Source organism: Sus scrofa, chromosome 5, assembly GCF_054392235.1.
Source record: "Sus scrofa isolate SSC_HxYL_T2T_F1_AM1 chromosome 5, Sscrofa_HxYL_maternal_Yorkshire_Landrace_v2.0, whole genome shotgun sequence".
NCBI classification, from domain to species: Eukaryota; Metazoa; Chordata; class Mammalia; order Artiodactyla; family Suidae; genus Sus; species Sus scrofa.
Genome location: NC_139387.1, coordinates 1,377,482 through 1,655,132, shown reverse-complemented (window position 1 = coordinate 1,655,132; position 277,651 = coordinate 1,377,482). Strand labels below are relative to the sequence as shown.

Sequence of the window (277,651 nt, the reverse complement as noted above, 5' to 3'; positions counted from 1 at the left end):
GTTTGGAGACGCCTGAGGATGTGGTCGTGGTCCTGGGTCGGGAGAGCCCGTGTCGCATGGGCGGCCCGATGGGCTTCCCCCGCCCTGGCAGGGAGGCGCCGTCACTGCAGCAGGAGGCAGAGAGAAAGATCTGGACCCCCCTCCACTGAAGCGGACAGGGCGTCTGGGGGCGGCTCCTCCCTGCTCCCGTCTGTAACCTGGACCCAGGGGGCAGGAGGGGCACCAGGTCCTGGGGCCTCTGACCCTGAGCTTAAGGAGGCCGAGGGTGACTAGGAAAGGGGCAGGGCGGGGGGTGGGGGGAGAAGAGGCAGGAGAGGGGCTGAGGGAAACCCAGGGAGGGGTGGGCCACCCGGCTTCACTGCCCCCCAACACCCATCATTCCCCGGTCTCCTGCCTTTGGGGGGAACCCGCTGTCTGTGGGCACAGCTGAACATGGAGCCCACAAGGCCGGGCCCTGGGTTTGTCCGTCCATCCCAGCCCCCGGGAGTGCCGCAGCAGCAGGTGGAGGGTTCCTAGGTGGCAGTCCGGCTGCCAGAGACTGATGGTGCTCGAGGCCCTTGGCAGCGCAGAGAGGAGGGGGCCTTGGTGCGGGTCTTGCGTGTGCCCACAGGCCTCCTGTCCCGCGGCGCCATCCTCTCCAGGCCGAGGCTGCGGCGGAAGAGAGCTGGAAGAGGAAGAAGGCAGAGAGGGGTGGAATGAGGAAGAGCCCGCGGACCACAGCCGGCTGAACTCCCTGCAAGCTAATCGCCACCACCAGCTCCCGTCGCTAGGGAGTGGCCGCGCTGGCGGCTGCCAGGAGGGGAGCACAGCCCTCGAGGACGGAGGATGGCGGCGGAGGTGCCCTGGGCTGTAAGGACCCTCGGAGCCCAGCACCCGTGCTGCTGGTCACATGCAAGACGCCTGCGGGGCCCTGACGTCGGGCGGTCCCCGCCAGGGGTTGGTGGCCCATGAAGAAGGCGAGACGGTCCATACGCTTTACTCGCAAGGTCAGACCCCCACGATGAAGGAAAACGCAACCCCTTGGGCCCACAGTGGCCGAGCCGGGCAGGGGTCGGTCCCCGCCTGGGTCACGCACAGCGTCAGAGCGTAGGCGCTCCCGGAGGCCGCCGTGACAAACGTGGCTCGAAACAGCACAGATTTATCGTCGCGGGTGGGGACAGCAGAAGTCCAAGGACGGCCCGGCGCTGACCCCTCTGGAAGCTCTGGGGGCATCGGACAAAAATCCAGAAGCCAGTGACCCAGGGTAGGTGTGAATCTGTGGACAGAACCGCCACGTGGAATCATCAGGGGCTCCCTCCCCGGACACCCAGGAACAATCCAGGATCTCGTAGAAGGACGGCGAGAACTCACATCCCATGCGACCAGCTCCCAGCGAAGCCTCCGACGATGCATAGTCAGCAAAAGAGGAAAACAAAGGGTATCTAAAAGGCACACACCTACGGGATTATAAAATTAACAAAGCATTCGTCAAGCAGTGTGTTATTTGAGAAAAATTGCCAAGCCCTCGGGGGGCTGATCCGTCGGGGGCGGTGGGGGGGGCGGGGGGGAATGCTGCCTGACTGGAGACCCCCATCCCTGGCCACCTCTGACGGCTGCTGTGACGAAGACCCCACACGGAGGGGCTTCGAACAGCAGGGGCCTGCTGGCTGGCTCTTCTGCAGGCCAGAGGTCCCATGCCCGCGTCGCGGGGCCAAGATCCAGGCAGAGCTGGTCCTTTCCAGGGGAGGATCCTTGCGGTGCTGCTGTGAAGGCGTCCGTTTGGTGCTTCTCCCTCCAGACCCAGGGCTCCTAAAACACCGGGGACTTCCTCAGTCATCAGTGGGAGAAAGGTGAACCGGCCCCTCCAGCTCCCAGGGCTGATGGTGAGGGGAAGAATTCCGGGACGTTGCTAAGGCGGAGCACTGGTGGCCAGGGGGACTGGCCAGGCCATCAGAGGTGGGGACCAGCCAGGCCATCAGAGGCTGGAACCTCCCAGGAGGGGAGACGGGCCAGAGGTTGAATCCATCACCAGCAGCCAGAGGGTCCATCCCTCCTCCCGAGGTCACGAGGGCTCCTCAAAACCCCGAGGAAGGGGTGTGCTGGGAGGCGGTGTCACCGGAGGGGACGTGGCGTGGGCCCACCCTCGCCCTAGCATCTCTCTCTACACCCACCGTTCCGAGCTGCAGCCCTTACAGTACACGGGTCCTCGAGCGAGTAAACCGCTTTCCTGACTGCTGGGAGCTGCTCCAGCAAACAACCCGCGGGCAGGGGGCCTGAGAGGCAGGTGCCGAGAGGCACAGTGACCACCCCGTCGGTGTTGGAGCTGCTCTGTGTGGGAAGAGCTGGGGCAGAGGAGGAAACATGTCTTCCTTGGCATCGCCTTTTCCCCCCCTCAGAAGCCGTCCGCGGTCCATGGCAGGGGGCCCTGCCTCCCACAGCCCCTCCCAGTCACCTCTGCAAGCAGGAAGGTTGTGGAACACGGCAAAGCACCCCCGTGGGACCGTCCAGACTGGGGCTGCCTGGCCGGGCGGCAGGGGGCGGATGGCAGGTGCGCGGAGAGCTGGGGTCCCCCTGCATAGCGGCCTGGGCTTCCCTCTGAGTCCCGTCCAGGCCCTGAGAGGGGCGGGGTGCTGGGAGGAGCTGCCAAGGAGCAAGATGCGGGACGACCGGGCCCCCACCCGCGTGTCCCCAGGGAGGGGCTGCGATGGAGCTGAGAACAGAACAGCCAGTGAAGGCGGGGCCCGCATCCGTCAGGCCGGGTAATGAGCTGGATTTATAGAAAAGGAAACACAGTATGATCCGACGTAATGGCTGTTGACAGAGATTCAGGCTGTTTGTTCTAGGATATTAAATTGACAAACAGCGAGGGTTCGCCAGGCTCCCGCCTCTGATTTGCGGGCTCCTGTCAAAAGGTGCGTGCGCGGGGGGGGGCCCATCAGAAGCTGAGGCGGGGGGAGGCCGAGGAGGGCCGCGGCGGGCGCTGATCTGCGTGGCCAACACCTCTGGGCACCTGGGCCGCCTGAGCTCTTCACCCAGGAAGCGGGTGGAGACGTTACTGCTTTGTTCCCAGAGAGAACAGGCCCCGTTTTGAAAAATTTAATTAAGACCCGAGATCATGTTTGCGTAATTAAATTTACGCCACGAGGAAGCAGGATGATGGATGGGCTGGGCGGCCCGGTGCCCCTGGGGGCTGAGGAGCATCCTCGGGCAGCAACGCCCACCCCCGCCCACCCCGTGGCCTCCGGCCTAAATGCTGCAGCTGCGCCTCAGGTGTGCAAAATGCTTCCTCCACTCCAGTTGCTTTGCTTGGGTTCGTTTTGTTTGTTCAGGTTTTTTTGAGGGGGGCAGTAATTTTGTTTGCCTTTTAGGGCTGCTCTCACAGTATGTGAAGGTTCCCAGGCCAGGGGTTGAATCAGAGCTACAGCTGCTGGCCTCCACCAGAGCCACAGCAACGCGGGATCCGAGCCGTGTCTGCGACCTACACCACAGCTCACCGCAACACCGGATCCTTAATCCACTGAGTGAGGCCAGGGATTGAACCCGAATCCTCATGGATGCTAGTCGGGTTCGGTTACCGCCACACCCTAACGGGAACTCCTGTTTGGGTTTGTTTTTAATCTCTGAGGAATGTTCTCTGGGTGCAGCCCAGCTGGCAGGGGCGGGGGCGGGAGGGTGGGGCTCAGGTCATCCCCTGGCCTCCCCCGACGCCCACTCAGTGCCTCTCGGTGCAGCCTGTGGCTTATGTGGCTTCCGCCAGCGCATCTCAGAAGCAGAGCAACCCTGATGGGCCTCACAGGGATAGCTGACAGAGACGCAGGCAGAGGAACAATTTCCCGGGAAGATACAGGCCGAGGAAAGGCGAACCTGGGAGGCCATCCAAAGCCGCCCTGGTCGGCCGCCCCCCGTGGGAAACTGAGGCCGGGCCGGCAGGAGGGGCTGCTGGAAGGTGGGAATGGGCTCAGGTCCAAAGGCTGTTTAGAAACGATCCCTTAAAGAGTATGAATGAGAAACTCATCATAAATTTGAAACGAGCCAAAGCGTGTTCTTTGCTAGTTTGTCTCTGAGCCGAAGCGAGAAGAGGTGAGATGCCTCTGAGCGGAAGCCTCCTTCCCTGCCAGTGGCGCCACAAACTGGGAGCTCAGCCACCACGGCGGAGCTCTGGAGGCCCTCTCACCCGCCACGCGCCTGTGCGCGGCCTTTCAGGCTCCTAGGAGACACAAGGGCATCGGGGGCGACCTTGCGTGGGTGGTACAAGGGCATTCCGGGGCTCAGGGGCCATGCACCCCCAAGCGGGTGTCACCCTCGCTCTGGCACAACGCTTAGACCAGAACATTTTCGGCGGCACCCGTGGCAGGTGGAAGTTCCAGGGTCAGGGATCAAACCCACACCACCGCAGTGACCATGCCAGATCCTCAACCTGCCGAGCCGCCAGGGAGCTCCCTAAAGCAGAGCGTTTCTAAACGCACAGCCCGAGCCGGCGTTCCCACGCCCGGATGCATCCCAAGGCGCCCTGCCCTGATTTCGGAGCAGAGCCTCCCTCTGTCTCTCTCCGGCCCTGCTCCCACTCCGTGGTGCCCGCAGGATCCCACAGACCCTCCGACAGGCCGGCCCCTCACCTTTTCAAGAGAGGGCTGCTCACGCGGACAGGGCCACACTTTGGCCACAAACTCAAGCCCACACAAGAGCCTGTCCATCGAACACACCCATCGGCTGGAGTAGACAGCGCTGGACTCCCCCGGCGACCGAGGACGAGGCACCATCACAGCCGTCCGGGAGCCGCCGTTGGCGGGAACTTTTGCAGTGCCTCCAGACAGCTCTGGCCGAGAACATGAACTTCCTCCTCCGAAGGTCAGCCCTCCGCCCCCTTGCTTCCAAGCGGGCTCTGTTTCAGGGTGATTTATGGTTGTATTATGCGTAAATCTCTTCAAGGATGTAAACAGGGTGAATTTGCCTCCCTAAGATATTAATAACTTAATGAGTCTCTGCCATTTGTTTATGTAAATGCATAATGGAATCTCTACGGGGGCCAAATATAATATCACAATCTGCTAATTCAATGACTCTTGTTACACACACACCTCGCGTGTTGTTGGGAAAACTAGATTCCGAGCGCACGTGGGATGATCGCAGCCTGGCCTTAACGCAGGGGCTCCTGGGAAGAGCAGGGGCAGAGCTTCCCCTGCAGGTGGGCACCCTCAGGAGCCCTTGTGGGACGGGATTCGTGCTCCCTTCTCTCAGCCCCCACCGCTCCCGGAAGCTCCCAGCCCTCAGTGACCGCCCCCCCCAACCCGTCCTCAGCTAGAAGTCAGCCCTGCCTGCCCCCAGCCCAGAACCTGCCTCCTTCGTGTCTTCCTCTGCTCGCAGCCGGCAGAGAGGGACCAACAGCCATGTCCTCCTTCTCGGGCACCACGGGTCCCTGCTTCTCCGGGCTGACCTGCCTCAGGTCCTGCTGTGGCTGGACAGAGTCCCCCCAGTCCACGAGCTCAAACCCTAGCCCCCAGGACTACCCTGGGGTGGGACAGTATCTGGAGGTGGACAAAGCCATTGGGTCCTAAGCCTCTGATGGGGCCTGAGAGGGCGAGGTCAGGACATAGCCACACACAGGAGAGGCCCCGAGAGGACACAGGGACAGGTGACAGGCCCGGGGGCCCGGCTTGATGGCTGATGAGCCGGGCCACCTGACTGCTCACTGAGGGGTGTTGCTGCATCCCTGGCTGTCCCAGCCGCCACCAGCAATGCAGGATCCCGGCTTGTTCCCTGGGCACTGTCACCAGGTCCTAAGGTCATCGCCAGCCTCCCGCCTCCTGCTGGCCTTGGGATCAGGTTGTGGCACAGGCCTGCCCCCCTCTTCTGGAGGCTGAGTCGGCTCTGGTCACACGTGCACACGCACAGCTCTGCTCCCTGAGCCGCACGGCCTTCTCTGTAAGATGAGGCGCCCAGGTCCGCTCTGCAGGGTCAAGACCCAGATGAGCTGAGACGGCAGAGGCCCTTTCTGGTCTTTGATGGACTGAAGGTTTGTGCCGAGTTCCTAGCCTGACGCTCTAACCCTCGGGGTGGTGTCAGGAGGGGTCTTTGAGCCGACTGGGTCACGAGGGTGGGGCCCCCGCCGTGGGATTAGTGTCCTGTGTGCTGGAGGAGGAGAATGAGCTGCAGGCCCCCTTCTGGCACCAGAGGAGACAGGAGAAGGACCAGGGCTGTCTCCAGGCACTGCAGGGGCTGCAGCCTCCAGGGCTTCAAGGGGCACACGTCCCCGACGGTCTGCTGCTTCCACTTGGCCCCCGCAGCCTTGCCGGGAGGGGTCCTGCTGGGGAGTGCACTCAGGCCCGACAGCACAGCCCCACCCTCAGGCACCTACCTGCCCTGAGCTCAGCCTCCATCCTCACCGCATCCTTGTCACCTGGCCGCTGGGCCATCTGGCGGACTCGGCTCCACTGGGGCTAAGCTTGGGGTGAGGCGGCCTGGACCCCTAACGCTCTGGGTCCTCAGATTCTGTAAAATCAGGCGGGGGGGGGGGGGGCGGATCCCACCAGGGGCTCTGCGTGTCCGCACAGCCTGGTCGCCTCGTCTCAGGGCCTGCCTCCTCCTCCGCGACCTCCCGCTCCGTCGGCCGGCCCCTCCCGGCCCGCCTGGCTGTGCCGGGACGTGGACAGGCTCATCCCTTCCCGGCCCTCGTGTTGTGCTGTTTCCTCCTGTTTATTTGTGAGTTGCTGTGCGAAACAGTCACCAGTTCAGATTTCTACTGTGGATAAACAAATACAGAAAATTAACAGATGTGTTTTGCAGATGTACTTAACGAAAATAGCCTCCCTGCTGATGAGGAGACGCATCCGGGGAGGCTGTGCCGCGAGGAGGCCCTGAGCCCCGCCGGCCGCCCTTCTCGGCGGCGACCGGAGGACAGAGGGGGGATGGGCCGAGCGTGGCCCAGGGACACTGGAGGGAGGCCATGTGCAGACAGGGGCTGAGGCCGGGGAGAAAGGAGAAAGGAGGGCGGGGCGCTGGGCCTTGGGGCTGCGGGCTGGACCAGGTGGCCGTGATGTCGCCTGGAGCCTCCTCAGAGTGGGGGCTGGGGACAGAAGGCCCCGGGGGAGACGCAGGGGTCGGATTTCAGGGCGCCTGTGAGGCCGCAGGCCAGCAGAGCTTGGGTCGGAGGAAAGGAAACGGGAACAGCCCCTGGCGCAGCGGGACTCGGCCCCTGTGACACCAGCCCTGCAGCGGGCAGACCCCCAGTGCCAGACGCCTCCAAGCCGGCCGCAGAGCGGGCGTCCCAGGAGCTCGCGTGGCTGCAGCCACAGGGAGCAGCTCCTCGCCCGCCCCCTCGGGGTCTGCATGGAACGTGCCTTTTTACTCTCTTTGTTCAGAAAGTCTCCCAACGTCAACCAGCAAACCCCTGGAATGCTCGCCTTCCTCTCCCGCTAAAGAGAAAGCCCAGCCTCTGCCGCCCGCCTCCATCCTCTGGGCCACTGGCCCCCACAGACGGCAGGTCCCCATCGCTCCCCCCCCCCCCGACACACACACCTGCACGTGGCACACACTCACACACACACACATGCTCGCTCACCGCCCCCCCCCCCCCGCCCGGGCACTGCCAGCCCCCGGGGCTGAATGGTCCATCCTCGGCTCGCAGAGCTGGTCCTGGGGAGGAAGCTGCGCAAACTGCGTTTCTCCTCCCGTGAAAAGGGACGCGGCCTCCCAGGAGTCATTTAATTCGCCTTTTCTTTCAGGAATGACTGGGACACAGAGGAAGCTTTCTTCTCATCTGATTTGACCCCCAAATAAAGTAAAAGGCTCAAAGAATATTAGAACTAAACGAGTTCCGTTCGACCCCATCACCCGACCCCTGGGGAGAGGAACAGCAATGGTCCAGGGCAGGACCACTGGGAACAGGCACCAATGGTCCAGGAGGGGCGGGGACCCAGGGGACAGGGAGGGGGCCCAGGGTGGGGGGCCCGGGACAGCGGGGGATCTCAGCGTACAGGGAGGGGACTCAGGGGACAAGGAGGAGACTCGAGGACAGGGAGGGGGCCCAGGGACAGTGTAGGGACTCAGGGACAGGGGGGACTCTGACACCGGAGGGGGCTCAGGTCCCAGGATGGGGAGGGGGTTCGGGGACGGTGGCTGCCCCCTCCCCTGGGGGCTCCCACAGGCTTTGGGGACCACCTGTGCTCAGGGAAAGGTAAGGCGGCTCTGGGAAGCCCTCCCCGTCCTTGGGAGGGAGGCTCCACGGACCCCACCTCAGGGCGTCTGCAGCCAGGTCCCAGCAGGAGAGGAGGACAGTGTGACACAGGTGACGTGTTTGCCTTGCAAAAAAACCTGGTGTCGTCCCGGGCTCCCCGTTCCCACTGGGCCGTGAAATAGCGCAGTCCCCATCTTGCATCCCTTGCGTTAACCTGAGATCAGTTGCTCTCACCACGTTTAAGTTCTACGGAGGAACACGCGTGCCATCAAGCAGATCACAGACCTGACACCGCCTGTCCCCGGTCCCCGCGGCACGGCCGGTGGCTTCCTCGGCGTAACCGGGGAAGCATCACGCATTCTTCCTAACGTGGCTTTTAAGTGTAAAAGACACAAGGTACAGAGGCCTGTCCTACGGTTTGATGCCCCCCCGCCGTGGTGCTGTCTTTTGCCTCCAGGGTCCTGAGGCTATCACCAAGGTCACCAGAGAGCAGACAGAGGAGCCTGGGAGGAGTCGCCCCCCAAGAAGCTCAGCGGCAGCCCCACGTCCGCCCACCTCTGTTCTGCTCACAGGCCGCCCGTCCGCTCACCTGCTATAGCCAACACCGCGCACCTAGAGCCCAGACCCGGCCACTGGCTGTGGCACAGGATGCCCATTCCCTGCTCGCCGCTCAGTCAATGGCATCGACAGAGATTTTGGAGAGTCTGCCTGAGACCCCAGACCTGCTCACAGTGCCCCTGGGGCTGGGGGAGGCCCCCGTCTTGGCCCTTCTGCCCTCTGGAAAAGGAACGCTGCTTGGACATGGGGGTCCGGGCACGGCCGCCAGCCGAGACCAGCTCCCGTCCTCTGGAAAATGCACGTGACCTTGGCTTCCACCTCCTGGTTCCTCCAGGTCCACTTCAGGGTTAAAATAATAGTTTGTCTCAAATCCGTTAGCAGATCCGGGGGCCGCGTGGCCCGGCCTCGTGCCGCCTGCCAGGAGTCTAATCTCCGTTTCCAACGTGGGCAGTGTGAGGGCTCTTCTGGGAGCATGGCTTCAGCCCCTGGGTGGCGATGCCAGATTCTCTTTTCCTGAGGTGGGGGCTGGGCAACTCTGTTTGTCCTCACACACCAGGAGACAAATTATGCTACTTAATGAAAAGTGGCCCGACCCAAGCCTGAGGCACACTCTGCTGGGTACCAGTGTGGCATCGTTAATTCCCCCGAAGCCTCGGATGCACCCGCAGCCCCGGGTGACAAGGGGTCAATCACAGGGCCTGGGACCTCTGACCCAGACCTCAGGGCTGGTTAGGGCGCCTGGCCTGGTGGCTGGAGCTGCTACCAAGCCAACGTGGGCCTGCCAAGCCCAGAGCAGATGTCCATGGGCTCAGTCCCGGCTGCCGCCCCGTGGAGTCACTCCCTGTCTGCAGGACCGGGGTGTGGGCCAATCGGGGTTTTGACTTATTCCACCTGCATCCACAGTGGGAGGCTGCTGGGTTTGGTCTCCGTGAGACGGAGGGCTTCCCAGAGCAGGGACATTCATTCAAACGGGGAATGTCCAGGATAAACTGAGAGGCGCTGACCTTCTTTTTATTATTTATTTATTTGCTTTTTAGGGCCACACCCATGGCATATAGAAGTTCCCAGGCTAGGGGTCGAAGCGGAGCTGCAGCTGCCGGCCTACACCACAGCCACAGCAACGCCCAATCCTTAACCCACGGAGCGAGGCCAGGGATCGAACCTGTGTCCTTATAGATTCTAGTCGGATTCGTTTCTGCTGCACCATGAAGGGAACTCCTGAGTTGAGCCTCTTAATTCAGAACCTTGTAAGACATAGGGAGCTCAAGCCAACAGACGGTGGAAGTTAATACATAAATAAGCAAACCCCAAGGACGGAAAACAGGTCCACCAAGATCCCGGCTGGACCCTGCCCCCAGCCGCCCATTCTGAGCACAGGGTGCAGGGTCCAGCTGCAGTGTGCGGCCCCAGGATGGGCAGGCGGCTACTGCGTGGGAGTGGACGGCCTTCTGATGGCGGGAGGGTCCCCAGGGAGGAGGCAGATGCTCTGGGGGTGGGGGTGTCCCATGGCTGGGCCCCAGGTGGGCGACCCTGCAGCTCAGGAGGAGGCAGGTTGGCCCTTAAGGCAGTGACCTGGGGGGGAGCCCTTGTGGAAACTGAGAAGCTAAGAAGACCTAACCTAGCCTCACCCCCGCCATGCCCCCGCCACACTGCCCCCCACAGCCCACGGGCCCATATTGCTTTAAAGACACAGATGCACCCTCCTCTGACCCAACAACCACACGCCTCCCGCTGGGAGTCAGGAGTCTCTGGCCTGAGGGTCCTGAAGCACCTGCAGAAGGGGGTTTGGTCTCCCAGCAACCACCTCCGGCTCTTAAGCTGGGTCCCAAAGGGGCCTGGGCCTCTCTGAGCCCCCCACCCCCAACCCCACCCCTAGGCGCAGAGACCTTACACAGCTCGAGAAGCTCAACAGCCGGGTCTGAGAATTTACACGATTAATCATAAATTTCCACCGCTGTTTTTTTTTTCTTAAATAAGCACTCAAATTTATGGGTGATCATGAAACTCTCCCATCAGATATGCGTCAGAGCCACGAAAATGATTAAGCAAGAATTCTAATTTTTAATGAAATTGCTGACCCAGGCTGAGTAATAAAAAATCAGATGCGGTCCTTTCTCTTCGTCTCGTGCTGAGCCCACCCTTGCCATCCTCCCGCAGGGCCTCAGTTCCGTGAGGGCCATCGGCAGCCCCGAGGCCCCCGGGAGCCCCACTCCAGCCAGCTGAGGCTCCGCAGCAGCGTGAGTGGCCTCGGGTCCGTCCTGTCCAGCCTGACCGTGGGGCTGTGACCTTTCATCAGGACCTTGACCCCACCTAGACCCGTCTGGAGCATTCGGGGTCTTCAGGGGCTGAGGGAGAAACAGACATTAGGGTAGGTACATCTATGCGCATGAATGACCGAAATGTCCTGAGATCTGCTGCCTGCAAGCCGGGCCCCTGGGAGCCGCAGGCGAGGGTTCAGACCAAGCCAGAGGTTGAGACGCAGGAGCCCGGGGCCGGGGGGGGGGGACCCTGACCTGGAGGCGGGAGAAGACCCACGTTCCAGCTCAGCAGACCGTGGATTCCTCCTCCTCCGCCGTTTTGCTCTGCGCAGGCCCTCGTGGACTGGACGCGGCCCCACACTGGGTGGGCGTCTGCTTCGCTCAGCACCCCGATGTGGACAGACCTGCCCAGAGCACCGGCCCATCAAGCCAACACATAAAATGAACCGTCGCAAAGCATTGCGCCCACCCCAGAAGCCCAGGAAGGCGCAGAGCTGGTTCCCTGGAAACGCGTCCCTCCTGAGCTCCTCACCGCACCCTGGGGTCCCCATGGCCGGACCTCTGGGGACGGCTCTCCCAGCACCTGCTCCACCCCAGTCACAGCTGTGCCACGTCCATGGCGCAAGTGCTGTGATGGATGGAAGAACGCTGCCCCCGAGCGCCCACGCCCTCAGAAGCCCAAATCCCTCCTCTGAAACACCAAGACCCCACGAGGGACAGGACAGCCACTGCGATTACCAGGTGACTGTCCCAGGGCCAGCAGGGTCGGCGCCGGGTCACTGTCAACGTCCACCCCTCTCACTGCCCACACGCATGCGGACACAGGCCTTACGAGAGCATCCACTGGCTTTGCTTTCAGATGTTATCCGGCAGCAAAGCCACTCCCTGCACGTGACCGAGAAGGTCCCCAGCTCAGACACCTCCCAGCGCGAGGAGGGATCAGATGCCTGCCCCGGCCGGGGAAGCGTGTGCTGGCCGTGATGAGCGAAATGGGTAAACCCACAGAGTGTCTGATGGGTCACAAAGCTGAGCTGGGTCTGCATCACCGCCCCCGTTTCACAGGTGTTCAAGGCTGACCTCCAGGGGGATCGGGTCACTTGTCCAAGACGGCCAGGGGCTGAGCCTGGGCTGGTCCAGTCAAGGCCACTCCAGACTCACATGCAAAGCTCTGCTGAGCTGGCTAAATCCCAGAGGTCAGAATGCACTTTTTGGGGTCATCGAATCTGAGGAGATGCCGCACCAGCAACCTGCCTCCTTCCTAAACCTAAAAGCCAAGGTGGCAGCCTCCCTCCGTGGCCAGGAACCCTCCTCCCTGCCCAGCCCCTCTGCGGAGACATTGTACTGGACCCCACCCTTCCCAGGATGCTTTGTCCTGCAGCCTGGACCGCCCGCATCCTTCACAGGAAGCCACGCCTCCCCCGCCTGGTCCAGGGAGGCCCGGGTGTACAGAAGTAGCTCTTTGCCCATATCCTGGCTGTGAGGACAGACGGCCAGGGAGGCAGCAGCTGGACGGTCAGCTCTGTGCCACTCACTGACCGTGTCCTTCAGCCGGGCCACCAGCTTCCTGGCCCAAGGGGCCTCTCTGTAGATGGAGCCAAGGACTCTGACTGCAGAGGCCACAGCGGGAGGAGAAGGGGAGGGGCCCGAGGCAGAGCCCAGCGTGGACTCCACGGCCACCAAGGGGTACAGCAGACAGGGCCACCCCACGGACACTGCAGAATCTGCCCAGGACCCCCGCTGCAGTCAAGGGGCAGGTGGTTGTTGCTGGTGGGAGAACCCTGGGAGGAGCAGTGAGCCCCAATTCAGAGGCCGGTGTCCAGGTCTGCTCTGTGGGTCATGGACACTGACCCCAGGGAAGTCTCCTGGGCTCCCACGACCTTGGGAACCGCACGACCATCAGATGCAGGACTCCTCTGTGCCCACGGCTGCCCTCTGCCAGGACCATCCATCTTGAGTGTGTAGAGGCCCCTGCGATGCCTGTGCCCTGGTGGAGCCAGAACTGAAGAGAGAAGGAGGCGGGCAGCGGTGGAACCTCCGCAGGACCCCAGGACGGGACAGGCCAGGCCTGGCGGGCCTTCCCCGGTGTGGCCCGAGGCTGCCGGACCGGCCAGCTTGCCCGCCCGCTGCCGCCTCCGTGTCAGCTTGCCCAACACTGGGTGATGAAATACCATCATCCCACACTTATTTTTGTCTCTGTCTATTTTGGGAGGCGGACTCCTAGATCAGCAATTAGCAATGTCACTTGTACTCTGGGAAGGGGGCTTCGCGAAGTCTGTCATTGAGAACAGTCGTCAAATCCGTGGGCAACTTCAACGGTATGAAAATGGTAATTAATTGTAAATTTTTGATGCAACGCATCCTATTTATCTATTTTTGAACTTCTTCCTGATCAGCAACAAACCCTGGTGCCTGACTTCCTCTTTATCTGATTCCTATAGTTAGCATCTTATTATTTTTTCATTAAAAGTTCCCACGGGGAAGGAGAAAGCTACTTAGGAAGAAACGTCAAGGAAACCTTCCGTGTCTGATCAGGAGGCCATGAAATGAGCACACGTTGTCCCCCCGGGGCCGGGGGCTTTGCTGGAGCAGGTGTGGGTGGGGAGAGGGGGGTCTGAGAGGGAGGGAAGCCCGGGGCTCCACCCAGACCCTGCAGCCAGGGACCCCGAGCCAGGCAGGTGGCAACACATCCGGAGAGTCAGCCGTCCCTGCCTTGAACCTGCTCCAACCCTTACGAGCCTGCCTGTCCCTCCAGGTGGGTCCCTCCGCAGGTGAAAGCTCATCAGGAAGCTCCAGTGGCCACAACAAAGAGCCACAGGCCGGGGGCCTGACAGCAGAAGTGAATTCTCCCCGAGTCCTGGAGGCTGGAGGTACAAGACCAAGGTGTGGGCAGGGCTGGTTCCTCCTGGGCTCCAGACACGGTCTCCTCCCGCGTCCTCGCGGGGTCGTCCCTCTGTGTCTGTGTCCTGATCTCCTCCTCCTATAAGGGTGGGCTCAACGCCCACCTAGTGACCTTGTTTTACTTGAATCCCCCTTTAAAGACCCCGTCTCCAAATGCAGTCACATTCTGAGGTTGTGGGGGTTCAAGGTCAACGAAGCTGGCAGAACACTGTCGAGACCGTAACAGTTGACAAGGGCCGAGCAAAGTCCATGATGCTCGCACCTCCCGAGGAGGCAGAGGGACCCAGCGGGAGCCTAGGGGCCTGCTGGGGAGGCCCAGACGGGCCCGAAGGATGGACTCCGAGCCCCACGGCTTGGCCCGCGTGAGTCAAGGCTCCGAAGGGGCTTAGAGGAAAGATGGAGGAAGCCATGGCTCAGCTCTGGCCCCACGGGGAGAGGGCAGGACCAAGAGTGGCCTGCGACTTCTGCTGCGGCTCACAGCCCTCGGTCCCTGCCACTAATCCCTCACAGACGAGGAACCCGGGCTGCCTGTGGGCAGGGGCTGGAGGCAGCTGTGGATGCTGAGCCCCGGGGTTCCCATCCCTCCAGGGGATAAAAGGGGTTCCAGAGGCCAAGCCCCATGCACAGGGCGTGCGTGCTCTAGGCGTGGGAGGTCCTGTCCCAGGGGCCGGATGCCCTCATCTCCCTCGGAAGCCCCTCACAGGTCTCTGAGCCCACGCCGGCCTGCAGCCCGCCTCACCTGCCCTGGGTCTTGCCTTTCTCCTCCAGGAACCTTGCTTCCGCCGCCACCCTGGCTTCTGACCTTGGCAGGGACGGGGGCTGCCTGAGCTGCAATCTTGGCCCCCCAGCGATTGTTCCATCCAGGCTGGGGGGAGACGCACCAGGCAGGGGTGCACCACGAGGGGCTGGACCTGGGCTCCCGTGTGCCAGGGCCCCAGGCGGTGGTCTGCTGGCTCCATTCCTGATGTTGGCCCCCAGCCCCAGGGCACCGTTCCCCCACCACCCGGGGCTCCCTTCCACCTTCCCAACCACCCCGACCTGCCAGACCCCATCTTCACGGAGCTCCGTCCAGGACAACCAGACGGTCTAAAAGAGCAACGAGGAAGCGGCACAAACCAGGTGTCCAAACCCAGAAAGAAATGCACGTCCGTGGCCCTTCCCACGTGGAAGGTCGTGGGCTCACTGGCCACTGTCGGCGCTGGGTTGTAAGTGACAACTGTTTTTCCATCTACTGTCTCATCCCGTCTCTACTCCCGTGTCAGCAGCGCGCGGGCACGTTTTCTGCAGCCCGGGCTCAACCCGCTCTCGTCACCACCGCAGGTGACCCTCGGCCCTCGCTCCCGCCATGAAGGCTCTTGAGGATTGAAAGAGCCGTGGATGAGCCTGAAGAGACTGGGAAGAGCGGACTCTCGGCTGAAAACAAAGCTCCCTGCATCACCAAGACACGCTGTTCCCACAAGTGAGGAGAACAGGCACGGGGCCGCGAGCGGCGCCTTATGGAGTCGGCAGATGCTGTCTATTCTGGGGAAGATTCCCCACCCTGAGCCAAATCCCAGGCACTCCCGAGATGGATTTGGAGAGAGAGCAGAGGCGACCGCTCTGCGGACTCGCGGGCCTGCGTGTCTGTCCACCCTCTCCCCCCGCCCCTTCCAGCTTGCTGTGGTCCAGCCCCCGTCAGGGGTCAGGCAGCATCCGTGGGCACAGAAGCCCTGCCTAGGGGAGCGGATCCTCGCCCCAAGGGCACGAGCTGGTTAGCACGGGTGAGGCAAGCCTGGGGAGACAGCCGCCCAGCCCCCAGCTCCCCTGAGTCCTGCAATGAGCAGGACCTGTGAGCTTCACCGGAGCCTGAAGTTCCAGGGCCCGAGGAGCTCTGTGCTGAGGCCAGAGGGCTGAGTGCAAGGATGGAGCAGAGGGGTGTCTCGCTGCCTCTTCGGGGCTCACAGCTGAGTCTGGCGTCTACGCCAAGAAACAGGGACCTATGGCTCCTCCCGGAACCTCCAGGGCCAGCCGCTCTGGCCGGGGACAGAAACGGAGCCCAGCACAGCCGTGGGCATCCAGTGGATGCAAACAACTGCGCACTGAAGCGGGTCTGCCGCTCTCAGCATGGGGCTCCCAGAAACAGCTCCGCAAGGTGCGCGAGGACGGGGGTCCTGGGGAAGCAGGTGGGGCAAGATCTGGGGCATTGGAGCCCTTCCTCGTTAAAGGACCTGATCCCACCCCTACGGCCGGAGAACGCGAGAGGGTGTGTCTGCAGGGCCGGGTCAGCCCTTGCTTCTCCTGGCCCAGTGAGCATCTTGTTGGCTGGGTGAGGGCTCACCTTCTTCTCCCAGCCCAGGGCGGATGTCCTTAGGGATGTAAATTGATGCACCACCAGCAGTAGTTGCCATGGACCAAAGGCAAGATGGCCCCTGGCAGAGAAGGGCCTTGATCAGCAGGAAATTCGGGTGTATCCTGTGGCTAATGGGCCCCCTGGTGAGACGCTGGGTCCTCAAGTCTCTTTGCAGGGGGCGGGGTCCCCTCAGACCTGGGCAGCCTGGGCAGCCTGACAGCCATCCATCTGCCAGCCACATCCATGGCAGACAGACCCCCGCTCCGGTCCCCCTGCAGCACCGACGCACTAAATCCAATTGCTAGGATGTACGACACGGCCTCCCCCGCCTTCTGTGCACGGTCGGGTCAAAAATAGGTGACGTTCATTGCATTACTTGTCATAAACATGATTTTAATAATTACCATGGGCCAGAACCCGTGCCTGCTCTTGAATAATGAGCATGGAATCCTATTATCTCTTGGTATTAAATATCTTCCCGCACAGTTCCTTTCGGCGCCTGGCAAGGCGAGGGCCATGGCACAAAGCAGCTTTCCACAGGGGGGACGGCCTGGAACGAAAAACGTCTGCATTAGTGGGAGACCCTAATAACATCTCCTGTTGCAGCCACAGAAAACCACACCTGAATTCTACTCCGTATTTTGTAATCAGGGGGATTTGCTCGAGTATGTTACAATTTTCTTGTGTTTTCCTGTTCACTGAAGATAGTGATTATTCTCTACCTGAAGATAAATATTAGTCTTATGACAGCATCTTCACACTGGAAACTACTTAGTTATAGTTCTTCCCTGTGTCGCCAGCATCGGGACTCCGCCTGCTTTGGGGACCTGAACCCCAGGGCAGAGCACAGAAGGGGGGCAGGAGCTCAGAGAACCTGCCCCCAGCCCATTTCCTGCAGCCCCTCCGTCTTCCAGATAAAGACAGTGGAGCCCAGAGAGGTTAATTGGCTCGTCCAAGGTTACCTGAATAATTTAAGACCCTTTGGTAACACGAATTAAGTCTGCATTTCAAGCAGCAAACTCCCAAGTGCATTTGTCCGGTCAGTTTGACTCACCCGGCTGGGCTGCATGGGGAGAAGGCGGGAGGAGCTGAGAGGCAGGCCAGGCGCCTCCCAGAGACGCCGTCTCGCTGGTAGAAAAACCCAGAGAATTGTCCCCTCGGTGTGGTGTTTAGAAAGCGTAGCGTTTTCTCCTGAGACGACCCCGGGAGGCACGTGAACTGAGAAGTTCACAGAGGAGAGGAGGCTCACGCACGTGCACACGCACACTCCCGCACACACGTGCACACACACACAAGCACACACATGCGGACACGCAGAAGAGAGACGTAGTGACACAGCTCGAGCCATAAAACCTCATTTTGCAGATTCCACAATGCTTTCGATAGACCATCCCATTTGGTCCCCGAAAAACAAACCGAAAACCAGAAAACAAAACATGAGTAGAGAGGCAGGTGTTATAATTACGATTTTTCAAAGGAAAAAAAAATTGAGATCCACGGAGGTTAAAGAATTGGGTCAAAAACACACGGCAGGAGGGACCCTCCTGGGGCCCCAAAGCAAGTGATCCTGCCAGCCCCCCGGGGTTTCCAGAGTGAGCCCCGACTTGTTGTTTGCCTGACCCCCACCTGCCAGAAACAACGCGTCCCCTGCATTTAGTTAGACACTATGGTCTCTCCACGTCAGGTCTGCACCTTCTGGGCTGCACGTGTTCTTAGGGACGGTATCGTTGCTTTGTTATTATGGACAGGATTTTCTTCCTACTTCCACTTAAAACTGGGTATTTCTGAAATACCGCATCACGTCTATTGCGACGGAGTTTTCAGTGCAGGGTCTGTGGTTTTCTAGACGTAGGCATTCGAACTGCTGGCACACGAGTTTCAGTTCTCTCTACTATCAAATATAACCAGTCCTTTCTGGTTATCAAGTGTGTCAACAGCACATTTGATAACCAGATGCTTAGTGTGGTATTTTGGGGAAACTGGACAAAGTGTTTTAAATTATCCACAGAAGGGACTTTCCATTGTGGCTCAGCGGGTTGAAGCCCTGACCTTGTCTCTGTGAGGATGTGGCTTTGGTCCCTGGCCTTGCTCAGCAGGTTCCGGGTCCGGCAGGGCTGCAGGCTGCAGCATAGGTTGCAGATGCGGCTCCGATTCGATCCCAGGCCTGGGGACTTCCACGTGGTGTAAGTGTGGCTATAAAACGAAAAAAATCAAAATCAAAACAAATAAATTACACATAGAAGACAGATTCTCCAAGAATGGCTATTTTTATAATGAAGTTTAAAGATCTCCTTTCAATTAAAACAGTATGACATTTTCACAAGTAGACCAACAGATCAATGGAACGTAATAAAATAGTCGGAATTCGTCACTGTGTTTCATGTGTCAGCTTGGCTGTGCTCCAGTACCTGGTTGTTTTATCAAACGTGAACGTGGGCTGTGCTGTACAGGTAGTTTGCGGGTGTGGTTGGCATCGGCAGCTGGTTGACTCTGAGTCGAGGGATGACCGCTGGTGGGGTGGCTGGGCCTCATCCAGTCTGTTGAAGGCTTTTAGAGCAAAAACGGAGATTTCTGGGAGGAGAAGAAATTCCATCTTGAGATTTCAGCATCAACCCCTGCCTGAGTGTCTCAGCCGCTGGCCTGCCCTGTGGTTTTCAGCCGTACCTGCCCCACAGCCCGGAGAGTCTGCTCGATCAACGTGTGTGTGTCTTATTTATTTGCTGTGTTTCCTGGGAGAGCCCAGAGGGACACGGGGTCTCATACAGAGGGTGGTTCTAGAGCAACACCATCTAAATGGTACGGTTTCAGAATCGGTTCCGGGATTTCTGGAATTGGTTCCTGAATCTGATTTGTTTTAAAGACACCCCGGCTCTATTTCTGGGCTGTGAAGTGACAGCAGCGACATGTCAAATATCAGGACGGGAGATTCCTGATCAGACGCTTACAAGGGGCAAGGCTCTGGGTGAGCATCGATTTGACACCTCAGAACCTGTCCGACTAAGGAGAGGAACGGGATTGGCTGTCGGCTCCTAAGTGTGTTCAGCAAAGTGGGAAGAGCCGCCAGGGCTCGCTCACCTCGCAAGAGCCGATGGGACCCTGCGTTCCCGCAGAGCTGAGATTTCTGAAGCCAAGGCCAGAGCTCACCTTGCCCGTGGCTGCGTCACAGCGCAAGCTGAGTTCTCCGCATTGCGGGGCGTCTGCTGTTGAAGGAGGCAATGAATGTCCTTGCAAAAGACACTACCGACTCTCAGGACCCACCCACCGCCCCTGGTGGCTTCCAGACCAGGACCAGCTCAGGGCCCAGGGGGCCCCGAAGGTGAGGTTCTGGGAGTAAACCAAGAGGAGGCAGGCCCACGGCACCCCAGAAGAGCTGAGCTTTCCCCCCTCATACAGACAGATACTGAGGGGTGCCTGCGGAGGTCACAAGTGTGGGGTGACGGTGGAAGGAACGCGAAGTTGCGTCAGGCTGGATGTGCTGATGGGGGCCCACGAAGCGGAGAATCGGGGCTGTAGCTCCCATGGTTGGTTCGGTTGGGTGGCTGCAACGTGGACCAAAAGGTGGCCCACACCCTGCGATCTTGAAACGCCAGGACCTCTTTGTACCTGGCAGAGGAAGGGGTTCCAAGGCTGGTGCGACGGCGGAGTGGATTTGTCCCTCGAGGCTGCTGACCTGCCTGGACACACCTTTCCCCTGATGTGGGAAGGGGTTTGGCGAGGGAGCCCAGCACCTGTGACACCATCTGAGGTCGCCCTCCCTGTAGGTGAGAAATTACAGTGAGAGACACACCGGGCCCTCGAATGCGATGGGGGTGATTGGACCCCAGGGGGTAGGGGGCGGTGGCAGCACTTGAAAGTCAAAAGAGGGTAGACGGGAGGGTTGGAGCAGCCGGCCGCAGAGACTGACCGCAGGGAGCCACGCGTGGACCCACTGACGGTGGCGCTCCCGGAACAGAAGGAGGTCGGCCGTCCGCGGCATCGTCACTCGATCTGTGGCAGCAGAAGGGCAGGAGCACTTGTTTGAACCCCGCCGTATGTGGCTCCTGGTGAACACGTGTCTGCTGGGTCCCTACCTGGGGATGAAACTGTTTGATCTCAGAGTGTGCCGCTTTGGGGCTTGAGGCGACATGGCCAAGTGGCTTTGCACGGGTGGCGGGGGGGTGGCGTGCCCCCCCCCGCCACCCAGCAATTAAGAGATGGTGTCACCGCCTTTTGGCATTCTCGAGTTTCCCCCACTCTGATGCACAGAGAGTGAGAACGCACCGGAGCTGCGGAGGCCACGCAGAAGGCCATGTGGGGCGAGGTGCTTGGTCAAACATCTCGCCCCATTTTCTGTTGGACGGTCTTCTCTTTCTTCTTCGTTTGAGGCTCTTTTCCTCTTGCGGATGTGTCCCTGTGTTGGACACACGTGCTGTGACTAGCGGCCTTCTCACTCCCCTGACGGTATCTGCGGATAAACAGAGGTTCTTAATTTCACTACAGTCCACTGCATCCATTTCCCCACCTCAGGTCTTGGTTAAGAATTCCGCCTACACTCAGACCACAAAGATAGGCTCTTGCGCTTTCTTCTAAAAGCTTCCTTGTTCTCACACTTGGAGCTGTAATCCATCTGAAATTGATTTTTATGTAAGGTGAAGAGCAGGGATCCAGACCGTTTTTCCATACAGATATCCAATGGATCTCACCCCATTTATTGGAGAGTCTATTCTTGCCTCTCGGTACCGCAGTGTGGGCTGTGTTTGAAATCATTTTTTAATATGGAATTCCAGCTTATTCGCCCATTTTTCCATTACTGTGGTCCTCCTGTTCCAGGAGCTAATCCGGGGTCCAGCAGGATGGTCGTGTTGCCCCAGGGATCTCGGTCCACCACGGCCTCTCCGTCTTTCCTTGTGGTTTATGACCTTGAAGAGTTCAGGCTGTGAATTCCATAGAATGTCCTTGAACTTGGGTTTTTCTCATACCTAGACGAGGGTTGTGGATTTCTGGAGGTAAAAGCGCCGAGGGCCAGTGTCCTTCCTATCACATCGTATCCAGGGGCACGTGACGCCCCGTGACCTGTCGCTGGTGAGGCTGGCCCCCTTCACTTGGGCAAGGTGGCGTTTGCCAGCTTTCTCCACTGTGTAGTTACTGCTCTTCCTTCCCTAGCCTGTTCCTTGGCAATCAGTCCCTGAGCCCAACCCACCCTGGGGGCTGGACCTCTGCCTCCAGAGGGAGGAGTATCTACATCTGGCCCTTGGGCTTATTCTGCAACGAAGCGTCGTCTCTCCTCCCCCACTTGCTTGTTTACTCAGTCATTCGTGTGCGTCCAGATGGACGCGTGCACAGTTACTTTCTACATGGTCACATCTTTTTCAAAAACTCAGTCTTGGAGTCAGCGTCGATGTTCGTGTTTGACAGAGGAGGAGTCAGGAGGGTCAGATTTAGCCTCTCACCGGCAACAACCACAAAGCCAGACGAAATAGATGCCACCTTAAAAATGATTACAGTTTTCAAGAGGCCAGACACCAGGCGATGAAGAACAGAGGGTCCCTAAGAGACGGAAACCAGCAGGTGATCCTTCCGAGGGCTTCACTGAATGGGCTGGAGAGTTTCCCGCCGTGGTACAGAGAAGGGAACTCACGGGGAGGCTGGCAGATGCCCGGGGTTGAGGAGACGGAGCTGACTATCCAAGGTGGCCAAAGCAGCTGGAGTTTTTAGGACAGAGAGAGTGACATAGAGAGGGAGCAGAATTTGATCAGGGCATTCAATGGGGAAACTACTTCAGGTCGGGAAAGAATGACCAAAAAAGAACACTGAGAAAATTACCCCAACTCAGGCACATTACCTACCCCAGCAGGGAGCTAAAACCCTCCTTTTTTATTTTATTGCTTTTTTTTTAGGGCTGTACCCACAGCATATGGAAGTTCCCAGGCTAGGGGTCTAATTGGAGCTCCAGCTGCCAGCCTCCACCACAGCCACAGTAACGTCAGGTCTGAGCCGCATCTGCAACCTATACCACAGCTCACAGCAACGCCGGATCCTTAACCCACTGAGCGAGGCCAGAGATCGAACCCACAACCTCCCGGTTCCTCGTCGGATTCTTTCCCCTTGTGCCACAATGGGAACTCCTAACTCTCCTCATTTATGGGACATTAGAAGGACTACTCGGAGAGGTCATGCCCTGTAACAGGGCACAATCGCCCCATTCCGTCTTGCTCTGGTCCCGCCTGATAAACGTGGGAAACATTCCTGAAAGGATAAAACTGTTTCCAAGTAACATTACAGTGTGTCAGAGCAAAGCTCGAGCACATTTTAAGAATATAAAAACAGGCACCACTTGACTAGGTAAAATTAATAGTGTCTGGCATCTCATCGAAAATTACCAGGCACACAAAAAAGCATGAAATTTCAGCCCCAAGTGAAGGGAGAGATCAGTCAGTGGAAACGAACCCATTACGAATACTGATACTAGGATTAGTGGAGAAGCCCTTGAAAGTGCTGGTTGTAACTGCACATCATAGTTCAAAGTGCTAAGGATTAAACGCGTTAAGCAGAGATGTGGACAATACTAAAAAGACCCACACTGAACGTGAAAAGACGAAAGCCGCAGTGTGTTAGATGGAAAATATACCAAACGGGTAGATGAGACGTGTAGAAGAAAACCTTAGGGAACTTGAAAATGGAGCAATAGAAACTCTCTAAATCGAGGTGGATAGAGAAAAAGGCACAGACATTAACCGAGCCTCAGCGAGCTATGCGAAAACGTTCAGTGGTCTATTACGTGTGTACTTGAGGTCCCCAGAGTTGGGAAAGACAGGAAGAAAGCATATTTGAAAAAGTCACAGCGGAAATTTTTACAGATTTATTGGAAACTATAAACTCACAGATCCAAGACGTTCAATGAACTCCAAGTTAAAGAAATAGGAGGGAGTTCCCGTCATGGCGCAGAGGAAATGAATCCGATGAGGAACCGTGCGGTTGCAGGTTCGATCCCTGGCCTCGCTTGGTGGGTTAAGGATCCGGCGTTGCCGTGAGCTGTGGTGTAGGTTGGAGACGTGGCGCGGATCCCGAGTTGCTGTGGCTGTGGTGTAGGCCGGCAGCTGTAGCTCAGATTTGACCCCTAGCCTGGAACCTCCGTATGCTGCGGGTACAGCCCTAAAAAAAAAAAAGGACAAAAGACGAAATCAATCAATCAATAAAAATAAAAGAAATAGGAAAAAGCCTATGAGATGCATCCTTATGAAAGTGCTCACAACTGGTGATAAAGAGCCAGTCAGATAAAAGTCATACTATACATAGGAGAGCAAAGATGAAGGTGGCAAAGATTTATCATCAGAGCAAATCCACACACGACATCAGTAGGATAACATCTTTAACGCGGTGAAAGAAAAGCAAAAGGGTCGTCCTTGATTTCTCCATCAAGCGAAGACAAGTTTCGCAAATAAAGACAAAATACTAATCTTTCCTGACGTTCAAAAGCCAAAGGAGTTCATCACGAGGAAATGAATTTATCTACAAAAGAACCTCCCTCCCCAACGAGCTTAGCAAGTTTGCAAAATACAAGATGTGGGTGCAAAATGAACGGCACGTCTGTCAACCAGCAATGACTGTCGGAAGCTGAAATTGAAAAACACCGTTTACGAAAGCATCAAAAATACAAGATACAGGGGAATAACAATATAGGTGAGATCCTGTACTCTGAAACTGTAAAAGTCTGATTAAAGTAATCAAAGAAACCTAAATAAGTGGAAAAAACACGCTGGCAACGGATCGAAAGACTAAAGCAATAAAGATGGTAACCTCCCCCACATGATCAATAGGTTTATATGCAATTCCTATCGAAATGCCAGCAGGCGCTTTTGTAGGAGAGTCTAAAATTTATGCAAGAAAAGCAAAAGGACCAGAATAACTAGAAACATTCTCCGAAAGGAAGAACTCAGAGGAATCGCACTACCTGATTTTAATGCTTCAAGACTGACTCCAAAGCTACAGTGACGAAGACGATGCACCCTGGATTTAAAGACATTCGACTAGACCCAGGGAAGAGAAAAGGGGCCCAGACTCAGACCTTAACGTGGATGAACTACTGGTTTGGGGACAAAGGTACAAAGAACGCGCAGCGGTGACGGTGACGGCAGAGCCTCTTTCATGTTGACTCCAGAGAAATGCAACTTTCCCAAGATTAAAAATGCCAGAAACAATGAGGGAGGGAAAGCACAGCACAGAGAGGTCAACGTGTTTCGTGATGGTGACCAGCACGTGGCTGAGCCTTAATTTACGACGCATGCAAAAGCCAAAAGTGAAAGGTGAACGACCCCAGAGAAAAGGGTCGGTTTTCAGATAAAAGAAAGACAGGTGCTCCCTGAGCACAGGAAGGATGCTCCAGGGTCTTCACAATTACCGAGACGCAGATTAAAACGGAAAAAAACCACCCTTTCACCCATCTGGTTGCCAGCGACAGGACCTCCTCTCGCGTCCTTTATGAATTCAACTGATGCTGTTTCAGGGGCGGGTTCAGCTCAGCCTCTATGAAACACAAGCCCTGAAAAAGGACCCGTCACTTAAAGAAAATCTAAATACACACCAGAGTGTCAGAGCAGATCACTTTACAGTTTAATTTGGAGAGAAGAATGTGTATCAACGGCGAATCTAGTTTTGTGTTCTAGTTTACACAATAAAGTTGATACGGCAACCTCGTCCTCACTTCCCAGAGGAGCAATGACGTGGACTGACTCACACGCAGACCGACCGTGCATTTTCAAGCGCGATTCTTCCGGACCCGAGTTAGCAGGTGCACCGGGAACCGTCCCTTCTCTCAGAGCAGGAACAGCGTGGAAATCGGTCACAGTGTCCGAGGGTGTCACTTCTCCCCAGGGTGTCCCCGAGCGTGGGCACGTGTCCCTTTCCAGGTCCCCGCTGTCTTTGGGATCCGGGCTCCCCGACGTCACTGCCCCGTGGAAGTCCTGCCGCGTAAGAGGCAGGAAAGGTCCCCTTCCCGTGTGATTCTCACTCTCCTTCTCTCAGACGCTGTCTCCCCTGCAGGCGCCCAGGAGTCAAGTCCTCTGCTGTGCATCTGGCTTCGCATTTTAGTTACCGCGGTTTTGATGTCAGGCCATTAGCTGCGTCTTCTTTTCTCTCTCTCTCTTTTTTGGGCCAATTCACTGCTCCTGATTTTGACTTTTGTTGCTTTTTCTATAACGTCTATTCTCATGACTTCCTTTTAATTAATAGTTAAGATCTCCAACTGGTTATTTTTCTTTCTTTCCTCCTCCCTGCCTTCCTTCTTCCATTCCTTCTTTTGATCTTTCTTTTCTGGCCATGTGCTCCAGGCATGTAGAAATTCCCAGGCCAGGGTCAAACGTGAGTCACAGCAATGACAACTCCAGGTCCTTAACCACTAGACCAGCAGGGAACTCCTAACTGGTTATTTATTTAAAAAAAAAAAAAAGAAAGGTTTTTTTAATATTATTTTGTCTGTTTTCTCCTTTTTTATTCGTCCGTCATTGTACCTTTGTTACCTCTTTAAACGCCTTCAACATGCCTCTTTTGGAGCCTGTCGGTGTCCACATAAAGGCCGGGGTGTTTCCGCCCAGGGTCCTCCTCCCGCAGGTTCTCCTTTTCATGGTTCTAGCTCTCAGCGAGCTGCTTCCCTAGGCCTTTCTCACTGTGGGTCTGCAAGCCAGGTCCCAGTGGGAGGGGCTGGGGTTCTTTTCCTTTGTGTACCTCTCTCCCCTCCTCTGCCTTCCCGCCCCCTCCTCCTCCTTCGCCTGTGGGCCCCCAGCCCCCCCATCTGAGGACCAGCGCCGGCCACCAGATCCAGGTCTTACACAGGATGCGAGTGTGGAGAGCCGAAGGGGATGCTGGGGACACCGGCCCTCGGATCCCAGTCGCAGGGCGGGGTCTGCTTCTTCTGTCTCCCCAGCCTGCAGCTCCCCCCAGGCTACGATCCCCAATCCTCGAGCAAGCTGTCCCGTCTTGTTTCGGAAGGCAGCTCCCGCCCCTGGCTACCGCCTGGCCCTCGTCTCCAGTACGATGCTCCTTACCGGGCAGGTGTCAGCCCTTGTCCGCCTAGTGTGGACCTGGGGACCAGGCGCCCTCCTTCGCCCCGCTCGACGGGCACGCCTCCCGTCCCCCTCCGGATGTCAGGCCCACAGAGGCGCGTCCCCTGGTTTCAGAGATCTGGGCTGTCTTGGCGTTTTCACTGTTCACACGTTGTTGGTTATTTCTGTTGAGAGCAGAGCAAAGGGAGTCGTTGCCATTCAAACCCGCTGCCCTGGCCTGGCAGGAAGTCCTTGTAATTGCGTTTAAGTGATAGGATTTTAAATGATTTGTCGTTTTGTCTTTTATGCAGGGTTTTTCAAGCAGAAAGACTGTATAAAAGCAAAATAAAGGGTGGTTATTTGGTAGAATTCTGCACACAGAATTAATGTGTAAGAGCCACGAATTATACCCTTACACGGACAGAGCCTGGGGGAGAGCTTGGAGGAAGGAGGACACTTTGGGGGGTGTCATGGGATTCTGGGTGAATTTCCCTTGATTTTTATTGTGGCTTATGTGACAGTCACCGAGCGCGTATGATAGTCTGGTAGACTGCAGAGTCTGAAGAGCCGAGGAATAATTGCAGAAAGTGACGAGGTGAGTTTTTTAACTGCAAGAAATAGGTCAAAGTCTAAAGGCAAACGGGATACCAATTAGAAGAACCCATGTATTTATAAGGAACATTTTTTTCCATTATAAGGTAAATACAAACATTAACATTTGAAAAAGGACAAGGACTTCTGAACAAAGCCAGAGACGAAGCCATCATCAGGCTGGGGCCAGGGTGGGAGTGAGGGGCTGTGGGCCAAAACACTCCCCGCCTCCGGCCACCAGAGCCCTGGGCCCTTCCCTCTGCGTCACAGCCCCGGATGCAGGGTGGCAGGGCGGGGGGCACAGGGCACACTTGACGCCAGGCATCTGCTGGCACAGGGCTCACGCACCTGGGGGCTGCCTGCCTGGCAGCCATGCCATCCTCTGGGGAGGAGGCGCCCACGGCTCTTTGTCCCCGGGCCTCGCTCTGCGTCTGTGGTTTTGTGGGTTGGCTGCTTCAGCTCACAGTCAACAATAGGGCACCCCAGATCCACGGACCCGCTGGTAGGTTTCAATTGTGGGTGCTTCTTACTGCCGTTTGTCAGGCAGCTTAGCTGTCTGTCAACATTCTCGTCCTCTCTCTCTGGTCTTTGTTGATTTATGCGTTGAAGGCAATTAGTTTTACTTTCCTAAGGTGGAATCTTACTTTGGGTATCAAACATTAATATATGTCAAGGATTTCTTTTTGTTTGTTTCTTGTGACCCAACAACGAGGTGATCGTGGCTGATAGGAGATCAGGGGATGGAACAGCCTTGCCTCCCGGCGAGGCCGAGGCAGCCAGGCGGCTCCAGGGCGCCGGGAAGCTCCCACTCTCGTCTCCCAGCTTCGATGTGCGCCCCGCACGCAGCTCACGCCCGTTACTCGCGCACCTTGCTCGTGAGGATGGAGCCGGGGCGGAGCTCGTGCCTGGTGATGCGTTTCCTCTGACTGCTGAAAGCCCTGGGAGGGTGTCCGAGTTGTTTGGAGAGAAAAGCCCAATTCAGAGAAGCAAGGCGATGGCCTTGAGTTTCCACCATTTTGTCTGAAAACAGACCCCCAGTCACAAAGGAGCGTGGTGGGGGGCACGGGGGAAGGTTGGGCAGGGGGTGGGAGGGGGACTGGGGAGGAGGAGGGGGCAGGAGGGGGAGGAGGAGAGAGGGGAGGAGGAGAGGAGGGGGGGTGGGGGGCCGAGGCAGACCCCTGGTCACTGCCGAAGTCTCCAGGGCCCTTGGCGGGGCTCTGCTGGGGTTGGGGGATGGGCGATACGCTGGCAAAGGCAGGCGGGGAAAACCGACTCCAGATCTGAGTGGCGGATCCGGTTGGATGGGGCCCTACACCCTACTCCCAGACACTGACGGGGACCCTATTTGGAAAAAGGACCTTTGCTGATGCCATCAGGGGTCTTTAGTGACATCATCCTGGGTCACTCGGGGCCCTAAAGCGGGTGACAATGTCCTCACAGGAGACAGAGACGCGGGGAGAGGTGCAGACTCAGGGGTGGGGCCACGTGACGGGGCTGAGGTGGAGGGTGCGCCCAGGAGCCCCTGCGACCCCCAGGGTGGAGGAGGCGGGAAGAACCCCCCCACACACACGCCCTGGTTTAGGACTCCTGGCTCCAGAACCAGCAGAAACATTTCTGGGGACGAGGTTTTGTCCGGATCTGCCCATACCGGTCACTGGGTTTTGAGTATCAGACGTGACTGTCCAGAGGCCCCGCCAGTTGTCGTGTGTTGTGGCCACGGAAAGGACTGGAGAAGCTGCTTTAATCTAAGGAGACGCGGCAGCCCTTTCAGGCTGGAGGAAGAGAAGGGGCCTGGGGCCGGGCTGCCCGCGGCTCGTGGGTCACCTTCCTGGGCTCGTGGGTCATCTTCCCGGGCCGCTCGGCCCCAGGCCCGTCCCGAGGGAGCAGATGTGCCCTGCGGGCCGGGCCAGGACGACCGACACCTGCCGGGCAGCCCGGAGGCTTTTGCTCCAGCCCTTGAGCCGCTGGCCACAGGCTGACCTCGCTCCCACCTCTCCAAGCCCCAGATGCTTTTCTTTTTTTTTTTTTTTTTGGTCTTTTGTCTTTGTTGTTGTTGTGTTGTTGCTATTTCTTGGGCCGCTCCCGCGGCATATGGAGGTTCCCAGGCTAGGGGTCTAATCGGAGCTGTACACCAGAGCCACAGCAACACGGGATTCTGAGCCGTGTCTGCGACCTACACCACAGCTCACGGCAACGCCGGATCGTTAACCCACTGAGCAAGGGCAGGGACTGAACCCGCAACCTCATGGTTCCTAGTCGGATTCGTTAACCACTGCGCCACAACAGGAACTCCCCGGATGCTTTTCTGAAGGAGGTTTTCGGGGTTTCTTTAAGACTTTTAAGAAGCTTAAGACACCTTCCAAGGCCCCAGGAAGGTAAAGCGTTTATCCTCAACCCCAGAGAAGCGGGCTGTGAGCAAAGACGTCCCTGCATCTACGCACACCACAAAAAGTGAGGGAGCATTGGTAAATTCCTTTTTAGGGGAAGAAACAAAAAGAGGCAATCTGATTTAACCAAGGATTTTGCTCTCAACGCTGTTTCCCTCCATCGCAAAGGGGTCGGTCCCTGTTATTCAGAAGCAGTTGGACTCAGCCATATGAGCATCTTAATTACACGATAATTCAAAAGACGGCTCCCCTGAAAAAACGTGGGCCCATAAATCTCTCGATCTCAAAGTCCAAGAAGGGAAACAGCCTCCTGAGACTGTTCCAGGCCAGGCAGGGCCTGGGCGGGTCCTCCCGGAAGACGGCAGGGACGCGGCCTGGGGCCACCAGGCTCAGACCCACCCTTGCTGGGCCTCGCCAGTCTTTCTTTGCACCACCTCCTCCTCACACCGGCTCCTTCCTAAAGGGAAGTGTATTTGCACAACTGAAAAACCAGGCAGGCCCGTGCTCCTTCTGGGCTGAGTCCCCTGCGGCCCCTCCACGTCCCCGCCTCGGGCTCCAGAGGACGTGTCCTGGGGCAGGACTTCCCCACCAGGGGCCTCTGCACAGCGCAGGGCTTGTACCCACGGGGCAGAGGGGCCTGTGGACGGTTTCTTTGCCACTCATTTCTGCCAAGCCCTGGAACTCGTCACAGGTCCGAAGGGGGGGTCCTGCCCACTCTGGGGTTGGGGGGGGACCCGCCCGTTTCGAACACACAGGCAGAGGCCGGGCAGTTCCTTGGGGGAGAAGGCAGTTGGGGTCGGGGAGGGGTGCTGCCAGAAGCAGGGGACCAGGGCTGGGCAGCTGGGGGAGGATGTCCCCTGCACGGTGACCGGGGCCTCTGAGAGGCACTCGAAGCTGCGGCTTCTGATGGTTCTTCAAGCAGCATCTCAGGGCAGCACGTGGCTCCAGGCAGTCAGGTGCTGCCCCTGCCAAGGGGAGGGCGGGCCCCTCGCCCATCCCATCCATCCTGCCTTCCCCCTCCCTGGAGGCTGAAGGCCGTCCAGGACCCCCCAGGGCCCCAAGGCAATGTGGCAAAATCCCCCTCCCTCCGATATAATAAGAATAAACCAGGATGGAGAGGGGCGGTCACCCAGTCAGTGACCCGACAAAAGCAGCTGAAACGCGGGTCCTGGAGCCCCTCACCTGAACACGACCCCCAGAGCGGTTGTCTGGGGATGGTACCCCAAGCCCGGCCCGAGGCCTGCAGCTGGGGGGCTGGAAGTTGGCGAGGGGATGAAGTCCCTTTTCCTCAGTCAAAAAAAAAAAAAAAAAATGACCCATCTATTCTCTCTGTCTATGAGGGTTTTCTTTCTTTTTTCCCAGATTCCACGTATGAGTGCAGTCACACAGTACTTGTCTGTCTCTGTCCTACTTCACTTAGCGTCATGCCCGCGAGCGCCACCCACGCCGCTGCCAGGGGCAGGATTTCCTTCCTCCTCGCGGCTGAACAGCTGTCCACTGAGGACGTGCCTACCAGTGGCCCCTTAGATTGTTTCTGTGTCTTGGTTACTGTGAATAAAGCTGCGGTGAACATGCGGGAGCAGAAATCTCTTTAAGATGCTGATTTCAGGAGTTCCTGTCGTGGCTCAGTGGTTCACGAACCCAACTCGCATCCATGAGGATGTGGGTTTGAACCCTGGCCTCGCTCTGTGGGTTAAGGATCCCGCATTGCCCTGAGCTGTGGTGTCGACCAGCAGCTGCAGCTCCAATTCCACCCCTAGGCTGGGAACTTCCATATGCCACGGGTGGGGCCCTAAAAAGACACACACACGCAAGAGATACTGATTTCCATTCCTTTTGAATTACAACCAGACGTGGGATTGCTGGATCTGACGGGGGCTTTATTTTTAACTTTTTGAGGGACCGCAAACTAATCTTATTGTGGTCATCTTGTCGCAGGCTGCACCGATGCAAAATCACTGTCCTACACCTTATATTAAAGGGGTTCGATGTCCATTACACCCCACAGAGCGGGTGGAAGCCCAGCAGGAAGGATCACTGCATCGACCATAAACAGGCGAAGGCTTTCCTGGGGCCGCCCTGATGCGGGGACCCCTCCCAGGTCATCCTCTGTGCATCACAGACAGGTGGACGGATGTATAAAGGCCGCACTTGAAAATACTTAATACGCTGCTAGAGACAGAACACCCGCCGTGATGAGGGCATGGCAAAGGGACATGGGAGCCAGCCCAGAGAGTGCCCCACGGCCAGAGCGACGAAATTCATCAGGAAGCATTAAAAAAAAATAGCCCCGAGTCTGTGCTCATATAAACCCACCACTGAGGAAGGAAATAGGACAGGGACACATCTCTCAGGCAGAACCGGTCCAAGTAATTTCTAAGCACTCAGCCCCCCGGGAGCTGGGGCAGAAATTCCAACCCCTCAAGGGTGGGTCTTGCCTAGTGACATCCTTCCAAGGGCTGGGTTGGCAGGACTGGAGAAGCCCAACAAGCACACCTGAGCCAGGGGACCGAGGCCGGCACCACGGACACCGGCCCGGGTGGCAGCTAGTGCCCTGATGCGAATGGGTGGGGACCCTTCATCTCTGTGGCCCTTCCCCCCAATCCCAGGATGTAGTCTAAGCGCCAGACAAAACTCAGACAATTCCCAATAGATGGGACCCCCACCAAACACTTGCCCAGCCCTCCTCGAGGCTGCCAAGGTCAGCAGGGGCCAGCAGGATGGAAAAAGAAACGGGTGCCCGGTGACAATGAAGCACATCTGAAGAAAACGTGGATTTTAGTTGAAAATAAGGTATCTGAGAGTTTCCCAGTGGCTCAGCGGGTCGAGGTCTCAGGGGTGGACGTGGCAAAGCAGGCGGGGCAGCCGGGACCGGCTCATCAGGCTGGGATGGGCTGGACTCAACTTCATCGGTGGTTGACAGGTGACGCCCCTCACTCACAGGTCTGTTTATTTACGCTGCTTTCCTTCTTTATTTTATCCTGTAGTGCTTCCTATTAAATCTCAGGTATCAGGTTAATTTACCCCCAGGCCTTTCAGGAGTTGCCTCCCAAATACAAACATCTTTATTTTAAAACCAGAACACCGTATCATTCAGAGGGACCCAGACGGCCGGAGGTCACCCGCACAGCTCTGCCCAGAGAGAGAACCCCGTAATTGACGCAGGGCCCCCTTGATGCTCAGCTGAGAACCACGTGCTCAGCTGTACCTGGCGTGGAAACTGCCCCAGGTCTGAGGAAGAATTGCAAAGGTGGAGACGCGACAGTTCCTACTGCTCACACCGAGCCTTTTATTTTGCCCCAGAAGACGAAACCTCGGGATCTGGAGAGCAGCGGGTAGAGGGCTTAGAACCCGCGACCTGCCTTAGCAGGGACATAATCCCTCATGGACTCTATGCTGCTCTTGTCCTACCTAAACACAACCTCAAAAAAGCAAGACCCCCAAACATCAAACTGCTTCCAAGTAAATTAACCACAACTGAGAACAAAGCTCAAGGATTATTTTCCCCAGAAATACAAAGACACCCAGCACCCAACAAGGAAAACTCAGGTCTTTTGTCCCATCAAAAATCACCAGGACTGGAGTTCCCATTGTGGCTCAGCAGGCTAAGAGCCCGGCGTAATCTTTAATCTTTTCAAGGATGCTGGTTTAATCCCTGGCCTCCACCAGTGGGTTAAGGATCCGGCGTTGCAGCAAGCTACAGCATAGGCTGCAGATGCAGCTCGGATCTGGCGTTGCTGTGGCTGTGGTGTAGACCGGCGGCTGTAGCTCTGACTCTGCCCCTAGCCTGGGCACTTCCGTGTGCTGCAGGTGCTGCCTTAAAAAGGGAAAGGGAAAGGAAAAAAAAAAAAAAAACCCACCAGGATTGCTGTATAGAGGACATTTCAACATCCAAGGAGGCGACATATCAGTCAATGGAAACCTCCGCAGAATTGAAATGTGCAGACGATGGCATTGAAAAGTTGTTAAAAGAGGAATCCATGTGGTCGTGAAGCTAAGAGGGGACATGGACGAGAGCTTCAAAAGAGCCAAGAGGAACGTCTGGAGATAAGGGTACGATGTCTGAGATGAACATGACACTGGGGTGATTAACAGATTAGAATTTAGAGGCAAAGAGATGAGTGGACTTGAAGACATAGCAGGAGACACTATTCACAAGGCAACAGAGGGAAACAATTTTAAAAACAGCATCATCGGCTCTGGGATAACTTTAGGCAGCAGGGAATAATGAAGCTATGCTGTGAGAAGCATAACCTAATACAACACAGAGAGCTAGAGAAACCTAAGACTGAATCATTAAGACACTCACTCAATCAATCAGAAGGCAGGAAGAGAGGAGAATGAGGACAAAGAATAGCTGAGAAAAGCAGGAAACATTTGCCAGAAGGGTGGACAAAAATCTAACTCCCTCACTTAAAAGAAAACTGTCTAAACGCCCCCCTTAAAGCAGATACCGTCAGACTGGATACGAAAGTGAGGCCCAACTGTACGCTTTTTTGAAGTTATTTCAACTCAAAAGTGAGGACGCAAAGGAGTTCCCATTATGGCTCAGAGATAATGAACCTGACTAGGAGCCATGAGGACGTGGAATCCTAGCCCAGGAATTTCCATATGCTGCGGGAGGGGAAAAAAAAATAAAGACATGAATAGGGTAAAAGTAAAAAGTGGTGGAGTTCCCGTTGTGGCTCAGTGGAAACAAATCTGACTAGCATCCATGAGGATGCGGGTTCGATCCCTGGCCTTGCTCAGTGGGTTAAGGATCCGGCGTTACCAAGAGCTGTGGTGTAGGTCGCAGATGAGGCTCAGATCTGTGGTGTAGGCCAGCAGCAACAGCTTTGATTTAACCTCTAGCCTGGAAACCCCCATATGCTGTGGGTGCAGCCCTAAACCAAAAAAAGAAAAAAAAGAAAAAGAAAAAAGATGAGAAAAGATATATGATGTGAATGGAGCAGATATGTTAATTTCAAGCAAAACTGATTTCAAAGCAAACTATTCCCAGGAATAAATACGGGCATTTTATAATGATACAAGGACCAATTTATTAAGAAGACACAACAATCCCAAATGGTCAGGTGCTTAATCACAGAATTTCATGAGACGGTATTTGAGGCAAAAACCGGCAGGGCTGCAGGGATAAATAGGCAAATCCATAATTATAGGCAAAGATTACAATGATTCTCTCTCAGTAACTGACAGAACAAATAGATCGTTCAGGACAGAGATGACGTGAACAACCCTGGAAACTACAATCCCTCCCAACAACAGCACTGTTCCAGGTTTATCAAGAACACACAAAACATTCCCCATGACAGGCCATATTCTAGGCATAAAACACGTCTCAGATGATTTTAAAGGACTCAAGTCAGACAAACTCTTCCTTGTCATTGGTATTAAAGTAGAAATCAATAAAAGATAATCTCTGGAACATTTTCCGCATGTTGAGAGACTGGATGACACACGATTCAAAGAAGAAATGAAACAGGAAATGAGAGTACTTTGGATTGAATGGAAATGAAAACAGAGCTAAAGGAGTAACCGAGAGAAGCGATGATACGATGGTCTCAGTGAACACAGAAACAACATGTAGAAAACTTCACATCCGTTTCTCATAAAACCTCCTAACGGCTGGGCATGGAAGGGCCCTTCCTCCGCGTGAAAGAGCAGGTGTGCAAAAGCTTCGGCTAACGTAATGGACAAGACCGAGAGGTCTCCTTCCAAGATCGGAAATATGACAGTAACACCTGTTCCCACCACTTACAGTCAGCATTTGTGCTGGCATTTGCGGCCAATGCCATAAGGCAAGAAAAAGAAATAAAAGTCATCCACATTGGAAAGGAGGGACTGACACTGTCTTCATGCACAGAGGTAGGACTCTGCATGCAGGAATTTGATGGAATCCACAAAAAGGTGCTAGAGCTAACACCTGAGTTTATCAAGGTTGCGGGATAGAAGATTAATAAAAAAACAAATGAAATTCTATAAAGTAAGAACAATTGAAAATTGAAATAAAATCCTTTAAAATAATAACTAAGTATTTTATACCAAAAAGACGGTAAATATGGCAATGATGGATAGATCTGTACACTAAGAAGTAAAAAAATATTGCTAAGAGAAATTGAATAAAACCCGAATGGAGAGATACACAGTGTCTATGGGTCAGTACAAACTCAAAACTGTTCAGATGACAATTACTCCCTAAATTGATTCTAAAATTCATAAAATAATCTAGAAAAGTCAAACATTTTTAAAAGAAAAAAATGAAGAACAAACACCATCTTATGATAAGACTTTCTGTAAGGCCACAATGATCAAGAGAGTGTGTGAAAAGATAGATAAATTGAGGCAGAATAGAGAGTTTAGAAGTAAACTTACACAAGTTCCCGTTGTGCTGCATCGGAAATGAATCCGATGAGGAACCATGAGGTTGCAGGTTCGATCCCTGCCCTCGATCAGTGGATTAAGGATCCGGCGTTGCCGTGAGCTGTGGTGTAGGTCGAAGACACCGCTCCGATCCTGCATGGCTGTGGCTGTGTCGTAGGCCTGCAGCTGTAGCTCTGATTCGACCCCTAGCCTGGGAACCTCCACATGCCATGGTGTGGCCCTAAAAAGCACACACAGACACACACACACAAAAGTAGACCCACACACAAAAGTAGACACACACACACAAAAGTAGACCCACACACATATTGTCAATTTTTGACAAAGCTGCAAAGAAACGTCAAAGGAAGCAGGATAATCTTTTCAACACACAGTGCCGAACAATTGAGTATCTTATTCAAAAAAACCAAATCTGTATTTGTAACTCACACCACGTACAAAAGTTATCTCGAAATAAATCATAGCTCTCAATGGAAAGCCTACAACTATAAAACTTCTAGAAGAAAACATGTGAAACATTTTTGGTTTGGGGCTCGGCAAACATTTCTTACATAGAAATCCAGGTGTGTAATTTATAGAGTGAATCGATGAACAGGATTTCACCCAAATTAGAAACGCCTGTCCTTCAAGCGACACTGTTCGACTAAAAGACAGATCAGAGACCGAAGAAAATTTTTGCACATTACACATCTGATAAACACCTTGTATCTAGAATATAGAAAGAACTTTCAAAACTCAAGAAAACTAACGACTCAGTAAAAATCTGTGAGTACGTCACCAGAGAAGCATTTATTTTCCCATATGCAAATAAGCCATGAAAAGATTCTTAACATCATTAGTCATTAGGGAAATGCAAATTAAAATCACAAGCGATGCGGCATCAGCCCCATTACGATGTAAATAAAATAATTAGAATGATACCAAGACGTGAGAATACGGAGCACACAGAACCCTTCATCGCAGTTGGTGCAGAGGCAGGGAGGGGCCATGAGGCTGGAAAAGAATTTACATTTCATGCAAAGTTAAATGCATGGCTCTGGTGTGACCCAGCCCTTCTCCTCCTTGACAGTTACCCACAGGGAGTGAAACCACGTGCTCACATAAACATTCACCTTCAGAGCCGCTTGATTTGTGATGGGCCAAAGGGTAAGCAACCCACGTGTCCACCGACAGGGGAATGCTTGCAAACTGTGTATCCAGGCGATGGAACATTACACGGCAGTAAAAAGGAATCAAGGACTTATCAACGCCCTCAGAAACATGGATGAACCTCGAAATCATTTTACTGAATGAAACGAGGCAGGAAAAAGGAGGAGGCACTAGGTCCTTTTTTATCGATGCATGGGATCTGCAAAGTCATGTATCCTGACAGCAGCCGTAGGTTGGAGTGGCCAGGGAGGCGCGGGCTGGAGGGACGGCCAAGGACCGGTGGCATCGCCCGGGGGGTGATGGATGTGGGTACGGGCCTCATCTTGCCTGCGGTGATGTTTTCATAGGCAGACGCAGGCCAGATTTTATCAGAGAAATGTCCACTTCAAATACATGCTGTTTACCATACACTGCTCATGTCTCCTGTGGGGTGAATGTCATGCTCCTGTGCCAGTTGCTTGGTCGAGTGCCAGTCCAGGTGTTTCTGCGAAGGCGCTTTTTAGATATGATTAACTTTGAAATCAGCAGACTTTGTTTTTGTTTTTGTTTTTGTTTGCTTTTTAGGGCCCCCCGTGTGGCATATGGAAGGTCCCAGGCTCGAATCAGAGCTATAGCTGCTGGTCTACAACACAACCACAGCAACGGGGCATCTGAGCTACATCTGAGACCCACACCGCAGCTCACAGAAACTCCAGATCCTTAATCCACTGAGTGAGGCCAGATTGAATCTGCATTCTCATGGATACGAGTCAGGTTCTTAACCTACTGCGCCACAGGGGGAACTCCCAAAGCCAGCAGACTTTGAGTTTGACCATTTGTTTGTTTGTTTTTCTCTTTAAGGCTTCACCTGTGGCGTTTGGAAGTTCCCAGGCTTGGGGTGGAGTCAGAGCTGTAGCTGCCAGCCTACGCCGCAGCCACAGCAACGCGGGATCTGAACCGCGTCTATGAACCCATACCACAGCTCACGGCAATGCTGGATCCTCAACCCACTGAGTGAGGCCAGGGATTGAACCTGCATTCTCATGGATGTGAGTCAGGTTCTTAACCCGCTGAGCTACAAGGGGAACTCCCAAAGTCAGCAGGCTTTGAGAAAACAGATGACTTTCCTCCGTGTGGGCAGTCCCCGTCCAATCCGACCTTAAGAGGAAACAGACAGCGGTCCCCTGAGGAGCAGGAATTCTGCCTCCAGATGGCCTTTGGATTCTAGCTGTGACATCACCTCTTCCTGGTCTCCGGCCCGACTTGTCCTGCAAGCTCTGGACTGCCGGCCTCCCCACCTGCATGACCCATTCCTGAACTCTCTCACTGCCACCCCCTCTCCCCGCATCCCAGCCTCTCTTATTGGTTCTATTTCTCTGGGGAACCCTGACCTCTATAAAACTGTTAAAAATAACAACAGATGGAAACCCATATTCCCACGGACAGCATATTTAAACCTACAAATAGAATAACTGGCCCACGATCCATTCGAGAGTTGGGAAAAATGATGTGTGACATAGGTGATGGAGGAGTAGTATCTGCTGCTGTCTTATTCCTGCCTTTCTGGACTTGTTTACCTTTCAAAAAATTAACAGAAATGAGTTCCAAAGTTAAAAGGGTTCTCACTAATCAATGATAAAAAGGGAAACACACCAGGGGAAAACTTGGCAAAGGATGCAAACAGGGGATTCACAAAAGTTGTTAAAATGACATAGACGTGAAACTTGCGAAGGCTCCTTGGATCAAATAAATGCAAATGAAAACAAGAAGGAGAATTTTTATCACCTGAGTAACTGTCCAAGCTGGCTGAGTCAATGATGATATCCAGGCTGATGTGGGCTGGCTGAAACAGCTACGCTCAGGGACAGTCTGGAGGACTGTAAATTAATACAACATTAGTTACAAACTCATGGAGCAAAATAGCGCAAGGCCTTAAACCACTGTCCTTATTTGGACCCAACAATTCTAGTTCTACCTTTTTTTCTACACATAACCATCAGCAGAGGAAAAGATTTCAGTACAGGTGTGTTCACGGCTGAGATGCTCGGAAGAGTAACACAGGAGACACAGCCGCAATGACCACACAATGAAATTGAGCATTAACTAAGGGTGGTATTTCTACACAACAAGATTTTAGGCTGCCGTGGAAACGATGTTCTGAAGGAGTATATGGTGCCATGAAATAACACTCACTACACCCATCCAGGGAACTTATTTACGAAGGCGCTGTAGACCCAGGAAAGCCACACCTAGAAATATACCCAAGGGTAATGAAAACCGTGTCTGCACAAAAACTTGTTCAGGAATGCTCCTAACAGCATTATTCATAAGAGCTAAGTGGCAGAAAGAACCACAAATCTATGCATTAGTGAACGCACGAACAAAAGTGACCTAGCCACACGGTGGAATATTACTCAGTCATGAAAAAGACAACAGTATCGACATAGGCTAGAGCAGGGAAAATCCCTGGAAACGTTCTGCTAAGTGAAAGAAGCCAATCACAAAAGACCAGCTATTACGTGATTCCATTGATAGGATATGTGCAGATTAGGCTGTAAAAATAGAAAGTAGATCAGTGGTGACCTAGGGCTTGCAGAGATGGTCCAGAGGGCTCCACAGTTGCAGAAGGTGTGGGGTTTCTCTGGGGTGATAAAAAAATGATCCACAATTCACTGTGATTGCACACATGTTTAAAGTTATGCAGTTACACACTATTTAAATAGGTGAATCATACGGTTTGTAAATTATATTTCAATAAAGCTGATACCAAAAATAAAAAACAAAGATCTATGGAGTGACTGTGCAAAAAGAGCTGTAAAACTTGCTCCCAAATGCCGAGTGTGGTTGACTGCGCGGTAGGAGGACAGAACGTTTGTTTTCCTTTTTGCTTATCTGTCCACTGCATGAAATTTTCTATAAAGGAAGGTAATGGAGAAAGGAGAGGCCAGGGAGCAGCAGGGCTCAAGTGCACGGTCTGGAGCTGGACGGCCCGGGTCCGCCCCGGCTAGCCCTTACCCGCTAAAACTCCTGGAGCAAATCCCTTGCCTCCTCCCTACCCCAGCTTTCCCGGCTGTAAATCCAGGAGTGGAGCCCACCAGAGGGCGGTTCTGAGGGTGGATTGAACCAGCTCTTCCTGCACAGACCTTGGAATAGAGCCTGGCACACCGTGCAGAAGAGAGAAGCACCACTCATCCTGATCGAGCCTGCGTCTATAAGAGGCGGAATGGTTCCTAAAGCGACACAGAGATTCCCTCTGTCATGTGCACGGTCGCAAGGGCGGAGCGTTCCGCCAGGTCGCTCTCCGACCCGGTGGCGCTCACGGTCTCTGCACCGACTGAAGCTTCCCAGCCCTGTGCCCTGCCCTTGCCCCTTGATGCTTCCTTCTGGGCCACAGCTTTCCAGCCTGCCCTGCCCACCCCAGAAGCTGACCTCAGTGGGCCTGACCTCTGTCCCCAGCGCCTGTCTCCGTGGACTTCTCTGCCTTCTTCCCAATTTTCTAGCCTGGAGCCTGGAGTCTTTGGAGGCCCTTCCACCACGGCCCACCGCCTCCCAGTTCCCACGGCTGGTCAACCCCAGCTCCCCAAAGGCACCGAAGTCCTCCATTCTCCATCTCTGAGAGATGCAGCCAGCCCACCTCTCACCTGGGCTTGTGCACCTGCAGCCATCTCGGTCCTGCCTCCCCTCCCCCCAGGCCTCCTCAGCAGAGATGTCTTTCCAAAGGCATGTGGGTGATGAGGGTGGTGGGTGGCAGGCCCTCAAAGGGAAGCCTGTCCTGTTTCCAGAGGAGGGACAGCCCAGACCTACCCCCGGCCAGCCTTCTAGCTGCCAGCCATACACAGAGCCACACAAGAGCGCCTGCTTTCTCACACACCAGGCGCTCCCGTGGTGCTAGGGGAGCCTTCCCAACTTGTCACCCAGTTAAGACATCCCGCTCCGGTTCAGAAGCCCTGGGCGCTTTCCGTCAGTCTGGCGGCCCACGAGTGAGTGACAAATATGACACTCAGAAGGGAGGCGGGGGGAAGGACAGCAAGAAGCACAAGCACTGCTCCACTTTCCACTGCAGAGCAAGGAGGACGACACCCCCCCACCCCCCAGGGGGGAGGTCCAGGTCCCCCCACCAGGCTTGGCATGAGACCACCCCCTCAGGAGCCACACCTCCCCGCTGGGGGTCTCTCCATTCCCAGGGCCCCCGGAGGAATGGCGGGTGCAGGACGCCCCTGCCCAGGCCAGGTCTCGGCAGCCCTGTGTCTGTCAGCTTGGAGTGTGGGGTGAGCCCCAAGGACCCCTCGGGGTCGCACACCTACGCCCCTTGTTTCCGAGCTCGGGGTGAAGGTGGGGATGCAACTCTCTAATAAACTTAGCCGAGTTTCAAAATCGAACCTTCCATCCTTTCTGGCTGGTAATCAAAACCAGCCAATCAGCAACAACAGCTGCCACTGCGTAGTTCCCGGTTGGCTCCAGATCGGAGCTTTCTGTCTCCTGGCAACAGAACCCAGCGCTCGCTCAGCCCCATCCTCAGCCCCCCTCGTGGTCTCTCACTGCAAACCACGGGCATCCGTTGGTTGTGCCTTTGAAATCCCATCAGGGACGTCGGCCCTGGTCAGGAGGCCCCAGTCCCACCCTGTACCCCACCCCCTTACCCCCCTCCAGCCTCATGGGGTTTCAGACGCTGCATCACCTGGATTCCGATTCAGAAGAAGGTCATTCTCCTTCCTGCTCCCGGTCCGATCTCTCGGTACCTGGCAGGAGCTAGTTGATCTGCTTCCTAAAGTTTTCCACCCAACGAAGTTTCTTTCTCCATCAATCTTTATCCGGCTCCATCTGGACACACCGACTTCCTTGTAAGAGTCCACCCTACCCAGATCCCGTCTAGGTCTGTTTATCCAGAACCCCCTCCCCCCACATCTGCTTGGGTCCCCACCCCCACCCCGGGGGACGTCTGACCACCTGGCCCGCCAGCAGCAAGAAGCCTGTGGGGTCGGTTTAGGCAGAAGCCTCTCCTCCCCTGACGTTTCCTCTTAGCAACTTTCCAGCCCTGGACCCCCACCTGCTCGTGGGCCGTAAAGCCCCACCCACCACGCCGCCCTCAGAGCCGACCCAGCCCCTCCCCCACTGCAAAATCCCATCTCGGGGGTCCTTGTACATCTCAGGAGGCTCCAGGGTAGAGTCCGCCTTGGGGTCCTTAACAGGTGTCCTTGAAGGTTGGTTTGCTTCCTTAACATGTCAAAGTCCGAGCATCGAACGTCGCGGCCACAGAAATCTGGTTTGCGTTTCAGGAGGAAGGCGGCGGTTCCACGGACCTCGCGCCCTCTGCTCGGAGCGCTCTCCCCAAACACCCCCCCCCCCTTCATCTGGGCCAACAGCCCCCATGTGCCCTCCCGCGTCCAACAGAGACCACATCTCTCTGCGGAACAGTGTTTGTCAAACGAAATTATTGGATGGGCAAACCCAGCACTTTAGGACGTGAATTCCGAGAGGACAGAATGTACCAGGGGGAACGGAGGGCTGCGTATTTCTCCGCGAGACTTTCAAGTGCGGTGTGTGTGCTTGTCTTAAGGAGGTGGCATCAGGAGTGCTTGAAAACCCCTCTTCTGGTCGCTTCCCCAGGACACTCTGACTGACCCCCACCTCCGATTTGGGGCCGGCGCTCCCCTCCTCTGCCCCCGCAGGCCCAGAACCACTCCACACACTGCGATGCAACAGCTGATTTTCCCAGACCCCCGCTCCCCGGGGGCCGAAAGTGCGGGTTCGCGTCCCCTCCTGCAGCACCTGCCAGCTACCAGGTACTCGACGGTTGGATAAAGGAATGTCCAGGACTTCAGAATGAAGAGGATGAAAGAGAAGGTAACCTTTGTACAAGGCACATCCTTTTAACAGGATGAAAGGCTTAACTCAAAGGAATGAATTGTATAGGCGGAGACGCAGGCATCCACAGTGGCTCCCTGCACCTGCTTGAGGAGCCCCCCCTGGGCTGGGGGCATGCACAGATGGGGGTTCTGTCCCTGTGTCCCCCGGGGTCCTCGGGGGCCTGGGTTCTGCAGCAGCTCCCTGCCAGTACAGGGAGATGGGCAGCTGCAGGTGGGAAGGCATTGAGAAGGAAAGTCAGAGTCCTGTCATTAAACGCGAACAGAACGTTTATGAAAAAAAATCAACCTGGACATAATCATATTCCAGCACCAGCCCCTCCGAAGCCCTGGGCCAAGGTGCCCACTGAGCAGACCCCAGGGACCCAAACAGACCCCCTGGCCTGAGACCTCTCTCTGCTTGGTTCCCCTCGACGGAGTGTGTGTGTGTGTGTGTGTGTGTGTGTGTGCTGTGTGCGGGGTGCATATGTATCTGCACGGTAGCTCCATGGGCCCCAGGGGCCTCCCCGGCCAGGCTTGGGCTGGAGCAGAAATGCGGTTACCCCACCTTCCATCTTTGCTTCTCCGGCTGCTCCATCCAGCGCTCAGGCCCTCTAGCGGCTCCTGAGAGAGGGTCTCCTGCTCCCCTTCCTCATGCCGAATCCAGAAGCCCCTCTGAACTGGGAAGGATGGGTTTCCACTGGCAGGAGGGCGGCGCAGGGGTGCGGTATGGCGGGGCACTGCAGGACCGGAGCGTCCCTGGGAAGCAGGACCATGTGCTGAGCCCCTGGACTTGGGGGCATCGTCCTGAGGGGACAGAGGCAGGAGCGGACGGGGAAACTGACCTCAAAGGAAGCGCCTTTTCCATCCTCGGCGTCTTTGTAGGAGACCAGTCCCTCGGTGGGGAGTTTGGGGACACAGCCTCGGGCCTTGGGAACAGTGGGCACAAGACCAGGGCTCGGGGTGGAGGGCTCAGGTGGGGGCGCTTCAGAGGGGCCAAGAGAGTGCTTCCGGAAACGTGTCCCCTCCTGGCAGTGCCAGCCCAGGGACAGGAGGAGCCTTCCTGGATGCTGGAACTCAGCTGACTCTGTGGGTCCAAGGCTGTGCTCGCCCCGGGTTTGAGGACACCAACACACGACCCAGACCAGGGACGACCAGGCCCAGCCAGGGAAAGGGTCCGAAGCTCGTGGTTGTTCCCGGCCTAACCTCTGGAACCCCTCCTCCAGGCGAGGTCTGGGACCCCAGCGTGGCAGGCCCGGGCGGGAAGGACATGGGCGCCAAGGGCTCGGCCGCACGGCCCGAGTCCAAAAACTTCACACTGGCCCGGCCTCCCCGCGAGGTGCCCAGGCCGCAGGCGCGGCGGGCCGTCTCTGTCGCCATCCAGAGGGCGCTTCGTCCCCTCCGCCGCCGGCCTCCCGCGCCAGTCCCGGGGCCCGCGCTGGGCCCCCGCGGCGCCGTGCACGCGCATCGGGCGCGCCCCTGGCATCCGTGGCCTGCGCGCCGAGCCCGGGCGCGCAGCGACGCCCAGAGCGGCAGGGCCGGCGTCCCCGGGCTCGGCGGGCGCGGGCGCGGGCGCGGGCGCGGCGCGGGGCGGGCCGGCGCGGGGCGCAGTGGGCCGGAGCCCGGGCGCGGCGGCGGCGGCGGCGGCGGTAGCAGCGGCGGCGGCGGAGGATGGCGCGCGCGGGGCCCGCACGTGGAGGCCGGCGCGGGGGCGCGGGCAGGGCCGGCTGCTGAGACGCGCTGCTGCCCCCCGCGCGGGCGCCGCGGCTTCAATGGCGCCATCGCCCAGGACCAGCAGCCGGCAAGATGCGACCGCCCTGCCCAGCATGTCCTCAACTTTCTGGGCGTTCATGATCCTGGCCAGCCTGCTCGTCGCCTACTGCAGTGAGTACCGCGCGGCCCCGGCCCCTGCACAGCCCTCCGGCCCGGCCCGGCCCGGCCCGGGGTCCCCAGCTCCCGGGCCGCGGCTCCGGCGGGGCGCCCCGCGGGCCGCCCGGAGTCCGAGCGGAGTTGCGAGCGCCGGGCGCGCCGTCTCCCGGGCCCCCGCCGGTCCTCGGCTGGGCCAGCAGGGCGAGGGTCCGCCCGGGCTCCCGGCGCTCGCCACTCGCCACTTCCGAGGCCGGCGCCGCCGCCGAGCCTCCCTCTCCCGACTCCGGGCCAGGGCCCGGGCGCCAGGCCCCGGGTGGCGCGGCGCGTCCCTGCGCGGCGATGCCCGCGGCTGCCCGGCGTGCTGCCGCCGCTCCCGGCCCAGGCCCGGGATCCGCGCCGAGCGGGCGGCTTCGCCGCGGAGCCGCGCGCTCCGGAGGCGGCGGCAGGTCCGGGGCGGGCGGGCAGCGCTGCCGGGGGTGCCGGCGGAGCGCCCTGCCCGGAGCTTTGCGCTGGCAACACTCCCGCGGGGGCCGTGGGGGGACGCGGTGGCCGAGTCCGGAGCGGGGCGCCTCGGGCAGGAGCGGGTCTCGGGCTAGGACGCTCGGCTGGAGCCTCGGGCTTCCCGGGAAGCAGGCTCGCCAGGCGCTTTCCTAAAAAAAGAGAAGTGAGGGGTGGGGTGCCGGGAGAGCCGGCCGCTGCCTCCGGCCTTTGGCGAGTAGTGTCCGGGGACCTGAGCCGGTGACCCAGTGGGTCTGGAGCGGGGCCGCGAGCTCAGGGCTGGGGTGGCAGGGGCTGGTGGGGGCCCAGGGCACAGGCTGGGAGCTGGGGGACCGGGAACAGGCTCGGCGTCTGTTGGGGTGCGTGGGGGTGAGCTGCGCCTTGGGCACAGGCTGGGGGCTGGGTGAATAGGGGGTGGTCAGACACCGGGCACAGCCTAGGGGCTGGAGTGGGGGTGCTGGTCAGTGCTCCGCGCACGGTTCGCGGCTGCTTAGGGTGGGTGGAGAATGGTCAGCGTCCCGGGCACAGGCTCTGGGCAGAGATGGCCCTGGCTGGTCCTCGACCACCTGCCACAGGGTCTGGGTCCCCTTCCACGCAGCAGGAGGAAAGGACGGATGCTAAGGAACACCTGTCATGGAGAATTGCCATAGGCGCGGGAGGCGGTGGAAAAATATGGATTCTTTACAAAAACAAAAAAAAAAAGGCCGGCGCTGAGCCTTGCTCCGCGCCACCACCTCGCAACCCGCGGCCTCCTGGCTCCCAGTCCGAGGCTTTTCTGTCTCCAAAATGGGACCGCAGCGGGCGGGCCATGGAGATTCCGGGGGCGCGTGGTCGCCGGAGTCCCGGGACAGCCCAGCCCGCTGGAATTGCGAGCGAAACCTGGTGCTCAGAGCAGGAGTCGTGCTGCTCGTGCACATCCTACAGTTGCTGGCGACGCTGTGGCAGCGCGCGGGGAGGGGTCTCAGAGCGGGAAGATCCCCTGTGGGGTCGCAAGCCCGGCTGCCCCGGCAGCGTGCCCCTCGGTTCGCCTTCTCTGGGCGCGCTGCCTGGAGCGGTCTGGGGGTTTGAAGGAGGTCTCCGCTCAACCCGCCCCCCCCCCGCCCCCCCACACGCTGCCATCTCGGGGCCTGGGGCAGCGGGCTGGGGCTTCTGGAGCAGAACCCTAGCCAGCTTCCTTGGTGGTGGAGAAAGGGTTAAAGGCTGATAAACTCTGGACACACAGGGGAGGCGAATTGGAACACACTTGCTGGTGGCAGCAGGGGGAGAGGGGCTCATCCTGCGTGTTTGGTGGGGGGGGGGGACTGTGGTGCTTTGAGTCCCTGGGCTGCTGTCCCTCCCCAGCTCTAGGGACCACGGCCTTGGCACCGAGAACCCGGCCACCACAGGCTGGTGGGAGGCAGCCCTTTAGGTGGGAAAAGAGCAACTGCTAATTGTTGTTAAGTACATAACACCTCCGCCCGGTGGCTTCCCCGCTTCACACTCCAGGTGCACCTGCCGGGGCTCCCTCCTCACCTTCTCAACCTGCCGCCCCGCCCCCCTGCCTGGAGCCACCTAACCCTGCAGGAGGCCCGCTTCTGTCCCTCCTGGCCCTCACGCCCCTGCTCCAGGGGGTCAGAGCGCAGCGCCCGGGCCTGCCTGCCGCTGCTGAGACACTGGTGACTCCCCAGATCCCGACCCATATCCAGGCCGCCTTTAGGAGGGCTCCCTGGCATTCTGGAAACGGCTCATCCACCAGGACGAGGACATCTGGTCAAAATGCCTCATCCAGGGTGGCAGCCATCCTTCCTAACAGAAGCTTGCGTTAACCACATACTCGTGGCTCTTTCCATTTCCGTGGAATACGGAATAATTGACAATAAGGTAAGAGTTTTGGACACACCCCGTTGCACTAGATTTGCACTTGGAGAAATTGAGACATTTCACTAAAATACAAAGTAGACACATGCACTTGGAGAAATTAAATCATTTTACTAAAATACAAAATAGACATAATAAGAATTTATAGCTTGGAATCTCAGTCCTGGAGGGGAAAAAAAGCACTTTTTTTAATAATTGATAAAGCAAACAAAATGGAAATTAAACAGTTCCTGTGACTTCTTTCTCTTTCCCAGTATATCTGGGTGAAGAAGAATAGTTGGAATCCACGTTTGTCGATTGTTTTTGCTACCAGTCAGGAATTTTATTACCCCAAATGTCTCTGTGTTATGGAGCAGATATATTTGCACCATATTAATTAGGGAAACCGATAAGAATCATACAGGATTCAATTATCCTGCCTATTAAATCCGGGCGTTTCTCTGCAGCACACACGACGTTCACTTCCTGGCGCTGCTGAAAGAAAACTGGACTCTTTCTTGGCCGGCTTTTCAGTTAGGGGGTGTTCTACTGTTCTTGGCCCAGGGAGCGCCCCCCTCCCCTTTGCAGCCTTGCCCAGAGTCTTATTCAAGGCGATGGGCTCCACCCTCTGGCTGGAGAAAGACCTGCAGTCCCCCAATTAGGTTAGTTGCTATAGTGACACAGCCCTGTCATTTTTCTCCTATGGGGGAAGAATTGCCAGGAAGAGCAGAGAGGAAGGGGCCCTCGATGGGTTTCTTTGGAGACACACACCCCTCGCTGTGTGTACCGTCCCCCGAAGCGCAGCGCCGGACGCTTGGGAAAGAGCTGTCTTGGGGGAGGGGATGGGCTTGGGGTGAGACAGCTGGCATCCTCCTTCGTGCTGGTCTGGGGGAACCTCTGTCCTCATGGCTCAGAGCACCTGACTTCGATCAATCGTCCTCTGCGTGGCCTCTCCGGCGGGGACAGGTCTGCCTGGCCCTGGCTCTTGGCTGGGTGGGAAAGCTCTGGCGAAACCAGAGTGGTTTGCCTGCGTGCTGCGCGGGTCCCCGAGACCCCGGAGATGCTGGCTTTACAGCATCCCGGCTGTGAGAACAGTGACGGAGGTGAAAAGAATGACGGGCCCGTGGCTGCCCTATGATGCTAAACCTTGCTTGGACCCTTAAGCGGAGTCTTAAATTCCAAGTGGAGAAGGCTGTGTTTTCATGTAGATGGCCTGTCCCCTGTTTGGGGGCAGCCATGTAGATGGCGTGTCCCCCTGGCGGACGGCCGCTCCTGGCGTGTAAATGGTGGGAGAAAAGTCTGTGTTTCAAAATAGCAGGGAGCAGGGCTGGGGAGAGGCAATGGGACTGAGGTTTTGACTTTTTTTTCCCAAATAAATCCCATCAAAATTGAAATGTAGCTATAACTGAAATCTCCTGGCCTCGGCTGCAAGTATGAGAAGAAATTACAAACAACTTCTGAATTGTTTTTAATCCATTAGAATCCTAACTGAGCGTGGGCTCTCCGATGCTGCATATCCTATATAAATACAATTTATTGCGTATTTAGGAGAGATTAGAATGTGCCACTTTCCTGCTGTTCAAATTTTATTTCTGGGGTTTTCAAAGAGGTAAAATTGAAAATCCTGGAAACTTAATGAAGTGATGCCATTCAGAAGTTTTTTCCTCATCTTTTTTTTTCCTCCTACTGTGTGTTTTATTTGATGAATTTCTGGCAGCAGAAGATGCTGTGTCTTTCTGCTGCATAAAGGCGGGTCACCTGCTTGTGGGACTTGTATTAGCAGAACTCCTTGCCACCTCCCCCGGGATTGTCTCTGACCCCTCGCTCCCAGCAGCGAGGCCAGGGGACAGCGATTCCCCAAGGGGCTGCGTGCCACGACTGACTCAGCGTGCCAGGTCTTCCGCACCAGGCCTCCGGCCCGAATTCCGCCCTGGAATTCCACGCGCAGACCTGCCACTTGGCATCCCTGGCATGAAATATGGAGATCGACTTTCGTGGCGTGAAGTATTTTCAGGTGACTTTTATGGGCGTAATTATGGGGAAATGTTATGATAATGTGGCACTAGAAAAGGGGAGAAAAGCAAAACATTAAAATCCTCATTTCTTTATATAGCTTCGCAGCTGCGCTGATGGAGAAGGCTCATTTTTGCATTAAGACGTGGTGCTCTGGAGTTAATGACCTCTACAGAATGCCACCTGTCACCCTGAGCCGTGGGTGCCGGTCGAGCGATGGGGAGAAGACTGGCTGACAAGGGGACATGGGTCAGGGTCCCCCGAGGGAGAGGGGATCAGATGCTGATCAGAGAGGGGGCGGGACCTGCACCTGCTGGGGTTTGTTGGTTCAGGGGGTTGTCACTGGCTGTCCTCGTAAGGGCCTGGGCTGGCACACGGGGCTCAGAGTGCCTGGTAGTGTCCCTTCCTGCTGCAGCTGTGCACGCCACCCGAAGACCCTCGAGCTGAGCGGGGGTGGCCGGGCTGTCCCAGGAAGCGGCCAGCCGTGGGCTGCTTCTCCCTGCTCTGCGTCATTTCCACATAAGGGCCCTGGGTGGCACTACCTGAAACTCCCAGCAGGCAGCACAAGCTCCTGCCTGGGTGACTGGGCTTTCCAGAGATGCCCGGCGGCTGGCAGCTGGTCCAGGCAACTCTCCTTCACCCCGAGAACAGGGTGGGGGGCTCCCGCAGGCTTTGTCACGTTCGCTGGTTTATCCCAGTGGCTGGCAGGAGTTGAGCGCAGAAGCACTTTTATCTCCAAAGGGGCCGGCGGGACTCCTCTGGAATCCCCTGGTCCTGTGTGGCTCTCGGGGTGGGGGTGGGGGTGGGGGGGCAGGTCCAACTTCGCGAGCCCTTGGCATCCTGGGAATGGCAGGCCTGGGCCCTGGGTGGGATGTCCCCGGGCGAGGCCCCACTCATCTAAATGCTCCCGCTTCCCCGTCCTGGGTCCTGCCGCGGCACCTGCTGTGGAGTCAGCCTCCCCCGGGAGGGGCCCGCCTCTCTGGGCACCCCGGGACCTGGCTCCCCTTCCAGGTGTGGGGAGTGAGGCCTGGGGAGCCAGTGCCAGGCCTGTGCCTCAGCTTGCTCGTGTGACGAGGACTTGGGAAGTGTGGGCATCCCAGGGAGGGGGCTGGACGGGCAGCACAGAGCAGGCAGGGGAGCAGGGCCTCGAGCGGCTGGGCTGGGCACCCTGCTCTGCTGGGTTCCTCGCTGGCCTCTCTCCGGCACAGCCTGCCTGACCTTCCGGGGTGGCCCTGGGTCCCCTTTCCATTCCGGACCCTTCTCTTCCCTGCCCAGGCCTGGCCAGGGCCTCTGCACTGCAAGGCAGCCTCTGGCTCTGTCCTTGTGCCCAGCCTCCTGCAAGTCCTTGTCCCAAACTTAGCCGTTCTCCAGGTCTGTCTCCACCACTGTCACCCGAGTCCCTCCTGGACACTTCAGCATGGTCCTCGGTGGCCCCTCTGCCTCCAGGCTGGCCACCGGGGGGATCCCCACGCACGGCTCCCCTGGGACTGGAGCTGTGCCATCCCCTCCCCGTCGCTCCCCACCTCCTGCCACCTCACTCCAGGCCTCCTAAAGCCGCATCTTCCTGGCCAGGTGGCCCTCTCCCGCCCCGGCCTGGCCCCGCAGGTCCAGGGCTCCGGGCTCCCTTCCTGGGACCGTGGTGTGTGCGCCTCCCCCTGCATGTCCGGCCTGTTGACTGCCGCGATCTACTGCCCACCCGGCCCGGCGCACCTGACACCCTGCAGTGCTGCTCAATGGGAAGGCACCTCTGAGATGGACAGGCTCCAGACCTGCCTGCCGCCAGCGCTGGGGACCCCTCCTCCAGGAAGCCTTCCCTGAGTACACTGCCTCCTCTCCCTGGCCAGGGCTCCCTGTGGTCATCTGGATGCCTGCCGTCAAGGCTCAGCGCCCAGGCATGGCTTCTTGCCCCTAGGTCCCTGACTGCCTGATTCTCTGAGCAAACGCTCCTTTATCCTGGCGCCCTGGGGGTTAAGCTGTGATGGGGCGAGGCGGAGGGTCTGGGACAGACCTGAAAGTCTGGGGGTGGAGCCTAAGGACGAAGGGTGGGGCTGAAAGTCTGGGGGTGGAGCCTAAGGTCTGGGGAGGACTCGAAAGTTTGGGGCGAGGGCGGGAGGATTAGGGAAGGGGCCGGAGAGCTGTGGTCTGAAAAATGGAGTCCTGGGATTTCCAGGATCAAATTGGGTTCGACTGATGTCAGATTAAAAAGGAGAAAAAGAAAACCGTGTGGCTTCTCGGATGAAATGTTCACTGTTTTAAAAATGTCCCTGGTGGGGCCTGCGCACCGGCCGCCAGCGCGGAAGACTCCCCACACCTCCCGTCCCTGCTCCTGCCTTGAAACCTCCGCCCTTATTTTCCTCCAGTGCTGACCTTCCCTGATGCCCCTCTCTTGGGGATTTCTGCCCCGTGACGCTGTGACCGGCGGGGCCTGGCCACGCTGGGCGGGCTGCCCTCACGGCGGGGTGCTGGGCAGCATCCCTGACCCCCACCTTCTGATGACGTCAGTAGCACCCCCCGATCCCGTGTGACCACCAAGCCTTGTCTGTGTGTCTCCCTGGGACAGACTTTACCCCGCAAGGGGGCCCCTGGTTTCCTTTCCTGGCGTTTCCTGGTTTGTTGAACAAAGACTCTGATTCTGGAGCTCGTGCCAGCGGCGTGACAACCCCACGGCCGTGTCTGGAGCGGAACAGCCGGCACGGGGCTCTGAGGACAGTCAGCCGGTCCCCTTCCGCGGCAGGTGCACCTCCGCAGCGCGCCTGGGAGGGGACGGCCTCTCTGCAGGTCTCTAGGGCTCGCAAGCCGCCTTGGGGCTCCCGGGTTCCTGGGAGCCCCTTCTCCACAACATCATGTGTCCTTATCGTGGGAGTAACTGTGTTGCCGCTGGTGATAAAGCCATTTAGAGGCAAACCTTCTGGATCGTGTGATGACAGGGGAGCCCACCGCCCTTCCGACTTCTACCCACAGGCCGGTTGATGCTGGCCTTCTCAGGGGACAGCGAAGTCCTTGGGCGAAAGATTTGGAGATTTCTGTCTAGAGCCCACCAGAACAAATGCAGAAATGCCTTTCCCTCCAGAAAGTTCTTCTGCAGCCGGTAGGAGCCTTGGCTGCCCGGAAGGTGCCTTTATTCCGTTGTTTTTTGGGGTGTGTGTGGTGGAGCCTGTTGCCCCGATCCCTGGTGGGTTCTGTTCCAGCCTGTGCCCACCAGCTGGCCTTGTCCCTGGACCCAAGGAACCCCTGCAGGGGGTCAGCAGGCTTGCGCTGGCAGATGGAGCAGGCAGACCCCCTCAGCCTCAGGATGCCCCCACCCCAGGCAGCCCATGGCCATCGTCCCCTTCCTGTCACCACCCTCACGCCTTCCGTGACCCTGGGGGGCAGAGAGCGGTCCCTCGGTGCACCTGCCAGGATGTGTTGCTGCGTGTGCGTGAGAAGTGTCAGACAGCCCTCGCACACACATGCACACGCACACCTGTGCGGGTCGCCGACACCCCCACACCCAGCCTGCATGTTGCATTTCAGCCTCAGCCCCTTCAAAGTTCTAGTCCCTGGAGATCCCGGTGGGGTGGGGGTGGAGGGTGTTTGAGACTCAACTGTTCCCAATGCTTTTCCTCCCCATTTAGTCCCTTTTTTAAAAATTGTATTTACTTTGCATTATTTTTTAATTAGAGAATGGTTGCCTTACAATGTTAGTTTCAGGTTTACGGTAAAGCGAATCAGCCGTATATATATGAATATATATATTCATTCTTTTTCAGATTCTTTTCCGTACAGATTATTACAGAATGTTGAGCAGGGCTCCCTGTGCTGACAGCAGGTCCTTGTCGGTTGTCTGTTTTCTCTGCGGTCGTGTGTGTGTGTGTGTGTGTGTGTGTGTGCGCGTGTGTTAATCCCAACTCCCAATTTGTCCCTTCTCCACCTGCGCTTTCCCTTTGGTGGCCATAAGTTTGTTTTAGACAGTGTGAGCCTGTTTCTGTTCATTCAGCCATGCAAAAAAGAAAGAAAAACAATATGCCATTTGCCGCAACGTAGATGGACCTAGAGAGTCTCATAAGTGAAGTAAGTCCGAAAGAGAGAGACAAATATCATATGATATCGCTTACGTGTGGAATCTAATAAAATCATACGGATGAATTCACTTAGATCTTAACCAGGGCTGTAGGATGCTCAGGTGTGGCCTGGCGGCCTTCTGGGCGGATAGAGGCCTGGGGGCCGTGCGGTGAGGAGCAGGAGGGGCAGAGCCCAGGGCTCCCCCCTGGTGCCGGCCGCCTGCACTGCGCTGTCTCTCTGTGCGTGTCTGTGATTTTGCACCAGCACCTGTGCACACACACCGCAGACACGCATCCTGTCCCTTCTGCTGAGGGGCCTCAGTCTCCGCATCTGAAGGTCACGATGCTAAGCATCCTGCCCGACCGGAGATGTCACTGGGATCAGAACCCACGATCCCAGAACCAACTCCAGGGGTTCGCCTGGACCCGGGCTCCCGTTGCACTTAGCTCCAGAGTCCAGGGACAGGTGCTTCCTGCTTCGGCTCCGGGGCTGGGGGGCAGTGGGTTTCACCGTAGCTCACACGGGCAGGTGAGTCATCGCTGGCAAATACCTCGAATGTGCCCTCCAGCGGGGCAGGTCACTTGGGTCATCTGGTGTCAAGCGGGCTGGGATGGGACAGTGACCAGGTGTCCCTGAGCACAGGGAGCAGGCAGCCTTGTCCCCGGGGCAGGGCACCCTCTGTGCAGAGCAGGGCTGCAGGCTGGGTAGGCCCCGGGGGCTGCTGCTGTGCGTACCTCTGCCCTGGCCGAGCTGGGGGCTGACCCCCAGCCCCTTCCCGGCACCGAGCCTGCGGTGAGGACATGCTGATTGAACTCAGGCTCGTAGAACGCTCGGGAGCTGGGTTCCACCCGCTGTGGTCCCTTCCCCGGCTGGCATCCTTCCATGTGCAAATGAGGCTGGGGGACCCCAGGTGGCGGGCTGGGCCCAGCAGTTCTTCCCAAGGGGCGCCTGGTGCCTGGTGTGTCTGCTGGTGGCCCTGGCAGGGGAGAGTGAGGGGGAGAGCGGGCGGCTCATCCTTAGGGCCCTGGCAGGGGAACTGCCCAGCAGGGCCAGCCAAACTGTCCCTTCCCACTGGCTTCCCAAGGCGCCTTCTTTTGGTGGCACAATCCTCTGACCCCTTGAGGGCCTCTGCCCAGGGCTCCCCAGCTGCAGACCCACCAGCCAGGCCCTCCCAGGTACCTGCTGTGCCTCCCTGGCCAGCCCCTCGGTCACACCCACCCTTGTACCTGCAGACATTCAGAGAGACCATGAACGCTTGAGACCACCTGTTCCACCTGTTCCACCCCAGCTGCCTCAAGCCCGCACACCCCCCGCCCCGCCGCCCCCACCAGGGTCGCTCCGCCTCCATCCTGGAGAGCGCCTCCCCGCCCCCACAGGACAGGCTCACGTTCTGGATGGAGAGTTGCTGTGGGGAAGTGCACGCGTGGATTACTGGGGCCTCTCTCCTGGGCCCCATGGCTGTGCTCACGGCCTTGTGGGTGCCCAGTCCGGGCTCTTGCACCAGCCACGGGCAGCCCCCGGCCTGTTCCCCTGCACTCAGACCCTCTATCCTCGATATGAGGTCTGGCGTCTGGATGCTTTGGAGACGCTGCTGGCATGAAGAGGCTCTGGCCACCTGACTTCCCTCTGGTCCAGACTCATCACTTCTGGGAAGGGGTGCCCGGGGTGCCCAGCAAGGGGCAGGGCAGACACGGGCGGGGGGGGGGCAGGGGGAGCCTGAGGAGCCCCTGGGCCTGCACGCTGTGGGTGGCGTCCCCAGGTGAGGTCACGCGGTGGCCCTGGATGGGGACAGAGCCGAGAGCCTGCCAGGGGCTCCTTTCTGGAGGAGGGCTGGGCAGGGCATGCGGTCCCCTCCTCCTGGCCCATGTCTGTCCCCTGGGACTGGTGACCATAGCCCCTTGCTGTCGTGGTCACTGTTGTGGTCACTGACACAGGACTGGCCCCCAGCCCATCACCCCTGGTTTACCGATGACTCTGGAATGGTTTTCCAAGAGCACAGGTGGCAGAGGTGGGTGTGGGACAGCCGGGGCCCCGCACTTTCAGGACACACCCCTGCACGTTGGTCCCCCTGCTTCCACCTGCCATCTGGGCTCTCGAACGAGAAGCACCCACTCATGTCGTCAGGTGGCTTTGCCCGCGTCCTTGCTAAGGGCCGGATGGACCCCTTTCTCCTAAGCTCCACCCCAAGGGTTTCACCTGATGCATAAGACAGTCGATACCAGGCTTGGGAACGTCTCTGAGTTACTCGCGTGTTGGTCAAATCCACGGGTGGTGGTGACGGAGGAGTCTTCCTGGCCTGGTTGACCTGACCGTGAACCAGTCGGCTGGAGCTGGACGGAGGCTGGTGGCTTCCTGTTAGCAGGTGCCGGTGACGTCGGGGGTGGGGCGTTGCTGCTTCTCCAAGACCTGAGGCCTGTGTGATTTTTCTGTGTGCGGAGGGTGGTTGGAAACTGCGCCGGAAGCCTTGCGGTGGGGGCGGTCTGGGAGGTTCCCTGGAGGACATTCCTATTGGGACTTTTCAGTTACAAGGCTCATGCCACGAAGCCGCCCTAAAGGCCCCTGAGTGCAGCGAGCGGCCTCCTTGGCTTTGCTTTTAAGTTACTTTTCTCCATAGCATGTTCTGTTCCCTGCTAGGGCTTCTCTGAACACGGCGAAGGGCCATTAGTGGGTCGATAAGACTCGTGTTAATTAACTGATGCTAATGTAGGGTCTTCACTGCCTTGCTGCCGCGGCTGGCGAGGCAGCCTGGGAGCCTCCCTGCAGTCCCCGCAGCCCACCGCAACCCTGCTTCCCGGCCACTGCGGGCTCTGTGGCTGTAGGGGAGAGCTGTGGGGAGACAGGCTGGCCCCGAGCCGAGTGTGGAGAACCGTCACATCCACGGTTGCAAGCTGGAGAGGAGCACGGGGGCTTCTGGGGCGGGAGCCACTCAAGGTGACAGAGGTGGCCCAAGCTGCACAGATGCCACCGTGAAGACTCTGGACCCAGGCGGGGGAGCGCCTGTGTGCAAATGAACTCGGGGGTCTCTCTGAACCCCACTGCAGCCAGAGGAGCGCCCCAAACTAAGAAAAGAGCGAAAGTTACCGCCATCAGGACCCGGGACACTGGGCGTGGGCAGCCCGGGGGCTTCGGCTTTGTGAGACGTGACACACCACGCGCCTCTTTGCAGGACTTCGATTTAGTTGAAACGAACGTCCCCTTGTCGGCAGAAAGGCGTTTGCCGCATCACTGTTTGGCCTCCCTTACCTCTGCTCCATCCGAAGGCTCCGGGAGGAAAAGGAACGGCTTTTAAAGACGGGAGCCGCCGAAGCCCACGCGCAGCTGGTGGCCGCTGGCCGCCTCCAGCTCTGGTGCATGTGGGGAGGAGGGTGCGGTCGCCATGGAGATTTCACAGCAGGCTCCAGCCACCGTCACCCTCTCAGGTGGTCTGAGGTTTCTGTCTGTTACACCCTGCGAAGAGGGCAGGATGCCCAGAGGCCTCCGTCCAGGCCACACGCCAGCGCCGCCCGCTGTGGGTGGCCTGGAGGGTGTGGGGTGACGAGCCTGCTGGAGGATGGACCCTTGGGGAAGGGGTCTCCTGCGCGCCGCGCGTGGGCCTGCGTTCCTCATGGTGTCGCGTCGGGCCCGGGGTTGCCCCTCAGACCTGGCACCTGCTTTGCCCACCCTCCATTCTCGGGGGCAGCGAGGGGGTGGGGTGTTTTAAGAAACAGGGAGCCAGAGTCAGCGGCAGTGAGCAGAGTGACAAGGACTGGAGGGTCCTTACTGGGAGTGCGTGGGGCCTGGGGAGGCCGTGGGGCGCCGGGCTGCCTGTGGCCATGGATGCTCCGCAAGCCTCCTGCCCGCAGGCGCCAGGCGGGACACAGCTCTGGCTTTGGGTAACCGGGAGGCCGCAGCCACAGCCTCAGCCCCTCCTCTCCTGTGACTCAGGTCTGAAGGCTTCCTGGCCCTGGACGGAGCGTCCCCCGCCAGCGCTGGCTGAGCCTGGCCTCGGTGCTGTGGCCTGTGCTCACCTGGGAGGCGTGGGTGTCTCCGTTCCCGGGAGCGAAGGGGGCTCCTCTGCAGTGGGGGCCCCAGTCCTCCCAGCTCCCCGTCGCTTGGGCCCTCTGCTTACACTGCGCTGGGAGCCCCTCTGGAGCGCGACCGAGGCTTCCCCGCTGCCACACTGTCCACATGGGCGGGTCAGGGGCCTGCCAGGAGCAGGTGCAGCCGGCGTGTTCATCCAGGTGGACGGCCAACGTCAGCCGTCCATGCGTGGGGGGAAGGGGGCTCGGATACTGGTTTGGCCGACAGTGTGGTGTGGGTGTGCGTGTGCGTGTCCCACCCTGTTCCGCCTTGACCTGGAAGTCTCGCTCTGGCAGGTGTTTTACCCACGTGGCAGAAGGGCCTCGAGCAACTCTAATCCACTGAAGTTCCAGGAGCCAGATCTGCCAGGCCACGGGGTCCCTGTGGTCAACGCCTTATCTTCCGGCCCAGCTCTAGCCCAGACGAAGGCCCGTTCACCCCAGGAGCCTGCCCGGTGGGGCACCTGCCCCTCCTGGGCCACCTTGTTTTAGGCCCCCACATTCAGGGCTCTGTCCCAGGGCCCCAACTGCACGCCCATATTCCCCGACCCTGGCAGACCCCCTCACCTCTCAGGGCTCTGGTGGCCGCGGCTGGATGTGCTGCCCATAGGGACGTGTGCTGCCACCCAGGGCTTCCCAGCCTGCGTGAGCCACCCTCGGAGAGCTGTGTGCCGACCCTGCAGTGCCACCAGCTGCGGTCTTGGTGAATAGACATCTGCCAGGCACCCACACACCATGTCCACCTGCCTCTGGGTCCTCAGGGCACCCTCCCCGCTAGACGCTGTTGGTCTTACAGGAAAGTGGGGCGCAGGGAAGGCAGGGGAGGCTCCCTGTCCCTGGTGGTGGGGGGGGGGGGCGACAGAGGGAGACCTTCTGAGTCTCCCAGCCTGGTCCCGAGGGGCTGGGAGGCTTGGAGAAGTGACCGTGGTGGGACTTGTGGCTGAGGAGGCAGCTGGGGGGGTATCCAGCCCCCACACTGAGACGGGCTGGCAGCTCTTGGACTTTAGGGTCTGGGGTGAGTGGGGGGAGCCCACTGGTGACAACTTTGCCATTTCCAAGTTAGATTCAAGTCACGATTTTAAAAGGGGGAGAGAGAGAGAAGGAGGGGAGAGAGAAAGAGGGGAGGGGAGGAGGGAGGGGAGAGAGAGGGAAGCGTCCCGCACCGGGTGGGGGTCCCAAGTGGAGTCTCGGAGGCCACTGCCGGGACCCCAGCAGCATCTTTTTCAGCCTTCTTCAGCGGGTGGGGTGGGGCCAAGGGTCTGCCCTGGGGAGACTTAGGAGCTTGGGTGCCTTCCATACCCCACCCGAGCCTCCCTGTGAGCTCTCTGTGCCAGGCTCCCTCTGGTGTGTCTGCTCGCAGGTGGGACACGCATCCTTTGACGCTGGGATTGAATGGGTTGCGTCTGGCATGCCCTGGTGCTCAGGAACCCCCACAAAAGTCCATAGCCTCTCAGAGGGTGTTTCTGGAGCCATTGACAGGTGGCAGGGAGGTGCCAGACTCCCCTCTTACCTCAAGGCATCGGGTCCTCCCGGTGGGAAATGGACTGGTATGATCTCTTTTTATACAGAGAGAACCTGGGTCTCGGAGGCCCGCAGTGGCTCCGTCTTGCCCAAGTGTGGTGAGGCTGCAGTTTGAACTCGTCTGCCTGACCCCTCAGCTCTGGATCTTGTCATGAACCCTGTGCAACTTCTCCTGCCCCATGGGGTATGGAGTCAGGGCTGCCCCGGGCAGCACCACGCAGGGCACTGCCACAAGCCTACAGTGATGTTTGTTCAAGGACCAGGATGAGTGTTCACCCAAAGGCATCCTGGCAACGTTGCTGATGGTACCACGTCTGCAGAAGTGTCACCCTGAGCACGCCCCGTGCAGACCAGAGCAGCTGTGCAGCCCACTGCTCACTCCTGGTGACCTGGAGCAGGTCACGGTCCATCCTTACTTGCAAAACCAGATGGCCTGGTGCTGCTGCCCTGGATGGCGAAGAAAGTGAGCGTCCCTAGGCCTGGGTCAACACATCTGTCCATTTAACCCTTGAATAAAGGGCAGTGTTTGCTGAGCCCCGCCTCCTCAGCAGAGCCCTGACCAGCAGGGGGGCTGCCTACCGCAGGGGCTTAGCAGTGCATCAGCTCACCTGCGTGCTGCCCAGGAGGGCTCACCTACCAACCATCGCAGCAGGAGGCGGTTCCAAGTTCACGCCCCAGCTGATGTGGGGATCCAGGAGCCATGCCCACCTGTGCATGTGTGAGCCCAGGGCAGTGTCTGCCTGAGTGAAGCCTGGCAGCTGGGTCTCTGGACAGAGGCCCGAGGAGTCCTTGGGAAGCCCCCCCGCCGGGAACCTTCTAGAATTCATTCACTTGTAACCCCTTTATCCAACCAGTGGACTCGGGTTTGCCTGGCCTCAGAAATAACACATCTCCCATGTCCTGCAGCTCCAAGGATGCTGGGCTCTTCAAAGACAGGACAGATTTTGTCCTGATTGTGGGGTGGTGAGAAGCATGCGGGAATGGCCAACCCCGATGAGGACATGGGGGTGAGCACGTGGGAGCCACTGGCTGGGAGGAGAAGCTGCGGACCACGGAGGACTTGGCCATCGGTGTGTTCCCACCCAAAGACTGTCTGCTGGGAGGCATCCTGTAAGTCCCCAGCCCCAGCTCCAGGCTGGCTTTGAGGTCATTGGGAGGAAGCAGGTAGAGGTTCTTTGTCAGGAGCCCAGCCTGGCCTCCAGCACTCCAGACTCATGAGCTGGGCCAGCTGGGCCCTACCAAGATGTGTCGTGGCCTGTGTCCCGCATGGCCGGGCACCCAGAAGTGAGCATGTTCATTCGCCGTGAGGTGATGCTGGTGCACGAGAGACCCTGAGCACGTGGGCCCCTTGGTCCCTCACTCAGTTCCTGGGTGTGCCAAGGCCACCAGTCCAGGCTGAGGCCACGGCTCAGAGGAGAGTGGGGGTCAGCATTGCTGAGCTTGCTAACTGGTAGCCCCGCAGAGGAGGGGACTAGGCTGGGGAGGTGGGCATTGCCTAGGTCCCCTAGAGAGCAGGGGACAGGCTGCCTGAGCAGGGACAGGCTGGCCACCCCCTGGGCATCTGGGTGTGCCCACAGGCTCCTGGGCTTCACCCAGCTCTGGCTCCACCATTCATGCTTCGCACACATTCGGTATTTATTGTTTGTTTGTTTTGAAAACAAAATTGCCACTGACAATTACCACTTCAAGAATTAAATTTAAAACTAACTTTCATTAGGGAATAACAGATTTTAGATTTTAGATTTGAGAGAAAACGAATGGTGGGATTCTACCGTGAATTTTTTTTCAGACCAGTTCTGTATCCTGGGGCGACATTTTCTGGCCTCCTGTGAAATCTGGTGGAAGGTCCCCTCCTCCAGGGAGCACCCATGAATCTTCTCTGCTCCGAGCTTCCTGAGGGCAGGAACACTGCCGTGCTGTGCTCTGCACCCTAAGGCCATCCCCCCGAGATGTTGAGATGTTGTCACCACCATTTCCCAGCTCTGCCTGGCAGGCAGGTGGTCTGAGCATTGAACATATCTCACGATCTTCCTTCCAATGCTCAGAGGCACCTGGGGACCAAAAGAAAGGACTTCAGTTATTTCCAATACTCAGTCCTTAGGAGAAATGGACAAATTCCTAGAAAGGTAAAATCTCCCATGACTGAACCAAGAAGAGACAGAAGATATGAACAGAGAAATTGCTGGTATTGAAATTGAATCTGTAATTTAAAAACTCCCAACAAACAAAAGTCCAGGGCCAGGTGGCTTCACAGGTGAATGCTACCAAATATTTTGAGAAGAGTTAACACCTGTCCTTTTGAAACTACTCCAAAACATTGCAGAGGAAGGAACACTTCTGAACTCATTCTATGTGGCCAGCATCACCCTGATACCAAAACCAGACAATGATACCACAGAAAAAGAAAATCATAGACCAATATCACCGATGAAGTAGATGCAAAAATCCATAACAACATACTGGCAAACCAACTCCAACATTACAATGAAAGGCTCATATGCCGTGAACAAGTGGAACTTTTCACAGGAATGCAAGGATGGCTCGATGTCCACAAATAAATCAGTGTGATTAACAAAGTGAAGAATAAAAATCATATGATCATCTCAACAGATGTAGAGAAAGCTTTTGATAACATTCAACATCCATTTCTGAGAAAAACTCTGCAGAAAGCAGGCATAGAGGGAACATACCTCAATATGATAAAGGCCGTATATGACGAAGCTGCAGCTGACATGACCCTCACTGATGAAAAGCTGAAAAGATTTCCTCTGAGATTGGGAATAAGACAAGAATGCCCACTCTCGCCACTTTTATTCAACATAGTATTGAAAGTTCTAGCCACAGCAATCAGAGAAGAAAAGGAAAGGAAACAGGAATCCAAATTGGAAAGGAAGAAGTCAAACTATCACCATAAGCAGATGATGTAATACTATGCACAGAAAATCCTAAAGACCACCAGAACACTGCTAGAGCTCATTGTTGAATTTGGTAAAGTTTCAGGATGCAAAATTAAGACAGAGAAATCTGTTGAATTTCTGTACATCTACAATGAAGTATTAGAGAGAGAAATTAAGGAAGCAATCCCCTTTTCATCACATCAGAAAGAATAAAATACCTAGCAATAAACTGACCTAAGGAGGCAAAAGACCGGTATGCTAAAACCTGTAACATGCTGATGAAAGAAATGAAAGATGACACAGACAGATGGAAAGATAGCCTGTGTTCCTGGATTGGAAGAATCAGTTTTGTTAAAATGACTCTTCTACCCAAAGTGATCTACAGAGTCAGTGCAATTCCCGTCAAAATATTGGTGGCGTTTTTACAGAACTAGAACAAAAAAAAATTGTATGAAAACAAAAGACCCCAGATAGCCAAAACAATCTTGAGAAAGAAGAACAGGCTGGAGGAATCGGGCTCCCTGACTTCAGACTATACACAAAGCTATAGTAATGAAAACAGCGTGGTTCTGGCACAAAAACAGACACATAGACCCATGGAACAGGATAGAGAGCCCAGAATATACCCACATACTTCAGCTTGAGCAATCTGTGACAAAGGAGGCAAGAAATACAATGGAGAAAAGACAGTCTCTTCAATAAGTGGTGCTGGGAAAAGAAAATTGGACAGCTACATGTAAAAAAAAAATGAAATTAGAATATTCTCTAATACCATACACAAAAATAAACTCAAAACTGGAGTTCCCACCATGGCTTAGCAGGTCAAGAACTCAACATAGTGTCCATGAGGATGAGGGTTTGATCCCAGGCCTCACTCAGTGGATTAAGGATCCGACATTGCCATAAGCTGCGGTGTAGGTCATAGGTGTAGCTCGGATCCAGTGTGGCTGTGGCTGTGGCTGTGGCATAGACTGGCAGCTGCAGCTCTGATTGGACCCCTAGCCCAGAAACTTCCATATGCCACAGGTGCATCTGTAAAAAGAAAAAGAAAAGAAAAGAAAAACTCAGCATGGATTAAAGACCTAAATGTAAGCCAGACGTTATAAATTACAGCAGCATCTTTTCGGATCTCTCTCCCAAAGTAAAGGAAATAAAAGCAAAAATAAACAAGAGACCTAATTAGACTTAAAAGCTTTTGCACAGCACAGGAAACCATTGACAAGATGAAAAGATGACCTACTGAATGGAAGAAAATGTTTGCAGATGATGTGGCCAGTAGGGGATTAATACCTAACGTATATAAACAGCTCCTACAACTCAACTTGAAAAAAAAGCCTAACAACGCAAATGAAAAATGGGCAGAAGACCTAAATAGACATTTCTCCAAAGAAGACATACGGAGGGCCCACAGGCACTTGAAAAGATGCTCAGCATCACTGGTCAGGAGGGAGAGACAAATGGAAACCGTCGTGAAATAGCACCTCACACCCGTCAGAATGGCCAGCCTCAAAAGGACAACAGATGACAGATGTTAGTGAGGCTGTGCAGATCAGTGGCCCCGGGCGCAGTGTGGGTGGCAATGTGAATTGGCGCAGCCACTGTGGAAAACTGTATGGAGGTTCCTAAAAAACGACAAATAGAACTACCATAGGATCCGGCAATTCGACTCCTGGGCATATATCTGAAAAAAATAAAATATCTAATTCTAAAAGGTACATGCACCCCCGTCAGTGTTCATTGCAGCACTATTCACAATAGCTAAGAAGTGGACGCAGCTCAAGTGCCCATCAGCAGAGGAGTGGATCAAGAAGATATGGTGTATATGCAATGGAATACTACTCAGCCATAAAAAAGGAATGAAAGCTTGCCATTTGCAATGACATGGATGGACTTGGAGGACGTTATACTTAGGGAAATAAGTCAGACGTAAATACTGTATGATATGACATATGTGGAATCTAAAAAATAAAACAAACTAGTCAATATAACCAAAAAAAACAGACTCACAGATGCAGACACAAACTGGTGGGTACCAGTGGGGCGAAGGAAGGGGGAAAGGTACCAACTCTTAGGAATGAAATAAGCTACAATGAATTGTACAATATGGGGAGTAATAATAGTTATTATTTTGTAATAACCGTAAGTGGAGTGTAACCTTTAAAAATCTTATTTATAAAAACCTCAACCCTTAAGGACCATCCTCCCTGGACATGAGCGGAGGGGGTGCACCCGGGTGGGTCCTGGCCAGCACAGGCATGCCATCATCTGTCGTAGGGGGACACGCGGTGCTTTCGGGGCTGGCCAGGACCCTCAAAGTCAGCACAGTGCTGATTCGTGCTCCCCTGGGGGCTCGAGGGGCAGGGTCTCAGGAGCCCAGGCGAGCTGGTCAGCGGGCGGCCTGGAGAATTGAGCTGTGTGTGGTGCTCCCCGGCCCGGGCACACATCTGGGTGCTTTTTTGCTTTGTGCGTGGACAGGAGTGAGGGAGCCGTTCCCCGCAGCCGGGGAAGCCAGCCTGGCCTGGGCTCCACCGTGAGGCCCAGCCGCTCTGGCTCCTGCTCGGGCAGCTCCGGCAGCTCTGGCCCGCGGCTCGGGCTTCCAGGCCGGGTGGTTCATCCTCCTCACGGGTGCCCTGCAGAGTCCAGCCTTCCTGGGCTGCTGTGGCCCCGAGAGGCCTGGCCTCCCCGGGAGACAGCTGGCAAAGCCCTGCGCGCCTTCCTGCGGGAAAATACCCCTCGTTCAGCAGCACCCGGTCCGCAGAGGGTCCGTTTCTCAATCTCGATTTTACGAAATGCACTTGCAGGGACCGAGCCAAACTCACTGCTTGCCTCCAGGGATGGGGGCTCTGCCCCCAGGCTTTGCTGAGCCAGCCGGACCCCCAGAGCTCTAGAGGACCCCTCCCCGAGGTTTGCGTCTGAGTGTCAGGTGTCGTGGGACCCCTGCAGGATGCTGGTGGTGACCGCCCCTCTCTGCGCAGACTCAGCTGTGGACCAGTTGGCTAGGAGGGAGGGGGAGCCGCCTCTGAGTTCCTCGTCCCCAGGGAGGCCCCCGTCTAGCGGGCGGGGGGGGGCTCCCCTAACTCCTCAGACGTGGCCCTGGGCTCCGTGCAGGGAGGGGGCATCTGTCGGGCATCGCCAGGCTGCGGTGGGGGGAGGAACGCGATGGTTGTGGAGGGTGGAGCATGCAGCAGGGCCGTTTTGAAGTTTCCAAACTGCCAAATTCCCATCTCACTTAACGTAACAATAAGCTGGCAAAGGTGGCAGTGGGCATTGGAAGATTAAATGACACCTTCCTGGCATCTCACGTTGGTGAGAAGGCTGGCAGATTATTTGTATATTACAATCCCCAGGCGTTGTCAAGTTGATTAATAAATTCACCACAAACCCGCTACCTCTTAATAAATTTAACTTGGGTAGGTGGGGCTAACTCCTGTGACCTTTGAGTGTGGGCTCCCTGGCTGTCGGCATGGGGTTGTTCTCCTGTGTCGCCAGTGTAAGTGTGAGGCCGCTGGCAGCCATATGTCGTCCTGTAGGAGCAAGCGCCCGAGTCCAGGGCACCGTTCTGGGACCTGGCCAGAATCTTGAGGCAGCATGGCAAGGCCGTTTGTTTCGCCCCGGGTGGCTTCTGTGCTGGGCAGAGTGGGAGCTTCAGGGCCAGCCCCCTCCCCACTGTTAGCCAGGTGACTCCTCCCAGCTGAGAATCACCAGCCAGGAGGCTATCGGGAGCTCCTGAGCTTGAGCATAAAGCTTGGCTCTGAGCTTCCTGGCAGACAAGGCAAAAAGGGAAAATCCACAGGGTGTAGGGCTCTCAGTGTCCATGAAGGACTCACCTCAGAAGGTTCAAAGGACACTAACAGGGCTGCCTACTCTGGGCTGTTCCCTGGCTGTTCTGGCTCCTGTCACATCATCTATCTCATGAACCAGGCAAGGTGGGCACTGCCATTCCCAGTTTTAGGGTGAACCCGAGGGGCCCAGAGAGGACCTGCTGCAGGCCCCCATGCAGCAGGGTGGACGTGACCCTGAGATGCACAGCTGCTCTGGGTCGGTGAGACACCAGCACAGGGCAAGCAGCGGGGCCCACAGGGGGATAGACGCGCCAGACTGCAGCCTTGTGTCCTGCAGGACGAGGATTCGGGGCGCCAGTCCTTGCTGAGCCCTGCCTCATACCCCCTCCATCTCCAGCGTGCCCTCCCCCGGCACCCTGCCTTCAGACCTGCCGACCCCACTCCCCAGCCCCCACCCTGGAGCTCCCTGACTCCCCTCCCGCCTTCTCATCCAGGCAGCACGCCTCCGCCTGCTCTTGGCCCTGGGGCTGCTCTTGTCAAGGTCACCGAGGGTGCCAACCCTCCCGAGGCCTCCTGGCACTGCCCGTCTAGCCCCTCCCCCTGCTGGTCCTGGCCTGTGTCCCACCCTCATTCTTCTCAGGGCGGGGGCAGAGGAGAGAGTACCCTGTCGCCTGTCTGAGGAGCACTGCCCATCTGCTGCCCAGCACTGGCTTCGAGTCTGATGGGAGAAATGAAGCTGAGCCACTGAGGGCTCTGTCCACCTTGTGGGCCCATGCCCACACGCCAGGGGTCTGAACGCAGACCCCGCCCTGCCTGGGGCAACCCCGGCAGCCGTCCTGCCAGCGCCCAGCCCACCACCCGCACCCACCCCCGTCCTCAGTAACCTTGGCCTTGACCCCTGCCCCCAGTGGGCGGTGGAGGAGGAAGGGAGAGGTGAGAGGCGCCCGGCAGGCTCCACCGTTAACTCCGCCGCGCCACCCGAGGACTAATTAAACCAGATGGCACTGAAACCGGAGCGGAGGCGCAGAGACGTTTTTACATTTAAGTTGATCAAAATTAGGTGAAACGGCATATGCTGGTGGAGCTTAAGAATTTTTTAAGTACGTATTAACGGCTCTTGCAAACGCCCTTCCTGGGGATCTCGACGCAGAGCTGAATTCTGGCTGCTCCTGATGTGTCACCCAGACCTCTGGGCCGCTTGGTTCGGGTGTAATCTTACTCCCAGAATATTCGGTGCAGACGCCACCGCGTGGGTGGCGTTGTGGCTGAAGGAGTGGGCGCCGACCGCCAGGTCTCGTCGGGAGTCAGGGGGCCTTTCTGGGCTGGGGCCCCCACCGTCGAGCATCTCCATGGTGACATGCCTACCACATGCGGCATCCCCCTGCCCTTTCGCTGTCCTGTTTGTTGTGTCCCTGGCTGGGGTCTTTGGGCCCAGGCAGTGCTGGTCCCTCAAGGATGCTTGGCCACCGGTGGAGCGGGGCCGCCCCTCACCAGAGGCCCGTGCTTTCTGTGGGGACGGTGGCTGCAGCCTCGGCCGGGCCCCTGCTGGGCCTCCTCCCCAGGCAGTGGGTGCAAGGAGGGTGGGGGCCCCCGCAGAGCTCAGGAAAGGGCTTTCTGCCCCGTCCAGGCCTGCGCTCAGGGCGCGGGGTTTCATGCCTGCTCTTCCACGCCTCCCTTTTAAAGAGTTTGTTCTATTTTCCTATTGAGGTGAAATTCATGTAACAAACTGAAATCTTTTCAAGTGGGTTCCGTCCACATTCAGCGCGTCCACCGCGCCCCACGCCCGCCACCACCGTCAGGCCCAGCCGCGCCGTCGCAGCCGGGAAGGGCGCCCCGGCGCACTGAGCAGCCACGCCGTCCACGCGGCCCCAAAGCCCCGACTCAGCCTTGGCGAAGCAGAGGCCCAGACCCCATCCACTCCTCGCCTCCTGTGTGGCCAACACGCGTCTGCCCCTCCCTGTCCCCAGCAGGGACACAAAGAGCTTGGCTTTGTCCCTACTGCTGGTTCCCCCTGTGCCCGGCCTGGGAGGAGCCCCCGGGCCCAGCTGTGCTGGGGACGGTCAGCAGGCCGGTGTCACTTCTGCCTGGGCGGCTGCCCCGCGGGGTGAGCTGGGGGAAACAGCCCCTCCGTGACCCTGCCACGCGCCCCCGCGATGCTCACTCCCGGCCCTGCCTCCCACCTTCCTCCCCAGATGGCACAGGAGCCTCCGTGGGCCGGGCCTGGGCCCCGGGGCTGGCGCTGCCGCTCTGCCCGGCCGGTGAGCCCACGCACAGACATCCGGGGCTTCTGCTCGCAGCTTGGCGCTGCGCCACCTGGGGCCTGCGCTGTGGCCTGCGGGGAGCAGCCCTCGCTGCGGAGCAGCCCCTCGCTAGGGAGCAGCCCCTCCCTGGGGAGCAGCCCCTCGCTGGGGCGCAGCAGCCCCCATGCTGCCCTGTCCTCTGCCTTCGCCCAGGCTGGAGGGCAGGCTTTCAAAGCCAGGGCCTCTGCCGTGGCCAGCTGGGACCCCGGGCTGGCCTCCTCCCGGCCTCCCCTCCCCGACTGGCTTCTCCAGGCAGCCTCAGTGGGGTGAAACCCTGGCAAAGCCCACTCTGTTTTCCGGCCCAGTGGTGCTCACATGTGACAGCACGGGGGACAGTGCCCATGAAAAGCCCCTTTGTCCATTCCGGCTAATTAAGAAATAGCAGCAGGCCTCAGAAGGGGCCCGGGCCCAGGTCCTCTCTGGACGTCGGCCACGGTCCTCGGGGGCTGGACAAGCATGTCCAGGAGTTGAGTGGGATTCAAGGGAGAGCTTCCAGGCCCATCTGAGCATCCTGGCCCCCCACCCCCCACCCCGAGCCTCTAGGCCACGGTCAGCCTGCTGTTGCCCCGTCCTTGGAATCTGAGATTTTTTTTTTTTTTTTTTTTTTTTTTTTTTGCTATTTCTTTGGGCCGCTTCCACGGCATATGGAGGTTCCCGGGCTAGGGGTTGAATCGGAGCTGTAGCCACTGGCCTACACCAGAGCCACAGCAACGCAGGATCCGAGCCGCGTCTGCAACCTACACCACAGCTCACGGCAACGCCGGATCGTTAACCCACTGAGCAAGGGCAGGGATCGAACCCGCAGCCTCATGGTTCCTAGTCGGATTCGTTAACCACTGTGCCACGACGGGAACTCCGGAACCTGAGATGCTGATGTGGCCCTGGGAACCAGCCCAGGATCTGGGTACCGGGGACGCAGAGCTAAGACGGCTGTTCCCTCTGTGCGGGGGGCCAGGCAGGGGGCCCCGCGTCTGCGGTCCTGCTTCACCTGTGCATCCCTCCGAACTCCCGGCTGTGCGGCTGGTGTGCGCCAGGGACAGAGACCAGGGGACTCGTGCTGGAGGCTCCACGCAAGCCCATAAGGATGGCCCTTCTTCCTCAGCGACTTCTGTAGGGACCCCTTCTGCCGTGCCCAGAGGCTGTGCCCGCCTCGGCCCCTCATGGTCAGAGCTGAGCACAGGGGTGCAGGTTCTGACTTTGCTTCAAGATGAAAGGCCTCCTTCCAGCCCAGAGCATGATGGATGCTGCCTGGGCACTGGCTTTTGGCCCCGTGTCCCACTGACTCCTTGAGGCCAGTCCAGCTTCGGCTTGGACATGTGGTGATGGGACCCTGGCGACCTGCTAGGCCTCAGGCCTTGGTGTACTGGTCTGTGCAGCGGGCTCAAGAGCCCAGGAACACCGGCCCCATCTGCCGGGGCTCCTTGCCCAGCCTCCATGGGTCCATGTAGGTGGGTGGGGGGCTCCCCACGCCCCTGCAACCTGAATGGCAGCCATAGCCCTGTCACCTCCTTTGCCACCAATGACCTCACGGGACATGGGTCCTGGCGAGGGTGCCCGCCTGCAAACGGAGTGGCTCCCGAGGCCCTCCTCCCACCAGCATCCTGCACGACCCCACAAGGTCCCGCCCAGGAACTTCCGAGGGCCAGCAGGCTGGGCTGGGCGAGCTTGGCCAATGGAGGAGGAAACTGAGGCTCTCGCAGGAAAACCATCCCCCAGGGCGCCGCCCAGCGCCCTGCCCAGCGCTGGGGGGACCGTCCTGGATGGGCGAGGACCCGGCCCTCCTTCTCGGAGAGCAGTTGCACCTGCGCAGAGGTGCGTCTGCCCCTGGAGGGAGGGCCCCGACTGCAGGGCAGGCCTGGGGGTGGCTGGGACCTCATGCAAGCGACGTGCTCTTAGGGGCTGACCCCCAGCAGAGAGCTCCAGGGTAGTTTAAATGCGAAAATTAACATGGAATCAAAAGAGACAGAGTAATTTTTCATTCTGCTTGAGAGGTTATTTGCTTTCTTAGCCCATGCTCAGTGTACTGATACGTAATGTCAAAAGGTAAATGATTTTAAACCAGATTCAATTTAAATTTCATTACACATTTGTAGGAGATAGAGGCTCCAAACATCCCTCGCCGTCTCCTGGAGGATCTTTCACTTTTAATAACTCTGGTGCCCGCCGCCCTCACTGGTTTATTACGCACTCGCGGGGCAGGGGCGTTGCATCTCATGCTCCCCACAGACCCCTCGAGCGTCTGCGAAACAGGCCGGCATCTCCAAGGGCGGTTGTGCTGGGGGACCCGGGCACCCCTGCCATCCCGGGGCAGGCAGACTGGAGACCCTGGTCCCAGAACCTGCAGGCAAGCCCTACCCCTCTGCACGCCCCATCGGAGCACAGGTGCTCGAGTGGCTAAACTCCCGTGAAACTAAGGACGGGGCCTGGCTCCACGAGTCCTGCCAGGCTCCACCACGTAGCAGCTGTGCAACCTCGGAGCGGCTGCTCACCCGACGTGGGGATAATGGTAGCACCACTTTTGAGGGCTGAGTTGTGTCCCCTTAAACTTCACGGCCCCGGGGAGCCCAGACTGACCATTTTGGGAAATAGGATATTCACAGAGGCAATCAGTTAAGACAAAGTCTCGTGCCGGAAAAGGGCGGCCCTCAGCCCCATGACGAGGGTCCTTAGGAAAAGAGGACGGGACGGAGACATGGTGACCGAGGCAGGGACGAGGTGGTGCCTGTACAAGCCACGGCGCCAAGGAGGCCAGCAGATGCTGGAAGCCAGGGGAGGGCACAGCAGAGCCGACGCCTCCACCCCTGGGAGAGGATGAGCTTGGGCCCGGCCTGTGGCTCTCGTGGCGGCCGCCCTGGGAAGCAGGTGCATGTGCCCGGGTCTGAGTGCGGGTGCCGTGAGCGTGAGCTGCCATGGGTGGGGAAGGCCAGCACCAGGGACGCATTTGCTGCAGTCTGTGTTTCTCCGATGCCCCGTCTCCGTCCCCTGCCAGTCACAGCTCCTCTCTGAGACCCCCCCCTTCCAGGTCTGAATGCCACAGAGCAGGAGACGGGGCGGGGCGGTGTGGGCAGCCGGTGCTCGTGTCCTGTCCGTGGGGCGACCGACTGCCCCATCCGGTATCATGAGGACGTTCTGGACGGGCCCCGGGTGGGCACTGTCCCCGGGGAGCGGGTGGAGGCAGCGCCTCCATCTCCAGGTGCGCAGCTTCCCCCGGAGATGGAACTTTGGTCTGAGATGCCCTGCAGGTGGTCCTGAGCTGAGAAGGGGGCTTCACTGCAGGATGTGGGTGGCTGGGGAGCCCCGAGTGGCCCCTGGGCCGGAGCCCTGAGACGGGACTGCAGGGTGGGCCGGGGTGCTGCAGGTTCCCTGACGTTCCCAGGAAGTGTCGACATGCCTCCGTCCTGCCGGGCTTGTGGCCTGGGCTCACGGAGGACGCCATGCTGCTCTGAGGTCACACTTGGAGGGGACAGTGCCCACCGTGGGCCACTCTGACCATACCGGCCTCGCCCAGCCTGGAGCACCACCCCGAGCTTCGGTGGGGAATAAGCAGTGGAACGGTCACTTTGAGCTGCCCAGGGCTGGCGAGTGACGGCAGGGGGAGGTCTCGCTGCACGGCCAGTGGGGAGGCGGGCAGGACACAGCTCCAAGGGGCCTCGAGGCAGAGGCCTGGGCCTGGAAGTTTCCATGGGACAGGCCTGCCTGTGCTCCCTCGGGTCCCAGGGGCGGGGCCTGCGGTGGGTGCCAGGGCACCTTCAGCAGCCAGCTCCCACCCCGACCGCTGGGAAAGCCCCAGGGTGGGTGGGCTGTGGGCCCACATTCAAGAAGGGGTCTCTGTTGGGGGGAACTCGAGTGTGGACGGAGTTTTCTTTGGAAGTTAATTGGCTGGTGGGTTCTCCCTGCCGTGGCTCTAACAGTGCGGGATCCAGGGCATGGAAAGGTCTGAGAGTGGGCTTCCTCGAGGCCGTTTCACCCGTGACGCCTTCTCGCTGTCCTCAGGCCTCACTTACCCAGCAGGCCGCGGTCCTTAAAGGCACACCTGGGCGCTTTTCAACAATAATGTTAGTGCATCTCGGGGCCTCTTTGCTCCGATTTGGCTCTGTTTTATTTTGCAACATCAAACGGTGAGGGATGGAAGGTTCCAGAGCACGGCCCGCAGGCCCTTGGGGTAAAGCGTGCAGTCCGAGCTCGCCTCTGCCCGTCCCCCGGCTGCTCGCCGTCCTGCGGGGCTGATGGTGCTGATTGTTCCCGGAGCCACAGCCGCAGAGAAGCACAAGGCAACCTCCCGGCGTGAGTCGCATCCTCGAGCAGAGGGTAAAACGAGGGTATGCGGAAGCTCTCTTTCCAGGACGGGCATCGCGTCTTCGATGGACGGTGTTGGTTACAAACGTGGGGTCTCGGGGACCCGGGTGCCGAGGGCTGGGGCCGTGGCTGCACGCCGACTGCCAGGCCTGCACGGTAGCCCGGCGAGGAACTGCCTGGTCCGTATTGGATGCGTCACGAGGCGTATTGGTTTGTGGGCGGCCTGGGGCGGCGTTGGTGTGGCCGTCACCTCTGTCCTGCGTCTGTGAACTGGGGCTGTCCTGGGAGCTCCCTCCTGGACAGTGGCCATCTCAGAAGGGCCGCGTTTGCCTGGCTCACTGTCCTTGGCTCCCGCCTGGAGCGAACCGCGGCCGTGGGCTTGGCTGCAGAGGGACTGGGGCCCACCTGGGGGGAAACGTCCAGAAGCGGAGCCCAGGCTTCGGGGCAGCCCCGGGCTCGGTGGGGACAGCTCTGCGCCACCTTGGCCCCTCGCCGGCCGCTTTGTCCCTGGCATGGGGGGTGGTGGTGGGGTCTCTGTCTGCAAGGACCAGGCGTCTGCCCAGCGTTGGTGTTGACAGCTGGGGTTTGTTTCCCTGCGAAGAAGCGGGGGCGGCAGCCCAGAGCCTGCGTTGGGGTGACGTGGACTGTCCATCAGTCACACCTGTCAGGTCGTGCACCCCCCCCGCCCCCCTGGCTGCTGGAACATCCCTGTCCAGGCACCATCTGGGCTTCCGATTCCCTCCCTTGGCCGTCGGCTCCCAGCAGCGCAGGCTCACAGGCTCTGGCCGATGAAACCTCACACGTCCTTCTCCATTTGCTGATGCGACATTTATGGGGTGGGTGGAGACCTGGGGGTGAGGGCACTGCCACGGCGGGCGGGCGAGCTCGCATCTGCCCAGGAATGCCACCCCCAAATCCCAGGGGACGTGAGATGCCCTGGGACCCTCGGAGATGCACAAGGCACAGAGGGAACCCTGGAAACCACGTCGGTCCTGCTGGGGGGTCCTGCCAGCTCCGTGTCCGCTCTCTGCCCGTGGCCATCTGCCAGTCACCCCCGGGAGGCCTTTGTGGCAGTGAGCAGAGCAGTCAGGGGGCGGGTGAGGCAGGAAGGGCCCCTCAGTGACCGCTGGACCTGCCCCGTGTCCCCTCTGTCCTGGGCACTGGGGGTGGACGCCGGGGCTGCCCCGGGAAGTCAGGAGCAGCCCCAGGAGGCTCAGAGGCCAGGGCCCCTGGGAGGGGAGGGGGCACGTGTCACTCTCTTCCCAGCTGGAGACCTGGAGCCGGCAGGGCCTTGCAGGGGATGGCCAGGGCTGGACCCGACGTCCTGGGCAGCTTCAGCCCCTGGACCCGCAGGTCACCCAGAGCTGAGGCCCCCAGCTTGCTGGTCTCCGTCCAGTGCTCAGAAGCTCACGCTCTGGAACACTCCGGGCCAGGTGACCTGACGGTCTGGGGTCCAGTTGTCCTTGGGCAGCAGTGGCCGTGGCCACATGTCTCCTGGAAGCTGGGGCGCCTGCAGAGCTGGGAGCGTGCCTGTGGCCTGGAGCTGGGGGTGGGGGACGGGTTCACGGGGGTGGGGGGTCTTAGAGTCTGAGCACCTCTGTCCGGGATGGCCAGTCTCTGCACCCCGGCGGGGCACCTGCAGCCGCTGACCTGGCCGCAGAGGCGAGCATTTTCCTCCTGAGGGTGGCCTGAGGCCCGTTGCTGCCCTGTCCCCAGGCAGCAGGGTCTGGAGGGAGGTTGCTGCAGTGGATCCAGCCCCATTTAGACTCAGCAGGTGACAACCCGTTAGCACTGCAGCAGGTGGGGGCATGGACTGTGGGACGTGTGCATTACAAGGGCTCGGGTGGAAGGGCAGGCGGGCGAGGGACCGGGACGGAGCGGGCATGGAGCGCCGGGGCACAGGCCAGCTGGCATGTGGGCAAGGTGGAGACTCAGTCACCCTGGCCCGGCCGCGATGCCTGTGGGCAGTGTCCTCCACGCCTGGGGGAGGCTCGGAGGGGCAGCCCCGCCACCTTCCCGGCCAGCGAGGGGATCCCAGCGCGTCAGTCTTTCTATAAGTAGGTGAGCCCTCCTCTCTCTCTGTCTGTCTCTCCTTTTCTATCTGTCTGTCTACCTCCCTCTCCCTCTTTATCTCTCTATCTCTGTTTCTCCCTGTCTCTCCCTCTGTCTGTCTGCCTCTCTCTCTGTCTGCGTCTCTCTCCCTCTCTCTCTCCCCGTCTCTCTCTCTCCCTCTCTGTCTTTGTCTCCCTCTCTCCATCTCTCTCCGTCTCTCTCCGTCTCTCTCTGTCTCTCTGTCTCTCTCTTGCTGTCACAGCGCCATCACCCACCGCACCCCGAGTCCTTCCCCCCGGGAGTCCCGCACCCAGGATCGAGGAGCAGCCCAGACTCAGTCCGTTCCTCCTCCTCGGGCTCCAGGCGCCCACTAAGTCGAGGGCGTCTCGCTCTGTGGCTCTGGGCCCGCTCTCGCCGCGACATCAGTCTGGCAGGTTGGGACCATCTTTTAGATGTAAAGCTACCTGCCCCCGTCACACTCTCTTGGTGCCTGCCGCTCCGTGAGGTCTGGCACCTCGGACAGGACAGAGCGTCCCCTGGAGGCCCGGCCCAGCCCCTGGCCGCCCCTGGTCCCTTCTCGGTTCCTGCCCTTTGCCTCTTCTGGCCTCTCCGCCTTCCCTCCGGCGGGGTTCCCATCCCCGGGGTCTCAGCGGCCGACCTGGCCTCCGAGGCAGACGTTTTTGTCCTGAGGGTGGATGCAGCCACTTTAGCAGCATGACTCTTCTCCTTTTATAGAGCTCGTGGGGTCCCCGCCTCCTGCGTCAAGGACACAGGCTCCTCTAAGCCTCTCCTGCCTCCCCGGCCGAAGCCGTCCCCTGAGTGCGCTGCTCACCGTTCTGGTTCCGGCTGAGCACCACCTCCCAGGTCGTAGGCAGATGGGTGAGGGCACCAGGCGGCCCTTGATGGGGTCCAGGGGAACCACACCCTGCACCAGCCTTGCAGTGGCCAGTGGCGGGGAGGCCACCGTGCACTGGCCTCCGGTTCATGTCAGTGACGGCCTGACCCAGGGGCTCCCAGGCGAGGGGGCACCGGCCGCGGGTGCCCCACCAGGAGGCCCCTGCATGCTTGCTGGGACCCCAGAGGGGCTCCCTCTGCCCGATCGTCACTGTGTGCGGACGGCCGACCCAAACCCTCGGTGGGCGGAGTGGGAGCAGGTGCAGCGGCCGAGCCTTTGAGAGCTGCCGCCCACAGCCACGTCTGCGGTGGCCGTGCACAGCCTGGAGCCCCCAGCCCCTGGTCCCGGAATCGCTGTCCCGAGGGACAGCACGGGGGTCTGAGTGCCATGCACTTGTCACCTCTGCGCGTGCCGGCTCTGCGCGGCCGAGGGTGCTGGGCGCCCGCCGCACGCCAGCTCCCGGGGACGTGTCCCATTGTTGCCTCCTTCCTGGTCCTCGCAGGAAGGGCCCGTGTCCCACTGGCGCATTTGCATGTTGATCATGCTGCCATTATGTATCCCGGAGTTTTTATCGTGAGAAGAATGAGGTAATCATGTTGGGAAAACTGAATAGACTTTAAAAGATCGCAAGATGGCACTTTCATTGGAAGAAGGGAATTAGTTTAAAAATGTGCTGTCAAAATATGTTGTTCTAAATGCTGAGTTGATGGTTCTTTTGTTTGGCTTTGTTTCTTGAATGTGTCATTAGGAAAAATTAACAGTGACATCGACTCTGCGACGGGCTTCAGCTCCTCTGAGGGGGAGACGCGGCGTTGTCCTTGCGATTCTTCAAGGCGCCGTCTTTGCCTTTAGATGCTCTCGCGCGCACGCGCAGTGAAGGCCCGACATGCTCTCCATGCGGTGAGGTCGGATGTGCGGATTTGGGGAACTCAGAGGGAAGATGCTGCGAAGGGGCCGTGACGCCCGGGGTCCCTCCCGGGGTCCACGCGGCCTGCTTCCCGCTCCCCATCGTGGCCCGCGTCTGGTCCTGGGGGCCCCGGGCCGGGCTGTGCGGGGGGCTCATCCCTCTGACTCCCTGAGGTCTCATCCGAGCGCGTGTTCCGGCCCAGCCAAGTCCACCCTCTGAGACGATGGCTCAGAACAGGGCAGCCAGACCTCCCAGAGCGGATGAGCTCCTGCTCCATCCCACCCCTGCCGCTCGCACCTAGAATCTTCTCTCGGGAAGATCCTGTGGTCCCAGGGGCTGAGCGGGACCCAGAGCAGAGAAGGGCAGGGCGCTGGCCCGGCAGGGGCTCCTGTCCTACCTCCTCCGTCCTGCCTAGAGGACCAGTCACCCTGGCCTTGGACCCCAGAACCTTCCCGAAGCAGACTGGGGCCCTGTTCAGGGGCTCCACGACCGGGAGCCGAGCGTGGGGGTCGGGACGGGCGGGGTCTCTGCCCTCAAGAAGCTGTTGTCGCAGTGTGTGTGAACGTGTGTGAGCCTGCATTTGGGAGCATGCAGGCGCGCGTGAAGGTACATGCTTGCAGGTACGCGTGTGGGGGCTGGTGGCGGGGTCCTGGCGACAGGGTCCTGGCTGAGCCGAGAGGGAGCCACGGCCTCAAGGCAGCACCTTGGTGCCTCATCTCCTCCGTCTCCTTCTACCTCCGTGTTCCCCGACTGTCCAGGACAGCTCTGCCCCCGTCTATGGCAGTGCCCAGGGGGCCCCTTCTGCTTCCCAGAGCCTCCTTGACCCCAGCCCCCTCCTGCTCCTGGGCGGCTGGGTGTGGGGCTCGCTCCTTCACCAAGTGCTTGTCCCAGGCTGGGCAGCCCCAGGTCGCCCCGGGCCAGGTGGAGCTGATGGGGGTGGGGACGGGAACTTTCTCTTGGCATCTTGCTTCCGGTTGTGTGCAGCTGCAGGTGCATGCACGTGACTCCTGAGAAGATGGGACGGTGCTGTAGCATCATGGGAGAATGGCCGCCCTTCTCTGTGTGCATGCGACTCAGAGAAGTGTGTCTCCTACACACGCACATGTACCTATTCCACATCGTGTAATGCACACGCGTGTGTGTGTGAAGGTGCGTGTTCATGAGTCTCACGCATGTGGAGTGACAGGAAAGATGTGGACACAGTTGTGTGGAGATGAGCCGTCTGCCTGCAGTGCCACCTGGGTGCGTGTGCATTGCAGACGCATGTCAGAGACACATGTGCACAGGCTGCTTGATGGCATTCTGAGTGTGAGCAGATGGGCACACCCGCACACGCGCTGAGGGGAGGGAGACCTCTGCCCCCCGCCCCGCGCCGTGAAGCCACCCCTGGACGAGCCGTGTGTCTCAGCCTCGTGGCTTCTCCTCCCCTGAACCTTGGCAGAGGCGCCATCTGTCCCTGTGCGGGGCTGTGACTTTCTGCACGTGGACACACGCGCACCTGTGAACCTGGACCCTGGCTCGGGCAGGAGGGCAACCCGGGCGTCCTCGGGGGACAGCCAGGAGCCTTGTCTGTCCCATCGAGTGCTTTCCCGGCCTCTAGCAGCTGACAAGTGGGTTTCCTTTGTTCGCCCACAAGGTCAGGTCCACGCACAGAGGGAGCCCGCTGAGCAGCCAGCCTCACAGCGCTGATGGCCCGTGAGCCCAGGCAGCCCCCAGGGACAGCGCAGGGCCCGCGAGCCGACACAGAGCCATGTGCTCGGACGAGCCCTCAGGGCTCCGTGGCCGGGCTCGTCCTGCCTCGTGCATCCTGAAGGAACACGGGCTCCAGCCTTGTTATCAACATGTGACATTTGGACAACTGCCCGAGGATTTGTGAACGCCTGGGTTTCCATGTCAACTGCACGCTTGTCCTCAGTGATGGCCGTGGCTTCCGGCCCGGCCACCTTGGAAAGGACAGGCCGCCTTTGTTTCTGCAGACGGCGCACGGGGACCGGGCAGCCTCTGCGGCCGGGGACAGTGTAGACCGTGGACAGGTGGGCTCCGGCTGCGGGGACCCCGGCACCATCCCCTCCCCTCCCCAACCCAGACCTTTCAGAACTGGGGCCCCGCAGTGGCATGGCCGTGCCAGAGCGAGGACCAGCCCCCCTCTGCGCGCCCCGTGGGCTTGGGGTTCAAAGCCTGGTCCAGCCGCCTCCCACTGGGCGGCCCCTCTGAGTCTTCAAGGCCAATTCAAGGTCAGTCATTAGGGGAACCTGCAGCTCCTTATGGGCCTGGGTTAAAGGTCAGGCCTCCTCATTCCAGGAGGAAACCTGCAGGGGCCTGGCACCCCGCCCTGCCCCCGAGCATCCCATCCTAGCATGCCACCACCCTGGCCTGCTCCCAGACTTCCACCTGCGGGGAGGGTCCCACCTGTCCAGGTCCCTGACTTGTGCCCGGAGCTCAGGCCACCACCTGCCTGGGTGGGCATGGCTAGGGGAGTGGGGAGCAGACCAGGGGGCTTGCTGGTTCCGAAAAGGCCCTCGATGGGGGCTGCGCTGGGGAGTCAGGACGTGGTGTCGGGGGCACAGCACCCTCCCGCATGCCCCTCTCACTTCCCAAGTGGTGGGTCATCCGTGGGTCTTCGGGGCGGTGGACGCGGCCCAGGAGGACGGACCCGCTGGGGCGGGGGAGTGGGGGCGAGGACGGCAGGGGCGTCTCCGGGGACACACAGCGGTTACCAGGCAGCACAGGGCGGTCCCCCATGGCGGGGCCTCCACCTCGGCCTGTCCTCGTGTCTGCAGGGAGCCGAGGTTGCGCTTTAACCGCAGCATGAAGGGTGCGTGGGCGGAGGGCTTGGCCGGCGGCACGCGCAGCCTGGCCTGTTTCCTGCAGGAAGGTGCTCAGTCCCAGTTGGGGGGTGGCCTCCAGGTGCGGTGGAGACACGCCTCGGGGGACCACGGAGAAGGTTCTCTCACGTTTACCTGCTCCTTCGTGCACCTTTCTGGTGCAGGTTTCACGACGCGCGTAGCGGATTTCTCTGCTCAGGTGTGAGTGGATACACACCTGGGGGGCCGTGCTCATCCTGGGGAGCTGCTCGGGCGCCCGGATGTTTGGAGGCCCCGGGCAGAAGCAGCATCGCGACTTTCGGCTCCGATCAGGCTGGATGAAGCACCCAGGGCCTCCGTGACCTGCCGGGTAATTGCTGTTTTCAGACCCTGCTTTCTTGTATGTAATGACATTTCTCCGTCTCCCGGAGGCTGCTGGCTCTGTGGTAATGAAGGGGAGGCCCTGGAGAGGTGGCCCGAAAGACCCCGGTGGGCCCCCAAATTGGTTTATTTGCCAGGTAATCGGAGGCAGCGGAGGAGCCGCCATGGGACCCGGGCTCTTGTGCAGCCCGCGCGAGGTCGGGCCCCGCAGGATGGGCTGGCGGGACACGCGCGGGCGGCCTCCCCCGAAGTGGCTGCTTGTTTCCCAGGCAAGAAAAGCTATTTGATTTCCCTTTTGGCACCTGGTCTGAAACAGAGAGAATTATTATGTTGACTTTTCCTAAAGACAGAGTTACGTCGAGACGAGTGTCGTTTGTCAAGGCAGCTTTTCTTTCCCACCTTCTGCTCCTTTGTTTTCAGCCCGCGCAGCACATAGGAAGGAGGCGAGCGTGTTAGGGGGCGACGGGGAGGGAGGATGGTGAGCCCTCGGGGAGGGGGCGCGGCGGGCGTGCTGTGCCGACCACCAGGCTGCCTGGCCTGGTCTCGCCGTCTCTGCCACTGACGTTGGCCGAGGATCCCGAGAGCCCAGGGCACCAGCACCCATAACCCCACCAGCTGGAGCCAAATAAATAAGGATGCGGCGATACATCCGGTGGCTCGAGGGTCCCTTCAAAGAATTGCAACTAGGGAGCTGGACAGTGGCGGGAGGCTGCCGGGGCAGGCGGTCAGGGAGGGCCACTTCCTGGAGGGGACGTTTTAGCAAGCGCTGCATGATGAGAAGCCAGGAGTGGTCTTCCACGGAACACAGCCAAGCCACAACACTCGCGCGTCAGGAGTGAGGTCACTGGACATCCAGCTTCCAGGCCTTGGACCCGCATCTTCTGGCTGGAAAAACACAAAGACCTCAAGCAAGATTCTGGGTCCCTGCGCACAGCCCCGTAAAGCACTGAGCAGTGGGACCTCCGGGCCTGCGCACACACCCAGCAGGGGCGCACCGGAAGTCGCTGTGCCTGTACAGCCAGGGGGTTGCAGACAGGTGGGGGCTTTGGTTTGGTTCCATGGAGCCTCTGGGGGAACACAGCTGGTTCAGGCTCTAAAGGTTCCTGTGACCTCTGGTGATCATGGATTGGGAGCTGGGAAGTGGAACGGGGGCCAGTGGAGAGGCAGATGGCCGGGCTTGGGCGAGGGGAGAAGGGGGCCCTGGTGTCCCTGTGCTGTTGCACCCCAGCTGTGCCAAGGACGGCATGATGTCTGTTGGAACTGAGCCCCCGGAGGTTGTAGCATCTAAAATGAGACCCGTCACAAGTGACAGAGAGCCCGGCTCAAATTGGCTTAAGCAGCAAACGGGTGGTTGGCGCCCAGCACGCGGAGGCACACGTTCCGGTCCAGAGGCAGGTGGTGGCTGGTTCCCCTCGGGGGCCTCCCTCGTGGCCCCAAGGAGTCTGCCAGCTGCACCCCGGGCCATGGCTCCCCTCCCAGCGCTGGCACAGACCTGGGGGGCGAGGCACGTCCTGGCTGGACCAGCGAGGGTCACGAGCCTGTTCTTGAACCTGGACTGCGGGCGGGAAGTGGAGGTGCTGCCAGAGGAAGGAAGGACCCACCGCCCGGACCACGGCCACCGTGCAGGGGAGAGGGCAGGGGAACTTTAGACACCGGGCGGCGGCGGGGAGCCCCCCGAGACCTCAGATGGACTCTTCTTTCCCCGAACCCCAGCCTGGCGGCCCTCGCTCGTCTTTCGCCAGCTGCTGCGCCAAAACACAGAATGGAGTTATTCGGAGTTGAGTCACAATGTCTGGCCACGGGGCCTCGGCTCCAGCTTCCCTGCAATGTCTGGACGAGGCTGTGTGGCGCCCGGGGCACCGGTGTGTCCTGTGTCTGCCTGCCGGGCCATTTGTCATCGCCGGCAGTAAAAGCAGCCCTTTGTGAAAAGCTGGCCAGGTAGCCCCGCCTGACAGGTGATTCACGTGCAGATGTGCGGCTCTGATCCTCGTGAGAACCCCGAAAACAACGTCTCCCACGGGAAATGGGGCCCGGGGAGGGGCATGTGTCCGAGGACCGCAACCAGGGGGACGCAGGGCCTGCAGGCCGGTCCCAGGGTGGGTGGTCCAGGCGCAGCCTCCGTGCCCGGCCCTCTGGAGTGTGGCACAGACACAGGGACCCAGCCTTTTGCTTGGGCTTCGTGTTTCTCTGGCTGAAGACGTCGGAGCCTCAGGGGCTGCATCCTTCTTTGACGACGGCTCCCTGGCTGACCTGGGCCAGTCCCGTCTGCACCCGGGTGTAGCGTCTCAGGCAGGCTGTTTGCTCCACGTGGTCACACTGACCTGTCGGCCACACGGGGCCGTGGTGGCTCCTCTCCGTGCTGGGAGGAGGGAGGGCCCTGGAGGCCGTGGGGCCGCCTGTGCTGGGGGCGCCGCTCACCACCCCGACGTGGGCCTGGGCTCAGGGCCCTCGTGGGGGGGCTCTGCCCCAACCCCGGGGATGGCGGCTGGCCGGATGTGCAGCCCTACCAGGCTCTGGGGCCCGGGGCCGCCCCCTGTGCCCTGGGTGGCCTGGCGGGGCCCACCGCCCAGGAGGGGAGGGGGCACAGGCTGCGGTGTGCTCCCCACGCAGCCCCGCTCGTGCACACCGCCGTCTCCAGCCGTGGTCCTGGCGCCCTTGGGTGGGCTTCCTGGGGTCCCTGGGACAAAGTTCCATGACCTGGGCAGCTTCAAACCGCAGGCCTCACAGGCTGGAGGTGGGGAGCCTGGAGGCGGGAGGCGGGGGGTCCTTTCCTGCCCAGGGCCCCGGCAGCGCCAGTCCTGCCATCTCTGCCTCCAGCCTCTCGGGGGGTTCTCTGACTCTGCGTCTCTCCCCATGAGAACCCTGGGCTCCTCGGATCAGGGCCTGGTGCGGCCTGATGGTCCCCAGCTCCACCTGCTGCAGCTCTGTTTTGAAATCAGGCAATTTGGACACGGGAGGCCTCAGAGGGTCAGAAGGTGAACGTCTCTCTTCGGGGGAAGCAGCTGGACCCGGGAGGGCGGGCGGCCCCTGGGCCCGTTTCCTCCTCCAGCATCACCCGCCCTGGGGAAGGGGGATCGGCTGGGCGAGCAAAAGGCCTCGCCCCTCGCTCGGCCGACCTGGCAGCGGGGCTGCAGGTGGATGTCCTGACCCAGCATCCCTCCCAAAACCACGCTCACCTCCAGACCAAGGCCCCCGGCCGCAGGCGGGCGGGCGGGTCTGCCTCCCGCCCCAAACCCAGGCCAGGCACGCGCCCCCACCCCTACCCACGGGTCGGATATTTCCAGAGAAGCCAGCGAGGTCACCTCCACCTGCTTTTAATTCTCCCTCTGGCTCCACCGAGCGGGCGGATCTGGGGTGGCGTGAACTCTTGTTACCAGACACCCACCCGTTAAGACGTGTGCCCGCCTTGGGCGGGAGGTCGGCCCAAGTCGTTTGTGCAATAACAGCGGTGGAACTTAGAGACAGAACGATCATAAATGGGCCATAAAGTGGACGCCTGGCTGGGAAGCCGGCCTGGGTAGACGCGAGGCGACCTTGCCGGTCGCTCTGGAGGAAACGTCACCCCAGAGAGAGGGCGGTGGGGCCCGTCCGAGCAGAGCCTTCCCGCCGGGCGTCCTGAAGTGAGGGACCCTCCCGGACGATGCTGTGACCGAGAGCCCGCGTCTGCAGGGGCGCAGAATCCCCGCCAGAGGGCATGGCCACCAGCTCTGCGGTCCCATCACCGTTCTTGCCTTCCTAGGGCCACAGCGGCCCGTCTGGGCAGAGCCCCTGGGCCTGGGTTGTGCCAGGCAGCTTTACTCAGACCAGGCCCTTGGTTGGGCACTAGACAGGAGGGCCCTGGGCCAGGGGGCCGGCTGCCTCCAGCTGGGGTGTCCTGGCTAACGAGACTCCCCCAGAGGATGGAGTTGCCCCCCCCCCCGGCTCCAGCAGACACGGTGCTGCAGGGAAATGGCCAAGGGTCACCCCGGAGCTGGCCCCCAGGAGCCCCCAGGCCAGGCTTGCCTCAGACTGCAGGTCCTGACCCTGCAGGCCCACACCAACCAGCAGGCCTCTGGCTGCGGTGGCCCGGCTGGCCCGCCCGCACAGCCGGCACCTTGGCACGGAGGGTTCACAGACTGCCCACCCCCAGCCCCCGAGCCCCAGACCCAGCGGCCCAGTGTGCAGTGGCTTCTCCTTCCCTCTTGCCCGGGGATGGGGTGGGGGGTCTCCTGCGGAAGGACTTTGGGGTGTTCCGAGACTCACCTAGGCTCTCCGTGTCCCCGACTTTCCCTGGATCCGACGGCCCCCCACATGCTTCACCGGGACCCTCGCCCCCTGTGCTCCACCTTGCGACCTTCCTTCCAAGGCGTGTCCTGGGTTGGCCAGGGGCTCCATCACACCATCCGTGGAGGTGCCATCTGACGAGGTGGCATTTCACTGAAGCACACAGGCCCCTGCCCTGAGTGATGCCCACGCTCACGTGGCCTTGGCTCCAATAAGCATGGTATGGGGGGGCACTCCGCAGTCCTTGTGTCAACCCCACACCGGCACCCTCCCCGGGCTGCAGAGGGCAGGCCCCCTGTGTTCCTGGGGGCAGAGGGGAGCCCCGCCTCCTGGTCTAGGTCCTCAGGCCAGAACGTGGGCTGCACAGCGCCTGGCGCCCGACCAGAGGCTTCTCGGTGGTTCTGGAAAGACCCCAGGGTGGTGCCAGTGTGAGGCTGGTGGGTTCCAGAACCCCATGGCCCTGGAGGCTCCCTGAAGCCCCAGGGCCTCGCAGGGGACGGGTGGGCTGCCCGCAGTGGGCTGTTCCAGCCAAGGGCCTGCGTGCGGCTCGTGGAGGGGCTGCAAACAGCCAGTTGGCCAGGCTCCGTCTTTGCCTTGTTTCAGAAGAGTTTGTTTTTCCAGACTCTGTCCAAGTCTGTTTTAATCCACCAAAAGAGGAGCTAAGTTTGATAAATAAAAGAAGATTAAAAATGGTAGAGAAAAGTGTTTTTCCCCGTTCCCAGGAGAAGCCTGCCAGAACCGAAGTGGAGGAACAAAAATAGACATACTCGCCAGTCGGATGCGCTCGCGGCCTCTCTTCCACGAAAAAGGCGGCGCCGTGGTCCCGCGGAGCCCTCGCGGCCTGGGAGGCGACTCACCTCCCGCCCTGATGGAGGTCGGCGGGGGGGGCCCTTCCTCTGCAGGGTCCCCCACCCGGGCTCCCAGGCCTCTGGGTCGAGGCCTCTGGAACAGTCCCTGAGCTGTTCTTGGGGAACGCTGGGCCCGTGGTTTACGCCCTTCGGGGGAGCTCCTGGGCTTGGGATCCCCTGTGACCCAGCGTGCCGCCTGCATCCCAGCTCTTTGCTTTTCAAGATGCACCTGTGACTTTCAAGGCGGCAGTGCTGGACGGGGTCAGAGTGACAAGAGTGGCAGAGGGGACCTTGGACCAGCCCTGGTCAGGAGGCGGCATCTGGGCGGCCCAGAGACTGAAAACGTTACAGCAGAGGGGGCAGTGTCACCTGCCACCTCACAGGTATCGCCTCCTGTAAGCATCGCCCCTTCTCAGGGTGGTTCTCAGTGGGGCCTCGGTCTTGCCTGGGAGCCCGTTCGAAATGCAGATTCTGGGGCCCCCGGCTGCTCAGCTGGAGACTCCGGGCGTGGGGGGTCGGTTCCTCCGTCTCTCTCCGGGGGTCTCGCGTCTCGCATGTGGAAAGCCACTGTGCTGGGTAGTGTCCCCCAGCCCACTTCTTTAGTGGGCAAAATGGAGTGAACTAGACACCCTACACGTGACGTCTGCTCAGGGACAGACACGGGGCCGGGTGAGGCTCTGCTCGTCCAGAGAGAACCAGGCGTCCTGGCTCCCGGCGCGTCCCCACCACGTGCTCTCCCTTCTGGATCCTCCAGGTCCTCAGACGGGTGGGGACCCTTGGGTCCCCAGTCCTGGGTGACTGACGGGGACAATGGAGCCTGAGGGGGTGGGGTCAGCTTCCAAGCCGAAGCGGTGTCCAGAGAGGCCCCGGAGCTTTCCCCGACCAGCGCTGGGGGCTGTCGAGCCCTGGCCGGGTTGCACTTTGCTTAAAGTGAAACGTTATGGGGAAGATGTCAGGATTTTAGCCAAGTCTCTGGAGACGATTCGAGACGCCCCCACCCCCTCCCTGCTCCGCTTCCCCCCCACCCCCTCCCTGCTCCTGCCCCACCCCTCCCGGCCCCTGCTTCCTGCTGAGGGCTCTGCGTGGATCTTAATGCCCCAGCTTGGATCCTCAGCCAGTCCGATTTGAAAAGAAGCGTTTGCTTCTGTTAGCTCCTGCGCCTGCCCCTGCCATGCTATGTAACAAACCGGACGCTTAGGAGCTCATGGCAAGCAGGGGTCAGCGGGGTGGCTCTGACTGTCATCAGGGGTCAGCTGGAGTGGGCTAGTCTGGGCCCAGGCTGGGCTCCAGGCCAGGGCTCTGAATCCACCGGGGTTCGGCTGGCCTCTGTCCTGGAGCACAAGGGCCTGCCCGCAGAGGCCCCCACCAGGGCCCTGGTGACTCCTGCCCCCACCGCCCACCGCCTGCCACGACATCCCACTGTAAAGCAGGCCACGTGGGCAGCACAGCGTCACCGGCGGAGGCGTCTCCTCCGCAGCCCAGCCCTGTCCTTACCCCCTTGCCCCTCCGCCCAGCCCCCCTAAGGCCTGTCTTCCAGCAGGTGCCCAATGCAGGCCTGGCTCCCTGCTGGCCTGAGGTCAGTTGTTTTCACTGAATTCATTGTCTTTCTGGGAATGAGATTATGTGACGTCGTCACACCCACGCCGAGGCTTTTGGCCAAAGAGCCATTCTTGATAGAAATCAGATTGACCTAAAGAAGGGTTTTCGAATGGAAAATGTAAATGGACTGGCACGAGGGGACACTGTCCGCCTCGCCGCAAATTGGCTCTGAAATGGAACCATGGAACCACAGCCCTCCTTTCGAGACCGGGGCGGCTCTCACCCCTTCAGCCAAGGGCGGGACTCAGCGCCGTGCTCGCCTCTCCTTCCTGCAGACGCTCCCGGAGGCTCGCGGCCGAGGCGTCCGCGTTTGTGGAGGTTCCCCTTGCAGCCGGGCCGGTGTTGGAGCCCCCGCGTCGGGGAGGGCGCCCCTGTGGGCTGTGGGGCCGGGAACCATGTCGTTGCCCCCCCAGCCCCCAGGGCTGGAGGCCGAGTCCTAGTTCCAGGTCCACACCCGTCCTGAGCATCCTGAGCATCTGTGCGCACGATTCTGTGCGCATGTCAGAGAAGGGCCCCTTTTTGCATTGAAATCTCATCAGTCGTATTCACGCAGTGGCATTTGGAAAGGCGGACCTGAGGCCACACCAAGCAGGGACTCAACAACGTGATGCCGCCGAGGGTTTGGGCAGGGCCGCGCCCAGACCGGGCGTTCCTGGGGAGGGACATGGCAGGAGCAAGGCTGGCTACAGGCAGATGTGGGGCCACCGCGTGGGGTTAGGCTGCCTCTCTGGCCCTCGATGCCTGTGTGGCCTTGAGCAGTGCACAAGCCACCTGTGCTGCGGAGCAGAGCAGCCCCAGCCCCTCTGCAGGTGTAGGGACGGGTGGGGCCAAGCCCACGGCTGGGACTGGTATGGCCTCAGCCGCTCAGGCCCTTCCAGGCCGTCACCCACAGTGCACCTGCCCCGGGCGCTGGTCCAAGAGACTCTCACGCAGTGACTCACTCGAGGCTGCACCCCTGCCCGATGGGTGCTGTCACAGCTCCTCTCTCCCAAGAGGAACAGGGTCCCAAGCATTTAAGTACCCTGAGCACGTGGCCCATGGGTCGCGGTGCCAGTGCCAAGGGTACACCTCCTGGCACACTGCTGTAGGAACGGTGGCGTCTCGGGACCTCCCGGCCTGCCTATCACCACGCACGCACTGCCCGGTGCCCGGCTCTGTCCCCACAAACACAGCCCGCAGGACCCACATACTCAGAGTTAAGTGCTGGCCTCAGGTCCTCTTCTGAGTGTGACTGTGTCCCCAGGGCCAGCACAGGACCAGCCTGGGGTGAGGGAAGGGAGGGCGCCTCCTGGGGTGAGGAGTGGGTGCTTCCACACATGGTTTCCCGCGGCCTAAGCCCCAGGAGGAGGCCGCCCCAACCCCACACCCCGAGAACTGTAGGAAGGAAGGCCATAGAATGGCTTTGAAAGGAGCGCTCTCATCTGAGGGGGCCTCCTGGTTCCTGCTCTGGGGGCCGCAGGGCCAGCAGGAGGGCAGAGCACGCGGGACGGGAACCCCTGAAAACTCACACCATCTCTGGCCAGGGAGCCCGGGATCGTGACCTCAGACCTTTCAGTCCAAGAGGTCAGAAGGGCTGGGCCCCGAGTCCTCGAGGGGGACGGAAGCAGACGCCTCCGTGGCTGCTCCAGTCGCACTGGCCAGGGGACCAGCGCAGCCTCCGCTGCCATTGCCAGGTTGGCCAATGGCCAAACAGCCCGTGCTGAGTGAGAGGACGCCAGGCCGTGCCAGGGGAGGGCACGACTCCTTTTGGCTTTTTGTGGCAGGACGCACACACACACACACACACACACACCCCATCGGGCAAGGGAGGGAGGGGGTGGGGAGGGAAGGTGTGGTGGCCGGAGACGGTGTCCAGGAATGGCACGCGATTCTCTAATGTGACTGCCCATCCTCTCGACCTAGATACCAAACAGGCTCCCTGGAGAAGGGTTCTGGCATCGTCTGGGCTGGCAGGGGATGGATGAGTGATGTTTGCCGCGGGCGCGGGCTGGGGACTCACCTGAAGAGCCTTTGCTGTTTGGGGGGGGGGGCGGCACAGGTGAGTTCAGGACCCTGGACAGCACCAGGTGGGCCAGGCTGCTTGGAACCTGGGTGTGTGGCTTTGACCCTGGAGAGCTGGGAGCGGCTCGCCCCGTGGCTCTGCCAGGTGGAGGGATCGCCCTGGGTCACGGGAGGTTGGGTGTTGGTCCCGGCCCTTCCCTGCAGAGCCTTGGCCGGGAGCGTTTGGGTGTCCAGTGTGTCCTGCCTTGTGGACCCAGAGTCACTGGACCCCGTGTGGATGGAGGCCTCGGGCCCGTGTGACCGGGTCCTGGTTCAGGGCCTCTGGTCGGAAGGAAACACCTTCTCTGACTTTCTCCCTCCTGGCGTCGAAGCAGGAGCTTACAGACCTGTGTGCCTGGGACCGGCTGGCTCATTTTGTTTGTGCAGAAAACCTTGCTGTTGAAACTGGCCCCTCGATCTTAGCCCGTGATCCTGCCGCTGGCCTTTGGGAGGAGGGTCCGCCCACACTGCTGGGGCACTGTCCCCCGTGGGCCCCCGTGCAGTGTCATTTTAAGTCCTCCACACCCTGGGGTGCAGGGTCTCAGCGAGCAGCGGGACCCCCTCTGGCCTCAGGGCCTCTCTGTGGAAGGACTGCCCTTGCCGTCTCCTCTCACCGCCAGGGGGAGGGGACAGGCCGTGGCGGGGCTTCCCAGACGGAGGAGGAGCTGAAGTCCCCCCGGGGTGGGCCAGGTGGCAGCGGGCTCGCTGGCTTTTCCAAGCCCACGCTATGCGCATGAGCCCATCAAGGATTCCGTTCCAGAACTCCTTGATATTTGACTTAAAGTTCAGCTCTAAATATAGACCTGCTGGGCCACGTCACCGAATGTTGTCTCGGAGGTGTGTGTGGTCACGTGTGCGGTGTAGTAGCGGGCGGTGCGGTTGCCTCTTCCTTACGCCCCGCGGCCTCCCAGCACCCCACAGCGAGAGACACACGTGCGACAGAGACCCCAGGGCCAGGACCCCCTTCTCGCCTTCCTGAAGACGCCGGCTCCCAGGCTGGTGGGACCCCCGCCCCTGGCCCTCCCTGCCACTGCTCAGGTGGCAGAGTTGCAGGATTGGGGGCTTCTGGACCCACTGGGGAGATGCGAGTGGACAGTGGGTGACGTGGCTTAGAGGACGAGGCCCCGCGGGAAGGTGGCACCATCGGGGGAATCTTTGGAGGAAACAAAACCCTCTGACTCTTAACTGGTGGCCGAATGGAGTCAGCGTTGGCGGGTCTGCGGCTGAAGCACCCACAGGCCATGTGTCCGGGGGCTGCGTGCTGACACTGTGCCAGGTGTGTGCACGGTCCAGTCTCTCCGGCCTGGAAGGAGCCCGAGAGGTCCCGCCTCCCCCCTCCCTCCATCAGAAGGAGCCTCCAGGGCACGGGCCTTGCCCAAGGTCACGTCCGGGACCCCGCGCTGCCCAGGCACCCAGCTGTGTCCCTGCCCATCTGAGCCTGGTCTTGGCTGCCGTGGGGCCTAGCCCCACACGGACTGCCCTCGGGTCCCAGCAGCCGAGGACCAGTGGTGCCCCTCAGACACACCGGCTCCTGTGGATGCCGAGGAAGGAGACAGCCGAGTCCGTGACTCCTCACCGCCCTCAGGTGCCAGCACAGCTGCCATGCGCTGCTCCTTGCCCAGGAGGGGGACCCGGGGGCCAGCCAGGGCGCCCAGGCCAATGCAGCCTCCTGTGGGGTTGTCCTGTGGGGCTGGAGGACATGGGGGTCGGCCACGCTGAGGGCTGAGCCAAGGCCAGGCCCGCCTCTGTGTTCACGGCCATCGTGGTGCAGGACAGTCCACCTGGGGACACCGAGCAGCCCTGGCTGGTGCAGCGGGGCTGGGCTATGAAGTGGGGCCCACAGGGACGCAGCAGGCAGAGAGCTTGGGGTTCAGTTTTAGGAACAGGGCTGGCTGTCCCCTCGGCCCTCTGCCCCTTGGCCCTGAGCAGAGACCTCATCTTTCTGAGTCTGATGCTTTACTGCGTGACGTCTTGGTGGCTGTGATGCCCAGCTCGGGGCTGTGGGTGTGTCCACTGGGTCAGCGTAGCTCCGTTTTAGGACCATGCTGGGGGCTGGGAGAGAGGTCTGGGTGGTGAGCTTCCGGCGTGGTCCTCCGGTCTCCACGGGTGGCTCTGTCCCCTCAGGGCTGGGACCCGCCAGGACCCCCGCTTCTGGGAGGGAGGTGGCCCCTTACAGGCTGGCCAGTCTCGGGGTCCTTTGACTCTGGGCCCTCCCTGCCTGCCGTCCCCGCAGAAGCTGGGCTTTCCAAGCTTCCAAGCGCCACATCAGGCTCTGAGGGGCCTCTCTGGCCTGGGTCTCCACCTCCCACTCGGTCGCCCGAGGCCAGGGCAAGACCTTGACACCCCTTGGCTCCTAGGATAGGGTTGGGCACACAAGGAGGGCCCCTTCACATTATCCCTACCGGTGGTCCCTGGGGACGCCCAGGGCTGATGGCTGCAGACTCTGCAGGAAGGCACAGTGCCGGCCTCTGCCCTCAGGAAGGTCCTTATGGGGCTCGTGTGTCACCATGGGTGGCAGAGGTCACAGGTTTCCCACCCCAGGGCCCCCCACTAGACCAGGCTCCCAGATGGCACAGGATCCCGGGTACTAGGGCTGGGGTCTGGGCACAGGGACGCACTGGCCTCAGGCTGGGAGAGAGTGACACAGAGCCGAGGTCCCTGTGGGGACGGGGGATGCAGGGTGCAGACGCCCCGGTTGGGCAGGTGGGAAACGGCTTTGGCTTGGTGGCCCCATAGCCCCTTTGCTCCCCTCTGCTGCAAAGGAGCGGGCACAGCTCTGTGCCCCCTAAACTTTATTAATGAGAATGGGCTGTGGTCCAGCGGAGGCAGAGGACAGGGACGCATCCTTAAATTCGGGACAGAAGCACCTGTGGGGCGGGGGCTGCCTTGGGGAGGGCGCGGCCGGCTCCTACCAGGGGCTCCAGGGTACGTCTCCCGGGGACAGCTCTGCGGGTCTGGGCGAGGGAGTGCAGCGGAGGGCTTCTGAAAATCGGTCCATCAAATCACGTGGTTTTCCATCGAATTGTGTTGATTTAATTGAGTCAATCTGAAACTAAATGAACTCACCTGGGCCTCCGACAGAGGGAGGCAGGCACGGGTGAGGCTCGGGCCCCGAGCGTGGCCCTGCCCGGTCCTCGTCCTGAGTGAGGACTCGCCTCTCAGGCCGGCGGCCTGGAGCCGGCGTACCAGGCTCTGGGCGAAATGGGGCGGCTGGCCCTCACCTCCGCCAGCTCTGAGTGACAGGCAGAGAGGGACAGGCCCTCAGGAGGGTCTCCTGTAGATTAACTCGGCTTACTTGATGCATTGATTTTGTCAAGGGTCCGTTTATCACACTGACAACTGGAAAAACCTTAAATAAATATTTATCGTGCACAGTGGGGTCTGCCCAGGCTCCTGGCAGGTGGAGCCACGGCGAGATGCAGCCATGCGGGCTGCGGACAGCGGCTGAGAACTGTGGTCCAGAGAGTAGGGGCCTACACCCCCACACCCGGGCCCGGGGTGGCAGGCCAGCAGGGGCCAGGGAGGCTGCCCGGGCCGCTCTCCTGCTGAGGGCTGCCTCTCACGCCTCCCTGGCTCATTCCCGCATTCACCCGATATCCTGAGAACCAACGGTCCCCAGGACCTGTGCCAGAATGGGCAACAAATCCCAAGTCGCCCCGGGTGGAGGACACCGGCTGCAGGTCTGAGAGTGACCACAGGCAGGCAGGCAGGGGGAGGGGACCCTCTCTGCCCAGGCTTCCTCGCCTGGGGACATCTCGCAGCCCAGAGCCCAGCCGAGGACTTGGGACTTGGCAGATGCTGCCACCTGGACACGCTTCACTTGCTGCATTGCCCTGCGGGTGGGGACGGGGAGGGCCCAGCGGGGCTTGTCCTTTGATTGTGAGCCTCAGGGGAGGTGGGGAGAGTTCCTCCGTGTGGGGCCCGCCGTGTGCCCGCCTCGGCTGGCACCCCTGCTCCCAGAGCCCGCCCAAGTCTCCATCTCAAGGGGCTGCTCAGAGGTACCCCCAGGGGTCTGGAGGGGGGAAGGGGCGTGCAGACCGTTGGGAGAGGCATGTCTTGCAGAAGTTCTGAAAGGTTCCCTAGCCAGGCTGCGTCTCTGGGGAAGGTGCCCGGAGCCCAGGCTGCGGCTTGAAGGTGCAGGCGTTTGACGGCTAGTTTAGTTCATCATTTTTTTCCATTAATAAAAATTAGGATAGGAAAGAAATTATCATAATCCAACATTGACAATGAAGCTTTCCCATTTACTTCTTGTCCTGAAAAGGTTTTTTTTTATAATCAAAATGATTTATGATTAATACAGCGCCTATTAAAACTTTTAACCTGGTACCTTCCGAAAGTAAAAAATGTTCCCAACATATTACATTTTTAATCACATGAGTTAATTACTCTTTAGGGAGGCTTTGGAAATTCTGGGAAGGAGAGAATTACGGATTTCAAAGAATGAGACTGAAACTGTCATTTTAATGAGAATGCAAATGAGAATTGTTAAGGTTCAATGAAGGTCACAGCAGCTTAATCATCAAATTATTATGGCCATTTATTGCCAGTAACAAATGAATATTAAAAGCTATTGTTTTAACAGATTAGACCTCCAAATTATTGTTATTGCAAAAGTTCCCAGGTGTTTGGGGTCTAATTTAAGAATTTTCCGACGCTGGGACCCCCTGCCCACCGAGAACCCCTCTCCACCTGTGCTTGTTCTCACGGAGAGGTGGGCGAGTCTGTCCCCAGTGTTGGCGTTTCCGGGAGGTGCGGTGGGCAGGCGGCTCACCCGCTGGTGGTCCCGCCGCTTCTCCTGTTGCCCCTCCTCTGTGGCAGGGAGGTGCTGCGCAGTGCCTCCAGGGGGCCGTGTGGCCAGCAAGGCCAGGATCCAGGGTCAGCGAGGGTGGAGGCGGGGGACACTGGGGCGAGACCTGAGCCCTCGGCAGCCTGTCACCATCACTCACTGCTGATTCCCACACCGCCCAGCCTGGTACCCGGGGGGCCCTGCGAGTGTCCAAGGGCAGAACGAGGCTGGCGGCACGGGGTGGCTGTGGCATGTTCCCCTGCGGGCTGCCTGGCTTCCCAGGCGTCCCCACCACCAAGCACTCTCACACGTCCATCTCCTGCGAGGTCAGGCAGCCCCCTCTGCCCTGGCAGTGCCGGGGGGCCCAGCCCCACTCCTTCTGGGGCCAAGGGGGCTGCTCGGAGAGGGGCGTTACCTCCAGGTCACCCCTGCGGGTTTGCCTTGCGCGTTTGCCTTCACGGCGCAGAAGTTCAAGGGTGTCTGTGTCTTCAGAAGGACCCGTCTTTATTGGAGGCGGAGAAGGAAACCGGCTGAAGGAGTTGTGAGCCCGGGAAGAGCTGGGTGGCTGCGGAGACCCCCAGGCTGTGGACACCCGGTGGTCTGAGGCCTCCTGCAGCCAGGCGACCTTCTGCCAAGGGCTGGGAGAGGGGTGGCTTTTGCTGGGAGGACCCTGTCTGAGGAAGCAGGGTGGGGGCCTGCCCGAGGGCTGGGGCGAGGCCCGTTTCTCCGGGACCAGGAGCCACGTCCTGTCCTCCCAGACCAGGGACCCTGGCGCTCCAGTGGGGCTGGTCTGAGGTCGCCTGCGAGCCTCGCCCCTTGACCCGGCCTCCGCTCGCCTTGCGGGAGAGATGTCCCAGCTGGCTGTCAGGTGCTTTCTGGCCAAGACCTCAGGCTCTGGACCTGCACCTGGGGGTATGAAAGGGTGACCTAGGGGACCAGCCCTGGGAGGTGGTGGCCTTCTGAGCCTGGGAGAGGGACTGTCGGGCAGAAGAGCGGACACTGTCTTGGGGGGGAGGGGGTGGGGGTGGGGTTGCCCCAGGGGGCCTGGGGGGCAAGGTGGGGTCCCTCAGATAGATCACTGCTCCCAGCGCCGGCCCCCAGCCCTGCCCCTGGCTGCCTGGAATGGGGGGTGCAGCAGCCCCTCCCGCAGAGCAGCCCCTGGGTCCCCAGGCTCCCCGGGCCTCGTGGTTATCGCCGCGTCTGGATCCCGCACACACCACTGGGAGAAGTAATTAAATGTAATAGATGCTGAGGCTTCCGAAATTACATTATTTAGGAGCTGCAGCTTGCACACACGCACACACATGCTAAGCTGCAGATAATTAATAGATTTATTTAAATCAGCCTCTGCCATCTGCACTCACGCGGGGAGGGGGCGCGTCCCAGGCAGGCCTGCCCTGGTTTGGGAAAGGACAGCTAGGACCCCCCAGAGGGCCAAGGCAGAGGGGACGCAGGGGGCCGTGACCCTGTGCCAGTGGATGCTGCCCCCGGACAGCCAGGTGGCGCGCACGGTGTGGGGGGCGGATGGCCGGCAGGTCCCTGGGAGTGTTCCCCAGATGGATCCCCAGGCAGCTGTGCCACAGGACCACAGCATGGCCCTCTCCCCCTCGGGCAGCAGCCCGGCCCCTTGCCTGCTGGTCCCCGCTCCTCACACAGGCTGCGGGGACTTGCGTAGGATCTGACCAGAAGCGTCTCGGGCAGCTGGTGGCCAGCGTCCCCCTTCCGTCTGCATCCCCCTCCCATTGCTGGTCACTATGCACAAATAGCCACAGGCCCCAGAGGATGCTCCAACTTCTGGTGGCCTGGCCAGTAGTCAGGTTCTGGGGTGCAGGGGTAGTCAGGTTCAGACAGGTTCTGGGATGCAGGGGGCAGTCAGGTTTTGGGGTGCAGGGGCGGTCAGGTTCTGGGGTGCAGGGGCGCCGTGCATTTGGGTCTCCCTTCTGTCCGCCTGCCCGAGGCACGTGAGCTAACAGGTGCAGCCACGCGGCCCCCACTGGGCCTCCCACTGGGCCTCCTTCTTCCCAGAATGTGCTAAAAGGATGCCGTCTGTGGCCCTGGCCCTGCCCCCAGCACCGTCCCCGCTGCTCCTGCCATCTCCTCCCTTAGCCCTGGCGCTGGACGGTGCCCCCAGCCAGGCGGCGAACTCTTTCCTGGAGGCCGGATCGGCTGCGTCCCCACACACCCAGCCCTGCACCCAGCAGGGGCTCCATACGCTGGGGGGGAGGGGTGAAGAGTGCGGAGGTGGGGGGCACTGGGGAGACCGGCCTGGGGCTTGGGGAGGAGTCTGGGGTCTGAGGCTTCTCTGAGCACCAGGTCCTCTGGCCAAAGAGGTAGGCACGTGACCGTTGCGACGTCCCCATTCTGAGCCTCTGCAGCCGCGGAGCCTGGTGGAGGGAGGGTCCCCGATGGCTCAGAGGGACCTGGGGTCCCGGCTCCCATTCTGCCTTAAAGTGTCCCAAAACCAGAACACGCTGGGCATGGGGGGATTTCTGCATGTGCCTCTTGGCAGAGGGAGTGTCTATGGGTGGGCTGTCCTTGTGGCCCTGGGCTCCCAGCTCGTCCCTGTACCCACGTGGGCCCCCAGGAAAGGGGCCCCAGAGAGTAGCTGGAGGCCCCGTACCCAGTGAGGGCGGGGCTGGGGCGGGAGCCTGGTGAGCGCTGTCTGAGGACTCTGCCGGGGCAGCCCCTGTCCCCTCTGTCCTGCACGCCGGCCTTCTGGGGGGAGGGGCGGGGAAGGCCAGGCCTGGACCCACAGCTTCCCGGTGCCTCCTCACCGTGACCTTGAAGAGTGACCTTTCTTCCCGGTGGCTCTAGGGGAGCTCCCAGCACGCCGGCGCCTCCCTGGAGCGAGTCCTAGGATTGACAGCTGCTGTGGACATAGGGAGGGCTGTCGGGACCAGAAAGCTGGGCAGTGGCGGGGGCCTGGTGGGCTCAGAGGGAGCCGTGGGTCCTGCCCGTCCTGGGGGAGGCGGGTCTGGGGGACACTGCCGTCCACTGAGCATCCCTCCCCGGCTCCCCGGTCACGCACACCCTCCCGGCTCAGTCCTGGAGGAAAAGCAGAGGCCACACGGCAGGTCCGTCCCTGGATGGAGGAGGACAGAGACCCAGAGCCGGCGTGGACGCCAGCAGCACGGTCCTGGGGAGCGGGGGAGGGCCCGGGTCTGTGGTCAGGGCCAGGTGACAGCACAGTGAGGGTCGTGGGCTGACTGTCCCAGACGCATGGGCTGCAGCCTGGGATCCCAGCACCTCCGCTGGAGATGGGTCTTTACAGAGGTGAGGAGATGAGGTCACAGGGCTGGGACCCTAATCCAGGGGGTCCAGGGTCCTTATGGGTGATCAGGACAGACATGCCACAGAGGGATGGCCGTGTGAGGAGTCGGCGCCTGCAGCCCAGGACAGAGGCCTCAGGAGGAACCAGCCTCCAGGACAGGAGACCATGAGCGTGGTTTAAGCCGCCTGTGCGTCACAGCTGCCCTGGCCGAGCATGACAAGTGGGGGTCGGGGGGAATGGGGTGGCTGAGTGGGGCCAGGCACCTGGTGCTTCCCCCGACAGCCCCGACTCCTGAAGACACGGCTCACAGGTGACAGGCTACGTGACCTGTGGCTCCCGGATGGAAGCCCCACCCCCGCCCGGCAGAGGTCCAGTCGCACCTGCCCTAACCTCCCCTGGGCGGACGATGGAGGGAGGGGCAGAGGGCGGGCGGGCAGCCTGCCCATCGGAAGGATCAGCACCAGTGCCTGGGGGCCAGGAGGGGACGAGAACTCCCTGCGGACAGAGAGCTGGGCCGGTGCCAGCTGATTCTCACTCGCGCCACCGTCGTGCCATCCCAATCGGGCCATTACTGCGTTTTCGCTTTCTGCGGCTGCATCGTAATGTGAGCTTATGTTCAATTTGCCGGGAGCTGGCAAATCGCCGTCGACCTCTCCACGGCACACACTCATTTGCTGCTTGGTGTTTCTTAGAGTCGCGCATTTTACACAGAGTCACATTAAACCTCGGCTCGAGCGCGCCCCGCTCTGGAGCCGACGTGCTGGGGGCTGATGGCCATCGCGCGTCTCGCGGTGGCGGCCGGGGTCGCCTGCATTTTCGGGCAGCTGATCACTCACTTACAGGGACGGAGCCTCAAAGCCAGTAATGAAGTCATTAGACGGAGTCGGGCCCATGTGGGTCCTCGCCCCCCTCCCGCCAGCGCGGGTTTCAGGGTGGCCCTTAGGAGCGGTGGCGGCTGGGGAGAGATCTGGCTTTGTTCTGTGTTTATTGGTGCATCTGGCTGCCCAGGCTCCGTGTGCAGCCCCCGGGAGACCGGAGCTTGGCACTGGGGTCCAGGACCCCCGGGGCAGGCGAGGTCCCAGTGGCACGGGGACTGGACCCTGAGGACCAAGGCGCACGCCCGTGACTGTTCACGAGCTCCAGAAAGGTCTTAGTGCCCACGCGGGCCAGAGAGACGGGCGGGAGTGTGGTCCGCTTGCAGGTGTCCAGTCACCACGAGCACAGGAGGCCGCGTGCGAAGCGTACCGCCGACAGGTGCCCCCCACAGTCGCATGCTGCAGCCCCGCTCCCCGTGTGATGGCATCAGGTGACCAGGCCACCAGGTCGGGCCCCCACGGGGGACCGAGGGAGAGGGAAGGGGGGGGCGTCTGCTGTCAGGAGGGGGCGTCTCCAGGAACCGGCCGGCGGTGCCTGAGTCTTGGATGTCCAGCCTCCAGACTCCGAGAAAGGCGGGGCTGTGCCTAAGCCCCACTGGGCTGCGTGTCGGTAGCCGGGCTGACCGGGCCTCTGGGGACTCCCCTTACCGGGCATGGGCCCCCAGCTGCAGACCTGCTCCGAAGCCGGGGGAGATGGGGGGCTGCTGGGGACACCAACCAGGGTGGTCCCGACTCCTCAGGGAGCAGCCCAGGCCTCAGGCAGGGCCTCCACCCCTCGAGAGAGCCGGTGACCTGGCCTGAGCCTCTGCGCCCCTCCCCAGCTGGCCTCTGCTGGCTGCGGCTTCTCTGTGGCTGTGGGGTGGTTGCCCTGTCTCTGTGGCAGGAGGCACCTGTGCCAGGCGCAGGGACCCAATAAGGCCGTGTCCTCTTCTCCCTCCCCTGTTCTCGGGGGCCTTTGGCTGTGGCCCCTACGAGCTGCACGCGGGCCTTCGGGGCCGACGCCTGGGTGCAGGATGGCCTGTGCCGGGGCCCGGGGGTGGGTCTGAGCTGAGCCTCAGGAGGAGAAGGGAAGATGGGGGATCCCAGGGGGGCAGGAGCTGGAGTGGGGGTGGGGGTGGAACTGCACAAGGTCCTGAGCAGGGGGCACCGGCCAGGGGCCTGCCCAGGTCACCCTCAGCCCCAGTGACAATGTCATCTCGAGGGCGCCTCGGGCTTCAGGATGCACCCACTCAGCCCCACCCACACAGGAGCATGCGGGCAGCGGCTGAAGGCCACCGTCGTCTTTCCCTGGACACCGACCTTTCCAGGCAGGGGGCTCACAGCTGGCATGCAGGAGCAGTGTCCCTGTCCGAGAGGGGTCCCCTCCGCTCTCAGGAAACCATGTCTGTAACTTGGGGCCCTGGCCTCCTGGGGCTGTGTCCCCGTGGCCCTGCTGGTTGGTGCCTGGCTGGCTCTCGGGCATCGGGTCAGCTGCCCCCCACCCAGCGTCTGGTCCCTTAGGGCCACGGCAAAGCCCCCGTGCGCTCATCCACCACCTCTCGCACCGGAGGCCACAGCCAGGTGCCCGGGAGCCCCGAGGGGCGGGGACATCAGGAAGGCCCAGGGCAGCTGCCCAGTGTGGGCCGCAGGCCCTCGTGATGCAGTGGGAAAGGCACTGAGACCCGAGGGGCTGTGAGAGCTGCCCGCGCAGCGGCCGTTCCCAGGGCCCCCGAAAGCGTGGATTCCATCCCGAGCCGCTCCTGGTCCTGCGGGAAGGGCCTGTGGTAGGAAACAGGGGGTTTCCATGGGCGAGGCCCTCGCAGGGCTCTGCTTCTCAAGCTCAGAGAGGCCGTCAGGTCTGGGGTCCCGGGGGTCCTGGGATGGGGGAGCAGATGGGAACGCATGTGTGAGCTGACAGAGGGTGTCACCCGCCTGTTTCATCAGCCAGCCGTCCTGCGGCCGCGACCCAGGGCTGTGGGCCTGACAAGGTCGCAGGGGTCCCTGAGCTCCTGCTCTGGCTCTGCGGGATGTTTGTGTCCTTCAGGGCCTGGCCGGTCCACCTGTAGGTGCTCAGAGCACCCTTCCTGCTTCAGAACCCGTGGTGGACACGACACACAGAGAGCAGGCCCTTCCCTCTGTGCGGCTGCAGGAGCTTCCTCGTCACAGATGCTTGTGGCCCAGGGCTGGCGCTGGATCCCCGTGGTCCCCAGGCGGGGGCTGGAATCCTCTGGCTGCACCGTGGCCGGCGAGGCTGACCTGGAGGTGAGCCGAGGATGCTGGCATCAGCACCCAGCGGGCAGCAGTGGCCGTGTTTCCACCCCATTTAGGTGGAAAATGCACCCACCTTCTCGGGGCCTCATCCGCTCAGGTCCTCATGGAGGCGAGGTTCTCATTCGTGACCTTGGCTCTTGTTCACAGCCGTGGTTTTCAGGACCCACCTTGGGTCACAGGTGTGCTTTCGGCTGCGTGATGAGGGCCTGGCATCACCCAGGTTGCCCCCTACCCTGCTGTGATCCCCACCCCTCTGTCCCCCCCAGCGCCGCGCGTGGCCTGCGGCGACTGGAGGCCGTGGAGGAGACCAGGGTGCTTTGTCAGTTTATAAACCCGACAGTTTATAAAGCGTTTACACCCACTTCCTCGTTCCCTCCTCTCAGCCGCGGGCGGGCTCCCGGGGCTGAGATGCTTGACTTCTGTTATTACCGAGGAGGGGACGGCATCGCTGAGGCCCAGCGGCCCCAGGAGAACGTCCCGGGCGCCAGCAGGTATAATAAAGCACTTGCCCAAACAAGGCGCCCCCACATTTTTAAAATCAATAAGCCATTTCGGAGGCTCTGACACGGGCTCTGACCTTATCTTGCTGATACGGGCTGCTTCTCAGCAGGGTCAGGCCCCAGGCCCCACACACGATGGAGACGCCCGCGCGGGACCCAAGTCATTTCTGGGCCTTTGCTGGGGGGCCTGGGAGGGGCCGCGGGGCGGGCTTCAGGCCGTGGCCTCTGGGGTCCGTCCCTGCCCAGCTTCTGCGGCTCTGCCTCCGTTCCTTTGGTAATTAGGGCTTCGTAAGCGTAACTCCCTCTTTAGTGATCCAGGGATTAGCGATGGGAACGCTTAGCGCCGAGGCCGAGGCTGGACCAGCTCCAGCCACACCACCAGTGCCGAAGAGTGTCAGCGGGTGTCGCCTCCTCCCTGCCGTGAACGCCCTCCCATCCTGACTCTCGAGCCCTTTCTGGAACGTGCGCTTCGGCCACCTCTCAGCGGAAAGCCCGACCTCCCGCCGCAGAGCCTGCTTCGCGTCCTGGGAGGGCCGGCCGGGACCCTCGACAGGGACCCCCAGGGCCAAGTCGCAGGCTCGAGGGCCGGGTGCCCCCTTCTCGGCCCCTTCACAGCAGCGTCGGGACGATCAGACGAGCGTCTGGTTGGCAGGGCCAGTGCGGGGCCCGACCCCTCATCCGCAGGGAGAAGGGGCACGCTGTACAAACTTTGCAGAGCTCCCCAAACACACCGGGGCCGCACCCAAGGGCGTCTGCCTTCCTCTTCCTCTCCTGATAGGGGGGGCCCTCCGTGCAGGCGGTGCCAGCCCCCAGCACCCGGGTCAGCTGCACGCCCACTGGCCCGGCACCTCCAGGCCGCATGCTGGGCTGGGTCTGGCCTCCCGGCCTGCAGCCCAACCTCGGCCCTGACCTTCAGCCTTTTGCTGACATTTAGCCAACAGTGCCAGCTGCCACCTCCTTGGATGCGCGGCTGGGCCTTTGTGTGGCACCGTGAGGACTGCTGACGAGTGGCCTGTCTTCCCTGGGGGTCATTTGTGCCCTTCTGCAGAGGAGGTGACAGTGGGCATCTAGGTTAGAAGGACAAAGGGATCGTCTCCTGAGCCTTGAACAGCGGTGGGGCCTGGCTGGCAGCTTGAGGGGTGCACACCAGGCCTCTCGGGGGACAGGAGAAGCCGTCTGAGTCCCTGGGTGCAGGGAGGTGGGCGGTGATGCTCCTGGTATCTCCCTCTGGGGGTCTGGTCCCCGGGGGAGCCTGCGCCTCTTGCTCGGGGTGGCAGCTAGTAAGTGATGCCTGCTGCTCACCTCGTGCCCTTTCTTGTGCTGCAGGAGTAGCCGCCCTCTGAGAAGCAGTGGCCACGGGGCGTTGGGTCAGGCCCCTAGCTCACCCACCAGGGTCCTGGATGGATGGCTCCTTCAGGTCCTGCGGGTAGAGGGTTGAGAGCCTGGGGGAGAGCGGCCTGGCGCCTGCCGTGGAGGAGGGCTGCTCTCCCGCCTGTCTGTCTCGGGCAGCCCCCTGCCAGGACCACGTGGGCTCCTTCCTAACCCGGCCACACGGGCTGGGCAGACCATTGCCCAGCTGTTATGTTTAGAAAGGCTGCCCTGAACAGCAAGAGCTTGGCCTGGGCTCCCCCAAGTGGCCTGAGACAAGGACGGGACGCACGTGGTATTTGGGAAGTGACCGGAGGGTGGGAGACGGGGAACGCGAGGCAGGGCAGTCAGCAGGGGGCAGGTCTCCAGGCCAGAGCTGTGGGTATCTGGGCTCCGCCCTGGTGGGAGCAGAGGAAGGCTGCCCGCAGGAGAAGGGACGGAGCCCGGGGCACGTGGGGGCCGGGGGCCTGGCTGGACCGGAGGATGAAGGCTGGGCTCCCAGGCGCCAGCCGGAAAGAGGCTGGGCGGGCGCGTCCGGGAGACTGCCTGGGGGCGTGTTGCCTCTTCCTGGTGGATCCTGAGTCGTATCAGGGAAAGGACCAGAGAAGCTGGCAGTCACTGACCACGCCGCGTGTTTGCGCTGATAGCTGGAGGCGCTGGGGGCGAGCTGGGGGGTCAGAGTTCTGGGGTTACATATGATCTGGCTGTTGTCCAGCTGCCTCTTCCTGGCCGGGTGGGATGGAGGGCAGAGGCTGGAGCCTGGGATGGAGGGATGGAGGGATGGAGGTGGAGCAGGCTGGAACTTCCCTGGAGGACACTGGCCACGGTCAGGGGCAGGTGGGAGGCTGGACTGAGCCCCTGCAAGGGCACACAGGCTCGGCTTTGTGGAGGGGGCGGCATGCAGGGACCCGCTAACAAGGCCAAGGGATGGGCAGATCCTGGGCCCCAAGAGTGCCCAGCAGGTGTGGCACTGCTCGGGTGCTGGCTGTGGGGGACAGGCGGGGGCCCGTCCAGATGTGGATAGACAAGCAGGAACACAGATGTCCCCAGATCCGGCTCCTTATCACAGCAGCTGTGGGGAAGCCTCCTGTTCTAGCTTGAAAAGCGCAAGATGCTGGATTTCCAGCAACATTTACAGAAATGTTCCAAAGGCTGGGGCCACCAGTCTTTCACCATTTCTGGCTCGGCTTGGCTCAGCCTGACTTGCTATGCCTGCTTCGAGCAGAATCTGGCGTTTCTCTCCCTCAGATGGATGCCTTTTGGTGTCTGCGTAGAAGCCTTGCTATTCTTGGGTCTTGGCTCCTGAGAGTCCTCTGCCGTGCTAGATCCCCGTCCCTGCGCCATCCGGCCCCCTGCTCAGCCCTCAGGAAGCCCCTGTCGGCCCCAATCACAGCTCGTGCCACATGGGGCTGGGATTGCCCAGGAGCAGCATCTGCTTCCTCCAGGCAACAGGCTTGGGAGAACAGGGCTGGATCTTATCCCCCCTGAATGCTCCTTACCTGGACCAGAGCCAGGCACAGGTAGGGGATGGATGGATGTACAGATGGGAGGAGAGAAGGATGGATGGATGAACGGATGATTGATGGATGGATGGAAGGATAGATGGATGGATGAGTAAATGCACAGATGGATGTGTGGATGTACAGATGTGTAGACAGAAGGAAAGATGGATGGATGGAAAGAGAAAGAAGATGGATGGATGGATGGATGGATGGATGGTGGGTGGGCAGGTGGATGGATGATGAATGATGGATGGATAGATGGATGAGTGGATGGTGGGTGGGCAGGTGGATGGATGGTTGCATGAATGGATGGATGGGTGGTGGTTGGATGGGTGGATGGATGGATGTGTGGACAGACAGACAGGTAATTACTGATGGATGGATGGCTCAGTGATGGAGAGCTGGATGGATAATGAATGAAAAGGAGTGGATGGATGGATGGATAACGAGTGACAATGGATGGGTAATGGGTGAGTGAAGAGAGGAAGTAGCTCTGAGAATCCTATGGCATCTCTGGGGGGCAAGTGCTGCCAGGAGGCCCCAGCCTCAGCCCCGCACCTTCTTGGACGGCTCTGGGCGGGTCCTGAGCCTGGTTTCCTCAGCAGGAAGCGGGGAACCTCTGATCAGGAGGTAGCTGTGAGGACCACCTGTGATGAGTGGCCCCTGGCAGGGCTCTAGCCATGGCCGTGATCTGGGTAGCCGTGCCAAGGGCTGCCCTGGGGTTGGCCCTGCTGGCCCGTCTTCTCGCGTCTGTGTCCCGCGCTCGTGCTCTTGACTCAGGGGTCTCCTCCCTTCCTTTCCCTTTGCTGCCCAGCGTGGCTCTGAGGTTGTTGTTTCAAAAGTTTTGCTGCAAAGAGGCTCCTGAGTCATGGGCATCTTGTCCCACACCTGGGACCTGCCCTGGGCGTGTTCTGAGGATGTGACCTTCCCACGGAGAGTTGGAACATCTTGAATTTGGCTTTATTTCCTCAAGGCCACTTCACTAAGAAATCATTGTGTTTAAACAAACAGAAAATCTCCGCGGTTACTTCCCAGAAGGTTCCGGGGGGCCCTTGATTGTAGGGAACCAGCTGGCCGCGTCCCACCTCTGCCAGCCCCTGGGGCCCACGGGAGCGCACCTGCGCACACCTGTTTCAGGGGCTGGGGGCACCAGGTGCCCCCGCGGGCAGTTAGCAGACTGTGTCCGGGCTCCTGACTGCGTTAGGAGAGCTGCGTTCCCTCCCAGGTTCCACAGACGTGGTGAGCAAATGGGGGTATCAGGTTCACCCAAAGTGTGAGGGTGTGAGTTCCCACGAGCGGAGAGCAGAGAGGAACCGCAGGGGAGGCGGGGCAGCCGCGTCGGGCTGAGATGAGTGCTGCGTAGATGCTGCGGCACGGCCAGTGGGGCTGGCAGAGCCCACCCTGCGTAGGGGTGCCGGCCCTGGGAGGGCGTGTTCTGGAAGGGAGGGCCTGTTGGACTAGTGTTTGTTTAAAATGGAGACACTGGGAGTGGGTCATGTGGTGCAGTCACTGCCCCCTCAACAAGCGGGGTGTCCACAGGGTCCAAGTGGCCCCTCTAGGCACTCCCAGGACAGAGCAGGGGCAGACCCCGTGTGGGGAAGCCCGCGGCTGGGTGCACGGGGGCAGAAGAGGGACCCCGACTTCAGGAGGCTGGAGCCGGCCTTTACCTCCTGGAAGCCGGTGGGGGGGCCCACATGGGGAGGGGTGTGTATGTTCACGTGCGTGTGTGACACTCATCCGGGGGGCCGGGACGTCAGGTTTGAGTCCTCGGTCCACACGCTGGGTCTGTTCCCGGGGCCTCCCTGGCAGAGGGTTCACTGCACAGGGACCCGGCCTCCCCCATCCCTGCCATGGATCTGGTTCTTTGCAGATGTGCTGGGGAAGTTCGGTCCCCAGCTGTGACCCTGGGACGCTGCAGGTGCAGGCCCACCCATGTGAGTGGCAGTGTCGCCTCCCGCTGTCCCTGACCCCGCAGGCCTTGCTTTGTCACCAGGTGAGGCTGGCAGCTCTGGGGGCGGGGCTGCCCTCCAGAAGAGGCAGCGCTGTGCCCCAGGCTCCGGTCCTTCCCAGGGCACCTCCAGCCCCCGGGGCTACACTGCATGTGCCCCAGTCCTGGTCCCACCTCCTCCCCCTTGTGGCATCTGGTGCCTGAGGCCTCCGTGAGGCTGTGTTTTCCCTGTCTGGCACATTCCCCCACAAGCTGGGCCTCACTCTGATTCCTGGCCTCAAGTCTGCTGACCCTCAGCCTGGCGGCAAAGTGCCCACCTGCTGCATCTGCATCCCCCTGCTTCCTCGGATGCCACACTGTGCCTTCCCACGTGGGCCGCTTCTCCCCATCAGTCAAGGGCGACACTCCAACCCCTCCTGCTGTCAGGGCCTTTGGTCGTGAGCATGAGTTCATGTTTATTTAAAAGCATAGCTGGCGACTGTCTTTATTTTTGTTTATATCTACATCTCTCTCTATGCCACGTCCTCATTCTTTTCAACAAGTGCAAACGACCCCATTACAGACTCATAATACCATTTAGTTACATTATTTTTGTGATACTAGGTTTTCTCAAATCACAGAGCCTAAAGGATGCACTTGTTTTTAAAAAATTGAATAACCAATGAAGGTTCAAAATGACAAGCAGAATTCTGCCTCCGTCTTCCCTACACCCTGACCTTTCCCTGCGGACAGAACGGTTCATCATCTAGGCTTTCCTGCTCTAGTTTCTCTTTGTTTATTTTTACCCAATGTCATGAAGCAAAGTGTCAACTTAAATGTTTATTCCTCTGATCAGCCTGGTCGGGCCTCCCTGCCCCTCACTCAGAGCAGGAAGAGAGCGGAAGGCCCCCTCTGTGCCAGCAACATACTTTCCTTTATCCGTATAATTAAATATTAAGGTTTAAGAATGTATATTTATCTTTCTACTATAAATGTTGTTCTGAGCTTTGCCTGCCTGAGGATTTTAAAACTTACAAAGAAATCAATGGCATTTACGTGACTGCTCCATAAATATCACTCAGCACAGATAGCAGGTTTGTGACCAGAGCTACGGAAGGATACACCATTTAGAGGGAAGGTTTTACCAGTTGAAGGAGATTCTTCCGGGTGTGAGGGCCTCACACGTTCTTTACAGCTTATGTCTAAACAGCTGACTTCTAAAGCGCCAGCAATTCCTTGATGACCTCCTCGGCTGGAGGGTCACCCCAGGTTAGCTTTTGTCTTGGGCACGTGATCAGTCGGCTGAACTCTCACGTGCCCTTAAACGGGAAACTGTGCTGACAGTTTAGCTGGGTATAAAATTCCAGATGCCAATTCCTTTCCCTTTCGAACAGGATGACTTGCTTCAGCGTCTTCTGGAAGCCCCGTTGCTAGTGAAAACCCGGGCGTCCAGCTGTCTCTGACCTTACAGAACATACTTACTGGCATTCTTTATTTTGCCAGCTTCTCGGGGTTCCACACAGTCCCTGGGTCTCAGTCTGTCCCTTAGACTGAGTCTGAGAGTGGGGGCTGCCGCTGAAGATGAGTGTTCAGTTGTCTGACTTTCCTCGTCTGTGTCTGTGTCACCTTTTTCCTTTTCCCTTAGAAGGCCCATAAATGAAAGTTTGGTGCTTGGGATATTCACTGCATGTTTCGGCTTCACCAGCCTTCCCGTCTCTCTTTCTGTTTGTCCTCTGCTCCGGGAAGCAGCCTCTGCTCCCTACACCCTGGATTTCAGTCATGCCCTTTGAGCCCCTCTGTGCACTCCCTGGAGGCTAAAACTGGTTAGTCTTGTTGAGTCCCAAGCCTGTGTTCTTGCTCTGTTTCCCCCTTTTTTTTAGTGGTAGCTTTTCTTTTCTTTCTCTCTCTTTCTTTTTCTTTCTTTCTTTCTTTCTTTCTTTCTTTCTTTCTTTTCTTTCCTTCCTTCTTTCTTTTTTTCTTTCCTTCTTTCTTTCTTTGCTTTTTATGGCCAATCCCACGGCATATGGAAGTTCCCAGGCTGGGGGCTGAATCAGAGCTGCAGCTGCTGGCCTACACCACAGCCACAGCCATACCAGATCCAAGCTGCATCTGTGACCTACACCACAGCTTATGCCAGCACCAGATCCTTAACCCACTGAGTGAGGCCGGGGATCAAACCTATATCCTCATGGATACTAGCCTGGTTCATTTCCACTGAGCCACAATGGGAACTCCACTAGTACCTGATTTTCTGTCACTGGTGCCCCATTCTCTCAAATTTCTTTGAGAACGATGCTATTTAGAATTATTTTGAGTATTATTTTACCTTTCCCTGAGTTATTTCTGATTTCTGTCCCCTAGGGGTCAAGTGTCAGAGCATACATGTCCAGAATCTTCCTTCTCTTCCTGCAACACCAGCTGACCTTGCCTGCTAGGTCCTCTCTGTGTAGGAATAGAGGTTGGGGTGAATGCAGGAACTGGTAAGTGTGAGTCACCCAGCCGATGTCTTGCTTGACTGGGAGAGCTGACTAGGTTCTCTGGGGACAGAAGGGGTGTGTGGGCAGCTAGGCATCCCCGGACAAGGCATCGGGGCCCATGGACGGGCAGGTCCCAGCCAGCCTGATGCTGGCTGGCTCTAATCTGGGGATATTTGGGCACCTGCCTCTCAGGGATGGTCCTGCCCCCCACCTCCTGTCCCTATTCACTGTGAGTGGCCACAGATCTCTGTTCTGCTCTGCTCTGCCCGCTCTCTCGCCCTCTCTCGCCTGTTCTCACTTTCCCGGGAAAGCAGTTTCATCAAATCTGCATCTCCGTGATGCAATGATACAGTAATATGTTTGCATCTTTATTAAAAGATTATGAACAAACGTCTGGCCGCGGGGCAACCATAACTTCATTAAGGCTGATGTTTTAGGGTGTCTGAAAGAGCTGTCATGTGATGGGAAGATTCCTGCAATGTCTCTTAGTGACAAAAGTCACAGCTGCACCGAAACTCATGTGTTGACTGGCTCCGTGCCCAACTGGAGGGAATGTCACATTTCAGTTGGGGACCCACTAAGTGGAATGCCCGTGTCCCCCACCTGCTCCTAAACCCCTGCTCTCTAGGCACCCTCCCCTCCCCAGGCAAGACTCGACTCTCTTTGGACAGCGTTCTTCCAGCCGTGGCTTGAGCTAAACTTGCCTGACCGCACCTCTGTCCACGAGTGCCAGCCTGTGAGCCCCTGGCCGGTGCCCCTTGGAGACACTGCATGCTCCCTTGGGGTCACGGGTGGTGGCTGGGAAGACCGGGTCCTCCTTCCAGCATCTCCAGCAGATGGCCCAGCACTCCCCACCCTTCCTGGCCTGCAAATTGTCCTTGAGCTGACTCCCAACACCACTGTGGGGTTTTTTAATGTATTTTTTGGTGTGTGTGTGTGTGTGTGTGTGTGTGTGTGTGTGTGTGTGTGTGTGCGTGTGTCTTTTTGCCTTTTCTAGGGCTGCTCCTGTGGCATGTGGAGGTTCCCAGGCTAGGGGTCCAATTGGAGCTGTTGTCGCCGGCCCATGCCAGAGCCACAGCAACGCCAGATCCAAGCCGCGTCTTCGACCTACACCACAGCTCACGGCAACGCTGGATCCTTAGCCCACTGAGCAAGGCCAGGGATCGAACCCGCAACCTCAGGGTTCCTAGTCAGATTCGTGAACCACTGCGCCACGACGGGAGCCCAGCCAGTGCAGTCTTATTTTTTAAAGCACCTCTCCCATCAGATCATCACTGCCCCCCGAGGAGTGTGATGCCCACTCTGGCATCTAGAACTCACTTCCCGGCGGCACCGCAGGCCTCCGTGGTGTGCACTGCTAGCCCGCTCTTGTGTGCACCTGCTGCGGGGACCCTCAGTTGTCACCCGAACCACCTGCATTTCCTCATAGTACGTCTGGAGCTGGATGAGGGGCTCGGGCCCGCCTGCTGCCGTTGAAAATAAATTTACACGGTGTCCCTCCTTGCAGACTTTCTTCTCTTCATCTTCTCTACAGAAGAAGCCTCTGGAGGGTTAGTTAGTACAAGTTCTCCTGGGGGATTTAAAATATGTCCGATTTTCAAGATTGCAAACTGTGGGCAGTTGATTGGGGGTCAGAGACAGGCCTTATTTCCTGTCGCTCTGGGGTCCCCGGTGTGCGGGTGTAACAAGCACCAGGCGGCGCCTAAGCCTTCGGAGGCGGAAGGCTCTGCTCCAGGTGATGACTGAACGCCAATGACCTTGGCGGAGGTCAGGCTCCCCAGAGGCTGCTGCAGGTGGGGCTTTGCTGGAAAGTGCTTGGGGGCGAAGGCCTGGGATATACTGAGGCTGTTACTAGAAATGGGGCTGTGTGAGGGGAGAACACCACCCCCCCCCCCAGCTCTGCAAGGCCGGGCCTGAGCTGCTGGGCCCTAGGCTCCTGTGGCCACTTCTCCAGCTGAAGCTCAGACAGCGCGTTCTTGTCTTGGGGACAATCCCCAGGAAGGCGTCCTGGGAGCGATGCGGCCGGAGTGCAGGACGGCTGCTCCGGTGGTCGTCTCACCACCCGGGCTGGCACAGCACTGACGGGGCCAGGCAGGCAACCGCAGGCTTGGTGCTGGTCCCGGATGACTTGGTGCCAGTGTCCAGCCTCCGAGGGCCTCCGTTTCCCCAGGTGTGCATGGAGGGCCTTGACCTGTCTGCCCTCTAGAAGTCCTCCCAGGATGGGCCTTGTTCCCGGCAGGTCAGTGTCTGTGCAGGAAGGAGGCAGCTTTCCTGGGCAGCGCCGGGCCGGCTCTCCAGGCCTGACACTCACCAGGACCCTCTAGGGGGGCCTCTCCTGCTTGTCCTCCGCCCACCCCGCCCTTACCCGCAGCCAAAGCTCTCTGCTGGGCATCCGGAACTGAATTTGAAATGCAGTTCAGGACAAAGGCCTTGAGGCCTAGATGCTGGCCTCCGAGGGGACTGTGAGCAGGATACAGATGGCCCAGCTCTGGTGCTTAGGGAGGGTGAGGACAATGGGCTGGAAACAAATACTGGCCCTTCCCGGAGGAGAGAGGAGGCTGGGACGGGAAAGTGCCAGGCCGCGGCATCCGGTGGCGGGCAGAGCGTGTGCGCCCACGCGCTCGGGTGCGCCGATGGCCTGTAGGATGGCACAGACCTGGGCCGGGGTGTGGAGTGAGTGTGTTTCCGGAGAGAGGTGCCGCTTTTCAGAACCCGCTGCGGGTCAGTCCTTGGCCGTGGACGCCTGGGCCGGGTCCCTCCCTCCGGGGGGCGCTTTGGGGCCCGGTGGGGGTGGGGTGCTGGGCGCACAGGAGGCCCAGCAGCCCCGCTCCGGCCGCCGCCGCGGCCGCCTCTGCAGTGAGGCCCCTGCGCACCTAGGTGGAGCCCGACCCGCGGTTTTCGGCTGGACCGGCCTCGCCTGACCCGCCGGCGCGCCAGGCGGGGGCGCTGCAGGGCGGCGGGGGTCCCCCGGGGCCCCTGCGCGGCCCAGTGCGCATCGGCGGCTCGGCGGGCCGGGCGGAGTGCAGACGGCGGCGGGCGCGGGCCGGAGTCCGAGCGCCGCGCCGCCCCTCCCGCCGCCTCCCCAGAAGGGCGAGCCGAGCGGGCAGCGGGCGCGCGCCACAGGCCGGAGCCGCGGCGTCCCGCGGGCGAGGCGCGCATTGTCGCCGGCCCCACCTGTCGGCGCGGCCGCCCCTGCCGCCTCCTCCGCCACCGGCCTCGGCCCCAGCAGCACCTGCCGGGAGGGCGGCCCGCAGGAGGGCCGGCTCAGCCTCGTCCGGCCGCCGCGGCGGAGGCGCGGGCTCCGGGAGCGCGGAGGCCGGCACCGTCCGGGCGCGACCGGGCCGCGCAAGTTCGCTCCCGGCGGGCTGGGCCCGGCCGCGCGGGCCCCGGCGGCGGCGATGGTGCGGCGGCCCCGCGCCGGGCGCGCAGCCCCGGCCCCGCGCCCGGTTCTCCGCGGCGGCGGCGGCGGCGGCGCGGCCCCCTGAGCCCCGGGCCGGAGCGAGCGCGGCGGCGGCGGCGGCGGCGGCGGCGGCAGCGAGGAAGGCGACGCCGGGCAGCGGCGGGAGGCGACCAGCGGCCAGCGGCCGGGCCGTTGCGCAATCCGCGGCCCGCCGTCCGGGCCCTGCCCGCGGCGCGGGTCCGGGGGCGGCGGCGGCGGCGGGGCTGATTCATGGGGCCGCGGCGGCCGCCCCCCTGCGCCCGAGCCCCCGGCGCCCCGCAGCCCGCGATGGTGGCCGAGCGGCCGGAGCGGCGGCCGCCGCGGCCCGAGCCTCGGCGCTAACCTCCCCGCCCCACCCGCCCCCTCCCCGCGCCCCCGCCCGCTCCCCTCCCCCTGCCCAAAAAGACACAGCCCGGCTCCCGGAGCGGCGCCTCCAGTCGCGGCGGAGCGCGGCGTTGGCGCGGATGGAGGGCGCGAGCGGGCGGCCTCGGCGGCTGCACCCGGCGGGGCGCTGATGCGGCGCCTGGACCTCCGCTGCTCGACTTGGGGGGCGTCGGCCGAGTGGGCACTCCGCGATGCAGCTCCTGAAGGCGCTCTGGGCACTCGCGGGGGCCGCGCTCTGCTGCTTCCTCGTCTTGGTGATCCACGCGCAGTTCCTGAAAGAAGGTAATTGTCCCCCGCGCGCCCGGCTTCCAGCACGTTCCGCCGCCGCCACCGCCGCCGCGCTCGGCCCCGCTCGCCCAGCGCCACTGCGGGGCCCGGCGGCCGGCGCGGACCCTTCCCGCCGCGGAGCCCGCTGCCGCGCGCACATCGGGGGTCCGGGGCGGCGCGCAGCGCGGGTGCGGCAGGGGTTTGGCGCGGCGGCCTCGGTGCCCCTCGCACCGCCGAGCCCCCGGCCCGAGCCCGGGCGGCTGTGCCGTCCCCTGCCCCGCAGGGCTCTTTGGCAGCGGCGCCCGCTCGCTCTCCTCGGGCCCTCGGTAGATGGCACCCGCGCTCCACGCTGGCGGCCCGGGCTCGGTACCGGGCAGCGGTTGCCCAGGGTGAGGCCTATTCTCCTGCGCCCGGCTCTGCACGCAGCCTTCCGGGCGAGTCCAAGACCCGCGGGCTCCCGGAGCAGGGACTTGACAGCTAGAGCGCCTGGCCCGGCCCCCTTGTCGGCCCAGTGCCTGCTTGAGCGCGGGCTCTCCATCCTCGAGGCTCTTCTGGGAGACTTGGTTGAGTCGGGCAAGTTGATGGTCAGACCCTGGCAGTGGGGGGAGTCTGGGGCACCGGGAGGCCGGCAGCCAGACCCGGGCAGGAGTGCCGGAGCTGGTATGGTGGGTGGGTACCCCAGCACCCTGGGCACACCCAGAAACTTCCTAGCCCAGCGGCCTGGCCCGCCTCTCCTGGAGGGCTACCCTGGTGCGCCGGAGGCTCAGCCTGGCTGGCCCTTGTGGAACAGCCGACCTAGGCACTCGCAGCCCAGGGTTGCACCCACTGCGGGTGGCTGGCTGTGCCCTCACCCCCCGGTCCCTCGCCCCCCAGCACTGCCTGGTGCTCCTGTGCCCAGCAGGGAACACAAGCTGAGCGGGGAGCTGGCGTGGCGGTGCTGCGGCCAGTTCCTCATTAGCTCTGGGCTCTCACAAAGGCGGGGTGTGCAACCTTCAGCTGCTTCCCTGCCTAATTAATGAGCTGCCTCTGGCTTCCCGGGTTAGTAGGTAGGTGTGGGAGGCCAGCTCCAGCCGTCACCTGTCCATGTCCCTCTCTTGATTTTGGGTTCAGTCCCCGAAGGGAGAGGACACTGTCCCGGGGGGTGCTGCAGGCCCGCCCCCACCCCTCGCGGGCCTGACGCGACCCTGCTGAGCCGAAGGCCGGCCCTCCACGAGCCCCTCGCTGCCCTGCCGGTGGTTCTGCTGGGGTCGGTGGTCCCCTGCCCGGGGCTGGCAAGCCCCCCCGACCCAAGGGCCGATCTCGGCTGTGCCCTCTCCCCGGGGACCCTGCAGGTGGCAGGGGTCCCCGCAGGGCTGGGCCGTCTTTGGGCCCAGTCCCTCATGCCTCTCTCCCACTGACCTTTCGGGGATTCGTTTGGAAGAGGAGGCTCCTGCCAAAGTTTCGCAGCTTCTTTGGTCGGAAGGGCCTGGCTGTGCGGGGATTTTCTTGAGGAGGGACCTTCTCGTGCTTTTAAGGCTGCCTTAGGAAGAGAGGGGACCTCCGCGAGCCTGAGGCTCCACCGTTCCCTCCACTCGATCCCCTGAGGCCCTGCGTCTTGAGGTCCAGACGTGTGTCTCGGTCAAGAGAAGAGAGTTTCTGCCCCTTGGATTCAAAGACTTGGGGTGCGGGGCAGGTCAGTGTTTTAGGGAGCAGCCCTGCTCCGGGAGCGTACTGTCTTCTGTGGATGTGTGTTCGGGAGCCGTGCACAGAAACCTCGGCCTTTACCCTGCAGTGGACAGAGAAACGCGTCAGCGTTCTAGAAGACGGCATGGGGCTGGGCAGGTGGGCCGGGGGAGCAGGCACACGCTCCGAAGACCCTCGGGGAAGTCTGCGTGCTGCCTGCACAGCCTCTGGGGTTCCTGGATGTCCTGCTTATCTCCCTGGCATGGACTCGCTTCCTGGGCATGGAGCACCCTGGCTCTGTCCCTCTGAAGAGTCGGGACTGGGGCAATGCCCCGTTCTCTCCGAGCTGCCCCTTTCGGCCGTTTGGGGTGGGGAGCCCAGGGCAGGCGCTGGGAGGGTGGCAGGCCCACCCTGGGTGCAGGGGACACGCGGGCTGTTCCCGGCTGGGGGCCGCAGGCAGGCTCCAGGCCACTTCCTTCCAGCGGCGCGCTGGCCAGCGGGAGGGAGCGAGCGGGGCGGGCGGCTGGACAATTGTGACTTGTTGTCTGCGGATGAGTGTGGCAAAGAGCTGTTTAAACAGCCATTTCCATGCATCTGGTTTTTTCAGCGGTGAAGAAGAGGGGACAGAGGGAGCCGTTTTTGCACACTCCATCTTTTGTGCGGAGGTACGGGTCACCCCGTGGCTAATCCGTCCCGCTCTGGCCAGTCTGTCTCCCAGTGTTTGCGAAGATGAATGGGGCAGTGAGCGAGAGAGGCGGATTGTCGTCCCTAATTGCAGCCTCGCCCAGGCCGGTCTTTGTGAGGGCGGGTCCCGCCTGCACATCAGGCCTGGGAGCAAGCCCCCGGCCACGGGCACGGCCAGGACGTGCGGTGCAGGCCCTCCGGGACCTGGGCAGCTCCTCCCGCCCGGCCCTCTGGACACACCGACCCTCCTCTGGAAGCTTCTGGATGCAGCCTTGTGTTTGTGAACTCTGGGGTGCGGGGGTCTGATTTCAAATACAGCCTCTTCACCAGGGCAGAGCCCCTTGACCCAGGCTAGGAGCCCCCCGAGCTCCCCCTCTGGGGCCAGGAGGCAGAGGGAGCCCTTTCTTTTATGCCCCCAAGTACGCTTGGTCTCAGAACATGGCCTTGAGGACATGGCCGGAATTAGAAAAATATTTTCCGCCTCTCTCTGCCAAAGACTTTAAGCTATTTCTCTCCCAGCCTTTCAGTCACCACGCAGATCACGGCAGGGCACCGACGAACGTTTGCACGTCGAGGCTGATGTAACTAACAAGCACAGGGACGGCAACGTTGAGCCGGGAGGTGGGAGCGCTGACGGCCGGCCGGCCGGGCCTCCTGGGCGGTGGGTTTGGGAGCTTCGGGGCCTGACGGAGGCCGGGCAGGCCCAGCAGCCCTGGGGGTGGCTCCCCTTGCTGGATCCCAGGGAGAACCCAGGCCTTTTCCGGGAGGTGTGCGTCTGAGGCGTGCCAGCCCCTGTGGACTCTTGCCGGCAGGGGCGTGCGTGGGGAGGCTCTGCGGGGTCCCGTGGGGCATCCGATCTGGGAGAGGAGCGTGTGTGTCTGGCCGCCCTTGCGAAGACCCGGCTGAGACTGCAGACGCCCTTTCTGAGCATCCGCTGCCTCCTGCGTGGACCGCGGCTCTGGGGCCGGCTGCTGATGGCGTCATCGGGGCCCTGCGCTCATTTAGTCAGTGGCTCCTCGTTCTGCAAGTGGAGCTTTGCTCTGCGACCCCGCGGCCAGGCAGGAGCACGCTTAACCCTGGAAAGTCCTGCGCTAGTCTTCTCTCAGTGACCGTGGCCCTGCGGGCTGGTCACCCATGGCCGTCGTTGCTCCGAGACAAGGAGCTCCCGGGCGTCACTGCGTCTGTTCCGACTGTGGGTTTCCTTTAGAAAGTGGGCAGGGGTCTCGGGACTCACAAAGCACAGTTGCTGGCACCTAGGAGTCCATCAGAAATGTTTGGTGGCTCAAAAATGACCCAGTTATCACACAGGGCACAGACGGGCGGCCCACCATGGGTCAGGAGGGGCTGTGGACCCCAAGTCAAGCTTCTGAGGACGGGAGCTGTTCCCGGGGCCCAGGCTACACCCCGATTGTTCTCAGAGGCTGCGATGGCAGAGGAGCCCTGGGGACAAAAGCTTGGGGCCTCCGTGAAAATTTCCGGAGCCCTGGTTCCAAATGCTTCCACCCAGCCCGCCCTCCCCGTGGGCCGCACTTCTCTGTGGGTCTGCGGGCCGCGCGTGGAGGGACCAGGCTGCCTCCCCTCCCCCTGCTTATCTAGAGGCCAGGGGAGTGTGACCTGCTGCCCCCAGGGGGGGCGTACAGAAGACGCAGACCGTAGCCCGGCTCCTCTGTCATCTTTCACTGTCCTTTCCGTGACGAGGGGTCTGAATAAACCTGCACCACCCGTGTCGGGAACCTCGTCGCCGGGCGTCTGGCAGCTGCACGCGGCAAAGCAGGAAGTGACAGGCAAGGGAGGTGACTCCTCAGAGGTGACGGGCTCCTGAGGCCTTGCCCAGCTGGTGTCACACCCTTGAGGGCCCGGGCACACGCCTGCACACACAGGAGGGCCACCCCTTGGCCCGCCGCCCCAGCTGCGCCCCTGGAAGCTCACAGCCTGTCTTGCTCCGTCCCTGGCAGCGGGTTGGACGGCCCTGCAGGGGCCGAGCGAGCCCCTCGCTCCTGGTTCTGCCGTCACGGGTTCTGCCCGTCCTGGGGATGCTGCCGTGCGCAGGGCGGCCAGGTCCCCTCCCCGGAGAGGCCGCCGGGGCCTGGCCGAGGCGGGGTCACGGTGCCTCCGGGGCAGTGAACACCCCTCACGTCTGTTCCCTTTGCATGTGCGTGCGCACGTGGATCCAGGCAAGCTGGCTGACACTCCTGTGTGTAATCGAGACGTCTCTAGGTGTGGGGAGTGTGTGAACTGCATGTGAACTTGACTGCGAACACGGCCTCCTGGTCAGGGGACAGGGGCCTGTGGGACGGTGCCCGAGGAGGGGACAGAGAGGCAGCCCCTTCTCTGCGTTGACCTGTCAGTACACATGTGTGAGCTTCCACACGTGACGTGACTGGAGCGTGCGACCGAGTCATGTAATTATGCATCTGCGTGTACACAGCACGTGCTGCTGTGCACGCGTGTGTGTTTGATGAGTGGACGCAGGGCTCCTTTTAGACGCGTGTTCGTGACTCTTGAAGTCACTGTCCTGCTGTGGTGGTGACAGCTTGCTCTCTTGAGACTTTTTCTCACATTGATGCCCTGTTCTCTGTGCACACATAGGCAACAGGCATGCAGTACACACGTGTGAACACGCGTGCTCACGGACATGCACTCAAGGTGTGCCTGTACACACACACACACACACACACACACACACACACACACACACACACACACGGTGCAGCTTCCCCGCCTGGAGGAGGGGCGCAGAGGGCGAGGCCGCCACGTCTGCTTCTGGGCCCCTGCCCCTGACGCCCTGCCGGGCTGGCGTGTCCAGACGCCCCCCGCACACCGGGGGCCACCTGCTGTGCTGTTTCTCCCAAGCAGGGCCCAGCAAGGTTGAAGGACAAGCTCTGGTCACAGAGGTCGAGTGGACAAGGGCTGGTGACAGGCTCACTGTTGCTTTGTCTCTGCTTGGTTCTGGAGGCGGACGGCGGCCCGGAAGCCACCCAGCCCCTCCCCTCATGATCCGATACCCGCCTTGCCGGCCCAGTGCCTGGCCTGTGGCTCACCCGTGCTTGTGCGAGCGGCCTTTGGGGTCGGGAAGGTGGGTGGCATTGTGACATCAGGCCACCAGGACCCTCGGTCTCCTCCTCGGCGGGATAGAAAGAATCGTAGATGCTTAGGGTGGTCATGAGACGGACAGAGGGGCCTCCAGCCCCTCGCCAGCTGCTGGCTGGGACTGTTTCCGTCATGTCCCGCTTGAGAGGCCAACACGTGTGGGCTGGCGATGCCTGGTCACATCAGACAGACCGGGTGGCACTTGGCGGGGGCGGGGGAGTCCAGGGCGCAAGGGGCAGCTACCCAGCCTGCACTCACTTCGCTGGAGAGGCCGTTAGCCGGTCCCCTTGGATGGAGCCTCTCCAGGTGCTCAAGCCACGGCCTGGGTCCACCCACCCCTGCCCCTCTGAGGTCCCTTTTCCAGCTGGGAGGCCTGGGCGGCAGCCACCAGCAATGCCCGGATGCTGTCCTGGGTGTCTGCCCCCCCTTCCCGAGCACTCTGACCCAACCTGCGCCCTGGTGAGCGGGTTGACAGGCTCTCCAGAACTGTCTGTGCAGAGAGGGGCTTCCCCAAGGGAGAGGGGAGCACAGGACAGCTGAAGGGGCAGAGGACAAGCCCAGCTTCCCAGGTCCACTCTGGGACCCACCAGCCCAAGGGACTGGGCTGTGCTCCTGCGTGAGGTGGCCCAGGAGAGAGACGGAAGCAGGCCTGGGTCCTGAGAACCCCGGGGGCCGGGGGCGTCCGGGTTGTTTGGAGCTTCCCCCTGGGGCTTGGCTGACACCCTGCTCTCTGGGTGCACCCAGGGGGGCAGGTGCAGAGAGGCGGGAAGATGGGCTGGCGCTGGGCTGAGATGCCATCTGGCTGGGAGGGCAGAGGGGTGGCGGTGGAGGGATTGCTCTTGGCCGCTGCTGTCCCCCTGCCCCCTGTGACCTGGGTGGCGAGAAGGGCCCGCCCCTTCCTCCCAGGGGCAGGTGTGCCCGCAGGGCTGAGGGCCTGAAGCCTGGAGTGGGGGCCACCTCCCTGGAGAGAGATCAGTGCACGTTTGCAGGTGGAGAGGAGGGTGGGCTCCCGCTGGAAAAGCCCGGCTTCACTGGATCCCCCCTTCCTGCAGTCCACACGGCCTGTGGGGAGTTCTGCTGCTGGCTGCCTGTGGGGCCTGAACAGCCAAGGACGGAAGCTGGGCCCTGGGCTTGGTGGCCCTGTCGTGTGGTTTCTCAGAGGCTGCTCAGCGTGCACCCTGCCAGGCTCAGCTGGGTGACGTGATTTTCAGACGGCCCTTCAGAGACTTGGGCGACCCCTTTGTCCAAACAGCACGTTATAGCCAGCCCCTTGCTCAGCCCCTGCAGCCCCCTGGAGAGTTGGGGGGTGTCACCCAGGCCACTTCCAGGTTCCTTTTTGGCACTGACATCCGCTCGTCTTTGGAGAAAGCAGGTCACAGGCTCGGTCCCTGGAGACCTGAGGGGGCAGCGTGGACGGAGTCCCGTGGCTGGCCAGGCGGGGCAGCTGGCAGTCCTCCCAGCCCACTCATGGGGGTGGGCGACGCGTTCCCGGCCACCGCCCACTCCAGGCCTGTGCTTATCTCTTGCCCTCCCCCCTCCCAGGGGCGCGTGCAGGCCCCTTTTAGCTTTGCATCTGGGTCTCCTTCCAAGGTGGAGCCTCATCTGTCAGGTGAATATCCTGCAGGTGTGATATGGACTTTGGCATCCAGGCTGTGACGGTCTCAGTGGTTGGGGACCGGGGGGGCCTGGATAGTTTCACACCCCATGCTCGCCGCCTCAGGGGCAGCTGTGACCCAGGGCGCTTGGGTGGCGCCTCGGGCAGGCTTTGGGGGAGCGAGGCCGGCATGGCCCTCACTTCCCTGAACTCTGCAGACTCCGGAGGGATGGCTGGGGCCTAGGAAGGTCTGGCCCGGTCGCCCTGAGGGCGGCCCTGGAGACTCGGGCCACCAGCTCGTGGCCCTGAGGGCCCCAAGGACACAGGCTTCTGGGCTTGGGGGTGATTCGAGGTCTCGGGCAGGGTGAACCCCATCCTCAGTGGTGACCTTGGCCCAGTGTTCCCCACCCTGCGTTGGACTTGGGATGGGACCTCGGGGATGGAGCTGTGACCTCTGGGTGCCAGCAGCTGGCTCTGGGCCGTGGTCTCCTGGTGTGACAGCGGGGTCCTGCCTTGGCCCCCCTCCGCCTAGCTCCGGCAGGGGGCTGGTTCTGGAAGCTCCAGGCTTGGGCGAGTGTGCCCCCCCCCGCCCCCGAGAAGGCTCCATCCAGGAACACAGGTCTCTGGAGGAGGTCGTGTGGTCTCTAAAACACACTCTTTTCGGAGTTCCCGTCATGGCGCAGTGGTTAACGAATCCGACCAGGAATCATGAGGTTGCAGGTTTGATCCCTGGCCTCACTCAGCGGGTTAAGGATCCGGCGTTGCCGGGAGCTGTGGTGTAGGTCGCAGACACGGCTTGGATCCTGTGTGGCTGTGGCTGTGGTGTAGGCCAGTGGCTACAGCTCCAATTCGACCCCTCGCCTGGGAACCTCCATGTGCCACGGGAGCGGCCCAAGAAATAGCAAAAAGACAAAAAATAAAAATAAATAAAACACACTCTCTTCAAAGTCACCTTCTGCCTGGAGAAGGCGGTTCCCTTTCTTCTGGATCACAGAGGCGCCGGGCAGGCCCTGTGACTCGCTTTGCCGAGAGAGGAGCCCACAGCTGACGAGTGACTGCTCTGCAGACGCACACGGCCGGGTCCGCGAACCCTCCTTCCCCAGGAGAAGCCCACGCAGCAGCTCCCAGGGCCGGTTGCCTGGGTGACAACTTTGCTAGACGTGCATTGTACGCCTGCCGCAGGCCAGGCACCGGCTGTGTCCTGGGGGAGCTGGCGACTCCGGCGGGACCGTGTATGTGACTCGGAGAGCAGAAGCCACAGGGTGGGCCCTCTGAGAAATGCACAGCTGAGGGGCCAAGTGGCGGCCCCCTAAGGATAGGTCCCCCCAACACCTGTGGTTGTGGCCAGATTTGGAAGAAGCGTCTTCGCGGGTGGGGGTCCTGGATGAGGACCCCGCCTCACCCCCGGGGGGGGCGCGTGTTCTCGGGAGAGACGCAAGGAGAGGCCTCGCGAAGATGGAGCCGAGCCGAAGGATGCGGTCACGAGCCAAGGGATGCCCGCAGCCTCCGGAGTCTGAAAGAGGGTGGCAGGACCCTCCCCCAGCGCCTCCAGAGAGAGCCCCCCACCACACACGCACCTTGAGCTGGGACCTCTGGCCTCCAGGGTGCGGGAGAATGAATGTCTGTGGTTTGCAACCGTTTTTACAGCAGTCGTGCGGAGGGAGCCCTGCCCGGGGGAGTCCGACCTCGTGTGCTGGGGCCACGGGGTCTCACCCCCGCCCTTGGTGCCCAGGAAGGTCTGGCTCCAGTGCTCTGCCAGCATTCAGGCAGAGACCTGGTTTGCTGTGTGGACGTCTGCACCCATGGAAGGGATGCCTTTGGGTGTCAGCTGGAGGCAGAAGCTGCTTCCCCTGGCGGCGGGGAAAGTCTATCCCGCCTCCCTCCGTAAATCAGTGCTTCCCGAAGCAAGGGCACGTACGCTGAGCAGACGAGATGGCTTTATGCGGGCTGGGGTGGGCATTTTTCATTTTAATGGTCCTGTGTTTATTTTTATGGTTACCTTCTATTTATGGCCGTGGCGCTGGCTTTCCGTGACCAGAGATGGAGCGCTCCTCCCTGGCCTCCGGGACGCCCCGTGTGGGCAGGCGAGGCACTGAGCTGCTGGGACGCACATTCGTGGAGCACCTGCTGAGTGCCGGGCCCGACACAGGCTGAGCCACGGAGCAGGGCGCTGGGGGCTGGTGGCTGTGGGTCTGAGACGGCGCGGGCAGCGGGAGCTCCAGAGAGTTCTGTGGCCTGTGGGGGTCATTGCTGGCCTGCCCTCTGGGAGGAGCGGTCACTTCCTCGGTGTCCAGGCCGGCTGAGGATGGCGCGGCCCCGCTCGGCTGCGGGAGGTGGACTCCGTCGTGACGCTGGGATGGAGGGCGCACAGCTGGCCCCCGTGGCTGCCGTCACACAAGGCCCCGACGGGGGCCCCGAGGGGACGGGCTTGAGCAAGAGTCATTTACTGTCCCCTCCTCCTCGGGGCCAGACGTCCTGGCCGAAGCGTTGCAGGGTGGGTTCCTTCTGGAGCCGGACCTCGTCCTTCCAGGCCTCCGTCCCGTTCCTGGTGGCGCCCGGCTGGCCTGACTTCCGCGGGCTTGTGGCCCTTGTGTGGCTCCAGCCTCTGCTGCTCGCGTCTCAGATCCGGCCTCTCTTGTCCCGGACCCGGGTCCTTGAGCTCAGGGCCACCAGATCCAGATGGTCTCACCAAGGTCCTCGCCTGTGTCCCCAAGGACGCTTGCTCCACGCAGGGCCCCGTGCGGAGCTTCCAGGCAGACGCATCTTTGGGGCCCACTGTTCAGCTCAGCCCGTCGGGGTGGTGGGGCTGTGCCCCTGAGCCGGGGCGCTGACACCATCACCAGGCCAGAGGGTGGCGCCCTGCCATCCTAGAGCCACAAGCGCCTGCCCCTCGGGGTCTGGGTCTTCTGTGTTTGGGGTTCTCTTGGGGGCTGGGGGCCAGGGCTGTCGGTAGGGCTGCCCTCCTGACCCCCGTACCTCCTCGATGGAAGGGGAACCCCGGGGAGACCCCAGGTCCCGCCCGCCCTGGGACCTGCCGTCTGTGGGCCGAGCTGACGACCCAGGCCCAGGATGCTGCCTCTGTTCGTGCATGTGGCTGTGTGAAAATTATTTTTTTTTTGCCCTTTCTTTTTTTTTTTAAACGAAAATGGTGAAAACCACTTTGGCATTCGTGCCTGGCCTCCCCCGAGGCGCGTTTGATTCCAGTTGGAAGAGGCCGTTGCCAACTTAGCAGTTACCCGGCGTGTTATTAAAAATGTGTTTGTAATGTTTATTCTCTTTATTCCTGATTCCACTAACGCGTTGACGCACGTAGGTTGAATCGCGCATATTTCTTTTTTCTCATTAAGTGTGTGACTCGGCGCTGAGAGCAAAATGCAGGGTGCTGGGTGTGGAGGGACCGTCCCACGGCTGCCGAGGGTGAGAGCAGGAAAGAGACGGTGCTGTCTCTGAGGAATCTTCTAGAAGGGAAGGGGGCTCCCCTTGGGCAGAAAACACGGTGAGAGCCAGAGGCGTAGGGAGCAGGAGAGAGGCCCCCAGGCTCCCCTTAGGCTGCCCATCCTGTCCTTGGAGGGCATCTGCCCTGCCCACCCACCCGGAGGGCAGCTCGTGATGCGTCAGGTGCTGGCCCCGCCATGGGGAGCTTCTGGCTGCAGTGGGGAGAGAGGCCTCCTGCTGGTGTGGGGACAGCACGGGGACACAAGAAGTGACCACAGTGAGGTCCAGGTGAGAGGACACGAGTGTGCCCTGGTGGTGAGGTCAGAGGGCTGGGGACAGACCCAGAGTGGCTGCCCGGCGGGCCCTGCCATGCTGGGCAGAGGGGAGGGCTGGGCCGGGGCCTCCCCGTGCCTTTGGCGGGTGTGGCCACCCCCAGGCCTGTGCTGTAAGGTGCGGCCCTGTCTCCCCGGGTGCTGGACACTTGACGTTCCCCGGAGGTCAGAGGTGAGAAGGGCGAGGCCACCCCAAAGAGCGGGGGGCTTGCCGGAGCTGTGGGTGGGGATCTCTCTCTGACCCAACAGCCAGGCTCTGTCACCCCCTGTCTCAAAAGAGACACTCGGGAACATGGCCGAGACGCATGGCCTGTAGCGCCCTTGAGGTGCTGGAGCAGTGCCCAGGGCTGTGGCACCGAGCAGAGGGCCAGGAATAGGCTCGTGTCCACCTGGCCACATGGTGGGGGCTCCCTGGGAGGTGGCACTGTTCCCTGGAGGTCGCAGGGTCAGTGTCCTGGTGCACTTGGTTCCTGAGCTGCATACACAGGTTTCTGAGCCAACATCCTTGCAGGGACCAGCAGTCCTGTCCTATTGGTCCTGTCCCATTAGTCACTGACCAGTCCCCTCCCCGGGGACAGGCCTGGGAGCCCGTGCCTCTCGGTCTAGGCTGGACTCTCCTCTTCCAGGTCTGTGACCGGGAGGACTTGTGTCCTGTGCCGAGACCGGTGGCGGTTATGAAGCAGGTGCCCTGTTTGGGGGTGTCTGCCTCCCCCTCCACTGACCTGGGCTGGGGACTCTGGGCACAGAGCTGGCAGAGGGGCAGGGGGCCCCTGGTGTTCTCTGCTGGTCTCTGGGCTGTTGCCTTTGTCTCCCGGTCCCCCGTCTTCTGTTGATGCGCTTCGGGGGCTGAAAGGCTGGGGCTCGGCCCCGGCGTGTAGGGGATGGGGGCTCCCGTGTAGACAGAATTCCCTGGAATACTTATCTGAGGCTTCCAGAGCTTGCTGATGGGGGCAGGTGATAGGACGATGGCCTCCCCTGCAGCCACGGGAGGGAGGAGTCCCCGTGGACCCGGGCACGTATTGGCAGAGTCGCTCCCATGCCCAGGGTCACCTGCAGAATTTCCCTGAGTGGCTTCTTTGCACAGGCCAGCCTGGGCCCCCACTCACGTCACTGGCGGGTTTGGGGGTGTGTCCAGGGAGCCTCAGAACCAATCACCCCAGATGCCGGACACACAGGTGCCTGCAGAGCATCTGGCATGACTGGTCACTTTATTGTACAGACGGGAAACTGAGGCCCAGGCCGGGGAGGGGCTTGCCCAGAGCTGGGTGGGTCTCAGGGCATGACGCTGGCAGGTGTCAGGGACATGAATTTTCCAGTGGGGAACGTGAGTGTGGCCAGAGGCTTTCAGGTGGCCGTCCCCCACAGGACAGGCGGGGTTCCCAACTGGCCGCCCGGGCTGGGGGCCTGCTGGGCAGGCCGATGGGGGCCGGGGTGGGCAGGGTTGAGTCTGCCTAGTTGCCAAGTTAAGAGAATGTCCCATCGGCCCCTCGGATCAGCGTTCCCAACTGACCATGTGGGAGCACTGGCCCCAAACTACACGGTTTATTCCGCTGCCGCCCCCACCCTGTTTTGCCTCTAGGACGGGGCCCCCTCTGGCCGGGAGTCTGACCACAAGGCACCGTGCAGCCTCATGGTCAGCCGGGCCCAGGCCTCGTGCCCCCCGGCCCCCACTTCCCAGGCTGTAGAGTGGGGCGTTCCCACTGTGTTTTGATGGTCAAGGGCCCCCGAGGTTCTGGGGGGGGAGGGCAGGGAAGAGAACTGAGGCCTCGTCTCGGGAGCCCTTCGTCCACACCGGGCTTCTTTTTAGCTGTTTTTGATGCTTCCTGTCCACTCAGGTCCTCCTTTAAAGAGGCCCGGTGTCCTCGAAGGCTGCCGATGACAAAGACCAGGGAGCAGAGGGGTCTCCCCAGCGCCTGTGCAGGGGCCACAGACCCCCCAGGCCCAGGAGGCCGTACTCTCTCCATCCAGGGGGTGATGCTGTGGCTGTGGGGACTCAGGGACGACACGGGGACATCAGGGGGAGGGGGTGCCAGCGGAGCCGTCCCAGCCTTGGGTACGGCCAGGCTTGGAGCTGCAGGTTGCCCGGGAGATGGGGGGCCTCTGGCCGGACCCCCTTGAGAGGGCGCTGAGATGGGTGGGGGCACCCGAGGGGCCTTGTGGGGACCTCTCTGTCTGAGTACAAGCTGGTGCCTGGGACGTGGGCTCCTGGCAGCCCTGGGGTGCCCCTCCCGCCCGAAGTCCACCGTCGTCTCTGGGCGCCCAGAAGCTTTCTCTTGCGTCCCTGCTGCCGACGTGAGCCGGGTGCAGCTGGTGTCTTTAGGTGGCGGACGGCACCGTAGATGGCCAGGCAGGTGGCCTCTTGGCTGGCCGCGGCCGAGTCCCCTCCTGGGCGAGTCTGTGCTCTGCTCGGAGGAGCCCTTGGACCCCGGCCCAAGAGCGTCCCCTCGGCCACCCTGGGAGGCTCCAGGTGAGCTGTCCCCATCAGCCCTGGGTGGACAAAGCGCAGACCAGTGAGTCTGGAATTGTCTCCCCAGGACCTGTGAGCGGTGGGCCTGGGGTCACTTGGAGGTGGGCCCTGGGCGTCCCTCGGAGGTGGGCCCTGGGCGTCCCTGCAGCTCCGCCTGCGTCTCCCGCCCCCACCGACCGGGGGGTCTTGAGAGGAGCCTGCCTCCGACTCGGAGGACTCGCGGGTCCCACCCGGGTGCCCCCAAGCCCCGTGTCCCTGTGACCCCGGGGTGGAGGTCCTCAGGATGGAGCGCATCAGCCCGGCGGGCGGGCAGGTGCCGGGAACGAAGCCCGCTGAGCCGCACAGAAGCAGCTGGAGAAGCGGATGCGTTTTGTTCTCAGGACCTCGGGAATGACAGCCCCTCGGGCAGGGGAACCAGAACCGCAGAGCCAAGTGCAGGCCCACGGGGCGCAGGGACCATGGCAGCGTGTCATGGGCGGGCGGTGACACGGGGGGAGGGGGCTCGGCACCCGCGCGAGCGCCCGCGCGCCCTGTGCCCCGGGGGCAGGTTCATCAGCATCCCCGGGCCCCGCGCATCCTAGACGCTGATCCTTTTAGACCAGAGACCATCTCCAGCGACAGCGGCGCTCCGAGCCCAGGGCATCAAAACCTCTCCTCCACGGTGTCGTGGAGCCTTATTAGGCGGCAAGATGATGCCAGGAAATCATTAAATATGATAATGAGACGCTCGGCGCGGTTCCTGCAGGACCCTCGTTATCTCCCGCTCGGCTCCTCTTACGCGCGATTCCGGGGGATTGGTGGTATTACGGTCGAAATCTTAACTTGTGTGTGAAGGGAGCGCGTTGCAAAGCTTTTGAAATGTATCTTGAAAGCAGAGCCTGGATTCGTGCTTTACAAGGGGCTGAGCGGGAGGGATTTTACGTTCTCTAATCTGTAGGTATTTTGGTCGTGCGCCAGGAGATTTTTTTAATCTAATTTTAAAAGGTTTTTTTTTTTTTTTCTTTTTTCCTGGAAGTTGTTGAGATAAAGTTGTTTCAGAGGAGACGAGGCGACACGGCTGCCGAGGCCCAGGTGAGCCGTTCTGTCTGGTCACCGAGGGCCAGGTGGGCACTGGGACACGGCCAGGGACAGGGGACAGCAGCCCCGCAGGCTCCTTTTAGAGGCGGTGTGACTTCGCAGATGGCTGGATAAGCCAGGTGTCTGCGTACGAGGGGCTCGTAGCAGCCTGAACGAGGAGGAGAATTCCTGCCCCGGCACAGCTCGGGCCAGCCGGGGGGCCGTGCCCCTCGGTGAAATAAGCCAGACTCGCAAGGACAAGCCCTGGACGCGCCCCCTTATGTGATGAGCCCGCCGCCGTCAGATCCACGGAGAAGGAAGTAGATGGTGGGGCCAGGGGCTCAGGGGGTGTGTGTTTCAGGGGGACCGAGTCCCGGTTTGGGAAGAAGAGAAGACTCTGGAGACAGGCGGTGGGGACGGTGGCATGACAGTGCGACTGTGCCAAAGGCCCCCGAGCTGGGCACTTTAAACGGTGGAAGGTGGGCTGTGTGCATGTGTGTTTTACCACCGCAGGGATTAAGGCGCATCGTCCACTGTGTCCAAGGGTGAGAAGCGGGTAGTTATGTGGTCATTTAAAAGCCGATGGCCGCGCGTTGTCCAAGGGCCCACTGGGGGCTGGAGGGGACTGGGGTGCACACTCTGGCACGTCCACGCACGCCTCCCGCCCCGGCGGCCCGTGACTCACCTCGCACGGGGGAGTGGCCGTCGCGGGGGAAGAGCCAGCGTCCTCGCGTGACTCTTAGCCAAAGTCCGCAGTCCCCCCCCGGGGTTCCTTTGGCCGGTGCACCTCCCGTGGCCCTGACAGGTGGTTGGTGACCTGCAGCCACCACTGGCTGTCACCCTGGCCGGGTTCCCCTGTGCCCGTCGTCTGCCGTCCTCTTGGTCCGACCCCTCCCGCGAGCCCTCCAGCCCACAGCCTGGGCCCCCCCCGTCGCTGGAGAAGCTGTGGTTCCCGATGGTTTACTGGCTGGGGTCCTGCTGCAGCCTTGGCTCTGACGTGACTGCAGGCAGGTGACCCCAGAAAGCCACCACGATGGTGACCAGGTGCCTGGCAGTGGCCAGAGCACATCCTGGGGTCCTCTGGGGTGGGGACGGGAGGGATGATGGGCCACCCCTCCTCGGTAAGCAGCTTGGGTCTCCATTGTCCCGTGGTATGGTTTCTGTGACACAGGACAGAGTACAGCTGATATTCCAGCATTTTATTTTACGATCTTTTGTTTTTTTCTTAACTGAAAAGCGGCGCTCACGTCACTTCGTCCCCCTGCAAGGCAGGAAGCAGACCCGGCCCTTCCCTACCCTGAGCTTCTCCCACCTCCTGCCGTGTCCCGGGGCTCCCGTCCACCGCCCTCCCCGGGCCAGCGAGCCTCTGCTCCCCACCGCCCGGCAGGCAGCGTATTCAGCCCTGGACCCCAGCATCCCACCCCCCACCACGGACCACGCCCTGCCAGGGGGCCCACCCTCCAGCCCTGTGGGTGCCAGCCGGGGCTCCCCAGGAGCAGAGCTGGGCGCATCCAGAGAGCCGCAGAGACGTCCTTTAAGGAATTCGCTCCTGTGACCGAGGAGCCATGTAAACCCAGACCCCCTGGGGGAGGCCGGCCGGCTGGGGCCCCAGGGAGGAGCCGGTGCTGCCCTGGGGTCCGAAGGCATCTGGAGACAGAGCCCGCGGGGCCGGGGGGTTTCCCTCTGCTCTGCTCAGGCCTTCAGCTGCTGCGATGAGGCCCACTCGATGGGCACTCCCCTGCCTGGTCCTCCACTGGCTCGAATGCTCATCCCCCGAAACTCTCACGGAGCCGCCGAAGGTCCCGTCTGACCGGGAGTCTGCGCGTGGTGGCCCAGCCAGGTCAACAGAAATGAGCCATCGCAGGAGGTTATGTTCAGGGGCGGGTGGTGGGGGCGGAGGGGGCAGAGGGGACGGCACCCGTCGCGTAGGAGGTTCCAGGACATGCAGCTGGCGTCCGGAGCCCTGACAGCCTAGGGGTCGGAATCGGGCCTGGCTGTCCTGGTCGCACCCACGGCGGGGTGGGCAGTGCTCATCAGGGGCCAGAAGTGCCCATGAAGTCAGGCCCGGGGAGCCCCGAGTCCTGCGTGGCACGGGGTCTGGCTTCACAGCCCCAGGCAGTGTGGCGGGCGGCCTCCCTCCAAAGAACGACTTGGGCTCTGCATACGGGAGGCGGGGGCGCCCTGTGATCTGGCCGGCTGGCACCGGGTCAGGCCTGGGCGGCCTCGGCGCTCTGGTCCCGCTGGGTCACGGCCGGGCCGCCCCAGGTTGCCGTTTGCAGCGTCACTGCTGAGCCCGGCTTGGCCTCCTGGGACACATGGGCGTCAGCTCTGCAGGGTGCTCGTGCCGGCACTTCCCGCCTCAGGGCTTTGTCCTGGGACGCGGGGCGGGAGGCTCTCCTGGGGTCTGGGGTGCTGTGTGGAGAATCGGGGAGCCTGTCTGGGGACAGAGGGAGAGAGTCTCCTGGCATCTCCAAAGCCACGGGGGAGGGCCCACCCTGACCCTTCATACTGAAGAGAAGCAGGTTCACGCTGTAGCACGATGCTCCCGGGTTGCCCCGGAGACCGTGTTATAAACACAGGTATTTCTGTGAGAGACGGAGGCCTGTGGCCGTGGGGTGCATGTGCTGGGGGTCTCACCTGGGGGCTTCCCGGGGGGTGCGATTATCTGCGAAATTTGTTTTTTTCTTCTCTTTTTATATAAAAATCGTGTATACTTTTTTGTGCAAAAATGCATCATTAAAAGCACCTTAGCTGTGGCCTCTGCTCTCTGGGAGGGGCCGTCGAGTCCCCAAGGGGAGTGTCACCTCCGCCCCCACCCTGTCTCTTACCTGGGCGCCTGAGCAGACACAGGCACATGGGGGGCACTGCGACCACTTAGCACTGTGGGCCGACACCCAGCTTGTGTGTGGAGCCCTGGCTGTGATGGCCCAGGCGTCCCCGGGGCCCAAGGCACCCGAGGTCCCTGCTGGTGGCATGTCCCCAGGCAGACAGGACCCAGGTTCTATCCAGCTTGACTGATGCAATCCCTGTGCCCCGGGGTGGGGGCAGGGCATGGATCCAAGCTTGCGGACCCAGAGGAGGGGCTGTGTCCCCATCCAGCAGCCCCCACCCGGGACTGAAGGTCGAGGTGCCGGCTGAGGTGGTGTCAGGCTCCCACGTCCTCAAGGCCCCCTTGGTGAGCACAGGCGCCTGGCCCGGTCCCCCCACCCTTGGGTGACGGCAGGGTCCGGCAGGTGCAGGTCCAGGCTCCCTGAGCAGCCCCACGCCGCTGCTGTGGTCACTTCTCTCCATCCAATAGAAGCGCGGTTTGTCCAGCCAGAGCCTGCCGTGTTGTTCTCAGACTGGGTTGAATCCTAGATCAATGGCAGGGGCGCCTCCATGGACATCCTCCCTCCCAGGAGGCAGAGGTTTGCACATCTGCTTCCCCGGGTCGTTGAGGCAGGAACACAGGTGTCAGCAGCACAGAGCCGATCCGGGCTGGGGGCTGGGCTGAGGGCTTCCTGGTGGAGGTGGCTTCATGCAGGTGCCGAGGCGCAGAGGACCAGATGGGTCAGTGAGGCTGAGGCCGAGCGCCTGCTGGACGTCAGGAGGGCCTCACTGCCAACCAGCAACCAGGTGGGCACTGGAGGTCTGCTGGGGCGGGTAGCCCCGGGGAGCAGTGAACTTGAGGGGGGCCCCATAGCAGAGCAGCGCCGTGCACCCCACCGTCCAGCAGAAAAGACCTTGAAAGGGTCCTGCAGGCCGTCCTCGGGGGTGTGAGCACCTGCCCTGGGAGGAGGCGACTCATTGTGACGCGTGAGTGACCCCGGCACGGGCAGGACGTCAGCTGCAGTTACTGGAAGATTATAAACCCGCCGCCAGGAATGCGAAAGTGGCGTCGGGGAATTCTGTGCGTGGAGGGACGTCGGTTTGACGAGGGCGTCGGGGCAACGGCCCGGGGGCGACCTGCGAGGGCGGCCACGCTCTCAGTCTGTGGGCAGATGACAAAGTACGGATCCTGCCTCTGACACGGGAGTGCAGCCTTGCGAGGGCACACGTGCACACACACGCGTACCCGCTCCCTCCCGGACGTGGGGCCAAGACCCCTCCTTCCTTGGGCGCCTCTCTGCGCAGAGCAGCCCCCGCATGGCGTCCGGAGGGAGGCGGCACCCATGCGAGGTCCGGGCCAGGCCCTGGGAGCTCTGAGCTCGGGGTCCGAGGGCACAGGCACGGCGGGCAGGTGCCTGCAGGTGAGTCGCGGAGGTGTGACCGGTTAAACCCGTCTTGCCCCAGGGGCCCTGCCCAAGGCCCAGGCCTTCCTGCTGTCTGTGCTGCCCTTGGTCCGGGGGCTGCAGGAAACCCAGCCCAGAGCAGCCAGCGAGTAGCCGCCTCAGAGATGGGCTGGTCAGCAGACCCGGGGCTCCTGCAGGTCGGCAGTGGGCGCCCTGGGGCCTGAGTGCCTGTGGGAGGAGGACCGTCTGGGCTACGTGGGCTCGTCTCCATCACTGTGAGCTCACTGGGGGAAGAAGGAGACCCTGCTGGGAGTCCGATTTCTGAGCTCCCTCGGGAGGTGGCGGGGTGAGGGGAGCAGGATGCCCAGCCCATGGTTGGCTGAGGGACGCACGCCCCAAAGATGTCCGCGCCCCGATCCCGAACCTGATGAAGGGCTTTGCAGGTGTGGCTAAGCCAAGGGCCTTGCCACAGGGAGTTACCCCTAGTCCTCGAGTGGGTGGGTTCTCACTGGCATCGCAGGGTCCTTCACGGGGAGGCAGGAAGGTCAGAGAAAGCAGGGGTGACGATGTGGGCAGAGGCCGGAGTTAAGTGAGGACGGGGCCCAGGAGCCCTGGAAGCTGGGAACCGTCAGGGGCACGACCCCGACCGCAGCCCCACCCGACCCGACCCCCGCTGCCCACGCCCTTGACCCCTGCAGCCCCCAGACTCGAGCAGGGAGGTGGCAGCCGCACTGCCTGGGGCCGCCCCTCGGCACATCTGTCGAGAGCGCCCACCCCCCCGCCCCCCGGGTGCTGTTGATGCCCGTTTCTCAGGCGGAGGAACTGAGGCAGAGCCCAGACTCAAACCCACGGAGCCTGGACTGTGCGCCTAACCTCTGGCCACGTGGAAACGGACTTGGCGGCGGGCGGCGTTCTGACAAGGGGCTCAGAGCGGGAGTGGGCTTCCTCTGCGGCCTCCGGGCACAGAGCCGTCTTCCCAGGCCTGAGGGCGCTTTGCGGGCAGGCTGTGTCCACACGTGCAGGGCTTGGGTCAGCCTTCCGTCGTCACGTCTTCATGTTTACTCTTGTGGCGCCAGTTGCCTTAGAAAGGGCCGTCCGTGCAGCGGAGTGAGAGACCCCGTAAATCCTTTACTGGGGCAAGCTCGCGCTTTCCTTGCTCCTAAAGACACCCCGACAGCTCTGCCCAGGGCCGGGTGGTCCATCAGCCGGCTTGGCATTCATCGTGGGCAGTCAGGCTGCTCGGGCGTGGGGCAGCGTGGAGTGGGCTGCGAGGCCTCTGGGCACCCAGAGCCCTGGTCGGCCAGGCGGGCATCCTGGCTGCCTTGCCCAGAGCGCCTTTGTGCCTGTCCTGGGGAGGGCGCTGGGCCTGGACTTGCCCGACTGGGCTGCTCGGCGGCTCTTTGCAGAGGCTCTGGCAGAGGAGCTGTCACAGGAGAGGTGAGAACGTGGCTTTGCAGGAAAATGACTGCCTCCCTCCTGTGTCCTCACTCGGCCTGAGCCGGGACACGCTGGTCCCTGTCCCCTCCCAGCTCCAGCCCTGGCCGGCACCCGGGGCCTGAATTCTTCATTGGAGTGGCGTGTCTCCCACGGTTTCTGGACAGGAGCACCCAGGGGTGGAGGGCACCTCAGACCCCAGGCTGCTGAGACCCCGTCGGAGAAGCTGGTGACCCCAGGCAGACCCTCACGTTACCATTTGGGACTGATGGCGGGGATGGGTGGCCCCCAGCGGCCCCCCACGTGGGGACATCAGGGCAGGACGCAGGCTTGGCAGCCAGCCTGGCCACGCACTGCCAGGGGAGCTTTTGCCTCCTGGGTCCCAAGCCCATGTCCCCAGACTCTGAGCTGCCCGCACCCAAGACCCACGGGCACCCCAGCCTGGGTGTTTGTGGGCACAGAGCCACAGGCATCAATCCAGTAGGAAAGGAAGGAACGTGAGGGGGTTCCGGGCAGGGCGGCGGGTGGCGGGGCGGGAGCAGAGAGGCTGCCCCGCGCGTCTCCGACCGACCGTGCTGCCCGTGCCCTCGACCTGTCCTCCTCTCTCGTCCTTCGCCTCCACCAAGCGTCGGAGGCTGGATTTGGCCCCGTGACCGAGGACTCAGCCCCACGCCCCCCAGGAGCCTGGCGCCCATGCTCAGAAGGTTCTGAGTCCCCTCCACGCTGGTGTAAATGCATTCACGTCTTTGCCTTCATTGTCCTGAGATGGCCCGGCTTGGGGTTGGACTTCCCTGATGCTCATGAAACCAGGAGGCGTCCGGTAAGCAGTTAGTTCTGCTGTGACCGCCTCCTCGGCGCCCGACGTGGCTCTGCTGCTTTTTGCAGGGGACGGCTTAACTCAGTCCCCAAACACGAGTCACGGAGGCCGTCGCTGGTTGGTGGGGTTCTCAGCCCTTCCCGTCGTGTCCTCACCCGGCTGCCTGCAGAACACTGGACCCCAGGCCTCCGTCCCCCCAGCCCCCCTCCCTCACTGCTGAGGGCGGCTCTGGTCTGCGAGGTTATTTCTCCAGCATCTGTTTGTGGCACGTTTCACTCCAGCCCCAGGGCCCGGGACAGGGTGGCCCAACCCTCAGAGCATCTCACGGTCAGCTGCTCCCCCTCCCTCCCTCCCTCCTCCTGTCCATCCACCCATCCATCCTTCCGTCCGTCCATCCATCCGTCCATCCACCCACCCATCCTTCCGTCCGTCCATCCATCCACCCATCCATCCATCCGTCCATCCACCCACCCATCCTTCCGTCCGTCCATCCACCCACCCATCCTTCCGTCCGTCCATCCACCCACCCATCCTTCCGTCCGTCCATCCACCCACCCATCCTTCCGTCCGTCCATCCACCCACCCATCCTTCCGTCCGTCCGTCCGCACGGTGGGGGCCTGATCTGGGCCAACAGCAGCGAGCAGACGTGTCTGGGCAGGAGCTCGTGGGCCAGCCTGTCGGTCCTGCCTGGGGTGGGCTGTGGGGGCCACACACTTGGGGAGGGACTGCAGAGGGTGCGGATCTGGCCACAGGAGCAGGTGGAAGGCAGGCTGGGGTGCAAACCAGGAAGATGGGCTCCCTGGGGGGCCCGGGGGGTGCAGGGTCGGGGGTCCATCTGTGACAGGTGCCAAGAGCCCCATGCAGCAGCAAGAAGCAAGCCCAGCCCTGTGTCCTCGGAGCCGTTCATCTTTATGGGGCAGGCTGGGCCGCCCTGGAGACCCCGACTCCAAAGGTGGGTTGGGGGAGGCCGAGCTCCTCCAATCGCCAGAGCCTGGGGGGGTCTCTTGCAAGGAGCCGGGTTTGGGAGTCCTCCCCCCAGAGCAGGGCTGCATCTGCAGGTGTCCCAGGCTCTCCGGAGGTCGCTGGGCCCCTCGTTTCCATGTTTTCTTCCTGGGAAGGAGTTGGGCAGGGCAGGCGGGAGGCCAGGCCCAGGCTTTCCAGACCTGACTTTTCCAAGAGGAGCCCTTGCAGAGCAGCCCCCCCAGCGTGCGTCCTTCTCCTCCCTCGTGGGCGGATTTCAGTAAAGTACCCCAGGAATGCCCCAGAAGCAGGGTCCCCACAACCTCAGGGAGCTCTGTGGCCTCGCGAGGGAGGCGCCTTGAAACCAGGTTGTGTCCTTGTGGTTGCCAGGAGATTCTGAGAGCCCCCGTCTTGCTGTGCTGGGAGGTGGGGGACTCAGGCGGCGGGTAGCTGCTCGTGCAGGGACAGTGGCCCTGGGGCGCCCGAGCGCCAGGTCCCGCAGCTGCACCTGCCAGAGGAGAAGGCCCCCTCCTGCCCCTTGACCTTGCAGGTGATGGTAGCGGGCGTGTGAATGCAGCTCCCTCGCTGTGAGAGTGGGAGGGAGTGGGCGGAACCCAGTTGGGTGCTGGGGTGGGGGGATTCCAGAGACACCGGCTCATCGGGATTCTTTGCCCACACTGGGCTCAGCAGGCCAAGGCCAAGGTCTGGAGGAGAAGCGCTCAGGAAACGTGACCTGAGTTTGGGCCGGGAGGGCGTGATTATGTGTCCCGGCGCCGGGCCGTGGATGTTTGGGGAGGGTGCAGTCATGAGGGGCTTCCTGGAGGAGGTGGCTCCCCTGGGCTCCACCTCTCCTCTCCCACCGTCCCCTCCTTCCGTAGTTTTTACCCGCCATCCTTTTTGTCCAGAATCCCACGTCCCAGACGCCCTGTCTCCTTGGGCTCCTCTCGGCTCACAGCGCCTCAGACGCCCCTTGTTGCAGACAACCTTGTGGTTCGGGGCGTCGGTCAGGTGTTTTGTCAAAGGGCCTCTGTTAGGTCCGGTCTGGGGTTTTCCTCGTGCTTAGACTGGGGCTGTGGGTCTGGGGGGAGGCAGGTGACAGCCTTGTCCCATCACATCAGGCTCGTGCCTTCAACGTGACTGACCCCTGGGCCGCTGATGGCGGGTTCCTTGGCTCAGGAGTCTTGTCAGGCTTCTCCCTCTAATGTGCCTTTTTCTCCTCCCGTCCTGGGCCCTTGGGAGGAAGTCCGGCTGGGGGGCGGGGAACTCAGGAGCGGGGGCTCGAGCCCGCCCCCTGGAGGATGGCAGTGCACCTGCACTCGGTACTGGGCTTCTCAGCGGAGGTGCACCCTGCTCCCTGCGTGCCGGCTGACCGGGTCACCTCTGAGTGTCAGCCCAGACGCACTTCGAGGGGAAACCCAGCGTCGTGTATCTGGTTACTCACCTGCTCAGCTCTGGGCGCCGGGAGCACCTGTGTGCCTTTGACACGCCTGCCCGACCCCGTCATCCTGTCTGTTTTGTGAGCAGCTCCTTCCTTCTTGGAGCAAAGAGGCTCCAGGCTGTACCTTTCCACCCAGTCCTAAAATAAGCCATTTCTCCAAGGAGCCCTGGTTCCTCCGGGGACAGTGGCGTTGGAGACCAACAGTGGGTACTGGGTGCTCTTGATGCTCGTGGGTGCTGTTGCCCCTGGGCCTTCTCGGCTGACAGCACCACACACCACCTGTGTGCACTCACCTGTGTATGTGCCCACCTGTGTACGTGCCCACCTGTGTGTAATCACCTGCCTCTGCCTTAGGCTGGACGTATCTGGTGAGCCATCAGCACTGGGACCGTCCCCTGTGGGCCTCACCTCCCTCCCGGGGCAGCCCCAGGGACCTGGCTGAGCCACCTGCCTGTATGTCATGGTCGGCTCAGGGCTCGGTGCGCAGCGGTGTCAGAGTCCCGTATCCCACGACTCCACCCGCTGGGGACAGAGCTCTGCCTCCCCTCTGCCTTTGGCTCTGCAGACTCCACTGGTCCATGGTGACTAGGGCAGCCCCTTCCCCACCCCCTCCACTGAGGTGGGCTCCTGTGATCCCAACAGCCCGGCTGCCCTGGACACCATCCGGATGCCCCTGGGGGTTCGCCCAGCCTCCTGGGTGTTTTTCTCTGAGTCCGTGTACGACCCGGGTCACTCTGTGTCGCAAGGCGGTGCGCGTCCTGACACATGCCTGACGCTGTGGTCCTTCACGGTATCGCCCGGGGAGTTCTGCAGCAGGAGTTGCCCTGTGCCCCTCCCTCCTGTCCCTCCCGTCTCCCACCCTCTCCTCTCCAAAACCCCGTGGCAGCCGCTGAGCTCTGCGTGTGCGTCTTTTCCGGAATGTCCTACGGTTGAAACCCTGCAGGAAGTAGACTTTTCACATTGGCTCCTCTTGCTCGGTCACGTGCAGTTAAGGGGCCTCCGTGTCGTTTTGAGCCCCACAGCTCGTTTCTCTTTAGGGCCGGATAATGTCACATTCTCTGGAGGGACCACGCTTTGTCGGCTCACTCCCCGCGAAAGGCACCTGGGTTGCTTTCATTTGGGGGCGATTTGGGGCACAGCGCACCTGTAACTTTCACGTGTGATGTTCTGTGTGTGGACATGGCTTTTCACACCCATCAGTGTGCACGCCCAGGAGCTCGAGGGCCGGCTCTTAAGCGAAAAGAATGTTCGGTTTTGTAAGAAGCCGCCCAACTCGTCTGAACAGTTGCAACCCCGCCCCCCGTAAAAGAGAGTTCCAGGGACTCCGCATCCTTGCCAGCATTTGGTGACGTCAGTGGCTGGATTTCGGCCGTTCTCATAGCTGGAAGAGTGGTATCTCGATGTTTGAATTTGAAATTTCCTAATAACAAGTAATGTTCAGTATCTTTGGTTGCCATTTGGGGGGAGGTGTCTGCTCAGACCACTTTCCTGTTTTTCACTTGGGTTGTTTGCTTCCTTATTGTGGCGTTTTCAGCATTTGTGTGCGTTTTGATACAAGCCGTGTGTCAGATGTGCCATTTGCAAGCATCGTCTCCCATCCGTGGCTCGCCTCTTTATTCTCTTAACCGTGTCTGTTGAGAATAGATGTTTCTAAAGCCCAGTTTACCCAGGATCCTGGGTCACAGGAGAGAGACCTGTGCTGGCAGTGTCCCCAGCAGTCTGGGCAGTGGGTCCTTTCCTCACTAGGGCTGCTCTGGCCTGGCCCCCTGTGGACACCTCGCCCTGCCCAGGAAACACCCACATGGCCCTGTGACGCCTCTGGGCTCAGGTGCCTGGGGGGCCCCGGGGTGTCTCGCCTGCGGTGCAGGGAATGGGCCCTGCAGAGGCCAGACACCTCCCCCCTCCAGAGCCGAGGTCTTCCCCGTGCTGCTGACCCAGCAGCGTCCAGAGTCCCCAGTAGGGGCTCAACCAGCAGGACCGAGCTGGGCTCTTTCTAGCCGAGGGAAGCTCCTGTCCCTCCCTGTCCACTTCTCTCTCCAGGTCCCGGCTTTAACCTACTCAGGGCGCCTCGGATACGGGCAGGGCCCCGAGGCGAGGCGCCGCCAGTCCTCGGGGGTCTCGGGTACGAGCCAGCGGGTGCGGGCTGCTCCATCCTCGCAGCGGTGATGCTGGCCTGCCTTTTATTGACCTTTGTGAAGTCGTAAACTGCAGCGTAATTACCCGCGTTGACGATGCTGTGCCAACGGCGTTGTGGTCCAGCTTCGCCGGGCCCGGGGGCCGCGGGGACCCGCCAGCCGCACTCGCCTCATTAACAGACGCGTCCAGGGGGATAATTGACAGCAGGCCAGCTGGACGGGCCAGGCGCTTAATAACGGCCGTTTCAGGGCAGCGCTCCCGCCTCAAGGAGAACGATTCCAGTGCTCTGTCCCCTCGCTGTCCCTTCACAAAGGCCCGCGCGTCGGCAGAGGACCAGGGCCTGGGCCAGCGCCAGATCCACCCGGAGCCTCTCCCGGACCCGGCGCCCAGGTCGCGGCAGGAGGTGCAGTCTCCCAGGGGCTCCGCTCCCTCTGCGTTTCTGCCTGAAGCCACCCGGCCAGGCCCAGCACCAGCCCAAGGGAGCCAGGCCGTCCAGCCCTGGCCCGGAGGCAGGGCTCCGCAGGGCAGCCAGCCGCGAGAGGGGCCTCCAGCTGGTGGCCTGGGCCCTGCGGGGACTTCCAGGGACAGTGTGACCTGGCCCCCCAGCTCTGCTCCCCCCAGGGCTCCCCAAGGCCCGGCCACTCCTGAAGGTCACGTGAGCCTGGCTGCTGTGGACAAGGTCTGGGGACCTGCCAGGAGCCCTCGGCGACCTCTCTGCCGGCCAGCCCCAGTCTGTCACGTGTGTCCTCCTTGTGGGCAGAGCTGACCACCCCCCCAGCCTTCCCAGGCCTCCTATAGATGTGGGGGAGCCCGGTCCTCTGACCCCAGGCCTGCAGCCCCAAAGAAACCCAGAGCGGGGGCTTGCTGTCCCCGAGGCCTCTTGCCAGGCAGTGTCCCCGTGACCATGCTGGGTGCCTGGGCTCTGTGGTCAGATGAAGCACTGCAGGCCAGAGGCCCTCCGGCCTCGTCCCCCAGCCCAAGTGAGCAGATGGAGGGACGGCGCAGGGGGCCCAGGTGAGAGTCACTCTGGGTGCCGGGGGCGAGGGGGGCTCTCCCACTACCATATTGAGAGGCTGGGGGAACCTCACTCCTTCAGCTTTTCCTGGTGTGTGGTTGGGTGTCCCACAAGCTGCTGGGGTGACTCAGTGTAGACAGCGGCCAGTGCTCCAGTCTGAGTGCAGCCTGTCCGCCCCCAGCTCCTGCTGGGCAGTCAGGACCCCAGGCCCCAGGCCTCTCTGAGACTCAGAATCGTGACCTGTTGATGCCACGTGTCATGAGCCACAGCCTGCTAAAGTTGGGGGCCGGCACCCCATTGCCCCAGGCCTGAGACAGAGGGGCCGTGGGTCTGTGGTTTGGGGGTTCGGGCTGAAGCCGTCTTCAGGCCAACAGGAGAGGGCGTGCCAGCCGGGGCGGGGCCCTGGGGTGGTGGTGCCAGAGGCGGGAGGCGTCTCTGTCCCCAGGTGTGGTGGCAGAGGGGGTTTCAGGGGCCCCCGATCGTTCCCGCGTCTCCATCTCCAGGCCGAGTTGGCAGCTGCCTCTGCCGTCTCGTATCTCAAGGACAAGCATCCCGCCTCTGGGCACCGCCCTGTCCTCGGCAGATTGATGGCAGCGGCGGTGACAGCAGGGGGAGGTCCTGACAGCCGTGTGGTGGCTCCCGCGAGCTGAGGTCATCGGGCGCCTCCGCAGCCCAACCTGCAGCTTCTGTGAGGCCTGAGGGAGCTGGGGGCGGGGAAGGGGCGCCGTGGGTGGGGGGCGGGCCGCTGATTTGATGGAAAGGCCGCTGGAGGGAACTGAACTAGAGAGGCTTTGATCTGGGCCCTGGGAGGCCCGGGAAGCCCGCTTCATGGCGGGACACACGGCCGTTCTTCTTCTTTCCACTGCACTTTCCTCCACCTGCTCGCATCCAGATCAGAAAGCCGGGCTCGTAGCGGGCCGGCCAGGCTGTTCTCAGGAGGGCGCGCAGGGCTGGTGCCTCCAAAGAGAGGCCTCGCCCGGAGCTGGTGCGCAGAGGGGCTCCCCCTCCCTCCCTGAGGAGCAGAACTACAGGTGGCTGCAGAACAGGCCCCGTCACCCCTGGTGGAAGGTTCCACAGGCTGCCCGGCTGTGGGAGGGGGCTCCCGCCTGCCTCTTGTCCCAGCTCAGCCAGTGTCCTGCTTGGGAAGAGGATGTGGCCTGGGGTGGGGAGGGGACCCCAGATAGGAGAGGGCGTGGCCCTGGACAGAAGGGCAGGAACGAGCAGGAGCAGGCTGGGACCCCTCACCTGGACTCTGGGAGGGTTTCGTGGGAGGGTCTGTGGCTTTGCTGGAGAAGCCCTAATCCCACGTCAGTTAGGTGAGTGGGCACAGCCAGAGGAACGCAGCCTCGCAGCGCAGGGCGGAGACCAGAGGCTCGCGAGTCTAGGCTGGGAGAAGGCCCTGGACGCGGGCTCTGAGCCGGGAGGATAATCTGCCTGCAGGTGTGACCCGTCCCCAACTGTCCCAAGTTCAGCCCCCTCCCCTGTCCTCCTGACAGATCCCCTGTGAAGCGGAGCCAGGCAGGGTCGCTGTGGGGGGACCAGCTGCCCGGCTTGGCCAGGACTCCAGGACTCTGCCTGTGGAGGCAGCTGCGGCGGGAGCGCCAGCCGGGCTAAGTGCCCTGTTGATGCCACGTGTCATGAGCCACAGCCTGCTAAAGTCGGGGGCCGGCACCCCATTGCCCCAGGCCTGAGACAGAGGGGCCGTGGGTCTGTGGTTTGGGGGTTTGGGCTGGAGCCGTCTTCAGGCCAACAGGAGAGGGCATGCCAGCCGGGGCGGGGCCCTGGGGTGGTGGTGCCGGACCTCTGATACGACCGGGCGGTGCGGGGCGTGGGGCCGTGGGGGCAGGTGCCATCGGAGCCCGCTGGGCAGGTCCCTGTGTGACCTCCTTCGAAGGAGATGGGGCCGGGCTCCGCGTAGCATGTCCTGAGTGTCTAAGGGGCGAGTGTGCCCTCTGTGTGTCCTGGGTCCAGACAGCAGAGGCTCAGAGCCGAGCCTGGGGGGTCCCCAGCTCGCCCACCGCCCAATGCTCCAACCCCCGGCGGCTCCCGCCACCCCTGCCCCCATCCGTCTGCCTCCTCACCTTGTCTCTTGGCCTCAGGCCAAGCTGGCTGTTGGGTTTCACATAATAAAATCAGTAATCATAGAGTAATCTCATAATTGCTGCTCTGAGCCTGCTAGGGCGGCAAAGTGCCTTTCCTGCCTGACCAGAGCGGCCTCCTGCCTTCCGGGAGCTCCGGGGCAGTTTTAAATGCACGGTGACACGGTGACACGTTCCACGCGCACGAGAGCGTGAGAGAAGGGGGAGGGGAGCCCGCCCCTCCCACCCGTCCTGGCCAAGCGCCAGGGACCTCCGAGGGGCTGCTGCTCCCCGCCGTCGCCAGGCAGCCCCACCCTGTCCCAACTGGCCATCCCTCTAAGTCTTTCTCCCGATTTGCTCGGAGTATTTTCTCACCATGTAACCCTTTGGAAACGGGCCAAGCACAGGCTCAGGGACATGTGTCATGACAATGCCCGGCCCGGGTGAGCGTGGAGGGAGCAGAGGCCTGAGGTCGTGGCCTGGCTGCTGACCCCGGGGGATGGCGAGCGCGCAGCACGAGGGGCCCCACGAGCAGAATCAAAACCCTGCACGCAGAGCGGGATGCGTTGCCAGGGCGTGGGGAGCCGTCCATCCGCACCAGCGTTTCCAGAGGCCAAGCCCGCACCCCCGAGTGTGCCGGGGGCACCGCGGGATCTCTGGTTGTGGCGGTGACACGTGGTGACGTGTCGATTGCCGACACCTCCTCTGTCGCCTCGGTGCAGACCCCTAGAGGTCCACTCACAGGTCCCACCATCCCGGCCTGCGCGTTCTTGTCGCCGGCGGGGCCGGTGGGACCGGAGTTTCCTCTCCATCCTCTTATCAGTCGTCTGATTTCTTCTGCCACGACCTGCCAGCCCCTGGGGCAGCTGCCTGGCCCTTCTCACTAGGGAGGGGCTGCCAAGGCTGGTGGGGGGCGGCCCTGGACCAGCCTGGAGCCCTTCTCCGAAGCCTGGGAGGCGGAGTCAGCTCAGGAGAGCGGCAGCTGCGTCCCCCCGTGTGCACGAGAAGTCCAGAAGTCACCCAGGTCAGAGCAGCGGGCAGGCCCTGCCGGTGGGACCCAGTCTCTCAAGGGAGCTGGATGGGGAATGGCTTTGTGCCAACACCCGGGGGAGGCGTGGAAGCCAGGCCGGGGGGCAGCCCTGCGGTGGACGGAAGTAGGTACCAGCCACCTGGCTCCAGCACCAGCGGGCAGCCCTCTGCGTGCCCAGGACCTGCTTGGAGAGGCCGTGTGAGACCTTCTAGAGGCCAGAAATCACACCCCCCAAAAAACATGGACCCTGCTTTCCCAGGGATTCACATGTGTCCACCATGGGGTCCCCTGGGCCTCCTGGGCATCGCCGTCGCTGGTGGGGCCGCAGCTGCAGGAAGAGTGGGGCCATTCGGGCTGAACCACAGGTCTCGGGAGAAGGAAGAGGCTCAAGGGCGGTGGGGGGGGGGGGGGGTCGCTGTGCCCTTGACTGTGATTCTCGTTTAAAAGCAGCTCAGTGACGGAGCTCCCGTCGGGGCGCAGCGGAAATTAATCCCACTGGGAATCATGAGGTTGCGGGATCGATCCCTGGCCTCGCTCAGTGAGTTAAGGGTCCGGCGTGGCTGTGGCTGTGGTGTAGGCCAGCAGCTGCAGCTCTGATTCGACCCCTAGGCTGGGAACCTCCATATGCCACAGGTGTGGCCCTAAAAAGCAAAAAAAAAAAAAAAAAGAAAAAGAAGAAAAAGCCCAGTGACACAGCTCCCCAGGCCTCCGGCCCCCGGGCTCCTCCTCCCAGAGCTGGTGGGGGGTCTCTCAGAACCAGGGGAGCTCCATGGGCCCTGGACCCTCGCTGGGAGAGACCCGCCTTCCCGTCTTCCCACGGGGCCCCTCCCCTCCAGTCGGGGACCTGCCCCAGCCCCCACCCTGCTCGCCGTCAGCTCCGGCTCCTGGCCTACTTCAGACCCTGCTGGCCTCCTCGGCTGCCCGGTCTCCCCTGGTCCCAGCCCGGGCTGCCATTTGTGGTCGCTAACGCCATCTTCGCCGCGTCTGTCCCTCTGTCCTGTCAGCCGTCCTTCCAGGGAAGTGACACCCGAGGACTTCAGCGCCACCTGCTGGGTCATGCTCAGTCTTTCCAGTGACTGGGCTCAGGCCTGGGAGGTGACCACGCCGCTCTGGGGACCGGGTGGGGCTCTGGAGCCTGGCCTGGCACAGGGGACACATGAAACTTGACCACACTTGACTCGCTCAGCCAGCACACAGCAGCAGGGCCTACGCCCACGAGAACTCGGGCTCCAGCAGCCCCCCGCCCACGGCCTGTGGGGTCCCAGGGGCCAGGGGGCCCCCCAAAGGCTGGGCATGTGCGCCTTAGAGAGTCGCCACAGTGTCCCTTCCCCAGGCCCCCGGGGGGCCCCTTGGTCACACGAGTATCCTCCGTGCACTGTTTGTGTAAAAGCCACAGAAAATGGGGTGATAACGGCACTCAGCTTGTGGGGGGCCATCCGGGGCTCGGTGTAGCCCCCCCAAGTCTGGTCCAGCCCAGAGTCAGCAGCTCAGGTGAAGCCCCGCCCGCCCGCAGTGAGCACCCCGGGGGTCTGCTCCCGGCCGGCTCAGCCACCACCAGCCGGGCGGGCCTTCCGCTCTGTGCCAGCGGCCGGGACAGGCCCCCAGGCAGGCCCCAGTCCTGCAGGTAGACGTACGTCTGAACCCCAGGCGGGGCCGGGCTGCCTCCCACATCAGGGGCCGGGACGGGGGTGATAAGCGACCTCTCCAGGGGGTGGTCCCCGCTCTCCCGTCCTGTGGGACCCCCACCTGCAGGCAGCGGCGACAGTGCCCGGGGGCAGTGGGACGGTGTTGCCGGGGCAGGCGGCAAATCAGGCCAGAGCACGAGGGGTTTGCGTGACCCCGTCTGGTGAGACGCTGCCGGAGGGCAGGTCCGGCCCGGCCGAAAGTCAGCATTTTTCTTCTTTCTTTCCATTCCTCCCCATGGCGTCTGGCTTTTGTTAAATGGTTGTGTTGCTGCCTGTCTCCTAAGACGACTCCAGCTCGCACCCCGGGCACACGCGTGTGCCCACTGGCACTCTCACCCCGGGGCCCCGGCAGGTCCTGTGGGTCCCGGCGCGGGGGGGAGGGCGCCCAGCCCGAGTCTCCTCCGCGGAGGCGGACGTGGCCGCGCGTGGGCCGTGCACACCCTGGGAACGGTGTGCAAGCAACTGCGATGTCTTGCTTGTTTTATTTTTGCAACGGTTTTTTTCCCTTTCTTGTTTTAAAAGCAATGCAAGCTCCTAGTTTAAAAATAAATACTTACAAGAAGACAAAGAAAACTGTAATCGCTCCACCTGGAGAAAATGCCAGCTACGTCTTGGGGTGCACAGACAGGACCCCTCGAAGAGCAGGCAGCCAGGAGGGCACAGGGTTGTGCTCGGCTGTGGGATCTGCCCATCCTGGGTCTGCCCGGGGCCCTGGGGAGTCAGAGAGAAGCTCAGACCTATGCCCGGCCTCCACCCTGTGCAGCTCAGCCGGCCCGGTTCACCGGCTCCGTCCATACGGCGGGCTGGCCTGCACCCTCTCCCCCTCCCCAGACTCTGTCTCTGCTCCTCCTCCGAGACCCCAGCCCCCTCCTTCCAAGCCTCGGTACCCCCTCTGGGCAAGGGGACGGGGTGGCGGCCTTGACCTGGTGCAGAGCAGGGGTCAGGATGGCCGGACACCCTCGGAGGACATTGACCTCTGTCCTCAGAGTGTCCCTGTCTCTCCACCTGGAGGCCAGGCCCCCACCCGGACCCCAGCCCTGCCCCGGGCCAGGCCCCCCACAGGCCTCTTTGCACCTGGAGGCTGTGCCCCCTGTGTGTGGGCGTGCATGTGTGACACAGAGCAGAGATGAGACAAGAAAGCGGGGAAGAGGCCGAACCTCTCGAAGCTTCCTGGCATCCCCCTTCCCCACAGCAGAGGGAGCCTGGAGGGGCCCCCCACTGCAGGCCCCTTCCCCCTTCCCCTCGGGGCCCGGGGCCCAGGGCCCAGCTCCACCGGGAGGCCTCGCTCACAGCTCCCGGCTTTAATCTGTGGCTGGCCGGGCCTCGGGGGCTTGTCGCCCTCTCTGCTCCAGGTGTGACTTGCACGCCCTGGGGTGGACACCCCACTGCCCTGAGCTTCAGGAGCCGGGGGTGGAGGGTGGGTGCCGTGCAACTTGGGAGAGTTGTTCCCAGGGGCCTGGCAGGCCTGGCGGTCACCTCCCAGCAGGGTCCTGGCCGACCTCAGCTCAGCTAAGATGCCCCCTGTCACAGTGTCACCAGCCTGGTCCCAGGAGATGGGGGCTGAGGTGTGCAGCACTGAGATTTTCACGACAAGCCAGCCTCCCGAGCGGAACAGAGGGGATTCCAAGTGCAGGGGCCGCAGCCTGGCTTGCGAGGACCCCCAGAGGGCTGGGGGGTCTGCGACCTCAGCCCTGGTTGGACGGGGTCCTCCCAGCGCCGCCCCGCACCCGGACGCAGGTCGAGTGCGATGCTACGGGTTCCGGGCCTGGGAGCCACAGGTCAGGTGTGGACGGACAGGGAGGGCCCGGCCCCGTGAAGGGGGCTCCCCTCTGCCTCTGGTGAGTCCGGTGAGCTCAGCAGATGTTGGCGTGTTAAAGGCACAGCCAAGTTCAGAATCGGTCCACAGAGCAGAACCCACGGCGAAGGCAGGGCCGGGCAGAGGCCCAGACGCTGCTCAGACCAGTTGAGTCCCAGGCGTCTCGTGAGCTGGTAACGAATAAACTGAGACACGTGGTCTTCGACGGCGCCCGGAGCTGGGACGTGTGGTTTCCCGCCGCGCACAGAGCCCTGCGGGACACGTGCCCATAGACCCCGGAGTCAGCTTACTCCCTGTCGGGCTTTCCCTCCCTGGCAGAGGCTGGCTTTCCTCCTTTCACAGGTTTGCAGTGTCCCCAGAGGGGACGTGCCAGTCTAACCCTGCCACCTCTAAAGGGGACCCCATTTGGACATAGGGTCTTCGCAGCTGTGGTCCCGGTAGGATGAGGTCACTGAGTGGACAGTAATCAGTGTGACCAGTGACCTCGTGAGGAGAGGAGAGACCCCAGGGGGCCGTGGACAGCGGGACCGATATGGCCACGAGCCGAGGGACACAGCCGCCAGGACCCGCGAGAGGCAGGAAGAGGGAACCGGCCCTGCCGATGCCACCACGTCAGGCCTGCAGCCTCCAGCCCGAGGGTGAAAAATTCCGGGGTTTCGGTCACCAGCCTGTGGCCCTCATCAGGGCAGCCCCCGGGCACGGATGTCCTGTGCAGCCACCCACTCTCGGCCACATCTCCGCGTGGGCAGAGGACGCCAGGGGCCCTTGGCCTCCTTGTCCTTGTCTCCTGCAGCGCCGCTGGTCCACAGAGGTGGGCAGAGAATCTTGGCGCCTGGGATGAGGCTGCTGGGCCGCCACCTGCCCAGGCGAGGGGCACGCTCGACGTGGAGACCCTCTCGGTCCCCTGGCGGTGACCCTGCCCGGCCACCCTTTACAAATGAGGGTCCGGGCTCAGGAAGTTCAGTATGTGGGGCCCGGGGTGCTGAGGCCCCGCAGCCGGTCAGTTCATGGCGTAGGTGGTGGGTCACGCTGGCCTGTTGCTTCATTAGCGCTCAGGGCTGGGGTCCGCAGGAGACAAGCCTCTGACGTCACCCAGAGGTGTCGGGGTCAGGGTGGGCATCACTGAGGACCCGGAGAAGCAGAGCCGCCCCACGAGAGCACGCGCGGCTCAAAGCCACCGCAGGCCGCGACCTCAGCATCTTTACCGTGAGCTCCGGGACCGGCCCAGATCCCGCAGCCACGTCTTTGGGGTCTCAGCACTGATGTCACCGGAGCCGCCGAGCAGCCCCCTCATTGCCCCGACACGCTTCCCGCTGCTGCTGCGTTTGTTTATCCACTTATTTATTTACCCGTCTGTTTATTTTTGCCTCGTTCTTATCACCGTATATAATTTTGTGTGTCATTAGCCAGTGCACGTTAAAATCCCAGCCGAAGGAGCTCCCATTGTCGCTTAGCAGTCACGAGCCCGACTAGGATCCGTGAGGACGCAGGTTCGATCCCTGGCCTCCCTCAGTGGGTTAAGGATCTGGTGTTGCCGTGAGCTGTGGTGTAGGTCGCAGACACAGCTTGGATCCCGTGTGGTGTGGCTGTGGTGTAGACCGGCGGCTGCAGCTCCGATTGGGCCCCCAGCCTGGGAACCTCCATACGCCGCGGGTGTGGCCGTTAAAAAAAAGAAAAAAAAAATCTTAGCCCAAGTCTTCAGGGAGGTGGCGTCGGGGTGCTGGTTGTGGAGCCGGGGCTTCTGCTCAGTAAGGGTGGGGTCCGGCCGTTGGCGAGGGGCTGCCCGGCCTCCCCGCGGTCCCATATCCTTCCTCCTGCACCTGCGTGGTCCCCCGCGAACTTCGGGCTCTGGGCGGCTGGGTCGGGCTCGCCGTGCACAGCTGCCTCCGGACCCTGGGCCGGGCATGTCCTGGACCCCTGCAGACACCCCCGTGTCTCTGGAGTCAGGTCACACCCCAACGTGGCCCCCTTCGGGGTCAAGGTGGCCTGGGCGACAAAGCCTGTGACTGCCCCACACGCTTCGTCCTGCCGGCTCATGGTGTGTGCCCTGGACCAGCCCCAGGCCGGGATGGGACCTGGAGGCAGCACTGGTGACAAAGTCCTGTGCAGGGAGCTGCAGAGAGGACCCGGGGGCTGCCCGCAGCGCCGAGAAGGAGGAAGGGCACCCGGGGCGGGAGGCAGGGCTGCCGGGAGCCCCAGGGAGAGGCCGCTTTTCCTCTGGGGCTTGAACGCTGCCACCCTCCTTGTGTGCACGTGGGGACCTCCCCGGGCGTCCCTCCTCGTTGTCCCTGTGCTGAGCCGCAGCGTGCACGCCATCCTGTCTCCCGCTGACCCCCCGTGGGGAGGCCTGGAGTCCGCACGAGGCCGGTGCCCCGAGCTGGGAGGAGCCTCACCACCCAGGGCCCGCTTTCCCACGCTGGTCCCAGGGCCCGGTGCAGAGGGCAGCATACAAGTGGTGCTTACTACATGCTGAGGGATTGGAAGCCAGGCAGTGAGTGGGTGGAGCTGCTGTAGAGTGGATGCCCAGGTGGAGCCTGAGGCAGCCTGGCCAGGCAGAAGCTGGCGAGGGCTCACCAGGAGCCCCTGGGCTCAGCTTGGGGACATGCAGGGGGGCACCAGCCAGGCTGGGGGAGGACCCGCCCACCCCCTGGGTGAGTGGCGCCCTCTGTCCAGTGCCGGCGCTGCCTTTGTCACTGGCGTTCCCATCCAGAGCACCTGGGTGAGGCCATGTGTGGTTTATGAGCGGGCACCCCTCTGCCAGGCCCCAGGGGCTCCTTGGAGCAATGGTGCTCCCTGGACCGAGGGGTCAAGTGGGGGATGAGGAAGCCGAGGAATCTCATGGCGTCGTCACCTGCAAACAAAACGTGTCCCTTCTCCGCACCCTGGGCCAGCCTGGGGACAGACCGAAGCCCAGGCCTCCCCACCCCATCCCGTGCCCTGGACGAGGGAGCGGGGGCAACATTCAGGGAGTGGGCAGTGTCCCCAGGGGGCAGCGGGGGTGCGGGCCATGTCCCGGGAGCCTGGGTGTTGTTGTGTGTGCCCAGGATGCCTGTACCCGTGTGGCCTGTGAGTCCGTGCTTCATTTCCCACGTGTTCACACCAGAATCCCACCTGCCTCTCCCTGTGCTCCAAGTCCATCCACCAGGTGTGCAGAGTGTGCCTGCGTGTGCCAGCCGGTGGGGGCATGAGAAACCCTGGCTGGTGGCCTGGTCACCACGGGTCCCCCACTCTGCAGGATGGGGGCTGGCACAGCCCTCAGCAGTCCCGAGATGGGCTTGGGCTGGTCCCCACCCTGGGCCAGCCTGGCTTCACGTCGCCAAGCTCCGACTGCTCCAGTCCTTCGTCGTGGCACCAGGGGCTCCATTTCCAGCCGTGACTCAGACAGGGCCGCATTGAATTTCCTGTCGGCTCAGGCTAGGCCACCAAAGCGTCGCTGCGTTAATGGGAGGTCACTGGCCTGGCCTGGCATGCGTCTCTTAGAGGGTAGCTCTGTCGGCATCATTCGAGGTGGCTCAGCTGTCCCTCTGGGAGCAGGCTCCGTTCCCGCGGGCCCTGCGGGCACTGGGTGGGCTCTGCGCCATGAGCTGGGGTGGCCGGCGGCTCGACGCCAGGGCGCGTCCACTCAGCCCCGTCTCTGCCTCTCTTGCAGGTCAGCTGGCCGCCGGCACCTGTGAGATTGTGACCCTGGACCGGGACAGCAGCCAGCCACGGAGGACGATTGCCCGGCAGACGGCTCGCTGCGCGTGCAGAAAGGGCCAGATCGCGGGCACCACGAGAGCCCGGCCCGCTTGCGTGGACGGTAAGGGCCCAGGCCCTGGGCAGCCCTCGAGGGTCACGGGAGCTGCGAGCCCAGGGTCCGCCTGACACCCCCGCTCCCCGGGATGTTCCCCCAAGGCCCCTGACTGTGGGCCAGGCCTCGGGCTGGACCGGCCCTCCACGCCACATTGATCAAGCACCTGCCGACTGGCTGTGGGCACGGGCTGGGGCACTGCGGGCTGGTGGGGAGCAGGTGCCCACATGGCCCGAGGGCATGTCCTGGCAAGTTGCTGTGGAAAGAGGGGACGAAGGAGGTGCCACCTGCAAGACAGCCTGAATGTGAATGCCCTGTGCGTTCTGGCTGAGGTGCCCGTGAGGCCCAGGGCTCCTCCCCCTCGGGGCAGGTGGCAGAAGCGCCAGATGTGGTGACATGCAGCAGGGCCCCCGCAGGCTCCTGGGACAGCCAATGCGCCTGTGAGGTGGGCTGGTGGCGCCCTCACGCGTGGCCACCGAGGCTGAGCCGTCTGCTGATGAGACGCGTTGTGTCCACGTCTCGGCCGAGTTAAGGCCTCTCAGTACGCGGAGCCTTTGGGACTCTCCTCAGAAACAGAACCCCAGGCGTTCTTTGCAAGGAGAAAGGGAGCCTCTGCAGCTTCTCCAGGGCACGGACGTGGGCCTGGCCCTGGTGCGGGAGACGCTGGGTGGGCTGGGCGGGAGGGCCGGGTGCAGCCTGCCAGGGCCTGGGTGGTCCAGCAGGAGACCTGGGCAACCCCAGGCAGACGCAGTGTGGCCACGGGGCCGGGGGTGGGGCCCGGTGACTGGGCCAGAGGGGAGATGCCCTCCTCTGGGCGGCCCGTGTCGGCCCAGGTTCCTTAGGGTGTTTGGGGCCTCGTTTCCGCAGGGCTGGGGGAGACCTGGTCACGGCAGTCGAGGGGGCCGCGTCCGAGGGACCCGCCTGTCCGTCCTGCTGTGGCCCCGAGCAAGCACAGGGTCCCCGGGGCTGGAGCTGGACCCTGGCTCTTCTGGCCTGGCTCCCCCATCCCCTGCGGCCCCTGCCCGGCTCTGGGTCTACGGCTCTGGGTTCAGATCTGCCGCCTCTGCCCGGGAACCCCCGTCTGCTCTGACCCGGGCCAGGGAGGGTCCCCTTGCCCGCTGCCGGCCGTGCTGGTGAAGGTCACGGCAGAGGTCACGGGTGCACTGAGCACAGGGCTGGGACATCGGGAGCTCCCGGCCACTCTGGCTGGGAGTCCCCAGCGGTGGGGGTGGGGCTCTCTGGGGCAGGGGACGGTGTCCTCTCCATGGAGAGGCCTTTCTGACGAGCTGGGCGGGTCCCAGGGCAGCCCCCAGAGGGGAAAGGCCCCCAAGGGAGGGATCCGCAGCGTCTCGGGCTCCTGGGGGTGGGCTGATTGCTTCAGGGACCCCTCCGTGTCACCCACGGGCCTCCCCAGGACTGTCCAGGGGTCCGGCCGGGGCGGCGAGTCTGCATGGGGCCTGGAGCTCTGGCGCCACTGGGCCTCCAGCTGGTTGGGGAAGGACGGGTGGAGGGGCCCCGGCTCTTGTCCAGAGGGAGCGGGCCCGGTCCTTGTCACTCCAGACCCGGATGCCCTGTGCACCTTTGGGGCTGAGCTGGGGGCCTCGCCCAGGAGCACGTGGAGGCCTGGGGCTCTGGGACCCTCCACCTACCTTTCCGCCCTCAGGCCCTGCGGCCACATGCCACCCACCTCACGAGCCAGCCCGGGAAACCGGGGGGAGGGACCAGGCCGCGTCGGAGGGGGGCTGGAGGCAAGTGAAGGGGTGAGGCTGCGGGTGCCATTTGTGGATCTGGAGCAGCGGGCAGTCTGTGCCAGGGCCGGTTCTGTGCCTCAGAAGCCTTGTTTGTCGGTAAAGATCACCCCTGTGGTTGGGTTTGGTTGGACGGCCAGGTGGCAGCTCCGCTGACCCCAGACCCCCTCTGCCCAGTGGATCCCAGGGCCCCCACGAGCCCGGCTAAGTGGCCGCATCCCTGCCTGCAGCTCCCATCACCAGCAGCACTGCAGCACCTTCTGGGCTGACAGTGATGGATCCTTCCAGGCTGGGGGGGGCGGGGGGTGTGCGGGCCCGGCGGGGGGCGTAGTCCGCTCCCCTTCCCCTGCTCATTAGCTCTGCGCCTGCAGGGGAGTCCGTGTCAGAGCTGATTACTGATTGAATCTGGGTCTGCTCATCCGAATCCGCACGCTCACCCCTCTCCCGCGAGCCTTCCCCCGCCTCCCGAGCTGGGGCCCAGAGACCCAAATTAAAACCCGGCCGTTTTCAAGGGAGGCCACACACATCAGTTAGCTGGCATTTTTTGCACAGTGGGCATTTCCAGGCTGCCATCTAATTTAATTTTTGCTCTTCTATTTTCTGGCTTTGTGTGCATAATAAGTTTTCTCGTGTGTGAGTTACGACTGCTAAAGACAAAACTTGTTCCGCGTTGGGTTGGTTGGAATTCGGTGTGAGCCGGGCTTCAACTGAGTTGGTTTATGCTGACCCCACTGTGTTTGGGAACCATGGGGCCCTGAAATACCAGAGCCCAGCTGCGTCTGTTCCCGTGTTTATTCATCTATTTATTGACTTAATCATTCATTCATCCACTCACCCGTTCGTCCATCCAGATAAGGTGTGCGGTTGCGGGTAGAGACCTGTCAGGAGGGATCAACACTTCAGGTACTTGCTACCTAGAAGATGCAGTGACCTGGGGCTGGGGTCCAGATTGTGGGGCAGGGGCTCTGGGACCCCAGAGCATGGCCGGCCCTTCTTACCGAGGACCTTGGCCAAGCTGCGTCTCTGAGGGAACATTTGAGCAGGGTGCTGAGGGATGAAGAGGAGCTCGCCAGAAAAGCCTCTCTCGGTGAAAGGAGAGGGCTAGTGGTGAGAAGGGAGCTCCTGGCCATGTTTCTGAGTCTGAAGCGTTTCCAGGCAAACCATCCCCAGACTGTATACAGGTGACCCAGTGCACCTGACTGGCTCTTTCCAGCTCATGGAACCATCAGGGAAAGCGGTTCTCAAATAACCCCCGGCCTTGCCAGCCAGGCCACGTGTCCTCACACTCGGGCACAGAGCAGGGCTTCCCTCGGGGCTGCCCTGAGCAGGGACGCCTGCGTTAAAGGGTCCCTCCGGGCGCTAGCTGTTCTGTAAGACTCCGGGCTTCTCGCTCCTTTGCTGGAAACACGTGTGGGCCTGATACCCACCCCCCTCCGCAGAGGACTGAGGCCCAGCCCACGAGCCGCACCCCACCCAGCACATGGCAGAACATCAGCCACGCACAGCTCCCACTCCCCCTGAAGCGGCCTCTTTCTTTATAAACAGCTGCTTCCTCCCATGCGCTGAATTCTTCTGAAACTCTTTGGAGAGAAATTAAAGACAGCAGCAAGGTGTGCAGGGCTGGGCACGGGCGTGCGGCACAGGGGAGGCTTGTTGCTGAAGCCTCGCTGCCCCAGCCGTGGGGGGAAGGGGAGAGCGAGGGTCTCAGGCCCAGCCCAGCAGGATCCCTGCAGCCTGTGGGGGATAGTGGGCAGGCCGGTGGCTGAGCTCTGCACAGGCCTGTGGGGGGGGGAGGGCGTGGTGGCGCTGGGGAGAAGGCCGTAGCCTGGGTGGACAGTCTGGAGAGGGCCCCTCTGTGCATGGCGTGCCGGGCTCAGCACCCCCTGGGCTGATGGGGTTGACCAGTGGCACGTGCCCAGAGCCCCCTTCTTCTAGGCCACCTGGCCCTTGTGTTCCCGAGCCGGGGATAACTGCCCCCATGTCACATGCCTGAACGTCGGGGCCGGGTCTCGTACCGTGCTTTCCTTTCCTGGGAGCCTGAGATACAAGCAGGGTCTGTGGCGCGGGGGTGCAGCCACGGCTCCAGGCCCCAGCTGAGCTTGCCAGCCACGCCCGTCTGCATCCACGGTTGGGGTCACACGTGGATGTCATCACCATGGCCCTCAGACTGAGGGGACAGGTGGTGTGCAGAGGGCTCCTCTAAACGCTGTACCAAGCGGGGCCGCCTGTCCCCCAGGTGCGTTGTGCCCAGTAGTGTACAAGCAGTGCGCCCCAGACGTAGCCTCCAGGGGCCCTGCTGAGCAGGGGCACGTGTGGGGCGGGGTCTCTGTGCTGCCATGGTTCTGGATGAGGATGGGTCCCCGCCGGGTAGGAAGCCGACCCCCAGGGGAGGGTCCAGGATGGCGCCCTGAGAGGCTCCTCATCAGGAGATGCAACGAGCTGAGGGTCCGGAAATAAAGCCTCACGTCCCATCAGCTGGTTCTTGACAAGGGCTCCAAGACCGTTCGGTGGGGAAAGAACAACCAGCTCTGGGATGTCGGGACTCCTCCATGCAAAGAATGAAGTCGGACCCCTGCCTCACACCATATATACAAAGTACCTCCACTTGGATCAAAGACCTAAATATTTAAGGGCTGAAAAGACAAATCTTGCAGCAGAAAACAGGGCTAACTCTCTGTGACCTTGGATTTGGCAAAGGATTCCTAGGTGTGACCCCAAAAGCACAAGCAACAGGAGAAAAAATAGATACATGAGGCGTCATCAAAATGGAAAGGTCTGCGCTTGCGAGGACAGCAGGAAGAACGTGGCGAGAACCCTCAGAATCTGAGAAAGGACCCGCAAATCGTAGATCTGCTAAGGGACTTTCGTCCAGAACGTGTAAAGAACTATGACTCAATAGCGAGAGGCAGTTACACAATTTTTAAATTGTCGGAAGATCTGAACAGACACGTCTTTAAGGACAGGCATGGGACTAGCCAGTAAGCACATGAAAAAAATACTAGCGGTCACGGGTCATCAGAGAAACGCAAATCAGAGCCCCAGGAAGAAACCACATCCTGCGCGCAGCGTGGCTGGAATCACGAAGTCAGGTGGTAGCACGTGTCGATGAGGAGGCAGAGAAATCGGAGCCGTCCCGCGCCGCTCGTGGGATGTGAAACGGAGCGGCTGTTCTGCAAAATGGTCTCCATCGAACGAGCTATCCTACGACCTGGCCGTTCCCCTCCTGCTGGAACCTGGGAGGCTCCCAGGAGAAGCTTGTCCACACACGTTCGCAGCGACATGCAGCTCTTCAGAGGTGGGACCAGCCCAGACGGTCGTCCGCGGACACATGGTTAGACACATGTCCGCACGATGCACGCTCGTGATGGACACGAGTCCAGCGTGGATGAACCGGGGACACGAGGCTCAGGGGAGGGAGGCAGATTGGACCCCAAGGGCGCAGATGACGACTGCGCTCACGTGGGGCTCCCAGGACAGGCGGATCAGAGCCCCCGGGGCTGAGAGCGCTTGCTAGTGAAGGGGGCAGGTTTCTTGCTGGGGATGGAGAGGTCCTCAAATTGCCGTGATGCGTGCACAGCTCTGAACTCACGGAATCCACTCAAGGATGCACGGGTCGTGGAAGGTGAAGCCCAGGAACGTCCCCCCCGCCCGCCGCCGGCCCCCCCCCAGACCCCACGTGTGCAGAGCTGAAGAGACGTGTGGCCTGGGAAGCAGGGTGGGGCGGCACCTCCCATCCTCCCTGCGTGGGAGGGCCAGGGGTTAGGACAGGCTGTCCTGCAGCCCGGTTGGGTGGGGACCTGGTTGGAGAAGGTCTGGCAGGAGAGGCGGGTGCAGACGACTGGTCCTTAACTCCTAAGGGCGGGGCCTGGCATCTGCTTTGGCAGAGAGGGTGAAAACTGGCTTTCAGAAAGTGTTCACGTGGAAACCTGGTTTGTTGAGGCACGTCAGTCTCACAGTGGCTGCCCTGGGTGGTCAGAGCCCCCGCTGTGATCCTGAGAAGGGGCAGGGAGGCTGAGAGAGGCTTTGGTCCTCAGAAGAAAAGCCAAAGGCACCTGAGCCCATTTGGATGCTGCTGGAGAGGATAGGGAGCCCCGAGGGACCAGACGAGCTGGGAGTGGCTGGAAATTCCCAGAAGGCCGTTGGGGAGTGGGGGGGCCAGGACGGCAGCTCGCCACCTTGAGGGCTGGATGGAGGCTGGTATGGCCTTTAGTCCTCCATCAGGTGGGGGCCTTGGCGCTTCGGCTCTGCAGCCTCAGCTCGATCCCCCTGCCTCCCCCAGAGCCATTGCTGGGGCGCTAGGGTGGGGTGCAGAGGCTGCCATGGGGGAGCACAAACCTAATGGGGCCTGAATTGGGCCGGTGTGGCAGCGAAAATCCAGGAAGGCTTCCTGGAGGCGCTTTCCCCTGCGTCCCAGGGAGGGAGCCCCGCCCACCTGCACTGCTCCACGGTCCCGCTTGTGCCTTAGACTCTCGGGAGTCTGGCAGCAGCAGGTGAGTGAGTGGCCACACCTCCGTGGGTCAGCAGGGGGCAGACCCCCGAGCCCACTCTGTGAAAGGAGGCAGCTTCTGAAGGGGACAGGGGACAGAGGGGACATCAGGCCTCAGTCTTTGGGGGGAAAAGCGTTTATGTGTTCCAATACTTAGAAAAGTGGGCACGAGTATTTGTGCATATTTAGAAGAGTGTGCATGTGCTTTCTGCAGCCGCGTGGCTCCAGCAGGTCAGCTCAGCTCTCTGAACTGTGGGCAAAGGAGCCGCCCTGCTCTGCGGAGTCTGCTAGACCTGCCCCTGGGGTGTGCCCAGCAGGCTAGCAGCGACCTGCGGGTCATGTTAAATTCTCAGAGACGGCTGTATCCCACCGTCATGAAAATGTACATTACCTAAACTGACCTGTACATCGGTCGTATTAAAAAGAAACCTATGCACCTTAAATTAAGCCTAGAAAAAGAAGGCGCTAAACTCAAATCAAGCAGAAGGAAGAAAATAATAAAAATTGGAATAGAAATAAATGAAACAGAGGGAGTTCCCATCGTGGCTCAGTGGTTAACGAATCCGACGAGGAACCATGAGGTTGCGGGTTCGATCCCTGGCCTTGCTCAGTAGGTTAAGGATCCGGCGTTGCCGTGAGCTGTGGTGCAGGTGGCAGACACGGCTCGGATCCCATGTTGCTGTGGCTCTGGCGTAGGCCGGCGGCTACAGCTCCAATTAGACCCCTAACCTGGGAACCTCCATATGCCATGGGAGCGGCCCCAGAAATGGCAAAAAGACAAAAATAAATAAATAAATAATAAAACAGAGAATAGGAAAAAAAAGTGGAAATCAACTAAGCTGAAAGTTGATTCGTGGGAAGATTAAAAATAGATTAAAGATAAACGATTTAAAGATAAAAATAAAGATTAAAACTTTATTTTTAAATAGATTGATCAGAGAGAGAGAGAGAAAAGGCTCAAATTACTAAGTCAGCAGCCGAAAGGAGGGCCCGCTCTTCAGTTTTCCTTCCCTTCACGGGACGCAGAGGGTGGGAAGGAGCCCGCAGGCGGCTGTGTGCCAGCACGGTAGGTGGCGTGGACGGCACGGCAGCTTCCTGGAAGCACGCAAACTGCCTCGAGAGGACGTGGGAACCCAAGGAGACCGTGAGAAGGAGGACGATGCGGTGGTCTTCTGATCGCGTCCCAGCAGGAAAAGCTTGGGACCAGATGGTCCCCTGGTAAATCCTGCCAGCTTTAGAGGAGAATTTGCCCTCCTCACCCTCTTCCGGCTCGAAGAGAAGGCAACACGTGTGAACGCCCTGCCTGAGGCCGGGTGGCCCCGATGGCCGCAGTTTCAGAAACGGAGAGGGGAGCTGCTGGGCATCCTCCACGGGACGCCGCCTCTCCAGGTCGCAGGCCGGATCTACGTCGGGACGAGGCGGGCTGTGTCTCAAGGTGCCGGATCCATCGACGGAAGGACGCCGGCGGATGCGACGCGTGCTGATAAAAAGCAAACGTCACGCGACCACGTCCGTCGGTGCAGAAGAGGCACTCAACAAACGCCAGCTCCCTTTCACGACGGAAACGAAAGGAAACGTCTCAGCGGGACAAGCCAGCAGGAGACACTGCGCTCCACGGGAAGGCTGGATGCTTTCAGGGCAAAGCAAAGATCGGAGCAGGACCAGGATGCCTGCTGGGGCCACTGTCCTCAGCGCCGTCCTGGAGGCGTGGCCGGGGCCGTCGGGCAAGAAAAGTGAAGAAAAGTCATCCTGATGGGAACGGAGGCGGCGCAGCTGTCTGTTGACAGGTGTCATCACCTGCTGCCGAGAAAACCTGCAGGAGTCCACACGCACGCACGCACACACGCACGCACGCACGCGCAGGAGCAGCCAGGGACTTCTGCACGGTGGCAGAATACAGGATCCGTGGACGGAATCCCATCGCTCGGCTCCACAGGGGCGTGAACGGCCTGAAACCGGCCTCAGAGGACAGCCCCGTTTACAGCAGCTTCAGACAGAAGGAGACACGTGAAAACGCTTCTGAAGGAGGACGCGCCAGACCCGTGCCCTGGAAGCTCCTGGGGTCGCCTCCCTCGTCTTATACCTTTTCCTCACATCGGAGCACAATCAGCCCATGCAGAAGAAATCTCCCTGAAGCGTCTGGGAGGAAATTCTCTCCAGAACCAGGGCGGATGCGTCCCAGCGTGGGGGGCGGGGGGCAGGGACCCTCGTGCTCTGATTGAGGCCATTGGCAGGGACCCGCGTGCCCTGACTCAGGGAGGGTGTGGGCAGCCTCCCCCCCCCCCGTCCTCTTTCTGTGGCTCAGGGACGTCGCGGACACTCGTCGGGGGTCGGGGGAGCTCCTGTTACACCCGTTTCTGCCCCGGGTCCACTGGGCCAATGGGGACGGGCCCACCACCCCGGAGATTGCCCACGGCTGTCTCCTCCTCCGAGGGGGTGGGCAGGGGTGGGGGGCGCTCAGCTCTGCAGCCCCCAGCCTCTGAGTGGAGTTTAAATTTGGAGGCTTTTCAGCCCCAGAGCAATGCCACAGCTGACACGGGGGTGGCGGCTTTGTCACCACATCCTGAAGGCCAGCATGCAGGTGCTCGCACGGCACCAGGTCCTTGCTGAAGGCTTGAGCTGAATCGCTGGCTTTATCTTCTCAAATGCTCAAGGACAGACCCCGGGCCGCCTGAGGGCTGGAGCTTGTCCCGAGCGGTCAGCTGCAGGATAGAGGCACCAGGGCCTCAAAGCCACCCGAAAGTTGCAGTTCCCTCTGGGAGGGGCCTGGGCAGTGCTGCGCTGGCCTTGACCAGGCGTAGAATGAGGACACCCAGGCCGGTGGCCTCAGTGAGAGGCCGGGGGTCCCAGGGAAGAGGGGACCAAGGGTCCTGATCGTGCCCTGAGATGCATGGGGAGAGGGTGGAAAGCATGAGACCCTCGGGAAGAAACCTGGGCAGGCTTCCTGGAAGAGGTGACACCGATGCTCATCCGTGGGCCGCATGGAGCAGGAGCAGGTGGCCGTCAGCAGGGAGGCATCTGGGCACTCGCTGGCAGCAGGGCACTGGGTACCGTCAGGGGCAAATCTGAGCAAGCCATGCTGGGGACACAGTGCCCTCCAGCCCCCCTGGTGGACGGTCCATCTTCCTTCCTGGGCTGGAGGCTGCGGAGGAGGGAGTAGTAGCCCGTGCCTCCTGTCCATGCCTTGCACACCTGCACACGTGCCCAGCATGGGGTCACACCAGTGCTCAGCCTGGAGGCCAGGGCTGCCCTTGGCCCCAGTCCACAGCCCGTCTCTGGACACGAGGAGTGTCCCCCGAGCCCCGTGGCCTGGCACGTGGCCCTGCCTGGGGCCTACCTCGTGGAGGGAGAGTGCCTGCATCCCCGACTGCCATCCCGGCCACGTCCAGGCTGAGTCTGAGGGTGGGGGACACAGGGGAGCTGGACACCGCGGCCCCTCCCTCCCAGCGAGTCTAGCCCCTTCTCGGGGGGAGGGTCCAGCTTCTGTGAAACGCGTGGACTCAAGCACCGCTACGGTTCGTGCAGGTCTGGCAAGAAAGGGGGGTGGGGTGGGGGCCCTCTGGGAGAAGGGGGGGGCTCAGCGTCCTTGGCCGCCCTTCTTCCCACCCCAGAACCCACTGCCTTTTTAGGTGAGGCCCCCCAGTTCTCCTGTGCGTGCGGCCCCCCCAAGGCCTGGTCGTGCCAGGGGCGCCCCTGGGGGCTGGGCGCGGGCACTGGGGCTCTGCCCCTCCCAAGGAGACCCTTCTTGGTTGACCTCTCACGGTCTTTCAGGGTATTTGAAATTTCAAGCTCCAATAAACGGTACGATAAAAAACAAAACCAAAGCCTGGGAAATCTTAGAGAAAAGAGTCTTATTTTAAAAGAGCTTGGCAGACGCTTTGATCTGGGGACGTCGAGGCGATAGGGAGCACGCCTGCCCCATCCTGGGCATGGATGGGCATGGATGGCGGGCAGCTCTGGTCACTTTCAGGCCCACGTGGACGCAGCTCCCCTACGTGCCCCCAGGTGCCTGCACAGCCTTCCGGGTGGGGCTTGGGGAGGCTGACGGGGGAGGCAGGAGGAAGCCAAGGCCTGTGATCAGGTCTGGGGGCTCAGCTGCCCCCAGGTGATTGTAGGTGAGGCCAACAGGGAGCGAGGAGACAGCTGAGCCCAGGGATGTGGCTGCAGGCCCGGTGGCCGGGCTCCAGGCCATGACAGCTGCTCAGAGCCTGGGCTGGGGGGCGCGGTGGGGGCAGCAGGGCTGGGACGTCAGTCACCCTTCCTTCTCAGGGGCCGCGGGTGGGGAGGGAGGCGCTGCCTCTGCAGGAGCCGCAGAGGGGAACCGGGCCTCCCCTTAATCGTCCAGACGCCTGGGAGGATGCCCCGGTGGCAGAGAGGGCACCGCGTTTGCTGGGCCCTGGGGGGTCGGGGGGGCCTCGGGAGGGACGTGGGCCCTCAGGGCCAGGGTGACCGGGTGAGGGCGGTCCCGCCTGTGGCCCCTCTGCCGTAGCCGCTCTGCATTTGGCTTTATGGTCGTCAGTCTCGGCATCCTTGGCTCTTGTGGAACAGCCGACATCACGCAGGTTTTATCCGGAACGGGGAAGCCTCAGTCTTCACGTCTGGTCACAGCCTCGTGAGCAGGGAGCCACGCTGCATGACTGCAGCCCCACGCTGGGTAAAGGCACCCAAGCCCTTGCAGGGCCTGTGCCAGCTGCCCACGTGACCTCAAGCAAGGGTCCCTCCAGGGCGGGCGTGAGGGCACAGGTCAAACAGCAGACCCCGGTACCCGCCACGAGTGTGTCCCGGCGACGGGGCTGCTCCGCCTCCAGGGGCAGCAAACCGAGGGCAGCGGGTTCGGGTTCATAAAGAGACGCAGCGTCTCCTTCGAGTGTGAGCGTGCCTCTGACACCCACATCGTGGAGGAAGCGCCCCAAGCCCAGGGGGACGTAGGGGCGGCCACGCTTCTCATCCCCGGACCTGGGGACGCTGCTCCCTACAGTTCCAGGTTCAAAAACATCCCTGTGCAGGCAGGTTCGGAAAAGATTTCATGACCTTTCATAGCATTTGGAAGTCTAAAATGAACGTGTTCTTTAAAAAAGAGAACACACTTTAACTGAGCTGAAGCCCGCCGAGGCTTGCACACAGCCTGCCAGCCCGGGGCCGGGCCCCCAGCCCCGCTCCTCCGTGACAAGGTCCCGGTCCCCTGGAACCGCACATGGAAGGAGTCAGGTGACGTACAGACGTCCCTGCCTGGCGACTCTCACCCTCTGTGGCCTTGAGAGCCCCGGGTCGTGTGCAGGGATGTTTTGTTACTTTTACGGCCACGCGCAGTGTCACCGCCTGCCTGTGCTGTCACGTATCGTCTGCGCCGAAGGGGACGGAGGGGACGGGTCCCTGGTGGTTTTGACTCTGTAGCCATTGGAAGCCCAGCCCCTGTGGACACGCATGCGTGTCTCTGGTAGACTGTGCCCTCGGAGCGGCAGGGACACGCGTGGCCGTATGGACGGTAGGTACAGCCGAGGCGTGTCTCGACGTGGCTGTGCCATTGACCCTGCCTCCATGGGGCCTGCAAGTGGCTCCCGCCCGGCATTCTCGTCAGCCCTTGTGACCGTCGGCCTCTTTAGACTCAGCCGGCCCGCCGGGCGTGGGGCTAGGATCGTGGGGGCGAGCTGGATCCCACAGGCTTCTTGGGCGGCTGGACGGCGTCTCTCGTGAAGCGTCTTGTCCAGGTCCTCAGCCCGCTTCTGGGGGCTGTTTGCTCAGCGACGTGCAGAGCGTTTGCTTATCCCGCGTCTGAGTCCTCGCAGGGGTCGCTCTTCCTGCTGCCGCCCCCCAGCCCGGCCTGGCTGTTGCCTTCCCGAGCTTCCTGGTGTGTTTGGATGAACAGAAACCCCTGCTGCTAACCTGGTCCCAGCCTCCCCTCTCCGGCCGCGTGGTCGGCAGGCAGGGCTGGTCCCACGTGGCCTTGGACTTGCTTGCTTGTCCAGCACGCCACTTTGGCCTGTGACCTGCTTCTCGTCCATGGGCCTGAGGGGGTCACACGGGTCTCAGGCCCCCTCTCTGGCATCCTTACGGAAAAGTTCTGGCCTCTTCAACTGAGACGATTTTATGTAAAGTTCTAAAGCATGTTTTTGAAGCAGAACGGGAGTGATGGGTCTTACGTCTGATTAGATTACAGCTAATTAGCTAATCATCGCTCGCTGTCTAATCAACTGAGGGCGGGGGCTGCATCACGCGTGAATTACCCTGTACCCCCCCCCCCCGCCTTCTCCCCAGGGTGCTGCCCTGCTTCCTTTTCCACCTTCATGGACCCTTAGGGAGGAAGTGATGGGTCCAGCCCACGTTTCTCGTCCCCCCCGTCGCCCCCCACTCTGCGTCCAGCCCCGCCCTGGCCTGAGGGTCCTCCCACAGGGCTGAGGCCAGGCTCCAGGGGCCAGGGATGCTGGTCACCCTGAGGACAGACAGACAGATGGCAGAAAAGGGTCCAGCCTATTTCTCCGTCCACAGCTGTCGGCCTGGGGGGCCCTGGGCACGCTGCCCCGGAGACCGAGGGGGACTTCTATCCTGTGAGGTCTGACAGCCGGCAGAGCCCCTGGGCTGCGTTCTGTGGCTCCGAGGGAGACACGCCAACCTCTTATCCGACTGAGGAGGCAGCCACGTGGTATTCCACATTGTCTGGCTGGAGAGGGCGTTTTTTCTTTGTTTTTAATTAATAGGCTTTATTTTTAGAGAAGTTTTCAGTTTACAGAAAAATAGAGCACAAAGTACAGAGTGTTCTCACCTCCCCCTCCCCCCACAGCGCCCCCATTATTAGCAGTAATAATAGCATTGCTGGAGTTCCCTGGCGGCTCAGTGGGTTAAGGATCAAGCATTGTCTTCTGTGGTGCAGGTTTGATCCCTGGTCTGGGAACTTCCACATGCCACAGGCATGGCCAAAAATAACAATCCCGGCATTATTAAGAGACAACCCTGGCATTCCTCGTGCATTTGTTGCAGTGGCAGGACTGGTGTTGACGCGCTGTCATTAACCAAACTCTCCTGTTGGCATCAGGCGTCCGGCTTTGTGTCGTGTGGTCTGTAAGTGTCTGCCCGCCGTGAGGATGTCACACAGAATATTCGCAGCCCTGGAGCTGCTCTCAGAGCAAAGCCAGGGGCCCTCATCTCCCTGGGGCCGTCCCCTGAGATGAGGGTGTCTGTGGCAGGTGGGAGGGAGCTGGTGCCCGGGCCATGCCTGCCCCTGCCCCTGCTCCACTGCCAGGCCCCGAGGCCCCGCATCCTCCCCCAGCCCCCACATCCTCCTCCCGAGGCCACTCCCTCCCTTTCACGCCAGGCAGCCCTGAGGCGGGAGGTGAGGAGCTGGCCCAAGTCTGTGCCCCTGAGGGCCGGGCATCCTCCCAGATCCCAGTGCCCCGGGAGGAGCCAGCCAGGGGGAGCGGCTGCTTCTGAGGCAGCCGTCGGGGGTCCTGACCCTTGCTGTTGCCAGACTGGATCTGGAACAGGACGCCCACAGGAGGGGACCCGTGCATCCAGAGACCCCACAGAGTGCCTGCCAGTCCCCGGGGGCGAGCATGACCCCTGAAGACAGGGCCTGGGCCTCCCGCCCCCTCCCCCAGAGCAACGCACTGTCTCCCAGGCCCAGGCCCTGCCCGGCTAGTTTTGGAAAGGGTGGCTTTGCGCCAAGTTGCAGAGACCCCAGGCCTCGCTGCCCTGGCGATGCTTCCATCCACGCTGGCAGCCCTGTCTGTCTGGGGAAAGCCCAGACAGGGCCCCCAAGGACAGGGCAGAGGGCAGCGGGGCCAGGTCCCTGTTCCTGCCCAGAGGGCCAGGCCTCCCGGAAGGTAGGTGCATGAGGCAGAAGCTGGTTGCCCCTCCAGGAGCTTGAAGGAGGGGGCCCGGCATCCTGGGGCCGAGGGCCACCTTGGGTTTGAGAATCGCCCCTTCCCGGTCAGGGTACCTGCTCCTAACAGCCTCCTTGTCCACCTGTCTGCGGCCTTCCACCCAGGAGACAAGCGCCCACTGCGGCAAGAGGGACCGAGGCAGGAGGCGGACTCGGGGGGGAAGAGGAGAGCTTGGAAGACTAATGAAATTGCATTTCCTGGAATAGCCGTGACCGCGAGGGTGATGGGTCTGCCACCGTATTGGTTCTGACACGGGTACCACATGGCAGCGGCGCCCTCCCCGCAGACGCGCCAACGGGAGTTCCTGGGCGGCTCCCTCCTGTGGATGTTTGTTCGCGGGCTTCGCTGGGACACGGACGCTCTCAGGACGCCAGCCCTGCATGACGCCAGGCCCCTCACCTGATTCAGTCTCCTCTATGCGCTCACTTCGCGGACAAACGTAATTGGCTTCTGGCGGCCAGGGCGGCGGAGTGTCCCCCGCAAGCTCGTGGTGTCCCTGAAGTCCTGGCCTGCGGCTGGGCTGTGCAGAGCCCACCGCACCCCTGCTGCCCCAAGGCCCAGCCCGACAAGGCCACAGCCGAGGGGGTCCTGGCCTGCCCCTCAGCGGACTCAGGCCGAGGGGTCTAAGGGGTCGTGGCTCCGTCTCCAGACTCGTGAGAAAGGCAGGCGGGCCCCTCGGCTCCGCCCGGAGCCCAGGACCCGCTGAGGTTCAAGGCGCCTCAGCATCCCTGAGTCAAGCCCAGTCGCTTGCGCTTCTCCAGCCCGACGGATGGTTTCGGGAGGGCTGGTTCCGCCCCGAGCAGAGGAGGGCCTCGACCGGAACCTAAGCTGCTGTCACCGGCCGCCCATGGGCCTCAGGTCACCCTGCAGAGTGAGGCTCGCTGACCCGCCCAGGCCAGCAGGGATTCCTAAGGCTCCGTGCGCTGGTTCCGAGAAAGGTTCCTAATGGGAACCCCTCCCAGGGGCAGGTTAGCCCCGAGGCCTTTCTTTCTGACCAAGGGCGGTTTGGATGGTCTGGAACCGGCTCTGTGGGCTGTGCCATCGTCTGCGAGCAGCTGCTCTGTGGCAGGTGAAGCCCCTGCCCCCAGCCACCTCCCCGGCCCTGGCCCTCTGGACTGTGCACCTTTGCATCGTCCATGCTCGCTGGTGACCAGATAACAGATTGTCGCAAAGCCCTCCCAGACCCCAGGCGAGGCCTCTCGCTCAGTCAGGAATGAAGACGCATGACCGCTGTCCCTCCTCCCGGCCGCCCGCCCTGGTCAGCCCTCAGAGCCCGTGTGACTCACAGAATGACCCCGGATGGCCTTTAGGAGCCGGACACCTCAACTCTGGGCTCTGTGCTTAAATCCTCCGGGAAGGCGGCTCCGGGCTATGCGTGCCTGGGGCCCGCAGCACTGCCCCTTCCTGCAAGTGACAGCTTGTCGCCCATGTGAGGCCCCGGCTGGCCTTCCTTAAGTGGGGCTTTCACGGGAAGCGAGTGCAGGAGTTGTTACAACGCCATCACGGAGGCGCTTTGGCCCCACGGAGGTCGTGCCTTGGCCTTGGGCGAGGTCCCGAGCACCCTTTAACGGAGGGTCTTGCCGCAGGGGCGCCCGGAGCACAGAGCCCTGGGCCTGGATGGACGTGCCCGTGGCCGGCTGTCAGCTCAGGCCCGGGAGAGTGCTGGCAGAGCCCCGAGGTGACCCTCGGGGGCCGAGACGGGAGGGAGCCCGCTGGCGGGGGCGGGACAGAGGGGAGCCCAAGGTCGGAGCTCCGGGTGGCACGAGCTGACCTCGGGGCCACGGGGTGACGACCCGCACATCTGCCGGCTCAGCCGGGTGGAGGAGAGCGGGGTCGAGGCGTTCGGTCACGGCCCTGACGGTGAGAAGGCACCTGGCGTGTTGGATGGGGGCGATTTTACCCGGTGGAGACGGTCACCTGCAGCTTCTCCACAGCAGGCTGCGCGGGCCTCTGGTGACTCCAGTCCACGTGAGAAGTACGGCATGGAAACCTTTCCACGGGCGGGGACCGTCAGTCCTGCCGTGTCCGTTTGAGTGAAAACCCTAAACCTCCCTGAGTCAAGCTGTCACCATCGCCACCAACAAAGGACCCGGGCGAGAGCGTCTGCTGGGGAACAAAGCCCGGCCGGCCCCAGGGTCTCGCTGGGCCTGGGATTCCAGAACACGCCACTTGGACACACTTCTTAAGTCATGAGGTGGATGTTTTTTGTCGCGTGACGCGTGGAGAGCCGTGGCCTCTGTGCCAGCAGCCGCGGTCAGGTGCTCCCTGGCCGTGCTCCCCCGGGAGGCCCTCGGTAGCCCTGCTGTCTGGACGGAGCAGTTTCCTAGAGGGCCCGCCATCCGCGTGGCGAACCTGCCGCGTGCCCACAGGAGCAGGCGGGTCAGGAAGTGGCCCTGGGCACACAGGTGAGACGGCGGCCCCGTCCCCAGAGCTGCTCCCAGACTGAGCGAGCCTCAGCCGCCACCCAGCCATCGGTCCGGCTCAGCCCGGGGCCAGGGACGCTGCCCGCGGCCAGCACCTGGGTGAGGTCCGATGACCGAAGTGAGCCCGGGGCGCGAGCCCGGGCATGGGTCCAGCCACTGGGGTTCCAAACACGAATCTTGCCCTTAGTAACGCTAGTCACGTGTGCCTTTGGAGATACCCCTGAGCCTCCCCAGGTCCGACTCCTCATCTGTAAAATGGGTGTAAGGGCTGCTTCATACTCTGGGGGTGCAGGGCACTGTACACTTGCTGTGGCAGGAAGACCGCCCTGCCTGGGGCCCCGTCTGAGCCCAGAAACTTCCCACGCCTCTCGCCGACCCTCCCGGCTGCAGTGACCCCAGGCCCTGCAGGCTCACCCCGTGCTCGCCCTTTGGCCACCGTACTCTTGTCCACAGCCAGAAGCCGAATCTGCTGCTGAACCTGAAGGCGGGCAGCTGCTGGGCAGTGACGGGACTGCGGATGGATAGAATCTTGGGACGGGATTCAAAGACAAAGGCTGGCCTCCGCCCCAGGCCGGCCCGTCAACTCCACTCACAAGGCCACAGTGGCTGAGGCTAGAAGGCGGTGGAATGTTCTGGAAGAAGTCCTTAGCCCAGAGTGGTTGTCTGCACCAGCAGCCGCCGGCGTGGAGGAGGTGGGGCTCGCTAAGCAGGGTCTTCTCTGGGGGGAGGGATGCTTCAGGCCCCGCCCCCAGGGCCCTGGAGCAGGAACCGCTCTGAAGGTGGGCATGCAGCCCCAGCTCAGCCGGCCGGGCCCCCGGCTGGGCCCCCTGGCTCTCAGGAGGCTCTGCTCATCCCTGAAGGGGACCCGGGGCCTTGGGTCAGTGAAGGTGCAAGAGAGGCCCCTTGGGGAGGCAGGTCTGGAGCAGCCTTGAGAGGCAGGTCCGGAGCAGCAGACCGGCTCGCACACACCCCACGAGGGCGGGGAACCCGGGGAGGGGGCCGCGGGGATCAGGGCGCCGTGGGGAGCGTGGTCCTGGTCCCCCACGGGGGAAGGGTCTCGGGCACGTGCACAGGTCGGGAGGCTGTGCTCACTCAGAAGATGCCGGAGACACTTGTCCCAGTACGCAAACAAGACACAGGCGGAATCAGAATGAAGAAATGAAGAAACAGGACCCAAAGGGCACGGGTGGCTTTCCGCACCCCCGCATCACAGGGCAGAGGCTGGAGGAGCAGGGGACGCCTCTTGTGTCAGCGGTGGTCTGCAAACACCTGGGCCGCCCCAGCTCTGCGCTGGGTCTGGGCAGGGGGCAGTGTCCCCAGGACTCATGGGGGGAAGCGGGACCCTGGCCACACCCAGCCCTGAGCCGGCTGCCCCGCCACCGGGGTTGGTGCCGCCTCTGCCCCAGAGGAAGCCGTGGTCCAGCCTCGGCCTGGATGGGACTGCATTTCTGACACGGGCGCCCCACCCTCTCCTCTCCCCAGACCCCAGCCGGCTCTGGCCTGTGCTTTTGGTGGAGGCAGAGCTATAAATAACTCCCATTTTTCAGCTCTGCGGACCCAGGGCAGGGGGGCCATTCTTCCTGCTGCCCAGGTGGCCGCCGGCTGTGGCGGATTCTCAGAACAGAGGAAGGGAGGCAGACGGGGCTGAGCGGCCCCGGGCGCTTAATCCCCCTCACGTCCTGGGCCCCCCGAGGCGTGAGGATGCCCGCCGGGGGGAGGGGGGCCGTTCCCCTCCTCTAGGAAGGCGAGCAGCCCCAAGATAAGGCAGCACCGGGGAGACGAGGCAGCCCGGGGCTGGCGGCTTCCCCAGAGGCGGCCCGACCCTCCACCCCGGGGCGTGGAGCCGTTAGCTGAGACCTCGTGTGAGCAGGGCCCTCCCACGGGGGCCCCACCGGCCACAGGCACAGCCCAGCTGGAGAGAAACCCTGACGGGTGGGAACCCCCGGGCGACTGGGCTGCCTCAGCCACAGCTCCAAGGTAGGAAGAGCTGGGGAGCACAGGGTGCCCCCCGCAAGGCTTCCAAGAGACCCCGGCCCATGAGCTGAGGGTCTTAGATCCCTGTACCTCCGGAGGCGCTTTTACGCCCCGGGCTTTTCTTTCTGAGCAGCTCCGCTGGGGCGGGTGGGTGACAGGCTCTTGCTGTTACCACGGTGCAGCATCCAGCCTTTGGGGGGGTTCAGCAAGAAAATTCACGAAGCCGGGCAAGGCCCTGCTCTGGGACCAGACCTGAGCTCAGCGTTCTGCAGAGGCAAGGGCACTGCAAATCGAAGCGGTAACCAGGGAAACCGCGTGCCGATGTCCAGACCACGTCTGCCCCGTTTCCGAGACGCTGGGGACACGAGGGCATCAAGCCATCAAGCAGAGGAGCTGCCCTCAGGACAGACTTCCTCCTGTCACGAAGTCGAGCCTCCTAAATCTTACAGCCCAGGCCAGAAGCTTCCAGGAGACGCCTTCCTCAGATTCTCGGATGAGACGTGTGTGCAGACCTGTCTGATTTAGTTGGAAGCAATGTCTCTCCTTCGCAAACGTCCGACCCCACAGAGGTGTCGCGGCGCCTGGTCCAACACCGCAGCCCTCGTTCTGGGCTCCGCGCTGAGTTCCCGTGGCCTTGGAGTCTGCAAAGCTGCACTCACTTCAGTCCACTGCCCCGGAGCCGGGGCCTCTGTGCTGGGCCCTCCTGGCTGTGGACCAGGGGGTGCGGGGCTTGGCCTGCCCAGGGCCCCGTCCTCCGTGCTCTGTGGTGGGTTGGGTTCAGCAGGGATGCGTTCAAGTCCTAATCCACAGACCTGGGAACGTGGCCTCAGGTGGCTGTGTGATCAGCCGTCAGGTGAAGACAAGGTCGTCTGGGGGGCTCAGAGCCGTTGACCGGGTCCCCGGGAGAGGGGACACCACGGGGAGGCAGAGGCGCCTGGGGAGCACGGAGTGACACGTCCACGTTCGTCCATCCTGGGGAGGCCCCGCCTTCTCTGGTCCAGCCTCTCCCGATGGACACCTTTCCACAACCTCCCTTTCTGCGGGGACGGGGCTTGGGGCCTCAGGCCGTCAGGGCCACCGGGCAGGTAGATGTCAGAGGGGAAGAAGCAGAGCTGCGGGGGTTGGGGAGGTCGGTCTGGAGACCACCCTCCAGGAGCCGCGGGACCCACAGCGGTGGCCCAGGGCACGCCTATACACCGCCACTCCAGGCCGGTCAGAGAAGGCCGTGGGCAGGGCTGTGGCACCTGGGCTGTCCCCGGCCCCCTCCATCACCCCCTGCTGACCGGCAGAAGCTCGGCGGGGGGAGGCAGGACGTTCAGAAGTGCGTGTCGACCGCACATCAGCTGTGCGTGCGCGGGGTCGGAAGGGAGGCGGGGTGGGGCCAACACCACTACCCAGGTCAGCCCTGTCTCCCTTCTTGGTTTGAAGTTTGCTCCGGGGGCAGGAGTGCAGAGGGGTCTTTGAGGTGTGGGTCATTCGCCCTTGTCAGTAGCGGTGACACTGTCTGAGGCCACCAGGTATCTCTGACCATCGTGGGGGAGGAAGCCAAGTTCAGGGTTTCGCAGGGCTCTCCCCACCAAGAGTCTGAGTGGATGGATGGGCGAGTGGGTGGCTGGAAGGATGAATTGATAGATGGGTGGTGGATGGATAAGTGGGTGGATGGATGGATGGATGGAAAAAATAGATGAGCGGGCAGAGATTGGTTTTCTGAGTATTTCGTGGACCACACAGTGACACTCCCTGAGAGGTGACAGGTCCTGGTTGGAGACTTGATTCCCCCCAAAGCAGCCTGTGTTTTCAGCCTCTCATTGTCTTGGCCAGGGTCTCCCTGGTAGAGACAGGACCACACCCCTGGACCGTCACCCTCTTCACCTCTTGGGGACCGACCCCCAGCTGGCCTCTTGAATGAAGGCCTGTCCCAGCTCTGCGTGAAGGGACATGTGCCCATAGAGTGAGAGCGTGACCCTCCCCTGCTGCCCAAGCTCCGGGCGCTGCTGGCCAGAGGAGCCTGCCGCTGCCCAGGACCAGGGGGCACCCCGTCCTCACTGCTCCGCAAAACCAAGCCCACGCCTCTCCTGTCTTAAGTCAACTCGTGGGAATTGGCCCGAGACAAGGAATTGGAGTCGTTTCCCTCGAGCTGACATTTCTTAATCCTCATGAAATAATGGCACAGGTAGCCCAGGACAGCGTGGGTTTTCTCTCTCCGTCTGATGTGATCACCCAAATCTGGAGCCTTTCCTTCGGCGCGGTTCGGTCCGCTAATGACAGAGGAGATTCCACGCTCCCCCGGCTGCGATGGGACGTTTCCCGGGCAGCTAACGAATTACCCCATCAGAGGGCCATCTTGGGAATTAATACGTTCTACTCTAACTATTTAAAGAAAAAATAATTATGGAGACGGCTCTCACTAAATTATGCTGTCTGGATGTTGTAGAAAGAAAATTTTGTCTAATTTTAAAATGTAATCTGGGTTTTGCAGATTTTTCTTTTCTGAGTGATGAAAGCTCCAGCAGGAGCGACCAGGAGGAGGCCTTGCCTTTTCTTCCCGAATTCCTGGGTCTTGGGTGTGACGTGTGCCAGCCTGGGGCCCACGGCCTGGGCCTCTGATGCAGACCCCACCCCGGGAGCAAACGCCGGGCCTTGAGGCCGCTGGACCCCAGGCTTCGCTTGGTGGGTGAAGGTGTCTCGTCGTATCTGGGGCTAAAAGGGGATTTTCAGCTTCACTGCTTCCTGCAAAGTCGATTTTTAAGAAGAGAAAGCCGGAGTTGGGGCCCAGCTTAACTGAACGCGGCGTGAAATGGCCCGTGAGCAGCTTGGCAGGGTCCTCCCAGCCCCTCCATCGGCATCACCGTAGCGTCAGCAGCATGGCCCGTGCAGTGTGGAGGCTCCGGCCTCTGGGACATAAGGGGGCCCTTCGTCCACATCTGCCACCTGCTCCAGGGTGGGGCGCTTCCCCCCACCCTGCTGAGCCGGGCTGCCAGCGCCCCCTTCCCCCTCCTAGGTTCTCGGGGTTCCGGAGGGGTTGAGGGGCATGTCACCCACAGCCGCTCTAGCTCACACCTGAGACCAGCGCCGGGGTACAGCAGGGAGTTCCAGCCGCTGACGCGTTTAAGGAAAACAGACATGCAGGTGGAGACGTGGCGGGGACTCGAGGCGACGCCCAGTCACGCGGTGTTTGGGCCGATGGTGATGGTGGTGGAGGTTCCGCTCCACCGAGTTGGAGGTGACTTCCGGCACGGCCGGGTCTCCCCTGTAGACGGCCCGGCCCTGTCCCACCGGCTCCCCCAGAGTCCCTGGGGCCCTGGTGGCTTCTGGCCAGAGGAGGACCCTGCCGTGCTGGGGCAACGTGGGTCTGTGGGGTGCTCCCCGCACACACCTGTGCCACCCCCCCGCCAGTTCGGTGTTCCAGAGCCGGTCCAGAGGCCTCCACTTGTCACCAGTCCCTCCAGGGCATGAGCCAGGCCATGGGAAGGGCTCTGCCTGGCAGACTGTCCCGTTAGCTGCCGTCCATCACAGAGGGACCGGGAGAGAGTGCTCCAGGCGCAGCTCTGCCCACGGCTCTGCTCTCAGGCTCCTTCCAGAGACATGGGCTCAGCCAACGGGTGGCCAGGGTGGGGTGTCCCAGCCCCTCCCCTTGGCACTGTGGATGCCGTGTCTCTGCTCTGGCCCTCAGACTGGGGCCCGGGGACCCTGCCCAGTGCAGGCCCTTCTTTCTGGCAAGAGGGTGGGCTCCCAGGGGGCTCCTGGCTGAGGCCCCTCCCCCACCCCCTCCTCTTGTTGGAATAAGCCGGGCAGGCAGGACCTGCCTGGGTGCAGCGTGTGCTAGAACCCCGCAGACAAGCTGCCCCGAGTAGGGCCCACATTCCAAAAGGTGCTGCCTGAGGGTGGGGTGGGTGCAGAGCAGTCGGGGGCCCTGCCAGCCTGGGGGCTCTGAGCCCACAGACATCCCCGCATGGCTCTGAGGACATGGCTGTCCAGGACACACTGGCCACCGCAGGGGCCATGGTCATCCAGCGTGCTGTCCCCACCCCAAGGGCAGCCTCCACTCCAAGCCTCTCTCTGGCTCCCTAAATGCCACGCAGCTGCCCCGACCTCCCCGCAGTGGCCCCAGTGCCCTGGCCACCCCCATCCCCTGTACCCCAGGCATAGCATTGTCTCTGGCTTCTCTGTGTGGCTGGTTCATCCTTCAGACCTCACCCCTTCCGGGAAGCCCTCCTGGATTGTCCCAGGCCTTCTCCAAGCCCCGTGCCCCATGGACAACCAAGGCCAGTGCTTTCTCTAGAGCATCAGGCTCTTAGACCGACGTATACGGAGCCCTGGCCCCAGTCCTAAGGACCGGCCCGCATCCTCGAGCTGGGCACACTCTACCCCTCAGGGTGAGGTCAGCCTGAGGGAGTGACCCTGGCCCTCTTTGCCTGGGAGGGAGAGGTTGGCAGGCCACCTGGGCTCAGGGACCCTGGTGGCCATGCTGTGCCCACTCCGACCCCACTGGCATCCTTAATGGGTTAATCCCGGGATCAGGGGGGATGCGGGGCCCCCAGTGCTTGGCCCTGCAGCGTTCGGAGGATCTGAGAAGGCTCCAGAAAGCTGCCAGCAGCCTTGCCTGTGAAGGAGGAGGCTGTGAATTACAAAGGCTGTGCCTCTGGGCTGGCTCACTCCTGAGTCCCCAGTAACCATGGAGACCAGAGCGGTCCAGGGAGCCTGGAGACCCTGGACCAGCGCCTCAGAGAGGAGGCAGGCTGCCCCCAAAAGTCCCTGAGCCCGGGCTCCCCAGACAGCAAGGGCACAGGCTCAGGCTCCGGCTGGCTCGGGGTGGGGGGTGCTGGGGGCCACCCCTCGTCCGTCAGCTGGGAGCTTCCTCCTCTGGCCTCGTGAGGATGGAGTGGAATGGGGTCTGCAAGACGCCATCCACGGGCATCTTCTCCCGTTTCTGTCACGCCTGACTTGAGGGGGGGCGGGGGGTGGTGAGACCAGTGCAGGCAGACAGGTGTGTGTCAGGCATCAGGACCCTGGGAGCAGCGGGGGCGACAGAGGCCATGACAAGGACACCCACCATGGACCAGGAGCAGAAGCAGGGCAGGGTCAGAGAAGATTCTGGAAGGCCGGGCTAGGGCGGGCTCTTGGTTCCAGGCACCCTCCTCCTGGCCTGATGCTCAGCTGTGCGCTCCTCCCCCTGCCCCGCCCCGTGTGAACCCCCTTCCGTGCACCCCACCCCCCCACCCCCCCACGTGCCGCAGCTCAGGGAGCTTTCCACCTGTCACCTGCCGCAGCTGAAGCCACGCACCGCCCGGGACGCCGGAGCCCTGTGTCTCCTCACATCTGCAGCTGAGCCCACAGAACCTCCCCAGCGGGATCCCCAGACGAGGGGCCCTGCACCCTCCTTCCCCAGGGCCAGGCTGAAGTCCAGCTGCCACCAGGAGGGCGGCGGTGCTAGGAGATGGAGCAGGTGCCTGCACGGGGCCAGCCCAGCGGGGCCTCTCCGCCCACTTCCCCCTCCCTCCCCCGCTCCCCCCTACCCCTGCGGCTTCCGACCACTGTGACTTCAGGGTCTCAGGGTCCTTCGGTTCTGGGTGCCCCACCCCGGCCCTGCGTACTCTTCAGGCCTCCCTGGGAATCCCTGCCAGGCTCTCAGCTGGTGCATCCGGGAGCCGAGCCCACAGAACACGCAGGAGCCAGGTGGGCGTCCGGGGGCTGCTGAGACCCAAGGCCGTGCTGCAGTCACAGACCCCCTTCCTGGCTGTCAGCTGTCATCAGTGTGGCAAAGAACCAAAGCGGCTTTGGGGACCATTAGAGGCACTTTGATTCACTCTGTTCTTAAAAGAGGAGCCAGCACAGCCTGGCACTGGGGGCGGTGGATGGGAGGAAATTAACCTCGTGACTCGATGGTGCCAGTTCACCAGCAGGTGCAGACGTGGTGGCCACGTGCAGCCACTGTGGTTACTGGGACCCAGAAGGCGAGCGCCCGGAAGTTCCAACACACGTGTGTGTGCACATATGTACGTGTGTGTTAGGAATCCTTGTGAGCGCTCGCAGGTGGCCGGAGAGGAGCAGGGTTCCAGGTGGGTCAGGATGGGAAGCGGCTGCCTGTCCTCGGGCTGCTGGCCACAGAGCAGCGGGTCCCAGGCAGAGCAGCCCGGCGCCGGCAGCTGGGCCTCTAGATCCAGCCCAGAGGCCCCTCGGGGGTTGGGATGCTGCCGGTCATCTCGTGTCACCTTGTGGGTCCAGCCCAGTGGGCGCCCCAAGACCCCAGTCCGTCATCTTCCCCCTTCCAGATGCTGCTGGGGACAGGGAGGGGCTGGGACAAGCTGCCACTCAGGCCTGTGACCATGGTGCTGCTGGGACAGGAGGCTGGTGCATGTCAGCCCCGTGGGGTCTCTGCGACCCCTGTGTACCCGCCCCCCCCATACCCCTGGGAGTGACCTCGGCCAGGGCTATCTCTTGGTGGAGCAGGTTCTCCAGAGAGGGGGGCCTCCGTGCCTACGTGAGGCTCTCAGAACCCGGACACGTGCTGGCTTCCTGGGCACAGGATAGAGTCCGCGGCAGAGATGGCTTCAGGCCCAAGGCCGTCGGAAAGCTGCCCCTGAGCCACCTCCTTCTCGTGTTCGCAGAGCGGCCTGTGTGATGGGACTTGGTGCCAGCCCCCCTGCAGACAGATGACCAGGGGCCCGTGAGGGGTCAAGGTCAGGGTCTGACCCGTTCTGCGGGCAGCCTGGCGGGACGTGTCCTGAGCCGTGGGGACGCTCAGCTCCTTCGACCCCGCAATCCCTCTCCCAGAAACATGTCTTGAGAAAATAATTCAAATGAAGGAGAAAGGGTGTTTGTGGCAGAGCCGAGCTGGGAAGCGCAGACAGCAGAGACGCTGGGCTGGGGACGGCATGGGGCAGCGGGCAGTGTGGGGACGGCAGGGCCACTGGCGCAGCTGTGGGGTGGCTCAGGGGGCGTGACTGAGCAAAGATGGAAGAGGTTGGGGCGGGTGGCGGTGACAAAGCCCCTTAACAATGTCTGGGGGGTGGGGCTGATGCAGGGGGAGGGTCCCCTCCCTGTCCTCTTGGTGGCCCTGGCACTGGTCATCGCCGTGGCTGGGCTGTCCCTGCCTGGCCTCCAGTGCAGGACGCTGTCACAGAACACCTCCGCCCCACCCCAGCCGCAGGGCGGGCCGCCTGCCGGCAGCAGCCTGACCCTGGGTGACAGCCCTTTGCACTGTCCCAGCCTGTGAGGAGCAGTGACTGGAGGCGGGGGGGCGATTCCTCGGCCGGGGGCATCCTGATTGGCTCTTTCATCAACTCTGTGCTTGCTGGGGAGGCCGTTGTGTCAGGCTCATCTCTGCACAGCAGCCCGCACTTCCCAGGCCAGGCGGGGCCTCCCAGGCTGGTCACTGTCTCACCCCATCGCTGTGCCGTCCTCCAGAGCCCTGCTTATCCGATCCCTCTGTCCCCAGGGCCCCGGGAGGCTGGCCTGAGAGGGGCTGCTGCAGCGGAGGCCCCCTAGGGAGAGCTCGGAGCTACTCAGGGTGCCCCCGACCTCCCAGCCCCTCGGGCCCTCCTACCCGGGCTGGTTCCTGCTCCTAGGAGGGGCCTCTGTGCACCCAAGGAGCAGGAAGACGGGAGCCCAGGGCCCTCCTGCAGCTCACAGGGTTCCCGCGGCAACAGCGGCTCAGTCCCCTTCCCGGGGCCGTGTCAGCAGTTCCCGCAGGAGGTGCTTCCAGATCCCACGGGACCTCCGTCCCGGTTAGGGGACTCCCGTCGGGGGAGGGGGTGTCTATATGCTTTGTGCACAGTGTCCGCCACCCGTCCCTGTGTGTGTGGATGTGGCTGACCCCTGTCGCCAGCAAGATCTGGGCGAGGCTGGGGGACAGACACTCCTGGGCGGGCGCTGGCCGCGCGGGCGCCCGGCCCTTAATCTCGGACGGATGAGGTCCGCTTAGGACTGTGTCCGAGAATGTGGCCCGTGTGTGTCTGGAGTCCCACTGGTTTTGTTCTGGATGGTTCATTTTTCCAAGCTGTTGAGTAAAGTAAGCAGATTCGCGTGTTAATGGAAACCAAGAAACAGTTTATTCCGAAGGGAGCCGTGCAATTTTCAAGCAGCGGAGGGCGCGGGCGTTGAGTGGAGTGGCGCCGACTCGCGATCCCCGGCCAATTAGCGCTGCTCAGCCCGTCCATCTGTCCAGCCTCGAGCCCGCAGCACGCTTGTCGCCGCAGCTGCGCCCGGGCCAGCGTGCCGCTGACCGGACTCCCGGTGGTTTCAAGGTCGTCCCCGCCGCCGTCCAGTGCCTGAGGTTCGGGAGGGCGAGGGCGTCTGGTGGGGGCGTGTGCTGAGACTCCGCACCGTCAAAGCCTGTTTGTGCCGGTAGACAAAGGGGTGGCGGGCGGGGGGGGTCCCGGCATCATGTGCTTCCCGGCGGGGAGGCGGGGTAGCTGGTGGCAGGCTCCCCACACACTTGCAGCTCAGTCTTCAGGATTCCAGGTGGCACACAGGGACATGCGCCCACACACACACATGCATGCAGGCACACACACTCGTGCATACAAATGCACACACGGTCTGCAGCTGGGCACACAGGCCCGTGGGCATAGGAGGTTCCTGGGGCTCTGGTGAGCCCCTGAGCTTGGGTCCGTTCAGACCCTCCGCCCACCTTCTCGGGACCCCTGATTGGGAGAGTTGAAAGGAGGCAGATGGGGGGTTTAGCCTGGTCGAGGGCAGCTTGGGGAAAAGCCACAAGCTGAGCGTCCCTCTTGGAGCAGGAGGAGTCCAGGCTCTCCGAGGCCCTAAGCGTCTGCCTCCCACTTTCGATCCAAGGACCTGAAGCCAAGGATGCTGGCTCGCACTCAGGCCCCCGTGTGTCCTGAGCTGTACGCCCCCATCCCAGGGCTCTGGCGAAGGCACTTGGGCAGGCCCCCGTCCCTGCTGGGCTGTGTGCTTCCTGTGTCACTACCAGCCTTGCAGCGGGCACTGGGCGCAGAAGGAGCCATCCCGTGTCTGCTGCTGCACTTTTGCTGATGACCTGCCCCGGGGCCGCAGGTGACGTGGGGAGCAGTGTGTGCTCGGTGGGGGCAGGGGGTGTGGTCCTGGGTGCTGTGACCCACCATCCTGGCACGGCCTGCCTGCGTGTGACACACGGCACCTGGGCCCCACACCTCCTCCCGTGGAATTGCTGCAGAGCCTATGTTGATGCTGGGGTGCACCTGTTGGGAAATGGGGTGCGGAGAGCAGGATGCACCCCCAGGAGGAGGCGGCCCATCTGACCCCGCCTGCCGGCAGTGGCGGGTCCCAGAGTAACGTGCAAACGTCCAGTCTCCTTCAAAGCGGACCTTCTCCACCCCGATCCGAGCCGTGCTGCCCGCTCGCTGGGTCTGGGGGGTGGCGGTGGGGATTGTGGCAAGAAGGGTTTCCGGCTGCAGTCATCCGTCTCAAGGCTGCTGGGCGGCGCTGACCCTGCCTCAGAGACCTGGCCGAGGACTGTGTTTTCCTGAGTCCATCTGGGTCCCGAGCAGCCAACAGCCCCGGGGGCGGGGAAGGAACCGGCCCTCCCCTGCTCTGTCCGCCGCGAGCCCCCCCCCCCCGCCCCCGCAAGCTTGGCCCAGCGCCCTGTGTCCCCAGAGCTTTTCTGTTCTGTCCCGGGCTGCACGGGCTTCATTCTGGGAAGTGGGCGGCCGGGAACGCGCCTCCATGCCCGGAGCACTGGGTGTCCTTGCAGAGCAGGATTCGGAGAGAGAGCAGCTGGCCTGGCCATCCCGGGCCCCGGCGCGCACCACTCGAGAGGACAGTGACCCCCGGGCCTGCGTCCCCATGTGCACAGATCGCGTGCGGGTGGTCTGGGAGGTGGAAGGGGAGGGGACTGGGCCAGGCTGGGTCCCAGGGCCGCAGCGCGCTGGCAGAGGCTCGGGTTGGCAGAGCTGCTACATTTGGGGCCCCAAGGTCCAGTCTGGACAGACCTGCTCCCCACGGGTCTGGGACGGGCACTGGATTAGGCTGGGCCCTCTGTCCCCAGCTATGCGCCACCGTCACTCTGCTCCCTCGGCCCTGGGGGACACCCTCCCCAGCTGAGAACTGCCATGACGCCATCGGGGCCCAGAGGAGATGAGGTCGTGACATGTGGGCATGAGAGGCCCCTTTGTCTCTGGGACGCGGTGGCCCCGCCCTGTGCCTCCAGCAGGAAGTGGGCTGGGCCAGGCGAGCTGAGCTCCCACGGCCAACAAAAGCCCTTGTGTGATGGACATGGACAATGGCCGTGCCCTTGGCAGGCCCGCCCCCGCTCGCCCAGGCCACCGCGCCAGCTGGGGACAGGGCGGTGGTCAGGGAAGCTGTGTCTCTGCATCCTGAGAGATGTCCCCGTGCCTGCCACATGCCAGGCCAGCCCAAGAAGTGGCCCACATGTATGACGGTGTGTGTGTCTGTGACGTGAGCACGTGCATACATCAGTGTGCTGCTTCTCACGTATAGATGTGTGCGTGTGTTTAAACACGTATGTGATGCACGAGCACATTTGTGTGACCTTGGCATTTCCGTGTGTGTGTGCCATGCACACACGTGTGTACACGGGTGAACGTGTGTGGCCTGTGCCCCTCCCCCTCCGGCAGGCACTTGGGTCTCCCCGCCCCCGCCAGGCTTCCTCCCTCGGCTCCGCCTCGTGTTTTGAGGGCTCTGTCCCATGACAGTGGCGGCTGCATGTCCCCGCCCCTGCCGTGTCTCCCCAGCTCTTAGGACTGAGTCAGTGGTGGCAGAGGGGGAGGTAGGGTCAACAGCCGCCACATGGTCTCTGGGGAAGGTGACCGGCCTGCGGCCTTGACCCCGGCCTGGAAGCATGCTGAGCTGCGGCCTGGGGGGAGGAGCCCAGCGGTTCCCAGCCCCTGGGCTGTTTGGATGCCGGCTTGGTCCTCCCCCCACCCCCGCCCGGCGTCCATCCACCGACCCCAGCTCCACAGTCAGCGGCCAGGAGTGCCTTGTGTCCTCGCTGGACGTGTTCCGAGCACTGACTGGCCGAGCCTCGTAGCTTCTCCTCTGTCCCCAGGTCACCATTCTTCCTGGGAGGGCGGAGCCCATGGGGAGCCCTCAGGCTCCAGGTCCCCAGCTGTGCACAGCCGTGCAGGTCTGAACCCACCCCGCCTCCCTCCGCCAGCCACCCCACCTGCGGCCCTGCAGACCAGCCGGGGCAGCGTGGGCCCCAGAACCAGGCCTCTGAGGTCCCGGCCGACCGCCCTCCGATGGCTGGGGGCCCCCTGGGCGGCCGGGCCCTGCCTCCCTGCCCCAGCCAGCTTTGGGGACAGCGCCCGAAGGCCAGGCCTGTGGTCTGAGACAACCACGTCCCCGCCCCGGCTCCGTGGACAGGACAGAGGGCGGGGTCCCAGCCTCCCGGGCAACAGGGCTTCTGACGGCGTTTCCCTGGGTGTGCCCGGCGCCGGACGGGAGCGCAGGGTCCCTCCGACCTGTGAGCCCCGCTTGAGCCTTTTCCTGCCCGTCCAGGTGAACCCCAGAGAAAACCCTGCTTCTTCCCGAATGCGTCCCGTGTGCTCTGGGCTATGCACGTGGGATCCCCATGCGCTGAGGGTGGGAGATAAACATAAAATGGAGCGTCTGGGAACAAAGAAGCGGGGGTCCCCCCGCTGGCGAGTGGGTTCTGTGCACTGATTGGCTCTCTTCCTTCCCCGACCCCAGGGTTCAGTCCTTCCTCCCTGACGCCGACCCGTCCGCTCTGGGCTGCACACGAGGCGTTCCCCGGGATTGGGAGCAATGTGCCTTTCAATCCCGTAGCTGCTTGGTGGCTTTAAGGGTTGCATTTGTTGGTGTGCAACGAGGGTTTCGTGCCATCTCTCACTGTCACCACAATGATGCACCGGGGAGGCGGGACGGCCGCGGGGACTCCTGCAGGAATAATGAGCAGACAGGAAAGGAGCCCCGAGGGGGCTGTGCTGGTGGAGGCAGCCTCCTGTCGCCTGTGCCTGTGCTGGTCCCGGAGACGTTTGAGTGGCGGTGGGGCGGCCCCTCCCCCACCCGCCCGCCGAGGCCCCTCCGTGGGAACCCGGCTCTCAGCCGGAGTGTTTTTCCACGCGCGCTTCAGTTAGATGAGGGGCATTTCTGAGCTGCAGGGTCCCCACGCTGTCTCGGCTCAGGCTGCGGTGATGAAACAGCAGGGGCCGCGGGGCTTGAACAACAGAAATTCATCTTCTGGTGGTTCCGGAGGCGAGGAGGCCGAGATGCGGGTGCGGCTGACTCGCTGCTGGTGGGGACTTACCCCTGGGGGACCCTGCTCTGGTGGGGGCCCCGTGGCTCGCAGAGGGCCACCCGCAGTGTCCCAGTGGAAAGACGGTGAGCAATCGAGGTCACCTCTTCTAGGGGCTCCAGGGCTGCGGGATGAGGCCCCGCCCCCACAGCCTTATTTAACCCCAATTCTGTAAAGGCCCCGTCTCCAGGCACAGGCACCGTGGGGTGAGGACATGGTTCCACCCACACCACGGCCTGAGAGAGATGCTGGTCTCAGAATGACCGGCTGGCTACGGGTAGAGATGCCCGCCGGGGTGGGGCTGGGTGGGCAGGACCCAGTGCTGTGCACATGGCACATGGCAGGCATCACCAGTCGATCCCAGGATACGCCACCCTCTGCTCCCAGGTCCTCAGGCAGCTCCTGCTGGTTTGTCAGAAGGGGCAGCAGGAGGACAGTCGCCTGGGACGCCGTCCACGTCTCTTTCCCAAACCACCTCCCAGTTCGCCCTTTGTTAAAACTCAGCGGGTCCCTTCCCGTCCCCTGCAGGGGCCCCAAGGCTCCAGCCCTCGGAGGGGGGCAGTGAGCCCCCTCCCGGGTCCCCCGTGGCCTTTGCGGGGACATTCATTGCCTGCCGGGCTGGTGGCCTGATGGGGGACCCTCTGCAACGTGGAAATGCCAGATCCTTGGAAAGCAACTAACGACGTCAAGCTGTAGGAAGAGCGGCGTGTCGTCCGAGCGCCAGCGGTTCCTCGCGTGGGCCCGGCGGGTGGCACAGGCCCGCGTCCGCAGCGGCCAAAGCAGCTGCACCCGCCCCAGGGACCTTCGACACCCTGCTCTCAGTCGGGACTCCACCCTGGTTCCCAAAGTGCTCGGGCGACAGCTCCATGAGTGCAACCCTCGTTCCTCCATCACCCAGCCCCATCCCCCCAGGGCTTCCATCAGAGAAGACGGGGACCCCGGCCCCGCCCCGCAGCCACGGAGAGGGGGGGGTCCTGGGAAGAGAACGCCTTCCCCTGGCGGCGGGGGCTTGGAGTCAGGAGGGGCTTCGCGCCGTGGGGGGCTCCCTACCCTCTGATGGGGACAAGGACTCGAGTCCCAGTGTCTCAGCACCAGGATGTCCTCAGGGGCCGTCCCGTTTGTGGGCGAGGCCTCGGGAGGCCGTGGTCACTGTGGCATCTGCCCCTGAGTCGCACTGTTCCAGCCCTGGCTCTAGCCTCTGGGCAGCCACCACTGCCCCATGGGGTCCTGCCCTGAGCACCCCTCCTGCTGCCTCTCTTGGCTCCCACGCGGCCTCCAGATGACAGGGAAGACTGTGCTGTCCCCTCGAGGAAGGCTTGCGGCTGCTCCTTGAAACCGCCCCCAGTGCCCTCGGGCACCAAGTGGCCAACAGCAGAGCTGGCCCTGGGCAGGAAGCAGTAGACCAGGGAGAGGCCAGGGAGGGGCAGCGGCCTGGCCAGGCCACCTGATTGTCACCTGGCACCGCCCACATGGCCTCCCGCGCCTGAGGTCACGCCGAGGCCGGGGCTGGGGGTGGGGCCGCGTGGGTGGCGCTGGCGCCCAGGCCAGCGCTGACGGCCTCTCTTCTCTCCGCAGCTCGGATCATCAGGACCAAGCAGTGGTGTGACATGCTCCCCTGTCTGGAGGGGGAAGGCTGTGACTTGTTGATCAACCGCTCAGGCTGGACGTGCACGCAGCCCGGCGGCCGGATCAAGACCACGACGGTGCGTACGCGGCAGCGACTCTCCTGGCGGGGCGGGGGGGGGGCTTGCAGACCCCACGCCGGCAGCGAGGGCGTAACACGCAGCAGCCGCGTGAGGCAGCCCGGCCCCCTCCTCCAGAACCTCCCCGCTCTGCGGCCCCATGGGTCTGTCCCCGGGCTGCTCGGCCCCTTCACGCGGCCACTGAGTGCACGTCGGCCTGAGCGCCAGACAGAACCCCTGACGGCCGGTCAGCCCGCACTCAAGATGGGTTGCGACGGACGTTGTTCTGTTCCTGGGCCATGTGCTCCCGGCTCCAGGCCAGAGCAAAGGTCAGACCCCACTGCGGGGCTTCAGAACCCCCGCCCCCCCACCACCGTGAGGGGCCTCTAAGGAGGAAGGTTGGGAGGGGCCGGGGGCCTCCCCCAGGTGACCCCTACTGCCCCAGGTGCTGCGTGGTGGCCTTTGGAGCAGAGACCCCCAAAGCCCGTGAAGGGCCCCCAATCCCTCCTGATTCCCTCCCCCCACCCAGGGGGCACATGGAGCTCTGGGGTCCCGCGGCTGGCCTCCCGCAGGCTGGGCAGCAGGGGGTGGCAAAGTGGCTCTGGGGCCACGTTCTCCGAGAGTCCTTTTCCAGAGGACAGTTCCTGGAGCACAGGTGGCAGGGGGCCTGGCTGGTAGAGGCGGGGCCCCTGGGCGGCGTGGAGGCTCTACAGGCCGGGCCCACCCAGCAAGGGCTCCCCTGGCCAATCGTGACCCTCCTCCAGGCACCCCCGCTCCCGAGGCTTAGCAGGGAGCTGAGGACAGCGTGGCCGGCCTCCCGCCTCCATGCCGGGGCACCAGGTCAGGGAGGTCTGGGGCTGTGGAAGGTTCTGGATGTTCTCCCCTTCACGGTGGGGGGGCGGCGGTCCCACAGGAACCAGACTGGGGCAAAGCCACCCCTTTCCTGCCCTAGCAGCCTTCCTGAGAGCTCGGGGGGCTCTTCCAGCAACGACCCCAGAGCCCAGCTTGCCGTCACCTCCCCGAGGGGAGCCTGGACACCCTGGTCCCATCTGCTGGCAGGAAGGTCAGGCCTGCGGGGGTGCGTCCATCGGATTTCTGGGAAGCCTTGCGTCTGGGGACTTGGGGCCTTGGCGGCGGCCTCGCCCTCACAGGCCAGGGCCCGGCGGGGTCGCCCGTCCCGAGCAGGGCCGTCCGTGAGGATCCGTGCGGACTGGGCTGGGGGAGCCGCCCCCAGCCCCCCGTTGTTGAAGCTGCGTCAGTGCCCTGAGCCGCAGGCCGTGCCTGTCTATCTGTGCTCCACACGGAAACGAGGGGTTCTGAGGTCACACCGCAGGCTTTGCCGGACCCGCAGCTCTTTACCTGCCACCTGCCTCACAGTTTGGGGGGCGGGGGGTGGCCTCTGAGCACCCGGGGCACAGCTGGCCTTTCCAGGGTTCCCGTCTACATGCTGTTCCCGAAAGGCAAAGGCCTGGGGACGAGCAGACCCCAGACCCCCGGGGCCACCATCCCCGGATCCGTGGGGCCTGGGGGTCCATGTGCGGACGCCAGAATCCCGAGCCCGTCCTAAGGCAGGAGACACCATGTTGGGGGCCTTTTGGATGAAGGCCCAGAGGAGACGAGCCTTGGGAGGAGGCACCGGCCTGGGTGTGCGGTCGCTGTGGGGTCAGGCCTGCCCCCCAGGCATCCTCTCTCATCAAGCCCCCGAGCCCTTCCTGCTCCCTGAACCCTGTGCTGCCAGCTCCTTGGAGGTTCTGGGGGACAGCTGCATGCAAAGGGTGCCCCGTGGGCAGCCCCGGCCCCTCTCCCTGCGGGCACCACCTCAGACCTTAATCCACCCAAGAACTTAGCTGAGAAGGTGCCTGTTCTTTTCAGCCTCGAGGCCTCATTGCTCAGAACCATCGTCTCGGTTTTACAGCTGTGCAGACTGCACGGAGAGGCTGAGGGACGCGGATGCCCTGGGCCGTGGGCCGTGGAGGTGGGCTTCAACCTGCCAGGTCAGCCCACCTCAAAGGCGGCCCTGCCTTTGCGTGGGCACCGCGTGGCTTCCAGCCCGGAAGCGATTCTCTCACCTGCCCGTCCTGGGGTCAGCCCGGACAGGAAGCACCTGCCTACCTGGGCCACATCTCCCTGGGAAGGCAGCGCTGACACCTGGAGGCACGGCCCTCCTTCAGCAGGTGGACGGGACCTCCTTCCTGTGTTCCAGCCGCCGTGTCACACCGCCACCCAGGAAGTGGGTCCCGGGCACTCGGGGTGGCCGATCCCACGGAGCGGCTGGTGACAGCGCTGGGGGACCGGTGGGCTCTGTCCTCTTTCCAAGTGCCTGAAGAGGGTGTCCGTTCTCATAGACACCCCCGCCCGTGGTGACCTATTTTCACAGCGTTCTTAGAAGGCTCGTTGAGGAGCCCCCACCGCGGCGCAGTGGGTTGGGAATCCAGCTGCAGCGGCTCCAGGTGCTGCAGAGGCACAGGTTCAATCCCGGCCCCGCGCGGGGGGTAAGGGAGCCAAGGGACCTGGTGTTGCCGCAGCTGTGGCTCGGATTCCATCGGGGGCCCAAGAACTGGCATAACCGCGGATGTGGCTGTAAACAATAAAAAGCAAAGGTTCCTTGAACTTTTGAGCCAAACTCCCTGGAACGTGCCATCCCTGCTCCGTGGCTGTATCTGTGTCCTCTTACCAAGGGCCGCTTAGCGCTGCAGGGTTCCGCGTTTTGCCGTGACTCGGCTTCCCGAGACGTGGGCTTTAAGGGGCCTTGGGAGTACGTGGCCCCCTGCCCACTCGTTCTATCCCGGCTGCCAGGTTCTCAGCCCAGGGCCCCCGGGGCCTGGCCACACCCAGACACGCAGTCTCCCTGCTCATACGCCACTCCCTCTCCATGTGCCCGCGGCCGCTCCCGCCTCCGAGGCACCCCCACACTGGGAGCTACCCGGGGCGGGCCTCGTGGCCCCGCCATCCCGTTCCCGCTCAGCGCCTCCACGGGTGTGCACGCGTGGTAGATGGCTCTCCGATCAGCTGAACCCACCCCCGGGCATGTGCTCAGGCTTGCGTTTCCTACAGGGCACTGCTTCCCTCTGCGCAGGTCCCATCCCGTTGGCAGATGGCGAGATGAACTTAGCGGACCGTGGTCCGCATTTAAAAGGAGGAAGAAAGAGAATAAAGGTGTCCCAGCCGACCCTGCGTCCTGAGGGTGAAAGCTGTTGCTCAAAGCACACAGGCATCACAAGACGGGGTGATGGGCGTTCCAGAGCAGGTGGCCTTGGAGAGCTGGGGACCCATGTCCTGGGGGACCCGGAGGACCTGGGGTCTGTGGCTCCCGCCGTTTCTGTCCCAGGCGCTGCCTTCACTCTCTCTTTGCCCCCTTGGTCTGCACTGGACAAGGTGACCAGATGGACATCCCAGGCCCTCCCCAAGGTCACTAGCAGCCGCCTCCTTGGTGCCCATGCAGCTCTGCTCCTTAGCAGGCTGGGGGCTGGCAGAAGGGCAGGGGAAGGCTGGGGTCCCAGGTGGGAGCAAGGGCCCCCAAGGGCAGAACGTCTTCCTGCCCTCTCGCCACTTCTGTCCAGATGTGAGTGGCTGGGGTGGCACCAGCATCGGTGGCACTCGGGAGCGTCCAGTCCATGCCCCACCCCCACATGTGCCAGGGTGATGCAGTGAAGAACCTGCGTGGTAGCTGCTTCCACCTCCTAGGTCGGAACAGGCCAGCTGGCTATTAAGCACCGCATTTGAATTCTGTGCTGCTGGGACACCTGCCGGGGGGCTAGGGGCCCTCTGGGGTGTCTGTATGGTCGGCTCGGGAACTGGGAATCACGGAAACCCAGAACCTTAGAAGCCCTTCCCCAGGACCTGCCCGGATGTGGGAATTCACCCCGACCCGGGCGTCCCAGACCCAGCAGTGCCGGCCACGGAGGTGCGGACAGGCACCTGGGGCCCTTAGACACCAGGAGGGGGTGCGCAGCTCCACCGGAGTCCTGGCAGCGGGGCCGGCTGCCCGCGGCCAGCCCCTTCTGCCTCCCTCACCAGGTCACGAGCCAGTGCCTGGCTCTCGGGTCGGCACGCGCCAGGGACAGACGCTCAGGATGTCCAGGCACGCGAGGCGGCTCCAGCTTCCCCTGGGCTGAGACACCGCACTGATGCCGCTCGCAAGCGGAGCGTCTGTCCGCCACGCCCTTGTCCTGGGCGGGCGGCGGGCACTGCCCTCTGGTGGGCCACCCTCCTAGGGACCATTCCCCCTTCCAGGCCACCCCGCAGGCCCAGTGTCCCCTCCCCCCGGGGGCCCATGTCTCTGGGCCTCAGGAAAGCTCAGAGCTTCTCCTGGAGGGAAGAGTCCCAGGAAGACCCTTCATCTCAAGACCCCTAACGCCATCCTGAAATGTCCTGATTCCAAAGAAGGTCGTGTTCCAAGGTTCCAGGGGGACAGGAATTTGGGGAGGTCCCCACTCCCCCGCTAGACCACCCAGCCCAGGGCAGAAAGCCGGGTGCTCTGAGCGGGGGTCCGAGGCCCTGTGGAGCCCGCTGTCCATCTGTGGGGGGCCCAGCACCAGGATCCTCGACGCGGTGGGAGCACAGCACCCCCGAGGAGGGAGGGGACAAGCCGGAGCCCCCGGGAGGGGTTGGGACGTGGAGGGGACGAAGCGGCAGAGGCAGCAAAGAGGCCTCTGTACAGACGCAGAGAGGGACCCGCCAGGCCCACCTGAGTCTGGGTGCTGCTGGTTACGAGGCAGAAGCTTCCTGAAACGAGGAGTTAGTTAAAAGCTGTGAGAAGACAAGGACGTGCTTCTGGAAATTACACGCACGTGATGTGTGGGTGCGTCTTTGCAGACTTAGTGCACACCTGCGGGTGTGTGTGGGACAGAATTTGTTAAACCTCTCGCAAATGTTTGGTCCGTATAATTGAGGAACTCTCAGAAAGCCAGGAGCAGAACTTAACAAAACAAAACAAAACAAGCTGGAAGGAGGAAAGGAGAAAAAAGAGAGAAGATCGATCCAGGCGGTCTAAAAACGCGAGATCCAAAAATAGAGGGGAAGGAAGAAGGAGCCATCAAAGAGGCACTTTCTACACACACTCCCAGGACTCAAAGCCTGCGTTTCCTGTGTGTGAGGACGCGCCGCCGGCCGAAAGGGATGCAGAAAGGCCGGTCCGAGGCGAAGCAGCGGGACACTTCAGGCCACCGGAGATGAAAAAGCATCCTAAAAACGCGGAGGGAAAAAATAGGTCACGTCCCGAGAGTTGGCCGTCGTGCATCCGGCTTCTCGCCCAAGAGCTCCGGGCCGGCCAGCAGCAGCCGGGCCTTCCCGGGTCTGGGACCCACGGGGATTCCATGCCAGCCACCCAGGCTGTTGCGGGGAGGGGAGACCCCAGCCTGGAAGCTGTAGCTGGACGGTCCTCCGGGAGGAGGGAGGACAGAGTCTTCCTTCGCACGTCTCCTTCTGAAAACCAGTAAAAGGAGACAGATCCGGAGCCCAGAACCAGGCCATGACCGGCCGCCCGCTGGCCGGTCTTCTCTGTTTCTTGGGGAAGAAGAGCTGGCCCGTCCTGAGGATATGCCAGGTCAGCCAGGCAGGTGTCCCGGCCCCGCGGAGTCCCGGCCGCCCCGTATGCGGGGGCCTTCCTGGCCCGGACCTCCCCTTCTGTCCCGTTCCCCTCCTGGGGCGCCCGGCGTCCTCTGCAGGGTGGGGGGGCTGGGGTTCACGGCCCCCAGGTGCCTCCTGCAGAGGGGCTTCCCCCCGGGGGCAGGGGGGCTCCTGTCTCAGAGAAACACACCCTGTTGCGCCCTCTGAGCTGTGCCGACTGGAGGCCCGGCTGCCTCCTGGGAGGCCCCGGAGCCCAGAGGTGGTGGCAGAGGGGGAGCTTGGATCCCGTTGCCCAGCGGGGGGACCAGGCCGCATCACGCCTGGCCCCGCCTGCCCCCGGGAACCTGAAAGTAGGTGAGGAGACCCCCGCTGGGCCCTTGTCCTCTGCGGGCCAAACCCCTGAGCCCAGGGTCTGAGACCAGGTGCAGGAGGCAGCGTGGGCCCGAGACCTCGTCATCAGGACTCAGGAGGGGACAGCGGGCCCTGTCGGACAGTCCCAAGTCCAGTCTGTGGGAGACGGTCCCGCCTTAGGGGCAGCGGCCCACAGAGGGGTAGGTGCACACACGTGAGGCCGAGAAGGATAGCCGTTGGTCTGATCTGTTTGACAAGCAGGATTTTCACCTGTAGGCCGACCGTGCGGGAGGTCCCGCTTGCAGTCCTACCCAGGCCCTGCCTTCCCGCAGCCAACGCCCGGCGGGACCGTGGCCACGAGGGCTGGGGGTGGGGGCGCCCAGGATGAGGCCGTGGTCTTCTACCGGGTGCCGGGGTGGGGGGGTAATGGGACCCCTGGCCCCAGGCTCCCCCCAGGGAGAGTCCGGGAATCGTGATTCATGTCGTCCCGCCTGGCTCTCCTGGCTTGACACTGGGTGGCTCGGGGACAGGACGGAGGGACAGAGGAGCAGCGGCTGAGCCGTGAGGTCTGGCTGAGCGGCCCCTCGGGCAGGGCCCAGAAGGGACCGTCTGCCTTCTGGAATTTGATGGGTGAGAGTTTTTGGTGGGTGCTCAGAGCCTGATGAGGGGCTGGGGAGAGGGGGCTGGGAAGGGGCACAGTGGGTGGGAAGGCCCCTCCTCACCACAGGGACTCTGGGACAGCTGGGCCCCAACCCAGGCTGGACCTCCGTCTGTCCCCCACGGAGCCCCCTGGAATGGTCGGGACCCTCCCTGGGGTGGGTTAAAGGGTGGGGAGGTGAGCGGAGGGTGGGCCTCACCCAGAAGGAGCTCGGCCCCTGCACGTCCCGCTCCTCCCGACAGTGAGAAGCACCGTCGTCACCCGAGCCCTGTCTGCCCTGCGTCTGTCTCCCCTCGAGTCAGTGCCATTCGTCAGGCGCTAATAGCCAGACGTCTTAATAGACTCTGGGTGGGAACCCAGACGGGGCGGCCCGGCCCCGCCGCAACGCGAGCGCCAACATCCTTCACGTCTCCGCAGAAAGGAGCCCGGAGACGAAGCCCGGGTTTGACCGAACCCGCGGTGCTTCCGTCCACTCTCGTCCAGGTTCGTCACAGGGGCGTGACGCGCAGCGGCTGTTTGCAGTCCTTGTGCCGCCTCGGTCTCGAGTCTCCTTCACGTCGCCCTCCTTTGAGTCACTTTAAACACATAAGTGGCGAGGATGGAGATACGAGGAAATGCGTCCAGTGGAAAACGCCAGTGGGCGCCGGACGGGCCACCACGTGGGCTTGGGGTATTCCTGACACCACCGGGGTGGCAGGCGGTCGGCGGGGCAGGGCAGGGGCGGAGTCAGTTGAGGTCGGACCCTCCATCCGTCCTGGGGGTGGACTTATGCACAGGCGGCTGGGTCACGTGATCCAGCTCCGTTCCCCCACCCCCCATCCCCGCCTCCATCCTTTGGACTCCGTGTGAGGTGCTGAGGTTCGGGGGGGAGCATCACGGCCCCCCGTTGCAGGGAGGACCCCCTGGAACAGCTCCAGGGGTGGCCACTGCTTAGAACGCGAGGTCAGGTGGTGGCTGAACGGGGACCTGCAGAGGAAAGCCTCACTGAACGGGACAGGCCGTCACACGTGTGCTCCCAGCATGGCCCCAGTCAGCCTGCCCGCCACGCCGGCCGCGGGCTGTCCTCTGCCTGCCCCCCTCCCCCAGGCCCGTGCCCGGCCAGCAGCGCCCTGCGGTCCTGCAAGCTCGCATGTTTGCATCTTGTCAAGGCGAGCTTTCCCTGGATGGATAAAATTCAGTGTCCTCCCCAGGGCCCAGGAGAGCTGTTTAACACGATTTGTTGTTGATTCCACGTTTCATGAGCTAATTGGGCAGGAATCCCAGCAAAGTCGTTGAAAGCGTGCTTTTCTCCTGTGGGTTTACCATGTCCTTGTCATCTTGGATGTGACATTTCACTGCCTAGCGACTTCGTTTTTCATAAAAGACAAAGGAAAATCTGATCCCTCTTTACCGTGAAGTCTGAGGTGTGTTGAGACGGAGGTGAGGTCAGCAGGTGCCGAAACCCCCTGGGCCGAGGGTCCTTCCTACCCGGTTTCAGGTCGTGGGGCCCGTGGCGTCCACTCCACCCCCACCCCCACCCCACCTGCCGCTCGCATCCCAGCGTCTGGTCACGCTGACCTCTCCCTGTGGTTGTGTCTCCCTGCTCTGCCCGCTCCCTGCCCGTGTGACCTGCTGTCCCCGGCGCAGCCCCCTGTCCACACAGCAGCTCCAAGAGGGTGGGCTCGGCTCCCACACCCTCCCGATGGCTTCCGGGCACCGCAGTGGGCGTGAGATTCGGCATCGACGTTTGTTAAAGACCAATCTTGAAAAATGAAAGGCAAAGACCTGTGTCTCAATCCAGATGCTTTAAACGTCAGCTCCCTATGGACCTGAGATTCGCCAGGTGACAGAGGGCCTGGGGGGTACCAACGGGAGCACTGTCACCGCTACGGCTCTGTCCCAGGCCCCTCCTCCCGGAGCCGGAGTGTAATCCCAGGCTCGCTGGCCTCACGTGGGATCCGCGCTGCCTGGTGTGACCGCCTGGTGCTCGAGCTGCTGCCGGATGGCACGTCCTCCCCCCGCCTCCGGGCCTGACAAGTGCGACCACACTTGGGGGTGGCCTTGCAGGAGCCCCCGGCACTGCTCTGGGCCTCTTTCCTCATTTGCGGGAGGAGTGCGCCTGCCCAGGGGACTCACGTTCCTTGGGGTTTGGGGAAAGGGAAATAACGGTGGGAAACCTCTCAAAGCCCAGGGGAGCCTCTGAGGAAAAGGACGGTTATTTTCCTTGTGCGGCACTTTCTGGACCATTCTGCAGTGCCCACATTCCCAGCGGGCCTCGGAATGAAGCGACACTCTTGCCCCCCGCCCCTCTGGTCCTCGGTGCCGCGGAGAGGGACCACCCAGACGTGGGGGGTGGGGTCTCCCCACTGCGTGTTGGGGTTGCGTCGGGCTTGTGCAGACATGGCTGTGTGGCCTCGGCTTTCGTGGGCAGGTGGGCATGTGATGGACGGGAAGCCCAGGCACGGGGATGCCCTTTCCCGCTTCCCAGTAACCGCGGCGAGACAAGCTTCCCCAGCATTTGGAGGAGAGACCAGGAGTCTGGTCCCTGTGCCCGGTCTGTGGGGAAGCGGCCAGGGCTCTCTGGACTAACACGGTGCCAGATGCAGCATCGGGGCTGAACCGCCTCTGCTTCCAGCGTCAGGTGTTTTCTGAACTAAGAGCAGCAGCAGTTGTCTGGCGAGCTGGAGGAAAGAGCGGGTGAGACCCGCTGCTGCTGCGCGGAAGAGGGCACCTCCCCTCTGCTTTGTCCTCTGAGCCTCGGCTGTGACCAAGACGCCCTCAGGGGCGGAAAGAGCCCGTGGCCTCCCCCTGGCACCTGGACCTAACCTTCTGGCCGGGAGAAAGCCAGCAGGCAGAGGTGGAGGCTGCCCGCCCAGCCCCCCCGACCCCCTCGGGATACATGACTCCAGCAGCGGGACACAGAGGGGCCGAGGTAGCAGGAAGAGTCTCCACCTGGGGCAGGAGAAGCCAGCGAGGCCCACGAGGCTGTGGTCCCCGCCATCCTTCATTCTCGAAGCTTTGAGAGACCTGACCTCCCAGGCAGGATCAGCCCTACCTCTGCCCCCCGGGAGCCATCTTTGGGGTCCCAGGATGGTCGAGGGTCTCCGCACATCCCCCAGACCTTGCGAGCCAGCCAGGGGCAGACGGGGCCTCCCCACCCCCGGAACTGGGAAGTAGGATGCGGACTTGCTCCCCGGCCCCGCCGCTCATTCCAGCCTCTGCCTATTTGAAGGGGACAGAGAAAGCATCGCAGAACCACAAGCGGTCTGTGAAGGAACACGTACACCGTCCAGAAGGGAGTACTTGCAGAAGAGTCAGAGGCAGGGTCAGCCCTGGACACAGTCCGTCGGCATCAAAGTAACTGTACACCCGAGACACGTCGGCATCAAAGAGAAACTAGAGGCCGTGACCTCTGTGATGCGGGAGCAAAAGGGGCCGGAGGGAAGGGCAGCCTGGGAGGAAATGCAGACAAAGCCGCAGGTTTGTGGGCAGAACAGAGGCCTGACACAAAGGCACCCAAACATCAGGGGAGCCTGGGATGTGTGCGGACACTGCCGTCCGTGAGGCGTCACCGCCGCGTCAGCCCAGAGACCTGGACCGATCTGAAGCCGAGAGACTGTTCACAGGAGACGCAGCCAAGGGAGCCAGAGAGAGAGGCGCTTACGTGCGGGAACGGAGGACGGAAATCCAGCCTGGGACAGCACGGGCCCCGTGACGAGAACGGGAAGGACAACCAGGTCGGGGTGAGGAGAGACGGTTGCCAAGAAAGACTCCGAACACAGCACACACATCCGGGCCCGAGGTGTCCGTGGGACATCTGTGCCTGGAGGGACCGTCTCTAAGCATCCAGGTCGTATTGGAGCCAAAAGGAAGAAGGAGGCAGGAGGACGAGGCCGCAGACCTTCGAAGGCACAGATAAGCCGCCTCTGAACTCCTGGGACCAAGAACCAGAGTGGGGGGGACGGACTCTAGGGATTTGTTGAGAAATAGTTTTATTCGAGAATTCGGTCCCATTTCGGGTCCTTGTTTTGGACGAAGGACACACACAGGACGTTTTAAAGTTGCAAGGATTTGGAAAGTGCATCGCCCACATTCCTTTCCTGAAAAAACGTCAATGAAAGATGATCCGGAGCCAGTCAAGGAAGGGCAGCTGGTGATTGGAAAGGTCGTAGGTCAGAGGCAAGACGATCAGTGGTGACCATGGAGTCCAGTTAACTGCACGGAACTTGGATGCAAATCATTTCTGTGACTGGTTACACAGTTGAGCACAAAATTGGCAACACTCCTATTTAACATACCACGTACGCGGTGAGGAATAACCGTGTCCCACTAAGCGGATTTGTAACCTCTGGCGAAATTAACATAACAGTGGCCTCAGGGCTGGGGGCAGCTGCGCACGAAGAGAAGGGTCACTTAATGTCCTCTCTTGGATGGAAGGAACTTTCGTCACTGGGGAAACGGCTTCATTATTAAAAATTCCCTTAATGAACATAAAAGTCACCCCTTAAAGAAGCAAGAACATGGGAGCTCCCTTTGTGGCTCAGCAGGTTAAGAACCTGACTGGTATCCATGAGGATTTGGGTTCAATCCCGGGCCTCGCTCAGTGGGTTAAGGATCCGGTGTTACCATGCGCTGTGGTGCATGTCACAGAGGTGGCTCGGATCCTGAGTTGCTGTGGCTGAGACGTAGGCCAGCAGCTGTAGCGCCGACTGGACCCCTAGCCTGGGAACTTCCATGTGCCGCAGGTGCAGCCCTAGAAAGACAAAAAAAGACAAAAAATAAAAAAATAACTCAAATGGGTGTTAAGGTCAAGTACACACCCCTGATAAGACCAATAAAAAGAACCGAAGCATAGAACTTCGGAATAATAAAATCACCAAGATTAAACTTGCCGCAAGATATGAAACATCTACCATACAAACAGGCTGCTTCCAATTTTCTGTCCTTTCTGAAACCTCTACACAAATATTTATAATCCAAGTGACTAATTAAACCTAAGAAGAGGAATATGCCAGCCTTCTTCTCCAGTCACGATACCATGTAATTAAAACTCTACCCCAAATAACAGTCAGGACCCTGGCAGCCAGGACCTTCCTATCCTCTGTGGGTTGAGGAGGAAATAAAACCTGCGGCCACAGCCACCCGCCACGTGCAGGATGTGCGGTGTCTTCCCGGCTCCGTCCTGGGCAGAGCAGCCATCATCCACTCACCACATGGCTTCGCTCCCCGTGCCTCGGTTTTTGCGTCTATAAAATGGGCAGAATGCTCTTTCCCGCTTCCTAGGGCCACCGGCAGGACTGAAGGAGTTGGAACATCAGCCTCGTTACTCGGGATAACGGGCCTGCACCTAAAGGACCGTGCCATCTGTGCGTCTGCGTTCTGGTTAAATGAGAATTACACGCTGCACCTGCGGGAACAGGAAAGGGTGGACTCCGCCATGTCCTTGTATCTTAACAGACTTGGTTTTTTAACTCAGAAAGAATGAAAATGAAGACGCCAAGCTCTGGAGAAGGCTCCCTTCAAAAAGAGAGGGAAAAACTGATGATGAAGAAATATTCATGATTTTTGTACAGATATGGACTTGATCCTTGCCTCTCTGGCAAAATTATAAAAATGCATTTTTACCTCTGTCACGTCTAAGTTTTTTTTTTTTTAAGTTAGAAAATAAATCTGCAAGGAGGAAGGGGACATCGGCATGCATCGGGGGCTCACGACATCCGCGAGGGCACGCGCGGCCAGTCTGCTGATCCCCGCATATGGAAATTTGATTAAATATGTGATTTTCCGGGGGGGAATTACCAAAAATAACTAAAGGAGCAGGACAATGTTAATATTCTCTAGTGTAAAAATTCCAGACCAAGCTGTTTTAATTGGCGTGTCCTGGAAAACATTCCGGGGACAGGTCTTTCCCCCCAAACTGGAGAGTGGAAAATTACCCCGTTCCTTTTAGGAACCATTGAAACCCTGAGGCCAGAACGGGTCCGCAAAGTTAGAAAAGTCATCTTGTTCAGGAAAAACTGTGGAGCCTGCGATGTGGGCTGGGGCCGCCCCGGGCACTGGGTGCCTTCAGCAAAGCGCCCCGCGGTCTCCAGGACCAGGCACTGTCTTCGGGGCGCAGATGCATCTCGGGGAGCCCCGCCTCTGAGGGGAGCGTTGGCCAGGGCCCACGCCGCCTGTACCTCCGCAAAATGACAGCAGGCTGCCTTCTGCGGTCCTTGAAAAGAACAAAGCAAGGCCCCCGTGCAGTAGGTGTTTATCTGAAATGTAAATACCTTTTAATACTTCAGACGCTGGCAGGAGGACAGGCCCTATCGGGAGACCAGATAACACGTGTGTTCTCACTCAGTAGGTTCTGAAATCGGCACCAGGCCGGCCCTGGACTGACTCCCTGGGAAGATACCAAAGGAGTGACGGCCGCAGACCCCCACGCTGGGGGCGGGGGCCTCCCCGGGACCCGGTGTCCACCTGAAAGCAGAGCCGACATTGCACTGAAGCCGCAACGTCCAGACTGGGTTCAAGGCCCAGGCTCAAGGCCCTGGGTGAGGCGGCCTGCAGTCCCCGGGGACGGGTTCCTCCTGGGACGTTCCGGCAAATGCACTCGCCTATTTGCCCTGAGAGAATGGAGGCGGCAGTACTTACAGGCGAGGTGAACAGGACTCTAGAAGAGTCTGGAGCGTGGCCGGAAGGGCCTTGAGAACTAACAAGGGACTTTGTTACATCGGGCCCGTCATGAGCGTGGCTTCTGCAGGTGGTGCAGCCGTCAGCGTTCACAGACACATGCCAGCGCCAGCTCTGGGACAAATCAGAGGTCGCCCAACGCTGCAGGCCAGATGCGGCCCCTGCTGATTTTTGCGGACAAAGCTTCATTGGCACATGGCCTGGCCCCTTCACTTGCGTATCCTCTAGGGAGGCCGTGGCGGAGTCCTTGCAGAGCAGAGTCCTTGCAGAGCGACTTTATGACTTTAATGTGTGGGCCGAACTGGAGTGTGTGTGAGGCCCGAGGGGAACGCGGCAGTGTCCGTCCCTGCAGGAGACGGGCAGCCCCGGACACGACGCTGCAGGGTCCCGGGCTCCCTGATGCAAGGCCGGTACCCACCTGCCTGCAGGGCAGACGGAGCCCGAGGCCCCTGTGTGGGTTTTTTGTGCTGCGATGCTTTTGGCAGCAGAAGCTTGGCCATCGCGCAGCCCAGCGCTCATCGGGTCAGAGGCCAGCCCGGCCCGGCGGCTGCTCTGCCCAGGTCTCCTGGGGCGGAAACCCAGGTGTGGGCGGGGCCACGTCTCACCTGAGGCTCCTGGGAAGAGCCCTGCTCTCGGCTCTGGGCTCTCTCCCTTGGTGGCCACGCGAATTCCTGTCCTCGATGCTGTGGGACTGAGGCCCATTTCCCCTCGGCTGCCCGGGGGGTGGGGTGTCCCTCGCTGCGCCTGGAGGGCACAGGGGATCCGCCGCGGGCAAACACGCGTGCACAGGCTGGCATCTGTGCTCCTTCTCAAATGCCTGAGGGGCTCTAGCCAGTTTTGCGGGGCCCTCTTGTCTCCGGGTATTTAGCCAGCGCCTGGCATCTCTGAGGCCTTTGCAATAACTCTTTTTTAAGGAGGGCTTCTCTTACCTAAAAGCTGAGGATGAGGCCCTCAGAGCTGGTCCAGGCCCTGACGGGGGCAGGCCGGGAGGTCGCTTGCCGCGGGACCATCCGGGAAGTCGTCCCCCTAACGGCTACTTGCGGAGCACTGTCCGAGCCGAAGGCCCATCTCCCATCGGGGGACAGCCTGGCACAGACGCCGGCCTGTCCCTGTGCAGAATCCTGTCACCTCTGTTCCTTTCCCAGCGTCACAACCCGGGCCACCCCTGCTGTTGGCTGCATGCCAGGGTCCGCGAGCACGAGCCACGGGCTCTAAGGATGCTGTCCTCCCTCCCCCAGGAGGAAGCAGTGCAGCTGGTCCATAAGGAGGCCGCGCAGGAGAAAGAGAACCCGTGGCCCACTAGACCCAGCCGGGTCCAGATGTTCTAGAAACTTCTTTCCAAAGATACACTCCAAGAAAGATAATCATGAGCCAGAGAAGAGAAGCAAATCATTGTAAAGATAGAAATACAATTTCCCTGTATCAGATTCAAGAAATTTTTTTTCTGGAACGAGAAGCTAGGCCGTGCCAGGGTCTGGAGACTGGCCTGACATGTAAAGGGGACCCCGCAGCGGTGACTTGCCGTTAGGGGTCTCGAGATCTCGGGACTTCACCTGGGGGTCCCCTGCATGCCACCACAGTGTGCCTCTAAGAGGGAGGGGGCAGAACTGAGCAGCAGAGGAGGCCGTGTGGCGGAGGTGGAGAGAGAGGAGAGGCTGGCCGCTGGCTTGGAGCTGGAGGCCGGGAGCCCAGGCCCCGGCACGAGGTGCTGGGAGAGGCCGGGACCGGGGCTCCCGGAGGCCTGGCGGCGGGGCCCTTGCCTTTAGCCGCACGAGATACAGTCTGGACTTCGGCCTCCAGACCTGCTTTTGGAGCCAAGCCTCTCTTTCTCCTCTGAATGTAGTGGCTCAACACCGTACAGCGACACTCGAAGCAGAGGCTCAAAGTGCAGACAGAGTCCAGAGCCCGTTCCGGAACTTTCTCCAGCAGGACATCCCAGGAGGTCTGCCCCCTGGTGGGAAGCCGGTGGCCGGGCCTCTCCCTCCCTTGGGGACCGCGTGCCGGGCCCTCCTGGGCTCTAGAAGCCCTGAGCGCGTCTCAGGAGCACCACCCTCCCCAGGGAACGTGCCTGCCAGCGGAGTTCGTGGGAGGATGCAGCGTCCAGGGTGGCGTTTGCAGGAGGCACGAAGTGGCAGGTGCGGGCGGGGCGGGGTGGGGTGGGGGTGGGCAGGAGGAGCCCAGGCTTTGCCGCCGGAGCTGGCACGTGCTGGTGCTCAGGGCGAAACTTCTCCGGAGGCAGAGTCTCTGCCGGGAGCCGGTGCTGTGAGGCCAGGGGGCCAGAGGTGGCTTGGGGAGAGGCCCCTGCTCTCCGTGCTGGGCCGCGCTGGGCAGCAGGGGGGCCCCCACGCCAAGCTGGGAGCTGGTGCGCCCTGGGAAAGGCGCTCTGACCCCGAGCCAGGGGACCTGAGACAATGGGGGCAGCAGAGCTGGACCCCCATCCAGCCCCACGAGATACCTGTGGTCAGCTTCTCATCCCAGCATTGGTGTCGTTTGGGGTGCTTGGGTTTCCAGGGGTGCCCACCATGCTCTCACAAGCTGGGTGCCTGAAACCGCAGGAGTTTACTGTCTCGGCTCTGGGGCCTGGGCGTCCCGGGCACCACCCAGGCCCTGCCTCTGCCCCTCTGGTTCCCTGCTGTCTTCTCGTATCTGTGTCCCTAAGTGCCTGTCCAAGGCCAAGACCCGCCGAAACCAGGGCGACCTCACCTCACCTTCGTCACATCTGCAGAGACCTGATTTCCAGATCAGGTCACACTCGCGGGTTCCGGGGTCGGGAGGTGGCCGGGAAGGCTCGGTGTGGCCAAGACCCTTGGAAGCAGTGATGACAGATTCTGCGTGTGGGTTCGCCAACCGCCAGCGCTGCCTCCCCACAGCCTCCCAGAGCCGCGGGAGGAGCCGTCACCCCGGAACGTCTGTCCTGCTTAAAGACCACCCCCAGCTTGCCTTTGCTGGGAAAGCCTTCCTTTCCGTCGCTTCTGACTTGTTTTCTCTGCCAGGCGGGTGTTTGCCATCGGGGAGGCGGGAATCGCAGGTGCCACTGCGCCCGCTCGGTTTCCAGAACGCGCTTCCTTGGTGGCTGGGGTGACGGCGAAGGGCGCCTGAGGACCAGGACCCTTCACTCCTGTGGCTTCCGGGCCAGGTCGAGGGACTGAGGGTCGGGCACCTCCTTCGGGGCCAGGTCTTTCCAGGTTCGGGTTGGAGTCCCGTGTCACAGTCCTCCAGCAGCCAGAGCAAGGCTCCTGCGCAGGAGACAAGGTCCAGGGGCTGGGCCACCGAGTCACGGCTGTGGTCCCCACCCCGCAGCATCGCTCCCCCTCACCCGGGGGGGACATGTCGCGGGGGCCACCCTGTCAAGGGAGGTGGCGTCGCTTCACACACACTTTCCGCCCACTCAGGCTCGTGGATTCCGGCCGCGGCCGCGAGGGTGGAATGGGCTTCGGCCTCATCCCTGGATAAACCCGGGTCTCGGTGGCCCCAACTGGGGTCTGGGGCGCCAGGCCCAGCTCTTTTCTAGAGCAGCCCCTCCCATAGGAAAACAACTTGGGGACCTTCGGTTGACCTCTCTGGGCGTCTGCTGACCACGAGGACAGCTGCCACCAGAGCATCCGCAGGGCATGTTTTGGACGCATCAACCGCAGGTTGGCATTTGCAGAAGTCACCCCGGGCCCTGGAAGCAGTAGCTTTTTTCCATCGCAGCAAACGTCTGGTCATTTGGGGCAACAGCTGCCCCTTGCTGGTGATGTGGGGACTTCCGTGGGCGATAGTCCCCGCAGCGTCCACCCCTCAGGCATTGGCAAGGGCCCGTGAGGCAGAAACTGGCCTGTCTGCCCTGGGTTCTGATGCAGAGGCACCTCTCCCCCAGCCCCAGGGCAGCCAGGTCCAGGGAGATCCCCGCTTGGACCCGTCCACAGGGAACCTGAGCCCAGGCCATGCGGAGAGCTGGTGCCAGGCCTGGGAGGCCTGTCCTGGGCAGGAGGGCAGCGAGCTGTCTGTGGCCACATCTTGGCTGGGTACCCCCCCAGGAGGAGCATGCATGTCCCTGGCTTGACCAGCGGCCATCAGCCAGGCTGGGGTCTGTCCACACCTGCTTCTCCTGGCAGTTTGTCCAGGCTGTTCTGGGTCAGGACTCGCTGGCCCTGCTGGATGCTGCCTTTCTGCTCCGGCAAAGACACCGGAGCCTGTCGGGTTGTGGACGGGCCCTGCTCCAGCCCCCGGCCCTGGGGCATCAAGCCTGGCCTGGCAGGTGCTCTTGGGACCTGCCACGTGGCAGGAGCAGGACATCAGCCTAGACTTCAGAGCGGGCACCGAGCATGGCCCGTCTTGCAGCCTGGCAGCAGCTCCTAGACACCCTCACCCCTCTGGACGGGGACAGGGAAGGGTATGGGCAGCTCACACAGCGGTTCCGGGCAGCCGGAGCCCCATTTGCAGGGAGGCTGGCCTCCGCCCCACCTGCTCCAGGGCCCCCAGGTCAGCTTCTCATTGTCAGGGTTAGAGCTGCTTCTTGGAGCTGCTCCGTCAGCTCTGCTCAAACAGTTTAGAGACACGGACTCAGGAGGTGGGGCCGTGCACCGTGGGAGACCGAGGCCCACGGGCCACGTAACCTCAGGTGTCAGGTCATGAGCACTGGGCCCTGGACGTGAGCTCCGACCTGGTCTAAGAGGCCCTGGGAGGAGGTGGCCCAGCCGTGGCCCACAGTCTCGGGGACAGCAAGGTCCAGCCTCATTTCAGAGCAGGAGCAGCAGGGCCTGGGCGCCTGTCACGAGGGGGCAGGGGTCCCAGCCTGGGCCCCACACAGCCCATCCTCAGGGCCTCGCCATGCGCCCAGTGCCCCCGCCTGGCCCCCCAAGGCCTTCCCCGGGAGGATTAGCAGCCTGGCGGGTGGGAACAGGGACCTCACTGCTGCGGGACCCACCCCCGCTCCCCGCAGAGGGGGCTCCACGGCGGGAACCCAGGAAGCGGTGGGTCTGGGGGTGGGAGGACAGACGGGAGGGGAGTGGACACGGCGAGCAAACAGGGTCGGAGACACATCAGAGGCGTCAGGTGGCCACACCTCACCTGGTGCAGACGCTTCTGTGCTGCCCAGACCTCAGAGCAGAGTGGCCGCGGCCGTGGCCGGGCTTCCCTGAGGACACTGACCCGTGGCACGAACGCTGTCGGGGATTGTTTAAAGTCCAGCAGCGGCTTGGGCCTGTCCAGCCGCTCTCGTGCACTGGGGTCTGTGGAGAAGAGGGGTTTGGGGCGTGTGCGCTGGCCGTGGAGGGTCGGGAAGTGGTCCCAGAAAAGCAATCCCATGGCTGGCTGGGCATGGAAGGGGTGAGCCACAGCCTTTCCAGAAGCTTCTCCCGGGTTGTCTGCGTTCTCTGCGGTCACAGCCTTCAAGGTCAAGCTCTTTGGTGCGGGTCCCGGTCATCACGGGCCTGCAGCTCCACGTCGGGGCCTCGATGCCGGGCAGCGCGCTTCTTAAACAGACGACGCACCCCGGCCCGAGACGGAAGGGGACGCTCAGCGAGAAAGAGTGTGTCTGTCCCTGGACTCGCAAGGTCCTAAGGTTTCCTTTCGTTTTGTAAAGGACGGTTTATAGGGTCCGGATACAGAGAGAAACCTCACCGTCTCGGGGGAGGACCCATACGTTCCTCAGGGGCGGGAAGGCCCCCCCGCAGGGAGCCCTGCGTGCACAGCGCACAGCTCGGCCCTCAGGCTAAACGGCCGGGGCTCAGGTCACTCTGCCGAGAGGCTGTGTCAGCCAAGCCCCAGGGACCACAAGGGACAGGGCAGCATCGGGCAGGCCCCTGTGTCCATCTGTCATGTGCCCATCACGCAGGACAAGGTGACTCTGCGCATCCAGGTCTGACCACCTCGGGGTGGGGTCCCCAAGAGACAGCGCAGACCCAAGGTTGGCCCCATGACGTTGGGGTGTCTGGCGGCCAGGACAGAACCGGAGCCTGCTGGATACGGCTGCTTTCCAGGCCCGGGGATACAGCACAGGGTCACACAGAGGCTGTGGCCCCAGGCGGCCGGCTGTCCACACACTAGGAGAGCAGCTGACCTGGCCACGGGGCTGCAGGAAGCTGGGTACAGCCCCCAGGAGGCCCTTGGGGAGGAGAGGACAGTTTCCTGGGGGCACAGGCCGGGAAGGGGCCCCGTGGGTCACCTGGTACTGGCCGCTTTGCCTTCCAGGGCCTCCGTTGTCACTGGCGTGGCAGGTTCAAAAACCACATGGTCAGACAGGGTCCCGGCAACGTCACAAGGCCCGTGGCAGCAGGCTCGGGCCTCAGAGTGAGCACTGCTGCCCAGCTGAAAGAGGGCAGCTCCACAGCGCTGGGCGGGGACACGACCCTGGCCCCCGGCTTTGGGGGGAGCCCCGGTGCCGCGATGGTTCTGACCCATTAGAAAGGTCCAACCCGGAGGAGCAGGGCCCTCCGGGAGGTCAGCACAGGGAAGCTCAGGCCCCTGCAAGGTGCCGGGCCAGGGTGAGCGTCTCAGTCGAGCTTGGCCGTGGGTGCAAAGGCCAGTGCTGCTGGTGGGACTTCCCGGGCCCCGGGGCTGGGGCTGCTCCGGGAGCCCTCCTGGGGCCGAGGGGGCAGAGAAGCTCCTACCCAGGAGCCTTTACCAGGGAGGCAGAGGTCATGGCCACAAGGTCACCATGCCGCTGAGGGGGCAGCGTCCTGGGCCCTCAGGTACACAGGTGGGGAGGGGACCTCAGGCTGGATGCCTTCTCCAGAGGCAGGGGGACAGCGGGACCCTCACGACACAGCCCCCGCTTCCTGCAGGATGGCCCTCACGGTCCCGCCAGCCAAGCCCTGGTCCTGGTTGATGGTTCCACTTGTCACCAAGCAGGTGGGGATGGGGCCCCACAGGTGAGACCCCAGCTCAGTTCTGACTCATCTTTTATTTGTCCCCGCTGGAGTTCAGCGGTGTGGTCCCCAGGGGAGGGGCAGCCCGCCAGGAGAGCAAGGGTCTCCCAGGGTCCCTGGGGTCTGGCTGACTGTCTTCAGGAGACTATGACATGACCAACATGGGGGTCCCTGGAGAAGGACCCCAGAAGCCAGTGGAACCGCCTCCCACAGGGCAACATCCTGCACCTGCAAGGACCACAGCCCAGTGCTGGTTTCCCAGAAGCCGTGAGGACCAGCCCAGGCCCCTGGGCAGGGATGCTGGCTCCGGGTGCCGGGGGACCTCCTTAGCCAGCACGCACATGGCACCCAGCCCTGCAGCCTCCTGGGGGCTCCGTGGGGGTGAGACGTGTGTTCCCATCGCTGTACCCTGCAGCTATGCAGCACCTGCTGTGTACAGGAACAGTGCGAGGCATGCTTAGGGGAACAGGGGGTGCCGCCCACACCTGGGGCCCTCACCAGCCAGGGCGGGTGCGCAGCTCGTACCAGCAGCTGACGGGGTTCCCTCTGTCCTGGCCCGGGGGCGTCCCCCCCAGGACACAGAGGAAGGGGGTGTCCCCAGGGGCCGCTCTCTGTGGCAAGGGTAGATTTCTCCCCCGGGATTCTGGTCTGAAATCCAGTTTTATGTCCTTGGCAGGTCTGCTAGCGTCTTTCAAGCGCACCGTCCAGGCGAGGCCAGCCTCATGGACGGCCCGGTTCCTCCATCCCCGCGGGGGCCCTTCCTGCCCTCAGGGCTGACCGCTCTCCTCTCTCTGCCCCCAGGTCTCCTGACACACGCAGCCCTGCAGGGGCCTCAGGAGTGGCCTTGGCTCCCAGGAGAGGCCGCAGCTCCGCCACGGTCCTCCGTCCACCGCGGACGCCGCCCGTTCTCCGCCACCCACCCGCCCTCCATTCCTCTCGCCCGCCAAGGACAGCCTGCTTCCTCGGACGCCTGAGCGGAGTCTGTCCGGCCGCCCGCGGAGCCAGGCCTGGGACGCAGCAGGGCCGCCCGCCTCCCGGCGCGGAGGCAGAGGAGGAGGCCGCCGCCGCCCAGCCAGCCCGAGGGAGGAGGACTGACCCTCTCCTTGTGCCCAGACTGTCCGAATCGCTTTTATTTTCTTATCCTTCCAGTATATTCGATAGACCAAAGAGCAAAATCTATTTTACCGCGGACCCGCCCTCACCATCAGAGTCCCTGGGTCGACGGGGGGGCCCGGGGCAGAGACATGCTGGCGGCCCCCGCGGGGCGGAGGGGGCGGCCCCCGCAGAGGCCTCCGCCCCACGAACACTGCGGCGGCGCAGCCTGAGACGGGCCGGAGGATGCGGCCGCCCCGAGGGACGCGGCCGGCGATGTCCCCTCGCGGAGCCCGCGGGCGCGCCCCCCCGGGAGCCCAGCCCGCCGCGCGCACCCCGCTCCCCTGTGCTTAGATGGACTCGATGGTACCAAGGTCTCTTCTGTTTGACCAGTCGAACGCGCCTCTCTGCAGCCCCTCGGTAGTGGTCACCCGGATTCGCCGTGAGCATGTTGGGCCTCCCGTGACTGCCGTCTCATCCCATTACCGTTCGCTCCAGAAAGCAAATCAAAGAAAACTCGAGTAGCCCCTGTTGGAAAGAGATCATTAAATGTATTTTGCAAAGCCTAAAGTTATATATTTAACAGTTTTTATATGTTGTATATTTGTAGAAAATCCTATTTAACAATAACTGGGGTGGCCCCGGCCGCCCCGAGGGGGGGCCAGGCCCGGGGGGTCCCGACGGCGCTGGGTGGGCAGTGGGGGGCCCAGCACCCTGGAGGGGCAGCCTCTGGGGCAGCGAGCGGAGGACGGGCCAGGACACAGGGACAGCATGGCCACGGGGCCAGTGAGTCTGGAGGGGCCATTCCTTTCCACTTGGTTTTGGGGGTGGTCCCCCCCCCGCCCCGGCTCTGCCCCGGTGAACACGGAGTCGGAAGTGCTTCGCACACGCCTCTCCAGATGGATCCTGTTTCCCTCTTTCTCACCCTCTCTCGTCTGTGGACCTGGAGGGCGGTCTGCAGCCTGGCTCTTCTTCCCACGCCGACGCTTCGCTCGTTCTGTCTTCGCGTCGGAGGGTGGGGATGGTGGGGGGCGGGCCGAGCCCCCCCATTTTCCCACAGCCCTTCCGCAAGGAGGGGTCACCAGGCCAGAGGCGTAGGGGACAGGTTACCTTCCCCTGGCCACCTGGGCCGGTCCCTTTATTTTCCTGGGTTTCAGCTGAAGTTAACTACCTAAGGGGCCAATTAACCGGAGTATTATGCTAGTTCTACTAAAAAAAAAAATAAAGTAAAAAAACTCTATAGAAGCTGTTCCAGCAGCCCATAGACTAAAGCTAGGAGAGAAAGTCCATTTATTTAAGCCCCGTTCCAGGTCCGGAGGTAGGTGCCCTGGAGTGAAGGCCGGAAGGGCCGGGCTTCGACGGCGTTTGGTTGGTCGTCACACCGTCACCTGACGTCACCGAGGAGGTGGCCCAGCGGGGTGCTGCCCCGCGTGCCCGCCCCAGGCTGCGCGGCCTGGGCTCACTCCGGGGGCGCGGATGGAGGCCCCGCAGGGTCCCCCGGCCCGCCCGCTCTGCCATCCCCACCCCCTCCCTCCTCGCCTGTTTCTTCCGACAGCGGGTGCAGACACTTGGAGGGCAGAGACCGGGAGATTGGCGATGTTACAGCATTTTTTCCCTTGTTTTACAGTATTCAATTTTGTGTTGATTCAGCTAAATTATGGAAATAAAGAAAACATCCTTTGATAAGCATGGCTTCTGTTCGCTGGCCGCGGTGTCCCGGGAGAGGGGTTGCGGCCGGCATGGCTGGCGGGGACCGAGCTCAGAGCACAAGCGGGGACGAGGCCTCCTTCTCGGGCAGCGGGCCACTGTGACACGCTCAGTCGGGGGCCCTCCAGGCCCTCCTGCCCCCGAGGATGCTCCCTGAAGCCTCACCCTGGGTGCGTGGCCAGCACCTGGCCCCGTGGTCAGTGCCTGGTGCCTAAGTCCGGCTTTGTCCCCTCCGAAGCCATGCGCTCCAGCCGAGCCAGGAGGGAGGCTGAGAGCCACGTTCGCCCTTGCCCAGGATCGGTGAGCCAGGCCCTGCACCTGCCCCCAGGCCCGGGGGCAGAACCCCTCCCAGGGGCTCCCATGAGAGACCCCTGTCTCAAGGGCTTTCTTCCAGGGAAATCCGCTCGGATCTCCAAAGAGCGGTCTTCGGGGCCAGAATCCACCACAAACAGGCGTGCATGGATGCGGGGAGAACCACGCCTGTCACTTTCCAACTGCTGTTTATAAAATATCGACCCTGGGACCTGTGGCAGGTGCACGGGCCATAGGCCATCCACAGTCTGTGCTTAGTTTAAGGAGACTTCACTGCAGCTCTTACAGGGAGGAGGGGAGACCCCTTTCCTGCCCTGGAGGGCAGGAAAGGCACAGAATGCAGGCCTAGCCACTGCTCCAGGGACCCCAAGAGACCCTTCCCCTATCGTGGGGTCCTGGGTGCCATGCGGAAAGGGCCTCCTCCCCCGGGGGTGTACCCTGTGGAGCAGCCTGGAGGCTTTGCAGTCAGAGCCCAAACATGGCTGGGCAGCATCCCTGGGAGAGGGACCGCCCCCCGACCTCTTTCCTCTGTCCACGAGGAGAAATGAGGAGGGCTGTGCGTGTGCCTGAGGAAAAGCAGGGCCCCCAAGAGCCACCTGCACCCTCCCTGGCCCTGCGCCTTCTGGGCCGAGCAGAGGGAGAAACAAAGTCGTGAAGCTGGAGAAAAGAGAGAGCTTCGTGACCCCGCCCCAGGGCGTGTAAAAATGGATGCCCCTCATGGCAGCATCAGCTGTGGCCGAGGTCCCAGCCCTGCTCTGCCCTGGCTCCCTTCACCCCGTACCCCAGCCTTGCCGACCTCCCTCCACGGAGGTGAAGGTTCGGGGCACCTGTTCTACGGCCCCCGGGCCGCTGCTACGTGGAGGCTGGGGCGGCTGCTATGTAGAGGTGGGGTCTCGGCTGTTCCCAGCACCCGAGCACCTATTGCGCGCAGGCCTTTTCAGGGGCTGCGTCTGTGGCCACGTTCCAGCTGCCGCAGGTGGGGTTAGAGTCCAGAGCCCAGATCTGTCCCCAGAGGTCCGTGTGTCCTTCTGTCTCTCAGCCGCCCCCAGGCCCCAAATGTGGGGCACGGCCCCTTCGCTACATCCACGCTCCAGCCGGCTGCCCAGTCCTTCTACCCTGGGGTGGAGGCGTGGCCTCAGTGGCCTGCAGGACGCGTGTGCCCCGGTTGCGCGGGCCTGGCTCCCTGGTGGCCTGCATCTTCTCCGTTTAGGTGTTGGCTTCTTCAGGGGAGTCACCTCAACCTAAAGGCCCTTCACATCCTCCCCGCGACATCACCCTTCATCCTGGGGGTCTCGCTGGGTCGGGGGGGGACCCTGTTCCAGGGCAGAAGGAGTGGAAACAGCCCACCGAGGCCCGCTGCTCCGTCCAACCGCATCATAAACGTGGCAGGACCCGGGCACGGCAGAGGTGCGTCTGCAGAGCTGTTTCCAGTCTCGGGGCGTCGGCTCTGCAGAGGGCGAGCCTTGCCGGACAGTCACCCCGAGCCTGTGAAAACCGGAAGGCGATGTCATCGAGGAGGCAGCAGGAGAGCTGGGGCCCCGCGGCGAGCACAGCAGACGGCGGGGGGTGGGCGGGAGACAGGACCGGGACGTGAGCCGGGGTCTTGCTGGAGCACCTGGCAAGGGTGGGGTCTCTCCGGCCTGACTCTGCAGGGCTCTGGCTAAGATGAGCCCCGTCCAGGACGCACACGGGACCCCAAGGAGAGGCCCCGCTGGGGGCAGGACTCGGAGGCCTGACCAGCCTTGGTCAAGGGCAGCGTTTGGGTTTCGGCTTCCCTTAGCCCTGGAAATGGGGCATCCACATGCACCTCCAGCAGGCGACCCTCCCCTGAGGGGCCCCTGGGAGCACAAAGAGGAAGGAAGAGCCCTTTCCCAGGGAGACGTCAGCACTCGTGCTGGGCCCGAGGTGGCCGCTGGGGTTCCACCGCGCCCGGGAGGGGAGGGGTTGTCCTCGGACGCACCTTTGGGGGACGCTGGCTCAGATGCTGCCGAGACCTCAGCCAGGTCCGCGCCATCAGAGGTCAGCCGTGAACCCCGGAGCAAAGCCCTTCTCCTGGGCCACGGGGCGCAGCCCAGCGGCCAGGGCAGGCGCAGGCCTCGTCCCCCAAGGACAGACCTGGAGGCCCGTCTAGCTCTGGGGCTGACCTCCGAGGCCTCATCAAGCCGGGCAGAGGGCACGGGCCAGGTGCCCTTCCCAGAAATGGAGACAATGGGCCCTGATTGCACAGAGTCCTAGGCCGCGTGCCACTCGGGCTTGCCCCAGAGAAGCCACCCTGTGTGTGGTGGGCACACAGCGACCGTCTAAGTGGGCCAAGGAGGATGGGCCACATCAGGGCCAAGAGTCCGGGCTTGGGACTCTCGCTGCCGTGGGCACTAACGGACCCGAGTCCCCGCTGTGCGGTGGGAGAGAGGAGGCAGGAGCGGCCTCGGGGGTGCAGACGCAGCACCAGAGCTGCCAGAATCCAGAGGGTCCAGGAGCAGCTTAGATCCGCCGTGCCCATGGGGAAGACACCACAGTCCCTCCTGGAACTGCCCAGTGTGCCCGGGGGACCCAGCCTCCGCTGTCCGAGCCGGTGCCCCAAATCCACGTGACGCCTCTGCCCTCTCCAGGCCCCTGAACCCCACAGGCCGCAGCAGGTCCGGCAGCAGGAAGGTTAAAAGGCACGGCCGGCCGCCGGCCTCGTGGGCCCCCACCTGCCAGTGTATCCAGGGTGGCCGTGTCTTCCCGTTCCAGGGCCCCATCCTTAACTGCAGAGGTGACACATTCCCTAATGAAATCAGTTCGTTCAAGTTATCCACTTAATTCCTAAAACGTAACCCAGCCTCGCCCCCACGAGGCCAACAAGCTGGAGGCCAACCGTCATACGTCACCAGGAGAGGACGGGCTTCTGACCTCAAATGATTAAATTACACTCCTGCTTTGGCTTCATACACTTCCCTTCCCGAGAAGGCCCCCTCATCGTCTGGGGGTGAGCTGAGCCCAGGCAGCCCGACCCTGGGGGAAGCAGCCAGTGGAGCACGGGGCCGGGGGGGGGGGGGGTCTTTGCAGGGGTGAGGGGCTCAGATGGCCTGAGGTGTGGGGGGGCATCAGGAGGGCTCCCCCAGGGCCCGGCAGCCCTGTCACTGCAGACGCCCCTTTCAGGAGAAGAAAAGAAACACCGGGGGCGAGAGTGACCACTCGTGCCCCTGCTGCCCCCAGAGAGGGTGTGACCACAGGGCTGAGCCCCCGGACATTCCTGCCCCTCCAAGCACATCAGGGAGTCTCCGAACAGATGCCTGGATCCAGAGTCTGTCTTTGCGCCCAAGTGGCTTGGCTTCTGTGTTCCCTGCTCAAGGGTAAGGCTTCAGGTGGGACCTCAGTGGCTGGTTTGGCCCCAGGGTGGTCTCCCCCTCTGCAGCCCCACGGGGGTCACCCCTCTGCAGCCCCAGGGTCCAGCCCTCAGGCGTGAGGGGATCATAGAGGTGGGCTCTGCCCCCGGGAGGGGCGCAGACTTACCAGAGACGAAGCGGAGGGAGAGTGGGGTCCTAGCCGCTCCGGAGCAGAGGCCTCCCTGGGGCCTGGGCCCTTCCAGCGAGGCTCCAGGAACTGCCTCCTGGGGAAGCAACAAAGATGCAGAGGCTCCAGGGCTATGGCTCAGAGTCCTGCTCAGACGCCACACGGGGCTTCTGTCAGCAGGATCCTGCTCGCCCGATGTGAGGGAAGTTTGATTTCCTTTGCTGGATTTGTAGTGGCTATTAGTTGCATCTTGGGAGGTGTCTGTGTGTGTCTGTGCTTGTGTCTGGGCTTATATGTGTGTCTGCATGTCTATGTGTGTCTCTGTGTCTGTCTTTGTGTGTTTTTGTGTGTCTGTGTGCGTCTTTGTGTGTGTCTGTCTGTGTTTCTGTGTATCTGTGTGTGTGTCTTTGTATGTGTGTCTGTGTCTGTGTTTCTATCTTTGTATGTTTGTGAGTGTGTGTTGTGTGTGTTTGCATGTTTATGTGTCTGTGTGTCTATGTGTGTCTGTGTGTCTGTGTATCTCTGTGTGTGTCTGTGTGCCTTTGTGTGTGTCCACATGTCTTTGTGTCTTTGTGTTTGTGTGTTGGTGTGTGTCCCTGTGTGTGTCTATGTGCCTATATGTGTGTGTATGTCTGTGTGTCTTTGTGCGTTTGTGTATATTTGTGTGTCTGTGTCTGTGTGTGTCTGTCTATACATGTGTCTGTGTGTCTATAAGTGTGTGTTTGTGTGTCTGTATGTGGGGACAGCTCCCCAGCCCAGCAGGCACAGGACCAGTGCTGGACCGACCGCGGCCACACACACAGGATCGCTTCCCCTCGGAAAAGTCGTGCCAACCTGCCCAGACGAGGAATTCAGAGAGAACACAGCCTCCCAGCCACTGAGACGGGCCGAGCAGGTCCCGGCTGGGTGGCAGGCCTCTGAGCACCGTGGTGGCCACGGACCCTGAGGGCCCAGGGCCGGACCTGCCGCACAGTGTAGACGTGCAGACCCCGCACCGTGTGGGTCCCCCTGTGTCCTGAGGACCCAAAGCCACAGCAGAGCCTCCTGCACAAAAAGCAAGACGGGTGTGGAGACGGGGTGGGGCCAGAACCAGAACCGGCCCAGCTGAGCCTCAGGGGGCGGGATCCCCCAAGAAGGGGAGCCACCCGGAGCCCCACACGGTCCGCCTCCTTCACCTGCTTCCCACATGCGGCTCAGAGCCGCGCCTTGGCCCCGGGTCTGTTCCACTCGGGGCTTTCAGGACTAAGCCTGGGTTGCACCTTGAAAGGCAGAGGCCCTGAGGCCCCCCCCCGCCCCGCCCAGCCTGAGGGTCAGCTGCCCTCTCTCCCCGGCACAAGGCCCCCCAGGAAGGGGCCGCATCTTCCCTTGCGTCCCCAGAGCTGGTGGCTGTTGGCTGTCATTCCCTGCCAGCGGCACTGCGGAGCAAGAAGAGCTCACGTACCACAGAAACCAACAAACCCCCGAGTGTGCACAGCCCTCGATTTCTTTAGAAGACACGTGACTGTGTGAAGCAAGCGCTAGAACACTGGCTCGTCGGGTTTAAAATGTAAAGAGGTTTTATTTATCTTTGCATAAAAGACGGTGGTGCAAACAGAAAATGTTCTGTGGCAAGATTCCTATTTTTCCCAGAAATAACGTAATATTAACCTTAAATCGAGTGAGATAATATAATCTATAGCACGACCACTAGAAAATAATGCAGGGGAATTTTACATAGACATTAAAGTGGGGTGCTGAAAATAGTTAATGAAGGCAGGAAGGAAGGTTCTAGAAAGAACCATGAGATGAGGCCTAGAACAGAAAGCATGTGGAATATTACTCAGCCGTTAAAAGGAAAGAAAAGACAGCACTTGCAGCAACATGGATGGGCCTAGAAATGATCATGCTCGGTGAAGCAAGTCAGACAGGGAGGCAGCAACATCAAGCTGTCACTGACATGTGGCATCTCAAAAAGACACACGATGACCTTCTTTGCAGAACAGATGCCGACTCACAGACTTTGAAACCCTCATGGTCTCCGAAGGAGACAGGGTGGGGGGTGGGGGATGCCCTGAGGGTTGGGATGGACAAGCGGTCAGGTCGGGTTGTGATGATGGCTGTACACCCGTAAGTGTCATAAAATTCCTTGAGTAATTTTTTAAAAAAAGCATCTGGCGTTTGCCACAGCTGAACAGCAACAAAAAAAGAAAGAACGCGTGAGACGGCCCCCCCGCCGTCAACAGGTACGTTAAAGACACAGTGAAAAACCTCTAGTCGCATCTCAAGAGCTGAGCGATGGGATGAAATAGCAGGAACAAAATAAGTGTTTTATTTAGACAATCTCCAGCACAGGACACACGCAGTGAAAGAAGACACCACGGACCAGCCGACGACGGGCGCGAGGCACCGAAGTTTTTAGCAATATTGGACCAGATGGGCTTTCTGACAAGGAGAATGACTAAAAAAGGACCATTTCATAGTAATAAAGTGTCCATTTCACAGGAAGATAAAGCAATGACAGATGTATATGTGCCTGAGATGAAGGCAAAGGGCAGGAAAAACACGGGCGGACCTGGAAGGAAAACCAGACGCTGTGACCATCCGACAGGGTGAGGCCGATGCTCAGCCGTCAGCCAATGAGAGCGCAGGGTCCGTAGGTCCACGGACCACCCGGCCAAGACCAGCGCACCCCGACGACCTTTCCAGAACATCCCACCAACCGAGAGTGGACCCCTGGGGGGCCGGGCCCCAGGGTAGGGCTGTGTGCTCACAGGTTCTCAAATTTTCTTAAATGCCTTAAAATTCGTTTCAAAAGTGCTTGGACCCATCTGATCCGTCTTTCCGAATGCCGGCCGCTCCAGGAGAACTAACTTGACACACTCTCTTTTCAAGGGGAACCAGGACTAACTAGATGTTGGACAAAAAACCAGTCTCGAGAGGCGTCAAGGAATGAAAATCACGTAAATAAATTACACAGCAGAATTCAGTTGGAAAACAAACACAGGAAACGGTTACCTGGAAAACGCCCAGATATTTGGAAATATCGTCTAAACAATCCACGTGGTAAGAAAAGCACATTGCGTTGCACTTTTAATTAAATTAACCTCAATATTTTGACCTCACTGGTAACAAAACCAGTGAAAATCTGGCTCAGGCAGTGCTTCGAGAAATTACGTAGAGAGCTTTAGGAGCTTATGTTAGGAAAGGGAAAAAAGTCTGCAGTGATAGAGGTAAGTTTCCAGCTCAAGAGGAGAGAAGAAGCGTGAACTCCGCCCAAGTAGGAAGAAGAAAATAACACAGTTAAGGGCAGGTATCAGGGAACTGGGAAGTGAATCCGTAACAGGACAGCCATGAAACCCAAAGCTCCATTTAAAAAAAAATAAAAATGGGTTGGCAGAGTTATGACTGACGTGTCATTAACTGTGTGTGTTTAAAGGTCACAATTTGATGGATTTGGATGCGTCTACACAGCCTGGAAGCCATCACCACCTGCTCCCCTGCTGGAACAGGATACCACGGGTGCGGCGGTGGCTTAAATAAGGGAAGGTGATGCTGGAGGCTGGAGGCTGGAGAGCCAGGATCAAGGTGCTGGGGGATGGGGTTCCTGGGAAGGGCTCTCCTCCTGCCCCCCCACCCCCCCCCTCCACCGCCGCCAGTGTGAGCTCCTGCGTGGGGAGAGGGAAGGAGGGAGGGGGACAGAGCGACAGAGGGAAGAGCTCCCTGGTGTCTCTTCCTGGAAGGGCAAGGTCTCATCTGACCCTAATACCTCCCAGAGGCTCCACCTCCAGGACCCTGACTCTGGGGCTCAGGGTCCAGCGCAGGAGTTTTAGGGACGCCGTTCAGCCCCCAGAAGCCACCACCGCAGTCAAGAACCTGACCCCCCCCCCCCAAAGCAGCCCCTCCTTCGCTGCCCTGCTGGCTGCATTGAGCTCCGCTCTCGTCTTTCTCATTTTCTTCCTCCTGCTCTGGGTGTTTTATGCCACTCGCGTTTTCTGCCTTATGACGATGAAAGTTTGCGTGTCTCCTTTCTGAGTTTCTTCTTTTCTGTTGTAAACATTTAAAGCCACGAACCTGCCTCCAGGCCCTGGTTCTGCTGCGGCGCCCACGCTTGGATCTGGCGTCTTTTCCTCACCCTCCTAGTCAAAGAGCCTTTCTGATTTCTTGGGTTATTTCTTGTGGACCCGTGAATTGCTCAGAAATGCGTTATTTGAATTTTCAGTATTTGGGGCTGTTCTAGGTATTTCAGGGTTCCTGATGTCTCAGGGACATGCGTGGTGGCCAGAGAGAGTATTCTGTACAATTTCAACCCTTTTAAATGGATCGAGGCCAAGAGCTTCATGACCTATCTTGTGACCTGTGGTGGGGAATGTACTATATTAACTTGAACTAAATGTTATTTTGCACATGACGCATTGGTTTGTTTTGTCAATATCCACTGCAGTAAGTGCGATATATATAAATGCATTTTTTGTGATTTCACTTTGCCTCGCTCCACCAAAACTTTTACTAGAATTTTAATGAGAATTGCATCGAATTTCTGGCTAAAGGTGGGACAGTTGGCGTTGTCTCAAGGTGTTGAGACACGTACGTGAACCTGACAGATGCTGCCATCTTTTAAGTCTTCTAATTGTCTTTCAATATCATTGTGCTATATTTTCTCAACAGACTTTTACATATTAAAGTTTTATTTCCTTTGTTTCATACAAAGTAACTTCGAGAAACTTCTTATTTTGAATACTATGTCTGCTGATACCACAAAATTGTCTGGCAATAATGTAAACTTTTTCTTTTTTATTTCCTTCTTTTTTTTTTTTTTTTTTTTTTCTTTTTTGGCCTCCCCAAGGCAAATGGTGTTCCTGGGCTACGGATCCGATCCTAGCCGCTTTTCGACCTATGCCACAGCTCTGGTGATGCTGGATCTTTAACCCACTGTGCCAGGCTGGGATTGAACCTGCATCCTGGCGCTGCAGAGACCCTACCAATCCCGCTGCACCACAGAAGGAACTCCAAATTTTTCTTCGTTTTAATTTATGTGTATATATTATTTTTCTTGTGTTACTCCACCAAACTGCAATGCTCTTAATTTGTCCCATATTAAAGAGAGTGTTTTTCTAGAAGTTTTACCCAGAAGTTCTAGAAGTTCAAACTAAAGCATGGTGTTTGTTGTCAGTTTTTTTTATAGCGTGTGCAAAGTTCCTGGGCCGGGGATGCACCTGCGCCATAGCAGCAACCCAAACCATTGCAGCAATAACGCCCGACCCTTAGCCGGCTGAGCCACAAGGGAACTCCATTTTTATAGATAACCATTTAAGTCCTCTCCTTATAGTTTTTTGAGAGCTTGAATCAAGAATGAAGTTCATTTTTTTAATGCACTTTCTTGCCTCTATTGTAGTAATTTTATGTTTTTTAAGCGGTGAATTATACATGCGGTATTAATGCACCCTTTACTCCTAAGAAAACCCAGTTTGGTCTTGAGTAATTTTTAATGGATTACTGCATTTGAATTGTTAATATTTTGATTGATTTTTTGAAATCTATGCTCATAAATTGCATTGACCCAGGCATTTCTTTTCTTACACTGTCCTTGACTGGCTCAGGATCCAGATTATACGCGCCTCATAAAATAGGTTCTTTCATTTTTTATTGTCTGGAAAATTCTTCATGGAATTGGAATGATCTGCTCATTGGCTCTTTGGTAGATGTCACCCCATGACACTACTCATGCCCCTTTTTAAATCAAAAACGTAGGCTGGGTAGGCCTTATTAATTAATTAATTATTATTATTATTTTTTTTTTGGTCTTTTTGCCATTTCTACGGCCGCTCCCGCGGCATATGGAGGTTCCCAGGCTAGGGGTCGAATCAGAGCTGTAGCTGCCGGCCTACACCAGAGCCATGGCAAGGTGAGATCCCAGCTGCGTCTGCGACCTACACCACAGCAACGCCAGATCCTTAACCCACTGAGCAAGGCCAGGGATCGAACCCACAACCTGATGGTTCCTAGTCAGATTCGTTAACCACTGCGCCGCGATGGCAACGCCTAGGTGGACTTTAAAATACGGATCTAGTTTCTTGCATGGTTATAGGTCTATTTAGGCTTGCTATTTCTTTGGGGGACATTTTGGGAAAATGATACCTTTCCAGGCACTTTTCAAGTTTCCTGAAGTTTGGGCGGTTTCCGGGGCCCATCTGCTTATGCGGCTCTCTCACTTTCGGGTCTCTCCTGGGAAGGGGGTCACGCAGTCAGCGTGGCGTGGACAGATCCTGCCGTAGGACCAAGTGAAACAGCACCGTCCCAGCACCTCTGCGAAGATGAGGGCCTCGCCAGTCCTGCTGGAGTCCCCACGTGCCCCCCAACTTTTTCTTCTAACACCCGGAGGAGTCATCTCCCTGACTGGCCAAAGCCATGTTCTTATATTTTTTTTAAGAGTTTAGCGTCTAAGAAGGTGTCCATAGATTATTTCACTGGGTTTGCAGTGGGGGGTGATGGACATGGGGTCTCGGACATGATGGGGTCATGGACGGAAAACGGGCTTTATGAGCTGAGAGCCTCAAGACCACCGAGTAGGGGCACCTGAAGGAGAGGTGGGGGAGCCTTCGGAGGGTTTAGAGGAGCCCCTGCAGAATCCCTGGAGCAGGTCGCCTGTGAGGCGGTGACCCAAGGGCTGGCAGTGCCCGTCCATGCAGGGGCTGGGGTGCGGCTGGGGGCTACGTGTCCAGGAGGAAGCTGACGCTGGGCTGCCCTGCCCGCGTCCGTCGTGGGGTGGGAGGCAGACTCTTAGCCGCCTCGACTGCAGGAGGAGAGAGCTCACGGCCCAGGTAAAGCACAGAGAAGAAGCCAGACCCGCCCGAGGGGCAGAGCTCAGGTCATCAGCTGCTGCGATGGGGCCGTCGCAGGCTGTCTGCGGGGGTGCGCTCCATGCAGGAGGGGTAACCTCTGCTTCTGGTGGCGGCTGTCCACACGGGGCCTCGCCCCAGGTCCTGAGGGTGTGGCAGGTCCCCCTGCCCCCGACCCACCACGTCCTGAGCGTTCAGTTGGGTGGGCACCGCCTCCAGAGCTTCTTGAGTAGGAGTTCGAGGGAAGAGGTATTTTCAGACCCTGCCCGTCCCAAGTGGTTTGTGTTTTATTCCACGTATTTTATTTTACTGTTGAATATTAAATCCTATTGAAGGGTTTGGCCGGGTCGAGAATTTGGGTTGGAAACCAGTGCCCTTCTGGCTTGAAGGTGGCACATCACCGTTGTCTGAACGGCTGGCTTGTGGCTGCGAGCGTCAAAGTTGATTCGTTCTCCCTCGTTTTCAGCGGCTTTTTCTGCCGTCGAGGCCGCAGCCCAGTCTCTTCCTGTTGGACAGGTTCGCAATGCAGGGCTTTGCTGTGCACCTGTTTGTTTTCATTCCTCTGCTAGATACTCAACGGGCCTGTACCATCCGTCAACTCAACGCCTGCCCTTTATTTCCGAGAAATTTTCTTGACTTCTTCTTATGATTTAATCCCTTCCAGTTTTTTCATTTTTTTTTTTTTTCAGTTCTCTCTTCTATAACCTCTATTATTTGGGTGTTGGACCTTCTGGATGGGTCTTCTAATTTTATTTCTTTGTTTTTCATCTCTTCGCCTTCCTCTCTGCCAACTTTCGGGAAGGTTGTCTCATGGAGAGACTGTTTCAATTTTGTCTTGCAGACTTGCCATGGAGTTTTTCATTTTGACTGCCATGTTTTTAATTTCCAATCGCTATTTCGTTACTGTTCTCTGAATTTCCTCCCGTGTTATAGGTAGCTTCTCGTTCCTGTTTTATTATTGCAATATTTTTCTTATTTCTCCGGGGTATTCAATGACTTTTTTGGAAGTTTCTGCTCTGAAAAGCCCTTGCTCCCCCCCCCATGGCGCTGTTCCCTTTGCAGCCCTGGCCCCGTCTCCCGTGCTGGGAGCTCACGCGGAGCAGCCTGGACGCCCTGCAGAGGGGAACTGGCTGACTTTGAATCTGTTGGCCAGGACGTTTGGATGCGCCACGTCCGGAGCTCCCCCGCCACCTCGGAGACGCAAGAGGTCTTTGGGTGTTTTTGCTTTGGTGGGTCCGGCCGGACTCCCCAGACAAGCATCTTCTCCCTTCTCGCCTGCCAGGCTATGTCGTGGTTCTTTTCACACAGTATCCACGTCTGGGTTTTGCCATCTGGCATCTCCTGACGACGGCAGGTGGGAGAGAACATCTAGAAACGCAGGCCCCCGCCAACAGAGGGTATGCCGGTGCCTCTGGGTCCTGGCCTCTTTCTTCCCTCCCGCTGGTGGCCCTGCCCCCCCACCCCCCTCCCCTCCTTTCCTTTGGAATTCTCCGGGACAAATCGCTTTGTTTTCCCACATCCCTGATTCCTGCGGGGGTGGGTTTCCGGTTTCTCAGACCCACTCAATAAGCCACTGTTCACTGGTTTGTTTCTCGGCTTCAAAATCCTCATTCCTCTTTCCCCATCTTTTCAGAACTCCTGAACAGATTTTCAGGTTTAAAACCAGTCTCTTTGATCATGGAGTTTCGGCGACGTTGCGAGAGAGACGCGTTCACGCACTCTACGGTCTCAATCCAGGCGTTGTCGCGTCCGGGACGAGACGGCCCACCCTCGCTCGAGTGACAGCTTCAGCTCCCCGTATTCGTTTCTTTGTCCTTGAAATGGAATTTACTCCTTTGAAGTTTTTTTCTGGGTGAATTTCTTGGAGGTTGTCAGTTTTTATCATGTTTTTCATTGAAAGTCGAACTTTGGGGTTCCCTCTCTGGTAAGGTAGGTTAAGAATCCGATTGCTATCGAGAGTAAATAGCCTGCTGCCGAGAGGCACAGGTTCGATCCCCAGCCCGGGGCAGAGGGTTAAGGATCCAGCATTCGGGCAGCTGTGGCTCAGATGCAGTCCCTGGCCTGCGAACTGCCATATGCTGTGGGTGTGGTCATAAAAAAATGTGACACTTTCAGCTCTGAAAGGTTTCGGTGTTTTTGGTTTGGTTTCCACTATGTTCATTTTTACATTTTAGCACCTTCATTCTAATTTTTTGGCATTCATGGTATTTTGTTTTTGTCATTTTTCCTAAGTTCTGAGGTTACCTTGCTGGGCTGTTGGCTTTTAGTCCTTCTGCCGCATGTAAGTGTTTAAGGCTGCACAGTTTTCTCTAGCTTTGCATCAGCAGCACCCAGCACGTTTTAATGCATAGATTTTTTGTTTATTATCTAGATATAACTTTCGTATAGTTTCCATTACTATGTACTCTTTAAATCACAAGTAATTTTAGAGTGTGCTTGCCCTTTCTTAATGCACAGAATTTTTAATTGGAAGTTTTATTGAGGGAGTCCCTGCCCTGGCTCAGCAGAAACGAATCTGACTAGCATCCATGAGGACGTGGGTTCAGTCCCTGGCCCTCGCTCAGTGGGTTAAGGATCCAGCGTTGCGTGAGCTGTGGTGTAGGTGGCAGATGTGGCTCAGATATCGCCTTGCTGTGGCTGTGGCTGTGGCTGTGGTGCAGGCCGGCAGCTGCAGCTGCAGTAATTCGACCCCTAGCCTGGGAACCTCCATATGCCGCAGGTGCAGCCCTAAAGCAAAAACAAACAAAAAAAAGTTGTGTGGCAGTAACTGGAGATCCGCATGCAGGCGTAGCAGCAAAGCCGAGGGTTCTCGTGCACGGTTACCCGGTTTCCTCCCACAGGAAAATCAGGTGAGATTAGAGCACCGGCTCACACGCAAGTGGAGCAACCCCTGAGCTGGCTCAGGTTTCCGCAGTCCTACCTGCATCCGTTTGCGTGTGCGTTTCTGCACCTGCTTTAAGTTCTGTACGGTAGTCTGCCCTTCGTGGGTCCAAGTAGCCAACAAGAGCCAGGACACCAGAGCCCCTCAAGGACCCCCACCCTCTCTAACCCCACCCACCTTCCGCTCCCCTCCTCTCCCCCACGGCAGCCTCAGGGGACCTGGGGGAGGTCACTGAGAAGAAGCTCCCCGAGCCCACTTTTCTGGTCTCTTGCTGGGTCTCCCTATCCGCCAAGTTCAATTGCAAGCTGCTGGGCTCGCGAGCCCGAGGGGAAGATGAGGTCGCAGGGTGCCTGACTTCACAACGATTCTGGTGTATTTTAGCAGTCAATTTCATACACTCACGTAATAGAATCAGCCCTTGATTATTTGATTTATGAGCTTCCGACCTGTTCCGAGAAGGCGGGGGACGCTTGTGAAACGAATGCCCGGTGCGTCCCCACCCACCCGCCCTCTGGCCCGTTAGGTCATTATCCCCGCAGTGTCGTACGGCCCGGCATGTCCATGGCTCCGTCCACAGCTGTCCCTCCATCCCTGGCTTGAGCAGGAGTATTGCATTTATAAGGTTTCACAACAAGCTGACCACCAGCTCCCACGGCACAGCTGCTTCGTCCCGCTTGGCGCTGACCGGCTTTGTAAAGTCCTTTAGTAAAGATAAGATGAGCCGGTGGCGTTTCCTCTGCCTGGCTCTGTGTGAAGCCGCTCTAAGCCGTTCCTGCGCTGGGCGAGGCCTGGGGTGGCTCGATCGCTCCCCCAATGTTCAGCTAAACAGTATAGTTTCCCACCATTCACGCCCGGGAATTTCACCCCCTCTTCGTTCAGGGCAAACGATGACAGATACAGAGACAGCTTCTCTCTTTTGTTACGGCTGTCCTATTCTTTCCTGTATTGGAAAATTTAACCCAATTGTTTCATGTGGCGCACGGTCCCCACACCTTCGGTGACGGTTTTATTGTCCCCGGTCATCCCGTTCCAGTCTAGCAATTCATTTGCCTCTTTTTTCTCTTTCACTCCTCCCTCGTGGTTCTCTTGGCTCTAAGCTCCTGGTTTATTAAAACACGATTTTTTATCTCTGACCTTTAGATCCACGCGGTATAATTTTTTCTTGACACTATTTTTCGTCACTGACTCCCTGGTCAAGTTTTTCTGTTGTGTATCTCGGCCTCCTCCTCTGCCTTGTTCCGATTTTTGTTATTTTCATTTCTATCTGAGTGAGAAGAGCTAACTCCGGACCAGGTGTTTGTAAAAGGGACGGCGTGAGAAGGGGCTTGTGTGTGTCTGGCTGGTAGCTGCCGCCTCCCTGACTCACACTTAAGCCCCACGTGACGCAGGGTGTGTGTGTGCACGTACTTGTGAGTGTGTGTGTACACATTTGTACACACACATGTACTTTGTGGGTATGCGTGTACATGCGTGTACACGTATGTGCCCTGTGTGCATGTGTATGTGCATGTGTGTGCATGTGTGTACATATGCAGGCATATGCGTGTGTTCACGTATGTGCACGTGTGCGAGAGTATGTGTGCATTCACCTGTGTGTGCTGCACATGTGCACAGGCAGGCACGTGTGTGGCATTCGGTCTGCCTCTGTCTACACTGAGCTCCCACGCAGGACGTCAGTGGCTTCAGAGCCGCTTCTCATGGCAGCACTGCCTCCCTCCACCCTGTGCTGGCCCGTCCACCTCCCACACAGACGCCGGCCGGGTTTCCTCTGCTCTCCTGATCTTATGAGCTTCACGGCGCCAGGAGCTTCAGGGCAGCCTAAAGGCTCCTCTTTGTCCCGGTGGCAGGAGCAGGTGCCCTCGGAGGAGGCTGAGTGCTGGAGAAGGTGCGAGAGGGGGGCCCCCACCCCGAGGTCTGCAGAAGCCCTCATCTCTCCGCCACCCGGAGACCAGAGCTGCTCACGAGGCTGGCATCAGGGTAACGAATGCCCTTTCTTCCTTCTCGTTGTCTCCTGCTTCGCGAGAAGAGTCGGCGCAAGGCCGTGGACCCCCAGCGGGAAGCCCGGGCAGGTGTTCCCGAGCAGGCCCTTCAGAGCTCGGCCCAGAGGCGCGGGAGCCCGGGAGGCAGCCTGGACGCAGGCACCAGGGCCTCCCCGCCACCCTAACCTCGCTGTCAGAGGCAGGGATAGAGCCCAGGGGAGGTGGGGGACAGGCCTGCGGGAGGAGAGGAGCCTAGAGGCAGAGGCTGAGGGTCTGAAAAGGAGACCTGAGCTCAGGGAAGGAGACAGACAGAGGCCTCAGCAGGCAGGGGGCCGTCCCCGTGCCCGGTCCAGCTGGGACGTGACCCAGTGGACTGATGCTGGCTTACAGGACACAAGGGGCTGAGATTGGGGAGCCACGGAGCTGCATCCTGACGACTCTGGCTGTCCCTCCGAGCCAGGGCAGGCCTTTCATCAGAGGAGCAGCAGCTCTGACCTGGGGTCACAGGTCCCTGTGGGGAGACCGAGGCAGGAGCAGGGGCCTGAGTGGCGGGGTCCGACTGGGCTGTGGGGGGGAGCACACCCGTGGGGGCCTCGGAAGACCCTGCCCTGAGCCAGGCCCCTGCTCTCAGGGACCAGCCCCGCCCGAGGTGAGAGGCCCGGGAGAGGCGGAGGACGGGGCTGCGGCCCGGCCAGGACGGCGTGGACGCGGGGGTGACCCATCGTCTCAACCAGGCGCCGGCACCCTGTGGCGATGGCGGGTGTAAAACCATCACAGGGTGGGTTTGCCTTGACCTTCCCGTAACCTTGGACTGTAGAGCTCTCCGAGCAGCTCTGGTGAAATTCAGCTGCTCTGCAGCCCAGGGTCTGCCAGGGGGGCTTCTGGCCCTGAGCGGAGCCTCCCTCCTCTTGGCCCTGGAGCCGCTGCCATCGGGCAGACGGAGGACGCACCCAACATGGGCCAGTGCGTGGGCCCCCTTCTTACTCATAAGACAGGGCGAGGGAGGGGGCAGCAGCCGGTGTGCAGGCCTGGCCAGCCGGATGCTCACCTTGTTTAATCCGAGTCCCGGCCTCCCAGGCTCCACGCGGCTCCCTGTTTGCAGAGAAGGTACAGAGATTTAGAGGAAGAGGCGCCCACTCAGACAGGGCCACCCAGATGGCGGGGTGCCACTGGTGTCGCCTGCTCAGGGGACCGGGGGGCTTTTCCAACAGGGGCTGCAGCCCGCACCTTCTGTCCTGGCTGAACTCCGAGTGGACTCGCTGGACACAGCTGTCAGGGGTCTCAGGAGAAACAGAACCAAGTGGATTCAGAGCCATAAATAAAAGAGAAGTGCTGTAGGAGTCGGCGCCGAGGCTGTGGGGGCCCAGAAGCCCCGCGAGCCACCTCTGCAGGCTGGACTCAGGGCAGCAGGGGTGCCGCTCCAGCCCGGGTCTGAGGCTGAGAACGGGAGGGGCTGGCTGGTCCTGTCAGCCCTACTGCGAGTCCCTAAACCCCGGAACCAGGAGCTCAGTGTCCCCATGTCCCTGGGCTGGAGCAGGTGGACGGTTCTGCTCACAGAGAGGGTCCCCCCCGCCCCCCACCAACCCAGCCCGCGGCCACCTGACACCTGAAAGCGTCAGAGTGACAAGTGGCTGGGGACACACTTGAGGAGGAAAAGAAAGGAACAGAGGAGGACAGAAAGGGTTCACCGTTCTCGGCGCCACCGTGGCCACAGCTGACTAAGAATCGGGCTGAGCATGAAAGGGAGGGATTCTGGCGCGTGTCAGTGTCCTGGGGCCGCGTAAGAAACAGCGGCCTGGCGGCCCAGACGAGAGCCGTTTACCCCCAGGGCTCTGGAGGCCAGTGTCCGAGGTCCGAGGTGCAGACAGGCTGCCCCTGGCCTGGGCTGTCCCCACGCCTTCTCTGTGCGTCTGTCCTGATGTCCTCTCAGCACCCGGTCCCATTGGGTCAGCCCCACCCACGTCACCCTTGTTACCCTCTGCACCCCCCCTTAAAGCCCACCCCCACCAAGCTGAGGTTCTGGGGTCCTGGGGGCGGGGCCTCCGCACAGGAATTCTGGGGGCCCGGCTCCCCAACAGGTCCGGGCGAAGGGCAGGCCCGTGGGCAGACGTTGCTGCCTTGCAGTGTTTGGGAGACGCTGGACGGGTCGCCTCCCTAGATCCTGGGCTAAAATCGGCTCCAGAGCTTGAGACACTGGCCTTGACCCCGACCTGTGGTTTCCACAGTTTAGCTCACTGCGCCGAGGCCCCTGAGGACAAAGGTTCCCCCAAGTGGGGTCGGGACAGAGAGGGACGCAGCCCCCCCATGCCCAGGGCAGAGGTGCCCGGGGACCCCGCTACAACCTGGGGGTGGCCATGCACAGAATGAAGGCCTGAGCTTGGGCTGTCTGTCCGTCTGCTCTCCGTGCGGCTTTATTATTTTCCAAAACAGAAACGGTTCTGTCTCCAGGATAACGGCCACCCTTGCGAACCCGGCCGCGCAGAGGGCACAGCAGGCCCACCTCTGCGGCCCCTCTGGTGGTGGTTTCTCTCGTCCCCTCTGCCCAGGAGGCAGCACCCTGAGCGCCCAGGGCCCAGGGAGGCAACGCCCGGCGTCCGGCCGTCTGGCTAGAGTCCCCGCGTTTCAACACGTACCTCTCGGCATCCGTCTCCTTCACGTTATTCCAAAATGATTTAAATATGGAAGCGAGACGTGCTTAGAAAGGTAAGTGAGGCCTAAAACACAGAGGCGGCCTTGAGGAAGGCCCGTCCAGCCCCGCTGGGAGCCGGGCTGGCCTCAGCCAGGGAAGTGGGGGCTGCGTCCCGCGGGCGGGCCTGGGGTCCTGGCAGCCTGTTCACCTCAAGGCCCTCACGCTGGGACTCAGCGCCAGGGCTCGCGGCTCCTTACAGCCTGAGGGACGAGCCAGAGGCCCTTCAACAGCCAAATGAATCAATAACTCGTGGTGAAAGGGAATGAGCCACACATTTGGGGAAAGCAGGGGATTAATCCTAAAACCGCCCTGCTGAGAGGAGGCGCAGATGCTGAAAGAATACGCAGCATGTGCTTCTATGTGGAGAAAGCTAAGAAAAGGCAGAGCCAGGCTGAGACACGGGAAGTGAAACCATACAGAAAAAATAAGCAGTTACGTCCATGACACAAAGGGGACCGGTCAACCCGAGGTCAGGAGGGTGGCCCTGGGAGGGGAGCAGGGAGATGTGTGATGGGGGTGCCCCGGACTGTCCCAGCTCTGCTCAGAACCCCCAGGATGGGAATGGAGGGGTGCGTTAGAGCCCTGCCCCCCCGCCCCCGCCGCCCCGCCCCACGTTGGCTCTGCAACCCTGGGCAAGTTCCCGAACTCCGGGCTGAACTTCCCAGCAGCCAGGTGTGCTGGGAAGGGTTGGCATGACAACCAGAGGAGAGGCTGGGCTCCGCCCCTGAGGGAAGATTATCCCATTACGGGCTGGTGCGGATTGAGCTGTGTCCCCCAGAAAGACCCCCTGAAGTTCCGCCCCCTCCCCTGAGGTGGCCTTACTTGGTCTTTGCAGCTGTGATGGAGCTACGATCTGGTCAAGCTGGAGGAGGGTGGGCGCGGTGCCCTCTGCGGTCCTTGGGGGGGGGGCACCTGGGGAAACAGAGGCGGGGGGTGCCGTGTGCAGACAGAGGTCGAGATGGAGGATGAGGCCACAAGCCCAGGGGCACGGAAGGGGCAGGAAGGACCCTCCCCTGGAGCCCGCCCCCACCATGAGACCACTGGCCTCCAGAGCCACGAACCTACACATGCCTGGACTGTGGTCATGAGCTTAGCGGCCCTCACGCCGCCTCAGGGGCAAACGCCAGTCTCCCGTGTCCTCAGCCCCAGCTCTGTGCAGGCACACAGTAGGCGCTTAATCAGTGTTCGCTGGCTGGCGGGATGAGGGCCAGGCACAGCCCTTGGTAGCCTGCTTTGCCTCGGCTGCCTCTGGAATGAAGCCTGTTCTGTGTCCACGAGACAGAAGTGGATCGGGTTATTTACAATGTCGGAGGCAGAGTGGAGCCCGAGGGGCCCTCTGTGACCTCGCTGCCCTCAGCATGTGCCTGCCTGACCCCGAGACTCCGTTAACGGTCCCCTTAGGAGCCCCCGTGGAGGAAATGGTTAGGTCAAGAGCAAGCTGGGGTCTCACATGGGGGCGCGTAGCAGAACCGCGTAGCCGAACCCCCATCTGGACCAGGGACCCCTTCAGAGGCTCTGGGGAGGAGCCGGGAGGCGGGAGAGGCCTGCTTTCCCACACGAGCCCGAGCCAGGGATTACCGGCTTCTCTTTCAGTCGTTGCCAATTTGCCAAACACAGAAAGGTATCAGTCACTTTGCTGTGTGCATTTGCACAGCTTTGATTCAAACGGAGTCTGAACTGCTTTTCATATGTTTATTGGCCATTCACGTCAATGCATCCTTAATGAAGCTGTTAAAAATGCCAGGCTGCCTTCTTCTTGGGGGGTGGGGGCAGGTGGGAGGAGGGCAGGACAGGCGGTCCCCCCGGGCAGCAGCCTGTCATCACCAGGACTCGGAGGGCATCTGGTCCAGCCGCCCCCCAGGATGCCAGGCCGTGCTCCGCTCCCTCCGTGCGTGCTGAGCAGCCTCTCCAGGCTGCAGGGTCCCGGGTGGAGACGGCGGCCAGGCCTCAGCTCGGGAGATTTGCACGTTAACAGGGAAGCCTGCTCTCCCGGCTGAAGAGTCCAAGACGCCAACCTCAACTTGGGGCTTTTAAAGCTGAATGGACCATAAACACACGGTGGCCAGCAGCTCGGCCAGGGCTGGTTCCAGGGCAGGGAGGTCACAGCGGCATCCTGCCTCCGGAGGTGCCCAAGGTCAGGGGGTGAGCCGGGTGCAGAGGCCGGCGCCCAGCCCGGTCCTGTCCAGCAGGACCGCTCCCTCAGAAGGACCCTCCATCCTAAACCGTCCCCAAGGTCAGTTCTGCCCCAAGCAGCCCCCTAAACTTAATTTACTGCTCCTCACCTTGGCTCTCCATTCCACCCACTAAATCATTCTACATTTTATGTCGCATTTCCTGATTCGTCGCTTAGAGCTCGTTAAATGGGAGACAGACTTTTCATAAAAGATGTAGCCAGATCTTGGATTATTAATTCCAATATTAAAAAAATAATAGGCGATGAAATGCGTTGTCCGTTCATAAAGCTCATATGCCCTGTCTGAGGACGGGGCGGGGGGTTTACGGCTGCAGGGTCACGGGTCCGGCTGAGCCCCGGCCACCCTGTAGGAAGCGCCCTGCCCGTGGCCTGTGTGAGCCAGCGCTGCCGGGACCTGCGCAGGGACCATGCGTGGTGAGGGGCTCTCGCCACCTGCCACCTCCTCCGGCCTGTCCCAGGACCACAGTGAGGGCCAAGGAGGGGGCTCTCGAACCACAGACCCCAGGCCCCTGCCCAGGAGCCCCCATTTCCCACAAGGCGGGAGCTCCGTGTGGGCAGCAGCCTATGGGCGATGTCCACGTGGGGGCCGCTGAGCTGGTTTACTGTCAGTTACTGTCTTGGGGATCCGGGACACCCAAAACCAGCACCAGAAGAGGAAAGACAGGGGCCCAGGCTGTGCCGCGGCTCAGGGCCACCGCCTCTGGGGGGACCTTGCTTTGCTGGGGAAAAGTGACTCGGGCTCGATGGTCAGTGTGGGAAGGTGAGACGCGCACACGGGAAAGCTCGGCGAGGCTCTCTCCTTCGGCAGGAGGCCGCGGGCGCCCAGAAAGCCCACGCGAAGCAGGAAGGCCCGCCCACGCATCCCTGACGCCGGCGGTGCCTCTGTCCCCTTCCCACGGGTCAGGTCAGGGCGCACAGCCTTCTCGGTTGGCTGATTTGAAACAAACCCTTGTTGGGAGAGAGGGAAGGGGGGGTGAGGAGGGGGCTCAGACGAAGCAGGAAGCAAATGGAGGAACCACGGCTTCCTTCCATAGAAGAGACACACGTGAATGCTCCCGCTTACCTGGGGGTCGCGGATCAGAGGAGAGCGCCCACGTCCGCGTGGGACGTCCCCAAGGCCCTGAGGGTCCTGCCCTCAGGAAAGGCCCTGAGGAGGTGAAAGGGCGGGGCCCTGCCCCTCACGGGGCTCAGGAAGCAGACGGTGTGTGCCCGTGTGTGTGTGTGTGTGTGCCTGTGTTTGCGTGTGTCCGAGCGCGTGCCTGCCCCCGCCCACCTGCTCCAGTGGCCCCGTGGACCTGGAGGGGCGGGGCAGGGCCCACGTCCTGACCCAGGGGTGGGGGGTGAGCTGCACAGACTTCTGCTGGGGGGGGGGGGGGACTCTTCTACAAGCTTGAAATTTTGTCAGATACAAAGTCAACCCATGACATCAACCTGGCAAGTGCACAGGGGTCGGGCAGGTGTGGCATCTTCCTGGTTAGGGTACCAGCCCCGCAATTTGACTCCCATGATGGGCAGGCTTGGGGGGCAGGGCTGTGATGCGCCCTGACTCTTCCCACCCCCCACCCTCCCCCTGGCCTCCGTCTGCGCTCCCCCACTTGGCCCCCGCCTAAAACGGGCTGGATTGTGTCCCCCTCCCCCAAAGTCACACCCTGGAGCCCTGACCTCCTCCATTTGATGATTAAGGTGAAGCGGGGTCCTGGGCGGGGCCCTGGCCCCTAGCATGGCACCCCCAATCGAGAAGGAAGACGCCAGGGCTCAGCCCGCCCAGAGAGACACAGTGGGAAGCCTGCCGTCTGAAAGCCAGGAAGAGGCCTCGCCAGACACCGGCCCTGCCGCCACCTTCATCTCGGCTTCCAGAACAAGTCTGAGCTTCAAGGCACCCGGGCTGTGAGCTGTGGCCTGAGCTGACCGAGGGACACAGGCCACCAGGCCTGGATTCTGTCCTGGCCTCCCTCTGCGCAGGAACCCCACCCCTGCTGACTTGGAGAGAAAGTGCCTTTGGGGGCTGAGGATCCCCCCAAAGTGCCTGCAGGATCGGGGTGTAAGCTCACAGTGTTTAGCGTGTTCCCAGGTGGGTGAGCAGCTCCTGGTCACCTCCTCTAGCTCCGCTCATCAGCCAGGCCCGCTGGACGCTCTCTGCAGCCCCATTTCCTGAACGGCGCCCGATCCACCTGGAGCCCCTGCGATGCTGAGTCAGCCTGGGCTTCCCGGCTGGAGGCGTCGTGTGCCCCACTCCCCAAAGACCCTTCCTTCTTCCCTTTGTCCTGCGTCCCCTGGGGCGTCCTGGGCACCGTGGTTGGGTTAGACGTTTGCAGCCAGGTGTTGGGGTGCGCCAGGATCTGGGGGGCAGTTGGCTGCAGGGAAGGGCTGGGCCACCTGCTCCCCTGCCCCCAGGGAGGGGCCCTCCGTGGAGATGGGGCGGAAGGGGCTGAGCTGGCCGGGAGGGTGGACGGCGGGGCCAGATGCCACGGAGAGAGGAGCCGCTCCTCCACCAGGAACCCCACAACTGTCCCTAAACAGCTGTCACCACAAAGTCCAAGCTTGTTTTTCCTCCATCAAAGGCGCGGCCTGGGGCGTTGAGGCCTCACCTGAGCCCTGGGCCACCCCTCAACCCATGGGCGCCCCCCCATCAGAGGTAGTTCCTGGGGGAGGCAAAAAGTCAGCCGGTCACATGATCTGACCCCTAGTTCTGGGGAAGGGTAGAGCCGGGGAGCCCATCAGGTCCGCGGGCCCGGCTGCCCTGAGCCCTGACCCCACTCAGCATCCAGCCAGGGTCCCTTCCCTTCGGAGGCGCTAGGTCAGTGCTGTGCCTTCAACCCCCCAGCCCCCCGCCCAGCCAGGCCCTGCAGGAGCTGATTCTGGAAGCTTCCCGTCCTAGGAGGGGGGCCCCAGGTGGCTGTTGCTTGAGCCCAGAGCGGGCAGCCTGCCAGCTGGAGGGGAGGAGGTTCTGGGGGTTTCTCTCCAACTTCCCGAGAAGCCCTGCGGTGTCAGAGCCATCAGGAGGCCAGTGGTGCTGGTGGCGGCGCCCGCCGTCCAGCTTGGCTAATTGTGGCCGTGAGCGGGTCTCAGCTAATTATTTACAAGCACGGGAGACAAGTGCCAGCTATGGATTTTCCGTAATCGCTGGTTGCAGGCCTGGGCTCCTGCGCAAGCTGAAGGCGAGCCGTCTAAGAGAGCTCCTTGGCGGCCGGTGGAGAGCAGAGGGTCCCCTGCCGGCTGTGCCTCCAGGAGGGGACCTGTCTTCTCTGTCACTACCTCTAGGTCCACTTAACCACCTCAGTGGCCCGTGTAAATTAGGCTTGTGTAACAGCCTCCCAGCTCCAGGGGGCCTGGCCTGCAGGACGCGGGAACAGGCGGTGAGAAACGGGGAGGAGGAGGCGGGCTGCCCGCAGGCCTGGGTCCACGGAAGCCACAGGCCATCTCCACGGGCAGAGTGAGGCACAGGTGGCAAAGGTGCTCCAGGCTCCTCGCCTGGAGGGGGGTCCAGGCGGGCGCCGGGGAGCTGGGGCACGGTGGGGCCGGGCCTCCTGGCTTGGACAGAGTTGAGGGGGCACTGCGGGGCCACTGAAGCAGCCCGGGACCTCCCGCCCCATCCTGAGAAGGCAGGTGCCCGTCCCCATGGGGCTCTGTCTGCGGGTGCAGGTGGGGTCTGAGCCAGCCCTGCCCGCGGGAGGGGTCAGGCAGAATGACGCGCATTCTGCAGGGGGGCACTGCCTTTGAGGGCATGGAGAAAAGTGTCCTTAGGACAGCAGGTGGGCACCCTGCCAACACCCATGACCACCTTCTGTCCCAGCCCCCGGGGCACCGTGAGCCATGGACTCAGCCGGAGCAGCAGCCGTTCAAAGGCCCTGAGGCAGGGACTGAGGCACTCAGGGAACAGAGGGGTCAGGGGCCAGGGGCCAGGGCTGGGGACACTGGGCGGGAGGCGGGGGCTTGGAGGAGCAGGCAGCAGGTGAGTGACCCCCCCCCCATGATATTGTGGGCAGTTAGGGGCTCCTGTCATCATCTGGGGGGGTCGTTTGGGGCCGGAGGTGGGCGAGGCCCGGAGAAGGAGCAAGGCAGCTTTAGGGGAATGGCAGAGGTCCTGGGGGTTGGGGCGTCGGGGGAAGGGTCCGAGGGAGCCTTGGTTTCCTGCGTCCTGAGCCGGCTTCTGGCTAGAGACCAAGGCTTGGCTGATTGTCCTTGACTCCAGGGGGTCAGGGGTGGGGGGCAGGCAGGGGTGGGATTAGCAGACTGGGTGGAGCTTAAGCCCTCTCAGTGCCACCGCTAGTCCCCCCAGCCTCAGCCCTGCTCCCTGCTGCCTCCGCCCCATGTCCGGTGAGACAGCCTTTCAGGGCAGCCGAGGACCTGACACACGGAGCCCCTGGCTCCCGTCGGTCTCCGCCTGCCAGACACGAGAGCGGATGTGGCCGCCCCTACCCACCCTGCCTTGTGCAGCCCAGTGGGAGGGCCACCAGGACCGCAGGTCACAGGCTCCTCCCTGTGTCCTCATGGTCTGTGGCCCAGGGACGCCCACGTTACACGCCCGAGGCCCGTCCACGCCAGCCATGTCCCTGCTTCAGCCAGGAGCAGGTGCAGCTTCCCCGACCGTGGGCAAGAACAGCCACTGTGTCGCCACCACCTCTTATTTTCAGCGGCTCAGACACTTCCTGGGCACAGAGTGCGCTGCTTGGAGGAACCTGGCCAGCATGTCACCCCTGCTGCAGCTTCCACTTTGCCCTAGGAGGGCCTGGGTTTTCTGCCATCAACACACTGTGCGTGGGCCCTGTGCCTTGTCTCCTGAGAGGGGAGGAGGGCCCCCCAAAGAGGCAGCCGAGGTCTCTGCCTGGCTCCTGGAGACAGCATGCAGCCGGATGCTCTGCAGAATCCGGGGCCATCAGCCCTTCACCTGCACAGGTGTCGTGAGCTAAGGGAGGACGGAATGGGGGGGTTGTGGGGAGATGTCGGGAGACAGGCTTCTATACTCTTTTCTCAGCCTCTTCGCTGAAAACTCCGTCTTGTCCGCTTTGCTGGACCCCGTCTTCCTGCTTGAAAACAGTCGCCGTGCTGGTGAACGACTTCAGCTTGAGAACAAAGACCCAGAGGCGTAAGTTATTCATGGGGTCAGCAGAATGAGGACGTAACGCGCTGGTCTAGGCAGCCGGACCTGTGCAGACTGGCACGCCGTTTGCACAGCCTGATGTGTGCTCTAAAGAATAAGAGGAAACGGAGCCTCGTGGCCCCAAGGGGTTTATGAGGGGTCGTTAGCAGGATGCGCCTTAGCAAGGAGAAGGAGGTGCAAACATAGGCACGCTGGGTTGCTGCAGAAGCACAGTGGGTTCTTTAGATGCTCTGCATAGATAGCTGAGGCCCAGCTTCCTCAAATGCTAATGCTTGTTAAACGCCTAAAGGTCAGAATAGAAGCTTCATCAGCTACCAGCTATGTGACTTTTAAAATAATAAAAGGACTATATCCTGCACCTACAGCCCCCTCCTCACTTGGCCGCACAATAAAAGCAGTGGGGTTTCTCGAGGCGGGGCTCTAGGTCCCTGAGACCCTGAGCCCCCGGTTCCCACTTTTAATTAAGACAAATGTCTCTGTGTCTTGTTTTACGTTAACTTTTTCCTTAAGTTTCACAGCACCCGTTCTTCAGCGCTCACCTGCTGAGCTGGTCTCGGCAGGGAGAGGGTGCGATGGCTGCACGGGGTCGGGGGGGGGTCCCCATAAATCAGAGAGGACCAGGATGGGCGTCCTGGGAAAGGGGGGTCGGCAGGTGGGGGGCTGTGCAGAGCGAGGAGGGGCGAGCAGGGAGCAGGGTGGCCACGGCCAAGGGGAGTGGAGGGTCAGGACCCGCCGGGAGACACCGCAGGTTCCTTTGGGGGGTGGGGGAGGGGGGACCTCTGCTCTGGCCGGGAGTTTTCTGAAGGGAAATTTGGAATTTTCCTGAAGGGAAATTTGGAGTCCGAGGTGGGGTGAAGGCGGGCATGGAGGGCGCCCTCGTCTGCAGTCCGCAGGCCCAGGACCCTGTCCATAAATAGGAAACCCATGGGGATCCGAGATCCCTGGAAATCAGGGATTCCTAAGGTTCCCAGGCCCCCAAGGAGCTAACAGCCCAGAACTGACCCCAAACAGCGCACTGACCTGCACCCACAGCACGTGTGCACATATGTGCACGTGCATGCGTGTGTGCACATGTGCGTGTGTGAGGTCACAGGGCTCATAGGCTCTGAAACTCCCGTGTCAACAGCTGCTTAGTAGAAGCCCTGGCAGCTTTGCCACTGGTGTGGACGGAAGCCTCAGTCCTGTGCTGGCGGCACAGGGGCCCCACTCCATCCATCCTCACCGCAGCCTCCTCTTTAGGGGGGTGGGTGTGTCTCCACCCCCCCCCCACCGCTGCCTCACCCACTCTGTTCTTTGCATAAATCACCAGCTGCTTCGGCCCCTGGAAAGTCTGCCCTTAAGACTCCAAATTGGACCCAGTGTCCCCCATTGAGAAGCCGGCTGTTAAGGGGGGTTTCATCTCACACTCTGGTCTGTGATCCCCGCAGTTCCCAGAGAAGCCGGGGGACACATCCAGCCCGCTCCCAGCCTGGGGAGGGTGAGGAGGGGTTCACCCCCGAGCAGGGAGGTGTCGGGGTTCTAGGTGGGTGGGATGGGACAAGCAAAGGGCACTGAAACCAGGGGACCCTGACCAGTGCTGCCCAGGGAGTCAAATGGGCGCTGAGCACGTGGGGCGGGGCAGCCCAGGTCCCGTGGCGAGGAGCTGGGAGCCGACACCGGGAGAAACGGGGTCTGTGGGGAACACGCCATAGAGAGATGGGGAAACGCTGGCCTTTCGGAGGCAAGTCCTGGCTGCTGGGAGGAGAGGCCAGAAGGGGAAGGGGGGCGAGGAGGCCAGGAGGGGGGCACACGGAGGGGCAGGGCCTCGCTGGGTCGGGGGCTGCCGTAGGACCGACGGGAGAGACGGGCTCTGCAGACGGCAGTGCCGTTATATCAGACCTTTGCTTTATTTTCAAAAACGGACGTCATTTTTCAGACCAGTTTGAGATGTTACAGGAAAGTGGTGAGGTTAGTTCAGAGACAGTCCACCCTGCTCGCAATTTCTCCAGCTAACATCCATCCTTCCTAGTGTGTTTTCGCAACAAATCAGCCAGGATCGGCAAATCCCACACGTTGCTGATAAAGTCTGTGTGTCCCTCCAAGTTCCTCGGTTTCCCTCTGCTGCCTTTTCCCACCCGGGACCCCGCCCAGGACCCCACGCGACCCGCCGCCGTCCGTCTCCTCGGGCTCTCCAACGGGCCCGGCCTCTGTGACCTTGACAGTCCCGGGAGCCGGCCGGGCTTTTGGCCTCTGCTGGACTTGTCCGGTACTTTCCTCGTCAGCGTTATTGATGTTTGAGAAGGAGCCGTTCCGAGGGGACGCGCTGTCTCCGTGATGGATCACGGCGCAGCCGGCCTGGTCACCTGGCTGCGGGGGGCTGTCAGGCTCTCTGAAGTTTCCTTCCACCGTTGGCTTCCTGCAGAGGTTCGGATGGAGTGGGGTTCAGATGGAGACCAGTTCTGGTCCGGGAAACTCATGTCCCCAGCGGATGCTCCGAGCCTCGGGGTCTGCGGGGAGGGGCTGACACGGCCGGAGGGGACCCCTCCCTTTACCACGTGGGCCCTTCGCTGGTCTTGCAGGTTTTGTTGAAACCTTCCGGGGCGGGAGGCTGATGCAGGTGTGTTATCATTGACCTTGGCCAGAGTGTGCCGTTCGGGGTTCCCTAACCACCCCAAAGGCAGCTGTGCCGCTAACTGAGCTGGAGAGATGGGGCCAACGTGTTTCGGGGGCCGGGGAGATTGGGGGTCTGTACCCTCTCGTCTCAGGGGGTCAGTGGAGATTTACTATCGGGGTGATGCGTCATCAGGGAGCGGGTGGGGGTGGCCCCTTAGGGCTGATGGCCTGAGCCCTCCAGGTTATACGGGACAGCCTGAGCAGGGCTGACGCAGGAGGGGTGACGGGGGGCTGGCACGGCCGTGGGACAGGAAGCCCCTCTTTCCAGCATCCCTAATACTATCAGGGACAGTGCCAGGTTCTTTTCACTCCTGACGGCCCCTGGTAATCGCTTCTCCACAGCTGCCAGCCACAAGCAGATGGCTGTGTTACGTCTACTTGGGATTCGGGGCGAGACTGGGCGGATTAGGGCTTCTGGGCTCAGGCCTCCGGCGGGAGAAAACCACCCCATCGGTCAGCATTCAGAGGGCAGGACGCGGGAAGGGCCTGGGAGTGTGCTTGGAATACTCGTCAGAGTCTGAAGCTGAGATGGAGCCGCGGGGGCTGCAGGGGACGGAGGGAAGGGCTATCAGAAGGGGCTCCTCGTCGGAGGAGCTGGGCCTCCCCCCGAGGGTGCCCTGGGGACGCAGAGCCGGGGCAGGGGCCCCAACTCCAGAGATGCAGAGAGGCTGGGATGGAGGGGCCCTGCTGTAAAGGACGGAGATGCCCGCTGACCCACGTAACTGAAGGTGCAGACGGACAGACATGCTTAGCCCTGAACCTCCAGCAGGAGCAGGCCGTCCCGCCAGAGCGCAGCGCAGCCAGAGACCTGCGCCGCGGCCAGCGGCCTCCCCTGCTGGTCGGTGCAGAGCTGACGCTGCAGAAACTGCCCTCCCTCGGCCGGAGGGTGTATATGGCAGGTGGAGGGAAGCTCCTTGTCCTGGACGCACAGTCCGAGACCACGAGGACAGGCCGTGGCGGGAGGTGGAGGGGGTGGGGGGTGGGGGGCGAAGAAGCCCTTGAGGTCATGGGAGGGGTCACCCGGCAGATAGAGCTGGTCCCTTAGCACAGGGGCCTCCCCAGAAGAGCAAATTCCCAGGGGATCTCCTGGGGGTCAGAGCCCTCGGGGGGGGGGGGGCTCTCTGTTCAGCCGGGGTCCTTGAGGGGGCAGCCGGGAAGGGAAGGCGGAGTCTGCACACCTGCGAGGCAGTGCCCAGGGCAGCCTGGAGGCCCCTGGCCACGCTCCACGGAGGGCGAGCGGCTGCTCTGCGGATCCCAGGCCTCCGAGGACAGCTGAGCCGAGCCGGGGCCCGAGCCAGGCCACTCAGCGCCTCCGAGCCAGGGCTCAGCACGCACGCGTGCTTCTTTCCACCTGAACCCCGTTTTCCCCGCCTGTGCCCCTGCCGCCCGTACCCGCCCAGGGATGGCGGTCTGGCCTCAGGAGGGGAGGAGGGGCGGGGGTGATGAGACACGGGGTCCCCCCTCGTCTGCCCACCCTGAGGGCCCTGCTGTTCACCCCATCTTCTGCTGAGCTCTGCCCAGACCTGCTTGGCCCAGTGCCCTCCCAGTCCATGGCCCCGGGCCGGGCAGGGGCTCCCACAGAGCTGCCTGGCGGGTACGCGGAAGGCCTGCACCGAGGACCCCGAGGCTCTGGGGACAAAGCCCTCACATGAGTGTTCCCGGGCCTCTACGTGGCCGGCCGCCCCCAGAGGTGCCCCCAGCTCAGCGAGGGACACGGCCCTTTGTGTGGGCTGACAGTGCAGCAGCTTGGCACACCGAGAGCTGGGCACTGAGGGGATGGCCCGGCGGCGGGGGCTCGCTGTGCCCTTTGAAGATTCTGGGGGGGTCCAGGGTGCTCAGCTGCGGGGCAACTCAGAGGGACCTAGCAGCTTCCCCGTTCCCTGCCCCCTTCAGAGGGCTGGACCAGCCTTATCCACGGCTGGTATCTAGGGAACCAGGTAACTGTCCCCATCTGTCCCAGACAGACGACCAACAGATGTCCTGGCCCAGGGCAGCCAGGAATAGACACGAGGCGGGGGCGTAGGGCAGGGGTGACCCCCATTCAAACCACATGGCTTCTGGACAAAGGAGCCAGCAGACCCCGACTGGGTGCCTTTGGGAACCTGTGGCCTGCAGCAAGCCGAGGGCCCCAAACAGGCTGCTGTCCCCGGGTCACATAGCCTTAACCCAGCCCCCGACAAGCCTGCAAAGTACCCTGAGCACCAGGGCCCAGCTGGCTCTCGTCTGGCAGGAACAGACCGTTCAGCAGGCAGGGGAACAAAGCTGGCCCTCGGGTGACAAATGGACTCATTACAGAGATGGATGGCCCTGGTTCACGGCCATGGTGCACCGCCGCGCGGCGTTCCCGCCCGGGCAGGGGCCAAGTACACTCTGAGCTGCAGACCAGCTGCAGATGGGCCTCGGGGCGGCTGGCGTGGGCCGTTCCCAGGAGGGGGAGCAGCCTGGGTCCCAGGTCTGGGGGTGCCCGCCTGCTTCCTGTCTCCCAGCACAGCCCTCACCGCTGCCCTCTGCTCTATCCCCAATATTTCCTACTGACCAGTCTGGGCGCCCCTCATGGGGTCCCGTCTGGCCCTGCACCCTGGGGTCTCCACCCCGCCGGGCTGTCCCGGGCTGGCAGGGGGGCCTCTCGCCCCTCCCCCAGCTGATGGCCTCCCTTGCGCCCCCTCCTCCTGGAAGCTTCTCTTGCCCAGATTCATCATCAGCTCACAGGGTCCTGCGAGGGCCCCAGGGCCTGCCCCCCGCCCTAGGTGAAAACTTCCAGGAGCTCCAGGCACCTGAGAGGCTGTCTTGGGACACCCAGGCCATGCCTGAGCCTCTGGGGGCCCGAGGGACCAGTGAGCACCCCAGGGACCTGGGAGGCCTGTGTCTGGGAGCCTGGCAACCTGCAGGCCTGGAGAGCAGGGCTGGGCTCCGGGCCCCCCTGACTGGGAGGAGGGGGTGACCGGCAGGGGCTCCAGCTCCGGCCTGAGTGGGAGGCGTGACCTCCTGGGGCTCAGCGTGGGGGAGGCAGCTGGGGCCCACGCAGCACAGAGTCACGTGTCGCGTCCGTCCTGGAACCCCTCCCTCTGCTCCTCCGGGGCCGAGCCGGCGTCTCTCAGGACCCCAAGATCTGCCGGGGCCGTGGACCCGCACCGCCCTCACCCAGGTGGCTCATCCTCCTCCAAGGAGCGGGGTCTGGCCTCCCGCAGCCCCGCAGAGCCATCTGACCGCAGCGGGGCTGGGCTCCTCGGCGTGTTTATGGGAAGAGCCTCTCTTGAGGCCACTGACCCCCCATCTTCCCTCCAGATGCCATGAACACCCGTCAAAGCTCTCGCCGCAGCCTCGAGCCGTGACGAGGGGCCTTGTTGAAACAGAGCAGGAGAATAACCCCCCGCCGATGGACCACATCAGGGACAGGACTCTGCCCACCCTTGAAAGCAGCTGACAAGCCCACCCGCCCCTTGGCGTGTTTCCCGTTTGCGTGTGCACCTGCTTGGCTCTGCTTTCTATCTTTTGAGCCTCTGTGACCTCGAAAGAGCGCTTCTCCTGAACACACGTGAGGGGGCACGGCTCACCTCCGTACACGCGAGAATCAGAACCAGGCAGGTGCCTGCCCCTGGCGCTAGGTTATGGCCGGGGCACCCCCTCCCCCGTGACCCCCCCCCCGCAGGTTCCAAGCCCTCCCCACCCAGAGGACGTGGTCTCTGACCCGAGCGACACCCACTCCTCACCTTTGTAATCGTGTCCCCGGAAGGTGACCTACGCCATGAACTTTGACACTTCACCCGTTTGCCCCCGTCACCTGCACACCACCCCTTCTCCTCCAGAGGAAACGGCTCCCTTCCCGCAGCACCAGGGTCTCGTCCATCCTGTTGGCACATGCAGCTGTCACCCACGCCGCCCGCGGCCCTGGGTCACCCCGTCACGTTTCTAGCGTGTTCTCAGTCGGCGGCTTGATGCTGCGCCTGACTTTGTCCATTCGGGTAAAGGCACCTGACGTCTCCTCTTCAAAAGCCTTTCCCGCCTCCGGTCTTTGTTCCTGCAAGTTCGTTTACGTCTGCGGCGGCCCTGGTTGCGGGCCCGGCCTTTCTGCTCCCGCGGAGTTGGGCCCCATCTATTTTGGTGCCGTGGTAAAGAGAGCAGGGAGTGTCAAGGTGCTAAAGTTTCTGGAACTTTCCACCCCCACCCTCCTCCTCACTTCCCGGCCGGCGTGACTGCTCAGGACCTTGGGAGGCTTTGGAGGGATGCGGAGGCCCTGGTGGGGCTCTGTTCCGTCCCCCGACAACGCCATGGGCACGAAGATAATCAGTGACGGGCTTGCTGGGGGCCCAGCGGGGCAAGGATCCAGCTGGTCACTGCTGAGGCTCTGGTCGCCGCTGTGGTTCGAGTCATGGCTGCGATGCTGGTTCGAGCCTCGCCCAGGAACTTCCGTATGTTGCGGGAGGGGCCAAACGTATCAACAAACCATCGAAAATTCGAATAGAAACATTTCTATCTGAGCCAAACAGGACTAGCCAGGAAGCCCGCTTGTCAGATGACTGAGAAACTGCTCCAGAGAAGCAGGACTTTCAACACGGTTTGGCGTCTTATCAGAACAAAGAACGTGTGACTAATCAGCGGGACTTTCCTGCAAGGTCTCCAACCGCCCACCAGCAGGGACCCAGGCGGCCCGTCCGGCATGACCTGGGCCCCTGGGAAGGGGGTCCTGCCTTGGTGGCTTCATTTTTAACAGGGATGCTCTTTATTGCCTCCTCCTCCTCCTTCTTCTTTTTGTCTTTTTAGGGCCACACCTGTGGCATATGGAGGTTCCCAGGCTAGGGCTCCAATTGGAGCTGCAGCTGCTGGCCCACACCACAGCCGCAGCCACAGCCACGCAGGCTCCAAGCTGTATCGGCAACCCACACCACAGCTCACGGCCACGCCAGATCCTCAACCCCCTGAGCGAGGCCAGGGATCAAACCTGCATCCTCATGGATACCAGTCAGGTTCCTTACCACTGAGCCACAGCGGGAACTCCTGACACTACTTACGTCTAGTCAGGGAGCCCTTTTCTTTCATACTCAAAGCCGAGGGCCACTGTGTGTTTGCCAGGCCACATGCAGGCCATTGAGTTGCCGTAAAGCTCAAGTGAACTCACGCAGAAGCCGGAACGACTTCCCACCTCTCCCTCCGTGACCATTTCTTTCCTCGGCACCTGCAGCCTGAAGCAGACCCTCCCCTAAGCGGGGCAGTGTGGGGCCTGTCCACGCTGGCGTTCACTGTCACCACCTCTCCCGGGGCCACACGACCCGACCGCGAGAAGTTTTTCAGTTCCCATGTGCGGGCGCGCGTGTCTTTTGACCACGTGCGCTGAATGCATCGGCTTTTCCCGCGGCGCGCGTCTCAGTTCAGCATCGCAAAACCACCCCACGGTCCACAGTTTTCTCTGCGTGGCTGTGTCTCTAACCAGATTTAGAGCCAAGCTCTCCTCTTCGAGCGTGTTTCCAAGTTATCGGGGATGTTTCCCTTTAGTGACAACTTTGTTGTTATATAAACCATTGCGTCACCTGTCATTCGCTGGTGGTTCTGCAGTCGGATGTTCGGCTCTCCTGCTGAAGCTTCTTGTGCCACCTCCTGGAGTCAGAAGACGCCCCTCAGCCCGGTTCCCGAGCAAAGCAGGGGACACAGGTGGGTTCTCCCTGGTTCTAAGATGAGTCTGCGGTCTCAATACCTAACGGCCCCCAGCATATAAAATTCATCCCTGCATCTTGCTTCTTCACGAACCTTAAGCGGGTTTCTCCATTTTATTCTGGAGCGACGTTTGCGGTCAAGGGTCCTGGTGAGAGACCCCTACTTGTCTCAGGGCTACGGTGACCATATGTCCTGGTTTACGCCTGGTGTCCACACAGCACAGCGCGGACAGCGCCGCCTTCATCTCAGAAGCTCCCCGGACTGGGCGGTAACGTGATTGTCGTCCTGCCTACAGACAGGCTCTTGCACCACGGGCCCTGGAGGAGGATTTGCTTTCATCCTTGAAGATCAATATTTATGAGAATACCGTTCAGCGCTGGCCGTTCTGGGCTGATTCTGCTAGAATCCAACACTCTCGTCCACGAGACCCGCTTAGGTCAGGAAAGCGGCCTTTCGTGGGTGGTCACAGCTGTGGTCCCCGCTGCCCTCCCCGGTTTGGGGGGATTCCACTCACACACATCTGGAACCTTCTTCGCTTCTATTCTGTGCCTCTAATTTGCTTCAAAAGGTTATTTTTAGTTCATGTCTCCATTTTTCTCCTGTCTTTCTCCCGGTGAGCTGACTGCGGTGACTGTGGGGTCTGCTCGCTTTTGTGTGTGTGTGTCTGTGGATTCTCATTTCTGAAACGGTATTGCCTTTTCCTTCAAAATTTGTTTCTAAACTCGTTTCCGAGTCCTTTCCTGCTTAGCCAGCTCACTCCTGAGCTGTCCTAATTTTTTTTTTATTTTTTTATTTTTTTGCTCTGTCCTTCCATGGAGCCGTCATTTTCTTAACTTTATTTGGTGCCCCTGCTACGTTGAGTTCCATTCTGCAGGGGCTCAGAGGCCCCGTGGCCCATCGTGAGTTCACGGGCCCACCCATCTGCTCACTTTCGGTCTCTGTTCTCGTGAAGGCATCTTCGTCCGGGTTTTTCACAACCTTTTTTCTTGCGCATGTCAGGTGAGCTCAAGGTTCTTGTGCTTTAGGGGAAGTGTCCCCGGGTGGGACAGGCAGATGGTAACCCCAGCCTGACACCCACGGACTTCCTCCCCTGCTCTCCTGCGGAAGGGCAGCTTACTGAAGATGCTGCTTAGAACGGCGGCTGAAGGGGTGGATTTCAGCCCCCTGCCTGGCCCTTCTTGGCACAGCCCTGGCTGTGACTCTGGGCAGCTCTCATAAACCCTCTGTGATGCGGCTGCCTGTCTTATAAGGGTGCCTCTGCCCCGGAGGGAGCACGGGGACTAAACGGTTTAATTGCCAAAGCCAAGGACCGTCTCAGGCCCTTAGAAAGTGCCGGGTCAACACTACTGCCCGTCCCCACCCCCCGCCCCGGCTTCCTGACCTCCAGTCCTGACCTTGACCGTCCCCCGTCCACGCCCAGGGAGTTGTCACTGCCCACAGTGGTGTTTTTCTGTGTGTCCCGGGGCCTCGTCGGTCCACGTCCTGCTTTGCTCACAGACCCGCGGGGATGCCTGTGTCTCAGTGCAGGTGAGGGCCCACCTCAGGTTGCCAGGTGGGCTGGCAGGGGGCTCCATGGGTTGGGGCGGACAGGGACCACCGTGACCCCGCGCGTGGAGACGGCTGCACGGCGGTGGGTGTGTGAGCCCAGCTCCCAGCTGCGCCGAGGGTCGGCAGGCCCCGTGAGGTCTGCTTGTCCTCCACGGTCACGCCTGTGTGTCCAAGGGGAGCTCCCGGAGGGCCGACCCGCCTCTGGAGGCTCCTGCTTCCTGGTTTTGGAATCGCGTGGACCACGCTGGAATCCGGCTGGGTTGCATGGTGCCCTGGACTGGCTGCTCGGGTCCGAGTGGGTGCTTCCATCTGGGAAAGGGGCTGATACCCTCCCCCAGGGGCTCTGTGGGTTGAGATGGGGTCAGGGAAGGGCTGTGCTCCACGCGTGCTGACGGCTCAGGAGGGAGGCCCTGGGCGGGTCTTCCCTAGCCCAGTAGACTTTGCTCCGAGCTCCCCAAGCTCTGTGGAGAGTGGGGTGCCACTGGAACCCCTCCTTAGAGCCTCTCAGGGCCAGCATGTCCCTGAGCACCCGGAACCGCGGTGACCAGGACGCGCCGCCTCTCCTCCAGCAGTTCGTGCTGTCTGTCCCGCAGGCTTGGTGCACGGACCCGGGGAGGTGCCACACAGACCCCTCGGGCAGCTCGGGGGCCGCCCTGAGCCTCTGCGGCAGGAGCGGCTTCACTGCGAGGACCCCCGCCCACGGCTCCCTCAAACCCATAATCTCACGCTGATGGACAAAATTAGCCTCCGAATTCTAATGAGACCGGCCGTGCGCCCGGAGACAGACAGCTCATCTGAAGATTAAATGAGAAAAATTGCCACTTTTGCTGGTTCCTTTAGAAACTCATTTGCATTCTGTCAGCTCCCATTAGGAAGAGCCCGTGGACACTGGAGGGGAGGTGGGTGGGGGTGGTGGCAGGTGCAGCGCCCCGCAGGGCCTCTGGCTGGCTCCCGCCCCCTCCTTCCTGGCTCCCCCACCCCCTAAACTCTGTGGAGAGTGGGGTGCCGCCTCCTTCCTGCCCCCTGCTGTCCTGCAGGCGATCAGGGGTCCTGATCTGTCAATGGGGGTCCTCTCGCAGGTCCCAGGCCTCCCTGCAGAGGGTGGAGGAGCAAAGCTCCCCCCCCGGGCTGTCACCTTTAGGCTCCTTCCATGGCCAGGGGACAAGTTACCACCAACTCTGTGGCTTAACACAGCACATTTCATCACTTCTCAGCCCTGGAGGCTGGCGGAGCTGCTCTGCTTGTCCGGCCTCATGGAACGTGTTCTACCTGCGGCCGGGCCGTCCTGGTCCCAGGGTCCCTCCATGTGCCCGGTCGGGGTGGGGGCTCAGGACAGGGGGGGGTGAGCACCAGAGCCCAGGGAGACGGTGTGGGCGGGATCGTGGGCACCAGACTTTCCACCACGCACCCTCCCCACGTGTGCGAGCCCCGACGGCCGGGGGTGTAAACGCTCCCGGCTCAGCCTCCACCGTTTTGGGACCCCTCCCCCAGCAAACAGCACACCCGAGGCCTAATGCCGGCGCACCATTAAGCCAGCCACCAAAGCTAACAGCTGACACTGGCACTAATTGTAATAAAAATTAGCGTAGAAATTTGCTTTTGGGAGATTAGAATTATCGGCAGGTCCCGACCTGTGGGCGTCACCATCGGTGGTGGAGGACAGACACGCCCGGCATTAAACAAAGCACATCTAACGGGCTTTGGCGAGAGAGAAGATGCAAATGCATTGATTTTCCTTTCTCCGTGCGTTACGGCTCCGTCTCCTGCATAGACAAACACCCGTTGGACGCTCGGGCGCTGCCCCCCAGGCTCCCGAGCCCGTTCCCCCATCAATTTCCATACAGGTCCACGACCCCGCGTAACAGCTTTGTTCCGTAAGCACTTTCTGCACTCTGTAAATTGCATTACATATTAGCGATAGTATCTCCGTGCTGCAAACCATCAGTTAATGATGAGCTGAGTGGGTAAAACGCATGTCAGGGAGAGGATACGGATTTCACGGAGTAATTACAGCCGGGCGTGCCGCCTGCATCCCTGAGCAGAGCCGACCCGCTGTAGGGCGTCAGGACGGCTGTGGGCCACGGGGCAGGAGGACAGGTGTGCCATTAGGGGCACGAGGCAGCCTCGGACCTTGGAGTTTCTCTCCCGCCGCCCGGGGTCCCCCCCACCTCCAGGGTGAGATGTGCAGAGGGCAGGGGCTCCTGGACCCTCGGAGCCCCGCAAGTCTCTCCATCAACAGGGCAGAGCCAGGCTCAGCTTTCTGGCTGCGGTTGAATAAACTGGAGCCCCAGGCAGGAAGGGGCCCTGCTCATCCATTCAAACCTGTGTGGGCCGGAGTTCCCGCTGTAGCTGAGTGGGTTACGATCCGGCCTTGACTCTGACAGCTCAGGTTTGGTCCCTGACCAGGTGCAGTGGTTACGAATCTGACGTTGCCGCAGCTGTGGCGTTGGTCACAGTTTTGGCTTGAATTTGATCCGTGGCCCAGGAACTTGCTTATGCTCTATGTGGCGCCAAAAATGAAGAAAGAAAACAGCAACAGCCCTGTAGATAGAGCCTCCCCTTAAAAGGCTCCCAACAAGGTGGGGAGAAGGGCAGATGTGCCCACGTGCTCCCGCAGCTCACAAGGCAGAGAGGGACGCTGGGGGCCCGCGGGGCAGCGGACAGCAAGGAGCAGGAGGAGGCCAGGGCTGGAAAGAAATAGAAGCCACGGGAGGGGCTGGCTTACATGCTGCAGTCCTGGAGGGCCTCTCTGAGGAGGTGACTTTTACGAGAAGTCCTGAAGGAGAGGCGAGCAAGTCCTGTGTGTTGATGGACGTAGGGAGCTCGGGGCATAGCGCACAGGGGGCACCGGGCGCCGAGGCTTCTGGGAGCATGATCTTTCCCATGGGCAACCAGAAGCCGGGTGTGGCTGGAGAAGGCAGGGAAGGGGTTGGCGACAGGGCCAGGCAGGGCTGAGGTTCTCGTGTGAGGATGCTGGGCTTCCTCATTTGTGAGGTGAGGTCACTGGGGGCCCTGCAGGGCTTGGAGGGGCTTGCGTGGGCTGGTTTCCAGCTGCCTTGGGGTCACTCCCATGGTGACCCGGGGTCAGGGGTGGGCTGCAGCAGAGAGAAGAGAGGAGAGCATGCTTTAGGTCCAGCCACTGGGCGTCTGATGGGATGGATGCCCAGCAGGAGCTGCGGCGAGGTCGGCGAGGAGCTGCCTGTGGGCAGAGGCCTCCAGAGCTCCAGGGGGCTGGACAGGGCTGCGACCAGGCCATGCGAGGGGTGTGCAGCTGGGTGAGCGTCCAGCCCTGGGCTGCCCCCTCCTCCTTCACCGCAGAGAAGGTCCCACCTCCGCTGCTGTGCAGCATCTGTCCTGGAGGTTCCACACCTCCCGGGCTGACCCCGAGCCCTCGAGGAGGAGTGAACTGCTCCCCGCGGCACCCTCCGTGCCCACGGCCCAACCTCCGGGATTGTCTCCTCGGTCCCCATTCCGTTCCTACGGTGTCCCAGGCTCACTGTTCTAAAGCCCTGGCAGAGGCAGCTGCCCTCCACTCCAGGGACGACCCATCCCAGGGGCGGCTGTGCTCCTTCCGCCTGCTGGCTCAGAGGGTCCTGGCAGCCCTGCCCAGTGCGCCCCCAGCCCCGGCACGGCCAGCACCCCGCCGGTGTCCCTGAAGGAAGGGAGGAGCTGGGCTGCAGGGGCTGGGACCTGATCCCACCGCCGGGATGCCTGGATCCTCAGGTGCCCTGTCCCCCCAGGAGGAGGCAGAAGCCAGGATGGCCCAGCAGCCGGGCGAGTCAGGAGAGGTCGGGGTTGTGTTTAAAGAGCTGTTCAGTGCGTCTGAGCTCCAGGCTCTGGAGGCCAGGTCTGCACCTGCGGTGGTTCTGAGCCGAAACCCCAGAGATGGGAGACGACAGGAGCGAACGACTGTGTTCCCAGCCTCGGGTCCCGCAGTCCGAGCACCGGAGGGGGGACCCAGCGCCAGGAACGTCTGCAGAAGGCTCATTAACCGTCTCGCAGCCCGGACCTTTCTTCCCCAGAGGGGCTCCGTGGCCAGTGTTTGTGGGGCTGCGGGCTGTGATCCGGGGAAGAACAGGGTCTCCCAGCACACCCCCCGGGGCACCTGCCCCCCGCCCCCGCAGCTGCTGGGATTTCACGGGTTTGAAGAACACGGGCTGCTGCTTTTTGTGTCAGAGTGAGCGATTGCACTCGGAATGAAGCGCTGCCCTCGGAGGGCCTTTAAGAACACAGAGGACGTCCAAGGTACATTTGTTTCCCTTAATAGCCGTCTTTGTTTTCCTGGAGGAGCCCTGGGGGAGCCAGGTGTCTGCTCCCCCCCACCCCCGCCCCCGCTGGACGCCCCCAGGCTGTTTACACGGCACCTGCTGCCCCTGGGCCCCGTAGCCCCATCTCAGGCACCTCCAGCCTCATCCCAGGGCCAATGCCCCTGGTCCCAGCTTCCATGCCCTGGGCTTCCTGCAGGCCTCAAAGCTGGGACGAGGGCCCAGCAGGTGGTCCCCCAGCCCCTACCTGCCTCTCCCTGCCCTGCCCTGGCCATGGCCACGTCCCGACACACCTGGCACCCCTCGTAGGCAAGAGCCAGGGAACCCCTCTCACTGGGACTGTCCTGACAAAGGGGTGCCCGGGAGAACTCGGGGGGAGGGGTCGGGCCTCGGGGGGTCCTGGCACATGGAGGTTGGAGAATACGGCCCCAGTTAGTGAGACAGAACTCAGCTGGGTGGCTCTGCCAGGTGGTGATGGGGCCCGTTCAGATGAACATTGCTTGAGGAAAGCAGCCCCCATGGGCGCCCCTGGGGAACCTGACGCCCCTTCCACCTGTCAGGTGCCGCCCCTCGGAGCCTTGGAAGAGGCTGGGCTGGCCCTCCGGGATGGACGGCTGAGCATGGTCCAGGGTGCCTCCTGCCAAGGCCCCCACGGGTCAGCGGGGCCTGGGGACCCTCTGTGGGAGGCCACCCCCCTACCCTCTGCCTCCCCGTGACCCCCCAGCCCTCCTGGTTAAACCCACTTCCTGACTCGCTGAAGGACGTTACTCCCCCACCAGCTGAGCCCAGACTCGCTTTACGTTAGGCTCGAGGCTGGTGCACAAGGACCCGCTTGGGCATTCGGGACCGAGATTCCTGTGTCCAGGGTGGCAGACGAGGAACAGGCCGGGGACGAACACGGACAAACGTCTTAAGTGGGGAGATGACACCGCCCGTGACGGAGCCCTGGGCGCCTCTAACTCAGAGGGGGCTTTGTCCCCAGGCTATTTCCTTTCCTTGTGTCCACAGCACCTGGAGCAAGGCCTGGCACACAGCAGGTGCTCAATAACTGCGTATCCGCAGCTGGGAGCTCGGTTCCAGTGGGCTCCCCACCCATGCCCCCCACCCACGGGCACCCCTGGCGTTCTTCCAGGCCTACCGGGGTCTCCCACCTGATCCTGGTGGGTTGAGACTCTGGTGGGGTCAGCTGTCCAGTAACAGGCCTGAGAGGGATGGTGGGAGCCCCCTCCCTACAGCAACAGACGGACTCACGTAGCCTGTCCTTTCGGAAGCTTAGAAAAGCTGGGTATAGGAGTTAAGCATCCCCGCCAATGCAGGGCTGGCTCTGCAGAAAGCGGGTGACCGTTTCAGGAACAAGACCTGGGGCCGCAGACGGGAACACAGGGCCCCACAGACGCCGTGAGGCCTGACGGGCTGTTGGCCCATCTCTGCCCGGGGTGGCTGGGCTCTTCAAGGTGGGCAGCCCTGAATGATGGCCCCTCCGGAGACAGAGGGGGCTTCCAGGCTGTGAGCCAGTGGAGGGTGAGCGGCCAGGACTGGCTTGAGGGCGGCGGGAAGGGAGACCCGGGCCCCTCAGTGGGATTTGCGTTTGCTCGACCCGCAGTTGGCAAACCCAAGATGACACGCAAAGAGGCTCAGGGCTGCCCAGCCTCCGATGCTCTGGGTCCCGTGGCGGCAGTAGGGCCACGGCACCTGCAGGCTCCCGCAGACCAAGCCCACCGACCGGCTCATGTCCTGAGCCACAGAGCACACAGGGCAGGGCTCCCGTGTCACGGCGGGGACACAGAGGCGCAGGCAGAGTCTGGCTCTGGACAACGGGGTGGGGTGGGGGAGGTGCTGACGACAAGCTCGTCTGTCTTGTGACTTTAATCCTTAAACGGGGAGACCAGACACGTCAAAGCAGACCAGTGAGAGGACTCCCAAGAATGTCTGCAAAACGAAAAAGGAACCCTAAGACGTGAAGTAAAATCATCATTTTTCAATTTTTTATTTGTTTCTTAATTGAAGTACCGTTGATTTCTGTTATGTCAGTTTCAGGTGCTCCGCAAAGTGATTCAGTTATACGTACACACGCATGTGTCTATGCGTATAGGTAGATGGACAGACAGATAGACAGATAGATAGATAGGTATTTGTTTTCAGATTCTTTTCCTTATGGGTTATGATAAGACATTGAACATTGCTCCCCGGGCTGTACAGTAGGTCCTTGCTGGTTTTCTATTTTCTACAGAGTAGCTTGCATCTGCGAATCCCTCACTCCGAATTCTTCCCTGCCTCTTTCTCCTCTGGTGGCCACAAGTCCATTCTCCACGACTGCGTCTGTTTCCGTTTCACGCACAAGTTCAGTTACGTTGTATTTCAGACTCCACATATAAGGGCCATCAGGTGAGGTTTTATCTTTCACTTTCTGACTTAGGTCACTTCGTATGACCACCTCTAGGTCCATCCAGGTGGCTGCAAATGGCATCGTTTCATTCTTTTTTAGGGCTGAGTAATACTCCATCGAAAGTATGGACCACATCTTCTCTATCCGTTCACCTGTCAGTGGGCACTTAGGTTGTTTCCACGTCTTGGCTGCTGTGAATAGTGCTGCTGTGAACACTGGGGGGGGGGTATCTTTCTGAATTACGGTTTTCTCTGGATAGATGCCCAGGAGTGGGACTGCTGGATCACAGATTTTTTTTTTTTTTTTTAAGAGAGAATTGGCACAATGGAGGGGAGAGCAGAGTAAGTTCCCAGAGAGGCAGGACAAAACTCAAAAGACAAACATCAAAGGCCATAAATACCATCGTTTCATTGCAGTTGCAGAAAAAAGGGACCAGAGAAGCTGGAGAGAGGCAACAGCTACAGAGAGCGTGGCTGAGAGTTTTCTAAAATGGGTGAAACGGATGAGTCCCCATATGGAGAAGGGATTACGAATCCAAGAGCATAGACCCAAGCGTTTCACACTGAGAGAAATCCTCAAAGAGCAAGCTGAAGCCCGCCAGGCCCCAAGGTAAGAGTTTAGAAGTAGCCAGAGAGAAAAGACATTTCGCCTCCAATAGTATCCATGGCACTGACACCAGGACCCTGGGCAGCAACAGCAAAGGCAGGAAAAAATAGAATAAATAAAATCACATCTCCGAAGGGCTGAAGAAAAAGCAGGTGGGTCGGTGATTTTACATCTAGTGTCAAGAGCAAAGGAAAGATGGAAATATTTGGCGACCAAAATATAGACTCTAGGAGTTCCCCGGTGGCCTAGCAGGTTAAGGATCTGGCGTTGTCACTGCTGTGGTGTGGGTTTGATCCCTGGCCTGGGGACTTCCGCACGCCACGGGTGTGGCCAAAAAATGGAGACCTCAGCACCAAAAAAAGACCCTGGAAAAGGACTTCCTAGAGCAGAGTTCCGCCACGTTTCGCTGAAAAAAGCCGAGTGGTGAAGCACTTTGGGCTCTGCGGCCATGGGCAGCCCCCTCGTGTGGGCTGCTGTTGGCGCGACGCTTCCAAAAAGTCAGTGACTGGGCCACACAAAGAGCAAAACAAAACCCCAAACCGAACAGGCTGCAGGCTGCCTTGGGTCCATGGGTTGAAGTTTTCTGAAAGTTTTCTGGTCTAAAACAGTGGTCTTGAAACAAAAAGGCAATTCAAAATGCTGTTTTAACAATAAATCAAAAGGGGAAAAGGGAGAAGGAGTTGCCAGGAACTGGGTAAATTCAGGCAGGTTTCAAAGTCTTCCCTTCCCACTAAATATTTGCCATTGAAATACATTGAAATTTAATAGAACGTAACATTTTAAGTGGTGTCCGATGGGAGACCCCTCTGTGGGCATTGGCCTGACCTGCTCCTCAGTCTTCTTTCTTGTAAGGAAACATCTGAAATCTGGTGGCTCAGATGCGCGCAGTTATGTTTTTTCTGTAACGGTGGATGGGTCCAGGTGGCTCTGTCTCAGGGACTCTCACGCAGGGACAGTCTCAGCGGCCAAGCCTGTGCCACCTCCAGGTAGGGCTTTCTCACTCGCACACCTGCCCACTCCTGCAGGGCGAGGGCTGGACCTCAGTGGGGCTACCTCTGCACCCTCCACATCCTGTGGTTGTCTGGGGTTTGGGTACCAGCCATCCTCATGGATGTGGAAAGGCATGGACCCCCTTTGGGGTCCCAGCCTCAAAGTCCTGGAGTCCCAGGCCCGCAGCTTTTTCAGAGACGGGGGCATAGACCCCTTGTCAGCTCACATCCCAGCCCCAAGTACAGCGTCCCAGCCCCGAGCACAGCGTCCCAGCCCCGAGCAAAAATCCTCCCACATACAGTGTGCTCGCCGGCGCACAGATCAACACCCATCTTCAGCAAAATGATGTACGTTGAATGGAAGACTTCCCCTCATCCTATCTTACTTATATGAACACATCCTCAGTGCTTTAGCTTACATTTTAAAAATTAAAATTAAGGATAAAATTGATGCTGAATGCCGCTTCATGCCAGCAACTAATTATCTAAGGGGGTGTGATTTAAATGTAAGCATGGGAGGCATTTAAAAAATCTTTTTATGTTTACTAATCATTTGTCAAAATGTATTCCACATTCATGTGCTTTTAATCTAGTGCTGGGAAAATAACTGTAATAACGCCTCAACCTGGAGGAGATTTTAGCGTTTAAAGCCCAATGGCATCTGAATATTAAAAATATACATATTTATTCATATCATGACAGGGAATTCTGATAGGATGATAAAAAAAAACCTTGGAAACGTGAAATAAAATAGCCTTGGAAGCATAAAATATATTAGGTTACAGTTTAATGGAGGATTAGAATAGAAATACAAAGGTAAGGCAAAAATGAAGTGCTTCTGTTTCAACTACAACTATAAAACTTGTTGAATTTTTTTAATAGATGCCTGATATCCATTGCTGTATATTTAGATTTTGCTGCAAAAACATGAACTGTTTTGTTTCAATAACTGAAACATGATGAAAGTCTAGCTTTTGCCACCGTGTACACTTATGATGACAAATTTTAGGTATCACCATTTTCAAACATTCTACTGTGAAAACTAATACACACGGGTAGCATGCATGTTAATTCATTTTCATTCAGTGAACGCCACACAATAAACAGCGTGTCGCACAGGGCTTGTTCCTGCCCTGAGACCCTCGGACCCCCTCACCATCCCAGATTCCCTCTCTGGTCCTGAAAGTGACCACGTTCGCGAGCTGCTTTTGGTTTCTACTTTTTTGCTTTTTAGGGCTGCACCTGTGGCATGTGGACATTCTCAGGCGAGGGGCTGAATCGGAGCTGTAGCTGCCCGCCTGCACCACAGCCACAGCCACGCAGGATCCAAGCTTCGTCTTCAACCTACACCACAGCCACAGCAACGCTGGATCCTTCACCCACTGAGCGAGGCCAGGGATCAAACCTGAGTCCTCATGGATACGCGTCAGATTTGTTTCTGCTGAGCCACAGTGGAAGCTCCCTTGAGTTACTTTTTAAAACAGAGTCATTTGGGAATTCCCGTCGTGGCTCAGTGGAAACAAATCTGAGTAGCATCCATGAGGACCCAGGTTTGATCCGTGGCCTCGCTCAGTGGGTGAAGGATCCAGCCTTGCCATGAGCTGCGGTGTAGGTTGCAGATGCGGCTTGGATGTGGTGGATGTGGCATAGACCAGCGGCTAGCTAGCTACAGCTTGGATTTGACCCCTAGCCTGGAACCTCCATGTGCCGCCTGTGAGGCCCTAGAAAGACAAAAAAAAAAAAAAAAAAGATAATATAAAATAGAGGCATTCACCCTGAAATATCAGCCCTGACTGCTTTCACGCAGGGTGCACGGTTTCGTGCTAAGCTTGGTTCTCTCACAATTACGTTTGCAAGATGCACCAGCGAGTACAGAGTGAGTGGCCGTGGATAACGGCACCACAGAACACTTTCAAGCTGCAGCCTCAGATGCTTGTGGTGTTTGCATTTGTGTCCAAGACTCTTTCTCCACCCAGACGTGAAGCTCTTCTCCCCCAGTATCTTCTAGACTGATTCTCTTGTCAGTCCAGCTGGATCAGGTTTTACACATGGTGTGAGCACGGGTTCCAGTCTGGTGGCCCGCTTTCCGCACAGATACTCACAGTGCAGCATCACTGGGAGAAGCCAGCCTCCCATGGCTTCCTGGAGCCTGTCGTGCATGAGTTTCCACACATATGAGGTCTCCTTCTCCACGGCATCCAGGGTCCGTCTGACCCTTTGCTCTAAAACCACACTCCTCTTTTCTTGTTCTTTTTTTTTTTTGAGGGGGGCCGCACCCACGGCACATGGAGGTTTCCACGCTATGGGAGCTGTAGCCACTGGCCTACACCACGCACCAGATCCAAGCCACATCCGCAACCTACACCACAGCTCATGGCAACGCTGGATCCTTAACCCACGGAGCGAGGCCAGGGATCGAACCTGCAACTTCATGGATCCTGGTTGGGTTCGTTACCACTGAGCCACAACGGGAACTCCTAAAACCACACTTTTAATCACTAGCACTTATATTCAATAACCAGACTTGACATCCAGTGGAAGAAAGTCCGGCCAGCTTGCTCTTTCTCAAGATTATCTCGGCTGTTTTTGCCTCTGAATGTTGGTATAAGTGGTAGAATAATCTTTGAGCGTCTACAGAACCAAACCTAGTTTCTAGCCGCTGTTCTTGGTGTCTGCATGTTTTCTTCCTTTTGTGGTTTTATTTTATTTTATTCTTTGCTATTTTAGGGCCCCCCGGGGGCGTAGGGAGGTTCCCAGGCTAGGGGTCAGGTCGGAACTGCAGCTGCGGGCCTGCACCCCAGCCACGGCGATGCGGGACGGGAGCCGCATCTGGGACCCACACCGCAGCTCAGGGCAACGCCGGATCCTCCAAGCCAGGGATCGAACCTGCGTCCTCATGGGTGTTAGTCTTCACCTTTTCCGCTGCGCCCCGAGGGGACCCCCCTTTTCTTATTCTTAATTGAGCCATCAGTACCGTTTGTTAAAAATATGCATGGGGGGAGAGGCCCTAAAAGACAAAAAAAAACAAAGAAGCAGCAAATGAATATTTTACCTCCCCTTAGGCCTTCTCTTCCTTTCTTTAAATAGACCCGAGTTTCCAAACGTTACCGTTTCCTTTTTCTCTAAAGAACTTCTAACTTTTCTAACAAAACTCGTCTCCTGGCGCCAACTCCCCTCTCTTCATTTATCTGAAAAAGGCTTTATGGAAGGAAAATTACTCGGGTTTCAGAATTTTAGGGGTTTTTTGTTTGGTTGGTTTTTTTCTCTCTGCATTTCGAATATTTCCTTCCATCCTCTTCTTGCTCGCCTTGTTTCACACGTGGGCACTGGGCACAGAGACGGGGAGGCGGGCGGAGGCCACCGCTCTGATGTTGCCCCCCTCGTCCCAACCGGGAGAGCACAGAGCAGGGGTCAGAGGGTCAATCAAGCTGCCCAAGCTGGAGTCCCTGCGTGCGGAGGCCCCCGGAGGATGCGTAGGGCGTCAGGGCTCGCACTTCAGAAGCTGAAACACACCTGAGACCTGGGTGTGCCTGTGGGTACCTCGTCCGCCTGGTGAAGCCGCAGCCTGGAAGGCAGACCAGGTGGAGGGGCTGAACCTGGCAATCATGTCCTCCCCGCCCTCTGGGGACCCCCAGCCCGCGCAGATCCTGGCTTTGGGGGAGCTGGCCTCTTCCCTCTCTGCAGCCTTGGGGTCCCCCCGTCTTTCTAGCTTGCTGGTCACCTGGCATTGGCATGTCTGCCCTCCGCCCCTCGCAGCCTCGGGCCACGGGGTACCTGTCCTGGGCGAGATCCTGGGATCCGTCTGTTTGTGGCCAAGTTCTGTGCCCCTCGTAGCTAATTCCTTAATAAAAGAGCGCGTTTATGAAATCCGACAACGTTAGGGGAGATTTCTAAACGCCGTACATGAGGCCTTTCACGGGGAATAGTTAATGACAGCCCGGCTCATTGGAATAGAGATTTCATCTAATATCACTTTCAGAAAAGTCAATTGCAGGGTTATTTCTGCAGATTAAATTAACTCTATTCGGAGGTCACCTCCGGTAGCCAGATTGAGAGCGACAGATACACAACAGCAAATGCCATCAAGGCGCCATTAATCCCCCTGCACGCAAGGATCTTACTTCAAAAGAGGAGCTTTGTCTTGATCTGCGCCCCCCGGCCCCGCGCCTTTGCTGAAGGACGAAACGTACTGACCGATCCCCGCACAAGCCCGTCCCTGGAGGATGCCCGGGCTTGTCCTGAACCAGGCGAGGCCGGCAGTTCCTCCGCTGCGGCCATTCGGATCCGCGTTCCTCGCGGCGCTTCCAGGCACGGCCGCGGGCGGGAGGGACGGGGAAGAGCCGCTGCTCCTCGCTGCTCTCTGCTTCTTCAGTAAATAAGTCTTGCTGATTCTTTTCTTTCCTTGTTTCTTGTTCTTAGTGACCCGGGACTTACTTGGTTTGGGGGTGAGCACCTGAAGGTTTAGGGGTGATGCAGGTTCTGACGAGGATGGACGTCTCGGGAGGGAGAAGGGACACTGCCCTGAGGCCAGCGAGGACCGGGGCTCCCGCAGCCCCCCCACCCCGGCTTCCTCCCCCCGCCTCACGGCCCCTTCCTTTGGCTGCCAGTCGCACAGGTGCCTCTGAGCTCGGCTCATGGGTGCAGCTGGCGGAAGGGAGGCCCCGTTAGGCAAGGCCGTCTTCTAGTTTGGAACCTGGGACGGGAGCTGCTTTGAAAAAGGATCTTTGCCCCTGCGATTCAGCTCTCACCCTGGATCTCGAGGTGAGAGCTCCCTGGACTGTCTCAGTGGCCCCACAGCTGGTGAGGAGTGTCCACAGCTCAGACAGACGCAGGAAGGGCCACGCAGAGAGGCAGGTGCAGGCGGGGGGATGTGGCCTCAGCGCAGGGTCCCCTGGACCCACCAGAGGCTGCAGGAGGCAGGAAGCCGCTCCCAAGGGCCACCTGGCTGAGCCTCTGGCCCCTGTATGCAGCCCCCAAATCTGTGGGACAGTAATGTCGGGGGCCGTGACTCCCCTAGTTTGTGGCCACGGATTAGGGCAGCCGCTGGTGATCTGCAGGGGATCCAGGAACCAGCATTTTGCCTCCCGAATGCCCCTGTGTCCTGTGAGTCCCCCCAGCCCCAGCTTAGGAAGCCCATCTACACACCGCCTCCTCCTGGGCACCCCCGGGAGTACCTGTCTCGTGATCTGTTGTTTCTTCTGAGGATGGGGCATGGCTGCCACTCCGCTGGCAGGGGTATTCTTTGGCTCCGCTGGAGCCATGCTTGCACCCGGTCCCAGGCACTGTGGGTGCAGAGCCACTGGGTGGCTGTGGCTGTGGTGTGGCCGGCCTGTCTCAGACCTGCTGGAGGAAGGTCTGGAGCTGCAAGTGTTTTGAATTTGAATAGTTTCCTTCCTTCTTCTGCCCCGGCTCCTCCATCCCTGGAGCCCAGCTGCCCGACCTGCTTATTCTGGAATCCACGCGGGGAAGGTCTGATGCCGCTTCTGCCTGGAGGGTCTCGGTCAAGGTCACCTCGCTGGGCCCTGGACCCTCTCTGGGAGGCAGGGAGGGTGAGCCACGCCAGGCAGAGCCTCTGCTTCCTCTTTGACACACCCTGTCGTGTGTTCTCAACAGCGGCTTGTTTGCGCTAAAGTCAGCTCACCCAGAAAATCCAGTTCCAGCCCGTTTCCCTCGCAGCCCTCCCCGAGCGGCCCCCTCCTTCCCGGGAGACCGAAGGTGCTGGGGGTCCTCGTTTGCTCCCCACCCTGTTCCTGCTGGGTCTTGTGGGAGGAGCCTGGGGCCACCGAGCTCCTGAGGACTGGCCCGCGGGCCTCTGGAGAGGAAGACCAGCGCCCTGCAGGCTCTGTGGCAGGTGGCAGCATCGGCAGACCCTCTCTCACCGCCTCACCCCGCCCCATGTCTGGGCCCTCGCCACCCCTCCCCAGCCCCGATTCTGGCCTAGCAGGGCTTGGGGCCTCTGCCCACTCCCAGGGCTGAGAACGTGCGGGTGCCCATTAACTAGACTGCGGGCACTGCCCACAGCTCTGGAGGCTGGGCGCCGGCTCCCAGGGCCCTTCTGCTTCACAGACAGACGCTGTGCCCCCCAGGGCCAGCGGGAAGGGGCGAGGGGGACGCTCATGGCGGGGGGGCTCGATGAGGACACAGATCCCATCTGTGGGCCCCACCCTCACGAAGGTCTCACCTCCCCAGACCCACCGCGTGGGGTCAGAATCCCAGCAGGCACATTTTGGAGACTCGAACCTGCAGACCTAGGGCTGGAGTCGACAAAGGAGTAAATGCAGGCGAGGAAAGGGAGGGGTTCCGACAGGATCGACTCAAATCCGAACCCCTCAGAACTGAGTCGCCGACCCTCCCGAGGGCCGAGGGGGCGGCTGCCAAGCGCCCCTGCAGACAGCTCAACGCACACGCGCCCAGACTCGCTGCGGGTCTGAGCGGGGCCTGGCCAGGTCTCGCCCCGCCAGGACCAGACAGGCCCGGCTGTGGGTTGGTGTTTTGAGAGCACCTGCTCTCCCGAGAGGAGCCGCGGTGCCCTGAAGCCTGCATATCGAGCTCTCTCTCATCTCTCTCATCTGTTTGTCTGTCTATCCACAGCTCCCGCTGGTCTGTTTCTCGGCAGAACTAACACAGACCAACGTGTCCGACTCCAGCTCAGGCCCCGGCTCAGGGGGGCGTCAGCAGACACTGCGGGCTGTGAACTCAAGCCCCCCTCCCCTCTGGCTCACACAGGCTGTTCTGGGCTCAGGCTGGCCCTGGACGTGACCACGAACTGGGAGGCCTGACCTCCCACTGGAAGCTTCAGCCCTGAGCCCCTGGTACCCCACCCCACCCCTGTCCACCCCCTGAGGACAAGGACGGCCCGGGAAATAGGGCAGGGGGCAAACTCTAGGCCCCGAACCCTGGATTCAACCTCCCAGAAGAACAACCAAGGTAGTGGGGGGGAGGCCTGGGGGAGGCTGGGAGGGGAGAGCACGGCCTGGGGGGGGGCACTGGGCAGAGAAGGGGGTGCTTCACCAAGCCTCTGTGACAGGTGGGGGCCGTGGCATCCTGGCGGAGGCTGATAGGGCAGGAGGGTGGGGACAATCGGGGCCGTTTCGCAGAAAAGCACAGGGAGACTCAGAGGAGCTTTTTCAGGCCCGAAGCCGGTCAGGAGGAGAGTCGGGCTGCTGGGGGGAGACACAGACACTCCCCTGGAGGCAGCCCCGTGCACACCTGCACTCTCCTGGCCTCACCTGCTCCCAGGTCCCCAGGGCTCAGCCCCACCCCAGCCCAGTGCTGCCGCCAGCGGGGGTTCCTATGCAATTGGGCCCCTTTGCTCTGACCCCTGGGGCCAGGCCACGAATCCAGCTAATCTTCCTCCTAGAGACTCACTGGGGTTGACATGCCCCAGGCCCGGCGCCTCAGCTCCCTGGTCTCCTGCGGGCTGGAGCCACTAGCTTTCGGGCAGGAGCGGGTCCCAGGAAGCTGTTGTGTGTCTGCTTACTGTTTCCAGGGACTTCTGTGCGCAGAGGCCATGGTGGAAGCGCTGAGAGCCCCCACCAGGTACAAAGGCACTGCCAGGTGGCACGCTGGCCCCCTTAGCCCCAGGCTGTCCTGCAGTGGAATTTGCATAAGGCCAGGGGTATGGAGGGGGCTCCAAGAAGTTGGTTTTCCGCCCAAAGCAGGATGACCTGAGCTGCCTTTCCCAGAAGCTGCCCAGGACCCTGGGGGTGGTGGAGGGACAGAGACGGAGGGACAGGGAGGGGAGGCAGACATGGGGGACAGAGGCGAGCAGCGGCCAGAGCTGCGGGGAAGGCGGCCCGGGAACATGGCCTCGTCCCATTCCTGCCCCTCGATTCCCGCGAGGCCCAGCTGCAGGCACACCCGGAGGGGGGCTTTTGCTCGCCTGGGGCCTCCAGGGTCCATCTTGCTCCAGGATGGAGGAGGCGAGGACAGAGGGCTCCGAGTCCCTGCAGCCCGGGCAGCGTCTCCTGTCACCTCACCTGCCTTCTCTCATGTAATCTCAAGGATCCAGAGGGGTCACCCCTCTGGACCCCCAGGTGCGGGTAGGGTGGTGGTGGGCGTGGCTGCTGGAGGGGCCGTGTCCTCAGCCGCGCCTTCGGGACTGGAGTAGGGGTCCTGGGCCAGCTTGAAAGGGGGGCTTGTGGGGGTACAGGCGGCATCAGAGTCTGCTGTGCTCTGTGGCTGGGCGTGTGGCCTTGTGGTCAGTGGGGCCTGCTCTGCTCCTGGACAGTGAGGGTGGGGCGGGCAGGGCGGGGTGTCAGATTCAGAAAAGGGGCTGTTTGGACCTGGGGAGGGAACACAGGCCAGGCCCCGACCTGCTGCCTGGTGGGCCTTGGGCTGCCCGCGTGGCCCGTGGTCTCGGCTCCTGTTGTTTTTCTCTCCCCGCGCCTGCCTTGTTCACTGGATTAACCTTGAGAACGGACAGGGGTGGCCTGGCCGCTGAGTGACACCCTGAGAAGAGCAGATATTGAGTGTAACCTCGGGCAATGGGCTGATTTACCTCCGGGGGCGGTGGGGGGGAGGCGACTTTGCTTCCCAGTGAATCAATGGAAGCCTCGCGTCAATAAATCTTAATGTTCTTTCAACAAAAATCGATGCCTCTCTTCCTATTGTGATGGTGCCCGGGGCGCCCGGCGGGAGCAGGTGCCTCACAGCCTCCACGGCGTGGTGGCCTTCCCCTCAAAGCTTCAAGGCCCCTGACCAAGGTGACCGGGACCTTTTAGCCGGACCTGGCAGCCTGGGACCACTCACAGCCCCCAGGCTGGCTCCTTGGCCTCCTGGGGCGGGGTGGGCGGGGTGGGTGGGGAGAGCACACACGGGAGACCCACGGGAGCCCCACCCGGCATCACCCACCCAGGCAGTGCTCTCCTGCCAGCCAGGACACCGAAGTGCCCACTGGGCCTTCGGAGCGCTCCCCCACTCCCATTTCCAGGCTCTATGGGCCACAGGCTGGTCTGGCCACGGGAGGGGGCCCAGGACCTCTGGGGAGCCACGGAGCCCACCGCCCTCATGAGCTGGGGGACCTGGGTGGGGGTGGGGGAGGGGGAGTCACCTCAGTCCCTCCTGGGCACGGAGAGCCCCAAGCCTGCACAGGGATGGGCCAGGCATTGCTGGGTGCACGGGCCAACCCCCAACATCCCTGGTACCCCAAACTCTCCTTCCCTCCCAGCTCCTGTGCACACAGGGTCCAGGTCACTGAAGACAGCTCCCTTCAGGAGTTATTGAAGGACCAGCCCTCCCCCAGCGCCACCCTGAGGCCCCAGGGGGCTGGTTCTGTTGCACCCGTGGCTTCCGCACGAGGAAGCAGACCGGCTAGTGCAGGTGGAGACAAGGCGGCTGGTGCTGGGGCCCTGGGCTCTCCCCCGCACCATCACTCCCCCATCGCTGGCTTTCTGACGGCGCCTTCCTGGCGGGGAGGGGGCTCCAGGGTCTCCTCTCATAACGGCGGCCACGGCGCTGGAGGCCAAGGCTGAGCATTGCGAGTGCGTGAACCCAGGCTGCAGAGACGGCCCGCGGGCGCCAGACGCGCCTCCTGTCCTGGAGCACGCGGTCCGAAAGGGCTGCGACGGTGACGGAGCCGCAGGAAGGAGGCGCCCTCCGACTCAGGACGACAGCAGCCACAGCACAACTGCTCTGACTGTTGTAAGTTCATGAATTATGGAGATTGAAATGATTATTTTTGTAATTGTAAGTTAGAGGATTTTTTGGCCATGGATCAATTTGAAGGAAATTGAAATACAGTTTTTAAGTGAGTGCATTGGCAGAAGGAACACTGTGTGTGTGTGTGTGTGTGTGTGTGTGTGTGTGTGTGTGTGTGTGCGCGCGCGCGCGTGCGCAGGAGAGCCCCTGTCTGCAGCCTGGACCAAGCGCCAGTGAGTAGCCATGGGCACAAGATTCTGCATTAACTGGTTCCCAGACCCTAAGGAAAATGGGCTGCTGTGACACTGCGTGTCAGGTGTTGGTCCCCAAATGTCTCCAAGGACTGAAGGGTTCAGGGACCACAGACGAAGAAAAACACGAGCGCAGGACAAACCCCGCTCTGAGTGCCATGTGGTTGCCCTCCTCACAGTGAGACCTGCAGGGGTGGCAGAGAAGCTTCCAGAAGGTTCAGGGGCATGTTGTCGGATGGGAGGTACGCCTGTGTGTGAGAGCAGCAGTGGTGGGGACACGGGGATGCCCTCTGCCTCTCCTCTTCCTGCCCAGCCTGTCGCAGCCAGGCTTTCCCCAACCCTCGCCAGCTTCCTCCTCCTCACCTTCCCCTTGAGCTGAATTCCATCAACTCGGCCTCCTCCCTCCTGGGCGGCTCAGACTGCCCTGCCCAGGGCGAGGCCTCTCCTTCCCATCTCCCTCTCCCTCTCTCTGGGTGATCTCCGTACCTGCAGCCTGGAGTGTGGGCCACAGAGAGAGCCTCCCTCTCCCGCCTCCAGCTCCCACCTTCCTGGTACCTGCTCATGGCCGTGTCAAGGCACCCAGCTCCACCTGCCCAAACCCAGTTCCCGACCCCTCCCCTCTCTCAGGACGGCACCCACCTGGCCCCTATAGACCATGCCCGAAATCTGGGAGCCACCCCCATCCTGGACTCCTCTCAAACCCTCGCACGCTCCATAGTCATTCAAGTACCAGTTTGGCCATTTCTGTGCCTGACCATCGCTGAGTCTTGGAGCTGACCTCGACCAGCCTCTGGCTCTGCCCACTCCCGCCTCACCAGCCCCCCTGCCTCACGGGCTGCAGGAGGCACCCAACATAAGCCAGAGATGCTGTCAGCTCCCCTCTGCCTCCACACTACCTTCAGCTCAAGTCATCTGGTCCTGGAGCCTCTTCTGGGTTCGTAACAATGTAACCATGTGCATCTCTCCTGGCTCAGGTTAGTGTTGCAATTTTACATTCCTTTGTGTGGTCATTTGCATACTTACATTTGTTTGTGTGGTCATTTGCATATTTACCCGTGAGGATAGAGATTGTATCAGTTTTTACACAGCACTGTTTCCTCCTGGCCCGGCTTGGAGCCCACCTAGCGGAGGCGGCAATGCTTCCATCCCTCCCTCCCTGGTTCTACCCATCTGCCCACCCACCCATGTCCTTCTCTCTGCCTCCGTCACCCCTTCCATCCTCCTCCCCCCTCCCTTGCCCATTGCATACGTCCATCCCCCCTCCCTTCCATCCATCCATCCCTCTCTCTCCCTCCCTACATTGTCCACCATCCCCCATCCATCCATCTCCATCCGGGAGACACGCGTGAGATGAGTACTGGGCCCCAGGCACAGGCGTTTTACGCAGATTAACTCAGTAGATACGCCCAACACACTTAAGAGGGATAATAACTTGTTATTAACCTTGAGCTCTGGAAGAAAACACTAAGGCTCGGGACGGTTAAGAACTTGAGCCATCAGAAAACCTCAGAGCCCAGACCGCGAAATCCCCTCCGACGCCCGCTCCCTCCCCGTGAGGCCCTCTTGGAAGTCCTCACCTACTTTGACTCATCCTGAGGTCTCTCCCGGAAAGTCACGTCCCAAAGTCAGTTCCGACAAGACCTGCCGCGGTGGCCTTGTGGGGTCCCGACCCGCTGCTCCCATGGAGACACCTGGCAGTGCAGTAGCTGAGTTGCCACACTGGGGACAGCCGGGCACCACGACCTTGCCAGCTGTCCTCTGAAGCATATCTGTGCCCAGCCGGCTCCCCAGATTTGAGGGGGGTCCCTGTTGGAGGGACTGTTGAGCACTGTGGGTCATGGACCAGGACAGCAGGGGGGTTGGTGACCACAGGGGGCTCTTGCATCTTCTCTGTCTCCTGGGACCCTCGGAGCATCAGCCCTGGTGTATGGGAAAAACACAGCCCCCTCCTTCAAGGGGGTGTGGTCTGATGGGGGAGCAGACAGTTAACTGGCGGGAGAACCCAAGCGAGCAGCACAAGCAGGGGGGTGGGAGAGGAGGCGGGACACGCCAGCTCCGACCTGGGAAAGCGCTTGTTCTTGGTCTTGAAGAGGCAGGAGGTGTTCACAGACGGTGGGTGGGACCCAGGATGGGGGTGGGAGGAAAGCAATAGATGCTCTCTTCTAGCCCCTGCTCGGAGCCAGGTGTTTCAAACGTCCCACGTCATTTAACCCTCCCAAGAGCTCTGTTGGACATGTTTCACAAACGAGCAAATGGACCAAGGATGCACAACTAGTAGTTGTTTGAGCCGGAACCCAGGACCCAGTCTCGCTCCCGCCCCCCGGCCTTCCCACCGCATTACGATGCATCGTACCGTGGGGTGAAAACCATCCCTGGCAGCCCCCAGGGACCCAGCGGCTCCACGAAGTCCCAGGAGGAGGGACAAACAGGCTCAGGTGCGCCGGGGTCACGCAGAGTCATCACACACCAGCGAGGGACCTTTCAGGAGGAAGAGGTGGTGTGGCCCCCGGGACCCGCTGCAGAGCCCAGAGAGCTCTGCCCGGTGTTCTGTGATCATCTCACGAGAAAAGACTCTGGAAAACAATGGATGTGCTCACGTACAATTGAACCACTTTGCTGTGCGGCAGACATTGTCACAAACTTGCAAATCAACGGCGCTTCAATAAAACTTTAAGAAATGAGAGGAAAAACACTGGAAGCAAGAAAAACCTATGCAAAGAAACTTCCTATGAATTCGTCAGAGGCTTAATTAGAACGCGGCTTCCACAAGACAAGAGCTCGAGATGAGATGATTAAAAAATTATGACAATATCATGAAGATTTCAGAGTCCTGGAGAAAAATGGAGGCAGAAGCACCATCACTTCCAAACTGGAATCTTGGAACCGTGATGAATGGAAGGGGTTTGAATGAAAATTAAGCTGTTGACACAGGACAGTGGCACTGAGGTCCATCTGCACCGAGTTAAAAGGCAGGGTGGGGTTAGGACGCCATCGTGGGCTTGGATGAAGGCAACCTGAAATCACCCGGAGAACAACAACGCCTTGGGCGATGTAACGCAAGAGACGCCTCCTCCAGAGTGCAGAGCGGCTCTCCCACCAGCACGGAACAGGTGCCACGGCGCGCTGCCCCAGAAAGACCGGCCACAGGAGGACGCATCCTGGCGATCTCGCGGCCCTCAGCAGGTGGGAGAACTCTGCGGGCATCTCAGGGCACGCCAGTCAGTGCCAGGGAGAGGGTGCAGGCTGCCTGTCCTCTGCCAGACCCTTTCTAGGCAAAGGTGGAGGGCTTGGCGGCAGAAAGGCGAGCTCCCTGAACTGAGGGTCTTTAGTGTAAAGGCCTGTCCTCTCTGCCCATCAGTTGCCACCCCCCACCCCCACCCCCTGGCTCTTGGCAGGACGCTGGCTGTGGCCGGCTCAGAGCCGAGCCCCCCGGGTGGGGCTACCGAGCTCCTGGCGGGGAGATGGTCATCTGACTGCCCAGGTGCTTCTCCGCGCAGAGCCCAGCGGGCCCTGGCTCCCTGGAAGCGGTGGGGACACTCCTGGGCGCGGCCAAGGCCGTGTGATGGGCCAGCCTGCCTATCACAGGATCCAGAAAAGACCGCCTCGGGGTCAAGGCAGAGTCACCCAAAGCCTTCGTGGTTTCTGGAAAAGACCATGAATGACCTGAGCCGAGATGGGCAGCACCCCCCAGGTCCAACCCTCCTGATGCCCCTGGGGGGTCCGGGCACAGAGGGGCCGGCCGGGCCTGGGGCTCTTTCAGCTTTGGGGCTGCTAACTTCAGACTCTCCTGAGTTTGGCCCATATGTGTGTGTGTGTGTGTGTGTGTGTGTGTGTGTGTGTTTGACACTGGGGTGTGTGTCTGTGGTTTCCTGAAGCTCTGAATTTTATTGAACCACCATAACCGACCATTCTCTCCCCCCGCCCCCCCACCGCCTCAGTGTCACCTCCGTCCGATGTGTCATCTGCCCTTTACCAGTCAAGGCTAGAACGGGGTCCATGATCCCAGCCTGAGGCGGTGCCGTTGCTGCTGATTCCTCTCGAGGGAAGGGATGGGTTGGGCAACGTTGAGTGGTTGTTGCAGAGACATCCTGCACCTGTCTCTTGTCCTCTGGGGATGGGGCCTGGGGTGCTTCCCCCTTCCCCCCGATCCTGGGACGACAGTCTTCGGGCCCCCACTCACCCCTCCTCTGGGCCCGCGCCCGCGTCAGGGCAGGAAAGTGATGCCCATGATGGGAAGAGGTACCAGCTGTGACACCTCCAGAGGAAGACCTTGCTTCCTGCTTTACAAGTGGGTCCAACAATAGTAAGATTAGAATCTCCAGAAAAACAAAGTTGTAAATCACAAAAAAAAGATAATAAAATACAATCAATACCGAAATAATGGCAGTAAATGGGTGCTTTGGATGCCGTCTGTGTTTTAAGATACTGGGGGAAACGCCCTCATAAAACTCTAATAAATCACTTTGGTTTAATCACCAGGATATAAATGAAATTTATAGTGTCATCTGCGAGGCACCCTTAGTTCCTCATTTCTGACAGTTCAAGGAAAAATGGCATTAATTCAAGTCTGTTTAATTAATTTATTTTAAAATTAATGGTTTATTAGTTTTTTATTTTTAAACATTTCCTTAAAGCATCAATCTACTTTCCCTATTTCTCTTCCCCTCATTTCAGAGGCGATGCTGTGTGTCCTTATTTTCTTTTCTGGGACTCGGCATCAGCGGGGACCTTGCAGAAAATATCTCCAAATCGCACACACACGCCCCTCCCCCGTCCTCCCAAGGTCCCTTCTGGCATCAGGACAGGCCTCTCGGGTCTCCGTGTCATCAGTGGTGAAAGAGCCGACCTCGGCCGGTCCCTCTGTACCCTGGCCCGTGGCCCCCCGTAGCCGAGCGCCACCCCCCTGGCCTTTGATGGGAGACGCGGCTGGAACCCCTTTCGCAGACGGGAAGCGGGGACCCGAAACATGCCCCAAGGCCAGCCAGCCCAGCTGCAAAGCCAGAGCCACCAGGAGCCTCAAAGTCCTCAGGCACCTAGGGGCCACTTGAAGGGGTGGACGCAGAAACCAACCAACCTCCACGGCTCTTTCCTGCAGAGCCACCAGCTGGAGTGATCGCTGTCACACAAAGGTCATCAGAGCGCAACTCTCGCCGCCATCAGCTTAAACCAAATCACGAGGCCAGCTTGAGGGGGTCAGCCGCTGAGGCTTTGGGTAGATGCCTATACCCAAAAGGGCAGAGTTGTCCTATTCTGTCTGGATTCCAATCTCTGTGCCCCCATGTCCTGGCTGTGTGACTTCAAGCCAGTTCCTCAACCTCTCTGGGCCACAGCTTTGTCATCCACACTGTGGGGCATACCTGTCGGGGGAGGCCAGCTGCTGGGGCAGCCCCCTCTAAGCTCGGTGGAAGAGCTCAGTAGAGGAGAATTTCCTGTTTAGGAAAGGTCCCAAGAGGGAGCTCCCGGCTGTGGGCTTGTCTCTCCCAAGAGGAGCAGAGACCGGCTTGAGTGGCCTGAGGCTTGGCCGTCCTCAGCATGTGGCTTCCCGGATGGAGCCGACCTGCAAGGAGGGGGTTTGGGTGGCCCAGCGCCGCCACTCACATCCCGGAGGGAGACTGGCCGCCTGACCTCACGCCCAGCAGGCTGCGGCTCGGGGCACCCGGCTGAGCAAAGCCAGAGCAGATGCAGGTCAGCTTGTGACAAGGACGGCGCCACCTCAAGGGTGGGAAACGCCAGGAGCTGCCGTCTTCTCCCCGCCGCTTTGGGGAGTCCCAGACACCGGCTCCCCCAGGCCTGGGGGACCAGCCCGAGGTCCTCGCCTTGTGACGCAGAGCCAGCGGGACCTCCGGTAACGGAGAAACTTGTTTGCATGCCTGCGGGAGAATGAGGGTCTGAGAGCAGTGAGACGGTTTGGAGGAGACGCCCGAGCGGGAGGCTGTCCCACAAAACCGTGTCCCGAAGCTCACGCAGCCACCGCGGAGCGCGGGGTCCAGGGGGACGCAGCCTCTCCCGACGCCTGTGGGGGTAAGTTCACTTGTCCCCTGCGCCTGGGGACAGACCCCGACTCCGTGGGATGGAGGACGCAGAGGCTGGAGTCGCCGTCTAGCGGCTGTGAGAGACCCCACCAGGGACTGGGCAGAAGGAGCCTCAACTCCGATCAAATCAAGCCTGGAATCCAGCGGGGCCAGGAGAGCGTGAGGCCCTGGTGTGGCGGAACCCGCTCCCCTGGGGAAAGCCCAGCCCAGGCCCTTCCCTGCTCAGACCTGGGACAAAGGGCGTACTTACAAAGCCGGCAGGGGATGTGCCTGGACGGGTGGGGCTGGGCCCGGGGAAGGGTTTCTTCGCCTCACTCAGGAGTGTAGTCGTTACTGGAGAAGGTGAGAAACCACAGCCTCGTCAGCTGACACGCATCCGAGTGCAGAATGGCTGTTAGGAGAGGGTGGCGTAGACCAGGCCGGCGGACAGACATCCAGGAGCAGCTGCTACGGAGTCTCAAGCTGACCAGGGATTATATCCTCCTCAGACTGGACGGTTCTGCAAATCAACGGGAGAAATGACGGCAAGGGGTCGAAAGGGACCTGGGGGGAGGGCGGGGGGACCCTGGGGGACTTGCCCCTCCCGCCATCAGAGGAGCCGTCCGCCAGGTCCCAGTGGGCGGGGTGGGGGCCAAGCATCCTGCTCAGCGTGGCCTTGCTCTGCCGGACGCTGCTGGTGCCGAGAGTGGACGGGACGCTTGCATTCTGTCCCCGGGGAGCAGAGGCTTGCAGTGGAGCCCAGCGTGTCCGTGGGACATGGAGCCCCTGCGGCATCGCACGGGACAAGGAGAGAAAGAAGCAGAACCACGTGTGCGGACCCAGCTGTAGAGCAAATTGAAGCTGGCTGCCTCTCGGGCTCTGGGACCAGGCAGCCCAGACGGCATCTACATGGGGGTGGTGAAAAACGACCTGGGGGGTCTCCGTGGACCATGTGGCCAAGAGAAGATCGCAGAGGAGCTGAAATCTGCCACAACACAGCAGATGCAGGGAAGGGGGCCAGAGGGTGGGGCGAGGGGACCAGTCAGTGATGCTGTGCCAGGGGGGTGCCCTCCTCACCGGTCCCTTCCCTGGTCTCAGCCTCCTCAGAGAGCACACCTGCCCGGCTGGCCCCGCAGGGACCCCAGCCCCTTCTCCCCCAGCAGGGGGGCTCTCGTCTTTCTCCCTGTAGGCGCCTGCTTCCTGGTTGGTGGCAGGGCCGCTGCTCCGTCTCTTCCCACCCCACTGGGCCATTCCCCCTCCTCCTGAGGGCCTTGGCCGCCCCTGCCCCCTGCCTTGGACGGCTGTCAGAGGCTGGACTGAAGGGGGGGTGGGCCGGGGTGGGGCCTGCTGCCCGGGCCCCAGGGCACAGGCCATGCTGGGTGGAGCAGAGGCGGTTAGCCTGGTCTGCTTGTGCCCGGTTTTGCATGAGATCTGGGGTCTGTTCCAGCAGGTTTGCCAGCTGTGGGGCCCTTTCTCCTCCCCCTGTGACATTCCTGAGGCTTAGAGGGCTGCTTGCAGGGCTGGATCTCAGGTTTCCGGGGTCCCTACCGCTCTGCATCCAAGGACATTAAGGGTGCTCCCTTGTGCTCTTCGCTGGAGACAGGATGGGCAGGGCAGTGCCCGGTCCCTTTGTCATGTTAGTGGCTGGTGTGTCGGCGGCTGGGAGCCCAGGCTGGGAGAGCAGAGTCCCACTGTGATTCTGACACCAAGGCCCCGTGGCACCAGCAAGACTCAGGCTCATGCTGTCCAAGGGGACAGGATACCAGCCAGCTGTATAATTTAAAATTTTCTACTGGCCACTCTCAACGAGGGAAAACAGGTGAAATATTTATATTTTAATCACCTATTTCATTGAATCCAATTATCCGGTTATTATTATTGCAAGCCTAATTATCCAATTATTCGCGTTTCAACACGTATCCAAGAACAGATGCAGGAGCTGGTTCAGGTTGTGATTCCTGTGGTGGCTTTGGATCTGGGGTGTGTTTCACGCTTGGAGCACGCGCCTCGGTCTGGACTCTGCTGAGCCCAAGTGCCGACGTCACCGTGCTGCAGCCTCTGAGGCGAGGGCTCGGTGCCCTGGTCGGGGTGCTCCGGGGGGCTCCCGAGAGAGCAGAGCTGCCCAGTAGCCCCCGGCAGCGCCTCCAGCCCCACCCCGCCAGTCACCAGTGCCAGGCTTTGCTCCTGAGATAAGCAGGTGATTTGTCCCAGGAAGGTACCTGTGGGTGGGCTTGTCCCGACTCCCAGGGGAGCAGCCCCTCCCCAAGCAGGTCTGAGCAGAACAGAGAAGCGGAGTGGGGGCCGTGTTCTGGGAGGGGGTGGGCGCGGGACGGAACCAGTTCACGTTGAACTTCAACCGCATGTCATTTCACAGACATCGAAGCCAGGTCATCCCTGGCATAAAGGGGAGGATTGGACGTAAGAAAATATGAACGTGTTAGTTCAGCTAATACCGGACTGTACCCCCCGTCCCCCACTGGGGGTTACGCACCCAGGTGAGGCAGGTGCCTGCCCTTGGGCAGGTCACATACTAGCAGGGGGATGGCTGGGGATGCAGGGGCAGCTGGGACCAGCCTGGCCCTGGGCAGTTAAACACTCTGTGAGGCGGGTCTTGAGAGCGGAGCAGGGGCTTATGAAGCGCATTTGGGGGGACGAGCCTTTCCGGAAGTAGGATCAACGCATGACACCAAAGGGCTTTGAAACGATAGAGCCTTTGGGATTTTTTGGTTTGGTTTTTGGTTTTTGTTTTCTGGGGGGGTGGGGGGGGGGTTGGCCGCGCCTGTGGCAGGTGGAAGTTCCAGGCCAGGGACTGAACGTGCCCCACAGCAGCGACCTGGACGCCTGCAGTGACCACGCCGGATCCTTAACCTGCTGTGCCACAAGGGAGCTCCCAGGACAGGGCACTTAGGAGAAGGCGACATGGAGCACTCCTGGGGGGTTGGGTGGGGGCAGGAAGGGCTGGAGGGAGCAGGTGGGGCTGCAGACCCCACCTCCGCGGAGGGCCACATGTCCCCTGCCCTGAATCCCCGGCAACGAGCAGGAGACAGCTGTGGGCACTGGTGCCCTGGGCTCTGGGGCCCCGGAAAGGCCTTTGCCGTCAGCAGGGTGCCGATGTCCCGCAGCCTCTCTTTCTCATAAGCACCTGTCTAAGACCGTCTCGGCGCGCCTCTCCCCGCAGGCTCAGCGCCTAGGGTCTGGCCACTCCACGTGTGCCAGCAGGTAGGGGAACCCTCACCCCTCAAAGTGTCCTGGCGCCAGCACGTCCATTAACCTGTGGTCCCCCTGCCGGTGTCCTCAAGTGTCACAGTCCCCGTTCTGCATCTACCCTGTTACAGAAGCAAATGGAGCTTCATTTGGCTCCGGGACCAGTGGAGGAGCCCAGGCTTGCGCTCGGCAGGCGGCTGGGAGACCAGGGTCCACCAGCCAGCACAGGAGTCAGGGACCTTCACTCCTGGGAACGGCCCCACTCGCCTCCCCGTGGTCCTTCCTGGGCTGCAGTGCTGTCCACACACTACTGGTACTTGTGCCACTAGCCTCATGGGGTGTGCAGCCGCCTGGGGAGACAGGAGGAGCCTGTGCAGGGGGCAGCGAGGATGGAAAAGCCTCAGAGGCACCCTTGGCCCGAGGCAAGGTCGGGAGAAAAACCTCATGGCTGAGGCCGTGCAACGGGGCTGGGGACGCTGCTGCGGTCTCGAGACAGGCCCCGAAGGTCGGCTTCTCAGCCAGCAGCCCAGCCACCGGCCACACGCCGTCCCTCTCAGCCTGGCTGCCACCACGTTTTGAATTTCTTCCCAAAGTGCACATCCAGAAACCAATTGGCTGCTGCAAGGGAACTGCCCCTTTGCTGGAGGTCATTTCCCTGCAGGTATGTGCATTTAACACGGAATGTGTGTTGGAGATGGAAAAGCAGATTTCGAAGCGTGGAGCACAGGAGGCAGCGCTAAGCTGACCGGGGTTGGGAGGACATAGACCAGAGTGGGCGATGGAGACGGAGAATCCGCTGTACTTAAGGGTCGTAGGAGCCTCGGTCACTAGAAGGGGTGTTGGTTTAAGTACCGCAGAACTACCCCTCCAGGGCGTCCTGGTTTTGGGGGACACGCAGTCCGCACCTGCACCCCGTCACCCAGCTGCAGGGAGCTGTGCATCCTGGAGAGGGGTGGGGACAGCTGCCCGAGGGCCACGGCTGCACCGGGAAAGAGTCGAGGTGTCAAGGCCAGCGTTTCGGGGTAAGACGCCCATTCCTCTTCTCTCCGGCGTCACCCGGCCTGGACTCCGTGGGTCCCCCAGTACAGAAGTGAGCCCGGGCGGATGCCATGGGGCCAGGACCAGCCCCGCCTTCCTGCCAGAGAAGAGGGGGAACAAACCGCCTCCTTCCGGTTTTCCCCCTTCCATCCCGCCTGACCCCGGACCCCCGAGCCCCGATCGTGGCCCCTCTGGGCTCTTGGGAGGCGGTTGCCGAACATCCCCCAGCCTCTGGCCGATCAGAGGAGCTCTCATTCCGCCTCTCTCTCTGTCTCTGTTGGACGAACCGAGTCTTTGTTTATCTAAAATGTAGTGGTTGTTTGATAAATTGCGCTTCTGTTTCCACCACTGTTTCCGTGGACGTTGCTGGTATTAACGGTCACAGCTGAGTTATGCTCAGTCGACCTTGAACCTGAGAAACCTGCCGAATCCTTTGATTAGTTCTTTGATTGCATCCGTTGCTGTTGGGTTTCTATGTATGTTGTCATCTCGCGATAATGACCACTTTATTACACACACACACACACACACACACACACACACACACACACACACACACACACATCCACGGCCAGCACCTCAGACGTCAGGTTAAGTAGTGGTTGTGCGAACAGACTAAGGAGCAAATTTTATCTTCAGTCCAATTTTACTGGAAATCCATTTAAAATTTTTACATAAACATCATCAGGCAAATTCCCTTTAACTACATTCTGATATTTTTTAAATTGAAGTATAATCGATTTAACATTCTGATAGGTTTTTTTAAAACCTAAAAAATGGAGTTGTTTTAAAACACTAAGCATTTTTTTCTGTGTCTCTCCTGGGCGTCACGTACATTTTATCTTTTAGTCCATTGACTTGGGGAATCTCATGGCTGGATCTCCTAGCCTCGGAACATACCCACATTCAAGGAAAAAAAATCATGCTTAATCAGATTGAGCAATTTTTTCCATCCACGTGAGTTTGAATAACAACATATTTAGAACTTTAGCATCTGTGGTCATAAGCAAAATAGGCCTAAAATTATATTATCTGGCCATGCACCATCCAGTTTGGGAAATCGGGTTGCCCTGCGCCCCTGAGTGAGCTCCTTAGTCGACTTTCCCGCACAGGACGGGATGACCTTGACCAGGACACGCCACACGGATGGACACCCGCCCGGAGCTTCCCGTCAGGTGACCTTAATGGGCCCCCATCCTAATTAAGTCTTCCTTCCTCTGTGGTTCAAGTCTGATGCTTTCAGATTTTCTGAGGGGGGATAAATGTTTTTTATCTAGGTTTTCCAACACTTTAACACTGAACTTTTTAGGGAAATACCGTGGAACCCCATTTGCACTTGTTTTTAATCATCCTCTTTTATTCTGAATTTTCTTTCTGCTTCTTATTCCCCTTTGTCTTGGCCAAAGTCTGTTGTTCTGTAAATATTTTCAGACATCCAGCCTTTGCTTGTTCCTCTTATTAGCCTCAGGGCTACTGCTTTCTGGGCTTGTCTGTTTTTTCTCCCCTTCCTCTTGGCAGGCTGGTGAATCAGAATTTTCATCTGATTTTATTTTCATCCTAAATTATACTGAGTTTCATGTTGTTTAGGTGCCAACGAGATTTTTAATGATACTTTAAAATTAATAGTTCCTAATTCTCTTACTCTTTGGCCAGAAGGATAGTCGGCAAGAGGCGGATTCTTCAGAATTCGGGGATTCTTTTGTGGTCTGGTTCATGGTTAATTCTTGTGCACATGCTGTTGCTGGTGTGTCCAAAAGGACTTGTACTCTGTGCCTTGTGGTGTAAAATAGTGTGAGACGCTTCTACTGCAAACCGTTTTATTGGATTAATTAAATCTTCTGTGTATTTGCTAATTTTTTCTACTAGTTGTGTCAATTCCAGGCCAGTCATTGTGGTTCACTGGTTATGAGTCCGCAGTCTGCTCACACTGGGCCACAGCTTCCATCACTGCTCCCCAAGCAAGCTTGTAGCCCCGAGTCCCCTCCAGTCTTGTCCCTGTGTGAAAAGTGCCTCCAGCATCCTCATGACTGGTTGTCCTGCTGAATCATTTTCATTACTTCATCTCTTTTATGTGGAAAACACTTCAAACTTAGTGAAAAGCTGCAAGAACAGTACGAGGAATATGTCTATAGTATCTACTTGGATTCACTAACTCCTGCCTTCGTCTTATCTCTGTGTTGTAGTTGCTGTAATTACTATTTTATTACTGACGTGGCTTTAAAGGCAAATCTCAGCACCGTGCTTTTTTATCTCAAATGCTCATTGAAGAAGGACCTGTGTCATGGACACTACAGAGCCCATGGTCAGCAGCTGCCTGGCACCTGGGGCCTCTGCCTCAGAGCACTGCAGGGGGCTCCCAACTTACAGGGGGACTGACCACGGGAAGACAGAGCTAAAGACAGTGGGTTACCAGGGCTGCCATCAGGCTTCCCAGGGCCAGTTCCCTGAACACACACCTGTACACAGGTACACACACCTGCACACAGATATACACAGGTGCACACGCACCTCCACACAGGTGCACCTGCACACACACCTGCACACAGATACACATGCACCTGCACACAGATGCACATACACCTGCACACAGCATCTCTCTCACAGACACACATGTGCACAGACCACACGCTAATGTCCTGTGTCCACAGAACCCATCCCAGGCAGACACAGGGACAGGCATAGGCAACACAGAGAGCCCTGACTCAGCTGGGCCCCCACCCTCCTGGCCAGACACTGCAGGTCTCTTGGGCTCTCTGTGTCCCGACCTGCCCTCTGTGGAAGGGATGGCAGAGGCAACATTGTCAATAACCCGTCATGACCTTTGGTCACAGCTGGGATGCTCCGAGCATTTGCTGTGATGCGATACCAGCTCCCAGCCCCCGGGACCCGCCTGCCCCAAGCATCGCTGGGAGCCAGTTGTGCCGCCTGCTACTGGACTCGCTCCCCTTCCCCCTGGGCCAGCTGGGCTCCTGGGTGACTCCAGGCTCCTGCCCTGGAGGGAGGATCTCCCATCCTCACTCCTGTTCAAGCCACCAGCTGTCCCAGAGGAGGGGCGGGTGGAGAGCTGCTTGGCATGACCCACTTCTCAAGTTTCGGCCTTGGGACCCTTAGAGCTGCTTTGCTTGTTTTAAACACTTCATCTGCAAATAACTCAGCATTTAATTATGTCGGATGAAAGAGACCTACTTTGCAGATTTATGGCGTCATAATGAATGCTGCACTTGGAAACCACACTCAGAAGCAAACCCACGCTGGCATTCTCTGCCTGGAGATTTATGTGCAAACACCGCGGGCACATGGGAACCGCTCAGCCTGGAACCGTAGCTGGTGGTCCCCTAGGCTGGGCCCCCCAGGCTGGGTCCTCACTGTCGCGTCTCCCCTGCTGGTACCTGGCACCTGCGAGTCATCCTTGCTGCCTCCTGGAGTGGGGGAGGGGCTCGGGAGGGTCCCCCACACCTCCTGGAGCCTCAGCTCCCCACTCCCCCCTTTTCTTAACTAAGACAATTTTTAGAGCAGTTTGTTTGTTTGTTTTAATGGCCACAGCAGCGGCACATGGAGGTCCCCAGGCTATGGGTGGAATCGGAGCTGCAGCTGCCAGCCCACGCCACAGCCACAGCCATGCGGGATCCAAGCCACATCTGTGACCTACACCACAGCTCACGGCTATGCCGGATCCTTAACCCCCTGAACGGGGCCAGGATCCACCGTCCGTCCTTCCTCCTGCCACAAACTCGCTACGCACTCCTCAAGCTCCAGCTTTATTGGAGAGATGCCCGCCAGTCTGGGCAGCCCCTGTGCAGGTCAGAGGACGCTGCCGTGCAGGTGGGGCCTTTCCTTCCCTCTCCGGGCACCTGTTCTGCTGAGTGCTGGGTCTCCTGGTTTCCTCTTCATGGACCATGGTTACTTAGCGGCTTAGGACCAGGATTCGCAGCAGTGGCTGCTCCTGAAGCCGCCTGAGAGGCACATGAAGGATGCTACATCCCAGGCCCCATGCGACATCCTGATTAATTGATTTTGTTGGTGGTGGTGTGGCCAGACGTCAGGACTTTCATAGCCCTTGGGTGACCCTGTCCCATAGCCAGTGGGAGGGCCACGGACTTGGGGAGGACGATGGGGACTCGGCCCTGGGGACACGCAGCAGCAAGAGCAGGTCCAGCGGGCACCTGAGCATCCACTCAGCGCAGCAAATGCCACCCCAGAAGTTTGCTTCTCGTCCGCACCCCGCCCGGACCTGAGGCTGGTGTGAGGAGCGCAGAGGGAGGTAAGTCCGTGCTTGGGGGTGAACGAATATCTCGCCCCGCCTGACCCCTGGGGGCCGCTGTCAATGGCTCAATTCATGGTGTCCTCGGTGCCGCGTAAGTGAGACGGCAGGAGCCCCCCTGGGAGCCGGCACATCCTGTCGCTGGAGTCAGGGAGCCGCGACTCTGGGAAGGTGACCCGTCCGAGGCCGGATTGCCAGCCCCCAGGCCTCATTTCCAAGCCGGGATCTCATAAGCAAATAGTTTGATTGGATTAGTTGAGGGTAATTTTTCACACTTCACAGTCACTGCTCAGTTTACCTCCAGCTTCTGCTGACTCCATGAGGAATTTGCACAATAAAATAATGGAAAAACTACAATAACCAGTGAGGCCAAACCAAAAACCTCATTCAATCAAGCTCTCGGAGCAGAGCGGACTAACGGCCCTGGCGCTGCCCCCCCCCCCCCCACCGATGCTCCTGTTTCCTCCCGTCGAGGCCACCCTGGCCAAGGTCTCGCTTGCTTTTCCAGACTCTGCCCGCGCTGGGCTTGCTGTACCTTTGGCTCATTTGGGGTTTGGTTTGCTGCCATGTGTATTTCCGCACATCGAGGCTGGGTGCCCCGTGAGGTGGGGGAGGGCTGTCCCGGGAGCCGGGCCACGCTGCCACCCCCAGCCCCGAGTTTGCACCAGGTTGGCAGTGCCCCCGTGGACTTGGCCATGGGGAGTTTGACTGGAGAGAAGGCTCTGGGGGGTTGGAAGATTCTTGGGTGAGGGGCACCCCCTGTGGATGGCTCTCAGAGAAGGAGGGACAGGAGGCTGTGTCTTTTTTCTCTCTAGAGTGGAGGCTGGGAGCAGACCTGCCTGTGGGCGCCAACACACAAAGGTGGTGGGTTCCATGGTGGCCCCAAAAGAAAGTCCCATGGCCTAACCTTTGAAAATGTTGCATGTGATGCCATTTGGTAGGTGTAGTTAAGGGTCTCAGGTGAGGTGTTCCTGGATTTAGGGTGGGCCCTGAGCCCATGACAGGTGTCTTTATAAGAGACAAAAAGCTCAGAGATGCTGGGAGGGGAGCCCACAAGGAGACAGAGGCAGGACTGCGGGGACCCTGGAGCCCTCAAAGCCTGAGAGAGGCAAGGACGTCTCCTCCCCACGAGCCCTGCGGCCACCGTGCTTCAAAGTGCGGGCCCCTGGCCGAGAGCGGATGAGCCCAAGAGCCGCCGATCCGTGGTTGTTGGCTCAGCAGCCACGGGAGATCAGACCGGAAGCTCGCTGGTTTCAGGGGTCGTCCCAGCCCAGCCAGACCGGTGCCTGGGTCTCAAGCTAAGCTGGGACTTCGGCTCCTCACGCCCAAGGCCACACAGTTAGGAAAGTGGGTTCCTGGCAGGAACTCCACTTATCAAGCCTGGAGAGCTGGGTGGGTCCCCTTTTAGCGGAAGTCACAGGCCCCTGACAGGTGTGGAGCTGAGCTGTGACTGGGGGTGGGAGGCAAGGGGCAGGAGGGGCAGGAGGGGCCAGCTTTGGGCTGGGGGCGGCCTTCTGCTCCGGCGTGGGCACTCTGAGGGTTGTCCCCGTGGAGCAGTGTGGCAGGACGAGGAAGGCGGGGGGCTGTGGGCCTGTACGTTCAAGTTCAATACCTGGGCGGGGCTAGTACCACGGAGATCCTTCAAAGAGCTTCTTAAACACTTGGCTCAACACTTACTAAGTGGGTGTGGGAACAATCATTAATCTAAAATAGCCATGATGTAATTCCCTCTCTTGTTCAAAGTCAAGGATTTTTAAAAATTGCCTATGGCCAAACGTGCCGATATTTTCCCGATTTGTGGTTCTTTAACTTCATCCTCTTTCCAGGATCCAGCGTGGGGGGCGGGGGTCCCCCGCACCCTGTGATCCAGCCCATTGCTCTGGAAAAGGCCACTCTTCTGTCCAGTTCTCATCTCAGCAAACTTCTTCACTTTAGGGAAAGTTTATGATGCTGCATTTTCAGGTTTTCTAGCCAAGCCACAGCTTGGGAGGCATGCTAAGGCTCTGGTCCTGGCGTAGAGAAGGCCGCCTCCTCCTCCTGGGAAAACCAGGAAGCCGTGAAGGCTCCCAGGTCCCCACGGGCTCGGGGGCATTGGGGCCAGTCCTTGCCAAATGATGGGGATTAAAAGGACAGGGCATCCCAGGCCAAGCTGGTTGTCAACTGCTCTCCTTCTGCAATGTCTGCCATATGCTTCCGTCTTCGAGCTGGGCTGGAACAGCAGGACCCTGGGACTCTGAGTTGTGACAGGTCCAAACCCCGCCCCGGGTGGGGGGGGGCGCTGCACAAAGGACTCAGCTCGCGTTTGCTGGGGCCAGAGGGCTGTCACACACTCCTTGGCAGAAGAGGGCGTAGTGGTGAAAATGATTTCGAACGTGCACCGTAGGGTGTGTCTACACCTGCCCCGTGTACATGTCAGAATAGAGACCTGGGTGACTGCCAGCTTGTGAGGGGTCCATGCTCTTTGGGCCTGTGTGACTTACGATACCAACCAACTGGGAGCATCAGACAATCCTCACTTAGCTGTTCAAAGGTGGAAGTGCCGCCATCTCAACACGTAGCTTCCTACCCTGGGCCCAGAGGGGCTGCTCCAGCTCCTGCCATCACATCTGCATCTCAGTTGACTGGAAGGAAGAACAGGGCAAAAGGTGTGCGTGCCCATTATTTTGAAGACCGTAGCCCCAAAGTGGGTGCACATGCCTTCTGCTTATGTACCATCGCCAATCTTAGTCACGTGGCTACACCTAACTGACCTCTCCCTAGGCAGCCTTGTGCCCAGGTAAACTTGAGAGTGTCCGCTAGAGGCTGGAGGTTGGTGAAGAGCTGGCAGCCAGGTTGGCTCTGGTTCTGCCTGGTGCACCCCGGCCGCCCTGAGAGCTGAGGGGACAGGTGAGGACCTGGGTGAATTGGCAGCAAAGACCCGTTCCTGGATTTCCCTGGCGTTTGCTCTTCCCAATAGGGGCACTGTTTCCAGTGGGCCAGCCTGTACCTGTGTGCAGACTTACCTGGTCTCTTCCTATGCCCCCGCGTCTCCCCCAGGCCACATCTGCCCTGGGCCATGTCCGTGTTTGTGTGACAAAGCGTGTAGCCACCCTCACCACGTCCCCTCCCAGGGGCAGCAGCAGTGTCCATGGGGGCTTCAGGCAGATGCTGGTGGCCAGTGCTCTGGCCCTGGGGAGGGGTCGCCAGCTCACCCTCTGCACCCATTTGCTAAGCAGCCTGGGTACCACTTTTCCCTCTGCCCACAGTTCAGCTCCTGCCTTGCTCTGCAGTCTGTGTCTCTGCTTCCAGCAGAACTGGAGGCAGGGATGGTGGTGATGCCGTCCCGAAAAAGCAGATGTCAGAAAAAATCCCCGCGTGGCCTTGGCCTCATGTTCTGCGGAAAAGCGAGGTGTATGGATGGGGTTCGCCCACCCCTCGCCTCCCCAGGGGCCCGGCCGGAGCAGCTCCTTGGAGACACAGCTGTGCGTATGGGTGTGGATGCAGGGCGGGGGGCGGGAAGGGGTTGGAAGCCACCCTGCCCCCGACAGTTGTTCCGCCAGCCCCTCTGCTCCGTCCTCCACCAGAGTGCCCCCAGGAGGGCTTCCTGGAGGTGGGGGATTTGAGGGCAGATGTGGAACCAGCAGCACACGGCCAGCCTCTCTCCTCTGCCCGGGGAGATGCCACTGGAGGGGACCCCCTTCTGTTTAAAAACAAAACAGAGCATCAGAAAAGAAAATACAGAAATAGGGAGTCTGAAGGTGAACCCTCCCCTGGTCCCAGCTAAAATAACCATTCTAAGGAGTTTGGGGTACAAGCGAAGGTGCGTGGGGTGCCTGGGCTGCATTAATATGAAACCTCAGCGCTAATTGTGGTTATTGTGGCCTGTTAAGGGTCTATGAACGCAGCAGGGCCCTCGTGTGGGTAAAACACCGCCAGCCACACGCCACCCACATCATTCTGAAGCCACATTGTTATATTGATGGTGTGTGTTTGCTGTAACAGTGGCATTGCCAGCACGTAGCCCCTGGAAGAGGCACTTTGCATCTCGCCGCCCCCCCACCCCGGGAAGGTCGAGGGCCCTGACCTTACTCAGGTCAAGGGCACTGACCGCGCACAGGATCAGAGGCCATGGAAGGGCACCAAGACGCCCCAGCGAGACCCAGGAAGGGCGCTCTGGAGGGAGGGGGTGCCAAGGGCTGCTCCCGTCTTGGCCTGGCCACGGCTTCTGTGGCACTTGGTCCCCACTTGTCAGGAATCAGAGCGACCCCCTCATGCCGCGCTCAGCCCAGGCCCCGTCTTTACTGCGGCTGCGGAGGGCTGCACCCGTCCTGCCGTCCAGGCGGCCTCCAAGGGCTCACGAAGCCCCCGTGCCTGATTATCTGCGGGCCGTCCTCTCTTTCATCACAAGGGCATTTCGTGGGCGGCGGCCAGGGGAAAGCCTGAAGGCTGCCACTCCCCAGGCGACACTGGGAGAGGACACAGACCAGGGTGAGACGCCCCCAGGCCGAGCCTCCATCTAGCGCTGGGAGCCCCTTCCATCTGGGTGAGGACAGCCTGGGAGGCACAGGCTCCGCCCTGGAGGGGTGGCTTCCACGCTCTGTGGTAGGGTCATTCCCTGCTCGTGATGGGGCCAGACTGTCTGGGGACAAGGTGAGCTGGCTTCTGGACGCCTGGCTTAGCCCGTGGGAGAGGGGACACTTCCTGAGCTTCCTGCAAGCCAGACCCTGGGCGGTGGGACCGCACGGGACAGTGGGACAGAATGGGGGAGGGTCCTACTGAGGCCTGAACCTCCGCCGGACCAGCTGCGTGTAACCGTCAGTCCCTGACTCCACCATGCTCCGTGAGGCCCCCAGACCCACTTCTGGATGGTGAAGCCCATGGAACAGGTCCGCCCATCCACCCACTTAGACAAACGCCCACTTAGACACCACTGCTGTTCTTCGCCCCCCACCCAGACCCCGAGCTGCCTCTCTGAATCCCTAGGATGCGCCTTCCAGCCACCCCAGGTCCTACAGACTAGGGGATGGACACTAGAGCTGTCTGGTCCCACAGCGGGTCGGTGGGCCTGATTCTAGGTTCTTGGTTTGGAACTTGGGGCTTCGCCTTGGACCAGAAGACCCGTCGCCTCGGTGATGGGGAAAAGGCTGCCGTGAGCCTGGGCCTCAGGAGGAGTCAGGAGACCCTCCCAGCCACCCCCTCCCAGGTCCAGGACAGGCAGAGGGACAGGGATCTGGATGGACTGGAAGGAAAGCGAGCAGGGGTTTCTGGACGTTTCCGGGAACTGGGAGGGGCCTGGCCAGACATGACCTGGGAGGTGCTGAGGTCTGGAGGGGCCAGGAGGCCCTGCCAGAGCCAGATGTCACATGTGATGCACGGGTGCAGGGTCCTGAGGGGTTGGGGACCTCCCCCAGGACTTGCTCCCGGGGCTGTCGGGGCAGGGGAGGGCTCACCAACAGTGTTCTCCTTCTAGAAGCAGCCTGGTTTCTAAGTTGCTGCCGTGCCGACGAGTGGCTGGGGTCTGATGGTCAGGGACCCAGGCAGACATGCAGCCCTGGCCTTAACCCCGCGGAAGAGCAGGTGCCCTCGGGGCCACGACGCAGCCCAAGGCAGCCTGCGATTCCAGTTAATTCCACGGATTCCCAAGTGGGGGGGCAGCCCCGGCCGGGGGGGTGTCACCAGTGTCCTGGGCCCCCACCCCCACCCCACCCTGAGAAGGAGGCCAGGGAGGGAAGGGCTTGAGGATGAGCACAGGGCCGTGGTCCAGGGGGGGTAAGTGGGGTGGGGTGGCAGGGTGGGGGTGGCCCGGGGGACAGAGGACCAGAGCGGTGATGGAGAGGGAGTGGGGGAGCGGGACACGATCAGACAAGGGCAAAGGGGGAGGCGCTGGGGGCGCGACCTGGGGGGAGATGGGCTTGGCCCGTCGGAAGGGACGTCCCGCAGACACTGAAGTGACCGTTAGGACAACACACGCATGGAGAGTAAGAGTCAGGAGCAGGAATCGCAGGACTGGACACGGTGGGAAAGCAGAACAGCCCACAGGGAAGGACACATTCTGGGGGCTCAGGGAGGCCAGCCTCACTTCCAGCCGAACCCTGTGCGCGCGGCAGCGGGGGCCTCAGTCCCCCTCCGCCTGGTGAGGACGTGGAGGCTGGCGGAGGACAGCGGCTTCCCCGAGGCAGAGACACGACTGTCCCTTCTCCTCGGCAGGGGCTGGACACAGGGAAGGAGGCAGTGTCCCAGGCTCGGCAGAATGTCCTAGGACGGGGTGACCGCGAGTGTGGCCGTTGTCCTGGCCGTCGGTGCCGTTCCGAGACGTCCTCGGGCAGAGACGTCGAGCCCGCAGCACGCGTGGCCCTGCGCCCCGCACAGCAGCGCCCTGAAACCAGCAGACAGAAGTCGCCGCCAAGCTTTCCCACCATGTCCCAGCCGGTGTGGCCACAGGGTCGCTGTTCCCGGGAGAAAAGAGACACCACAGCCACAGGGGACAGGGGTCCTCTGGCTAAATGTGGGGCTTTACAAAACCCCAAAGGCCCCCGCTGCCCAGCTCACGCTCTGGCTGCCTCTGAATGGGGCCCGGGAGGTGGCCCTGCGCGTGCACGGCTGCTCGAGTCCCACAGTAAGTGGCCTTTGAAAAATGAGTCCCAGGGGTCAAGCGAGAGTCTCCTTCAAATGCCCATCACTTCACACCGGACTCCTTTCAATTTCCTCCCGAGTCATTATATTCACAGACCTGTGGACGCACCTCAGCCAGAACAAATGTGCAGCATCTTCGCAGCATGAAAGGCAGGAGGGAAAAATCCATCGTGGTTGCTGCAGGTGCCCCGCAGCCTCGCCTGCTGGGGTCCCGCCGGCTCCAGCCACCCTCTGATAACTGGACCCGGAATGTCTGGCGCAGCAGATGCTCAGCCAGGCAGGGGACTGAGGAGGCCTGGGGGGAGGGCCTCCTCTTCTCGGCCCCCACTGAAGGCACGTCGAATCCCTCTCTTGGCTCTGGGCTGGCCTGGGACCCACTTGAGCCTTCAAGGGTGACGGAAAGAATGTTCTGGCCCCTCAAGGCCCCGCCCAGAGCCACGCCTGCCCCTCTGCCCTCTGGGCCCCCCTTGGTGATGGAGGCCCCTCTCTGTGGGCGCTGGGATGAACCAACATGTCCATTCTGTGCTCAGTCCTGGAGAGGCCCCGCCTGCCCAGCGCTGGGCAG

General features: G+C 61.0%; 2 protein-coding genes and 2 long non-coding RNA genes across 8 annotated transcripts in view; 1 reads left to right on the top strand and 3 right to left on the bottom strand.

The window, feature by feature from the left end:
• LOC146403067 (uncharacterized) overlaps positions 1–4,778 on the bottom strand; it is a 6,096-nt gene extending 1,318 nt beyond the window's left edge. Inside the window, exons 1-8 of the mRNA XM_084957828.1 lie at positions 4,596–4,778; positions 2,432–4,186; positions 2,151–2,321; positions 1,584–1,788; positions 1,351–1,436; positions 1,076–1,255; positions 395–664; positions 1–104 (exon numbers count right to left, since the gene is read on the bottom strand). The exon at positions 1–104 is cut by the window's left edge and continues 1,318 nt beyond it. Of these exons, the coding sequence (XP_084813954.1) occupies positions 1,080–1,255; positions 1,351–1,436; positions 1,584–1,788; positions 2,151–2,321; positions 2,432–2,726 (933 nt within the window). The 5' untranslated portion in view covers positions 2,727–4,186; positions 4,596–4,778 and the 3' untranslated portion in view covers positions 1–104; positions 395–664; positions 1,076–1,079. The remainder of the gene's footprint in view (positions 105–394; positions 665–1,075; positions 1,256–1,350; positions 1,437–1,583; positions 1,789–2,150; positions 2,322–2,431; positions 4,187–4,595) is intronic.
• A 39,289-nt stretch (positions 4,779–44,067) lies between these two features.
• On the top strand, positions 44,068–201,376 carry TAFA5 (TAFA chemokine like family member 5). 4 transcript variants are annotated; one of them, XR_014845363.1, is made up of 4 exons: positions 44,068–44,425; positions 147,078–147,227; positions 179,519–182,003; positions 187,356–191,022. XR_014845363.1 is itself a non-coding variant. In XM_021091359.2 (4 exons), exons 1-4 carry the CDS (start codon positions 44,314–44,316, stop codon positions 200,518–200,520), a joined length of 399 nt encoding a protein of 132 aa, XP_020947018.1. In that variant the 5' UTR covers positions 44,068–44,313; the 3' UTR covers positions 200,521–201,376. The 4 variants fall into 4 exon arrangements, 2 of the variants coding, with proteins under 2 accessions (XP_020947018.1, XP_020947019.1); XM_021091359.2 differs by lacking the exon at positions 187,356–191,022 and adding an exon at positions 200,512–201,376 and having other exon boundaries at positions 179,519–179,646; XM_021091360.2 differs by lacking the exons at positions 44,068–44,425; positions 187,356–191,022 and adding exons at positions 110,270–110,502; positions 200,512–201,376 and having other exon boundaries at positions 179,519–179,646.
• A 28,461-nt stretch (positions 201,377–229,837) lies between these two features.
• On the bottom strand, positions 229,838–235,015 carry LOC146403066 (uncharacterized). Of its 2 annotated transcripts, XR_014845362.1 has the most exons (3): positions 234,832–235,015; positions 234,338–234,475; positions 229,838–230,370 (listed from the first exon to the last, which is right to left on the bottom strand). It is a non-coding gene; the product is annotated as an uncharacterized LOC146403066 (long non-coding RNA). The 2 variants fall into 2 exon arrangements; XR_014845361.1 differs by having other exon boundaries at positions 234,338–235,015.
• An 11,825-nt stretch (positions 235,016–246,840) lies between these two features.
• Positions 246,841–251,681, bottom strand: LOC146403065 (uncharacterized). Its single transcript, XR_014845360.1, has 2 exons — positions 251,245–251,681; positions 246,841–249,077 (listed from the first exon to the last, which is right to left on the bottom strand). It is a non-coding gene; the product is annotated as an uncharacterized LOC146403065 (long non-coding RNA).
• Between the last annotated feature and the right edge of the window lie 25,970 nt (positions 251,682–277,651).

Bases quoted from the DNA above. Each gene is read 5' to 3' on its own strand.
- TAFA5 (XM_021091359.2), top strand. From the start codon at position 44,314: ATGGCGCCATCGCCCAGGACCAGCAGCCGGCAAGATGCGACCGCCCTG. The intron at 44,426-147,077 runs GTGAGTACCGCG...CCTCTCTTGCAG, and splicing joins CCTGCTCGTCGCCTACTGCA to GTCAGCTGGCCGCCGGCACC. The intron at 147,228-179,518 runs GTAAGGGCCCAG...TTCTCTCCGCAG, and splicing joins CCGGCCCGCTTGCGTGGACG to CTCGGATCATCAGGACCAAG.